Source organism: Manis javanica, chromosome 3, assembly GCF_040802235.1.
Source record: "Manis javanica isolate MJ-LG chromosome 3, MJ_LKY, whole genome shotgun sequence".
Lineage (NCBI taxonomy): Eukaryota > Metazoa > Chordata > Mammalia > Pholidota > Manidae > Manis > Manis javanica.
This window is the reverse complement of record NC_133158.1, coordinates 213,751,752-213,987,362: the sequence shown is the minus strand read 5'-3', so window position 1 is coordinate 213,987,362 and position 235,611 is coordinate 213,751,752. Positions and strand designations below refer to the sequence as shown.

Genomic DNA, 235,611 nt, shown 5'->3' with positions numbered 1-235,611 from the left:
GGGACGGGCTGTGGAAGTCTTGCTGACGAGGGTGGGAATGGCTGTGTGGCCTGTGCCCCACGCCATGCGAGCTGCTGGCTGGCTTGGGGCCTCCACAGCCTGCACAGTGAAGCTTGCCTGTGAGACCCCCATGCTGAACTTCAGGCTTTGGAAGGCAGGGGTTATGCGCATGTCTGTCTGGGTGCCCCAGAGCAGCAGCAGAATTATTTACACAAAATCAGACTTTATTCCATCAACAAATGACCTATTGAGAAGTTTTTATTTTTGTTTTTTCCAGGGACGGCTGGATGGTTTTGGCACTGCTGTGCTGGAGCCACTGTTTCTGGCTTATTCTTTTCTGTAAATTGCAGCTTGGATCTGTTAGGCAGCTTGCGAGGGGGGCCGTGTGTCGCCGTGACACAGACGGAGTGAAGCAGCCCGGCGAGGACGAACTGAAGGGGGCCTTTGCTTAACGGGTCTGCCTCTAGCCGATGGAGCTGCCCTGTCGTGGTCAGATAAGCCGAGGTTCTTCCTTGGCCAATGTAACCCGGCTTCTAGAAGCCTAAGGCCGTGCTGTGGGATGGCCCAGCCCTGCCTGAGGTCCTGTCTGGAAAAGCTCGAGGCTACCAGCAGAACTGACCGTTTGTTCCAGCCAACACCGAAGACAGACGCCTGCCCTCCCTGTCTTCCAGCACTTAATAAAAACAAACACACTTACTACTGTAAATTCTTCCTCTGTCCCTTTGAGATGTATACATATCCCCTAGAATCCGATTCTTCTCCAAGGACTTGAAAGCCATTCCTTTGAAATGCAATTGTCAGGAAGGACTGGGCGGCTGTCTGCCAGGCTCTGAGGGAGGTAGGACCCGACTTTAATGAACACTTGTTAGCAGACACAGGCGGCCGAAGGGCATCGACATTGACCTTTTACCCACTTTTAATACTTTTTCCTCCCCTGCGTCTGCTCACTGACTCTCCCTACAGTCGCACTCTTTTTAACATAGTCACCTCTACACAAATCCAAGTAGATCTGTTTACACCAGAGTCTAGAGTCTTCCGTATTTCAGTAGTTACCACTAAATAAAATCTGTCTTGATCACCTTTAACAGGTATCCGGCTTTATCTTTAACAACTGTTATATAACTTGTGGAAAACAATTGGCTTTATTGTTAGGGGGAGCTGCAATATCAACTAAGAAATAATCTTCATTTTTACCCTCATTTCACGGTCCTTTACAAGCACTAAGTGTCCGTGATTACCATAGCATTACATCTGTCCTGTTATCCACACAGGATGGTTACCTTCCAGATAGGGATTTGCAGAACTCTGAAATATTGGACGTAAAAATGTTTTCTCTCCCAATTACTGAAGGTCGGGACCACCATCTAACATTATTTAACAATTTGTTCTGCACATAGTTTTAAGGTCTGTAAATATTTTCTGTATTTGAAGCCAACTGCTTTAGTATCCATAACATTCAGGTCATTTGTATAGTTACAGAGTATTTGGTATGACTATCTCCAAAACCCAATAAAAAAACTATTTATAATTATAATAAACTCAGATTTGTATTGCCCACATAAATACATGCATTCTTAACAGCATGACCCAAATGCAATATAGGTACAGTATATCGGTAGATCAGATGAATGTGTTTTGTTTTGGCCAAGAGTTAAACAGAATTGAACTTGTGAGGGGTTAGAATTTACAATATAAGTGATATTATTTATTATTCACTTACCATGTGTCAGGAGCTTTAGGTACATTATGTTTAGTCCTTATAACAAAGCTTCAGAGTAGGCAATACTTCTCCAATTACAAAATGAAGGAAATGAGACTCAGAAAGACTTCGTGGTATGGAATTTAAACCTATGTCCGTGTCATTCCTAAGCCTGCACTCTTGCTACTACGCTGTGCAGGCTCCTGACTCATTTACACTTGATGATTTGGAAAAGAAAAATGTTTTTGCTGAACTACTCTCACAAGTTTGCTGGCAGGGCTAACCACGCTGAAAAAATATAAAGGGAAATCCTGGACTCAGACTGAGAGGCAAAAAACGTGAGAATTTGCGCTGTTGCTTTTCAAATAGGGCCAAAGTAATTTAACTAGGTTCTACGACGACTTTATTTCCTCCGAATTTAGAGTTCCATGGGGCTGTGGCAAAAGGTAAGGGCTTGGTTGTCTTGCACACTTAGAATGAAGACGGATGCTATTGTTCAAAGAACTTTCCTGGGAAATACATTAGACTTCGATGAACAAAGAAAAGACAGCTGTATAGAAGGAAATGGGCAGGAAAATATAATAAAAACAAAAACCCCCATAAATAAGAGTTAAATATTAAATGTTTTCTATTGCACTTCTTTTGTGGCTTATAATTTGCTTGTATTTATCTTGTAAGATTATTTACCTTGTTAGTTATAGAAATAACTTTCAGCTTTTTTTCCCAGTGTGTTATTACTATTTTTTGTCTTTGCTCTGGTTTCCAACAATCTGTAGTTAAACCGCACTAACTGTGGGGCAAAATCATGAATGCTCTGCATGCAATGAACTATTTTGCCTATTTGATAAAATAAGTTTTTCCAGCCGAAGAATCTCTAGTCGTATGAATTAACTATGTATAATATCAGGGTTTACTATCCAATCTATAAGGCTAACTATGAAATAAGCCTTTTTTTAAATCAGCAACTGCACTTCCTATCTCTAAATCTTCTAAAATACTGCTAGACAATGTTTAACTTGTTACCTGAAAGATAACAGACTGTCTAGGATGTAGGAAGAAAGGAGGGCTTTACTTGGCAGGTTTGCAAGATATGATCCAGTGTAACCCTAAAAAGTGTGACCCCCTGGGGGTCTAGGAGGGAGGGTTAAAAAAGAAAAAAGAGCAACAGATGGGTGAGCAGGGTTCTAGTCTCTAATTGGTCAGCCTTATAGCAAAATCCACAACTTCACAAGCCCTTGGGGACTTTCCAAAATCCCTTCATAAATAAGGGTCATTTCCCTGAGCGGTGAGAGCACAGCCCTCTGGCAGAGAGCTCTGCACCTGCTGTTTCCATTCTGCAGGACCTGTCATGGCAATAGTCATGGGAGCCCTATTTCCCCCACTTGATCAATGATCAGATGTAGGTGACATCCTTGATCGGTTCAGCTGGAATGATGCTCTCTCCTGAAGTCCCCTGTAGAGGCCAGAGTGCTGGGCCAGCTGCCCCGGGTCCCCCTAGTCCCACATTGAAGGTATTGGGTCTTGGCAGGAGGCAGGACTGGAAATAGCTTGCCAGGAGCTGAGAGAACGTCTGAGAGAAGCATGGGGCAGTGGACATGTCCTGCTTTCTGGGGGAGCTCTTGTGTCAGTGTCAGCTAAGGCTGCTGGGAACTCTGTGAGCAAAGTTCCATGCCACTTTTTCCAAAGGGCTTCATTGGCTCCAGAAAGTCAACCCTACCTCCTCAGAATATATATATTCTATATTGGAAATATAACCAATGTTTCCAGTGGTGCTGTTGCAAGGAGAACAGGTGCTTGGTAACTTACGCAAATAACTATGCTGTCGCGAAAATAAGAATACTCCCTGGGAGTTCCTGAATTCTGGAGGCATCAGTCAGGGAGATAAATGTTTCATATTTGTTTACAAAGGTATATTTTTAAAAATTACAGTAAGACATATAATTAAGATAAAATGTTTCCTTAATTCTGAAAAACAAACATTCAGAAGCAGCCATGTCTTAAACAAGAGTAAGAAAAGTTACAATCAACCTCCTCAGTTCACTGAGTGCCGTGCTTTTATTTCGTGTTCTGCTTGAGTCCAGTTTTCCACTAGTTCCAGAAATTCTTTCCCACTTCAGTCTTATGATCTTAAGGTTCTCAGAAACCTGCACTTGTCACACGTCCTTCCTATGAATTTCCTTAAAGGTGGAGCACTTTTTGCACGGGCACTTTTAGAAAAGCATCTGAGGAAAGCAATAGCTGCCTGTAAGTGAGTGAAGACCTAAAAGTGGCCATGGTTAAAGAGCTGATGAGAGTTTATTATAATGCAATTGATAAGGGCATTTGATTATACTGCAACATGTGCTAATGCTTTATAATGTTCCTTAAGCTTCACATTTTCTTATAAACCTTTAAAATGAAATAATATGGTTAATACTGAAGAAAAACCCAGATAAGAAGATTGTTTTTTTCAATCTTGATTCCTCCCTTCCTCCTCTCTCTCCTTCCTTCTCTCCATCCCTCTTTCACTTGCTTCTTTCTTTCCTTTTATGCTTCATTCCTTTCTCCATTCCCACACTTTCCTGAATATATTTCAAGTACATTGAGTATTAGGATCTTCTGGGCTCTTGACCACCTTTCATCACCCCAAGGAACCTAGTTTCTTCCTGAAGAGTTCTCCCATTTATCTTATTTCTTACAGCTCTTTTATTAAGCACACATTTTAACTAGAAGAACTAAGAATTGGAATAGGAATACAGTAGAAATCAGCCTTTAGCTGGCTTGATATACATAAAAAGCATAGCTGATCAATGTTAATATGCTTGGAAACTAGGTCTTCAGATTTGATTATATAAAATATTATTATCTCTGCCCTTGAAAATTTTTCTCTCCTTCCCTTTATCCTGTTCTTTTCTTGCCCTATGATATTGGGTATAAACATATATTAAAGAATACAACTAACTTCATAAACAAAAGTAAATTTGAAGTGGATCAAAGACCTGAATGTAAGTCGTGAAACCATAAAACTCACGGAAGAAAACATAGGCAAAAATATCTTGAATATAAACATGAGCAGCTCTTTCCTGAAAACATCTCCTCAGGCAAGGGAAACAAAAGCAAAAATGAACAAGTGGGACTACATCAAACTAAAAAGCTTTTGTACAGCAAAGGACACCATCAGTAGAACAAAAAGGCATCCTACAGTATGGGACAATATATACATAAATGACATATCCAATACAGGGTTAAAATCCAAAATATATAAAGAGCTCATATGCCTCAACATTCCAAAAACAAATAACCAGATCAAAAAATGGGCAGAGGACCTGAACAGACACTTTCTCCAAAGAAATACAAATGACCAACAGACACATGAAAAGATGCTCCACATTGCTAATCTTCAGGGAAATGCAAATCAAAACCACAATGAGATGTCACCTCACACCAATTAGAATGGCCACTACCCAAAAGACAAGAAACAACAAATGCAGATAAGGATGTAGAGAAATAAGAATTGTCCTACACTGTTGGTGGGAATGTAAATTAGTTCAACCATTGTGGAAAGCAGTATGGAGATTCCTCAAAAAACTCAAAATAGAAATACCATTTGACCCAATAATTCTACCCCTAGGAATTTACCCAAAGAAAACAAGATCCCCTATTTGAAAGCTATATGCACCTCTGTTTATCACAGCATTATTTATAATAGCCAAGATATGGAAGCAACCTAACTGTCCAGCAGTAGATAAATGGATAAAGAAGATGTGGTACATATACACAATGGAATATTACTCAGCCATAAAAAGAAAAGAAACTCTGCCTTTTGCAACACAATGGATAAATCTAGAGGGTATTATGCCCAGTGAAGTAAGCCAGGCAGAGAAAGACAAATACCATATGATTTCACTTATTTGTGGATTCTAAAACAAAGCAAAACAGAAAAAACAGAACACCATTAGACCTGGGAAGTGACTGGTTGGTACCATGGGAGAGGGGGAGGGGGCAGGAGTGTTGAACCACTGTGATGTACATTTGATAAAAATAAATTAGCTCAAAACAAGTACAAAATAAAAAAGAGTACAACTAGGTGTTACTGAAATCCAAATTACAAATGCATCTGTTTGAATGAACTTTCTCATTAGTGTGGTTTCTCAAACATGGAAACACTCCCTGATCTGATATCATATTCATCTCCCTTCTTTTGGGTTTGCATGGGAATATGTACCAATCCATTCTTACTCTCTGCATTTCAGACTGCTATTTTATACACTTAATAAACAGTGAAAGTAAGAATGAGGAGAGGGTAAGTGTAGCATCGATAAGAGTGATTAGGGTTGCATCTAGTTTCAAAGGGAGGGCGTGGTGTGGAGTGAAAGGACTGAAAACCGTTGATCAGTTTTCAAGTTTACCTATTTCTTCTTTCTCAGATTTTGAGGAATAATATATTTCCACTGTGTTATATAAGGCTTCTTCAGATGCATATTTATTTCTTATTTTTCCATTATTTATTTTTGACTTTCATTCCATGGCATATATTTGACTTTCCAAGTTTACATACTTCATATAAATAGAGTTCCATACCTCAAAGGAATATACATTTTGTCATACCAAGTTACATGTGCAGGAGGAAAATGCCTAGACACCAAACTGGGGCCTTTATGGACCTTCAGAATCTGATGTACACCATCCTTGTTATCTTTTTACCAATTCACTGATGGAGAAACTTACTACTTGTTTGAGGAAACATATAAATAATGACAGAAGCTAGAGGTTAATTGCATTCTGATTAACTAGGAAAAATAAGTGGTATGTGAATTTGACTTTAAAGGACAGTTAAAGTTTCAATGACTCTTAGTAGGTGAATACAATCCCCGGTGGGAGAAACAATTTGAGCAAATTTTTGTACAGTATTTTTGCAAGATATCAGGTTTCCTGGTATGATTTGTTTTCAGGATGGCTGTGCAGGTAAAGAGAAGTATTACTTGAGGTTCGTCATAGAAAACCTTGAAAACGTACACAGAGGTTAGGGCAGCATTTTATATTTTCCAGAAAATCCTCAATGTCTGGAGTGAGGAGAATAATAGGATTAGAGTTGCATTTTTAAAGTCGCTTCTTTTCCTTAAGCCCTGTCCCCTTCTACAAGACTGTAGTTTGTTTATTTGCTATGTGTATTATTTATTATCTGTCTCCACGTCCACAAGAAGCAAAATTTTTGTCTGGCTTTTAAAAACTAATGTTTCTCAATGGCCAGCTTGTGCCTGGTACACAGCGGACAATAAATATTTGGTGGATGAATGAATGGATATATGCTTTGAGAGGTTAATTCTGGCGATAATGTGAAGGACACATTGTTGGGAGATCCTGTGTTTTTAAATCTCCAACCTGCCGGGTCCAGTCAGCACCTCTGACGCACACGTGCCTTTCCTCCTTGAAATCCTCTTCCTTTTTTCCAAGGGTATTTTCTGCGGCCCGGCCCTTCTCCTCCCCCGCTGGAATGAACGGCATGATCATCACAGACTCAGGTCTCAATTATGCTCCTTTTGTTTCCTCAGGACAGTTACCTCACCTGTGGGTAAAATAAAATGTGCATAAAAATACCTCTTCATACTATCGCTATGAGCTGAAAATAAGAAGACCTACAAAATTCCTGGGAAAGTGTCGCTGTAATATAGAAGCTCACTAGACACTAGTTCCCTTAACATTCCAACCTTCAAGAATTCAAGTTTCTATCCTATCTCTGGTCTTTTCTGACTATCAGAGCCCATCGTTACGTCCCTCACTTCTAGCGTACAGAGGTCCTCACTCATCCTGCAGCCGTATTGTCGCTTGGCTAGCAGCTGTGCTCTCCTGTTTATGCAAAGCTGTTCTGCCACGTGTGTTCTGGGTGTTCCTGAAAGTCTGTGGCCTCCATCTGTTACCACGTCTGATTTCTTTTGGCCATGGCCAGGGCTACAGGCAGATTACCTAGTTAACAGGAAATGTTTATCAGTGCTGTGACTTTGCCTGCATTAAACTACTTTGTATTTAATCTTCCTTGCATTTTACTCTTTCACTATTGTTTACCAAAAATTTACTAAGTCTAGGCACTGGGGATAAAACTGGGTGAGAAGCACATTCTTCTTTCCTTCAAGAAGTTTACAATGTCATAGAATAAAGTTTTATTTGTAACAACGTACTTTTACTACTGAGGGAATCACTTTGTGCCATATACTAAAGATTGTCTGGAATTCATGCCATGAAATTCCAATAAACTTGAACCTCCCTGGGTTTTTATGTAAAGGACAATATAAGAGAGTTGGTCTCTATAATTATCAATTTATTTGTTGCATGTATTTGCTGCCTTCATTATTTAGACTTCAGATCTTTTAAGCCACTATGCAGGTATTCAGTGAGAGCGATTTTGCAATCTCATTGATGTGGGATGCTTGTGGCTTTTATTAACTAAGCCTTAAAATTATTTAAATAAGAATATTTACCAGATCAAATTTTGTCATAGGTGAGTTATCCTGCCCATTCTAGATGCTATATTAGTACATATATGTTATTAAAGCATATTTATATTATATGAATTTATGCATATTAATATTTATATTGCAAGTTGTGCATGCAATTCTGAGGTTAAAAGTCCCATGCTCTACTGACTGAGCTACAGCAGGGCTCCAGTGCATGCAATTCTCATTACAAGTATGAGTTCTTTGAGAACAAGTATTCTGTTACTTATTTCATAAGTCATTTAGTTTTCTGAATAATGTCACATTTGAAGTGGATTGTCGTTTTCTCTAGAAATTGGCGATAATGAAAGACAACAGGAAATTAATTTTTTCTCCTATTTTAGAATCAGTAGTTTAGCTCAGTACTTGGAATATGAAGACAAGTGTGAATGTTTACTCTAAAATATGTATTTCTCAGTGTTCATTTGGCACCTAAAATCTTCAAATTATTGTTTCCATTTATTGCACTGTTTATATACTTACAGAAAATTAGAAAGCCAATTAAAATCATTTTAAATTTATATTATAATCAAGTGAACCATTCTCTAATTTTTAATGAAAGACACATTAATCTCTGTGTTTTTAGCCAAGTTGTATCATACACAAAACCATATGTTGAAAAATCTTACTGTATGGTCACATTAACATCCCAATTTCCTCCAGTTATCTTTAAATACATCCAAATCAGAGAAACATTTTGATACTTGAATTGTATTTTTGAAACAAATATAATGACAATATCCAAGAAAGAATAATGGTTAGGTGTTTTTTAATGATAACAATGTATATATATCCTCTGACACTTGGTATAAATATCAATTATTCTGTGAGAGTGTTAATGTAAAACTATGTTTGAAGACTTTTTTATACTAGACATTTGTTTAAATACTTAAATAAAGGGCACAGTGCTTTAAAAATAAATCTTGTTAATGACACCTCAAAATTATAAAGAAAAATCTTGTGTGTACCTATATCTACGGGTACATCTATTTATCTTCACATATATTTCTTGTGTGAACTGGTGCATATTTTTCATCAGACCCTGAAACAAATTCTAGAACCTCTGACTTAGGAGAAGCTACAAAATTTGCAAAGAATAAGAAATGTTCAAAACTGATATTTAACATCTGTGATAAGGAAATTCAGATGGTTAATTGACAAAAAGTTAACTGATCAGCAAGATGAAAATATGTTTATTTCAGATATTCAGTTATAATCTTGATTTTCCACATTGCTTGAAAAAGAAAAAGAGAAGCACCGAGTACAGGAAAGAGAAGCCATATGAAACAGAATTCTCTAAATTTACATGAAAAAACCCTTCATATGAGATGGATTCCTGTGAAATCCAACCACAGCAAAGAGGTTTAAACAGCAACACATATTTTCAATAATGGAAATGGATAAAATTTGCCAGACCTCTTGGTAGTGAGAAGAAATTGAGGGTCTTTTTTTTCTCTCCAGTAAGTCAGATACCTGGAATTTTGCTAAATACAACTGTTGAGTAACATTTTTTTGAGAAGATAGTTATTCCTGGGCATTTATGCAACTATAAACTTAGCTATGGATTATATATCATAGTTTTAAACAAAATATTAATATTAAGGAACTTTTGATTTTGTGTTATGAAAAAGTATAAAAGACTAGATCAAAAATTAAGGATTCTAAGATTTTCCACTTCCCAAGAAAAAGTTTATTCTGATTTCCAGGCAGTGATAATCAGGGGGCCTGCTTACCTACTCTTGAGCCTTCTTTTATTCTTTCTGCAAGAAACCTTCTTTGAATCTAAAGTGTGTGCCGGGCACTGTGTTAGATGCTAACGCCATAGAGAGAAAAAAGAACTTCCTTTCAGGGAGATGGGTCCAGGGCAGGCAGATAAGAACACATGCAATGCCGTACTGGAGGTTCTAGAATATGAGGATAATTTCAGGGACTTGGGGAACCCAGATGAAAGAAATGTAGTCCCCAGGGAGAGGACCCCGTCCTGGTAGTGGGTGTATCATGGCAGATGTCTGGTAGGAGGCGGCACTGAGCTGGGTTTAAGGAATAAGAATGACAGGCTGGTTGGGAGAGGGGGTGCATTTTCAGGATCGTGATCTTTTGACACTAGAGATAAGTGCACAGGGCGCTGTAGGGTGGGGCTTCAACGAAGCAACCTTCAAATCCAGCAAGGGCCCCGTGCTACTATCATAAAGTGGAGTAAGAAAGCCAACCATTAAAGGAAACATTAAACCCAGAAAAGAAGGAAGGGAAGAATAACATCCCAAGAAATATAGAGGGCACCACAAGGGCACCTGAGTATTTTAGCTTCCTGTACAACCCATGACATTACTCATTTATTTCTCTATATTCACATCTGAGAAGCAACTTACGGGAGAGAATAATTAGGTGATATGCTACTCCCTACATACGGTAGGGTGCAAGGTACGCAGTGTTCATCTGGATATTTCTTATGTTTTTTATAGGAAGAAAGCATATCTAGACAATTTAGAGGAGGTCTTGGCCACACACAGAATGAACGCAAAAGAGACCAATTAAGTGTTGGGCTTCTGAGCCTAGGAGCCTGTGCCCCGATTTATAATCCAAAGTAATTTATAATCGAAAGCGAAAGAACAAGATCGTGTCTATGGAGAAAAGGGACAATGATGACTACTAGATGACTGCTTTGGAGACTTCAGTTGGAAAAGGGATGACCTGGGGATTTTGTTAAAATGTAGATTTTTGACTGGGTGGGTCTGGGACAGGGCCTGAGGCTCTGCATCACTCAGCCCCTGGGACACACTGCCGGCCTTAGTCATGGACTGAGTGAGATACTAAGGCAGGGTTCTCTCACTCCATTGGTTTTCTGGGTTTCAAAATTGTTGTGTTTTGCACTTGAATTTTTCCACATGAGTTTTAGAACTAACTTAGGTAGTGATGGATGGTAGAATATGCCGCTCCCATGTTCCACTTGGCCTAAGCATTAGTTTGAGCTAAAGGCACTTGAAAAAGAGCAGATACACAAGGGATATTCTGATCTCCCCTTTTCTTCCTGAAACCAGGAAATAAAACCCCCATGTGAAAGATAGCCCCTGTACCAGGAGACAAGAAACATTCTTATCACCAGGGAGCTGAGGCCAAGAAAAATCTGTAAAAATAGACCTTGCTAAAATAAATCTTATCTTCCTTTAGTTATCCCGTATATTTTAGTTACCTTTTACAATTGCCCCTCGGTGTTCAATAAACTAAACAAGCATTTGAGTCTGTCGCTTCTCTGGGTGTTCATTACTCACGGGGGCCCCCACGTACATGTAACTATCTGTATATGTTTCTCTTGTTAATCTGTTTTATGTCAACGTAGTTCTCAGGCCCCTCAAAGACCCTAACAGGCTACAGGTAAAGCTTTGCCTCCTTTTTTTCATGAAAAATCCCCTGGATATTTGGATTGGAAATGCATTAGATTCACTGATAAATCTGAAGAGAAATTGAAATATATGTGTTGTTGAATCCTCCCACCCATCAGTAATGCCTTTCTCAATTATCTAAAGTTTATTGTAAGTCCATCTATAAGATTTTATCATATTTCTGTACAGCAGTTTGGCATATCTTTTGTTAATTTTGTTCCCAGAAACACCACGTTTGTTGCAGCTATCACAAATAGAATCTTTTTGTATTGTTTCATTTTCTAAGAGGTTATTGCTGTTGTGTAAAAACACCACTCACTTCTTCACATTGACCTTTTCCTCAGATTTCCTGCAGAACTCTTATTTGTTCTAACAGGTCGATTACATATTTAAACTCTCCATGAAGGCAGATATCTACCCGTGACAGTTCTGAATCGTCTCTGTTTACCTTGCTGCTCCCCATTTCTGTTCCTTCATTCTTGTATTGGTGAAGAGCTCCAAGCCAATGTCGATTTTTATCGATCACAGAAAGGATTGTTGTGTTACCTTCTCTTAATGGTGATACAGCTATGAGTTCTTAGAATGTCCAAAATTATTTCCTACCTCAGGAAATTTTCTCACGCCCTTTTCTCTGCCAAGGATGCTGGTGTGTCCATTTTCTTCACACGTGTTACCTTCATATCATTCCTGCCAAAGCTTAAATCTCATCCGTGAATAATTCATGACTCTGTCATGAGTAATGGTACAGGAACCAGTGACAAACTAACTAACGTAGGCAGTTTTGGGGTAATGTGTTGGCCCCAACCTGAAACGTACAGAGGTAGCTTGTGACTTTAGTCACAACTGGGTTTGGCATTGAGGGCATCCTCTCTTTCTCAGTCTCTCTCTTTCATTTCTTTGATGAATTCTCTCTAAGTTGGAAATGTCACCACAGCTCATTTCTTACAAGCTTAGCAGCTCTACCAGGACTTCCTTATTAAAGTATCAGATTCTGACTTCGCTCACTTGGGTTACATGTTCATCTCCAAATCAATCACTGTGACAGGGGAAAGGAGCCACAGTCCTATCTCAGTGACAGGTGGAATGGGTACCTGGGCCAATAGTCTTCTGTCCAACATTTCTCAGTGCCAGGAAGAAATAGCTCACAAATCCGTGAGATGCAGACCGGACAGATCCACGCACCTGAGTCCACTGAACCTGCTCAGACATATCCTTCCCAACACAGATGACCTTTTGCTCTCTGTCTAAGCTTTTTGTAATCTTTATATCACTGATCTGATGTGGGATTATTTCATTACATATATTTCTTGAGCAAGAACACGCACCCCGTGACAGAACGTAAGCGCCTGACTTCTTTGCTCACTGTAGCACCTCCAGGAGGTAGGGTGATATGTGCACATGAGAGGAATTCAATAAATATTTTATTAAAAAGAATAAATAAATTCAGCTACAAATATCAGCAATCCATAATTGTGAAAGATACAGTCTGATATTCATTAACAAGTGATGATGTTTAGCCTTATAGTTTTCCGAATGCTTTTTTTGAAAAAAGTTGGCAAAAGAAAATTGAATGTTGCCTTTTGCTTCTCTTTTTAAAGAAAGTCTGTTCCAATTAAATTCCTACTTATGGTCCAACAGATTTAGGAATCTCACTCTGAATGGAAGAAATTTTGAGCTGACCTAAATGCACTATTTTAAAGTTCTCTTTTTTTCATAAGTACATCTTGCCTTCTTTACATATTAACGATCAACATGTTTTCATATATGTTCTTGCTATGTTATCACAGGCATTTTATTAACTTATTTAAAGGCTTTCACTTTCTTCTTTGTAAAACTGGATTCTTAATATCTACCTCAAGAGGGTATCATGAAGATTAAATAAGATAATATGTTTTTAAGAAGGAGTACAATACTTTGCAACAGTGAAAAATAAAAAGTGATAATTATTATTGTAATTGTTCCTTGCCTTTTGATACAGAATGCCTTTTGGGGGGCAGAATTTATGTCAACCACAGTAGAGATGGCTGAAGCTCCCTATTAGCCATCCTTCATATGAAATCACCATTGACAAGTTCAGCACGTAGACTGTTTCCGTCCATTCCTGTATTCAGGTAGAAGTTTTTCTCAGTTCTCTAAAAATCATGATGCAGAGACCATTGTGACTAAAGAGAAAAGAGGAAAAATAGTTTAGGCCATTTTCTCACCATATTTCAGGGCCCATGGCAGGCACCCCAGCCTCACAGACTCACTTATGTTCACAGGGGGAACGTTAGAGGGAAGGGGCACTGGGAATTGAACTTCGGAAGCGCTAACTGTCCGGAAGTCACTCCTTTCAGCTGACTGATACATTTTCTGGTGTTCCTATGGATCCGTATATTAGATTTGTCATTAAAGACCTTGGGTTACATAGAGTCTAGAATATACCAGGTAACAGAGAGAGAAGCAAGGGGCCGCCGTCCTGAGCCGCAGGAACAGTCCGAGCGGGCCACATTGGCAGGTGCACTGCGGCACCGGAGCCACGTGCTCTCGCATCCTTACTCCTAGATTCATGACTTAGATTTGTTTGCCCTTCTAGAAATTTCCAAGAGAAGATATTAGAAGCAGGAAGGAAAGAGGAACTCAGGCAGTGGGGAAGGAACTGATCTGTGATAACTCACTTTTGTAGGGAGAACTTCATGGGATGTCAAAGCCTGGTGAGGTGAAAGCCAGAATCAGAGGGCCAGAGAGAGACAAACGTTACTGAAAACCTGGGTGCGGAGCCAGGAACTGCCCGACAAAGGAGACAATAAGGGGGGCAGATTAAGATGTTCCAGCCTATTTCTTGGAACAGGTTTTGTTGTTTTACAACTTCCTTTTATGTGTAATCCATCATGGGGTGTGTGAATATGTGAAGGAGGTGTGTGCATTACAAGAACCATGGGTGACGCAGACGCGTACCCCCAGGAATCAGAGCAAGTTATACAGAAGCGGGCAAAGAGCCACTTCAGTTCTTAAGATCGCAGTCGTGGTGGTCTGTGCTTGCTTGCTCTTCCAGATTTTGAGGATTTCCTATTTTTCTTTTTATTTACTTACTTTTCCCTTTATTTCATTCGATCTGCTTGGCTATTTTACTACTGCACGTCTTGAGTGTTGGACATATCTTCCAAAGACAAATTTCATTTCACGTTTTCTCCTTCAATTCTTGCCCATTCATCCCATTGCCTGCTTTTCAACTTGGTTGTTTTCTCATTTTCTTTTGTTCTCATGTTTATCCAGGTGTTGCTTTCCTGTTCATCTTGACCTTAGACACCGGTTCCAGCCTGTAAGGCTTGTCTGAGTGATGACTCAGCTCCTGGGTCACGGGACAGGAATGGGTGGATTTTTCATCTCCTACCAGGGGCGGCCCAGAGAAGGTCCCGAAGTCTCAGGCATGGTCCCTGAGACGGGAGACGGGAGAAAGGGCGGAAGGGAGCTGCAGTCTGTAAACTCCCTTGGCTCTTGCATGGCTTCATCCCAGTCCAGCCTGGCTGACTGTGATGTGTTCTGATTTGTGTACTACACTGTTCAGTAGCCAGTCACCACTCTTCTAGACATCTGTTTATCACAAATAAGCCCTGAGGATGTTTCTTCATGCAAAGCAAGTCATGGCGCTCCTCTAATAATGATTTATTTTTTGCTTCCCCCTACCTAAAAGAAAACCTGCTCATTCGTGTGAAGCCCAAGCCTGAATCCCAGGATCTGCAGTGCCACACCAACACCCTCTCTGAAGCCTCACCCCCTCTGCCCATCACCCCACTTCCTGCCCACGAACCTGGGCTCTACCTCAAATCGTTTGTGTGATTTTAAGATTTTTCAACGTTACATATATTCTGGTTCCTTAGCTCCTCTTTTAAAACTCACTTTCAAATACCGTCTCATCTTCCAGGGTGACTCTTTGGAATATTCGTTCACGTTAGTGCGTGTGGTTTGTGTCTTCAGTGATGCTTGTTCTCATCCTCCCCCCTCCTCCCTTTCATCCTTCTCACTCTTTCCCTCCTTTTTCAACAAATATTTTGGAGCGTGTACTCTGTGCCTGGCAGCGTGTTGAGTGAAAATACACCATGCCTGTCCTCGAGGAGCTTGCAGTTGCAGTGCAATCTGATTGCTCATGACCTGTGGCCCCATCAGTCATGGACTAAATGATGGGGCAGGAACAGTCCTACTGTCATCAAGTTTTCAGTAATACTGAACACAGCAGAGGGCACAGAGTAGTCTCCCAGGAATGTTGCCAGAGAGAATGAACAAAGAAGTTGATACATTCTTTTTAAACGACTAATTTTTCTCACTATGTGATATATATTTAGTATGTATCTATAATCTGCTAAAATAAACAAAAGCAAAAAAAATAGTCTCAATTGTCATACAACAGTATGTACATGATCTCTTTTATGCTTTTCATGCCTCTGGAAAAGATCCCCTTAGCTTCCCTTTTTTGTAGCTGAGGACACCAAGGTGTGGATGGTCACTCAGAGAGCGCGGCAGTGGCGTAGCCGGGCCCTGCACCGATCCAGGGGGAAATTAGCACTTGAGTTCTTAATCATTTGCTCTCTCAACTTTCTCCAGTTTCAGTCTTCAGGTCTGTCTTTGTAACCACTGGAGCTATTAAAAAAAAGCAACAGGTTTTGTTTGTTTTTAAATCATGTAGATACACTAAAACCTAAATGGCCCTATGGTCATTCAATGTATTATAATTTTTATGAAAGAAAAGAGTTCTATCTCAAGAACAAAACCAAAAAGGTAACATGGAATACTGAACACACACATCTCACTTCGTGTACTGCAAACATGCGTGTGTGGCCAGGCACGGCATGAGTCTCTGAGGTTACACGGCAGAGCTTCTGTTTGCTTAAGGCTTTCAACCAGGTACAAAATGTTCTGACTTTAAACTTTGAACAGGATCACAATTAATTTCACAATCACTTGTCAGCATGCTTAAACAAATGAGCTTCTGGAGGTTTCCACTCCCACTGGGCATATCCTAATGACCACAAAATGACTAATGAAAATAAAATAAAATTCTACCAATAGAGGTTGGGCATTGTGGTGATACCAGCACTGGATGATTGGTTTTATAACTCATCCTGCTATTATATTCTTATATTGGGTCACCATTTGGCTAGAAAGGTAAGCAAAGGCCATTTACAGATGTGTAGCCTGCTTAGTGTTTGCAAATGTGAGTCAGATCAAAGAAGGAAGCACATATGGAAAATTTTGTTCTCTGCTCATATGTATATACATATATGTATACATTATATTAAGTAATTCATATATGTAATTTTATACATATAATAAACTATGTACATAATTTGTTTATATATAATAAATTCTGTAACTGATCATAAGTTTAAGATTGGCATTTTGTATATTCCTTTTGCTACTCCTGCAAGCTGAGTATACTTCTTTCTAGTATGTCCACTACTTTGTTCAAAAATTATTTACTGAGTATTATAACCATTGGCTGATATGTTAATCATAGGTGTACAGAAATTTAAAAAAATAAAGATTAATCTCAATGGTTGATGTTTTCTCTAAGAAAAACAATGACAGCATCGGGAATAGTTGTTATAACATATGTATATATTAAAGATTTTGGAAGTCAGGAACAGAGTGCACAGTAGGTTTACTTTACACAGTAGGTGTCTGTAATCTACATGATAATATTTTCCAAGGGGAACTAAGTATTATAAAGGTGATAACATGCTGTTAACCACATATATTAGAGAGCATGCCATATATTAAAGTCCCCCTGAAATACAATAATATTTAGAAGTTTATAAGTAATTTAATATATTTTGTAGCAAAAAATATTTGCAGTTTCCAGATGATGGCTGGTGTAGGATTTCCAGACTATGAAAGGCTATCTAACTACACTGTCAGCAATCGAGTTCCACTAGAGAATTTTAAGCAGTGACGTGACATGATCAAAGTGTATCTTTCTTTTTAGAACAAACCCTTTGGACTGATTGGGGGTGGGGGTAACTAAAACCTGTGGTATGGAAATGATTTGGAATTCATCTGAGAAAAGATTAAGATCTGAACTATTACCACAGCAGAGGGAACAGATATAAGATAACGAATGGGAACACCCAATGGCCAAGTATAAGCATACAGCTTTGGTTCCAGACCACTGCAGTGAAGTGACTATTGCAATAAAGCTAGTCCAGTGCATATAAAAGTTGTGTTTACACTATACTGTAGGCTCTCAAGTGTGCAACAGCATTGTCTAGAAAAATGTATACTCAATTAAAAATTACTTTATTGCTAAAAGACACTAACCATCATCTGAGCTTCCAGTGAGTTGTAATCTTTTTTGCTGGTGGAGGTTATGCCTCAGTGTTGATGGCTGCTGACTGATCAGGGTGGTGGGTGCTGGAATGTGGGGTGCCCACGGCAATTTCTTTATGTAAGACGACTAGGAAGTTTGCCACACCAACAGACTGTTCTTTCCATGAGCAGTTTCTCTCTAGTACCTGATGCTGCCTGAGAGCATTTCACACAGCCTTGCTCACTGAGCTGAATCATTTCTAGCTTCTGATTTAAAGTGAGAGGCATGAGACGTGTCCTTTCAGTTGGGCACTTAGAGGCCACGGTAGGGTATTAATGGGCCTAATTTCAATATTGTTGTGTCTCAGGAAACAGGGAGGCTGAAGGAGAAGAGGTCAATGAGGCAGCCAGAACAAGTGCCCCATCTCCGAGGGCGTGGTTCGTGGGGCCCCGGAACAATTACAGCGCTGACAGCCAAGATCACTGATCACAGATCACCATAACAAATGCAGTAACGAAAAAGTTTGAAAAGTTGCAAGAATTACCAAAATGTAACACAGGGACCTAAAGTCAGCAAATGCCGTTGGAAGAATGGTGCCCATAGACTTGCTCTATACAGGGTTGACACCTACCTTCATCTTGTAAAAAATGCGGTATTTGCGAAGCACAATAAAGTGAAACTCAGTGAAACAAGGGAAGCCTGTAAATCAAAAGGCTGATGGTGAGAGAGGTTTCAGATAACTTGAAAATGTATGGCACAACCTAGCGATGTTTCTGAAAGAGAGAGAGCATGCCAGAAGTCGTGGTTTTGGTTTTGTTAAGGCAGCGTTAGAAATGAATTTAATGTGTCTGTGCGACACAGGGTCTGAGAAATAGGGATTTGGGAGCTGGATCAGTGAATGTTCATAATGATTTGAGAGCGGTTACCACAGGGTCATGGCTGAAGCTTTTTGTTTGGGTGGAATTGTCTGAGAATAACGTGTGTGAAATGAAACAGAGCTAAAATTCAAAATAGCTGTCATAGAAAGGCCCATAAAAATCAAGGTGTAAAAATGTCCATGAAGTTTGGTAATCATAAGGATGCTTTTGGGAGATAAATTTAGGTAGAATGACTGAGGGTAGAGCCAGAGGTGTGATATAGATAAAGTATGACATAGGTAACAATGAACTGACTCATAACATTCTAAAATCTTTGATTTTTAAGGGGACCCAATGCTATTTCAGTAAGTGAATACATTACATAGAATACATATGGCAGTGATAATGTTTTATGTCTTGGAAGACACCCAATCTCTCTCAGTATAAATAATTCAATGAATCTCAAAAAAACATTAGTCAGAGAGGGTCAAGAAGTTTTCCAAACTTAGATCCGCGTCTAAGCGGTGAGCACAAGCCGGCTAAGTTGGGGTGCCGAGTCATGCTATGCAGTGTTCTTGATCATAATAGGAGTTTCTTCAAAACTCAAGAGTTCTCATAAGGATCTGGGTAGAATAGCGCTCTACACCAAAAAAAGCTGATTTTTTCCCAGTAGAACGGCAAGTTTCGTCAGCTTTCCTGACAATTAAAAAGTGATTAGGCTTCCAAGGGGCGAGGCAGTTTTTGTTCTCAGTTACAGAATCTGATGGGTATTACCAGTTGTGTTTCATATCAAGTTCTTGTTTCTCTCATGAAACCTCCACCTGAGAGCAATAACACTGTTGGAAACTATAACCAATTCATGCCATTCATTTTGTTTTCTGATTTTTAAAATCCTTTGGTGCCAAACATGCCTTTTCTGAGTTGATGTTAGCATGCCATTTTCATGCAAACTTTATTTTCTCAGTCAGTGTCCAACACACTGAGAATCTCCCATCATTTATTTATTCTGCCTTTTCTGATTTTGGACATTATTCCTGAGAAGATAGATGAAATATATCTTTAATAGGAAAAAAATCTTTGTAGTCTCCATATCATAAGTAGCATGGCAAGAAAGAGCAAGGAGATTAAAAATGGATTAAAAAATTGAATCCAAAAAAATCTAAATTAAGTTCATAAGTACATTAAAGCCTAAACTAATCTGTAACCAAGTAATAACAAGCCTTAATTAATGGTGTATAAGTGGATTGACTTTCTTGGATTTAATATTCAAGAGGAAAAGTAAATTAAAGCATTTGTATTTGCTACTGGTGTATTCCTGTATCTCTATTTCCACATAGTAGTTAAAGTTGTAGTTAGAATGACTGCCTTTTGGCATTTAAATTCTCATCTTTTCAAACAACATAATTCTATACAATCACTGTACTATATTTACTACAGGAGAAAAATTAAGTAGCAAATTTTTGAAAAAAAATTTAATAGCAGGAATCAAAGAGGTTCTTACGTTAATACTCAATTTAAAAAAGGACACCTTTTCTCCAAGCATATAGGTTGAAGCATATATATGCAGCTTATATATGCAGCTTAACTATGTCTTAGACCCACAGTATCTGACTTTGTCTTCTTGTCAACTAAAGGCTCTGCTTAAAAAGGAACACAGAATAGGACATAATTTTTAAAAATATTAGAATATGAAAAATCAACTATTATTGTGGGTTTTACCTTTTGAACACTTTATATCCATTTTGAATACTTTTCTTGAGAATATTTTTCATAAAGTATTTGCCCTGTTTACAACCATTCCTGATGGTTCAACTACTTATAAACTATTCCTTTATGTGTATGTGGCTACATTTCACCAATGACATTGTGTTGTATTTGGTATAGTTTAGGGTTTTCCACTTTTCTCGCATGGAACCATGATGTTTCAGGAAATTGTCTTGGTTAGGACAAGGAGGTCACACTAGTTCCATACTCATGACTGTCTTCCCTTGGCCACAGCTGATGAACCCAGGAGTGGTCACCTAAACCCAACTAGGCCAACTTATAAAGAGGCTAATAGATGAAGAGGTGACCTAGATGCAAAACTGTGTCTGATGGGAGGAGATTAGATTGGAATGTGACTGATGGACTCAATTAAGCTCTTGCTCTGAGGAGGTTTGACTAAGGGACCTCTGGAGCAGGTTAATAGCTGATAATGGGTGCAGAGGCTGAAAGTGCAGAGCTGATGGCTCCGGAGAAGCCTTTATAGAGGTAGAAAAAGCTAGGGGAGACACGGTTGCTATTCACAGGAGGAGATGAAGTAAAGACAGTCTGTTTGAGCCCCATAGTCATTAACTGTGAGTCCCAAAGAGCAGGAAGCCGTGTATGCCTGCTGTGAGGGTGTGACGATGTAGCTATTTATAATTATTATTGTTTGAGGTATATTTTGAATGATTTTCCAATGTCTAGGAATACTGGCTTGGCAGTGTTTCATTCACTATTCATTCCCCAAATATTTATCAAATGCTTGTGGACTAAGTGCACATTCCAAGCAAGCGTGGAATTTGTTAATGGGCAGGAGCGCTCTCATTCTTGGATTGACTATAATATTCCAGTGGCCTGGATGATTTTTGTAATTTTCTGTGTATCTTTATAATAAACTTTTATTGCCTGAATGAACACAAGTACACTTGGATTCCTTGCAGTCTGAGGCTAGCTAATAAAAATGCCACCTGTTTCTATTTTATTCCACAAGCATTTTAACTTTTTTCTTTTTTTACAAATACCAATTCATAAATTTTCATGACACTTCTAAAAGTATCTCAATTTTACAGAAGATGGAATGAAGACAAGAAGAGACAAAAGAAATTTGTCTAAAATAAATGGTGGCGGTGGTACCACCTACTGCCAGTATGTGGGGGAAACAGGTTTTTAATGCAGGTCGTCTGGATCTAATTTTTATGTTCTCCACTTTTCTACACTGACTTTTGGAACACTTGTGATGGAAGTCCCTTTGTGCACTAATTAATTTATATGGATAGGATTCTTTTACTCTAATGCTCACCTTGCATCTCCTAATTAATTTTACTTCTCTTGAGGGCAGGGTTTCTAGTCAATCTTTCATATAGACCATCACAATATCTTTAGGATATCTCATTGTATGTATCTAAGGGACTATAAATATTATGAGACGATGAAGTGATAAAATGCTACTGGTTACCTTGATCACCAATTATATCAGCGAGTAGTAATTGTTCTTCCTTGAAATCTTCCCAGAACCATCAATCATTAAAGAAACACATATCATCATGTACAGTAACGTCATGGTGAATCACAGTAGTTTCAGAGGATGTGCATATAAACATAACTTTTATGTGCCATGAGCTCTGAGTCACAGGGGTGAACTGACATAACACAACTAGACGCCAGGTGCTACAGTAATTCTTCTGAAAGATGACTGACGTGGTTTGTTATATAATAGCATTGGGAAAGATTTTCATGTTATTCTCCTCTTTGCTGTATGATAAATACTGGTTTAGGTACAATACTTTTTGGCATCTTCTTTAGTTTGCTATGTCATGTGGAATTGTGCAAACTGGTTGAATTCATAGACCCTTGAAATTCATACACAACATTCACTTGACCTTACTATGCAACAGTGGAGGACACACAAAGGATTATGTTCGCAATAAATTACTTACAAACACATTTTGAATGTGACCCATCTACTTATTTTTGTCTCAATACATTGAATTTTGATGTCATTTACCAAGATCCCAACATCTACCACAGATGTTTTTGCTATTTTCCTGGTAGCCCCACTGGAGCGATGTTTGTCACAATTGAGAGTTGAACATGCCCCATTGAAATTCCCTGGTGCAAAAGGATTAAGATGTTCAAAATGCTGCAGATGGTTTTCAAATGTATTCCCTGAGGTAGGAACCTCTAGCCAAGGAAACATTTTGCAAATGTTAGTAAATCTCACTTACTTGCTTTTTAACATATCCCCATGGTTTGTGTGTGCACCGATCCCATTTTGCAGAATGCCACTGGTATGTTTATAAATACATAACCTCATCTTCTTGTTTTCTTTTCAGTGAGGAAGCAAAAATTAAAGGATAACCATTCTGTTAAATAGAAATTGTCTCACCAATTAAAGAAATGTGGAATGAGGGATTAGAGGATTCGGCAAAAATCAAACAGAAACTATACAGTAACAATATTTAAAGTAAATTATACTAGATAATTGTGGGAGCAATGTGGTAAACAGATGAGATGTCAGAGTTAAAGTGTGCCTTAAAATAATATTTTCTGGGACAAATAAAATACCATTTTATATTTGTAAATGATCATTAACTGCATTTAAATGTTTACCGTAAAAAGTTACTATTACACTGTGATTCATATCCTCTTCTACTCTCAACTTTTCGACTTCAAGGCATGTATGGGGCCATAAATTCTGAATGTGAGAGGTATCTGGTTCACTAAAGTACATAATTTTATCTACTTTGTAAAGGCAATTTAATTCCTTCCAACATAGACAGATGTAATCATAAGGCAAATTAATATGCCGTAAACCAGACTGGTGCTTGTATCCAGTAAGAATATTTACATTTAATTTTCTAAAGGAAATTTTTAAGGAAGCTAGGCTATGAGCATGCTGAGAATCCATTATGTGCCTGAATTTCTACAATAACCAACACTTAGTAATTTGCTCTATTTCATTAATTGATTTATTAAACAACCATCTACTGATGGATCACTCAGTAGAGAAGTGTTGATGTTGAGGTTACCAAAATAACATGTGTGGACATGAAAACAGAGGAATTACAGTCATGTAGCATTAGACATACAAATTAGGGAGAATATGTGAGTTTTCTACTGTTACTGAACCTCTAACCCCATTTGCAGAGATTGCAAAAAATATCATTGTCCGTCCCCGGCTCACGGTCTCATGCACGCAGTGACATTTACTAGCCTGCGGGAGAGGTCTGGGCGTCTGAACAGGTCTGCCGCCAAGCAGAAGGTCCTGACTTCCAGCGTTTGTAGCACAGGAGAATGTGCACGTTTTCACCTTGACGAGCCTCGTTCTCACTGCTGTTTTTCTCACTGGGGCTGACAGAGAACATTAATCTGCCTCGAGGTAACTGGGCCACTGCACGGCCTCCCTCAGGGTACGCGCTGCGTATACACGGACCGATTGTCTCCCTGTGTGTGGTGCATACCAGTCAGGGAACTTGAACCGAATTCATCTCCCCTAAATCTAAAACCTGAATAAGACTCAGAGCAGGTATGAGTTCAGAAGAGGCCAAGGAAGACCCATATTGATCTTGTAACTTTTCAGTTAAACTCAGCGTGGCCTCACTGTGATAGTTTCTAACTTGCCAGAGTCAAGTAAGAATCATGTTACTCACTGAAAATCCTTGTGGCTCATGTCAAACATGACCATCATTTGATTTATGTGCTTGCTTTTATGCTCTTGATCGGGATTGCTAGGCAGAGTTTATAAATGGCAAAATCGTCTTAAAGAAGTTTTATTTTTAACAAATACATAGAAACTGAAAGGAAACTCAGAGTTTCAACTTTTATACTCCATATCAGATAAGCAATAAGAATATCATAGATTTATTGAAGAATAACCATGCACTAAAGAAAGATGTAGGGGTGAATAGTGAAGAGCACAGAGGTGCCCAAAGAACTTGTAGACATTAGTTCAGTCGGAATAATTTCATGTTCACTTTCTTTCTCCAATACACGGTTCTTTATATTACCTTTTTAGCAGACTAAGCACACTCAAGGCTCATGCTAATTCCTATGTGTGCACTATTCTGAAATTAAACAGGTAGATTATTTATAATTTCTCCCCTAAATTTTAATTCTACCATATACAATAAACGTTGATTTACAATATATTTTATTTTCTTCAAATGACATAAAGCAGAGATGAATTGAGGAATTTTGCCCCAATACTTCTGAAAAATGATGGACTTGTGCAAGAGATGAAAGCTTTTGATGTCTAAATAGAATATTTTCATCTTTATCATTAAATAGAAATTGAAACAGTTTTGCTCTTGGGTTTAAATGACACAGTTAACCCTACTTTTCTACCTTGAAGGTATAGATGTGAAATCATACACTGAAATAGGCAAACAACATGACATACAGTTGGATTAAATTTAGTCATCTTGACAACAGATTTAAATTTCCTTTCAATATTTGATATGCTGGGGCTATTATCTCAGTCAAAGAAATTAAAGCAGTTTTGTACATGTTTTCAGCTGGTGTTCCACACTCTGGGCTGATGGCGATGCTAAACCAAAATTCTTTGTCTCGTCTCCATTTCTTTCATGTAAGTTGTCTCTACATCTAGCCTTCCAACCTTTCGGCCTCCAGTCAGATATGGACGAGGCAGTTGACAAAATGAAGCACAGAGAGGGGGAGCATAAATGATACGGTGATGAGACCCCTGGCACATGGCTCCTGACTTCAAAATTAATGTGTGTCTCATCAGCATGACCATGTGTTCACACCTCTTACATTAGCTCAAAGGCCTCCACGTGGTTCCCAGGGAGCATTAAAGAATCCCCCCAAGAACCCTCAGTGAAACTGGAATGGGACTGGGAAGCAAAATGGGTACCTGGGGCACATTTCCCTCTACAACGCTGAAATGTCTACTTCTGTTTCCTATTCCATACTTTTAACTTAACATTTCTTTCATGGCAAAGTCATCTCAAACTTTATAGTAAAATTGTCACTCCCGGAAGATGTTACTATTTATGCTGTAGCTTCTGATCCCAGCAAACCAGGGCCTCAGTTTGAAGATCAAGGGCAAGGGTCCGATGTCAGAGCAGTGGCCCTGCCCCAAAGTCCCCGGGATCAGGAACGCCGACATTCATGACGTGTCATCCAGGCAAGATTGTCTTTTATCTTTAGACTCTTTATCACTCATGAAATAAGGGTTTTAAGTAGGTTATCCCCCCAAACTCTATTTAATAAAGCTGTTAAAGAAGAGGATTGCATGAACTTGCATAATTTTTTTCACTTTTTTTAGGCCAAAATATCACTCTCAATTATTAGTGAAATTAGCCTCATGATTTTGAATGACGTTTATCTGCCCCATACCAGCGAGAGGGAGCCATCCTGTGGCTTAGGCTCAGCGTGGCTTACATTTACAACCTTAGAGAAAGTGTGATCTTTGAAAATAAAAGAGCCTTAGATATTTTATGAATGTCAGCTAAATATTTGATTTACAGGTAATTAAAAAAACTCCAATAATGGGTATAAGTAAGTGTTCTTTAGACAATTTTGGGGGACTGCATAAGATATGCAGCATGCAGCATGTTACTGTTTGTGATTTATTTTCTTATTTGAGAAAACCTTTCCGTACATAGTGGGTTCACAGGTATAATGCTTATCAAGGATGCCAAAGGGGTTTGGGCCCTGTCACTTGGGAAATAACTCAGATGGTAGAATATTTATATTAAAATAGACAATTGCATATTACTTTTTATATTCTGTACATATATTTTTTCTGTACATATTCTGTATATTTCTGGGTCTAAAGAGTCAAACCTTTTGATCAGTTAGGGATTTAATCATGCCAGTAACGGCATGTGAGCTCATCTGTCACATTTTATTGCTTTAGAATATGATACATAGCGTATATTAAAAAGTATGCATGTTTAGCATAAACAAGACCAATGTAACAGTTAATAAAAATGTGCTAACAATATTAAATAGTATCACATTAATGTTACTTTTTAAGAATTTCCTCTTAGAAACTAAATTACATTGCTCATTAGGAGAGTAAGTCATATGAAAACTTTTGCCTAGATGTATTTCTTCATGATATATCATCACAACTTTCTTCATTTTTTTCCCAACATTTTCATTAGTTAACCTTCACAGACCATATGAAAATGATATTTCTAATATAATCAATTCAACATTAGTAAGTGGGTTCTGATTTTTTAGATTCAAGTAAATTACAAAGCGTATGCTCTCTCCATTTATTCCTAATTCTTCCCCTTTTGCATTCACAAAGGGAAAGAATAAATCAATAACAGAATTGGAAAAATATTGTAGTTTATTACAGGCAACACATCTGTGTACATTTCATAATTTTAGAAAAGATTGAGTCTTATTTAGGGATTTTTTTTTTTTGATTTCCTAGAAATAGTACAAGCATAAGGTGAACATAATATGAGCCTCTGGTCCGGGACCCTCGGTTCCTGCAGGAAGAGGAAGGGAAAGGAAACATGCAGAGACAACAACATGATCACGCGGCGGACTTCTGGGGTCTATTCTGGCATCTATTAAGTACAATGTAATAGATTAAAACTATATTTCTCTCAAGCGATTGAATAGCCCGTTATCAACTTTCTCTCAGCAACTCTCTGGCTCTTGAAAAAAATTAAATCTATACTTTTGCATTTCCTACACTGTTTCAAATTTGAATAAATGCACTTTGTTTCCTATTTAAATTTCACTCCATATTTTTTGTTTCGTCACCTAAGATATACAAGGTTACACTTGTAAGAATGCTTCTCACACAAAAACTATTTCAAAAGAGGTTGGTATGAAATTACTTTTTTGGGTGAAGTCATCATTTCCAAAAGACCCTATAAATCAATAAATAACGTGATTTCTGTAACCGAACATTTAGAACGATCTTTTTTTTTTTTCCAGAGAAAAGGAAATCTGACATCAACTCAAAATATTTATTTTGTATGGATGCCTTAAAAACAGAGAACTGTTTGGAAGATTCAGAGCCATTCGGTTGCACAAATAAATATCGTCGTATTTCTAATGGGTATTCATTGTTTGGAGAACAAGTTTTTCGACAACTCCTTCCTCACGTCACAACAGACTGTGAGCAAACCTTCTTTCACAGCCCAGCTTCCAGGTCACGGTGGGCCTGAGTGTTTTTTAGAGAAGTTCATTGTTGGGTAAAGAGCATCTACTGAGATAACTTGATAAGGCAACACATGGGGTCAAATATAAGGAGACAGAAAAACAAAGTACCTAAATATTTATAGCATATTGCAGTCCAGTAACTTTGGCCTCCTTCCAATTACGATTTCCACAGCAGGGTAGCTAACTGTGAATTGTACACAAACTACAAACGAGGACTATGTACAGCAGACTGTTTACAAGGAAGAAAGCAACTACTAACAGTAATGAATTGTGATAAAATACTCATAGAAAAACAACCAATTTAGTGGTATTGAAAATGGTGAATGTAATGAGGAAAATGAAAATATTTTAAACCATGGTAGTACAAATTGATTTCTTAAAATTGTAGTTTACTAATAAGCTATAGTCGCATTATGCTGATTCATATATGTTTGTATGAGCATCTATCGCCACTAAATAGCACTGTACTTACAGATGAGATTGCCCGATTCAGTGGCATTTCAGTCAAGAGTCTCAGTTCATTATATGAACTGTTCAAATGCAGCTCAGTGAAGGCTGGCTCATTAAGGAAAATCATAAGGCCTATTTAGGAAGAATTTTTCAATCTATCCATTTTCCTGAGCCTTGTGCTGCCAATAAATAAATACATACCATTATGTAAAAGCCTGTTGCATATACATATAGGTACTCCAAAAATAAGAGACCAGTTATTATATACCACACAGCAATATTTTCTTAAATCTTTTATGCCTTAATTTTTCAGTTATTTCCCTACTATTATACTATCACCAAACTCCAGCCTACGGTGTGGAAGAAAAGAGTGAGTTGTAAATTCAGATGAAATAAAGAAAAAGACCTACACTCCATTTTGAAACAGTCTCCATGGACAAGTTCAGTAAATGTGGCTTTGTCCAATAAACTGATTATAAGCAAAGGCTTTCAAACATACAAAAGCTGTAAGTATGATCATGTCAAACCATTTTTCTAGACAGTGACACGTCTTCTCTCATTCCATGCAGCAAGTAAGCTCCACTGTCCCCTTGTCATACATCACCTCCAGTCTTCTCCGAATGACGTGTCGATGGGTTTGCAATCCAGATGTCACGGTTGCCATCTGAACAGAAATGTTGTCTGACATTTGTCAGGAAAACAACGTGACCCTCTGGTAAAATAAAATGTGTTCTTTATAAAAATGGGACAAACAAGGTATCCATTTTCCTGAAAAGTGTTCATTTTTATTGTTTTTGATCATATTCTCTACAGTTACATGATAAATACCACATACTGTGCACGAGTTAACAGCTCTGATTAGAGTTTGGTAGTTGCCGAATCAAACTGAAGATAATAAATGAGAAACAATTGGAACAGTCATGCATACATTTAAAAATATATTTTCAACATAATTTCCTGAAAAAATATGACATCATCTGGACAGGAAGACAAACATCAGACTCAGGAAGACATGGTTTAAATCTACAGAGAAGGAACACCATAAAATAGCAATACCTTTTTTTGGGTAATCTTTGAAACATCTTGACTCACTTATAAGAAAGTTACTGTCTATGATATTAGAATGGTGCACGGATAATATACGGCACATTCTCTTCATTTTGTTTTCCACAGAAATGAAAAATCATCCCAGTAGGTTCCAACACTGGGCCTTTTCCTGGCCTTTCACCCTCAGCTCCTTAACTCCTCCTTTCTATTCACAAGCCAGGCTGCACAAAGTGTCCATTACTGGGGCTGCCCCAAGGCACCTTTGCAAAAACTCTCCTAGAGAAAAATAAACTATTAAAATAAAACAACTGAATTCATTATATTTTTATTATAGCTTTAGTCTAAAAATATGAATTATGTTTGGTTGATAGACTTCTTCTAAATCCATATTATTTTGTGGGATTTTATATATTATCTTCATAGGAGCTTCATTTTTAAATACTGAATTTAAAATTATTGTTAAATTATATTATATATCATAATACTGTAAATACTGCATATAATTTACATAGAATTTTTAAATATATTTCTCTTTTTCTACATAGACAATTTTATATTTGATTATTTTATAAACCTGACAACATCTTATCATTGTTTAACACTTAAGTGCATTTACTAATAGCTTAAATAGTAAAGCTAGTGGTAAGGGGTGGAAGAAAGTTTATTGAGTCTAAACATGGGCAGCAGACAGAAAATATATCACGCACTGTCTTAAGGGAAAGAAGTAGATTTCTTTGGATTCTATGAAGTAAAAGTCATTTCTTGATGAAAATAAACTTAAAAAAATATTATTTAGAGCTATGCCACGATGGAATAGCCTGCCATCAAAGTAACGAGGCACCTGTAGCTCTATGAGTTTTAGGAGAATGTGGATAATTTTGTACCAGAAATTATGATGGTTAAGATTCTCATGTTGGGAGGAAAACTGATCAGAAGCACATCAAGGTTTACTTTTAATTCAAGGTTTTCATTGAGAGATGGCAAAACTGAATTTGAAGAAAGAAAAAGTTATAAAACTCCCAGTGTTAAACTAAGTTTTACTAGGACTATGTGCAGTCATGTCAATTGTTTTCACTTGTAAATTTATTAATAACCTAGAATTTTATGTCTTACTCTAAACGTACTGAATTCAGCACTTAGAACAGTGGCAATTATGTAAAAGGCTCTTGCCGAATATTTGTTCAATCAACAATTGAATTATATCTTCTATGTTGACCACCACTAGGAGATAGGTATTTTTTTAAATGCATATGGGATTCAAATGTACAGCCAGGGGTCAGAAACACTATTTTTTTTAAAGTACTACTCCACCACCTTTTAAATTCTCCTCTTATTTGGTTTGTGTGTGAACCGTAAAAAATACTGAGAAAAGTGCCTAAGACACTACAAAGTCACCCAGTATTACTAGTTACTGCTGTGCGTCTCTTAGAAGAAGTGTTTGACAAATAGCCATTCTTCAAAGACAGTCCAAGCAATGTTTTAGAATTCTTTTGGTAATAGTTGGAGAAAGATTTAATCCATGCGGCTTCATTCATATGTTGTTGAAGCAAAACATGATGGTCTCATAATTAAAAAATGGCCAATTCAAATGACTGCACTGCTGATATTTCCCACTGGGGATCACTTACATGGCAAAACCTATCACAGAACTATGTATCTGTCTATAAAAGCTGACTTCTTCTGTATTTCCAATTTGAAGGAATCTATCCCATTAGCATCATATAATTATGTGTGTGTGTGTGTGTGTGTGTGTGTGTGTGTGCGCGCGCGCGCACAAGACAGGGAAAAGGTAAGAGATACAGACAGTATTAAAATGGAAAGTGTAGAAGAAAAAGTGACTAAGAGGATCCTAGGTATTAGGATCCTCAGGATTTCTTTACATTTTGGCCCCATTTCTGGGAGAAGCATCTCCAGAACATTTCCCCTGCCTAGTTATTTTCCATTCCCAGGGAGTTATATTTTACACATGGGCACTAAGCATCTCTGTTATGGCAGAATTAGCATCACTTTACTTTTTAAGTAATGAGCATAACAGCTGACTCCCTATGGAAATTCACTTTTTGATACCAGTGAGGGCTGGGATAAGAGCTTAATGTTAAAGATAATTAAGTGAATGTGATTCATAGAGTATGCTGCTTATTTGTTCATGAATATTTTATATAACAGTGAGAATAAAATGAAATTGCTACGTTTTCCTTCTCTTTGTATTATGTGAACAAGAAGATAGGAACCAGGGTCTCTGTTGAGGAACTGACTGTGCACGTGTGAGCAGAAGCTTTAATTTTGTAGTTTGGTGGGGCACCTTCCAGCCCTGACTTACTCCATGAGGACAGCACGCTTTAGAAAGTGGCTGTTCCTGCAACCCTGGCTCCTGGCGCAAGATGACACGTGGATCTGAGCTGAAGCCAGCCGGGTTGAGCCCCCAGAGTCACAGCTTGGAAATGAATAAAAATGCAACTGATGTAATGAGTATTTTATTTGCACTCAATCTGTGTGTCCATGCAGTGCATTTTTTAAAATACTGTATTAAAAATTAGCAGATTATCTTATAGCGACCAGCTGTAACTCTACTAATCATTTTTAGAATCCTTTTAAAATGTCAAAGGGATGAGCTGATAAACTTCAAGGTCTAAAATATGTCATGGAAACTGCTTAAAGATTACGAGATGGACATGATTATGTATACACTGCTCTGAATGGTATTGTGGCTCCAACTAGAGGATACAGTAAGCAATTACGAAGGCATCTTGGAGAAGATTCAGTTGTCACTGTATTCAAATTTCAGTCTTTTATCAAGTTCTAATCTTCGTGGTTATATCTTTCCCTGACCGTTATTCAGATATGTTCAGCTAAAGAAAGTGGTCTTGTCAAAATTATTTGAAAAACTGCAAAGTTCTTTCATTTTGCTTGAGTAGATTAGGGAATTTGGGGTACAATTTCAAGCAGTCCTGAAATTTGTCACTTAAAGAAATGGTGCAGTTCTTGCAACTAAATTCTCTGAAATGCACAATAAGCCAGCCACTAAGAGTGCAAATTTTGTCTATAGTCTGTTGGTGCTTATTGTGTCAATAATTGTGCTAAAAGTTCCAGTATCTCTATACTAGCATGTGACTGAGAAGCCAAGCACAGGTAATAAAATTAGTAGTTCAAAAACTGAAACTCAGATTCACAGGCAAAATGTAGTTGTTATAACTGTGCTTAATAGGTGAGTACAATTCAAAAGACAAGTTTGAAATTATAAATATGCAAACAATATCGTGAGTCACTGAGACAGTTCCTGACTAATCTCCTCAGGGAACTAAGATAATGATTACAGGTCATATTTCCATTGATTATATTTCCTTTGGATAGGCCGTTAAAACTGGGCCTACTTTGTGGGTGGAAAACATACTTATTCTTTTAATGTGTTTTTAATCAAGTCCATTATTTTATAGTCTTTGTCTTCTCGGTATCAGTAAATACTGACCAACTATGTATATGTTTATGCTATGTACTTGGAGTGGCTTTCTTTCCTTTACTAATTCAGTGTCAACTAGATAAAAAAATACAGATGATATAGGCTAATAAATTTTGAGAGTTTTTGCTGTTACCTATGTTGCAAAGTATGTGAAATTTGTTTTATTTAGAGTAGGAGACATGACCCCAAATACTGTTAATGACTGATGGGTCTAAGGACGGTGGCACATTTTCATTCTCAGAGGGCTCTAAATGGTTCTTCGGGTTGTTATGAATTTCAGTCTTGCCAATTTACTACTTTTAATATTGAGAATATTTTCTACTTTTAATATTGGAAAGCCCATATTCCCTTGTGTCCATTTCATGTGTGGTGTACTTTATAGACAAAAGGGAGGTTTTAGCTGCCAATATAATAGTTTCCAGAAATGGCTAGAAGGTTATGGTATATTATATTAAGAAGAGAAAAGTATATTTTTAAAAACGGGGTGAAAGATATTTAGAAAAGGGGGTGTATAGTACAGAAGATACACCCATTTTTCTCTTAAAATCACAACAACATAAGTTGTGAAGAGTGCTAACGTAGTTAACAACTTGTTCTCTGTTAAACATGTTGACTTATTTACGTTTTCTTTATTTTCCTCTAAAATTGTCATTATCTTCTGTAAGATCCTGGGAATTCACAAACCCAATATAGGGATATATAGATTTTAAAGCATTTATAATTCAAAATTAAGGTCAAAGTTATTAGAATATATCCATAGAAGAAGAATTGATTATAGGTTAAGTAGTCACAATGGCCCCTTAAATTAGGCAACTAGGAGTTGATGAACACTCCAGGTGAGTAACTGCCATGGAGAAACATCTGGAAAGGTTGCAGAAGTTTTAGAAACCCTTGGTTTTCTGGAATGTATTTTAAATAGCCTAGAAACTTCTAGGTCCCCTATAGTTTAAGTCTAATTCTAATGGCTGTGAAAGAAAGAGATGAATAGCATATCTCATTCTAAGGTACAAAGTTTCCTAAAAAGTCATATACTATGGAACTGTGTATTTCAATGGTCAAGATACATAATTATAAAAAAAGTAAAATAAACTGTACAAAAGTTACAAGCTTTCTAATGTGGCTATTTCAAAATACTTCAGGATATCCATATTAAAATTCGAATTTATGTGTAGATAGTTCAGGTAAATACATGAATTTTTATTTTCTCACCATTAATAGTTTCCTGGTTGGTCTAACTTGAAATATTAGGGTTTGTCAGAGGGCTTATGGAGGCAAATGCTACTCTGGGATGCTAATTGCAATGTAGTTTCCAGTTTCAAAGGGTCTGTAGAGTTCATTAGAGGGGACACAGTCCTTTCAACATTTTTGATTCAACCATATTTGCCTTGTCTCTGTTGCCGTATGGGTGATGGCTGTCAAAGTATTTTCTTAGTGGAGTAAGATGATGGTTAAGTATCTGTACTTAAGCAAAGTACTGAACATCTGAGATGGAGAGATTTCTACCAGACCAACTCCCCTGCTGACAAGTTGGCTCATGGCTAATGTTTTTATATTCCAAGTCTCAGATTTTTAAAAAAGAGACATTTTTCTTATTCTTAAATATGAGAACAAGTGAGATCCATGAATTTCTTTGGGGGCATAAGTTCATTATTTTTCTGTTTGCTCCTAGAAGAATTCACTTAATGTAAGCAATGATGGGTGACTTTTGAAATGACATGTGAAGTATAGAAAAATGCATTCAAGTATTTCAGAGACATATTGAGACAATGTAGTTCATCATTACTTCAAATGGCCCAGCTTATCTTCTGAGAACACAAACAACATATCTTGTTCCGACAAGAATATATTTTCACGGTTTTGGTTTACACATACCAAGGGAAGAAGAGTATGTTCAACTTTTGGGTACAGAGTCCTTAAAATTAGTAAGGACATAGCAATAATTTATTTCAGTCTTGGAATTTACATTTAATGCCAACATGATGGTTTTTTCCTAATAGTGTTTTAAATTGCTCATAAAGGAGAATTTCATCTTTTGTAGCAAAAATTGCTGAACAGATATTTTTTGAGTTATTTTTATAAACTACAATTGGATGGACTATAGTTCAGTAACATTGAGAAATTTTAGCTTTAAATGGCAGTTCTTGCTTTTCACTTAAGAGTGGTTAAAGGTTGGAAAATAATTCCATTGGGTTCGAGAACTGGCTAATTTTCATTTCTTTAATCTGAGATGATAATTGTTCTAAACTTTTCTTTGTCAATAATTCAATACACTGAGTTCCCCTTTAGCAAATCTAACTAATAATAAAACATATCTAAAAAGCACTCTGGAGCTTTTAAAAATATAACATTACTGATAAAAATAATGCAAAAATAGCAAAACTGAAAAAGAATCAGCATCTGTTTCTATTTGGCCAAGAACTCTATCACATAGTTGTCCTTCATTACAGTGTGTGAAATGAATTAATGTCCACTGTAATTGGAATAATTCTGCTGAGTTGCTGATAAATTTTTAGTAAAAATTTTATTTAGTTATTCACATCTAGTGAAAGGCTTACATGTTGAAACAATTAATTCAGAAGTACAAAAACAATCAATCCTCACTTTGTAGAAATGACTTATTTATATAATTAAGAATTAAAATCTCCCTCCTTATGTTTGGAGCTAGGAGTTTGAGTCCATATAACTGTGATGGGAAAACTGTTCTTATTAAAAAATCTTTCATAAATCCAGTTTTGTTTTCATTAAATTCATTTTTATCAAAATGTAAATACTTTAATCCCACTGAATTTTAAAGCCTAATTCTAAGCTAACATATAAAAGTCTTAGTGAACTTTGTTCGATTATGTCAAAACATTAAACCTAATTACGTACTGACAGTTAAGCAGCTGTTAAAAATCTAAGGAAATAAGGGTGCTGGCTAGACATTTTCAGTGTTTGGCAACGCATAATTGCTACAACACTGATTTAAAAATAATAATGTTGTTTTCAGTATTTCCACCTTCATTCATAGAGATACAAAGTTAACAAACGTAGATTTTTTAAAATATAATATGACCTCTTAAGTCATTTGTTTAAACTCTCCAGAGAGTTTATAAACAAACAATAGAAGTTTTTTTAATTTAACCTTCTAGTTTAAAATTCATTGTTATTGCGTATGATAAGTTGGTCCCATAGTATTTGGATGTACAATCTCTATTCCTTTTGAGTGAGTTTTCCACTGAATTAGTTGATTCTTTTTCTATTTTGTAACTACAGTATAAGAAAATATTTTAAAGCCTCAAGGTAAGTGATTTCTATATTCAATATTTCCCCTTCTTCTTTTTATAAAGTTTGTTGTGCAAATTTTACTTTTGTAAGATACAATATCATTGAATTAAAAAACAAATTGCAAAGTAGTTTTCACAGGTACTGATAAGTGATACTACATTACATACAAACATATGGCAGTAATACTCCATTTTTATGATACTATGAAAGAACAGATAACTTTAAATTAACACAAAATAGAATCCCTATATATTATTTGCATCCTTTAAAAGAATCTTAATCTGTCTCATGACTTTGCATAGCAAATCATACTAATACCTTCCCACGTGCCATGTTAATACAGCGATCATTATACGCCACGCCCACACACACGCACGCGTGCACACAATACCTATGGCAGAAAAGCTTTCTTTGAATTGACTGTTTATACTTGCACACCCCCAGAGACTTAATCTTGTTGCTGATGAATATCCTCATGCCTAAGAATTTTATAGATAACCCAGTAGAAAATATTAAAAATCAAAAAGGCTAATGGGAAGCAGGCTCGGGAGATGGTGTCAATCTTCTTGGCCCGGTCGATAAAAACCTTCCTCATTTCGTCAGGGCTTTTCGGCTTTACCTGGATAGGATGGTTTGGGCCCTTTGGGGTCACACCGTCTTTCGCTTGCAGACAGGGTCCCATTCCGTAGGCTGTGAAGCTGAATCGACTTTCCCTAACGTCATCGTCCTGTCACAGGAAAACATAAGAAAGTACTCTCGTCATGTAGCAGAGCACACTTCAGAATCATGACTTGAGATTTATCATGAAAAGTATTATTATTAAAAACGAAAAGATAAGTGAAGCATATCAAGTTTCACTGATTTATCCTATGCAATAGATAGTGTCCGTTAAGAAATATAAAGCTCTTAGATGATATGTTTTAGTGGTAAAATGAAACATTCTGGTATTGCCTACATTTTGCTAGAATTCTAAAGAAATTGAGCAAGAAAAAAATATATATATATATATCAGGATTTTATGCTATGCATGTTCATATATTAGGTATTTTTACATTATGTATCTAAATGGTTAAATACTTGATATCAAAGGGGAAAAATACCAGCATCATTGACTGAATTTTTCTTTTTCATGGAGGCAAATTTTTTTAATGCTTGTTTCCTACAATTTTATGATACTTGGTTGGAAAATGCAGTCTAGCTCAACACTGGTTTTTATTACCCTAACTTAATGTTATTTCCATGTCTTACACTAACCCATTTGGACGACTATAATCTGGCACATATTCTAGTTTGTATACAATTACTTTTCAGGAACATTGGGTTGAAATTATTAATGAAATCTGGCAGAAGTTTATTTAATGTTAAAGAAAATTATAACCTACTATTTTCTGAAAGTATTGTTACTTTTCAGTTAAATATTGCAAATTGAAGAGAATTCCCCATGTAAGTGTATGAAAAAAACCCCACAATTTAAAGGAAAACTTATTTAATAAAAATACACTTGTAACGGGAAATATGGTATTTAATAATTTATAATGAAATTCATTTATGAATAATTTAATTTAACATTTATTTAGAATATAACAGTAGGTGGCTGCCAATTAATTGGATTTTTTTGCTACTGCAGTTGAAGGTTTAAATGATGACATCTTATAAGGTTGTTATAGCTCTCTTTATGAAAGTAATTTTTGATGATAATATGAGAGATATAAGCAATTAATTGTCAAATTCTTGAAAAATTATTTTGGATCTGTGAATGTAAGGGCTCAGTATATTGCACATTATAGTATATTACAAAAACATGAAAATTAAAAATTGAAATTTTAAATGAATGAATATATAGAATTGTTAAATTCTTTAAATAGAAATTTAAAAAATTTAATACATTCAATTAAAATTAATCTAAAAATGAGAAGATAATCAAAGTTGATGTAATAATGGATAAAACAGCTTTTGGAGAATTATAAACCAAGGCAATTCCATCTGAAAAACAAAAAACATAAATACTGGAAAATACCTCACTGTAAGATGTATAAGCAATTGAATTTTGAGGAAATAAGTTTGAAATAAAAGCTGATGACCCAAATTACTTCTACCTACTGTTGTAATCTTGCAAAGATCAGAAATTAGCTTTCCCATAGGCTTTAAAAAGGATGCTTATTTATGGTGATTTTTTTTAACTTCCATGGAAATTTTAGGCCTAAATTATTGTTTGCTTTGAATTTTCTAGTATCTTGAAAAGAAGCGAATGTACTAGGAATTAAACTGTTCTTTTATAAGTACAAGCATGAGCAAATCATGTTGCTGCTTGCATTCCAGAAGTGAAATATAGGTCATTTGGGTAATTGTTTTTATGTTCTACAAGTTTTATGTGCCAACCAGGTGAATGCTGAAGTATACAATTGCCTTTAAACTACATCAATCCATGTGTTAAAAAAAAAAAATCTTAAAACAGAACAAAAGATAACTTCCCAATGAACATTTATTAGGAGGTGTTGACTTACTAGTTGAACCAACTGAGAGACTGAGTAGAAAAATGCTAAGATCTTAGGATTCTAGTGTTTAGTAGATTCCACTGGCTTTTCCTGAGAAATTATTGACATGCGTAACTCTATCAGGTTATGTGTACAGAATGCTTTGATTTGCATGTATTTTGAAATGGTCACTGCAGTAGGTTTAGCTAACATCCACTGTCTCCTGTAGATACAACAAAAAGAAAAAAAATTCTCTTGGGATCTGCTCTCTTAATAACTTTCCTGCATACTCCAGAACAGTGTCAACTATAGTCATCATGTCGTACATTACATCCCTAGTACTTATTTATCTCATAAGCGGAAGTTTGTGCCTTTTAACCGCCTTCCTCCATTGACTGTTTTTCTAGCCATCTGTTCTGCAGAACTTATTATTTTCAAGCCTTTAGAGAACCCCAGCTGCTTATCGCAAAACAGAGACAATCTTTTTAAGATTTAATGTATTTAGTGAAAAACTGTATTTTCCTCAACTGTATCTACCCCAACAACTAACTGTGAGTAGAGGGAAACCATCAGGCCTGGGCTGTTTTAGGGGAACATGGTGTTTGCTCCATTTACTGTGAAGGATGTCAGCTGCCCTGGGGGAGCTGGGTCAGTGGCCCGGAGGCTGTCAGTATGTGACCAGACGGTATACAGGCTTGATGGCAAATAAAGGCTGTGGCTACTGGGTCAAGGTGATCATACATGCCTTGACTTACGTCTGTGGCGGCTGAATCGGCATGCCCATGTGGGTGGGGCAAACACAATGTCCTCTTGAGTAACTGCAGGGCTCCCGTGAGATGAAGGTGCAGCCATCGGGGGTGTCCTCTGCCTCACATGCTCCCAGAGGACTAAGTAGGAGATACTCTACATTCTTCATTTCAGAGTAAGTCCTTGAAATCAGTGTATGTTTTAGTACGTCTCAGTTCAGACTCTATATTTCTAGTGCTCAGTGGCCACATGCGGCTGGTAGCAACCACAGTGGACAAAGCAGTTGTACTGCCAAGGATGCAGGTCTCACTGCAGAGAAGTGCCAGCAGATAGCTGGGCAGGGCAGGCTTTCTGGGATCATAGGAGCTGATAATGTTGTTTGACATGCTACAGCGTGCAAGCCAATGTTTTGTGTAAATGCTAATCCTAACTTGCAACAGTGTTGCCATTCAGGAATTACTGGCAGGTGTCTCAATGAGCCCTTTGGGGTTGGGGAAGCCTGGGGTAGTGGGAACTTGTGCTGAGAAGGGGAGGTGCCTGGTTTTCTCACTGCTGGGAAATGGAACAGCCCAATAGGAGTGGCTACGTTAAGGGAAATAGCAGAGACAGGAGGGGCCGTATGGTAATTAAAAATGAGCCTACCCAAGCCTTATCCTCCGACCTAAATTCTGGTAGACGCTGTGATTTGGGGAGACCCTCCGCCATGGGCTCCCCATGCGGCTCTTTCAGGAGGGCAGGAGGGTCTATATAAATCATGAGGACTTTTCCTGAGTTTCCCTGATGGAAAAATAAACAGATCTGGTCTGTTCAGAAGAGAGACCACGGCCAGAAGTGAATCTACCAGCTCTCTGTAGGCGGCTTTGAAGACACGGGATGAAAACCGACAGGTTCCTATGACAGGTTTCCTGGCACGTTATCACCAGCTGGGAGGAAGGAAATCTGTTTCGGTTCCGGCAGCTGCTTCCCTTGAGGAGCGCTGCTAAATCTGCTGCTTTCATCTCAAAAGTGAAACCCAATGATGCCAGTGGAAACAAAACACTGATATGGGTGCTGCCTTCACTCCCTCCGCTGGGGCCGCTGAAACAAAGACTGGCCTGAAGGCTGGGCTCTCCTTACCGGGGTCGGAGGGGGCGCCTAGGCTATGCTGTGGCTGGAGTTCAGGGGGCGGGGTGGGCTCCTCCTTGGGCACCAGTACACAGTGCACGGGGGGCGCGGAGGCAACGTTCAGAGAGAAGAGAAGCTGGGGAGGGGGGCACAGAAGGAGCCGGGGTGACACTGTGTAGTGGGCCCTGGTCGTGGGAAACACTGCAGATGGGAAATCAGGAGCTGAGAGACACCCAGGAGGGGGTACTGCCTCTGGGTGAATGTTGAATGGAGGGAAAGGACACACAGTGAAGGCTTTTGCCATTTCTAGCTTGAACCTAATCTTGGCAGTTGTTCCTTCCCTCAATTTCAGTTGGATGCCCAGAAATGGAAGCCCTTGGGATTGCCTAAACCTTCGTCTGCTGTGACTGTCACGCAGTATGAGATTCCAGGAAGGTAAAGGCCGGGGGCTAGTCCCTTATTAATCTTCTCTAGATGAGCTCTGTCTGGCCTCTCATAAAATGGGAAGGGTCCTGCAGACTGACTACTTCTGTTCACGGCAAAGCCCCTTGTGTCTTCTGCCCTGAGAGACATGGTGAAAACGCGTCAACATTCGCAGAAGGACAAGGAGGCCACTGTGCTGTGACAGGCTCCACTGAGGTGTCCTTTTAATCCCAATCTAAAAAGAAAAAGTCAAATGCTCTGTCTTCATGTGGGGCAGACCCTGTCAAGGAAACCTGAATTCTCCAGCACGTCGTCACAGCCTACCTGGAAACAGGCTGGTCCACATCACTGTCAAAAGTCAAGTTGGCCGCTGATAGGTGATAGTGTCCCTCTCCGGGAAGCAAGTCAAGGAAGGGTTTGGAAACTGTAGCGGCAGATGTGAAGGGCGCTCACTAATCCAGCTAAAATTCAGAGCCCAGCCCCATCAGGCCAGTTCTGGAAATAACCTGGGCAGACCACCAGAAGGTAACTCACAAACCAAAGGGCAAGCTGCCCTCTCTTCTGCACCCCGCTAGGAGACCAACAGCCTGGAGCACTGTTCCAGGTCTGGCAGGTGCATTTTTGGAATTCTGTTGGCCGTACCGTATAAAGTGACTAGAAGACACACTGAACTTGAATGGGGGACAAGGGGAAACCACGAGGGGTCTGAGGAGCCAATAGCCCCAGCTGCCTCTCTGAGGCCTTAAAATGTGTGGACACAAGGGCTCTTTGCTACCAAAATTCAAATAGAGTTCCTGGGAAAAGCTCAATAGCGACACCGTAAGGAGGCAGCTAGGATTCCTGACTAGGAAACTCCCGCGCTGCGAGCAAGGAAAGCCTATTCCAGGGACAGCTTGCCCTCTGGTGGGACCTGTCCCCAGACTCAAGGAACGGCAGGACATCAGACTATGTTTAGGCCTAAGACACCTACCATATCAAGGGTGACGTGACCAGGCGCCCCAAGCTAAGGGCCCTGTTAACATGAAAATGGTATATTCAGGAGCGAGCTAGGGAGGAACTCAGGCGACGTCCGTCATAGCCTCAGAAAGGTAGCCTGTCTGACAAGGGCCAGAGATTCCCAGTCCCAGCTGAGCAGCTCAGGATGGTGTGGACCTCAATGCCCTCTTCTCACTGAGGAAGGCAGGTCACCTGGCTCCCCAGTGAGAGCTCCCACATGCCAGGTCAGGGTGCAGACCACTCCTGCAGTAGAATGAGTGTCAAAGTGAGCAAGGTGAGTCCACACAACGGGCTGACCTGTGTGTGTGGCAGTATTAGAAGACCTGGTTCTTGCTCTCAGAGCAATATCTGCACGTTCAGAGACTCCCGGGCCCCACCCAGTGGCCTTGCCTCGTGGTCAGGCAAATGCGCCCTTGATAAATTGACAATTAAGAACATCTCAGGGTGGGAGGTGCAATTCTGTATAGAAATTTCAGGGTGGAATTAAGTGAGGTCATGTGATCCCTGGTTAGCTGCTGCCCCAGATGAGGTCTAGGTGCCGAGGACTAGGTGTCTGGCCTGGCCATGGAAGTAGCCATGGTAGTGTCCAGGCTGTGCAGCAATGCACAGAATCCTTCTGCTGCCCAGTGAGGCCGCTGATGTACTAAGAACTTGACCTGAATATTAACAAGAGAAAAAACTGCTTGAATATTGCCTTAGGAGTGAATCCCCCAAACACAAAGGCTGCTGCATAGCCGGCAGATGGGCACTTAGGGTCTCTGCCCACGGGTCCTGCAGATTCAAGGGCAGAAAGAGACAGTCCATCTTGGGCTCTGTTTACCCTGCAAGACAAATCACAGCTGCAAATACTATTAATGGATTGGAGCAAGGCATTTTTGTGTTAATTTGGGATAGATCTCACTGGACGAAGGAACACATTTAAATGTTGCCTGTGTATAAAATGGCCCCAGGACAACATAGTAAGAGCAGATTCCATCTCCTCCACCCTGAGACTGGACATTTAAATAGGAATTGAAAGGAGCAATTAAAACATTTATCACTAAGGACAGGACGACAAGGACACAAAGGGCTGGCTGTTGCACTGGGTGTGTGTAGGTCTCGTGGGTGTGAGTCGTGGTAACGGGGAGAGTATGTAGAAAGGTTTCTTGTGATGCAAGTGTGGGGTGAGGTGGGGCACTGAGGCACGACGCTGCCTTTCCCACCTCACCCATTTTTGTGTTCCCTGACTCAGCCGTCCTGGGTCCACAGTTGCATTTGAATTTTCTATCTGAGGGATCATTGCTGCTTATGAAGATCCCATATCTATTTCTTTACACATACGACCTTGTATCTATTCCTTTAAACTAGGAAGCCATGTGCATGCACCCTCTGTGTGCCTGAGCAGCTGCCAGGACTCCCACTTAGAAGATACTTTAACTGCTGCTTTTCATCTTCCTATAAAGTTAGGCAAGTGACAAATGAGATCAAAGCTTGCTACAATGCGATCACATCCTCAAGCCCGTACTCAGAGCCACGGCGCTGTACCCTTTGCTCTTCCTCACATCTGGATATTGGCTTTAATAGAAAATGACACATGAATAACTGAGGATTAATCATCTTCATACAGCATTGGTCATCCTAAAAGGTGGCACCTCATAAAATTGTCATCATTCTATGTGTGTGCAATAATGATAGTCTAGGTGAAGGCAGTGTGTCCCTCATGGGGGAGCACACCACACCTGTCTTGGACTCACCGGGAGGCATTACTGGGATCCACTCTTCCCAATCTCAATTGCAGAGATTCACACTCATTAGCATGTAGGTTATCCCTGGAACCTGCACTTCCAACAAGCTCTCTAGGCAATAATAATGCAGTTAAGCCGTAGATACAAGACTTTCCACGAAGCCATGCAGCTGTCCTAGTCAGCGTGGATTCATGACCAGTTCTTAAATTCCTCTAACATTGCCTAATGTACATTTTAATTGGTATTTTATGAAAACGTACTCTGTAATAACTTTTGTGTTAGTAGTGAACTGTTATTTTACTTTTTAACACTTTCTGTTTTTAAGTAAGACTTTATTTAAGGTTGGTTTTAGGTAAGGCTGTCTATACAGTGAGTATATTTACCTATTTTTATATCCAACTACATGACCCAGGCATATCCTAGGACAGACTTTGGATAATTATATTATAATGTGATTTAGTGCATTATTGTTTTCAAAAGCATCCAGAATATGATTTCACTAACAAATATATCACCAATGACTTTCCCCCTAATTTTGGAGTTGAATAGAAACTCTTAATTCAGTAAAAACATAAAAATGTTTTGTTCAAATGTTTATTGCCTGGCAATGGTAGTAGAAAACAAAGGGTTGAGGAGAACTTCTGCTCTTAAAAGGGAAAATAAGTTAGGCATTTGCATTATTAAAAAAATTGAGCATGCTGTAGGAAGTAATTTTCAAATATTTTATATAGTCATAAAAATATTAGATGGTCCAAATTAAAATCTGACTCAAGACTGACTTAAGTTTCTAATGGTCTGAAGACCAAAAGACCAAGATGTTTGGACAAACATCTAGAACTTTTGATTCAGACACTATGTGTCAGTCAGTATTTAATGTTCCTGAAATTAAAGCCATACAAGTGATAATAAAGATTAAATAGAATAAACTAAAAATGAACAAAAGAATATGGCTGGTTAAAAAGTAAAATTGAAGAAATAGCTTGATTTATCCACAGGTAAAGCCCCTGAGTGTGTTTCAAGCATGTTAGGAAGGTAAGCAATGAAGAAGGTGAAAAGCCGTTTATGTTACAGCTCTTTCTAAAGCAGGGCCTGTTTTCACTAAATTTGGAAATGGGGAAAATGTGTCTGTATTTAGACATCAACACCATACTGTGAAACATTCTAAGTGTTTTTTTTAGTTAGAGAATTATGCCAAAGACAGACCCAGTTGCATAGTGGAACTAGAAATACTAGAAATAGATTTAAAAAGCCCGAGGTTAGATACCATCATTCAGTTGAACTGCTTCATCTTAGTCATCAATGTAAGATATTAGTACACATGTGAAGTAAGAATAACTTCCTGTACTCTCACAGTCCTCAAAAATGACCAAAAAAGAAATCTTATTTGGGTGTAGTAGAGGGCAAAGCATGGAGATGGCCAGTGACAGATAACAAAACATTAAACATCCAACACAATGTGAGTGATGATTAATTATGGGAATTGCTCTGAGATATAAAACCATTAAATATGTTATTTTCATCTTAATGTTTCTCCCCTCGTAGGATCCTTGGGATGTTCTTTATACAATTAACATGTTAATTACATTATCTCAAAGGCCTTTTTGTTCAAATAATTTTCTGTAACTTTTAATTGCTAAACAAAAAAGTGACAAAGGAAAAGTGGAATTGCTATTCTTTTCCATTTACAGGATTCCAAAGTAGGTGGGTTTTGAAAAAAATTACTAGTAAGCATAACTATCAATGGTTTATTTTGTTGGTGAAAATAATCACTTAGAAAATTCTGAGATAAGATGAACATGTGAATGAGTTAAAAATTGTTTTCCTAAAATAAATATTGGCCTAAAATAAAATACTCAGTTTAAGACATCTATGTACATTTCTGTATCATTTAAAAGTGGAAGGCTTACAAGAACAAAGTTATAAATGAGGTTAAAGATACTTTGTTGCTACCAGTCAACTGTCAATATAAAATTGTTTGAATGCATTTGTTATGGATGATATGTCAATTAGTTGTAAATTTGCCAAGTTTATGCTTGGCATGTTGAGTTTAGAATTCAGAAATGGTTTGGAGATCATTAAATACTAAAATGTAAGCTTAAGAAGATGAGTGTTTTAGATGAAATATTGTGAAAATGTAACATGTATTTTAGGGGATTGATGAGAAATCAATAAAAAAATTGTAAAAAATATCTAACTCCTAATTGTGTAGTGATAAAAGATAATATAATAGACAACATAGGTAATAAGCAGTGTATCTATTTTAGTTAAATTTGAGATGGAAGCCACTGTGATACATATGAAATTAGGTTACATACAGATTATATTACTTTATTTAGTATTACTTTCCTTAACAGATATTTCTGAGAAGATAGAGCTCCAGGCAATAGCTGTGTTTAACATAAACTCTAAATACTTGTTTGCAGGAAATAAGTGTTTACAATTTTTGTTTTACTTGAGAGGATGAAATTTCTAATCCCTGTATGTCAGAGTCACTCAAATATAATTTAATTTGAAATTATTGGTAAACTACCTTTCCTCAGGCATGTATCAAACAAATTTGTAGGAAATATTTACCTATTGAAAGAATATTTTATAGTCTGGAATACAGCACAAACTAACCTAGAATATAAAATTTTTTAAATAACATACTGTATATGGGTGCCATATTGCTTTTAACAATGGAGACCCACTCCTTTAGCTGAAATATAGTATATCTATATATATTTATATTTGCCCTAAGACTATGGAACTGACAAAATATTTAGAGCAGGAAAATCAAGTATTTGCCTTAGAAGTTACCTTGAATTGTTTTAGAAATAAGACAGCTAATGAATACGTGAGTAAATAAGGTAGTTATACATTTTTATACAGATATTCAAATGCAGTCAATGATATCTTTATTTAAAAGGGATTACCATCATGCCTAGCAAAATATAAAGTTGGTCAGTACTTCTCAAGTCTATTTTATTTCATTCTTATTTCATTTGTGTATATAAATGATAATTAATATACTATAATAGGTAGGAAGATAGAGGTCCTAGAATTCCGTGGGAACACGTTTCTCCCAGCAAACCATCGCATCCTCACACTGCAGTGCAGAAGAAGCCACATGAAAAGCGTCAGAGCAATCCCAGAGCATCTGTATCCACTCAACAGTAACACATGATCAGAAATACTTGGCATGTCTTTATACTCTTCCAGGACTAAAGAAACAATATCGTGCATGGGAAGAGCAACTTCCAACCAGAATACCTTCGCATCATGCGTACACCCGCACCCGCATGGCCCTGGGAAAGCGCCTCCGACATGGTGCAGCGGCTGCTCAGCACACAGCAGGCTACGGCAGTGTGGGGTGGGGAAATTTGGGTAGAACAGCAAACTTGCGTTCTTTCTCAATAGACAAAAGGTCAGCTCGTACCTTAGCAGAGACAACAGTAGGGCACAAAAGATTGTATAGAATGCCTGTGATGGGCCAAGCCAGACCTCCACGGCACAGTATTTACATCAGCGTAAGTCCCCTGCTGCGACAAACTGTCTATATTGAGGTTATTGCATTTACTTTGCCTCTTCTGCCAAATTAGAGCGTAAGAAAAACTCACGCAAAGCAGCACTCATGAAAATAAAGAGCGCTGGGTCCACAATTCGACTCATTTTGATTGTGTTGATTTAAAGATTTGGATTGTGCAAACCTTTCCTAAGCAAAAATGTATTTAAAAAAAAAAAGAATTTAGTAGGCTTAGAGATATTAGGTTGAGAAAATAGTTTTCAGAGAGTCAAAATGATCAAAATTTGCATGATGATTGGAATATTATAAAAATAAATGGAATGCATACAATTTCCAATGAATGTATTTGCATGGCCACATTTCTTCTTTAAAAATAAATATTTATGGGCTATTGCTAAGGGAAACCTGGTTTTTCATCAGAGTTATTTTTGCATTGCTTTGTAAAGCAGTATTTAACTGAACATACGTCTTCATACTAAAGCTCCTATAAGCATTAACTGTTTAGTTCCTGGAAATTTAAGTACAGTTCATCCTTGAACAACATAGATTTGCCCTGTGTGGATCCACTTAACATGGGGATTTTTTTTTTCAATAAATATATTGGAAAACTCCTTAGGCATTTGTCACAATGAAAAGCTTGCAGACAACCCATGAGGCCTAAAATCTTTTTAAAAATTGAGAAAATGTTAGGTATGTCCAACACTGTATTATGAATATGACTAGTAATATTTAACTTTGCTATAAAATTTTTACAATGATTTATTCATTAGCATATAGGCTCGGCTACCAGAAAGTGATCCCGCTGCAACCTCTGTGAGACCAATGCATGGATCGTTAGACCTGTCAATAAATACGAATTTCTTCTTCACACTGTCCTTTCGATTTTGATATCTCATGTTTGTAACATGTATAGCATCTGCTATGTTCTGTGTCATGTAAGACAATGTTGATGCCAGTACTGGCAGACAATTCACCTCGTAAACGGATGACGTAGACTTAAGGAGTTGGTAAACACAGAACACCACTAAAAACGTATTTTCTCTTCCTTATGATTTCATTGAAAATGTTTTCTTTTCTCTCATTTACCTTATTGTAAAAATACAGTTTGTAACACCTGTAACATATAAAACATGTAGTAATAGACTGTTCATGTTATTAGTAAGGCTTCTGGTGAATTAGTAAGGCTGTTGTAGTTAAGTTTTTGGGGAATCAGAAGTTATACATGGATTTTCAATGGCATGGAGGGTCAGTACTCCAACCCCTGAGTTGTTCAAAGGTCAACTGTACATTTCTCCCAAAAAGGCTACTATATGTGATTATGAAAATTCAATTCCATAAATTATTTTTAAGATTTACAGTAAAGATAAGTAAAGATAATTAGATCATGTGAATTTTATTTTCGGGGTGAAAAAGTGAAGTGGCGAGCTATGTTGGGAAAAATATGCAATTTTAGTAGAGAGGAAAAATAGTTGCGTGACTATGTATTATAATAAGAAAACTTAATAATACTGGGTCTGGATATCTGCTCTGAAAGTGAGATTACTTTAGTTATATGAATATAACATTATGTCTCTTATCTATGCATCTAACGTTATGTCTATTCTTAACCGAGGTGTGTGGCAGAATGATCTGGGGAAGTGTTTTTTAAATACACTTTATCTCAGAAATTTTAGTTTAGTAGACTAGACTGTTTGTGTGTGACTTCCCAGAGTAAATTCTTGGCTTTGGCATGTTTAAATCCAATCACTGAATGTTATATTATGGGCAGCCGAGCCAGCCACTAATGCCGCTCCTGTAGACTACCTACTAAATGTTCAGTCATGACACTTTGGACACTTGCCCTTCAGATCTCTTTAATCAAACATTTCTGAGGATGCTACTAGTGAAACCAAAATCATTCATTTACTGTGAAGAATCCCAACATATCTTAACATTAAGAACAGATTCTAAAGATAGATAGGCTGGGCAAAGCATTTTCTTTTTCCTTACTTTTAGGTCCCTATTTTCTGGCAAGAAGGGCAGCTTTTAGAATTTCTTTGTATAAATAAATTTCCCATGTATTTGGGAACTAATTTTGTCAAAGCATTATGATTATTTCTTCTATGAAGACTGTTATAAGATTATATGGAATATCTGTTTAACATATATTCAAAAATTTGACTTACCAGATAATTTCAGTTAATAGGATGAAGGATAATATTTAAATTTTCTTTTGCTGAGTGATGGAAGACAAATGGAGTTGTTAGAAAACTGAAGTCTCCTTAGCTGAAGGGGGAATGGTGGTTGTTTTAAATGGGTGGCTTTAAATGGGTAAGGGGCTGTGTTTCCCCACCAGACACTGACTGGGTGCAGAATATGCTGTCTGCTTTTTTAACTGATGACCACATTCCTGTACTTAAGAGTTAAGAAAGTGAATTTACCGTGTCTGAGAAACGGTAAAACTTCTCCAATGCAAAAGCTTCTGTCTGTGGGAAGGTAAAGTGACCAAGAAGGATTGAGAAACCAGAGAATCAAGTCATATATGATTCAATATAATTGCATAATTGGTTTAAATTGCACATATCATTTTAACATACAAAGGTATCAATCAATAGATTTTCACATATGCAAAGTATCCACCCCGAAGTACAAAATGAATGAAAAACATTTTTTTCTGCACTAATTCTTAATTACACTATTTGTTCCCTGAATATTTCAATTAGTCATTAGAAAATAATAAGATATTACTATTTTTGCATTTGTACATTTTCCTGGAGTGACAGTTAGAAAAATCAATCTTGCTGTCTTTCTGTGAACTAAATGCATATCAGATATTTTTACCCAGATACTCTTATTGGTGGTAAAACGGAATAAATAGCTGCTTTGGTAAAGAAATCTTTTTAGAAGAAGGAACCAGCATTGAGCTCATAACTTGCAGTTTATTGCATTACCCACTGGTTGTTATGTGTGGTGGGTGTAGAAAATGTCTGAATTCCCAGGCCCTACTTGGATATTTCTCTCTTCTAGTGTTTGCAGCACAGAGTTGATACATTCCAAAGTGCATGGGAAGGAGGAGAAAGGTAGAGAAACAGAAAATAAAAGTGAAAAAGCAAATAAAAATAAGAGGGTAAGTATTACCTGCCTTGTGATTAAAGGTATTAGAAGGAAATTTGTCTTATCAGTAATACACGGGAAAGGAAGGCAAGCCCTTCACCCTGTGATTCAGGATTGTGTGTCCCGTGATAGTGTTTCCCGGGAGGGAAGGGAGGGAAGGGGGAGTGAGAAGGAACAGCAGAAGTGTGAGGAAGCCAGCAGACCGCGGTGTGCCAGGGAACGAGTTAAAAGTTAATCTCCCCATCAATGTGTGTTTCAATACACAAATGGTAAGCTTTATTTTCATAACATTTGATCAGATATAAGCTCAAGCATAGTTTTTTCCCAGTGTATCACCCAGAGTGTTAGAACGCTGATGTTCCTTCTGTGAGACAGTGAACTGGGCATTTATTGGAATAGATGATGATTCTGGGGAGTCATTTCAACAGGATGAAGTCACTGCTTTAGAATATGTTTAATACCAAGTAGGCTCTGCACAGAGAGATCATGGCTGAGTGCTTTAAAAAAGAAAGGTCTGTGACTACATATATTATGGTCAGTAATTTGGAAACCATAAAAGATCCTTAAAAAAAAATAAGTCCTTTGAAAATCCTTAAAAATGCACACTATATGAACCAAACTACTATTTTGAGGATTTCAGTTTATTTTTATTTAATATTCTAATATATTGGATTCTGGCCACAATTTTTGCTGATGTATACAATGGTGATGTTTCTCTATTGCTTAAGAGTCCATTTGCATTTGAAATGTCAGTCAGCACATTCACATTAAAAGAAGTGAACTCATAGTTAAGATGGTCAATAGAAACTTTCTCTTAGAGAAAACGAAAAGGGGTTGATTGAAACTCTGCATGTAAAGAGAGATGACATTTACAGAGGAGAACAACCCCATTCTGTGCATCGAAATGCACTTAGGAGATTACTTCTACGACTCCCTATAGTCTCCTGGTGATGTTCTAAATAAAATTTCTTCTGCGTTTCATGTATCAGAGGATAGCAAGGCAAAAATAGCACTTATTATGTTTCCTTCAAGGATTCAGAAGAAATGTCTTAAAAACATGAAAGTATGCATAGAAAAGAGAACATATAGTTTTGTATGAACCCCGAAGCATTAGTAAATAAGTACTATTTTATGGAAACAATTAAAGGAATTAATTTGATACAAGGAACAGCTGTAATAGTTCCATTTGATGACTTACGTCAAGTAAAGCCATCAGAAACACTTCATGTTGCAATGAAATGACAGGTTTTGCTAACTGAAGCAAAGAGTGATTTTGTTCCAGGAAGTACATTAGAAAAAAGAGGATAAAGTCCTCACGACACCAGATATGCTGTGTAAAATACAACTAGATGTCACCATTTTCTCCTGAAGCTATTTTTGACAACTTAAGTTGCAAATGGACAAAACCATCATTTAGTCTCCGGTCTCCATCTCTCTCTATGCATCTCTATTGAATATAATAAATTTTCTTTCCAGTAAAAACTGGTAATGCAGGCAACCCAATTCATTTAATTGCTTACCTTATTCTTTCTCTTTCGTCGAAATCTCAGAAGTTCTTTGTGTTGTCTGGATACAAAGTTTACAGCTGCATATTCCAGAAGTGCTGAAAACACGAAAAGGAGGCACACGGCCATCCAAATGTCAATAGCTTTGACGTAGGAAACCTGGCCGAGGGAGAAAGAGAGAGCGAGCAATTTGACTTGTACAGTTACGTCCATGGAGAGCGAGACTGAATGTCTGATTCTAAATTATACTATTTATATAGTAGTTTGAAAAAAAGGGAATGAGACCGATTTTTTTTACCAAATAAAAATTTTTCAGGAATTAATTCTGCAAGTTTGTATATTAGTCATACATTAAAACGTGTACTTTCTGCAAACTTTTTCAAATGAGGCATTAGACTAGGCACATAATGAGGCAGGATAGTAGAATGCTTGAGAAGTGCAAACTCACACTGAAATATACATCATGCTGTGGACCTTTCGTGTTTTCTCCACCACAATATGTTTTATTTTGAAATAACTTTACCTTTACAAATATGTTGCAAGAACAGTAAAAAAAACTCCCAAGTTCCCCACTGTGAACACTTGGCCACAGGTATCTATTTATATCTATATTATCTATATTTGTATCTTTATCTATACATATATCTACATGTTTCTATATGTACATCTATATTCTCTATAACTGTAGCTGTATCTATATCTACCTACATTTCCTTCCCTGAACTATCTGAGTATAATTTGCAGACATGATGCCCCGTTACTGCTAAGTATTTATGTGGATTTTCTAAGAGAAAAGGATACTCCCTACATAACCCTAGTAACCCCAACAAAAACAAGACATGAGCATTAATAAAATACTAACGTCTAACCCAAAAACCCATTCCTATTTCACCAGTTGTCCCAATAATGCCCTTTTTAGCAGAAAAATATTGTTTTCTTCCAGTCCAGGATGTAGTCTAGAATCATGTGCTGCATTCTTCATCATATCTCTTTAATCTTCAATGGGGGACACTTGCTCAGCCTTTTCTTGCCTTTTGTGACCTTGAGATTGTCGGTAAGTGCAGAGCAGTTATTTTTTAGTGCCTCTCACTTTTGGTGTAAGTGATGATTCCTCTTTCAGACTTGGGCTATGGGATTTTATTAGGAATAGCGATGCCCTGTTCCTCACAGCGTGTCCTATCAGGAGATACTCAATGTTGATCAGTTGGTTAAGGTGTTGTCTACTAGGTTTCTCTACTATGAAGTCACCAATTTTCCCTTGTGTGAGGATAATTTGAAACTACATAAATGCCCTCTCACTCTTTAAATTTTCACCCTCTAAACATTGATGACTCTTGCCTGAATCAATGATTAGAGTGCTGATTTCCAAATGGTGATTTCCTAACTCAATCATTCCATCTACATGTATTACTAAGCATTCAACAGGAAGGGAAATTTCTATCTCCGTATTTATTTGTTTACTCATTTACTTTCTTTGTCACTATGGACTAATGAATAATAATTTTGTCCAGTGGGATTCATCTGTTTCGATGCTCACATTATCCAGACTGGGTCACGAGAAGCCCCTAGAAGTTAGCCCATACATCCTTTGACAAGGCTCCATCATGAGCTGAGTACTTCTTGGTTTCTGGTGACCCCTTCACCAATTTTAGATCTTTTTCTCCTCCTCCACGCTTGCTGTTTCTCCAAGTACAGCAAACTCAGGACCTGGGAAACTAGAACCCTAGAGCTTGGAACTTTAAAATAAAGTCAAGATTTCACTCCAAAACAGTCACAACTTACTCAGGACATACAACATACTCCTCATGTGATGCAGAATTACAGGCTTCTTTCCATCCCCTCCTGCCTGCTGTCCCTTGGCTCAGTCCCATGCCAACTGGTTGACCACCTGTCAACGGTCCTACCGCCAGCTCTGCTGATGGAACCGTAATTCTGTTTTAAGCAACAATCTCTCCTCAGTATTATTCACTGCGTCCTCTGGGCTCATGACCCCAAATGTCTCTCTCCTGACGACATCCCTCTCTCTACCCAGGCTCTTACTTCACAGCAACCACTGGACATCTCACACACCTCAAGCTTTAAATCGGGCCAAAAATAAGCCAATTATCTGTACCAGACTCCACCATGCAAATAGCAAGCCCACCCAACTGCCTCATCCTCCTCATTGAAAGGCCACGCTCTGTTCACCTAAAAACCCAGAAGTCCTCCCATTCTCTCATATCAAAGATCCAGCCCCATTCATTAAACTTTCTAGCTATTTACCATTTTCTGTCCTCTTCTGCCATTACACTGATCTCAGCCAGGCACTAATCTGGTTCTCAGTCCCTCAGATCTATTCTTGACATAGTAATTAGTGATTGTATTTAAATGCAAATCTGACTGCGTCCTTTCCACTTAACTCTCCTCATTGCTTTCTATTAATTTCAAGTCCGAAATCTGTTTTATGGCTGTACAGCCCTTTGTGCCTGGCTCTGGCTCACATCTCTAACGTATGCTTTCACTGATGTTCCCAAGTTCTGTTCCTAGTGTTGTAGTTACAGAGATGAGCAAGACAGGCATGACCATCTTTAATGGAACTTAACGTCCAAAATGGGAAAAACTTATAATAAAGAATAAGCTCATAAAGGTAACATAAGGAACTGCAATAAAGAAACTACAACAGGTAACGGGCAGGGAAGGACAGAGAAGGAGGCTGTGTTAAATGACAGATTCATGAAGGCCTCGCTGAGGACATATAATTACCATCTTACACCACTTTCTTACTAGCTGTTGGGCTCCAACTACACTTTCTTTCTCTTACCCCTTGGAACCGGAAGGCGGTTGGCGAGCTCCACCCTGTCTCAGCAGCTCTGCACATCCGATTAGGTCTGTCTTGAACGCTCCTTCTTTAGGACAATTGATGTTTATCCTTCAGGTCTCAGCTTAAAAGCCACATTCTCCAGAAAACTTCCTCCAGATAACCAAACCAAGGGGCCCCTTCTGACCTTCCCCACCTCCACTTTCCTCAAAGAACCCCTTTCTCTGGTCACTTGCAACAATGTAGCTGTATTTACTCATGGGCAATCCTCCAAGGTGACTGGAGGGCACCACTTGAGTGCCCCACCTTCAGTCAATTATTTTGCTCCACAATCCTTAAGTGCTATTTTCCAAAAACCTTTGGTTAGAGAAATCTAAAAATGAGTATGTTCTTGGAGATTTCAAAGGGAAATATCCATACTGATATTTTAATGCACTGTGTTGGTAGCAAACACCAAATAATTCACCTTCTTATTGACCTTGCCCTGCTCTACTAACACTGTCCATCTGTGGATCTTTTTCCTTTTAGGCTAATGTAGCCCATGAGCTAAGACAAAGGCCAGGGCTTATTTATCTTTGTATTTCTAGGACTCAGCACAGTGCTGGTTAGATATAGGCTCAGATAATGTTGAATTGATTGATCCATGTGGAATGACTTGGAATTATTGGCCATTTATTTAGAGAAATAAGTATAATAACTAATGTACCAAGGAATGTTCTTAGTAGTGTCCATAGAACTACTGTCCAAAAATAACACCTGCAGCGCTCACAGCCACTGAGGAAACTATTCCCATTTAAAAATGAGGAGACAAAAGCACATTAAAATAACTTGTCATATAGCTACTGCTATCAACTGAATGTGTTCCTCCAAAATTCCTATGTGGAAATACTAACCCCCAAGGTGATGGGATTAGGAGGTGGGGCCTTTGAAGGTGACTAGGTCCTGAGGGTGGAGACCTCGTGAGGGGAGCAGTGATGGCTCCCTCGCCCCTCCCTCTAGGGAAGGACACAGCTGGAAGATGGCGGGTACGAGCCTGGAAGTAGACACATCAGACACAGAACTTGCCAGCACCTTGGACTTCTCAGATCTTGGACTACCTCAGGCTCCAGAACTGAGAGAAATAAATAAAACCACCCAGTCCCTGGCATTTTGTTGTAGCAGCCTGAACTGAGACAGCTGCCAAGTTGCAAAGCTAGGATTTGAATACAACTAATCTGGTTCTAAGCCCGTAAACTTAACTACTGTTTTTATCGCCAAGTATTAGGCTGTCTCTGTTTAAGCTACCACTTCATATTAACAACTGTGAACAGTGAGTGGAACTAGCTCTGTGCACTTTAGTATTCCAGCCTTTTTGACTTTTATCTGACAGTTAGGAGTAATGTCACTATACAAAATACATACTGTAAGGTCCTCCATATTCACTTATGTTGATCCTAAAATCTGACAATCAACTTCCTAGCAGACAATGTGGAAAAGGAGACGTGAACATTGCATTTTCCACATGAAAACAGAGCTAGTTGCTGTGGTGAAGCAAAACTAGATCAGGGAAATATTTTACCCTCTAAAACGCAATGAATATCCTCTCAACATTATTACATTAATTATGATCAAGTGTTTCTGTGAGCTGGGAGACCATTGTCTTCTTGTCATGTGATAATCTAGGAAGAGATCAGCTTGATAAATTATCACTTGAGTGTGCAGGGCTAGGCTACTGCAAAGCCTTTTGTTTTCATTCTAGAAAAATGTTTTATAACATAGGGAAAGGAATATAAGTGTCACTGTTCTGAAGGCTTCTTATATCATGTTATTTTTTTCCAGAAAAACTTTACATTCATTTTACTTTGCCATGTTACCACTAAAAAATAGAGAAAGTCTCTATCTTGTATCCCAAATTAAAATATATATACATACAATTGGATTTACCATTATGAGTCATCCTGGTCACAAAGATTAGGATCAAATCACCATGACCCTGAGAAGCAGTCCTGTTCAGGGAGTTTAGTTTGCCTAAGCATGAATTTCTCCACATCTACACTTCCAGTGATGCAAGGGAGTGGACATGACTAAATTATCGCAAATCATACTTACAAAATTATGAAATATGACCCAGACTACTATTAATCAATAGTTTCTAGGAACAGAAATTGAAAATGCATTTACACACAGCATAACCTAAATTTAGGAATAAGAAATTGATTAATCCAGAACCTGGAGATGGAATGACAGCATCTCATAGAAACCTACATGGAGGCACTCTGTCAGGTAAGTTTTTCCGGAGCCATCTGAGAGAGACTGTTTTTCTTTTCTCAGTCTCAATTTGCTTTTCACTTGAGAAAGGGGCCTAATCAATATCACGGGGTATTGCTCTTGATTAGCTGGAAAAGGCCTTTGAATAGTGGGCTTTGTTCTCCCTTTCATGGCAGTCCTGGGAATTCTCCCGTTCCTAGGAATCGAGTAAACTGATGAGCAGTTGTGATTACGCACTGGCAAGCAAATCAAGTGCACAGCGAAATGCTTTTTCTCTGAGATACGCTTTTTTCCCAGGGATTGTATTTCAGATCACATTGACCATTCTTTGATCTTTGGTTTTGTAAAATCCATAATTTTAATACGCTTAATCTTACATGTCTCCCTGGTGTAAAGCCTGTATAGGGGTTTTGCATTTTGTAATGTTTGTAGGAAAAAATAACATTTGTCTCAAAATCATGCTGAGCTTCATTTAAGATCTACAGCCAGTGAGAGACAGGAAAAAGAATGAGGGAAAAGGAAAACAACGTTTTAAAAGCAGGTGTTGAAACAGCAGCAGACTCAGAGACTCCAAGAAGGAACTAGTGGTTACCAAAGGGGAGGGGTTGGGGAGGGTGGGTGGGGAGGGAGGAAGAAGGGGATGGAGGGGTATTATGTTTAGTACACATGGTGTGGGGGGTCATGGGGAGAACAGTGTAGCCCAGAGAAGGCACATAGTGGATCTGTGGCATCTTACTACACTAATGGGCAGTGACTGCATTGGGGTACGGGTGGGGACTTGATAATATGGGTGAATGTAGTAACCACATTGTTTTTTCATGTGAAACCTTCGTAAGAGTGTATATCAATAATAACTTAATAAAAAACAAAAACAAAACAGGTGTTGACGTGGAATGAAGCTGAAATTGAAAGAGCAAAATGAGCTCCCTGTAGGACTCTAGGCAGTGAGTCACACAGCTCAGGGCTTTACAGGCTTTGACATCTATTGTCCTGCTGGGCTGCCTCCCACAGCAAAGTCCTCTTGATGTCATGGTCCTACTGATCATGAGCCTCCAGCCCTTAGTGAATGAACGATGCTTTGAACACATTACTTATTTTCCACATAAAGCTTTGTATTTTAAGAAATGAAATGTAACAGAATAATAATATAGCCGAGCTGCATTATTTCCAAAGTGATGGACTTGACCCGTCCTTTGGGTCACCAGATAAGAAAAGTGCAATCAAAATGGCGAAGGGATTTTGAAAGGTCACTGAGTTATCTTTGACTTCTGCTTCAGTTATGAGTTTTACCATCATCTCTTCTAGAGGACATGACTCTTATGTTTAACATTTAAAGGCAATTATAAAATCTAGATGCCTCTGGAAATGTTTCTCAGGTGTATGCTGTTAGTTCCTGGTATTTCTTAATATATTATCTTTTTTGACCTGCTCAGTTAAGGTTAAATTAGATTTGTGACTTCTCTCTCCTCTGCATGTTTGTACTGAGGTTTTGTATTTCTAGCACATCATCTTTCTGTTAACCATATACTTCCCTTTATTCTTTTTCTCTGAGGGATAAGACCTTCATTTGTAACTTCAAACAGGAATCAAGAAGACAAACAAAGCCTGTTGGCTACTTTTCAACACTGATTTGGGACCAAAGTCTTTATTCCACTAGTGAAAGGGGAACTTACAACCATTTTTATCTGTCAGGAAAGTTCATGGTATGATTCAGTAAAAGGAGTTTAAGAAATTATTTATATAAAATTCTCTCAAAGTTTCATATACATATTTTGTTTTAAAATTTAGTTTGATGCCAAAACCACAGTATTATGTCATTTCAAAAACTTTTTAAACTTCGTGATATGATTATACACTTTTTCCTAATTGTACCATCAGATTTAAGAATTAAAGCAGTGGCTCTGTCATTATGTCAACTACAGAGGACATGCTTAATAATTATGAATATTCTGCATAATGAGATCTAATAAATCTAGTAAATGTAGAGCCAGAGATAGTCATCAATTTCTATTCTTCTTATAGGACCCACCTCTGCTTAGAAATGATCCATTTAGAGATGATAAATACAACACTAATAAAATTAGATATTCATATGCATTGTGTCTTGTGATCTTAACAAAAAGAGAAAGGAATAAATTATTATTTTATTTTCTGTGCCTTTTTTCTTTTCTTTTCCCTGAGTCAATGTAATATGGACCCAAACTATCAGTATGTCCAATGAAAATTTTTGAAAAACTAAATATATTGTTCTCATCAAATATTGTATTATAAAGTTATGATATATTAAATTTTTTGTCACATGAATACATTAAAATGAATCCACTTGCATTGTATTTGTACTGAACTTGATTGGTTTTGGTTAACCGTATATTGAATAGATATTAGAATACAGTATTTAAGCGGTGAGAACCAAAACATTACTGGCAGGAACAGTCACTGATTGACATATTAATAGCAAAGTGTGATTACCATGCAAAGCCCTCCCCACTTTTCTATTACTGTTCACTTTACCATTTATTCTCCTTGAGAAAAGCAGGGTAATTTTTTGACAGTGAGAACAAAGTTTCTGAGAAGACTGAAAGCTAATTAGATAAGAACACAATGGCGAGTACAAAACCTTCATTTTCTCATCCCCTGTCTTTTCAGTGTCCTCTGACATATACGTCTGTGTGCCCACAGCATATCCAAGGAGATCCTGTGCCCACGGTTCAATGTACATTTTCTAGCTCTTGTAATCACTTCTGTAGTTCGCATCTTCGTGAAAGATACAAACCTAACATGAAAGCTATCTTTCCCGTGTTTTCTAATATCTTTATCTTTTCTAATTCAATATCTTTATACTGTAAGGTAGATATATACAATAATTAAATTCCTTTTCATTTATTTGATTCTCAGGGGAAAAAATATGGTTCCACATAAGTAAAGAGGAATTCAATTGAGGTTTTGCATTCTTTCTACAAACAGATGAAAAAAGATAAGTAACAGGCTCTTGCTTTTCAAGCTAAGAGGAAGTACTAATTGAATGTTTAAAAACTCACGTTATCTTTAAATATCTGCATATTTACTCACTAAACACACATTTTGTACTGATTAAAGCTCTGAGGATAGAAATGCATGAAAGATGTCTTTTCCTCTCAAAAAGCTACTCATGGAGCGTTTCACAGACAAATTGAATGGGGAAAACAAAGTGAGTGGAAATTATTCATGATGAACAGCTTTTAGTGCAGTATTTCCAATTTTCATAAGCTTTAGATTTCTGAATTTCTCTTAAATGTTTAGCTTATTAGCCACCTTTGAAATTTCAAGTGTTTCTTATTTTCTAATCTTTAGTAGCTCTGTTATGAATGAGACAGCCATCGTGGAGGGGCAGAGGGCAGAATGCCGAGGAGGGGCTTCCACCGATCCCTCCGCCTTTAATCTTTCCACCCCTTTTCCCCCACTTCTTTTCCTGAGAATTTACTAACATGGCCAAGACTAGTCTAAGAAAGGAGACAAAAGTTCTAAGAAAGCATTCTTCCTGCGGTTGATAAGCTGATTTATTGACAGTCCTCTTCTCCGTCCTCTCCAAGGCTACCCCATGGGTGGGGTACATTCACCCGCCCCCTGTGACTTACAGGATGAGAACAGAAGTGACTGTGCGCCCGCCCTGAGCACAGGCATTACATGTTTGTGCCTGCCTTTCTGCTTTCCTGCCCTCTTCCAGGGAAAGGGCATGTTGCCGGTCGTGGCCATGTGATTGATCTGCAGGCCCAAAAAATGGGAAGACTAAAGGGAACAGACCAGAATCTGGGTGCCCCTCGTCAGAACTTTGGAAGCTGTGACTTTGTGACAATTCCATGTGGTTGTCTTACTTACAAACATCTCATAGTGAACATGCTCAACCACACATCAAGTACCTCTCTCCACTTCCTCATCAGTTAACTATGACCACCACTTGCCCAGTCACTCACCCGAGTGCCGCCTTCAACTCCCGCCTTTCCTGTAATCCTCAATGTCCAATTCTTAAGCAAATCTGTCTATTTCACTTCCAAATCCGTTTTCCCAAAAACATTCACATCTTTCTAAATTCACCCTCTCCTCTCCTCTCCTGTTGCTCCCACTCTAGCCAGACACTCATCTGCTCTGGTCTATAATAGTTTGCTTAGTAATGTCTCTGCTTCTACTTGTACCACTTCTATCGGATCTTCTCAACCCCAAATAGAGGATCAACCCCAAATAAGCCTGCCTTTCCCCAACATCTACAAAACCCTTCATGGCATGGCTCCATGCACACCCCCACTTTTTCTCACTCAGCTCCAAGCACACAGCTTTGGGGAGTGTTACTAAAGTGAAACAACTTTGAAAAATTGCTGGCAATAGAATGCACCCTCACCCTCTTCTGGCCACCCGACATGGCGTTGCAGGAGGCCAAATAGCTCCACGGTCCAAGAAATGAGTCACAGGAGTGTTCTTGCTTTGGGCTATCGCATGCTTGATTTATTATGACCCTGCAGGGGCCAATACAGCAGGAAAGAGCACAGGGGAGTCTCTGCTTTATAGTTCTCAAGATGCTGCTGAAGAATATTCTGAGCCTTATTTGACTGATGTTCAAGCTCCTTCGCGTCCTACAGGGGATGTATTGGCACACAGCCTGGACAGAACACTAAGCAATTACCATAAATTAATGATTTACTGTTTCTTCCTCTTATGTCTGATAATCCCCTATTATTTCCCTGAGTTTAATTTTGTTTTCCTATTTCCTAGATTTTACCAGTAGGAGAATGGTGGAAGTTTCAGTGGCAAGATGTTCAGGCATCCAAGGGTTGTTTTGTGAGGTTGGGAATAGCAGGTCAGAAGGTGTATGGTTTAGACATCTGTTCCCAAATGCAAGTGTGGACTCCCACCTCTTGTTTTTGTGGCCCCCCAAAATCCCAGAATCAGAATTGCATTTTTCAAGAGACTCTCTATTCTTTTCAATAGTCTCATCCAATACGTTAATTCTTGTAGTTAATTCTGGTTCACTGGTGTCTGCCTTCCTGAATTCTAAGGTACACAATTGAATACACTCAACCTTCTATTCCTTAGCTGTCACAAAGCCTACGATGACATGCTCCCCTTCCCTTAAGATGCCACTTTGCTAATCAATTCTTCTTTGTGGGTCAGAATTAAATGTTACCACATTTCCAGGGGTCATTCTGTCTACATTCTGAGAGATAGAGATGCTTTGTATGCATTTATGTGTATAACTGAACTCATGGTTGAAAATGTATTCCTTTCCTGATCTTTCCTATTTCTTAGGGAAAAGTATGAAGTGTTCCCAGACCTTTCTTTTACTTTTTTAAAAAAACCTTTGTCTACATTCTGTTTTCAGATTTACTGCTGTCTTTATTTCTGCTTCCTCCATTCAGATCTCCATTCTCTCCCAGTTCTGCCTAAATCTCTGTATCCAAATGCCTTTATGCTGTGCCACATAGAAGCTACACCTTCCAGAAATGGAGCATTGTGCTTTCTTCTTTCTGGTTAATAGCCTACAGAATAAATGAACCTTCATTCCTGTTTAACTCATGAGGAAAATCAATGAGTAAACTGTCAATTTCCTTTACGAATTACCTATTGAACATCAACTATTTCTCAGACCCCTCAAGACATTTACATATCTATAAATAAGCACTGAGACTTATTAGTTTAATCTTATAAGCAGATTTATAATTGTCACTTGGAAAATTTTATAAAACAGTAGTTGATATGGATCATTTGGAAAATACAGTGAAATGTTAGTAAAAGCAGACTTTATTTTGAAAAGCAACCATTAAATCTTAGCAAGTCAAAATGAGTATTTTGTCAAGTTCTTCCTATGCTAAGTACTTTTTAAGTAATAAAGTGTCCTGTTATCAACTTTTATTTAGACATTTTAATCCAATAAATTGAATCAGAATGCAACTCATAGTAAGGGCTAAGGGACCCAGAACAGTAGATTATAATTAGCATTGTAGGGAGATAGCAGTTAGTGCACAGGAAAAGTTAATATAATTTTATTACATCTACATCATTGTAATAAAAATAATAGTGAAGCTCATTGGAAGCTAGACAGGATTAGTTAATTTAGATGGAAATTTCTTTCTTAGAAGTCATTTAGGAGAAGAGAATAATTTTCTATTGCTGTGCTGCTAAATAGGTGAAAAGAGCTTCTTATGTTTTATTTCAGCATGTCTTGTGAAAAGAAATATTGGGTCTTTAACAGACCTCAGAAAGCAGTTTATTTGAATTCTGGCAGTTGAGCATGGACTAAAATCATGGTATTAGGTGAACTTTCCTCTTTATTGACCTATCGTTACTTAAAAGGCAGAGGCGGGGAAACACACAAAAATAACAAATGCTGTATTTGGCTCAGGGTGTAGCCCTGGGCTACTCCCATACAATATTTGCGGGAGTGTAATAGTATTCATTTTTCTGGAGGGGAAATTAAGCAATAAATATCAGTGTATGCAGCTATCAGTACAGCAATTCCAGATATAATTTATACTTAGAAAATAACAAAATGTATGTAAAGCTATATACAGATATATATGTGTGCATATATACATATATACACACACTTATATTCATGTATGTAACCTTCATTATGTAAATGTTGATTATTGTGGTAGTCCTAATAGTAAGTATATTATTATAGCACATCCATACCATGGCATATGGGGCCACCACTTAAAGTTACTGTATAGATATAATTTACACACATTTGAGAGATTTCTAAATGCTTCAAGTCTATAGATAAAAAATTCTATAGTGTATGAGTTATTGATGTTTAAATAATTGGGGCTCATAACACGAACCATGAAGAGAAGATATCATTGATTTGAAGAATGTTGTTTCTTTATCTATTTCTGTGTCTTACATATTTTTCTGCCTTGGTTATACATTCCTTTAGAAATTGGTAGGGAGTAATAAACAGTAAAATAGTAAAAAGATCTGGTAAAAACTGACAATTATATATATATATATATATATATATATACATACACATACATAAATTTGTGCCAATACACATACACATCCATTTCCTGCACTTACCTTGGGTAGGGAAGCCCGTGACCCTGAACTCTGCGTGGTCATAGTCAGCACAGTGGTTATTCCCAAGGCCACCCGGGCCGGAGCGGCATCCATGTTGATCCAGAAGGAAACCCAGGAGAGAATGACGATCAGAAGGCTGGGAATGTACATCTGGATCAGGTAGTATCCCATTTGTCGTTCAAGGTGGAACCGCACTTCTATGCATGTAAACTTCCCTAATTGGTTGTGAAATAAATGCAGCAATTGGTAAAGATAAGTCTTTGTTATGGCACCAAATGTCATAATTTTTTTTGCAAAATTTTGTCCTAAAATTTCCCGTTACAATGAAAAGAGATCCTAAACCACATAAGCAAACTGGCTTCTGGAAAATATGTTTTTCTTATTTTTCTGCTAGCATTTAGAAGCAAAGCAATAAGACAGACTACATTTCAAGAAATAGTAAGCAATCCTATTATGTCACATTTGATTAGTACTTTACACTTGTGAAAGTGCTCAAAGATCTATTATTTCACCTGATTCCAATGATTACTTCTGAGACAGGAGAAATGTGCATCTACTATTTATATTGTGTTGTCTATTATTGACAATTAAAAGTATCCTGGCTGAGATGGACCAAGCAAAAAAGAAAAGAGAACCGAACTGCTAAAAGCAGGAATAAAAGAGAGAACAATATTATTGATCTCAGAGAAATTAAAAATATTATATGGAAATATTATGAATAACTGTATGTCAAGAAGGTGAGTGACTTAGATGAAATGGACAAACACACAGAATGGCACCTCACAAAATCTGAATAGACCAATAAAAAACAGAGAAGAGGTTGAATTAGTAACTTTAAAATGACATACAAAGGAAAACTCAAGACCAGAAACTTTCACTGGTGAATTCCATTAAAAATTTAAAGAAAAATTAATAACAGTTCTTCATAAACTCTTTCAGCATAGAAAGCAGAGAACATTTTCTAACTCATTCAGTGAGCTCAATATTACCCTGATACTAATACCAGACAATGACATCACAGAAAAAAAGAATAGATAATATCTTTTATGAATGTAAATGCAAAACCCCCAGCAAAATACTAGGAAAGTGAATTCAGCAACATATAAAAAGGACTATACACTGTAACCCACTAGAATTTATCACGGAATGCACGCATATTTGTTTTGACATTCAAAGATTGATTGATATAACACACTATATAAATCGAATAAAGACCAGAACAATATGATCATCTCAATAGATGCAAAGCATTTGTCAAAAATCCAGTGGCCTTTCATGATAAACACTCGCAAAGCAGAGACAAAAGGGAATTTCCTCAACCTGATAATGCGATGGCCAACATCATACTTAATGGTGAAAAACTGAACATGTTCCCGCTAAGTTCTGGAACAAAGCAGAATGTCTTCCTTGCCGCTTCTATTAAACATTGTGCTGGGAGGTTCTAACCAGGATAATTAGGCAAACAAAAGGCATTTAGATTGAAAAGGAAGTGACAAAATCATCTCTATAAGGGAAGAACATTGCCTTGCACATAGAAAATACTAAAGATTTCACTAAAAATTTACTTAACAGCTGAGTTCAGCAAGGTTACAGGATATAATATCAGTACAAAATCAACTGCATTTCTATATACTAGCAATGAATAATCCAAAAATTAAATTGAGAAAACAATTTCATTTATAATGGAGCCAAATAGAATTAAATGCTTAGAAATAAATGTAACAAATGAAGTGTAAGAATTCTGCACTAAAAAATAACAAATGTAGTTGAACAAAATAAAAAGAAGATTGAAACAAGCGGAAAGCCATTCAGCAGTCATCAGAAGACTTGAAATGGTTAAACTGCTGTGCTTTATTTATCACTCTACAAAGACCTTCCAATATCTATCAAAGCCCTAATTGGCTTTTAGGCAGAAATTGACAAGCTGCTCTTAAAATAATGATGGAACTTCAAAACACCCAGAATAACCAAAATAATCTTAAGGGGAAAAAAAGAACAAATTCGGTGGACTCACACTTCCCAATGTCAAGACTTGCTACAAATCAACAGCGATCACAAAGTGTGGTACTGTCTAAAGTATACACAGATCGGTAGAATAGAACTGATGGTCCAGAAATGATCATTTGAGCTCAAGTGATTTTCAACAAGGACTAAGACTATTCGACACGGAAGGAATGGTCTCCGCAACAAACGGTGTAGGGAGAACACTGCTCACATACGTAAGGATGAATTTTAAGCCCTATCTCTTACCTTACTCAAAACGGATCCATGACCTGAATGTAAAAGCTGAAACTACAAAATTCTTAGAAGAAAGCAGAAGAGTAAATCTTTGTGGCCTTTAATGAGGCAATGATTTCTTAAATACAATACCAAGAATACAGGCAATAAAAGAAAAAAAAAAGAGAGAGAAATCTGGACTCCTCAAAATTAAAAGCTTTTGTGCTTCAAATGCCACCACTAGAGAAGTAAAAACACAACGTAGAAAATGGTAGAAAGTTATGTAAATCAACAATAAAAAGGCAAATTACCCAACTAGGAATTGAACAAAGAACAAAGGAATTGAACATCTTTCGCTAAAGAATATATGCAAATGTCAATGCACACTTGAAAAGATGCTCATCGTCAGCCATCAGGGAAACACAAATCAAAAACACAATGGGAGCTCACCTCACGCCCACAAGAGTGTGTATAATAAAAAAGATGGATAACAAGGGTTGGTTAGGATGTGGAGAAACTGGAATCCTCATTCATTGCTGGAAGGATTGTAAAATGATACATTCACTTTGAAGAATAGGTTTACAGTTCTTTAAAATGTGAAACAGATTTACCATATAATCCAGGGTTCCATTCCTGACTATATACCTGAGAGATATGACGTATATCCAAACAAAAATTTGTGTGTGAGTGTTTATAAGTGGCCCAAAGTTGGAAATACCCCAAGCATCTAACAAATGGTGAGTTAATAAACAAAAGGTGGTATATCCATACATGGAGTAACATTCAGCAATGATAAGGAATGAAGTATTGAAGCAAGTATGTCAGAGATGAATCTCGAAAACATTATGCTGAATGAACGAAGGTGGTCACTGTAATGCTAACACTGTATTGTACAATTGAAACTTGCCAAGAGAGAACGTAACACACACACACAAAGGGTAAATGTGTAAGGTGACGGATGCGTTAATTAACTAGCTGAAGGAATCCTTTCACAGTGTATACATACATCGAATCATGCCCTTGCACACTAATTACCTTACAACTTTATGTCAAATATATTTCAATAAAACTGGGGTTGGGAAGGCATTCCTCCTGATACGGAGCTAAAGGAAAGTTTCCTGTTAGAGCAAACCTGCTCTTCCCAGTCAGGCTGTAACAGACTCACATGTACAGACAAATTTTCCATGTTCAGATCCCCTCTTTATATATTATATTACTGAATAAGTATTACTGTGCATCTATGCACTTTAGTAGACCCCAAGAATATGTAAATATAAAGAATAGACATGATCCTTGGTCTACAAAGTTATGGTAATGAGGGAAAGAGACAATACATAAGTAAACATATAAATTAAAGGGACAATTTCAGGCAATCAAAGCAGGGAGTGGAGGGGGGGTTTGGGTGTCTAACATAAGCTTGCTGCAGAGAGTTATTTGAGGAGTTAGCACTGAGCCATCCAGAGATGTGAGAGGATCAGGTTCGGGATACTTCGGGGAAAGTGCGCAGAAGGAAGAACAAGTGCAGGGCCCTGGAACGGGAGCGAGTGTGGTGCATGTCGGAGGGCGAGGCACACGGCCGGACTGCAGTGTAAGGGGCTGAGGGGTGGGGGAGGGTTCTGGAAAGACAGGCCAAAGACACCACCCCATCTGGGGCCCTTTGTTACAGCAGCCCACGAGACTGGTCCACCACCCTAAACCAACTCTAGGGGTTTTTTAGCATTTCTCTAAAAGTTGCTTATCGCAGCATCTGTCCCCAAGGGGTCCAGCAAAGGCCCTGGTACTGGCCTGCCTGCCCTTTTGTCTTTGTGCTGAGATGGTAACCTTGAACTCCCTCCTAATTTACATACCACTTTCACATCGAGTTAAGAACAGGGCAGTGACTTTTTCACCAGATACTGTGAATGGATTAAGGAGATTAGAAAGATTAGAGACCTTGTACAGTGAAAGTTCAGATCACAGCTCTGGAAAATGCTGAGCCCAGCAGGAATCAGTTACTGTAATGAATGATAAGAGCAGGAGCTGATGTTAGTGGGAAGCCACGTGCTACCCGCACTGGGGCGATGCCTCGATTGTGGGCAGTTCAGTGGCCTTTGTAGGGCTCGGTTACGGAGCCCGAAGAGGTAGGGAACAGCCCGGGCCAGCTGAGAGCTGTGAACAGATCCCAAGAAAGTCCAAATACTCCATCGAGCTCCTCAATCCGTAGTGGTGCTGCTGGTATCTGACATCTGACCTCAGAGGCAAAAGGCTGCTGTCCGCATGAGTAGGTGCTTAAGTTACAACACCTTGAAATGCATGAAATTGTGGCCAAAAGAAAAGCTTAGGCAAATGAAACATTTTTTTTTTAAAGTAGTTTCTTTCACTTTGGTGGCAAACACAATGTTTACTGCCCAGGAAGTGTGAAAAAATACACTTTATTGCTCATGTAGAAATTAAAATAACTTTTTTTTTGAGACATCATTACTATGTAACTATCTTTTTTTTTTTACTACAATGGAACAGCAAGCATTTCTTTGGTCCCATACAAACCAATTCGAGAGCCAACATGCAACAAGAAGCATCCGTATGTTTCAAATGAATCCATTTTTGACTATATGACTATGAAAAGCACTGAGCTACCAACAGTTAAAATCAGTAGCCAAACTCTATAATTAAGAAACATCTGAATATCGTAAAACCACAAGCCGTAAGAGCGTTGAAGACTCAATGCCTACCTGTGTTGTAATGTTTAGTGCAGTATCTCAAATCCTTCTCTTCTTTCAACAGAAACTGGGGCAGAGTGAGTCCTTCCGCCACTTGTACAGGCGCCTCATCTTGCCATTCAAAAGTGAGGTCGTTCATCGTGTACCCAACTAGGCAAAACACAGTGGAAACAGGAATAGCACAGAAGGATTCAAAGAAATGAAATTAAAAACAAACACACTTTCCCAGTTCACCCAGCATGGAGAAACCAGCTTAACTCTGTTAATCGAGTCAGACCTTGCACAATTCTGTCTCACAAAAGTCAGTTGTCATCTGTCCATGTGGAAGACTCATCAAACTATGTAAGAAAATGTGGTAGGCGGATAAAAAGTGCAACGGGGAACGTCGCAGCTTAAAAGGTCATGCATATACATCCCATCCTTGGACTGGGCAGTTGCTGGATTAATTCAACAGTTCACTTTGGTTCCACGCCATCAGCTTTCCCCTCGCCTTCTGTCAAATTATTCAAGACTCTTTTCATAGAAGCTGAACTTGTCACCAGCTAAGATATGACTTAAACTGTAACATCCATGGGGAAAAGTACCAGAGCTGATGCCTTTCTTGATTTAATCATTTACTATTTTAGTTTATGGCATCTATTTCTGTGTTCCAAGTCCCCAAACGGGAAAAGTGGTATTTTAAATGAAAATGTCAAGCTACTCGGAGAAAATCAGAATGCAAAGCAAATCCACAAGGGATAGTTTGTGGAGAAGGAAACTCTTGCACATGCGATCAGCAGATTCAGGACAGAATTAACTAATGCGTTTGGCACTAAGTCAGAGCACTTCAGCAAATCACATTTCCATGTATCTCTAAGAGAGGTATCTAAGAAAGCAGAATTTTATCTTTTTCATCCCTTTGAATGAGAAGCTGCTGAAATGTAGACTTGAAAGCTGTTGCGGAGAGGAAGTCGATGGTGAGTGGAATCAGACAGTTGTCACAACGCACGACTACTGTGCACATCGGACGAGAGGAGTCACGGGTTGGCCTCTGAACTAAGCCAAGTCTGGTCAGACAAAGGAAGGAGAAGCTCTACGTCCACGAAGCCGCAAGCAAGGGAAGCTGCCCCGAGTAACTTCTCCTGGACACAAGCTGACACTGCAAGCAAAAGGCTCTGTGTGTGATTAGAAAAGGCCGGCGTGGAGCAGGTTTGGCTGACCAGAGCAATGGGCAGGGAAGGGAACTGATCACCCTGCGCTCCCACTGCATGTGGGAAAGGAACTGCCAGAAAGAGCAGAATCTGATCTTGCTGTGGACGTAGTGACTGCAGCCAGATTCCCACCCGCTCCCACCTGACCCTTGCCTACCAAGCATCATCCACTCCACTAGCTGCGGGGATGATAGCAGCAGGGACACCGGTGATGAGAGGATCTCTTTAGACGGTCTAGGTTCTGCTGTCAAAGTTTTAGCAGCAGGGCATCAGTGGGGTGGCTCACCAAGAGGCAAGCACTGTTTGATAGAGTTTGTAAAGTCACTAGACCGAAGGGGGCATGTCTGTATCTGGTTCCAGAATAGACCAAGGACCCTCAGGTCTCTGCTCTAGACCTTCGGATTTATCACAGCAAGGACCGATGCTCAGCTTACACTGGAGTACATTTCACTGAACCTTGCAACTAATGATTTGTTCCCTAATGATAGAAAGCTGTTGTTTTTATTCATAAGCCCTTTGATATATCCACTACAAATACCATTTTGCCTAGAGAGAAAAATAGATGCACATTTCTCAAGGATCAAAAGATGGTGAAGTAGGCACCATTTCTTATCTGCTCCCAGGTAAGATGGACCCCCTTCTGCCATACCTATAATCACTAAAGACAAGCCATGTGAGATTTGTCCCTATATAGACAGATGACTGGAGAAATGAACTGAAAGCTCATTTTGTTAATACACACACTCTAAAGTTTTCTTAGGGTCTTCTATGAAAAGAAACTAGCCCTCTGAAATTTTCTCAGACAAGTGTTTGTTCATCTATAATACCATTTACCAGTAGTATATTTAGCTTGCTCTTGTGTTAAAAAACCATTCACACTAAATGATTTAGGTACGAGCCTTTCATAATCAAATTATGCTACTTCATTACGCCATAAACTATTCAAGTTTGAAACCAGGAGAAAAATAGTGAATTGGCATATTTAGGGGGTAATTCTTTTACTCTGAGTAATTTGCTGAATGTTCAAGGAAAATAACTAAATGGTAATTTGCCTCATTTAACTTTCAAACATAATTTTAAAAAAAGAAACACTCTTCTACACAGTTCAGAGTGGTTTAGCATCCTTATGCTTTTGCTTAGCAGACCTTTATACAAATCTGAGAATGTTAAGGAACAGACTGGCTAATGAGATCAAAGTTGTCAGTTGAATTGCCTTGTACCCCAATAAACTTTAGGGAACATAGACATTAACCCTAACTTCAGCCAACAATGTCATGTAGTAGCTGCAGTGAAACATGTAAGCAAATGTCCCAGTGAAACCAGCACTTGTTTTTTCATCAAGTATTTATTGAGTAGCAAGCTCTACGTAAGGGTCCTGGTGGACATCAGGGGATGTGAGGTATTATTTCCCAGTAGAAAATAAGCAGCATGGGAGAGGTGCAAAGTCCTACGTGCATTCAGAGACGAGATCTATGATATCCCCTGAGGACTTGAAAAAAGGCAGTCCTGCATAGAAAGAATGTGAGAGAAGGTGAGACACTCATGCCAAAAAAAAAAGAAAAGAAAAGAAAATACAGTTAGTCAGTTGCAAGAAACTGCAAATTCCCAAGGCTTATAATAGGACTAGCAATAGCTTCATTTGTCTAGAACTAATTTGCACAAAGGAGCATATGGGATGAAAAGAGAAATTAATGCAAGACGGTGTAAAGTCTACATTCCAGGTTGAAACTTAGATTTTTTAAAATTCCCTGTGAGCCATGACGAACAATCGGAATCTTTCGAGCAGAGGAGTGACGTCACAGAAATGACGCTTCAGCATCGTTATTCTAGCGGGATCCTGCCGTGGGGCGCGCAAGCTCCAAGCTGCTTCCATGAGCCAGAGGCGTCACTGACCTTTTTTACTGTGTGGGCATTTTTGCTCAGGCGGTGAAGAAACAATGCTGGGTGCCATTTCTGGCGCTTTACCGTAATTAACGATGGCGCCCCACTGTGTTGTGTTGCACTGCCCTCCCCGTGCCCCCACACACACCATGTGTGCTAATCATAATGCCCCTTTTTAAAAATATAAATTTAAAAAAATATATTTACTCACATTCTTGAAGAGGTAAAGAAAAAAGAAACCTCTTATTTTTTTGCAATAATCAGGAAAAAAGACAAAGTTAATATTTTAGTAAATCATGTTATCAACATTGGGAATTAATTAAATGTCTATTTAAGGGAAAACAAGAAGTTAAGGAAATTTTCAGTTTCAAGACAGGCAGCTAGGCCACAGTCTTTTCTTATATTGTGCGTGATTGGAGCAGCTTCTCTGACCGTCTTATAAAGCGCTTTCCCTCCAGCCAGCGTGCCTCGCTCTGTTCTTGAAATACTGTTTCCCCAGAACTTACCATTCTTGAGCAGTGCTGCTACGGACCATATAGAGAGCAATCTGAATGCTTTAAAACCTACAAGCATCTATTTATTTTATTATTTGGCAACACTCTTACACTGTAATAAATCCTAGCAGCAACAGGCTAAAAGAAAGTTCAGTATTTACTGAAAACAAGCACCAAATTTCCATTCACAAACAAGTTTATGGTGAATGCAAATTGAACAAAACATTGTTTATATACACCGTCCACATAAAAGCCACAAGATACCAATGAGTGAAAACATGTCAGCATCTATTTTGAAAGTTGGAGCCCTTTTAAGAGTACTACACTAAAATAATATTTGGTATGTGCATGTGCAAGGGCAACATTAATGTATTGCTCTCTGAAAAATGAGTTTTTATTTAAATCAAATGATTTTTTTCTGAGTTAATTTCACCCTTTTTTGATTTTAAGTTTTCTTGGAAAAGTGCATAACAGGAAATTTGGAAGCAATTAAATGAGGTTAGGTTTGTTTGAGTATCCATGTCCTGCCTCAAAGAGAAAATTGATTAAGTGAATTTTAAATGAGTTTAATTTTTAAATCCAATTCTGTAATCAAAGTAAAACTTTTGGAATTGCATTTGTGGAAGATGAACTATGTGATGTCATTGTAAATTCTATTGTGCAGGCTCTCTTAAATTCATTTAAAAAGTTCAACATTGAAAATAAATGTCACTTGCTTGTGATGATCTGAATATTTTTTGGAACTTGTCATTGTGGTAAAAACTATGTTCTTACTGAATTAAGAAATCTATGGAGCTACAGTATTCTTAGAATTAGTTATGATGCATATATGACTTATTTTAAATAGATAAATTGTTAACCTGCAGTTGAAAAGAAGCACCAGTTGTTAAAAAATACAATGTTTTTATATGAACTATAGTTGATAAGAACTATAGTTAAGAATAACTGAACTATAATTTTTTGTTTGTGACAGCTGATGTTGAATTAGAATTATATTAAGTCATGGTACAAAATGCTTTCTTTACTGCTTCTTATTAATTTTTGTTACTAGTTTAGACATTTGCGGAAGTACTATGCTAATCAGATTATATATTCTGCAATGGTATTGAACTTTTGGTAAATACGGTGTCTAAATTTTGGTTTCATTTGGCCCAAATCAGTTGACATAATCAAATTATTTTATGAATGCAGTGCTAACGTTTTAGATTCTGAAGCTTTTTAGCAAATAACAATTACAAAAATGAGGTTTCTAAACAGGAACACATTGAGATTAATCTTTACAATAGAAAGCGGGAAATTTTTAGCAAATAACAATTACAAAAATGAGGTTTCTAAACAGGAACACATGGAGATTAATCTTTACAATAGAAAGGGGGAAATAATGGGATCTCAAATCCTGTACAATATTTATTTTCTTAATTTGATAACTGTGCTTTGAATATCTCAGTTTATGGGACAATCATATTAATACACTGCTCATTTTTAACTGGACAACTTACATTGAAGTGGAATAAAATAAAGGAGGCATATTTTCCAGCACCTAAATTAGGCAAAAATTTAAAAAGATTCCTAAGTAGAAGCAACTAATTTGACTGAGTTTTGTGACATAAACATATTTATTGATAAAAAGTACTTATTCAAGACAAAGACAATATCTGTAAGAATACATGGGTTGAAATAGTTGCCTATCTCAATACAAAAAAAGTTAAATTAAGCTGTGAAATTATCAAGTATTTTAACTATCTCAACTATATAGAGAATATATTTTCAATCAAAAAAATATATTCTGTACAACTGGGTCAACTGACAGTGCCAACAATTTCAAATTTAGTCTTAAAACTGCAACTTTAAAAATGATTCCAGATCATTTTGATTTGCTTTGATATGCCTGCATATATTTCTTTAGGAAATATTATATTTTAAAAAATAGTTTAGAACTACTTTATTCATCTGCTAATATTACAAAATACCTACCATTTAATAAATAGATATTACAAAATAATTTAAATCTCTGTGGGGCCTTCTTCTACTCTCTCAAGGGTCCCCATTTTGATGTTTAACTATCTGGTCACTGTGAAGATAAGGTGGAGTGTAAGCACCCTTGGGCAGTGAGGGAAAAGGAGCAGAGGTGGTTTGGACCGCCCTGGCCTGCTGGAACTTCCCACTCTCGCTTGCAGGAAGTTTGGCCTTTCTTCTGGGGGCTGCACCCTCGCATCCAGCCAAGTCTGACGCTGGTAAAGTTTACGGTCAGTTCTCCTGGCATCTCTGTGTTTTCCTTCATTGCCACACAGGACACATCAGTAGTGGTGGCGTTTCAGCCACCCTCTCTGGCTAGCTCTGGTCTCCACTTAAGTAGCCTTCAGCCTTTGTTAGGAGATCTTTCTATGCTCTCCAGATAATAGGACACGGAAGCTACTTTACTATAACGCCTCTGGTGGGTCAGCTGGAAATCGAGATGCCCAGCTAGCTACTTTACGTGTTCATGGACTGTATGGGGACATCAGATCTCTCCCAGGTTATATGACAGCTATAAAAAACAGAGCAAGTTCTTAGCTTATCTACCACCCTCCTACCTGTCTTCTGTCAGCCACCTACCGGTCTCTAAATATGCCACACTGATACATGTGGTGTCTCATGGCTGCCTGTGTTGGCCGGGGCCACCCTGCAAGGTGGTCCCGTCTCAGAACTCTTGGAAGGGAATGGGACATAAGCAAATCGTTTCCCAAATCTCTCTGACCTTTCTGAAGCTTTTGTCATTTTCTCACACCGCCCTCCTTGTCCACTGAATCCCAAACGAGGCTCCCCAAAGCCCCAGACAGACCCTTCCCACCTGCCCCTCCTCTAGTGTTCCTCATTCCCTTGGGAAGAGCCTCCTTTTCCTCATTTGGTCCCTGGGAATTCTCCCTTTATTCTGTTTTGCTGTCTTTCCTGCCCTGTGGTTTTATCTGCTCTAGGCAGTTCCACCCCTTCTCACCTTTGGGCAGCTGAGATTGCAACCTTATCAATATAGAATTAGGAAATGGATTTATACCATTTAAGATTAATACGAATCAACTTTTCATTCTCAATGTCATCAAAACATATGCATAGTAATGAGCTTACAAAGAAATGCAAAACTAAATAATTAAGCATTACTGAAAGAGAAGAAGATTACACTATGGACAGAGACATGCGGGGGTCTTAGGCAGGTGGACTCATTACTGGGAAAATGTTATCCTCCCATAATTGACCTATAATATCAATGTGATTTAAATGAAAGTCCTAAGGTAATTGTCAACTGGAAATTAATCTGAAGTAGAAAAGTATATACACAGCAAAAGCAGGTTGAAAAATAAAAAGTAAAGGTAAAAACTGCTCAGCAGAGGACAGAATATACACATAAAGCTACAGTGTGAAAATGGCTGCAGACACAGAGCCTCTGCACCAGCGAGACTGGCCACACAGCAGAGTCCAGAAACAGATCTATGCATGGAAATTTAAGGTAAAAATGACCTTTCAAATCAACATGGAGAAAACTTTAATGAATAACAAATGGGAGAAAGGTCTATCCACTTAGAAATAGAATTACACAAAAATAAAATCTACATAAACTTAAAATGTAAGGGCAACTGACGCTATCAAATTTCTAGGTTAACATACATGAAATATGTTTGTATATTTGGCATATAGAAGGCGTCATTCATTCAGAAAAAGGCAGATTTAGCTATACATATACACATACATGGTTAAAACCCTCTATACTACTGTCGCTCTGAGGGAAGGGTGGTCCTGGCCTGGGGTGAGTTCTCCGTGACCTGATGAAATCCACGGAGCACAAGGGGAGGAGCAGTTAGGAGAAACGCTTGCATTTCTTACAGTCACTAGCCAGGTCTGGCTCCGTCTGTGCTCTCTGGCCTTAGCACGGGCTCTCCTTCCCCTGCCAGCCCTTCCGGGAGGAACTCCACAGCAGGTCCTTGGTGACTGGCAAACGCCAGACCAATTATGCACCAGGAACAAAGGGAAGGAGACAATGGATGTTTTCTTTCCACCTCAACGGAAGGCTCTGAAATATCCATTGGTATGTGAATGGACTAAGGCCAGGCAGGAGGTTCTGAGAATTCTACCATTTACCACACAACGAAAGATCCAAAGCTAAAATATTGACAACATAGATAAAATAAAACGTATAAATAAAAATGAAAATATAATCCTATGTAAATAATCAGAAAAGGTTTAAACAGGCAATATTCAGAAGAACCAAGAAGAGTCACTAAGTATACAGACAAAAGAAAGCTCAGCCTCTGGGATGCGATGGTCCAAGGGATGCAACTTGACGCCAAGCACAGTAGACAACAACTTCGAATCAAAGTAAAATGGCAATGTCAGGATGTCTGATGCCAAATATTACTTTGAAATTTTCTGTATTTTTATGTGTGAAATATCTTTCTGTATTTATAATCATACATATAGTGTGTGTGTCTATACACGCACAGCAAAAGGTCCTGAGCAAAGTTGACAGTGACTGACACTAGTGAGGCCTCATCGTTGAGTTGAGGCTGAAGCTGGTTCGTGTTTTTCAGCTTCTGTTTTTTGCTTTTTCAAGCACGAACTTGCCAATTTTGAAGACATTGTTCAAATGTGTTATTTTCATGATCAAGATTATTGATTTTTTGAAATGATAATATAATAGCTTAAAAGACCACAGAAGAAGAAAAAAAAGGTTACTGTTTAACACTTTCTGCCACGGGGAGTGCATTAAAATGTTTTTATTCAAAGGTAGAATGTGGTCTGAGAATAAATTTAAGTTCCACAGAAGTTTGAAATGTATGAATAAATTAAAGACTCCCATTTCATTTTGAAAGTCAACTAGAATCATATTTGGCCCGGCTCTCTCAGTAGAAGAAGTGGAGAGAGGGGGAGAGAGAGAGATTTCTGGGTTTGACCCAGCTTTCAAATGCTTATGTTCTGGACTAGCAGCTGGAATTTAAAAAAATCAAAGAAAGAGAATGCTCACACTTGGCACATGCTTTCTGACTATTGCCAGGAGAAATATTACTAAAGTAAATTTTATTGAACTGACAAGGAACAGCTGCTATGTCAAAATGCATTTAACTAAAACTTTTTTATTTATAATTTGTGCACTTAATTTGAATAATCTTACCACAAACCAGGTTGTTATACATGGTTTCCTTTAAGTTCTTGGACTCCTAAATTATGTTCTTAGTAATTACACTTTCTCTAAAACTGTCTGGTCCAACTAGCCTATCACCTGTACCCTCCTAGTACTTAGCTTACATTTCTCTTTGAAGACCCACACATTTTATTATCAACCATAGATTTAACCCTTCTTTCTCTTTCTCTTAGGATAATGGTGGAAATACAATCTGTAACTCCTAACTGCTCTTCCTAAAAAACAATCAAACTGATAACATTCACGTGTCTCAAAACTTCACAAAACTACCACACATTGAACATACAATGTTGTAAAGTGCTTATGAGAAATCTCAACTAAACTTTGAAAAGGACCTGGTCCTGAGCCCATTTTAATGAGAAAAAGGGGTGTGGTTGGCTGGCTTTCTGCCCGAGGAGAGGTTTTCAAATGGCTCTGCCTGACTACCTCTTTGGAATTAACTCCGGACTGTGGTCCAACATTATGTCTGCCTACCAGAAGGCTGAAGGCTCAGATCTGTTCAAATGTATGAAATAATCCATTTATTTCATAGACCCAAATTATAACAAACAGACTCTGTGAGCCAGCATCATCAGCTTGGCAATCTCCAAAGGTTGTGCAATGTTTTGAGCAGAGACTAGAAGTCACTATAATAATTTTGGGACAAATCTCGGAGTGTTTTGAATGCCTGATGTTTCAGTATGACTAGTTCATAAGAACCAAAATCTAGGCTGGTCCTAGAGAAGGAAGCTATACATGCTGTTAACAAGGAGATTGATTTCAGATTCTTATTTCCAGAAGTATTTGAAGAGTGTCATTCTGAAATGGAGATTTTAACATAACTGGATAAATTACTGGAGAATAATCCTATACATTTTGATTTTGATTTCTTTTCAAGGTGAAATATCATAAAATGTCTCTTACTGCAATGCATTCATGGAAGTACTTGAGAGAAAGCAGTTAGCATTATGGTGATTAACAGATTTCAAAGACAGGAATTCACAAAGAATGTATAATATAACAAAAATCAAGGCAGGTTTGCTTTGACAGGAATCCATGTTAGTATAAATTATTTATTATTTTTTAAGTTTCCATGTGAATAAGAAACATTATTCCTTTCAGGTCTCATAGCACTTACATATTTTTTCTGTCAATTAGTATCTTTTTATTTATTATTAAAACTTTAAACAAAAAGGAATACTATCAAATGAGGCAAATAATAGATGATGTTTAATATCCAGCAAACGCCTATGAGAAAGCATTTCAATCTAAAATGGAACCAGAGGGCATGAAATGGACAGTCTCACGCATATGCCCTCAGAAGAATGAGATTTAAGAACCAAGACACCGATTTCTCATAAATGCCTGATCTATAGAAGAAGGAGACTTATCTTCTGATCAATGAATATCTGCCAAGAATCTCTCCTTGTTTTCAAGCCAAGAACTGCCTGCGTGGAGTCTGGCTGGATTGTCTCCTCTTTGCACCCCTTGCCCAAAAATACAGCCCACCCCAAACCATCAATGGGCTTGCCTATAGCAGTAGCACGCATTTCCCCAATTGCAATTCCTCTGCTATTCCCAAATAAGTTCCATTTCTGGTCATTTGAGCTTGGTTCAGTTTACCTCTTTATCGAGGTTGACACCATTATATCAAATATATACCTAAGATGAAGATGATATTTGTGCAGAAAAGTATGTGAAAAATGGAAAATGAACCATTTTGTTATTCTATTCCAACTCCAAATAATCAAACTGCATAGCAACATCAGTTGCCATGTTGTTGTGAGAGTGTAGTAATAAAATTCCGCCGAAGTTAGTATGTCTCCAAATGGGATTTCCTTTAAACAGAAGCACGACACCAAGAAATACTGAAGGTCTTATGCTTTGAAGTTGTGCAAGTCTTGAACTGCTCATCACAAGTGGACCAGACATTTAAAATTGTACTCAATTTGAATTATCCCTATATTATTTTACAGAATTAATACTAGTTAATTATTTCACGCAATTGTTTAAATCATTCAATTGTATTGTAACCCAAGTACCAGGTTGTTTTTGTCATGTTCTAATTCTCAACTTGTTCACTAAATGAGATTATTTCATGTAAAAGTGAAAAACGAACTTCAGTAACAGAATTTTGCATCTAAGAAATACATCCTGGCTATTTTCTAAGGGAGATGACAGGAACAGTGACTGTAATTAGGTTGAGGATGAATTATATCCAGAGCCATTTTTACCATTATCTGTGTCCAGACTACTCGCCAATATATATTCCATCAGCCCAAATAGCAATGCGTGAATGTCTATGAGACTATTGAGAACTAAGAAAAAAAGTCACTATTGCAAGAAAAGATTGTAACTTCTATTGATGGTGTATTTATATCATATTAATATAAAGAGGACATTGCAGAAGATCCTTGCATTTATGGGTTCATAATAATTATTATTTTGAACCAACTCTTCTATAGCAGGCCTGGGGACTGGAAATGATATGAATCCTTCTTACTCAGGTCAAGTGCTAACAATTTAATAGGTTTTTCAGATTTTGTTTTACTTTGTTTTTCAGATGAACATCTGGACGTCCTTTCTTCCCCGAGGCAAGACCGGAGAAATCAACAAATTGTCAGGAACCAGCAACTACAGGAGGGGTTTGTTGCGCAGGAACAGCATTATGGACATGAGGGTTTCAGTTTTTGCAAGATGAGAAATTCCTGGAAATTGGTTCCACAAACGTGTGAATTCACACAACACTATTGAACAGTACATTTTGAAATGGTTAAAAGGGTGACATTTATGTGTGTGTATTTTACTACAATTAAAAATAAAAATTTATTAAAAAGCTAAGTAGTGAAAGTCTAGGGCTGGAGGTGGTACATATGAGAAGGAAGTGACATCATGGGGTGCGCTGAAAGCGGGGCCTGAGAAAGCACAGTGCGTTCGCCTCAGGAAACCTTCCCAGGGGTCTGGAGGGAAGAGGGGAGCCATTCCAGGCAGCTAACTTGGTATTTTCTTTAAAGAATCCTTGGGCCACATTAGCTGCTCTATATCTGACACACCCATATGACTCACCGTAGTTCAGAGAAAGAAAGAACACATTATTATCTCAACTTCCTTCAGGATCTTTGGGGATAATTAATTATAAGCAAGAGAGAATATGATTTCCCTGTCTTCATAGAGCTTGCATGTAGTGGGTGGGGTACCCAGTAAAAATGTAAATAGAGATCTGAAAATCATTTCAGATAGTGATATGCATCAGTAAGGAAATATTATAATAGGATAGGAAGCAGTTGGAGGACAGATAGCTAACTGAGAAAAGATGGTCAGAAATGACCGGAAGACTGCAAAGATGAAGAAATGCAAAGCTGCTGAGACATTAAAACAGGATATAGTCAAGTTCATTGACAGGTAGATTCTGTGCATCGGAGATAAAGAAGCTTAACCTCAAATCCACGCGAAGTTCGAGTAGTTAAACTTTAGTCTGTGAGCAGGTAAATGAGGAGGCTGTGGGTAGTAGGAGCCACCAATAGGGTCATCAAAGAAAAGCCTTGTTACTATGTCGTGACCTTACTACCAAGGACACTGGAACATTAAGGTTAATTATAAACAGTGTTTTCAGCAAGATATTTGATGAATTCTCATGTTATCCTTATGAACAAGCATTTCAAAATACTGTTAATAATAATGTGTTTAAGTGATTTATAACTGTCTTAAAGAGCAATTATTATTATTTGCTTTTGGTAGTAATCAATCCAGAGGTATACTCATGTGCATTGTTGTAGAATTTTCTCAGGCCTGTCCTTTTGGGAGTGAGTGTTTAATGGTATGTGTTCAGCTCTCTGGATGATTAACTTGGAGAGATATGAATCACCCAGTTGAAATCATGTATTGAGTCTAATAGGACAATATTTAACTGGGTTAAAGGCAAAATACTTTGCATTAAATTGAGTGAACGAAATGGGTTAATGTGGGTGGGATACACAGAATTTAGCTGCAATACTCAGTTAACTGCAGAAGTGGTCTGGGTCAGGAGTGTTTTTGCAGGGCCTCTAATACGCGAATGACCTTAGACTGCTGACCACAGACTGATTGGCACCAACCCCAGGAAGGGGTGCCCTACTCTGCATGCCTTCCTTTGGCCAAATCTAACAAGACATCCAGGGACAGGAAGCAGATCCGAGCAGGGAACTCTGGGTCTTCTCATTTGACAGTGCGTTTGGGTACATTTCACTTGCAGAGCCAATTTAAGAATATCATAGTCACAATTTGTAAATATTTGGAAATCATCAGAAAGATTTCCAATGATGCCATTATAACCTTACAATTCATTAATTCATAGAAGTTTGTTCTGTCAACCTTATAGTGAAGTGACTTTGGGAAAGTTGCTTCAACTTTCTAAGCCTTAATTTGCTCATATTTAAAATGGAAATGAAACCTATCTCATTAAGTGTGGTTAGGATTAAATCAGGTAATATACGCAATGGATACAAAACTATTGCAACATTATCTTTTTGGCAGACTTGTAACTACGTTACTTTTTTATTACATTGTTATCTGTTTAGAATATCTGATAATCAGAAAAAATTCAACCCATAAAGATGTGGACAGATTGGGAAAGAAAGGTCATATAGTCATGGTGTTAAGTAGGATGGGATAATGTTTAAGTGGGTGCTGATTTTTTAAGCAGCTAGTCATTAGTGAATACCTTGTCTTGGAAAGATTTGCTTTCTAACCAGCAGTGTCACTGCCAAAGCTTAATTAATACACACTCAGAAGACAGGAACTGTCTGTATCTGACTAACCAAGCAAAAGGCATGGTATTATTGTGAATAATATCCACACTGGTTTAAATTATGAAAGGGTTTGAATAACAGTACAGGTTATTAGGAAATAATTCTGAAAAATTATCGCCCAACTCTATCTCTTGCCTTAAATAATCTTAATGTAAATTCCAGAATAACTGTCTGAGTCATAACTGATGAAATGACTCTGAAAAATGAAAGAGCAAAAACCTCTCTATCTTTAGATATTTGTATCCAAAAACCCCATTAAAGCATATTTTTTAAATTTCTTAAAATTTTTTTTTCAAGTTGACCCTTAAAACTATCTTTCCCTGTAATTTTATGGATTCATGCTGTCCCTTCTGGAAAAGAGTCCTTTCTTCACCAAATTATTTGCTCATATTTTCTTTTCCATTCTGAATAATTACAATTTCTTTAATTTTCTCATATTGGCAATGTTTTCCTCTGTTGTTACCTCCATATCTATTCATATATGAAATACAGAATTAGAGGTCTCATGGATATAATGATAGCTTATCCTGTGTCATATCTGTCTTTTAATAAACAATAAATCTTTATTATGACTCTAAGAAATCATTATCCAATATTCTTCCAAGATTAAAGTAAGCCCGGGGGGAAAATATGTTCCCAGCCCAGGGCAAATTACCTTTGAAGCTGGAATCAAAGGGAGAAATAAAGTGGGAGAAACGGTTTATTGCCTACAAGCAGTTGTCCACTTCGCACCTGTGTCTCTCATGACCCAGTTGCAGAAGAAGGGGCCCCACCCACCCCCACCCACCCTCTCCAGTCCAGATATACCCTCGCTCCCCCTTGGAAACACCTACTGATATGAAGAGGCGCTAAGACCAGGTGAGAGATTCTAGAAACATTGCAATCTTGTAAACAATTAAACATATGCTCTATTTTGTTTTTCACCTGGGAGAAAAACTGCCCATTTAGAAATTTCCTTTAGGGTGTAAATTAAAGGCTGAAAATGAAATCATTAGTTACTTTTTTAGCCTTTTTCCTACACATCAGTTTGCACTGTCACTTCCTTAGGGGCATAGTCTGAGTCGTGATATCACTGGGTTTCCTTGCCTCAGAGATTAGCTATTTATGAAGCAAACAAATAAGATGTGTTTATAAATAAACCTGACAGCAACAGACATTTGTCTTTTGAAAAGATATCCTAATGTCTTACTTCATGCAGCCAATTTAATAAAAGAAAAAAAGAGCCATGCAGTGGATCCTAAACTTTGACAAAGGAATACAGCCTGATTCTAAGAAAGAATATTATTAATTAACAATTAATTAATATTAACTTATTATTAACATCAATAAGTTAATATTAAATAAACCTTTAGTAGTGAGCTTATCTTCATTAGAAACATCACTGAGTTTTACATATTGCCAGCAACCACTACACACAAAAATTGGGGCACAAATTACATACTATTTCAATAATTAAATAAAACATTTAATAAAAGTCAGGGCTTCATTCAGCATTTTTTCTATAACCTCTATGAGTTAACACTTTTATTAATATTTTCCTAGGTTTCTACAGATGTAAATTTTGGAGATGCAAATTGCCATGTGTACCATCTGGCTGAATTTGAGAGTAAAAAAGAGTATTAGGAAGAAAGAAAGAAATGAAACTAACATAATTTCTTTACACTCACAAGCCAGCATTCACATATTTATTCCAGAAGTGTCTTGTGATGCTGAATGAAGGGCATTCTAGACCAGAGGAATAAAAGGTATATAGAACTGGTCTGGCAGATTCACAGGGGAATTTGCTCCGGAAGAGGAACCCCCTTCTTCCTGGAGGTATACTGGTCAGTGGGGCAGTGAGAACACAACGTTCATTTATTAAGATTGCTGTCTTACGTGGGCAAAGTTCCTGGTGCCGCAAAACAATTACAATAGTGATATCAAGAACCACATAAAAAATCTAATAGTAATAAAAAGTTTGAAATATTACAAGAAACACCGAACAGCTGATAGGAATATAAATTAGCTATCTGCTGTGTATGTGTCACAGAGACATGCAGTGAGCAAATGCTGGGAAAATGGCCCCAGCAGACTTGCTTGACGCAGGTTGACGCAAACCTTCAATCCGTAAAACACACAAGTTATCTGCAGACCACAGTAGAGTGAAGCCCAATAAAACAAGGCATGCCTGTGTAAATGGGCCACATTCTTTACTTTGAAGATTTGACTTCAGTAGCTTCTACTTTGACAGGATTTTCTCAGCATCTGCTAAAGAAATTTAGTAAGCAGTACCTTTACTGTGAGCTAAATTAATTTCTAGTGAGAAGGTAGGGAGTGCTTAGTGACTGAAATGTGAAAGGGACATGTGAGGGCATCTACTGATTCCGGATAAAGAATTAAGACACAAGGGGGAGGCGGTAAGAAGCTCAGTTTTCCCTTTTTGAGTTTTTGATTGCTTTGAAATGTTCTGGGAAAGGCAGACACGTGCAAGGTCTTGTTCTGTCAGCACGTGTATCCTGCAAGTAGTTCAGGATGCTACCCTTACTCTGAAAAGTCCAGGGACTTGCAGTCTTTCAGACACCATATTTTTCCTCATCTTTCTTTAATAATGAACATGCATAGAGGCAGAGATTTCCCTCACCACTCCCATTTCTCATCGGGCACTTTTCTTTTTCTACTTTCTGGAATCCAGACTGGAATCTCATCATTCTAATCACATTTGTTGTTTTCATCAATAACATTGGAACTTTTTGCAATTGCCTTCTAAAACGTAAAAAAGGTGCACGCTGTGCCTTCTTAAAAATAAATATTTCACAGCATTTGATACTGGTAAACCTATCTTTTCAATGGTCTCTTCTCCTTTGAGATTGAGGGATATGGATTTTAATTTTCCATCTATGCCAACCCCAGGGCTGGACTTCCTTCCAACAATTGCTAAATGCGGGCATTTCTTAATGGTCTATTCTTTGTGTGTTTTCCTCTCTATATTCTCTCCTTCAGAAACTTCATCTTATTGTTTGAACCACTTTCTATATAGCTTTTAGTATCTCCCATTCTAACTTCCCACTTAGGCTTTATACCGAAATTTCCCAATCTCAAATATATTAAGATTGGATTTATCAATATTCTTTTCAATATCTACTTCTCATGCTATATGATTAGTATTTGTCAATATTTCCAATATGATTCTATTTATCTATGCTCTTTAGCTCTGGCTTATCAGCTCCTAGAGCTTCTACACCCACTTTGCATTGCAGTGAATGGAGGGTGGCAGAATATGCCCACCCAAGGGATGCCATAGGATTGAGCATAAAGATTATTTTGAGCTAAAGGCACTCGAAACACAGCAGATGCAAGAAGGGCATTCTAATCTCCCGTTTTCTTCCTGAAAACAGGAGATTAAAAACTCCCATGTAAAAAGTTGGTCCCTGTACCAGGAAAACAACATTCTTCAATGGGAAATCAAACCAAGAAGACTCGTCTCTTCCTTTAGGCTCCGCACATAGTTTACTTTTCCACAGTTGCTGCTCTTTGTCCAACCTAGTATCAAAGCATTTCAGTTTTGCCACTTTGCATCTTCTTTTCTAATGAGGGATCCCATTTACATAAAATTATATTAAATACATTTGTATCCTTTTCTGCTGTGAATCTGTCTTCTGTCTTGATTCTCAGGCCCAGTGGGAGAAAAACCAAGAGGGTAAAGATAAAATTTCACATCCTCTGAGGTACTAAACGCTATCGTCTCTACCTTCCACGTCATCTCCCCTTGTTCCTACTTGTGTTTTTATTTTGTTAGAATACTATGAAATTTTCTTAAATGAACTTGGTTCATTTGGAAAAGAATCTTTATGGGCGTAATATTGATCAAATCATTTTCTTGCTTCTGAATTTTGAACAGCCCCTCCCTGCCCATCGGATAATGTCCAACATCTGTGATTTAGTAATCAGGGCCTCAGTTTGTCTCAGACTCTTTTGCATATGATTTTTTTCCCTCAATATCCCCCCAGATAATGTACCTAATTTTGCAACCAAGATCAGCCGGTCCCCAAAATGCCTTCCTGTTAAGTAGTTGATGAATCTACTCTCCTGGGAATCTCTCGTTGTCCCGTCCAGTTATATTTGCTATATAGCTCCCCCAGCGAGACTAGATTATTTTATTTTCCTTTGATTTACGTTAGTACTTTAGCCATGTATATACTTATTATGTAAGGATTACTTATAAAAGTTATGCACTTACATTTAACAAGGAGTTATCTCTTTGTAACGTTACAAGAAGCCAAATGCAGGAGGATGGAGACTTTCCCCCACGAGGCCGGCGCGCCATCTAGTGGCAGCTTCCTGCACTGCAAATACTGCCTCAGGCCGATAACTCAGATGGCCCACCTTCCACATTTCCCCGAGTATGTCTTTTCTGACATATGACATAACACAGTACCATGAGAAAAACACTGCATCATGCTTTCTTTTTGGATGGCGTTAAATGCTGCAAACCAGTTAAAGTCGGGTGGATGTTACAGGTTAAGTCCAGAGACACAGAAAGACCTCAAATTATCATGTGCTAATATTAATCAGTGGTGAGCATGGATCCACTTTGAAAGAAGAAATTTAAATAAATGCCTGTAAGAGTGGATACGTCTCTGATAAAGTGAGGGAAATTTCTTTTTTCTTAAGGTAGCACACATTCACACACCCAGCAGAGTACATGCTGAATAAATAGTAGCGGAAGGTCAGCAGAATGGTTCAGAGTGAGCGTAGATTTTGGACCCAGACGGTTTGTATTAGCGTCTCCACAAACTGAAATATAATATTCAGGTGCTCAAATGGGAGCATTTCCACATGCAGAAACACGGACAGAACAATATGTGTGGTGAGTTTGAGAAAATACATCCAAAATTCTTCATCTATAGCAGGTACTCAAATAAAACAGTACTTTGGTTTTAATGATTACATCTTTTTAACCTTTGATAATTTGTATAAAGAGACATACAACTGTTTTTCAAGCTATGTGTTGATAGACCATTACTTTCAATACCTGGTGAAAAATAGCATGCCTATTTAGTAAATATCTGACAAAGAGAATTACAAAATTAATCATCTATACATAATCGGCTAAAATTTACATCTGCTACATTTGTTAAAGTATTCAGAAAGAGTAAGTTGTCTGTACTTACAACTTTCCAGTTGCATTATACATGTTTGTACATCCATTGGGAAATTCTTGAGATCCATTGGACAGGAGAGTGTCAATGTTAGCCTGAAAGAATTCAAAGTAATTATTTTTTTAAATGACTTAGGATACTTATTAATATTCTCTTGTTCAGGGTACAACTGGAAAACATGTTGCTTTGGTAGCGACTAACATCTATTCAAATAAAATTTTCTCCAGCTTTGTGTGTTATTTACTATGAAACAGCTGTTTCATATATACATCCACACACATCTTTTTGGGGGGGTGGGGAATAAAGCTGTAGGTCTAAACATCTGATCACACTTATTATTTATTCATTTTTCTTTACAGGGGGCTGCAGATGTCTAAAAGACATCTGTATTTCCAGAAGAGACCCTAAAAAAAGAAATTCCGGAGTAGATTCTATAAAGTTAATATCAAATTTCAAAGGACGTACTTCCCCCAAATCACATGAACCACATTGAGAGGAGGATGTGTATTCGGGGGACCAGCGAGGCAGAGCCAGAGAAGCCGCCCTGCGTGGCCACGTTCAGCCGTCTTTGCAGAACTACAGAGACGCCACTGCGGAAGTGTCAGCGAAACCCAGCAGTACTTAACAGAGGGAAGAGAAACTGAACGTGGAGGACTTCCAAAGTCCAGGGAGCAGCGTGGGGGTCTCTGCTGCGGGACGAGGGCCCTCTGGAAGGTGTGGGGTGCCACTCCACGCTCCCCGAACTTACTTGGCTGCGCACAAAGTGAGATGACTTGGTTGGCACACATCCAGCTTTCCACCCATTTTTCCCCCTTCCAGAAAGTATTTGCCTGTTGGCATTCCAGATAACTCATCACTCTTGAATTTTTTTTAAGAAAATTATATTACTGAGCTATCTTGATGGATCACCAAGAATTTGTAGTTTGTAGACCTGAGAAAAAGAGCCCCAGATCTGAAGGCACCCCGGTTTCTTCAAAGTTCTTTCCTGAGAACTCTCTAGCCAGCCCCTTTATGGAAAGGGCCCCCACTGACCGGCAGGGCACCAGTGAGCACTTCAGGAGGGTCCATTTACCTAAACTTTGTGACCATGGGTAGGTCACTTCTCTTCATTGGATTTCAGTTTTGTCACCTCCAAAGTGAATACACTAATAATACTTATTCATGAGAGATGTGAGCAACATCTGAGTTCATACTTGCTAAGTGCTTAACACATAGTAAACACTCAATAAATAATCGTTTTTAGGGATTATTAGTACATTCCACCACCCCAGACTTTCCCACCTTTCTCTCCCTGTCATTTTATAAGATAGGCACAATTAAATCACATATAAAACCTATTTAAATTTTAAGAAAAAATAATCCTCAGCTCCACTAAATGTAACTACATTCTCTGAAATGGCATTTCTATGTAGACCACAGACATAAAGTTATAATGGTGTATATTTGACAAAGAATGCCCTTGGTGCAGTCTAATTAACACAATTTGAGAGACATAAACGGACATACAGGAAACTGCGGGATTTATAAGTTACATGAGCTCACTAGGCAGTCAGCAAGTCAGAGGCTGTGCACACGATGAAGTGACCCAGAGACTTCGTTCTAGGGAATGAATTCTACTTCATTCTTCACTCCATTTCTCCTGGCCCAGGTAGGTTAAGTGATCCTGTACGTATTAGCTTGTAGATTTACAAAGTTCTCTCTTGAAAAGGCAATGGTAAAATCAGGTGGACACAATGTTCTTTGTCTTATAAAAGGATTTATTAGAATTGTGTGCACAAGTACACTTTGAATGTACACACATTAGTTTTTCAAACGTCCAAGGCTCTCTGGACATCCATTTATGAAAGCTGTCTTGGGCAATTAATTCTGTGACCTTTTGTATGGAAGTAAATAGCATTCTCACAATCTTTCCAGGCTCTCACCAGGCATGAGATGTCAAATTCATATCCTGCCTATTTTTCTGGCATAAGCTGAGAGACATTACATAATTCTTTTTTTTTAAGGTGCTTGAAAGGAATTATTTGGCAAAGAAAAACACAGTAGACCTTCTGTCATAAATCACATCCTGAAAAACACCAATTTATTGGCTCTCTTTCTTTTTGTTTAAGGTACAATAAATACAATTGCTTCTTAAACAGCATAAGGATGAAAAATGTGTCAGCTTGGTGGGTGTGATACTGAATTCCTTCATCAAAACATTAAAAATAAATTAAAGATGGGTCCTGACCACATCAAAAGAAAACTAAATCAAAAGGCAATTACTCACAGTCTACTGTTTTTGGAAATGAATATCTTCTTTAAGAGAGGACACCAAGTTCTTTTTCTGGGACAAGACATATAAACAGGATGTGGTGTTTTTTATTTTCTCTTAGGAAGTCTTGGCTTCACAAAGTAGTAATATTAGAAAAGATGGCTACAGTCTGAGACAAACAGTTGATCTCATTAAAATTAAGGTATGACCTGCTTTTGAATAAGCATTGCCTAGAATGTGGTGTCTACCTTAATTGTTAATAAAGTATTAAAAAATGTTTTCTGACTCCATTTTAGGCTCTTTATGCAAATACTAAGCATTTATATTAGTTCCAAGAATTTCTAAATTTAGTGTTATAAGAGCAATGGCCTCTTATCAGCTTTGAAATATTATCTGTAATATCATAATAAGCAATACACCCATTGTACTTATTATGCGGTATAAATACTTTGTATATTTCTCTACTCACTTGCTTCTAACTACAGACTTACAAGACAGATAAACTATATGATCCCTGTTTTAGGGACCAGGAAGCTGAGAGGTTAACTCACCCGACATTGCAAAGCAGAAACTGGTGGAGCAGAATTTGCAACTCAGGAAGCGTGGCTTTAGGTTCTATGTCTTAAATATTTAAGTACACTGCTTTTAAAATGCATTGAAACATTTTCCATGAAAATGAATTCTTTGATTTATAGACTTTTAAAATTTACATTTCTGTAACATGAGAAATGATATACTTTATAAATGATTCACCCAAAAGAAATCAGATAAATATAATTAAATTTTAGAAAATATGAGAAATTTCTCATAGACTTTCTATATTTACTCGAGTGATTTGATGTTTTGTTATGAATGATTTGATAAAGAGTAAATAACTATCAGGAGAGACTGAATTGTTGGAGGACTAGAAGGAAGATTGTAAATAGTATTCTGAGAGTTTTGTCATTTGATTTTAGAAATGATCATAAAGTTAATCAACCCATCCACCAATCTCAGTACTCTTGACGTGCCCTTTAGGAAGCTGATACCAGCTAAGGGCCTCTTCAGAAAATATACATAATCACACATGTGCAAAATTCTTCTCACAGCATATATATTATGGTCTTGTAAATTGATAACCCCTAAATAAATGTCATCTTAAAAAAGCATCTACTGGTAAGTTTGCTTTTTCTATTTGAAAATTAATGCCTGTCAATGTTCAAAAAACTAAATACATCGTACAAGAAACTATTCTTTTCACAGCTAAAAAGGAAGAGATTGTACTTAGCTTAAATAGAAGTTCAAATTGTGTTATAAGCTTTGACAAGTCATGGTAACATTTTCTATATAAAATTTCTTCCTTTTAATTGGTTTTAATGCAGTAATACTTCTGTAATATAAGTAGCGGAGTTGGGCATATCGGTATGTATCAGTAGTACTGGTAAAGTAATCAGTGGGTAATATTAACTGTCTGTGACGCACTTCCACGATCTCATGATGTGGATATTACCATCCCCATTTTACAAGTAGTGAAACTGGGGCTTAGATGGATCAAGAACTTGCAGGAGGCCATACAGTGCTTATTTATGGATTCTGGAAAATGCCCAAATCTGCAAAAGCAAAAGTTGTTTTTTTTTGTCCATTTTGAAAGACAATAAATGACAAATTTAGTGCCTATTGTATGCGTGGCACTATGCTAGGTGCTTTATATATATTTTTTTCAGGCTCAGGGTAATTAGTATTCTCACTATCACATATGAGAAAAATGAGCCTTCACAAGCAGAGAAACCTGCCCCACATCACAGCTAGTGAATCACAGAGCTGGGATCTGGGCTGGGAAAGTCTCCCCCCAGCCTCGTCTGTGTCTTGGTACACCTCTTTTTGGGTATACCAAGAGCATAGCCCCTGAATATTCTTTTACTTGAGCCATTTCTCAGGGGTGTTTATCTAGCTGCTAGTTTTGAGAGATGAGATCATGCTGCTCCCCTGGACAAAGAGAAGGCTTGCTTACAGCTTGCTATAAAAGAGTGGATTGCCCAAACTCGGGGATCCACAGCCGTGACACAGACACACGGTGTGTGTTGCATCCATCCAGGCCCAGTGTATTCTTCCGATGAGGCTCGCAGACAATGGAGGTTTACACAGATGCACTGATGCTTCCATTGCCTGCCTGAGGTGAGGAATAAAGTCCTTTGTCTCTGACCCAGAAGTCCTATGTCTTCAGTCAATGCCCATAAAATAAGTAATAAGCTAACTTTATAAGTAACGTAAAATCAAATCCCAAACTTGACAATCTGGAGTCATGCGTCTGGCTCCAAAATTCTCACTTGAAAAATATTTCATTTAAAAATTGTCAATATAATTCATGGATATCATTTAAAAGTTTGACAAGTTATATAAAGCATATAAAACACAGTTGTACCTTGATCCTACCCTACCCTACCCCCAGTTTCATTCTAACTTCTCAGAGGCAGCCTTTCTTAAGATATTTGTCTACAATTTCATACATATATCTAGGTTGCCTTAATATCGTGTTTGATTTTTAACATTTGTGAAATTATCTATTAACTTCCTGTAAGAGAAAATAATATTTATTTCCTTTTACTACATTCCATGTACACTTAATTCTCCAGTAATGTCCAAAATTCAGTTATATAAACATTCATGGTTAATTCAATATTCAGCATTTACATCTTAAGAACATGTCATGTTCCTGGTTAAGCCAAGTGGTCTGCCGTAACTACAGCTCTTGTATGTCATTTTGTTTTCCCTAGTGTTAATAACTGTGTCATTTTAACAATCACTTCAGTGTCTATTCCATACTATTAGTCCAAATTCAACACACTGGCTGTCAGAGCTACAAAGTCCCTCTCAATGCTTAAACACAGCAGATAATCTATCAATTCCTTATTTTCATGGAAATTTCTTTTTTTCTCTCTCTCCCTTCTGCCTTTCTAGTGAGCTATTGGACCTCTGGATTGATGTTTTGATTTTGAAATCCTTTCTTCTATTTTCTGTTTCGTTATATCTTGAATCTCCTTCTCAGGAGACTTCTTCACTCCATCTCCCAAATATTCTGATCTTTGTCCTCCACTTTGGTTTCCTGTTTGCTCTTTTCATGCTTGGAGTGGCTCCACTTCTCCTTCCCTAAAAGTATCCATTTCATGCATGTTGTGGTCCCATCTGGCCAGAGACTTTTCTCCATGGGCTCCCCTCTCTGCACTTTTGTCTTGACTCAATGCTTTTCATATCTTTAATTTTCTTCTCTTTCCTCCTTCATTTTCTCTGCATGTTTCTTCTGGCCTCTGCTTCTCTTTAGATTATTGTTAATATCACAGGATGTTCTCAAGTAGCTGTTTAAATTTAAGAATGAGACACTAACAACTACGGGGCCCCTTTGCAGCACAGAGTCCCCACTGACAGAGTGACGGTGGCCGTGTGGACGCTCAGATCTGCCTCTGGTGGTGCCCTGATTGTCAGTCACTCTGGAGCTGTTTTCTCTTGGCAAGTGAGCATCTTCAGAGGTGTATTCTTCTGACCACTGTTCCATGGAAGCAGCTTCAGTTCTGGCTCTCAGGATCTTAGGGAGAACAAGGGTTGACTGCTTGGCGTGCAGAACTAATGTAATCTTCATTTTCTTGGCATGATGTGTCACAATAGACACCAGCTGTGCCTGTAAGTCCCCCCTCTTGAAGTTCTTGGCAGAACTCTGTACAGTGTCCTGTTCACCTGCTTTCTGCCCAGTTCAGGAGCTCAAAGGTGGTCCCTAGTCTGAAGGACATGGACAAGAAAATCTGGAGTGGAAGGCTCACACACATTCTTACGTTTATATCAATTCTTGTTCTCTCATCTCTTTTCTAGCCCCTTTTCTGAAGTCCTAGCTGCCTCAAATTTCTAAAAGTTTGAGGATATTATTTTCTTCCTTTTGGGTTCCCCACTTTGGTTGTAGGTCTTGCTGTCTGTGTCTGTTAAATCAATTTTCACATGTGCACTTATTTTCAACTTTCCTAAAATATGTGGTCATGATTCATCGGTTGCTGTCTTCTTTCCCATTACTTTTATCTTCTTGTGTGTAAATGCCATTTTTATGACTTAGTTTGTTTTAGTGGGTTGGAGGAGGCACCGCCGACCAGTGGGAGAGCCCAGCGGGCGGGTCGGCCAGGGCATTCTGCTCGCGCTTTACAAAACAGGGAAGCCGGGTCTCTCACAAAGCTTCACAGATGCTCCATTTGTAAATTGAAAGTGACTTTTTTTCCTAGTACAACTTTTGTTAACAGAGAAACTGTTTGCCATTTGAAGATTTCAAAGTGCTGTGAGATTTCCAAAAACAACTTACAAAACATAAATTTCATCTTTGATCATGTGAGCCAGGATATAGCAAACAAAAACTGGAGGCACAGAGACCTCATCTGTTTCATCTGAATTCATACTGAAAGACAAAAGATGCGATTTCAATTACTCCATAACATTTCTCAAAATAGTAGAAGAAATGTGAGCAATTCATAATGGATGGCACTGTTTTCCAATTACAATAACTTGATATAAACAACTAAAGATCCATAACCATAGGATACAAAACACACACACACACACACACACACACACAGTAGTTCGGTTCAATCAATGGAAATATTCTAGATCTTAAAACTTTGTGAAATGATTATTCCACGCTACCTTGTGGATATATTCTTGGAACCTATGCCACCCCAAATCAGTCTGAAATGAAACAGGACCTTATAATTAAAAATACATCATACTTTTTACAAAGTTAATTTTCAAATTTGCAGAAAAAGAAATTAGACATTAATTTGCTTCATTTGCACCCTGTCATGGATCCCCTGACGTTCATCATGAATCCACAAAACAGAGGAGTCGAGGGTCATGACCTCAAGTTAAGAGCCTCTATCACTTAAAATATATGTATTTAATTCATAAGTAATATGTAACTCATGCTGAAAAATTCAAGCAGTATAAATATACATATAGGAAAATCCGCACTTCACCTTTATTCCTACCCATTTCCATTTTCCAGGTCATTTCCACAGTTGGTTATTCTCAACCTGCTGTCGGGCACCATTCTGAACCTCTTGTATGGGTTTACACTCACGTGCATTTTTACATACATAGTTACGCGTATATATATATATGAAAGCAAACATAAAACATATCTCTTAAACATATTTTGGAGGCTTTTCCTTATGAATACATTTAGGTCTATTTCCAGCAGGGAATTTCACAATATGAGGCACTCATTGTGTTCTGCCTTATTCTTACCAATGGATATATAGGGATTTTTCTTTTGTTGCTATTTCAGTGGGACACTGGGCACCTTTGAAAATGTACCTTACGTACACATGAACACATCAATTCTCTAAATTCCTAGATGCAGAATTCCTGAGTGGGTGGAGAAATATATTTTATATTTTATATATCCTAACAAAATTTCACCTCCCCAGTTAATATGAAGTCTTATGCCCACAAAAAGATTAGACAACACTAAATATCAGTTTCTGAAAATATGTTCATAAAAATGCGATTTTTTAATCTTTTACTTCTCATTTCCTCCCGCATCAGTGTTATAATTTTTGCCTCAGCAAAAGCGATTCAGAAAAGTCAAGATGAGACGCCTACTGAGCCTACTGTATTGACCGGTATTTTTTTATTGTCCCCTCTGCTCCTTCTTGGTGCTCCCATGTTCCTTTTTGATTATTTCCTTCTATTTAGAAAATCTTCACGGTTTCAGGTCTCCTTGTGACAAATTCTCTTAGCTTCCCTTTATTCAAGAACGTTCTCATTTCCCCTTCATTCCTGAAGGGCATTTTCACTGGGTACAAAATCCTAGGATCGCAGTTCCTTTCATCCAGTACTTGAGAAATACATGTCGCTTCTCCTGGCCTGCATGATTTCTGATGAGAAATCTGCTGTGATTCCAATTGCTTTTCCTTTATAGCTGAGGTGTTGTTATTCTCCAGGTGCCTTGAGGATTTTTATATAGTTTTCAGAAGTTTATGATGTGAAGTGACTCAGTATGAGTATCATAGGATTTCATTCAACTTTGTGAATCGTAAAGTTACACCTTTTGCAAAATTTACAAAAATTTCTGACATAAGTCCCTCTGGGTTTTTTTTCTTTTATATTTCTATGCCCCATTGCCCCCCTCCATCCTACAACTCTGATGACAAGAATGTTAAACCTTCTGTTATTTTACCACAGGTCGCTGAGGCTGTTCGCCACCCCTGCCTCCCCCCATCTATTATTTCTCTGTTATTCAGAGTGGGTAATTTTTATTATTCTATCTTGCAGTTCACTGATTCTTTCCTCTGTCCTCTCTGTTGGGCCTATCCAGTAACTTTTTATTTTAGTTTTTGTATCTTCCAGTTCCAATATTTTCATTTGGTTCCACCTTATTTACATCTTCTATTTCTTTGCTCAGGCTTTCTGTTTGTTCATTTTTTTCAAGCATATTTGTAATTGCCGACGGACACCTTGTTACGATGTCCACTTCAAAGTCTTGGTCATATTATTCTAATACCCTGTCACACATGATGCTGGCATCTGTGAACTGTCTTTTTTCATTCAGTTTGAGGACTTCCTAACTTAAATTAACTTAAAATGTAAGGAATTAATATTCAGACTAAAGCCTCAGGATTAACCTCAATACCTTTTAAAATATGTTATGAGTTGTACAAATATTTTTGAAACAGTTACCTGTTGTTATCAATAGAGTTTATTCTCTCTCTCCTAAGCAGTATGACAAATTTTGGTCCTGACTTCCATTTTCTTGGTTTTTTATAATTGAACTAATTGAAAAAAATAATTATGGAGGATTTAAGCTAATCATTTTATTTTATAATATTTTCCAAGTGTGTCACAAATCAGCAAGTATATCACTCTTATGTAACTATTGACTAACTTTATATCTGTTTGATATTCAAGGAACAGCCAAAGTTGAGTGAGTTCTAAAGTTCAACTGTCAAAAATTTTAGTACTAGTGTTTATGTTTTGGTGTCATTATTGTTTTGTTTTGATATCAGTTTTAAAAAGATACATCATCTTCTGATCAATGTATTGTACATAACTAAAATGTAAATAGGATATTTTCTAAAGGATAACCAGACATGCTCAAGCAGATCTAAAAAAATACATACACCTGAAAAATAATTTATGGAGAATGGATCCCAGATGAACAAATCTAAATATTTCTTCACCTATAAATATTTAAAGTATGTATGCATAAAAATATAGTCACAATGTATGATTCAGCTACCTTTCAATTTACCTTTAAGCCCCCCCACATTTTGGTTGATGTTAGGAACCTGGGCCACTGGATAAAAAAGTGGATTTCTAAGAATAACCCCTTCAGTTCCTGGATCTGGCACTTGGGCTTGTTATTGTGATGAGACATATTTAGAATGTGGTCTGTGACAGAAAATTAAGTGGAACAATGAGAGGACTTACTCAAAACTTGCAAAACACTCAGTAAAAACAAAAACAAAACATTCTATTTCACTGAAATCAGGACCTTCAGACTATGACTCACCTTATTGAATAAAGAACATTTCCATTCTTGAAAATTCTTAACAATTTGTTGTCTGTAGTAACTTCGTGAAAGTTGGCACCCTTTTCATTGGCGAAGAACAAATCGGGTTTCCAAATGGAGTCCAACATGGAAGGATCTAGGTCTAAAGAGTCATCAGGATATTCACTATATGCGAGGCGGGGATCATTCCATTTCTGACGAAGAAAGATGTTCACTCTGTAATCCTATAATAAAAGAAAAAAAAGGGAAAAAACATGCTTTAAAAAACTTAGACTCTTACACCCAATTCTTAGAGCGTCTGAATTACAATGAAGGTCATTGGCATCCTTGCGAACTTTCCACAGCCCATAATCATCCCTCCCTCCTACTGAAGAAAGTCATTTTCGTTCTGAAGCTTTGCCCATGTGTTTAGTGTCTGTATGCCTCCAAAGGAAAGATCACAGAAAAGTACCGTTTCATCATGCTTATATTTGGTGTTCCATTCAAATCTTACTCCCCTGATTATTCCCAATAAAATATTGGATCGCTATTAGACACTTGGAGTAAAATATTTTTAGTTTGCATTTATTTTCTAGAACCATCTCTTTTAGTAGATACCCAACAGCATCCAGAATGCATTTAGGGAATTTTCTTGAAAGCTGTCTGTTTTATTAAAATGACCATATTACTTTATAATGAAGACACATTTCCTCATGTTTAATATACCATGTTAGATATATAAAATAGGTCATATGGGAAAAATAAAAGGTGATTTTAGAATAATAGAAGTATCATAAAGGCACAGTGTTGTTCCTTTAAGATTTAGTTAATAAGATTTCCTAATGAGACCTCTCATAGTTAAGTTAAAATGCAGACAAGTCAATAATTTCAGCCAAATTTTTGTTCATAATTTCTGGACTAATATATAGAATGACAATGATTGATATCTGAATATATGTGTGGCATTTGTATACAGTTTATTAATAAAAGCACTATCTAAGACTTTATAAATACAGTTTTCCCCTTAGGTTTTTGAAATGAGCAAATACATTAAACATGTAGACTGCATTATAAGCATTAGTGACATGAACATTTTATGAAAGCTTCATTTCCATGGAAAATTACCAAGGCGGAGATATTTAGAGAACCTGAACACCAGTTTTTATCCACTGTATCTGTTTCATCTGTTTCATTCCTTGAACACCAAATCACCAAGGCATCAGAACATAGTAACTAAGCAGTCACAAAGAGCCCTTCCACAATGTCCGACCAGGTAGGCTGCTTATCTTGTAAGTCTGTCAAACTCAGAGTTCGTAGCAAATGTTACAAATCTGTATGTTCCCTTGATCATTACTTAGGCCCAGAGACTCCTGTCTTCTACTGCAACTGAGGTTACACACCAGGTAATATTTTTTCTCCTTGTTAGCTGCCCCGTGCCCCAAAGTGCCGAGGGAGCAGAGTTCACTTCAGCTTTTAACCTACCGCCAAGCTCACAATAATACGGAAATCTCCCCCAGCCACGAGGATCTAGAGAACCTGTAAATGGGGATACATGAACAAGCTTCTGCCAGCCAAGGACGAGGCCCCCTCTCCTCGGCTAGCACCCAGAGTGCCGGGACTGCTCCTTGGCTGCTGGCAGGTCTTGCATCCCTGCTGCTGGGCGGTTTGTGCCTTAGCCCTGTTGGCCACCAGAGTCGGGGGATGGACCAAGTCGGCCTCTCTCTGCCCTGCCTGTAGGAGAAGGCTGACACAAAGCAAGTTATGACACCTGCCAGGAAAACGACTGTCTGGCAAAGAATCTCCCTTCCGACTGATTCTTAAGATACATATATATTTTTAAGTCGTGTTATGCTGTAACTAATTTGTTGGCTGAGAACACTCTGCACTTGTCCCCCACAGTGAGCCTAAGATAAAAGTACTTTAATCTACAGGATATGTGAAAAAAGTTGGTTGAATCTCCTTATTCTTACGTGATTGGTTTTGTGATAAACTTAATAAACACAATCTCAGGTCTTCCAGGAACACTTCTTACTCCAAGAATGGGCTAAAACAAGACATCAAGTATCCTTCCGTTTCTGTTTTTAAATCACACAAAGAAAAAATCGACTGTCACCTGTGACCAGTGCCAAACGTTATCCTATATCCACTGTGCTCTTCTGTGAATAACCAGAAACATCTTTGTTTTCTAACACATTTAGGTCTTTGATTTAGAGCCAAGGTCCAGGCAAAACTCAAAAATGAACTATCTCCTGAAAACCTAGAAACTTAGGTTTAAATAGCGCTGGGAGTTTGGGTTCTGACCTGCTTACAAACAAACATTGTGCGGGGAAGCTTCCCTTAAACAACCAACTTTAGCATTTCGAAAATAAATGTTTAAGGCTGAGTCCTCACAGCCAATGTATCCCATGTGTACCCAGCAACCAATTCTATTCATTATTTTTGAATCCTAATCATTTGTGAAAATATGCAAAGTCAAGGGCAAATAACATACCACACTCACACAATACCACCCTGAAAGGGGCCCTGTAACTCCATCTGAAATAACTTGCCTATAATAAAAATCCGTGGATGAAAGAAACAAACAGCCTTGCAAAAGAGGAACTAATGGATGTGTATTCAGCAATGCTGGTCCAGGTAGAACAGACTCACTGAAGCCAGTTCAAAAATTCAGTCATTCCTTGACCTCACACAGAAGAAAGACCAACTGTTTATTCATGGAATCGTCCCCGTTCACCTGGGTTATTCTGCTATAAAGGTGAAAATGTAGAAAGGTCATATGTAAGAAAAAAAAAGATGCTAATAAATATCAGCTATCACATATTCAGAATGAAATCATTATTTATATTTCTAAAATCTAGTTCATTCCTAAGTACTATGAGGCAGTTGAATTGACTCACATATGGAATCAAAAAAGTTTAGGATGGAGACATTAGCGATTCTTTCTCTCCTTTCGTGGTGATATATACTTTCCAAACCCTTCAGAAGTTAATTTTATTTTTTCATGATTTTTGCATGTTACATGATCATTATTTCTAAATATATGTTAACACTAATCAGTATATTATTAATATTGTATGATGTAGAAAATAATATAATAATGTAGAAAAAATGATTTTGACATTTTGGAAGTCAAAGTTTATTATTATTTTATCAGAATAGAATGGCACACTCTATTCTAATTACTTTAAATTAATATATAAGAAAAATATTTTGACAAAGTAAAAATCACATATCATGTTTGGTTTTGATAACAAGTATCCATTAAAAGGCAGTTTATATTCTGTATGACGCATAGTAAATAGCAGACCTACACTGCATTTCCTGACCCAACATGTGAAATTCTTATATTATGAGGCACAAAAAATAAGAATACAATTAGACAAATATTGCAATAGTTACTATACCAAGCCCAGAAGTAAATTTTCTTGGGATCAAATTTCAGCTCTCACAATGAACAGTTTTCTCATCTCCCTGGGTCTTTTTTTCTTCTGTAAAATGGGATGATTGCAACAGTGCCTCCTGAGCGGGCTGTGTGAGCATCGCGCCGACCCACAGGGAGCCCACTCATTAAACAGTAACTTTTAGACCCTCAAAACTGAAGCCATATTCAACAGAAATTTGGTTTTATTTTCTGTTTATAAATGAGCTTTTGAAGTACTAGAGACATTTTCATTTGCCATATAAGAATTCGGGACAGATAATCCAAATGTTAAAATCCAGTGAATAATATCATGTGGAAAATTTGCTGAATTAGGATAATTAAGTTAAGTTTATCATTAACTTTGTATTGCCATTATATTTCAGCATGTATATATTCCTACATTTTCTGTATTTATTCAATTGCTCTTCCCTTCTCTTTATATATACACACATACAAACATGAATATACATAATCTGCTTGTGTGTATACGGCTTTCCCGTAATCATAAATATGGCTGCTCACATTTCATTTTTTTATCAGACGTTACGCCAGGTGCTTCATGAAAAACTCACAGCAAACTATGAGGCAGGGGTTAGTATGTGCCTCGTTTTACAGATGTGGACAATGGAACAAAGACATGTCAAGTAACTTCAACAGATGACAGAGCCACTAAGTGGCGGAGCCATAATCCAGGCCCAGGGGATTTGGTTTCAGAGTTTCATAGGATATGTGCCTGCGTGATATGCTTCCACCCGAGATTACTTTGTATGCAAACCAAACATTTTACAACTAATGCAAAGATTCTGGGTTTATGTGATTTATGTTTTCTTTTTCTCTTTTGTTAAGGGATTTGGGGGCTATAGATGGGAAATTACAAGCACTATACTTGTGTTCTCAGATTAAATTTTATAGGGGCAGGTTGCCATTTATTTATAAGAGGCACCGTGGGGGAAAACCAAATTTAGTAAAAAAAGCACAACCCAGTGTGTCAGCTAAAATGACGTATAGGATAGAGCTCATCTTTTGCTGTATAGGGAAGTTTAGGACTGTTACAAACTAACTGAAATGACCAGTTTTTAAAAAGTAGAGAAAAATAATCTAATGCTAATAAAGAAAGTTAAGTGCTTCTCTTTGGCCCATAGTTCAATTGGTTGTTAAATTACCTGGTGTTTTCAGGCAGTTTCTAATGGAGCAACGTTCTCCCCTCTGCCCTTCCTTCTCTCCCTGCCTTCCTACTTCTCACGCCTCTCCTCCCCTTTATTTTCTGTGTCTGTCTCTGTGTCTCTGTCTTTCCTTGCCCTGACCCCCACATGCACACATGCCCTGTCTCCTTAGGACTGGCTGCCGAATTTCTATGTTGGTGATGCATGCAGGTGATTCTCACTGAAAAAATATGATGCATTTTTCTTGTACAAGTAATTTTTCATTTGACTGATTAGGGTCTAGGGAATATGAATTATGCAATTTGCAAGAAATTTGAATGTGTTTATTTATTTTCAACAACTAGAGACATTTTTGCTTTATGTCTCAATAAGTCTGACCAAGAATTAGGGGTATAAGTATTTATAAAAATGAATATGCCAGGCATATTATTATCAGAAGAGAACAGTTATTAAAAATACTTTTAAAATGTTATAAAAATAATCACCATGAAATAGCACAAAATAAATATTATCACCAAGTACGCTTTCTAAACAACTTCAATGCTTTCAAATTGATTGTAAAGATTTTCATCTAGACTGTTGATTCTAGTTCTTTTTTTATAATTTAATTTAGTGAATATAGTTTTAGTTGTTTAACCAGGAATTCAACAGAATTTTTTCAAATTAAAAATATTAAAAGACCAATGTTATTCTAAACTTTATTTAGATTCATTGAATCTAAATTAAAGTTATTTAGATTCATTGAAACATTCAATGAATGTTGATGACATATTGCCAGTCTGGAATTTAGGTTAATGCCAATGGTACAATACTGAGAGATAACCTCTGCTGTCAAATTGATCATCTTGTGGAAGATAGACTGTAAACAGACACTTACCTTCCCCCATTATAAGTGCTGGTTGGAGGCACGCACAGCGCATTGTGGAAACACAAGGAAGCTGTAGCAATGAGGGACAGAGGCAGAAGATTCGGGAAGACCCCCTGAGGAAGGTCTAATAGGGCTGGGACGTGATAATGAAAATAAATCAGCAAGGCAAACATTGGAGATGCAAATAAACATGTCCGGTGCACTGTTTGGACTCAAATCCTGTCATCACTGTATTTGTGTAGGATTAATACATGCATTTGGCTGAATTTTCATATTATCATCTATTGTTTCCCTCATTTCCTATCTATTGAACACCTTTTATTGTAGCAGGCAACGCGCAGAGGGTTGTAAACTTGAATTATGGCCGCCACGTGGGGGCGAGCGGTCCCGATGCAGAAAGAGAATGGAACCCACATGGATAAAGGCTGGGTGCCTGGAGGGAGTGCGCTATGAAAATAACAACCTCACTGAGTTTTACCTGATGTGAGTCTTATTTTAAAAAAAAAGGTGAGAAAAAAGTCTTAAAGACTTGGTGTGATATATAAAGTAGATAATATAGATATTATAGCTATATATAGTATCCATACATCTATATATTATAGACACATGGAAACATAGATATCTATGATTAGCTATAGATATGTAGCATCTATATACACATTTTATAGAGCTATGTATCTATGTTTGTAGATACATACTTATAGATATATAGATATTTAAAAATACATATCCATGAGAAGTGTATTTACAAAAATGTACTTGTGCTTCCAGCAGAATGATAGACTAGATATGCACAGAGGGGACCTGCTTGCATATTATTTTCTGGAAACATGAAAAATATATACTTTAAAGAAGCATAGCAGTCTTAGAAGTGAATAAGGAGATTCTTCAAAGACTAAAAGGCTAACAGGCAAAGCCAAAGAGATCCACGGAGGCGGCGAGCAAATTCCGTGGCTGGATGCACAGATGGAATTCTAGGCCACGACAAGGTGGAAAAAAGTGAGCCACTGAGGCCCTCAAGGGGGAACGTCGTGGATTAAGTTACAACATCTATGAACTCATAACAGCAGTAATTTACTGCAGACAAAAAAAAGCAGACCTGAGCAGATGGGGACTTCTGTGGAAATACCCTATCAAGAATATAAAATAAACATGTAAAATACATTTAAAGAAATAAAAAATAAAATCAGCAATAGGAATTGGCCATGACCAGGGATATGTGAAAAATAATCAGAGAAAATAATAATAATGACAATAAAAATATAATGGTTGAAATTGGCGACTCGATGGGTGTGTTAAGGCACATACAAGACAGCTGCCTAAAGAATCTGACAAGACTACAGAGCTGAAAAGTAGTCCGGACTTGAATAAATGAGTATTCGTTTTTTAGGAGTCCTAATCAGAGACTCTCGCTAATTCTGAATGATCGGAAAAGAGTTTTCCTTTCACAAAAAAATAACGACAAAGTGCAGACCCCCTACCAGACACTTGCTGGTTCCGTTTTATAGGATTTCCTCGCCCTGAAGTTCCACCCCACACAGGGTCCCACGCAGCAGGGTGCAGCCCACCAACACACAGGGTTGGAGTAACTGCTCCGAACGTCATGTCCATCTGCTCCATGGCCCCGCCCCAGGAGGGTGGTCATCTGGGGCCGCTGGCCCTCAGGTAACAGCCCAGTGGGAAGCGCCTTTCAATTCCCAGTCACCAAACCAACAGGGAGACAAGCCATTTTGTGAGAACTATTTCGGGGCTCAGAAGGGTTATTTCCAATCTCCCGTTGATTTCTTCATTACCCGTATGTTTCATTATTCTCTAGAAAAGGGCAGAAGTATTTTTAAAAATCAGGAAATTTTTTTAAGGAACCCTAATTAGGTACCAATTTGGGAAACATAAAGTAATAAAAGGATTTCCAAGAATGGAAGTGAAATTAAAATAATATTAAACTCTCAAAAATATGTAGAAACTGAAATATAAACAAAGTCAATCCCTGTTTCTCAGAATTTGAGATGCTTTTTTCTTATAATAACAGTATTTAAAGGAAATACTAATTATTAGAATTCATTTTATTTATCAATATAGATCAGAACGTTGGTGTGTGGAGTCAGGGAAATAACACCCTTTAGTTCTCACTCGGTAAACTCTGTTGGAATAGAAGGTTTATCTAGTCCGTTTTGGCTGCTGTAACAAAATACCACAAATGGGTGGCTTAGAAACAATAAACATTTATTTCTCACAGTTCTGGGGGCTGGAGGTCTGAGATTAGGTGGGCAGCATGGGGATGAGGGTCCTCTTGTGAGTGGCAGGCTTCTCATTGCCTGCTTAGGAGGTGGAAGGGGTGGAGGACTTTTTGGGGGTCTCTTTATGAGGGCTTTAATCCCATTCAGGAGGGCCCCCTCCTGACTTAGGCACCTAAATATCACTTTTCCAGGGGCTAGGATTTCATCTTGGAGGGAGCACAAACATTCAGATCATAGCAAGATTGAAAAATTAAAGCCCTGGCCAAAGCGGTAAGAGGCTGTTCCACTTAGGGCGCAGCTCAGGGCTTGCCCTCCAAGTTTCTGAAGAGATCCACTTAGCACATGGGAATATTCTTCCAGAAGCTGATAGAGATTTATCCCAACACAGTCCACTGCATTTGGGGATGCCCCCAACCTTAAAGACTTGCACAGAGCCGAGAGTTTCAGTAGCTACTTCCTTTCAATGAAAAATAGTAATTTATGTTGTTCTCTGGTTATGAGGAGTAGGTTGTTCTCTGCGTCACCTGCTCATAGCAGTGTTCAAGAAGATTCCATGCTTTGAGCAATGCCCTTCTGTCTCAAGTGCACATGTCTTGCATTCTATGCAATTCCTCCTTGTCTGTGAATGGTTTTCTTGAAGGTCTCAGGAGCCGGGCTGCAGACAGCGGGTAGAACACCGTCTCTCCTGCACAGTGAGCTGTGCCAACAAACCTGCAGCTGGGGAAGAAATGGCACCCTTTCCTGCCTCTTACTTCCATCCAAATCAGTCCCTCAACTTCCGTTCACCCCATTTCACATCATGTTTCTCCTGGTGTGGGCAAGGCAGACATGGAAATTCTGTCACTACTTCTATTCATGATCCAAAACATTTATCAATTTATATCCAACATAAAATGGGCTCACTTGTTTGATTTTATTTCTACTTAATGTTCATCATGGGATTTGCATGTTAAAATGAACATAATTCCATTTACACATAGTCCTTATTAATGATTGTTCTACTGGAACAATCCTAAAGAGATAAGGCTTTTGGAAAATGAACTATTTGTTCTTCAGCACATCCTATTGTCAGTCAACGCTATAAAAGCTCCCTCAAATCAAACAAGACATTCCCAAAACCCACTAACAGGAAGAGAACTTTTCCGAGGAGAGTTGAGAGACACTTTCCACTTTTAAAGGATGGATAATAGCACCATAAAATCATAATTCTCTGAAGGCCTTTCAACTCATGTGTTTCTTTGAATGTCTGATGTAAACTGTGTTATATTTTATTATCTGTGAGTTTTTTTCTTTAAATTGTGGTCAAATACATACATATAACACTTACCATTGGTGACATTTAGTACATTCACAATACTATCAGTTTTCAAATAACTTTCCTCACCTCAGAAAGAATCCTTGTGCCTATTAAGGAGTCACTTCCCCTCCCTTCTTCCCTCCAGATTTTGGCAAGCCCTAATCTGCTTTCTTTCTACAGAAATATGACTACGCTGAATATTTCATATTAGTGGAATCATACATTATTATGTGGCATTGGTTTCTGGCTCCTTTCACTTAGCATAAATATTTCCAAGGTTTAATATATGTCTGTTTTCAAAGCGTATGTGTAAGGATATAGAGACCATCTGTTTAATGTGGAGAAACTTAAAGGGTCTCACTGAGAGAATTTATATGGAAGGTGATATAATTTTAAAGGTATAAATGTTATAAATGTTTTTGGAAGTGAATGCTATATATACATATATATGTGTAGATACATACATATAAATATATAAAATCACAATTCACAATCAACATAAGAAATGCAAATAACAACTATTGTTAATCAAATGCTTACTAGCTTCTAGGTAAAACTAGTTGCCTTAAACATAATTTGGAATTGAAAAATTTCTGATTAAAATTTGCCTTGCATGTAAGTTTTCAGGAATATATCTAATCTTGTAAAGGACTGATGGCTTCATCTTGCATTACAAATATTTTTCGTGATAGTATCTGACACAGAGAACATCTAGTTGCCCCCCACCAGTCAGGGTCTAATGCTGCAGAAGAGATTTTCTGAACCTGTGTAACATCAGACATTACCACAGTAAGTAAATTATGGGAACCAGGCTTCTTTACCTTAAGTATTCCCAGTTTAAATATATTTAGGTTTTTACTTATGTACCCATATATTTAAAATTTTACTTTAAGTTAACTATTGTTTTGGGATAATGCTCACACTTCACTTCACAATTTTAATGAACGTTTAACACCTAGCAGCTTGGATCTGACAAATGACATGGTTTAATTTAAAAAAATAGATATTATTGGCAAAAAATTTTGTTTTGTTTGTTTTTACATGTGCCCTCATTAGGAAAACTGGTCCCATAAATAAATTATCCCAATAAATATTTTCAATATTTTCAAATTGCTGTCCACACTGAAGCTTGTTATGACGTTTTTGTATTTTAGTCAAAATTAAAATTTTTAGTGTTTTCTCTGAACAAAATATGTATGTCTTTTGGGAATCTTTGATTCCTACAGGTTTATATTGTATGCTTTTTACTGTGAATTGGGACAGTTTGGGCATATGAAAAACGTTCCACTTTGGAAAAGTTTCAGTGATTTGAAATAATATTCAAGATGAAATTATATTGTTTTTGGGGTGAAGTTTTCCTTCTGAACAATCCAGATAATTCTTAAAAAAATAGCTCTTTATTGATTTGGAGATTGGTCAACAAATTGTGTGGAGGCTATTTAACTGCTCTTTAAAGTTGTGGAGGAATTAACTTCCTTTAGAAACAATTACTGAATATTGCAGAGCCTCATTTAGGATAGTTCTTGAGAGTAACAGACTGAATATTTTTCCTCTTTTTTGTCAAATGAAACAGCCACTTAAAAAGTCTGCAATTTACTCCTAAAAGTACATGTGCGACCTACCAAAATCAAATTAAAAGGGAAATGCAATCAATCATTAGGCATTTGGTTTCCTGGGTAGATAGCACCACACATTCTAATATTTCTGTATTAACAGATATTTAGGATTTTGCTTACATGTTTAAAGATATTTGGGTATGGGGTATCATCATAGGCAAAATATAAGTTGCCAAATTTCTGTGTGTTTTCACTTTACATAAAACATTTGTCTCCCTGTGGGTGTGCCCTTCCATTTGAATTTGTGAACTCAAAGACTTACATGTTTAATTAAATGAAAATCCTAGTGTGGGTTTGGCATAAACTTGAATACTCTCATGACAAGAAAATTATTTGAACAGACAAGAACACACAGAGTGAATGAAGTGTCTTAACCAGTGCTGTTTCACAGAACAAAAACAAGAACTGAATCCCCCTGATTTTCATTCAGGCCTTGAGCTCTCACAGCCTGATACACGGTCACTGCTCGCTGTAAGGTCTCATTCCTGGTGGCAGGTTCTGAGCTCCGAGGCACTATCCCATCCAGAAGCTGAATCCCACTGAATAACTTCTGTTAAAAGGCCAGGAAACCTGCCCAAATCTCTGACCTACTAAATTATGAACTATAATAAAATATTTGTTTTTATAAGCCACCAAGTGTGGAGGTAGTTTGTTATGCAGCAATAACTGAAATGGAGTTAGGTGCTGCAGTAAGGAAAAATCTTCAGACATGTGCAGTTGACTTTGAAGGACCCTGGAGACTTCTGTGATGGCTGAAAGGATGAGAAGGAAATCTGATCTTAGGAGACAGGAAAAAACCCACACCTGTGTTGTGTCAGCAGGAAGTTTGACAACACTGTCATCCCAGTAGTGTAGGAAATCAAAAATGCAACTAATGACCGGTTATACTGTGCTGAGGAGACTTGCCGGACATAATCTTGAAAATGTCACTTCACTTTTTTATGAGCTCAGAGTGTGATCTCCTCAGGGGTGAGGCTGTGAAACTCTTGTTTATACTTCAGAAGATTGAAAAGTTGCCTCACAAAGTTTCTGAACTAGAGTAAAGCATTTCTAAGAATCATCAGAGCAATATCCCGCAGAATCTGGTCTCCCAGTACAAGACAGGGAATATAGGAAGCCCACAAAAATGGTAAGAGAATTCAACCCATAGAAGCACCATCAGCTTCTACAAAAATGGACAAGGACAGTACGAAATACAAAGAGCTTGCAAGATTCTCCAATTCCTATGGGCAGGAAATGGAACAAAAGGCTCCTTAGGAGCAAACATGGTCCATTTTTTATAGAAAGGTAGGGATGACTCAGAAGGCAGGTCCAAGAGCCCAGTCATGCCGTGGGGGGCATGCTTGCCTAGACTTTAGAATTGCTGTGACCCGGTGACTACAAGGAAGGGTGGTGCTCCCCCCGACACGGCCGTTTGAACAGGAGTGTCTGCTGCAGTTACCCTATTCCTCCATCACCTTTGCATGTGACTGCGTGGGGGACAGATAACATGTCTCTCGTATCCACAGACCTTTTGAACAGGAGGAAACATAATCAGATTGGCCTTTTGGTAGCCTGATTGATACCTGGACCTGATTGAGACGGCAAGAGCCTAGACTTCAAGAGAATGCGAGGGTTTTGACAATAAGGCCAGGGTTTTTAGGAAGGGGTGTGTATAGGTGGCATATTGGAAGAATGTGAATTATTTGTCACCGGAAGGAAGATTCTGTCAGAGATGGCCAAGAGGTCTCACAGATTCTTCAAACCTGTCTTCTGAAACACTCTGGGAAAGCTTATCAATTTGGAGGAGCCACGTGTAGGTCCTCTGGTCAAAAATCCCATCTGAGTCCAGATGTCCAGCCATCCCCACTAAGCACCAGACGTGATAGTGTAGGAAAAGACCTGGCGAGGGCAATGTAGCAAGGGTATTCTATATTTTGAACTCAAGAAAGTATTACTTTAAAACTCCATGAACACATCCTTCTGGTACAGACCCTGGGAAGAAGAGTTCTGAAACTTCAAAAGTAATGGCCTATTTCATCATCTCTGAGTTTTGTTTAGCATGGAATCCAAATAAATTAGATTTTCTTTTTTTCAGCACACAACATAATTAGCATTAGCTAGAAATGGCCTAGCATGGTATTTGTAAGACTGAGAATTTTTTTCAAAGTATGACAAACATAATATAACTCAACAATTGGATTTTTAAGAGAGAGGCAGGAATAACATATCTTAACAATTTTAAGAACTGCTCCTCATTAGGAAGCTGACAAGCCAAAATTTAATCAGGGGTTCAACAGGCACAGGCATATTGACCAGCATCCCTATATAATCTGGGGCTAAAAGAGTGTATTGTTCAGTGTTTTTAATATGAGCTATTTTAAGAAATGTGAAGAATCAGAATTCTAAAGCTTGCCCAAGTATTGAATTGGTCAAAATTAATTAAGTTTTATAACATATTCCACAAAGGCTATAGTACTAAAACTTGTCAAGGACAAACAATTTAGCCCTAAAAAGGAATAGAAGCCCCAGAAAAGAAAGAGGGTTACAAGAAGTATATTGCATTCTGAATCTTAGAGCCACTCGGCTTTTACAAGGCAGGAGACTGCTAAACTCACGCAGAAATTCAAGAAGGTAGTATTATCCTCTTTTCTTCGAAATGTTTGCCTTTTCCTCTATGTTTTGAGAGTAAAAGGAAGGCAGACAGAAATTCAGACTGGCAATGTAAGTCATCTGCAACTGAAAGTCTGTCTGATGACAGCAGACAAATGACAGCTCTTAGAGCCTGTCTCCTGGCATTTCATCACCTTTCCCAGAAGGACGTAATTACTAAAAGACAATTTCTATGAATACATCATTCCTTTTCTTAAGATTCTCTGGTCCTTGTGAAACCCAGTCTGCATTTACACGTCCTAAGGGGCAGGGCCAGTGGAGAGGGCTGATGCCCTAGGAGAGATGCCAGATGGATGAGGGCCCGCTCGGTCGGCTCCTCCCGCTCGCCCTGCCCAGCCTCTCGCACAGAAGAAAGAGAGGAAGGCCAGATGACCGTCTGAAATGCCATATATATTGTGGAATAAAAGCGTTTCTTTGGGAAATCCAGAAATAGGTATTTCCTCCATCCTAACTCTGGATTGGCACAAAAGCTGCCCCAACAGGACAGTCTCCGCTTCACCCAGCTTCCCCTAAGGTTAGCATTTCATATAACAATGATATTGTTTTTGAAATGACAGAAGGAACACCGATTTCTATTGCTCTATCTACAGACCTATTTTGAATTTCACGAGTTTTCCCTCCGACGTGCTGTCTTTTCTGGCCTGAGATGCAGGCCCAGACCCCGCACTGCTCGGGCCTGCCCGCTCAGTCTCTCCGGTCTGGGACAGCTCCTCTCCACGCTCGTCTTTCATGTCTTTGACATTTTTGAAGCCAGTTACTTGATAAAATGTCCCTCACTGGAGTCTTATCTGATGTTTTCTTGCAATTAGATTGGCATTATTCATTTTTAATAAGAACATCACAGAGAGGGTGCTGTTCCCTTCTCACTGCACCAAACCAGTGTCGCCTGGCGTTGACATGTCTCATCGTCAGTGACGCTAAGCTTGATTATGTGGTTAAGACGGCATCTGTCAGGTTTATTCCTGGTGAAGCTAGAGTGAAGTTTGTTTGTTACTCTTTGTGTTATATTTTGGATCCCCAACACCTAATCCCTTTTATTTGTTTTATTTGTTTCTGGTGAGGTGAAACACCACCATTGTTTTGTAAGTCAGACCTAGATGCAATTATTCTCAGAGATGCCTGGGGCACTTGGCAAACATTTCACTATTTCTGAGATTCGGATGCTACATAAAACAGTTATAGTTAAGCCGGTGTTTCTATAATTTTAAGTTGCAAAACCATTATCAGAATAATGGTGTGTCTTAAAAGGAACAGTACCTTAGGATGACATGTGAACTCACAGGAAGAATGAAGTCTTAAAGGTGAAGATTTTAAGTCTGTCTGGGTTATGCTCATAATTTACATTTTACGTAATTATAGCTACACTACACATGCTGTGGATCTTGCTATGATATGTTCTGTTTTTAGTCATCAAACGTTCTGGCTTTTCTCTGTATGATTCTTTCTTTGAAGAGCAATCATACATCCCTGCCTTCTGACCTAAGGAGTGGCCGTGTGACCCAAGAGTGAAATGTGACAAAACAAGACAATGAGGAGGTGGAGGTGGTGGCAGAAGGAAGAATGGCTGAGGAAGGAACAGCAGCGAGGAAATGTGTGGCAGACTTGAAAAGGTGAAAGTTCACAGGGTATGCCTAGAGTGCAGGGTGGGTTAGAGCTGGTGGGAGAGAGGGGAGTCTGAAAACCTCTGGTGAGACATGGCATACAGGCCAGAGTAAACCAAAGGCATTTGAATTGTGCCCCCAGTAGTAAATTCCTTTCTGTGAAGTGGTTCTGTTAGAACCACTGAACATCAGTTGGACCAGTCTTTGTCCCAAGACGTAAGTTGCAGGAATGGTACCCGTGGACTGTTCAGCTGGCCTGTTTGTGTTTGAAGGCCGCACATATTTCAGTATATGAAAAGAGAGGACATGAGGGGTGCATGGAAACCTACAGCAAAAGTAACAGGAGGTTATACCCACCACTGTCTAAAATGAAGTGTATACTCCTGCAGCCCAAGTGGGAAGGGCCAGAGCGCAGTACAGTATCACGGGCATGAAGGGTTCAAGAAGAGATTGGATGGCTTGCCTCTAACAGCACTGGGAGTTTAAGAAACATATCCAGTCCAGAAATTTAAGTTCTTAGGTTAGTGCATGGCTGGAGAGAAAGGGATAATTCACGATTTTCCCTAGAGTTTCTTGACTTTTGTCACTTCATGGGTGAGGATTTTATGGCTGAAAACTAGATGCAAAGAATGAATCTGTGAGTTACTAATGTACAAAGCACATTGTAGTCACTCTCTGCAGGGTGGCATATATGAATGTTAGGGTTGGCTAGGAAAGAGTCAGATTTCAAGTATGAGGATGATAAATACTAGGAAGATGTGGCAACCTCCACATCTGGAGCAGTAGACCCATCCTCCACCCCTGTGTTTGCAGAGCAGCCCTTCCCCCCGGGAGAGTAGAGGTATGCCTATGTTCTCCTCCTCTATCAGCCGTCATTGCCCCCTATATTCTCCTCCTCTATTATTTACTAATAAATGGGTTGATCTCCAAGGTTTTAGGGAAGTTTTTAGGCAATTCTTAAAAGTGTCTCATGAAGAACTTTCCCCTTGGGGAAAATTTTTCTTCTTAGTAAAATTACCCTTATACACCTTAACAAGGAAAAGGAAAGATATTTCTTCTTAGTAAAAATTACCCTTACACACCTTACCAAGGAAAAGAAGAAGCCTATCTCTCTATCTCTCTATCTACCTATCTATCTATCTATGTATCATCTATCTATCTGTCATCATCATCTACATATCTATCTACCTGTTTCTGACTAAATCACCCCTCAGTAGAGCGTTCCCCCAGCTAAGCCAGGGTATGATGCGCATTTCATAAAGATTTGCTATTACTGGGGCATGCTGGAGGAATGAACTCTATGGGAAATATTTTGAGAACAGTTTTCTCAAATAGTGAAAGATACGATGCAATAATGGTTATGTGAGTGAAAGCAACACATAAACATCCTCACAGAAGCAGACCAGGAAACAAATCTGGCCCTTGTGTCAGACATGGAAAATAAATTGGAAACAAACTTGAATGTATTTACAGTCAGCACAGGTGTATGTGTGTGTGTGTGTGTGTGTGTGTGTGTGTGTTCAGGCACACATCTAAAGCTTGAAAAAGAATATCTGAAAAAAGAAAGATTCATATTTTAATAGGAGAGAGAATATAGTTTGGCCTCCAGCACATATGTATTAATAGTTTTGCAAATAGCTAGGGACATAAAAGTGTATCCCTTCCCCCTCAGAATGCCCAGTGCTTCTGTGCCATTTCCTTCCTGCCATTCTGTATGCTACGAAGCCAGTGAGGTTAGAAATATTAGCTTGGGGCAAGTATCCCCGTGAGTATCCCTGAAAGTGTGTCCTTTGGAGAACACATTCTCAACAAGGACAGTATTATTCCCAAGGGAGCAAAAATTGGTTCTTGGTGGATGAAAAAATTCTTACTCTTCTTATGTATAATGCAGAGATATACATAGAGTACATAAACAGAATTATAGTATGTCTGAAGAAATTAAAATTTCATGGGGAGGGGCATTAGGGAAAAAAGATGTCAAAAAAGGCTCCTTAGGGAGGCATAATGACAAAAATTTGGTTGAGAAACGCTGCCTCAGAGAAACTGAAAAGAAAAAGCGATGAAGAACATACTCATTTCTTTTTAGGTCTGCTGTCAAATTTTGATTAATCATATTTAACTTCACAGCACAAGGGTGGGGAATAGCAATTATCTTTACAGCACATTAAGATATGATGAAGAGTGAAATATATTTAGAATCAGAATTTTTAGCCTTTTTGGTAGCTGCTTCTTGGGATGTGTATGTAACGAGCACACAGTGCAGAATCACAATATAATTCTAATATTAGAATGGTAAATGCTCATCGAAACACTTAGTGAACAGAAACTGCAGGAAGACCTGATGTGGATAAGAAATGATGCTAGAAAAAAAAAAAAACCAGTGAAGGAAAAAAATCAAGCAAATGCCACAAAAAGGGAATAACTTCCCTTTTATCAGCTCAGAGAAGGCTCTGGCCATTTCCTTATTACCTGGGGGGAAGTCATGTGCCAGGCCAGGGGCTTCCTGGAGATTGGGGAGTGAAACATCACTGCCTGACGCCATAAGGGGACAGAACCAGCTTCAGGGGAGACAGGGAGACAGACTTCAGTCAGACAGACGTGGAGAGGAATTCCACTGCTTCCAAGTCTATAGGAAGAAGACCTCCTGTGGGGCTGGAAGACTTCCTGGAGGAACAGGCAGCTCCCAGATGTCTTCCACCACAAGAGGAAAAATAAGGCTTCTGCACCATCTATAGATAAATTGAATGGGTTTCACAGATGACGGTTGCCCAGGACTTAACTGTGAATATTTGCAGTTTATCTACTTAACATTGATCTATGTTATCAGCTCATTATTGTTAATTAAACCTCTTAATACAACCTTGTGGCAGGATTATTTTTCCAACACTTTAGCTAGTCTCTGGAGTGTCGACAGTATTCCAAGAACTACTAAGGAGGATTTTTTAAAAGATGAGGCACATGGTAGTAATACATGTGCCCGAATGAACTTGTCGTGTCTCCTTGTTGAACAGGAAAGTTTGTAATCGAGCCTCCTTGATGAGACTGAGAGAAACATGATTTTCCTTATAATTTTAAAACCAATCTTGACATACTAAACTCATTTTTTATGTTCAGACCTGTCATTGCCCAGAAGGAAGTGTTCACTTTCTGATTAACTTGCCGAGCACGTGGACTGCTGGCCTCCTCTGCCCTCGTCTGTTCTGCAGGACGGGGCACGGGAAGTGCCACCCAGGGGGGCCTGTCAGGCTGGCTTCTTGGAGCCCATTGGACTTGTGGTTGGCTTGTTGTTTGCAGAGAGGCTGTTGGTTCCGTTACAGCAACAGGAACGTGTCACCTACCTGGTCTAGAGCTTCAGTGGTAACTTAACTCATTCCTCTGTCAGAGATTCAGCTGACGAGCTCTTTGCAATTTAAGTGGATTGCCAAGTACCTAACATTAATTGACACCCTAAATCCATGACTAAGTGACAAATTATGACTAATGCCAATCATCTCCGAGAACACAATTCCCTATCTTGCTGCCCGTTTTATCGCTGGAGGTTGAATTGACATTTTGGAGCATCTTTTTTGGGATATCAAATTCCCTTAGGAAAAGGGGCAGGACAATAAAAACCACGAGGAGCGACACCATTGCTGTGAACGGTTCATGAGAATCTGATCACTTCTGTGTCATTTCCACATAAAGGAAACACTACAATGATAGGTGGCCAATAAAGAAGAGACGTGGCAGGTGTGTATGTCTGACAACTCACTCCTACTGTATGGTTTTCTTTCTCTTGTTTTTAACATCAGTTTCTCTTTAGAACAGAAAGTATGCTTTTCAACACCATGCTTGTTTCAACACCACTGCAGGGCAATTAAACAATTGCATTCTTTGTGATATCCTTTATAAAAAACTTCACCTGTGTGAACAGGATCTGCAGAGAGTCTGTTTCGGAGACACAGTGATGGTGAAGGATGGTCGTCTAGACATCTACATCAGGAAGAGATTTATTCATCTTTCTGACGGGGTCACCAGGATATGTGACCTGCATGCATACCTACCTTCCTGCAACCTTTCCTATAAATATGCCCTGTTTCTGATTCATGCTTATAAATGATAGTTCAGAACACATTGATCCTGCCAGTCACTGGTTACTCATGCTTGAAATTAAAAATCTTTCGGTCCGATGCACTTGCTATACTTGGTTAGGCGTTACCTATTCCTCAAAGTAAAAAAAAAAAAACAAGGCCAGTGAGAATAAGATGTTAACAGACATAAGATTGATGCTTAAAGCACAGCAAGATGCTTTCAGGCTGTTCTAAAATGAAGTGAAATAGCATCTATCTAATCAATGCTACATTAATATTAGTAAATCTAGAAATAGGAATTAGACAGGTATAGTCACTGATATGATTGTGACACTCATAAAGCGAGTATACCTTTAAAGGCACTTAACTCATTGGCAGTGACACAAAGGATGGATAACTCCTTTTGGGAAAATGTGACAAAAGGACAGAAAAAAATGGACTTGCCTTCAGATTACACACGTTTCCTTCAACTGTCATGAAAAACCATTACTTTGAAACTTAGATGATGCCTGAAATAATTGCATCTTAATAGTTTAGATTTTTATTCTTCACTCACCATAACCACTATATAGTAGGAGCTCTATCATAAAGTAGTATCCATACAAAATTTTAGCATTTTTAATGAATTTATCTATCCATACAGTTGAAAAAAGGTAAATGCTTCTTGAGGAAGGATTCTAACACTGCATGGAGGATTTGAGTAAAAAAGCCAAGTTAATTTGGGCAGCATTAGCCAATAGTAACTTGATTGTACAATCGGGTACTCAGGTCATATTTTAGAGACTGTAGCACTATTTAAAGACAGTGATGAACACTCAGAACTGCAAACAAAAAAAAAAAAAGAGACAATATTGCAAAGCAGTAAAAAATAACAAAAACTTAACACACTTTCATTAAGGACACAATAGCAAAGTTCTCATTTTTTTAAAAAAACACTCCTTGTTAGCCGGAATATATACATATATATTCAACAATAAATGTGTAAGAGCTATTTGTGCCAAGAATTATTCCACCTGTTAACGATCTAATAATGAACATGTCAGAGTGGATTGCTGCCCTATAGAACCTACTATCAAAAGATTTTAAATAAATGCCTACAGATTTAAACAAAACATTAAAAAGGAAAAGGTAGAACTTAAAAGTAATTTGGAGAAAATAATAGGATGTCAACAAAGTCTGTTAAATCTGCACAAAGGGTTAAATGCCACTCAACAGAGCCAATAAAGTAGCATAAGGAAAATTGACCATCATCACAGTCTGTTAGTTACTGAGTCATTAGCAGTGAAGGAATCTAAAACAGACTGGCACGAAATTGCAGCTTATTTGGGATTTTTATGAATTTCTGATAATTTATTTACAATGACATTTCTTAAAGATTGGGGATACCCAGCACAGAAATACAAAGAAAGAGAAACTCTGGCAGAGGGAGTGAGGTAACAGCCTGCATCAGACACGCTATAGCAGATGCAAACACACACACAAAGGGCAGGTGGAGAGACAAAAACTGAGTATCATTATTCTGAGAAGACTAACATTAATCATAAATTCAGAAAGTAAAACAATAGGAAATCCTATATAATTGCTAGTAGGTGTTTTTAAGACAAAGTGGCCACTTTGGAGAGCAACTTAGTACCCTTCTGAAGCACATCATTTCACTCTTGAGTACCAAATAATTCTATTCCTGGGTTTATGCCCTATTGAATATCTTGCATAAGTACATTACAAGGTTATGTGCAACAGCTTTTCGATTCAGAGTTTTCTGTAATATTAAGAACACCAGAAACAATCAAGATGTCCAGCAAATGTAGAATGAATGACTATAGTATGGAATACCTACTGAAATGAAAATGAATAAAAGAGTCTAATATACAAATGCAGCTTAACGTAAAAACAATAAATTTGAACCAAAACATCAAATTGTATACGGCCTTATAATATGGCCATTGTGTTCATATTTTCCTACCTGTAGAATGAAATTTTGTCTTGATGTCAAATTCAGGAGCAAAGCTTCCCTTAGGAATTTTGGGAAGCTGTGCTTTGGGCAAGAATACATGGTCAGGTTCAATTTATTTGTAACGTTTAATTTCTTAAGATGGTAATAGATGTAAGGATGTACCTAATATTATTACCTATGTAAAAGTGCATGTTTTGCATGGGTGATAGCATTATTTGATTAGAAAACCTTTACTGGATGAAAATATACTTAGAGAAAAGAATAGGCAGAGGTTTAAAGATTTCTCTCAAAATATGCAAATGAACACTATTAATTTTTTATGCTGTATTGGCTTAGAGTTCTCTGGAGATTCTAATGATCCCGTGATTTGGAGTTATATCTACATGTGCCTGATTATTGTTGCAACTGAAACGTGAACCTGTCATTTGAATGGAAAATTGAAAAACTGTACAGTTTGACAGTTCTGCGAGATCACAACAGACCCCCAGATACTCTTTCCCAACCACACCATACATCTCCAAATACAGGCACCTGAAACACTAGCAAACCAAAACATTTTTTTGTTGTTTTTATTTTGTAAAAATAATTTATTCCCTGGACACTGGTGAAAAGCAACAGTTCAGTGAGTAAATATTGACTTAAGGCACAAAGTAGAGCAATTCCCTAACTCTCTGCCTTACGTGTAACAAAATGCAGATCCATCTGTTCTCTGAAGATAGGAGAATGTGTATGTATATATATATATTTGTATTATGAGATAGTGAATATACATCCATTTTTAAATACTGTTATATACACACCCAAGCTATGCAACTCACAAATGTGTTCATCGTGGCCTAAGAGCCTTATTAATGGCTCACCCCAGGTTTGCAAAAACGTGTTTCACTTAAGAGTCCCTGAATGTGGAGCTGTTATGTTTCCCTAATGAAGCAATAAAAATAATCATGAGCTACTTTTGTCCCCCAAAGATTTAGACTCAGGACAAATATGCATGTCTCACCAAGGCCACATCGCACAAGGGGAGAGAGAATGACTGTAATAATGGTAAGTCAGTTTTATTTTTAATTTAATGTTTTAAGATTTAAATGTGGTGTCCAATAGTTGCTAAATCATTGCCTGTTTAGGAATGTGAACTTGGAATACTGGAGGCTGAAAAAGTCCTCAGAGAATCTCACTGTATAATGACACATGACCCAAATGTGAGTCCTATGGAATAGGGAAGTTGAGAATTGCCATCATCTCTAGGAGAAAATAAATTTGACGATTAATGTCAAAGAATAATAAAATTGGGTTTAAGTCAGAATGGTTAGCAGTACATTGTTAATTAGACAAATAATCACTGGAAAAGGATGAGTTTAACAGTTAAAAAAGAAGTTTGAGTTCATACTCTTGGGAAAAAGGACTTCAGTATTAAAAAAACAAACTTGGTGCAAGAAGATGCAAAATACTTTAAAAATTTGAACTAATTCTAAAAAAAATGGCTACACAAGTAGAATATCTATGAAAGAGATTTCTCAAGAATCAAATAATTATCTCAGTTTTTGCCTTGTTCTTATACTCCACAGTTGAGTGAAAGTAAAAACTGAAGGAACAAAACAGCAGCAGACTCACAGAACCCAAGAATGGACTAACAGTTACCAAAGGGAAAGGGACTGGGGAGGGTGGGCGGGAAGGGAGGGACAAGGGGGAAAGGGGGGCATTACGATTAGCACACATAACGTAGCAGGGGTGGGGCTGGAACACAGAGAAGACAAGTAGTGACTCTATAGCATCTGACTACACTGATGGACAGTGACTGTAATGGGGTGTGTGGTAGGAACTTGTTAATGGGGGGAATCTAGTAACCACAATGTTGCTCATGTAAGTGTGTATTAATGATACCAAAAATTAATAATAATAATTATCTCAAATGGTACTAAAGATGTATTTTGAAATGGAGAGAGATACAATTGAGACACGATCAGCACAGGGGGCTTAACATATTTGTTCAGTAAAGACACTGAAGATGGTTAAGATCTTTGTTAAGCAGAGATACATAGATTAGGAGAATTATTTAGTTTTACTTTAGGTAAGAATTCTCAGACATAAAGATACTCATTAATGATGACAGGCAGTTTGAAATTTCAGTCCTCTCAATTTGAATACATTGGCTTTAGTTGACTTAGAGTATTTGCATTGTAAAAACAAAAGTCAAATATGATGGTATAACAAACGTAAATGTTTAAAAAATATATTGACTCTCTTATAAAAATAAATTAAGTTAAACAACATTATGGCAACTAAAACAAGGAAATAAAATTTAGTTGCAGAGCTGGGGTGGTGGAAAATAAAATACATCAACTTAATCTAGTGGGAGCAAAATATTTTGATTCTTAGGAGAGAAATCTACTAAGTTCTAATTTTCTCTATTGCTGTGTAGACACCATTTCTCTATTGCAACTCTCCTATCAGATACCATTAAAATGTTTTACAAATACTGAATCTGATTATGTGAAAAGAAATTACAGATGTTACATGTTGAGTTTAGAAAACTAAAAAGAATGATACTCAGGTAGATATAATTAATTTCATAATAATCTCTGGGGTGCTTGGTTTAAGTTCACTGATGCTGGTTATCATTGTGAAGAGGAAAGTCATAGACTCTAAAAATGATTTCAAAGGGAATAACTGTGATGGATTATGTAGGAGTGGAAAGGAATTCTTGGCTGGAGAAGGAAAATGGAGCTGAGTGGGGGTCACTGGGAGAGAGTGCTCACAATATTCTGCAAGCTTTTTACCTAACATTACTCTTTAAAGGAAATCTGCCTACAATTATTAAAGGTAAGGAATTTGGCTGGGGTAGTCATCCTATAGATTGTGTGTTTTAAGTGTTTAGTGATAGATTGACAAATTGGGTTATGAAAAGCAGAGACCTTCAGAAATCTGACAACCTTTCAGATTTAACAAAAAGGAAATCTGGTCAATTTTTTTTCCCCAAGCCCCTCCCTCCAACCCATAAAGACAAGTAAGGTTTTCACTCTCTCCAACTATTGCTGTTCAAAGTATTTCACAGAAGTGATCTTGCATAAGAGGAAGTATAAACATATTTCCAGGTTTCAAGCTTCTACAGCGTGTATAGCAACAATCAAAATGAGAGAGTTGCATGGGGTAGAAATTCAATTTGGAAAGTCTAAGTTAAAAATGACGCCAGATCTGAAGAAATGAAAAAAAAAAATGACGCCAGAAAGTCCTTCATCTTGGCATTTGATCTGGACTGGGTGTGAACAAATGTGTCTCTTTGGCATGGGGATTTTTTTTTTTTTGTAGATAATTATTTTTTATTGAAGGGTAGTTGACACATAGTATTACATTAGTTTCAGGTGTACCACACAGTGATTCAACATTTATATACATGATAATTCTAGGTACCAGCTATCACCATACCAAGTTGTTACAATGTTTTGACTATATTCCTTATGCTACACATTACATCCCGGTTACTTATTTATTTTACAATTGGAAGTGTGTACTTTTTTTTTTTTTTGTGAGGGCATCTCTCCTATTTATTGATCAAATGGTTGTTAACAACAATAAAATTCTGTATAAGGGAGTCAATGCTCAATGCACAATTATTAATCCACCGGCATAGGGATTATTTTAAGAAACAGAAAACTCAGAACGCTTTTCTTCACCCACCCTCCCACCAACACGTAAAAGAACAGAGCTAGAGGGACTCTTACAGGACGGGAGCTTCCATTGCGGAGAATGCAGTACAATATGCACTGGGTGCGGTGAACATGGAGGAGCCTGACAGGGCCTCGTGGTCCAAATCCTCTTCGTGCCCCATTGCATCTGGATGGCCCAGCAAACATTTGTTTCCCATTTACTCTTTTTTGTCTTCCTGCGAATTGCTTTCCTTCCCTTGGAAGCCCCAGACCCCTGCTCTTTGCTCCCCAGGTCAAGGTGACATAAACGCTTCTTGCCTGATTGTCTTTGGAATCTCCTGTGTTTAGGTGAATTCCCCATACATACACTATGAAGTCTGATTTTCTCTTGTTAATCTGTCTCATGTCAATCTAATTCTTAGAGTGACCAGAAGAACCTTGGAAGGCAGAGGAAAATTTTTCTTTCACACCAGTACAAACACAGGATATAAATTAGGACCAGAAACTCAACCCAAATCCAAAATATGCCAAAGTCGGAACAGGATTGTAGTCATTTTGGGGGTTGGAATTGTACCAGAATGACACTGTACTTATGCAAGCAAATTACATGCATTTTCTCAGTGTTTGCACAAAACACACACTCATATTAATTTATACTCTGTAGTTAAGGTAATTCTATATAATGCCCAAATATGTAAGTTCAGTTCTCTTTTGATGCTTTTATCATAATATTATATTGAGCTTGAATAAAACAAAGATGCCACTAAGTGACTAAACTTTACATACATGAGGAAAATGATGCTTTAATAAAGTCTCTTCCTGCTGAGATAGATTCTCTCCACACACACACACACACACACACATGCACACAACCTTTATACACACCGCAACAGAACAATTTACGTATTAGATTATTTTTTCTTAGAAAATTTGATGGCAAGTCATTCTAAGATATGTCAAATGAGCATGATTCTCTACTTAGTAATGGTTTAGAAAACTAATAAATCTTTAAGTATTTCATATCCCATTTTAGCTAAAATCAACCTCAGAAATTAATGCAAATTATACTTGCCAAATTTAGGAATCGAGTATAATTCCAGGCAATTTAAGAACCACCATGCAGAGCTTCAATTTTTTAAAAACTTGCATGCTATAAAATTTTAGATATCCAGTATTCATATGTCTACCTCTGCATTTTACACGTATACATTTGTAAATACACAGAATAATTAAGTAGGAAATTATTTACTCCTATGCTTTTGTCTGATTATGAAAGAGCATTGAAAATATGATTTATATGGTAAAATTTTAGTTTGAATTTGAGGTTTAAAATTTAACTACTGAATGGGGAAACTCCATTTCATGTTTACTTAACACTTATTCTCTAACATACCACTTCCAAATGAAACATTATTACCTAGAGTTGATTGCAATTTAATTAGGCTATTAATTTAATATTTTTAAATCTCATTATATTAATTTTAACTTTAAATTACATAACATAGGCAGATAATTTGCCATAATGTAATTATAAATTACTCTAGTATGAGACTGTTAGAGAGTAAACACGCCTACCATAGTTGTCTCAGCGATGGAACCAAAGCTGTTTATGAATATGTTGCATGTGACATTAACGGGAGGGCCTGGAAAAGAGATTAAAACATAAGAGCCGGTTAGATACATCATCTAAAATATTTTCCAATAATTCAATGCTTCTCATTATTAAGTAAAAAAAAGAATTTTTCTTACATTTGCATATACACACATGCTTAAAATTGAAAGTAACCTGTACATGAAAATAATCTGGATTGCAAATCACACAGTCATGATAAGTCATTAACATATTCTGCTCCCAGTTTCCTTGATCTCTGTATCTCTGTATCTCTGTAAATGCTGTTTTAGAAGGTTTGACATCCGAGCCCTTTCAGGGAGTTTCTGTTGATTTTTTTTCTTCCATGTATGGGCCATATTTTCTGTCTTTGCACGTCACATATTTGTTGTTATTTTTTGATACTATAATGTGGCAACTCTGGAAACTGGACCTCAGTTTCTGGTGTGTCTTACTGTTTGCTGTTTAGTGACTTAACTAGCCTAATACTGTAAGGTCCGTATTTCCATAGAGTTTGCAAGCACTGAAATGTCCGCTCAATGAGTTTAGTGATCAGCTAACAATAGGTCAGAGATTTCCTTAATGCCTTGAACCAAGAAGTCTTCTGTGAAGGGACTTCGTGCTTGTGGGGAGGGCATGCCTCAATGCTTCCGTCTCAGCCTTCACTTCAACTTGCCCAGGGTTCGAGGCCAGCCAGAGGTGAGAGGTTAGGGTCCCCCATAGAACTTTCCTGGGCATGCACACAACCCTACATGTGTGTGTCTCTCTAGACATACAAGAGTATATAAGCACTTCTCAAAGCTGCCTCTAGGCATCTTATTCCCCAGATCTTTTAAAAGGTTTGTTCAGGCTCTTGTTTGCCCAACTGGTATCACAGACTTACACAGCTGTGTTGCTGAAACGATTTTCTGTGATTGTTTTCAACAAATGCCCTGGTGATAGGATTTTTCCCACAGAGGGAGTTCCCCAAAGTCATATAATGACAAGGTCTCTGAGGGAGGGAGCAGCCTGGAGAGCTCAAATGGTAGCATAGCTCCGGGGATGGACTTTGTGAGGAGCGCCCCGGTCTGCTCCCTCTGGTGCCTGCTAGGCTGCTGGTTTCACAGCTTCTGTGGCAGACAGGCTGCTGGCTTTCAAGGCTGCCACGATGCTGGCAAGTGGGTCCATAGACACATGTGCTCTGGTCTCAGAGAAATTCATCCGTTTTTCTTGGAAAAAGCACTCCTGAGAGTGTTGCAAGCTTTTGGCTGGTTTTTAGAGATCTGACGGTTGATTCTGACATATTCTAGTGTTTCTGTAGTTTTCTTTGGAGGAATGAATCAAAGAACTAACAGAGAACCTGACTCCCCCATTCCAGAAGTACCCTGCAGTGCCTGCTTAGCATTCATCATAAAACCAAGGATTTTTGTTGTTATGAGTCCTATGCATCCATTCCTTTACTAATGTCTAAAACCTGTGTGCACCAAATTGAAGAGGACACGAAGAGATTACCATGCAGAGGGGCAGAGGGAGTAAGAATCGGTGAATTGTTGAGTCCTTCCTGTTACCAGGTACTGTGCTCTCTGACTCATAGACACCACTTAATCCGTATAACACTGCGAGTGTCTAATAGTCCACCCTTCACACACTGGGGAATTAAAGCTTAGAGAGGATACATAGGTGGGAGCAAATAGTACAGTCAGCACTTGAGCCACTGGTCTGATTCTAGGCATCATTCTTTTCTCACCACATCAGGCTGTTCCCCAATCTTTTTCACATAATATAACACTCAAAGCATTTCATTACTGCCTACAGACCTTGTTATTACCCTGATAGCTGTATAAATAAAAAACACTAAAATATTGTATGGCAGAGGTTCAAATAACTCGGAGCTAAACTCTACCTAAGTTAATCAGATGAAGCCACACACAAAAACTGATCTCTATGCCTAATATATCTTGTTATTTGTTTTTTTTCCTGAATATATTTAGAGTAAGTAAATTTTCAAGGTGGGTTACAAAAACAGATAGCCGTCCCTTGCCCTGACTCCCCTGTTTCCCCCTCACTAGAGATAATCACTTCGACTCATTTCACAGATTCTCTGGGTGTTTACCTTGATCTCTCTAAATAATAAGTTTATTTTTTTTAATTTTTTCATATGTTCTGGTTTTAGGCATATGCTCTGATGCCCAGAGCTGAAGATGAGAATTTAGCTTTCTTTCAAATATTATCCCCACCTCTACCAACATAAGCCTTTTTCTGTCTCCATTACTCAAATATGGTTGAATTGTTGTCATTATTAGATCAGTGGTCACTTTTTCCCCTGCTATGACAAGGTAACAATCACTTGTACCTAAGTTGTGAACATACTCTGATTACTTTTCTTTTCCTGAAGAACATTTTCTTGAGGTTGACAATTACTTTGTTTATTTCATAGTTTCTTTTATATGTACCATTAATTTATCCACACATTCTCAATCAAATGCTCTACCCCTGAGCTATACCCCCATTAATTTATCCACAAGTTCTGAAATGTTATTATGTTTCAATATCAGACTCATCAGGTATTTTATTAACTGCCTCTGCCTTCCGACTCGCTCCATTCTAGACTTTATGCTCAGGAGCGTAACTGCAGTCCGACGATTTCCCCGTAATCGTCCCTCTGGGGATTACTACCACTTCTCCCTTTTGTGGATCTCATACTTCCACGGTCCTCATCCCTTCCTCTTTCCTGGCTTATTTCTTCATTTTGGTGGAATATATCCTTCAGTATCTTTTTTCTTCTGAGAAATGGTGCAGGCGATGTGAAGATGGGAAGGTTTTGAAAACTTCCTTGTTCCCAAACGCCCTTTTCTATGCCTGCCCACTTAATTAACAGCTCTCTTATGTGCAGTGAGGTGGGGAGCTACTGGCTTAAGGAAGTCCAGCCTAAGAAATATCTGTGGCCATTATGCCATAGAGCTAAAAATGAACTGTGGTTTCTCAGAGATGAAGAGACAGAAAGAGGAGTCAGGACTTAGAGCAATGAAAATGCAAGACTATTGATTTTGATAAGAGAGTCATGTCGTATAAATGTGGTCAACACTGCTAGTAAAACATAGATGCTAAGTACTTAAAAAGAGCCCAAAGTCTACTGAGCACTGAGATGCATAGGACGTAAAATTCAAACTCATATAGAAACTAAATTGTTTAAAATATGAAGGAGGTAAGAATGAAGGCATGTGATAATAAGAAAACCTCATAAAAGTCCTTAATCCTTGAGATGCTATAATTATTTGATGATTAGGGGAGAGTTTTTAAACAATCTTGTCTGGTTATTTCTAAATGTTTATATATTTTAAAAAATTTAAGATGATGCCTTATATGTAACTATGTGAGAGAAGAGAAAGCATGATTTTCCTCCATCCTTAAAAAATCATGCTTTCTCTTCTAAGAAAAGTTTGAAATTAACTATCAAAATGCTTTAGGTTTCTTTTTTTTTTTAACTTGATGTAAATCTAAGGTAAACTCTTAAATATATGCACAGGAATCTTGCAAAGCCAAAACCAATCTTTCATATTTTCTAGGTTATTTTCCTTTTTCTAGAGGATATTAGAACTCTTCTATTTTCTTTTGCACTAATAGGAATCTGGGGAACATCATTTAGTTTGAGATCTATTCCGTTGTGTTTTTCTGACACACGCGTTGGAAGAGAGAAGACACAGGATCATTACTATTGGGTTAATTCATCTTCCAGTGAAAGGCCGTGGAGGCCCCTCCGTGCTGGGGGAACATCACGCGGGATGAAGCAGCTGCCAGGCGCCTGTCTTCTACGCAACTGGGGGCTCTGTGACAGAAGCTGGAGTAAATACAGCAGTGGGGGATGATTCTTCGAATCCATCAGTTACAAGAAGTGTTCCCTGCCTGGCTGTTACAACATACAAAGTGCTATTTTATTCCCATTTGACTGCTTATCTGAGTAAGTATTCTCTTCTTCAGCAGGAGGAAAGACGAGTGGATGCAGACGCCAAACTCCGTGAGTCCAAATTTGGATTACAAATGTCACATATGTATAACATATATACATATATATCATATATATTCACTTACTATATATATATTCAATGCTCACTATATATTGAATGTATATATATATATTCAAGTGTATATAAATTATTATACAGGAATTTCAAATATATAGAAGGTATTTTATTTTTTTTAATGTAAAAAACATGTTAAAGTATGAAGCAATTTGGAAATAAAAGTCATCGTGTTTAAGGACGGTCTTGGGCCAGGTCATGGAATCTCTCCATAGTGTTAGATACTAAGGCATTTGGAATTTGCTTCATGAACATGAGAGTGGCAGCACAGATCCTTGGCCAAGGGCATGCAGTGAACCAGCACAACATGCAGAATGGGGGAATGGATAGCAAAGCTTCAGGACAGGGAAAACACTTAGGGGTTCATTGTAATAGTCTAGATGGGAGATAGCATGGCCTTCACCAAAGAGGGTGACAGTGGACATAATGACAAAGACTAAGTGGATAGGGTACCATAATGTTTATAAAGTGCTGGATTCTACTCTTTAAGTTTCTGGTTCTTGGCAGATCGGAGCAGTAACCTCAGAGTTGTCTTTCTACCCTGGCTATTGATGTGCATATTCAAAGCTTCTGTAGATAATGAAGCTCATCTTCTGTAGCCATTACAGAGAGCACCTGTTTCAACGGGCCTCGGCCACTGTGTGTGCCAGCGTGTGCCAGTGCACACAGTTCTCCTCTGTGTGCCAGCACACAGGCTGTCCCATCTACCTGCTGCACTGCTGTGTTCAGAGCACAGCAAACAACTGCTGTAGTATCCATACGGCACATAGTGCTTTTCACTGGTTCATCACATCAGTCGCCATTGCAACAGCAGGCATGACAGATGTTTTCAGTAACACGCTTCCCTTTCAATGCCCCTTAAAGAAATAGAATATGGCTTTTCATTCAAGATGGATGAAGGCAAAATGGCAAAGTACAATAGAAAGCCTTGGTAATTATATCAATGCTAATATTATTGGAGAAGGATTGTTCAGCAGGCAGATCTAGAGCAAAACACGAAGGGACAAACAAAAAATAACCCAAGTGTTCTTGCAAATGACTCTGAGGAATTCTTAACCTAATGCTGTATTAAAGTTCACCTTTTTTAAAGACATAGAATGCAATTGGGAGGGTGAATCTCAAAAAATCCTGTGCAGTGATTCATTTTTATGTTAGCTAAATAAATATATTTGTGTAGTCGTGTCATGAGAGAAATTACTTTATTTTTTAATTGACAAAAACATATTTGATAACATTAAAGCCAGATTTACAATTACTTGTTAGATACCTGGAGAAGGTTTGGAAATTATGGTGTAAAAATAGGAGCCAGTTTATCCTTCCCCTTTCTCTTCCTGTTTCCTCCCCTCCCCTTTCATTTTCTTCCTGCAAATGCAGCCCTAAAGCTGTGCAGTTGGGCAATGCCAGAAAGACCTGCACCCTGGGGTGGCTGCAGGGAGCACAGTGACCACGGGGAGCACGGTGACCGCGGCAGGGCAAGCAGGGTGTCTGTGGAGAAGGATCACATGGCACCTCACGGGGTGTGGGGACCAGAGGGAGTGAGGAGGGTATTCCCAGAGCGGGGCAGCCAGCAAGGGGCCCCAGAAGGAGGGAAGGGTGGGGACAGTGTCCACACAGGGCACCCTGGCATGGCATGTCAGTCTGCACAGGGCTAGGGGGTCCTGTCTGTGCCGGAGAGGGGGTGCAGCAGACGTGGCAGATTAATTACATGTTGATCAAACACATAGTTATACAAGGATAAAGGGAGCCAAGCTCCTCACTGTCAGATGAGGAAGTTAAAATACAAACCAGAACAAACCTGTGATAGTGATACAGTGTGTGTTCATGGTTTTCAATAGGTGAGAAGTAAATAGATGTAAATTAGTTTATATGTGAATATACATATGTGTGTATATGTATGTGTGTATTTGTGCATGTGTGTATGTATAAATATAGCCTGCAGGTATATTTATACATACACCAATTTAATCAATTAATCAAAGTGAACATCACCAATAATGCTAAAAATTAACATGGTCCACCATCTGATAAGATGCGATCAGAACAAAGCGTCACTTCTGTGATATTCCTGTCAAGTTGTATGACCTAAATCAAACCAAGAGGAATTATTAGACTAATGTAAATTGAGATACATTCTGTTAAATAAAGAAAAAATTTTTTTTTCATGTCAAGATCTTGACAGTCATAGAAAGAATGAAGTTCTGACTCAGACTGAAGGAGACAATGAGAAATGAGAAATAAAACAGAACACATGATTCTAAACTGAGTCCTTTTACTATGAAACCATTATTCAGATAATCGATAAAATTTGAATGGGGGTCTACAAATTAGATGGTAGCAATATATCCATGTCAGCTGGCTTGTTTCAATGGTCAGATCTGATGGTCATCCAGGGGAATGCTCTTATTTGTATGACACCCAAGTATTGGGACATTAGGTCAGTGACCCACTGTCAGGAGGGTAAGGAAAAAAAACTAGTTTTGTGCTATCTTACAAATCTTGTTAATTTTACATTGTTTTTTAAAAAAGTGAAATAACTACTACAGAAAGAATGCATTAAAAAAAGCAAACAAAACCTAAAAATATAGCTTGCAGAATCTAACTCTATGAACATTTCGGGTGAACATCTCCACAAATGGAGTGTGGACAAAGGCATACAGGATGAGGTCAGAACCAGATGATGCTGATTCCTTTTCTTTTGATGGACCAGAAATTATGGGTTGTACAGGGTGCCAGAAAGATTGGAAAAAAGGAAAGAATATCACTTTGAAAATCATTAAGAAGCAGCAGAAACACAAGGACGTGGGACAGTTCCTACTGTGACCAAAACAGTTTCCAAGGACTTTTTCTTCCGTTTTGTTGCCCCTCCTGAAGCTCCTGAGCGTGGAGATCTGGATGACGAGGCTGAAGCTGTCCGTGCTGCAGACTTTGAGATTGGTCGCTTTTTGCGTGAGCGTGCAATGCCAAGTTCAGGGTCATGCTTCCCTGGGGAAGCTATTGAAGACGGCGATGATGATTATGATGAAGAAGGTGAAGAAGCGGATGAGGAAGGGGAAGAAGAAGGAAATGAGGAAAATGGCCCAGACTATGACCCAAAGAAGTATCGCGACCCCGCAGAGCGCGAGCAGCCGGGAGGCAGGACACGTGGCCTTGAGGACAGCCTGCTCTGGTCTACCTGCTGCTTCCCTGGAAAGGATGAATTTTACAACATTCGACAAGCATATTCAAGTTTTCTGCTGTTTGCCTGTTTTTGTTTGTGCAGTCTAAAATAAAAACGTCACATAAAAGAAAACATTTACAGTTTTAGAAAGGCTCATTTCTTAAAGGGGTTTCTTATTAAAATGACCTTGTTTTATGTAAAAATGCAAGTAGAAAATACACTTCTTCAAAAACCGATGGTAAATTTTATTCAAGAACAATAAATAGCACCTAGATGGATAGGAATAGTTAAAATGGATAAAAGAGATGCTTTTCCCAGAAAAAAAAAAAAGAAATACAGGTAGGAAATGAGTTTTAGGTACACATGCCGTTCTGGGGATGAAACATGTTACTGCAGAATAGACTTTTTGAAAACTGTATGTGATGTGGGAGAAAGGGACTCATATAGTGAAAAGACAGAAACCACAAAGACATTGTGAAGGTAAACACAATGTTATTTCTAGGTGAAGAGAGTGACCACCGGGGGTAGAATGGCAGAGGGGACACACGCGGTGAGAGCTCGGGAGGCGTGCACGGCCAGGGGACAGCGGACACAGAGCCCTCTGCCTGGATCCAAATCAGGCCGAAAGCTCATCGAAGACCAGCTGAAGGCCCAAACTACAGGGTCAAAGGAAACAAGGAAAAGCTGGTAAAATAGTCTAGTGAAATAATTGTGTTGTCTCTAAAATATTACTTTTAGTTCCTATTCAATTGTTTTTATCTATTACACTGGCTTCTACTTTCAAATGACTCCTGGGTGCTTCTATTTCAAGATGGGGGGCTGACATAATATTCCTTCTCTCTGAGGACATAAAAATGATATTATCAAGTAAAAATAAGATTAAACATATCACACCAAAGAGAATGGAGGAAAATCATAATGATATAAAATACAGAAGGCAGAAGAAAATGATTGGCAGATGAAAGAGAGAAAAGCCTAAAATAAATACAGCTGAGGACGGCATGGAGAAGTGAATGTGCTCAGAGGACCTGAGGGGGACACAAGTACAGGGTCCGCATCTGTAGGAGAGGAGGTGGGGAGTTGGAAGGGGCCGGAGGGAGAGGCGACCGGCACCTGTCGGAAAGTTTCCAGCTTCCCATCCATCTTCCTGCAGAGCAGCGGTAGCCTAGGGCTGAGCCCTGTGGAATTTTTGAAAGAATGGAAACACTTTTTTCTTTTTCACTTTTTGCAAGCATAGTTTATTAAGGTGATTGGAAATGATACGGTTCTGCTCATCAGTGCTGACTTTTTCAATGTTTTTCTTCAAGCTTTCATGAGACGTAGTTGACATAGAACATTGTGTAAGTTTAAGGTGTACAATGTGTTGATTTGATACACTTACAACCTGCAGCACCATTACCACTGTAGCATTTAGCTAACAGCTCCATCACATCAGGTAATGATTATTTCTTTTTTGCAGTGAGAATTTTTAAGATCTTTTAGCAACTTTGAAGTATATAATACAGCATTGTTAACTAGAATCATAATGCTATGCACTAGAGTCCCAGCACTTGTTCACCTCCTAGGTGTTTGCAAAAAATTAAAAATATGAGTTTGGGGAAAATAGGGTTCCTGACAGTACCTCAAAATTAAAGAAAACCGTATTTGACATCCGGAAGACTCCAGACCAATGCCTAGTCATGAGCAACACTTCCTGAAAGCAGAGCTCTGGCTGGGGCAGTGACGTCTGCCAGGAAACCACCTCTCTCCATACACACACACACACACACACACACACACACACGCACACACACACACGCACACACACACACCACACAAAACCTGTATCAGCGCCCAGGCAACTCGATTCAATCTCCCTGAACCACAGAGCATTTCCTTTACGTATAAGAAAACAAGGGACTTAAAGAGAGTGCACGAAATGAATAAACATAATTATTCCTGCAGGAAAAGAAGAGACATCACTAGGCAGAAAGCAGAAACAGAGGAGACAGAATGCAGGAATGGAGGCGTTAAGTCAGCCGCCTAGGTAGGGCAGAGGACCCTCCTCACACCTTCTTTGTCAAAGGCCCAGAAAGCAACCAGCACAGATTAGAACAGGTCCTGGTGAGGAGTAATGACGTCCCTTTTGGAGTGTTTGTCTCAAAGAAAAAGAGCCGGGCATAAGGACTGTGGAGGCAAAGAACTGCTGCTTTTCATTACTAATAATTGCAGACAATTTAATTTTGACGGAGTACAGGTCATAAATAGAGCAAATGGCTACACGTACAAAATAATGCCTGCCTTGCAGTCTGTGACTTCACATTCGAGGAAAACGGTTTAGGACAAAAAAGGACTGTGAAGAGAACAAAATACAGTCACAGAATTGAGATACTCCTCAATCTGCAAGAATGTACACTTTATGGGTTTTGACAGATTGTATAATGGCATGTTTCCATCATAACTGTGTCATACACAATAATTTCCTCGTGTTTCATCTAAGAAGGTCACTCTTCCCCGTGTGTGCAAGAGTGACTTAGAGGACAAATCTGAGCACCCCTTCAATGCAGGGGAAAAGGACAGAGGGCTGGAGAGCGGGAGTGGGACTGTGTCAGACACAGATGACAGAAGAGATCAGATTATTTTTTTTAAGGGAAAGAGAGCTGTTTTGGAAAGCAACACAAAACAATGCCAGGATAAACTGTCTCTTTCATAAAGAAAACCGTGCAAAGATAGAACAAATACATTACATGCAAGGGAGCAAAAATTAAAATAGGATTTGATTTCTTAATATGAAACCTCAGTAGACAATGAAACAGCATCTACAAACTTGTCAGCTAAAATCCTGTAGTTCAATAATTGTACAAAGTTTCTTTAATGTCAGGTGTATAAACAAGAGATTATCATGGACTAGTATTCAGTGGTAAAGAGAAATGAGCAATCAAACCACAACACGTGGTTTGGAGGCACTGCAGAGCATATCACTGAATGAAGGAAGCCAGCCAGAGAAGTCCACATACTGGATGATTCCAACCAAATGACATTCTGCAAAAGACAACACTCTGGAGACAGTAAAAAGCCAGAGGTTTGAGTGGAGAGGAAGGAAAGAGTGACCTTCTCAGATGAAACACAAGGAAATTATAGTGCATGACACAGTTATGATGGAAACATGCCATTATACAATCTGTCAAAACCCATAAAACATTTGACTCCTAGAAAAGATGAAAAAGCAAGAATGTTCACTAAAAACTAACCCATTAAATTATTTTTTTTAAGTTGGCATTATTATTTTTGGTAATCAAATGCAGCATGCACTTGTTTTTCTGATATTCAGAGTATATGATATCTTAAAAAAGAAGAATAGAGAGAAAATACCCCCCCTTTTTTTCTGTTCCTTTAAGGACACTGGGGAGTAAGAATTGATTCTCCTATGCTCAATACAGAAAATCTCCCTCTGAACTGCTGTGGTTATCAGCTAGTTTTCAGGAATGCATTTTTATTTAAAAAGAATCAGCACTGATTTTAAGCAAGACTAAATCCTTGGGAATTCTTTCTTGACCTCAGACATAAACTGTAATAATGAACCACATTTAAGATAGTTCTAGGTTTCCCTTGTCCATTAAATGGTTGAAATAATTAAATAAAATACACTTTCCAAAAGCATGGAAAAGCACTGGGACTACTATTGTGTGGTCAGTGACTTACCTTATGTATAAATGTTCATACACATTAAAAATGGAATATATTTTCCTCTTTAATTTTCACTGAAAACCAATCGACCCACTGAATCCCTGAATATAGTGCCGTCATGATCCACTAATTACCAATTGTGTTTTTCGTTGACTCATGTAACAGCCAAATATTTTTAAGATGAATTCAACCTAATGTCAGGGTATTTTGCCTTCCCTCAATTTAAAAGATCCTCACAATGCTGAATTTTCTCATTTCCCTTTGTGCATGACGCTCCTTAAGCTGTGTTATTTCCTCACGGTTTGCATTCAGTGTTGGCCTCCTGCGCAGCTTAACACACTTAGGGTCAAAATGCTTAAAAACAAATCAAGAAATGCAATCCACAACTTGCATGTTAAACTAATTTTGAAATTGAAGCAATTCATAATTCTCTACTTATAAATCATCCACAAATTTTACTCCTGTCTTTCTCTCCTGCTGCCCATTCTTGGTGTTTTCAGTCCTGTCTAATCCTTACAGTGCTGTAAAACAATCCGTCTTTTTCCTTCCATAAGAACAAATGCAGGAAACACAATTATTATTGTAGGCAACATTGTTTTTCTTTTCACCTCTAAGAATAAAAACAACTTAATGAATCCTATGGTAAAAGTGTATTCTTACAGTTTAGAATATTTTCTTTATTGAATAGAATAATATACAAAATATATTAAATAAATAAGGGAATGGAAGTTGCTTTCTAATCACTTACCCTAGGTTAAAAATTACAGGGCATGTGTTTCTGGATAATCCACACGTAACTGGTACAAACATGCTGCCTATCACTATACTAAACACAAGTAAAAAGTAGTACTCTTAAATTGATCATTACACTCTTTCCTATAAATGTAGATAAAACATTAGGTAAGTCGTATAATTTCTTAAATGTTATCAGTGGTTTTTAGTTATCCCAGATCCTTCTCTGTTCCTAAATTGAACAACTCTTTGATTCTCCACAATACAGAGAGTCCAGCAATGGGGGATTTAAAATAAGGGAAGGTTCACTGTCAGCTTTGAAGGGAGCTTCCACTGTGGCTAGTAAGAATGCGTATTAGAGCATGTGTATTAAACTGTAACATATTAATGTATATATGCTTTATATATACAACTTCTTAAAATCTGCAAAAAAAGTAGGCAGAACACAAGTTTGAGCTTTAAAGAATTCACAGTTCAGTAGATTGACATCATCATGACAATATTACAACAGCTAAAGAAGAAAAAAAAAACCCACTACTGGTCCAAAGAAGACATACTTTTGACTAGTACAGTACTTGGAAGATTTTGGAAATAAGCATTAGAATTTTTGGTGAAATCCACTTGAAAAGGTATCTTGTGAATCACACTTAAGACAGCTTTCATATGTAATAGTAAACAGGACAATTACCTTTAAAATTAGGTCTGATTCTCGCATCGTATCCCGATGTCCTCCCCATTAATTTATCCAGAAAGTCAGAAGGTGACATGGGAACACTTCGGGGCCTCGCACTATGTGTTTCCTTTGTTGCAACCAAGCTACAAACGAGAAAAAGAAATCATTTTACAAAAAAAGTCTTCTTACTGGCTATTACCAGCAAATATAAAATACAAACTCTCAGCAAAACAACTTTGAAAAAAAGAAAAACTTTATGTACTCTACAGTCAATATTATCATAATGACAGATGGGTATTTATACATTTATAGTCAGTTTAAAAGGTGTCACAAGTATTTGGCCCAAAGGTCAGTGGTGACATTACTTTGTATTAAGTCCGAAAACAAAGCCACTTCTAAAGTATTAGGCTTCCAAATTTGTATTTACCTAAACTTGATTTCTAATTACAATTTTTAGCTAAAAGTATTCTGAGTTATTCAGGCATAAGAAAATAGGAAGTTTTAGCTGTGAAATACAATTCTTACTGCTTCTATTGATGGGAAAACATCACCCTTCGGGTTTTGTGAATTTTTCTGAACAGTAATAAAACTTCTATCCAATAGTGTAAACAAAGCTCTTTTCTTCTATTTGAGTGTTTTCTACCCATTTAAATGCACCTTGCTTTCACTTTGTGTGATTCATCAGTAGTACATGCTGTTCGGGTCTAAAATGTGTGTCTCAGGATTGAGAAATAATCATAAATATTTCTCAAAATAAAAAATATGGTCTGTGCCCCTGGGTATCACGCAGTGAGAGTCTGTATCCAGGAAAGGCGAAGGGTTACAGTATTTTTTTATTCGAACATTTTTCTTTCATGCAACTGCTCATCCCTAGAAGCTTGCTAAGATGAAATCATCTTTCCTATCCACAGAGAAGTTGCTCAGGGAAGTGAAACAGACTGAGCACATGTGTGTTTGCAACTGATATATTCAAGCTGATGCTACTTCCTGGAGATTGTCAATCATCACATTCAGCTGTCACTCAACTCAGAGCATCGCTGACCCCCGAAGCATTGTGCTTACCGCCTGATCTCAAGCAGCATGAAGTTATTAAATTCCTCCTTCCAGAATTTGTAATAAATAATAGTGAAAATGGGCCTTAGAGCCATTCCCGTTGAATTGTCTACCACACACATAGGCACAGTTTTAAAATCCAGTGTCAATGATAAAGTGAGAATATTTCTGAAAGCATAGGGCCATGGCCAAGAGCACCTGCTAATGGCTGCATTGCTGTAAAGGTTCTGTCTAGTGGTGCCCATTCTAAACCATGTATTTTCCCAAGGACTTTCTTGTTTTCTCCCTCAAGAGAAATTTCTCCTCTCCTTATTCTTTTGTCTCCATATTACTTTGTGACCTTTTATCTCTGATTATTATTGGTCAGTTGAACTCTCCGCCATCGTGATCTTTGGAAAGTTGATTCTAATGTAATAATAATAATAATAACAATAATAAAATCATGAAAAGAATAAAAGAAAAAAACCCAGTACCTTCTCAGTAATTCTAGACCTTTTCTCTACCACATGGTTTTAAGTAACTTTTACCTGCCCACTTAAGCCACGTTTGCTAATTTTCCATGGTCCAAGAACATACAGCAGAAAGTCATTTCAGAGCTCTCATTGCTACATATTGCTGCTTCTAAGCCATTGCCTTTATTTCCTTTGTAAAATCCTTCCTTACATTATCAGAAAATAAACTATTACATTCTCCTACCAACAAATAAACCAACTTATGTGGATCTGAATCAATAATACCCTGCCCCAGACCTTTTAAAAAAGACAAATACCATGTGATTTCACTTACATGTGGAATCTAAAAACAAAACAAAATAAACAAAACAGCAGTAGACACATAGACACTGAGAAGTGACTGGTGGTTACCGTAGGGGTGGGATCAGAGTGGGTGGGTGGGGTAGGTGACAGAGAAAGAGGCACAGAAACTGCAATCATAATATAAATCAGTCACAGGATGGTAGTACAGCATGTAGAATATAGCCAATGTTTCTGTAACATTTTTCGATGTTGACAGTTACTACACTGGAGGGGATGAGGATTTAATAATGTGGGTAACTGGTGAATCACTGTGTTGGATACACAAAACCAATATAATATTGTATATCAACTATAATTCAATAAAAATACACTTAAAAATAAATAAATAAAATCTGAAAATAATAGAATGCTATGTATGTTGAATGGGCAATCCCTTATATTGTGCAGTGGCTGGAGGAGATTCTTGTGGATTATCCAGGTCAGCATGCAATGACGTGTATCCTTATAAGAGAAAGGCAGGGGCACATTCGATTACAGAGAGGAAAGCAACGTGACCACAGAGGCAGAGATGACGTGATGTGGCCATTGGTCAGGATGCCTGCAGTGCACAGAGGCTGTAAGAGGAACAGATTCACTACCTCCTGAATTACTACAAATCTCTGATTAATTGCCAGAGTTCTGAAATAGTTGGTTGTCACATTTTTCGACAGTTTTCTTACTGCTTTTATGGAGGAATTTACAAGTCTGTACTCCCATTCTTGCTGTCACCACCACCACCCTGATAATGACTTCCTAGACTTCTCTTTAGATTTGTTTTATTATATTTGTGCCTTAAAGAATCACACACTCTTCACAGCTCCATCTTGGAGCTTCTCCTCTTCTTTCTTTCTCTGGATAATTATATTCACTCCCGTGGTACAAGCTACCTCTCATAAAGCTATCCTTTCTTGCACCAACATGCATTTAAATATCTGTTCAGTGTTGAAGTAATGAATTTCGAGTTCTCATATAATTTATTAGGTGCAAAGCATGGTGTTTAAAACAGTAAAGTAGGCAGAACACAAGTTTGAGCTTTAAAGAATTCACAGTTCAGTAGATTGTTCTGTCCGGCCAATCTGGGGTCTACAGAGGGTGCTTGCACAGGTACCACTGAGCAGGAGGTGGAAGTGAGATCACAGGGAAGAGCGTGCTTGGCCAGGCCCCTTCTTCTTACCACTGGGAGCAAAGTGTTCATGTTTTGTAAGAGGGATTCACAACCAAGCTCTGCAAAGTGATGCCTCTGAACAAATGAGAAAATTCTGAGCCCAGAAATATCCCCATTTTCTTCACTAGTTATGTTCCCTTCAGTAACATCAGAGCCATCCAGCTGCTTGCAATTGATTTTATTTCTCAAGATTCACAATTTTGACTCAAAAGGAATTACATTAAGCAAAACTACATTAATTGGTTAAAAGTGTTTCAACATAGTCTATGCCTTCCTTTTCTGGAAGGGGCACAGGCAGTGCCTACGGGAAGATTTCCCATTACTAGTATATTTCTAGCTCTGGCATATTTTGCCTAGAACTTTCTCCCTATTACAGTAATGCCTGAGACTTGCGCCATGTGGACATTAGCAGAGAGCTTCAGTCATTAAGAGAGCTTCTAGTGATGAATACAAACTCTGCGGTTCTGTGGCCAATCTGGAATTTTACTCTAATTTTTAAACAATGAATAGTCCAAAACACTTTTTTTTAAGCTGTTGAAATTCAAGTTAGGAGGAGGCAGGGGGAAGAAATGTTACATGAATTTAGAATGCATTTTGGATAAGAAACCTTATCATCAATTCCATTTTCTTTCTTTTTTTTGTCTAAACCTCCTACTTTCAACAAAACTGTCATATTTATAGCAAGCCACTAAGGTTGTTAGCAAATTACTCATGATCCATACTTTCGAAAGCAGCAGCTTTGAATGTTTTAGAAACCTTTTATTTATGAAAATCTCAAAATCTACGTGTTAATTTGCCTGCCTCCCATGCCTGGCTCTTCTTTTCTATGCTGTCCCAAGTACTGGATTTACTATTAATTCCTCTCGGAAGCTGTGTGTGGGCTGATAGACATTCCCATCAATGAACATTTGCTTCACCTAGGTATTTTCTATATTCTTATTTTTATAAATATGTGCTGCTTGAAAGTTCAGACACTTCAATTTCTGAGACACTGTCAGAAGCCTACTTTGTTAAACACTGAAATCCAACCCTAAAATTTCTTAGAAAGGCTAACTACCTTCCCCTCCCCCTCTCTCCCCTCAATCCTGTTCAATGAGTGAAGATAAAATATATCCACTTTCTGAGAATAGAAAGAACCACTAAATATAATTCCTTTTAAGGAAAATGTAATATAATTGTCAATACTTATTTACCTGCTGGATGCTCCTTAGAATTGAGAGAAAATATGAAAGTTGTTGCAGGGAAACATAATGTGGGTTTGAGACAAATTTTGGCACCTGGGGCCACAAATCTCCACACATCTATTTTTATGAGTTGATTTACCCAGAAGCAAGGGTGACCCATGGGGAATAAATCAGCGCCCAGATTCCTGAGACAGAGAAGTTTTAGAGGATGAGGAGAAAGACAGTTTACTAAGCATCCTGTAGCTCCATAAGCAGTCCTGTCGGGTTATAATTTCTTCTAAGAATTTTTTCCATTATTATCACTTGGAACTTTCTGAGTTGGAATGGATGCAACTGATATTTCTAGTGCCAATTAGAAAAATAAAACTCAGAATGGGAGAAAAGAGCATTCTTTCCATTTCCTTATGGCTTCAGTCTCTTTACGAGACTGAACTAAAGAGAAACTGGAAAATCTGGGCATATGAAGTTTTGAGCAGTTCACACTAAAGCACGCTGCCCTGGGAGGGGAGTCATTGTTTGTCATGAAGAAACATATGGTGAATCCAACTTTATGTTGACTGCTTGACAGTAATTATTTAAAAAGGACACCAAAGTGGAAGGTTATAAAAAGATGATTCCAGAAGAGCTCTGCAGACTCTGAGAAATAGCTAAAAATTAACAAGGCACTATGATCTTGATTCTTACCACTATGGGCAATGTGCCAGTGAAATGCACTTATCATTTTTAAGTGTTCTCGGTTCTACCTGTAGTTTGACGAGACCTGGGCTATTTTAGTTTACCTAACAATAAAAATGGCTGTTCCTTCATATACATGAAATCATTTAATTCTCCTAACAACCTTGCTAGCCAGATATTATTCCCTATGTATTACAGACGAAGAAAGCAACGTATAGAGAGGTTTTTTTATTAGGCCAGGCCACTCAGATATTAAAAGTGTAAGCCAATATTTAAAACAAATTAAACTTCCCACTGAAAACAACTAGACAAGATTTAAAAAAAGAAATCTGTGCACTGAAATGCTAAAAACAGTGAGAAATCACATGGCTAAGACCTAAGATAAAAGAAATCCATGGAAGTGAGCCAAGTATTCAGACCTGCATTTCCCTCAGGGGTGGCAATAAACGTCAGCCTAGCAGCTGAGAGGTTAACAATCTGTGTACAAGTTGTGAAAGTGTTATGGACTTAGGGGGATGAAAATTGTATTCCAGGACTCGCCAAAGGTGTGATCTCCTGTGAGTTGGTTTGGGATCAATTTTTGAGTAAGAATGAACCAGAAATATAGGAGCCTTAGCAGGAAACTAAGCATAGCTTGGAATCATCTCAGTTTCTGAATAAAATAATCACAGATTGCTAGCAACCTAGCTCTCTAACAAAGGCAAACATAAATCAAACTCCGGCTATTCCCACACAACCTAGTTTCTTTTCCATTCTTTTCAACTTGGTTAATGACACTTCCATCTTTCCATTGCTCAGGATACAAACCTTTGATAACGCTGACCCTGTTTTTATTTCACTGATCATATTCATCTGGTGGGTCCTACCTTCTCATTTGGATGCATAATCCAACTTCATCTCACCATGTACTCTTCAGCTCCTTCGGTACAACCTATTGCTAACCATTACCTTTGCTCTTTGGACTTCTATTTACCTAGCTAACTTGTACTTATCTTTATGATATAGGTTTCAACATCATCTCCTCAGGAAGCCTAAAATATTCTCTCTGATCCTGTAAAATCCTGCTAAAATATTTCTCAAATTTGTGTCTCTCCTTAGGAGCATGTGTTCTAATTGCAATTGTCATTTTTAATAGGATTAATCAATGTTGGGTCTCCTCCTTTGTAGGATATATTTAAGAAAAAATCACGACCTTTCTGTTTGCTTTCAGAGTCCAGAAGTAACCCAGAGCTTCCACAGTGATGAACTGAACAAATATTTTTGAAAGAAAATATTATACATAATGATGGAGAAATCAAACATCAGTCCCTCCAAGTCTAGCTATACTCATACTTTGACTACACGTTTAACACTTTCTCCCCTTTTTCCTCCTACTCAAGTTAGGAGTCGTGCTAACAAATAATGAGGGAAGATCATAGAACACGTATTTAGAAATAGGGAAAACAGACACACAGGACACTGCAAGAGAAACTTAGATCATCAAGTTTGTGTCTGGAAGTTATCGTTTAAAGATGGAACTGGATAGTTATAACTTGGAATGACACGGGTGCCTTTCTAACTCAGCCTGATACTGCACTGGTGTCTATGCTCAGTGCTTACGTGAATCAGCACTTGTTAGGGGTGTCCATGTTCAACGCTTGTCAGTTGGGAGTGACAAATTACATAATGTTTGTGTGTTTGTATATGAAGAATTAATACAGGGTCGTAGGTAGGGGGTGGGATGGGGAAGGAGGGCTCCCTCCAGAAGTAAAATAGGTGACAACTGGTTAAATAGTGCAGTCATTTGCATTTTGTTAACTCTAATATTTATCCAGCCTTCTTTGTCATATCTACAAATTTATTTTTATCATAAAATCACTCATTTTTACTAACCATTTAAAAATTCAGCACTCAGAATTAACGTAATTGTTATAACTTCTACTGTGGCATTCTCTTACTTCAACTCAAAGAACTAAAAGGCCAAAACACAGCTAATTAATTCACTGATTTGTAGCTTCTTAATAACTTATTTGTTTTAAAGAAAACTAGTTGTTTCAGATACACTGACAGTTACTCGGAGTAGACTTAATAGGTCTCATCATAAGTTGAGCACACAATAACTAGTACCTGAATGATGTCCCTAGAGGGATAAACAACAAATTCTTTTAAATCAAAAACTTCTGTGTGATAATAAAAGAGGTTGATTTGGAACTCAATAAATTTTCAGTAAGTAATATAACTTATTATTATTATTATTTCCATAGAAGTTAGGTCTTTTGAGACAGTAATTCGAGAAAGGATGTTTCCCCAATGACGCTAACTGACAAAGCCAGTCACTCGCCTCTTTCGACTTTAGTTTAGCTCGACAGAGGAATAAACATGCTCTTTATTTGATTTAGAATATCACTGTCTCCTTGGAAAGGAGAGCACATGGAGTCTTTGTCTGGATGCTACTGCATATTTCCTCTCAGAGAAGCAGTGTCTCCCTTGAAAAGACCAGGGGAAACCTATAGTAAAGTCTCCTGAATTGTATAGTTCATGTTCTTATTCAATTTATATATCTTCATTAAACTTTTCTTTTTTTTGTGATTTGAGAAATCATGGTTGTCAATTAGACATTTACAATAATTAGGTTTAAAATTATAAACTTAAAAATGTAGTTTTATATACTACATCATTACCCTAATAGTTGCATGCATAAGCCTTTCAGCAGAAATGTTTAATTCCCCAAAACATTTTTATTAAAAATCTGTAATAAATAAAACAAAACATTCAAATTCTTATGGAAGGGTAAAATAAGCAGAATGCCAAGATAATACAAAGAAAAGTCTTTGTTCTCCAAGATTTTATTTCAATGTATAACGAATCTATGTATATGTTACACATGTATGTGTAGAATGTATATGTGTATCTATGTATATTAATATATACACTTTTCTTGAGAGTTCTATATTCATTTGTATAGACACATATACATGCAAAACACATACTTCTGTATTCACTTAATTGTACTTATGCAGTGAAAAATAGTTACTGAAGAATCTGATGCAACGGAGGAAAATATCAATATAAGAATGTACATTATGGTAAAAGAAACAGACAGTAAACAGATAAGCACAAAAGTAATCAAAATAAGTAGGGATTGCTCTAAGTACTCAGAAGAAAATAGGTGGATGAAGAAACAGAAGAGCAAATGAGAGAGGCCATACTGGATGGACGGTCAGTAAGGACTTTCTAGGGAATCGAAATGTGAGCTGAGTTGGGAGCTGATGGAACCATGTGCCAGTTCAAACTAACGCTGTTGTGACCATCAACAATCTTCTCGCAGATGATAACATACACTTAATCTCTTATTTTTATAACAGACCTATAAGCAAATTCCAGAAGAACTTGAGTTCTAAATGAGGATGTAAAAAATGATATTATTTAAATAGTTTAAGAGCAAGTATGTGTTCTTACTGCCTCTCCTTGCAAAGTCTACCAAACCAATACTAAATGACAAAAGAGGGGCAAACTTTAACTAAAAGACAACACAGAGAAGCTATCAACAACTTAGATTTCTGTAAGTTCTGGAAGATGAAAAAGAGGAAATAATAGCAAAATAGGTAAAGGAGGGAAGAATTGTCAGAAACTGATAAAAACACATGTTTTCAAAATAAAAGAGCACATTGAATTCAAAGGAGTTTGAACTAACAGAGAACATGTCTAGACCTCTTATTGTAAAATTGCCAAACATTAAGAATGAAGAGATCCTGAAAGATTGGAAAGAGAAAAAAAAAAATACAAGAGAACAGGGTCAGACTGACCGTAGGCTTTCAATTGGGCATCTGTGCATGCGGCTGCAAGACAAGGAAAACCTTCAAAGCTCTGCGTGAAAATGATTTTTATTCCACCTTTTCAACCCAGTATTTCAGCCAATCTCTGAATCAAGTGAGAAGTAATAAGCATCCCCCAAAAGATGGAACTGAATAGTCCCCCGGCATAAATGCTCTCTTGGGAAAAGCATGGAGAATATACTGCAGCAAAATGCGGACGTAAACTAAGAAATAGAATCCTAGAAGCTGCTGATACAACACAGAAGGTAATGAGGCGATTTCTTCAGATGAGATCCATGCAAAGGCTGCAGAGAACAAACAATGCAGTTGGGATCCGAAGAAGAGAGAACTCTAGAAAGGCCATATGTGCGCCATACGTGCAGTCGGATTTGGAATGTATTGGGTGGACAAAATCATAGGGTTAAGAAGATAAAGAAAAAAATGAGTCTTTGAAGAAGCATTTAATGTAAGACAAAAGAAAACAATTAGAAAATTGAGGGGAAACAGAGTAAAACAATCATAATATAAGGATATTATTTAGATGTTTGGAAATGATCATCGGAACAAGGAAAACACAATCATTTAAAAAGAAGGACAATTAAGTCAAGAAGACGAGACCAAGAGCTGCGAATAGCAGCGAAGTTCTGCTCCATTTTATTTTTTAATTCACATGGAAATTTTACTTTGAAAAAAGTTCGAAGTGAAGGATTAAGAATATACAAGAATTTCTTTAAAACTTGTCATAAACAAGCCAAGACAAAAATGAAAAGCCTTAAAGGAAAGACTGATTTATTCAGCACCCCCACTCCCTTTTTCTCTTGACCCACTGTTTCTTGTAAATGTACACTTTGCCAAGCCTTGTTACAGGGGCTTCTGATTCAGCACTGGACAAAACAGACCAAAGCCCCTGATCTCAGTGAATTTATATTCTAGCAGAATGGAACATCATAAACAAGACACATAACAAGTGGGTAAATCATATACTGTTTTGAAAGAAAGGAGAATTCAGAGCAGAGCACAATCGTTTATGTTAGGAGGTGGGGAACCTGTTAAAACATTAAGTAGGTAAGCTTCCCTGACAAGGTGGTACTTTATCGAGGTGTTGAAGGAAGTCAGGACGTCAGCCACCTGAGTATCGGAGGGAAGAGCGTTTACATCAGGCAGGAGACAGTGAGAAGCTCTAAGTCAGAGCATCCTTGATATAGTCACAAAACAAAAAGGGATTAGAACAGAGTTAGCAGAGGGAATAATAGTGAGAAATTGGGTCAAAGAGTTAAATGGGACACCGACATTGTAACGTCGGGGCACAAAAACAGACCATGACTAATCTGCTAGATTTGGACTGGAGTGGGGCAGGCATGGCGGGCAGAGTTCAGTTGGATCACTGTCGCAGCCCAGGGCATGGTGGCTCAGACGGAGCTATCACACTGGAGGTGATAAAGAGGGATCACATTTTGGGTGTATTTTGAAGTTTGAGACATAATGATTTTTTGACAGAGTTAAAAAAAAAGAAGGAGTAGTCAAAGATCAATCCATGTTTTTTGGAAGGATAGATTTGATCTCAACCAAAATGGGGAAACTGAGTGGAGTAGGTTTGGGGCACAAATCTGGAGACTGGTTTTGGGGAATGTCCACTTTGAGATACTCTTTGATGTCCCATATGCTGCGTATGCGGTTAGTTCTGTGGGTCTGGAGTCCAAGGAAGGACGACTTTAAAGGTTTAAGGCACAAATTTAGAAAGTGTTATGCAGATGGCATTTAAAGCCTCAAGACCAGAGCAGGTCACCAGTGGGGTTAAGTACAGATAGGACAGCGAAGAGACGGGGAGGGGAAAACAGCGAAGCAGTGAAGTTTTGTCCTGGAAGCTGGTCAGAGTGAGTACATCATGGAGGAGGGGGTGACCGACCATTACATCCGCTGGTTGCTGGAGTGACACAAGGACTGAGAATCAGCCATTTGGTTCTGCTGAGTGACGTCAACAGTGACTACGCCAAGGGCAGAGTCAGGGGCCGCTGGAGGTGAGAGTCTCAACGGACTGTGTTCAGGAGAGAACGACAGAGTCTGTGGAAGTGAGCGTGCCCCTTACGTGCAGGTCACTGAAACGGCGCACTCACACTAAGAGCATTTGATAAAGAGCAGCATTAAACAAAATTAAACAAGAAAATTAGATAGTAGCTACCTAGCAGGCATTAATATCTGAATTACATGAGGGCCTCCAACAAATCACTTAAGAAGAGGCAAAGGATATGAATAAGCAACTCCTAGAAAAAAACAGAAATGAAAATTTAGTATAAAATAGGATGCTCAAACTCGGCAGTAATCAGGAAGTGCTCATTTCAATGGAGACTAGATACCATGACGATTGGCAAAATTTTAAAGTTCAGCAACATGGAGAACTGATGAGCATACGGGTAAAAGCTGCCTTTATATATAATTTATACACCAAAGGGCAGCTATATAGGGCCATCTTAAGAGGGGATATTCCATGGTCCATATTTAAATTATTACAAACCTTCCGTATGATCCAGCACTATTTTATACACCATGGGTTGTATTAATAAAAACAGAAAACGACCTAAATAGCTATCAATGTATTTTTAAAAATCTCTAATATGATCTTACTTCAGATTTATAGAGCATTAAACAAAATAAGGTTATTCTATGTGTTCTGAAATAGAAAGTACTTAAAGAAACACCACTGAGTGAAACAAATAGCAGGTACAAAATAATATTTTCAGTAGTGAGAACCAAGGAGCTCCGAACTAGGATCCTCTCCCCTTCCCCAGACTGCTGGCCAGATTTTCTTTCCAAACCCTTCAAACAAAAGACACACTTCTCTGTGGACCTAATTCTCCTTGAAAGAAAACACATGGAATGAATGAGTAGTTTAACTCCCCTAAATGTAACACTTTTGTTTAAAAAGATTTTTTTAACTCTGTTTTTCTTTATGTGCATATATACTTGTATAAATAGCTAGAATATGATCTGGAAAGAAACACGTCAAATGATTTCAGTCATTATCTCTAAGGAGACATGTGGTCAGACCAAGGGAATGTTTTGACTTATCTGAAATGTTTGGATTTCATATACGAAAATATAATCGTGTATTACCTTAGTAATTACAAATAAGTAAAATAAATTCACATAAATGCCTTGAAACTGATTTTAATTAAGTGCCTTTTATGATTAAATTCAAAATTATAAATACAGATTTGTGGTTGTTATACATCAGTTGTCATAGCAATTCATACATAAGCTTTACAAAAAATGCTGGTTACATTCTGAATCCCAAACGCAACATTCATTGGAAACTATGTTGTCAATGTCATCTTTTCTTTGTCACATCAGAGAATTAATTTCTCAAAATAAATCACAAACTACAAAATGTTCTTCATCAATATTGCTGCCCCTCCCTTCTGGAAAGGAATAGTTTTCCTTTTCTCTCTGACTTATCCACAAAGGCATCCTCCCCAAGCTTGCTTCTAGACCATAATCTCTACAGACATTTATTGATGGCCTCTATTCTAGTTGTGTTCACTCACCAAACACACGCACACACACACACTCACACCCAAGAGGCACAAAGCACTTCACCATCTGTAAACTTTATATTTTTGCAGTTGGAAAGCAATCAAGGCATTCGATCTGCCCCTGGAGTGGTGTGCTCTTCGACGGTAAACTGGGTAAAACGTTGGGTTATCGGCAAACTCACAACTAGGAAGGTCAAACCTCAAAACAGAAGGCTTTGCTATTCTGTGGGTCAGGAGAGGATCTGGAGGACTTTGGGGTCACTAATTATTCAAAATCCAGAATGCACCCAGATCACATGTTTGCCTTAGAGAATTTTATCAGTTCTTTTGCTTAAATGCCATGTCTTCCTTTTGACTTTCTTTGCTAACTTGAGTGGAAAATGACCCTTCATCCGTTGAATCCTTACAGGCCATTTGATTCATTCACTCACTGGTTTCCATTGTAGATGTGACATACATTCTCTAATCTCCCCTGTTAGCTGGAAACTTCAAGGCAGAGACATGTCATAAACTCATCTCAATGGAATTAAATCAGCAACTATCACTGATATACGACTTTGCTATAAATTCTAAGTTTTTCGATAGTTCAATTTCATAAAGGGAAGGTTATCCAAAGTTCAGTTCAAGAGTGTTTTCTTCCATACGTTCCAAATACACTTCAACTAATTTAACTTATCGATGATCATAGTGTAGTTTCAGAAACATTTTTCTAGGGATAATTTGAAAATGATTATATCAAACCAATGGAAGAAATGTTAAACTAGAATTCTGTTTTTATTCTTAATATTATTTGGCAAAATACCTCTTAGGCCTTTAAAATATGCACAAAGCTTGTTTAAAAACAGCACTCTATAAATTTCATTTTAATCACATGTATGTGCATTGCACAAAAAGTTAATAGAAATACAGTAAAAATAAGAACAAAAGCGCTTTCATCTCCCCACCCAGAGATGAGTAACGCAGAAATCATCCTTTTACTTGAGATTCTCACTAAATTACATATATTTACAAAGGAAGTGATGGGGCAGAAGCAGTCCTGCCTTATTTTGAACTCTCTACTTTCTATTTTTCAACTAATTGTGCTCACATCAATGCCCACTAATGAATGCATTTTTATAAGTCCCCAGATCAATGATTCAGGACATAAAAGCATGATATTTTAAAGCACCAATCTCTGGAGTCTTTGAACCTGAAAAGGGACGCACACAGAATATTAAAATGGAGTTGTACCAGGCTTCTTCTCCTAAATGATATTGAACTTGCAGAGCCCTGACTTATTCAGATTATGATAGATATCCCCATTCGTGTGACTGCAAGTGTTTATGTTAGCACCTTTCAATGGAAAGGGTTGTGACTTAAGCATATTCAAAACAGATTGGACCTTTTTCTGCTTGTGGTGCAGGAAGCCCCACATTTGCGTCCCCACTACATTCCTGTAAGGGGAGAGAAATGGCACAGAATGAAGGAGGGAGCTAAAAAAAAAAAAAAAAAAAGCAAAAAGGAGTTTATAACAGGAAGTGGTAAGGAAAGTAATGTGGCAATGAGTACAGTGTACTTCAGTTTCCCTCTAGTGAAAATCACACTACACATCAAGGTTTTATTGGACTATATGTTCTTCTTAAAAATTAAGAGAGAGAAGAGGTCAGCAGATATAAGCACGGATGCTAACATGATACTCAGAGCTAATATGCAGCCAGGATTACTCCCGCTCTGACCCCGCTCCCCGTCTCTTTGTGCCATACCTCCATTTCCTTCTTCCCCCTTTCCACCTTCCTCCTCTGTAGAGGCCTAAGCTATTTTGGGAAAGGTGTTTACAGTTTCCCAGGAAACAGAAGGATTTTAAGACCCTCTAGATTATAGAGGTTATTTCCCATGGCAGAAAGAGCATATGCTCTCCTTTAATCAGGCCTAACAAAATCCCCAGAGACACTGCTTTATAGGAAAAGGCTGCACATTTCAAGATGTGAAAGAAAAGGGTCCAGAGGGGTGAGTGTAAAATGTATGGAAACGTTGCTCAACTTGGTCCTCATTACGGAACTATGAGAACAAAGAGTAAAATTTTGAAAGCGGGTCTCGTTCTTGCATTTTTTGATGAAAATTTAATTTAAAAATCTCACTGTGATTCTAACTGAATGAGTCACATTTCACCTTTTAAAAAGTGATGTGATCATTTCTTTTTCCACTTTAGAATAGCCTAAATTACAGCACTCACTTGGAAACATAAGCAGCTCGTTTGAATTAAGTGATGTGCATTCTACCACTGGCTTTGCGTCCTAAATTAGTGAGGTCTGAGTACAGGTCGTGTCTGTAGCCTTCCTGCCCCTCCTCTGGAGTGACGAGGTCATTACTGCGAAGGGGCCGGACTGCACACTCTCAGAGAACGAGCCCAGCCCTGCCACTGGACCAGAAGTGAGGGGAATCGGCTCTGTGCTGTGTTTTCTAACTGTAGAATCAGCCTAAACTTCCCAGCTTCGCTGTTTATCTACAGCTTGTCATATTCTGCATCTATTCTAACTTCCCATCTAGCCTCAGAGAAAGACTTAGCGCTCCTCTGGTTTAAAATTGCCCTTCAACTATTGCTCTAAACACTATTATTTTTCATCTTATCAGTGATGTTGCCCCTTCTTTTCTGAAGTCCACTGGTCTCTTCCTAAACATTTGCTAATCCACTGACTTCTTTCCTCCAGGCTATAAACAAGTTTACATCTCCTTTCATTAGAAAAAAAAAAAAACTAAACACATCAAGAATTGTCTATGTCAACTGTGTCCATGGTTACATCCCCTTCTAGAAGCCTCTTGAGAAAAAGGAATCTACGTTTATCTTTTTCTCTAACTCACCATTCACCATTCAGTGTTCTGCTAACATATCTGTACTTGTGTTTTTGTATCAAAAGTGCACTCAAAAAGACTACTAATCTTCCATATTTATTTTTGTTTTTATGACATTTGATATTATTGATCATTCTTTCAGTTCCAAAATTCTTCTTTGGCCTGTGACACACTCTTTGTTAGTTGTCCTGTCTCCCTTCCTACTCCTTCTCTCTTTTTTTGGCCAGCACCTCTCCCTCTTCCCAGCCCTTAGAAATTTATGTTGTGGAGGAAGACGGAAGTCCCTATGGCCAGGATCCTCAGGAGTAGAAAATGTAATTGGCCTACTTGCTGGCTAATTCTTCCATACCTGTGGGCAATGAGCTATTATTGACTGAGTCACTATGTAAAGAGCTCTGCCCAGGGCTCTGGGGGACGCAGAAATGGAGGTGGATTACAGACCTGCCCGCCACTGGATGCAGGTGGGATTCTAGAGCTCGACCTGCCACCAGGAGAATAAACCCAGTACACACCCTTTTACCCCAAGAACATTCCATTGTCATTCCTCGGTCTCACTGAAACCATAGCAAACTTGCCTGGGGCTGAAACCCTTAGGAAAGAGAACGTTCTTAAAACAGTGTTTTTCAGAGTGGAAAGTGCTTATGAATTACCTGGAGGGCTTCATAAAATGCGCATTAGTAAGTCTGAGGTGCAATTCATAGGCTACAATCCTAACAACCTCTTAGGTGCAATTCATAGGCTAAATCCTAACAACCTGCTGGTTAAAGGACCACATTTTGAGTAGTGATAACCTACAGGGAGGAAAAGACTTTTCCACATCTGCATGCCCCAGTGGATTACAGATGTGCTGCTATCACCCATCGCTCAGCCAGCAGTGTGTCAGATGGGGCCTCCGCTATGGAGCTGGGCTTGGTGACTGAGTCATCAGGCTTGTCTGTCATCTCAGTGGGGTAAAACATCCACGTGTGCTCAAATATATAAAGTGCCAGAGAGCCCTGCCCCAGAGTTCTAGCCATCCAGTCTCACCTGTGGTCTGTGCTCCACGCTCTAGGCTGCAGTGTTTCATTCACTGGCTAGCTCATCAGCACCACATTTACTGTGCATATCTGGAATTTGATTTGTGATACTTTTCTTTGTGGCTGTTCCTTTTCTATCACATTTATTCTTGTCACAGGACTATCATTCACCCAGTCGCTAAAGCACAAACACGAGGATTATCCCAAACTGTTCTCCTTTTCCTCACATTCAATTAGTGGACAAGTCTTCTTTTCTCATTTCTCACATCTATGCCTTGCTCTCCATTTCTGGGCTGTCTTACTGCCTGACCAGGCCCTATTCTACCCTCCCTACCATCAACATGCTTTCTCCTAAATTCTCCCTGTTCCTTCAGGGTTATTTCTGAAATACAGTCTGATCGTGCTTCTTTGCTGCTTATAATAGTTGCCCCTTGCTTCAGTTAAAGACTGGGCTTCATAGGGCAGAATGAAAAATATAATGTGGAACCTTTGGGCCTCCCTGTAAAGAGGCTTCCAAGAAATTAAACACACCATTTCCACATGCAACTTAGTACCAGAACTTGACCGGATGATGACACAAAGCCGCTAAGGAAATTGGGAAATCTTTTACTTCTTGGAAAGTGCCTTTTAAGAGAAGCCTCTTTCTTCTGATGGCTGGTAAGCAGCTGTATGATGGCTGGAATCTGAGCATCTCTCTCGGATTTCAAGGAAGAAATCCCACATTAGGGTTGGCAGAGCAACAAGAAGGGAGAATTGGTAAATTCCCATTCCGGGCTTGGCCTGCTCGCTTGCTTAGTTTTTCTTTCTTCTTTTATTCCTTTGAAAGGAAAATAAAAAAATCTTTCTTAAACCATATTATTGTGCATTTCTGTCACTCAGAAATGAGCCTAATCTGAATTAGCATGGCAGTAAAGGGCAGTCTATTCTTCCCTTATTTATTTCCCTGCCACTCAATATCTCCCACATCTGACACACTAATGGATTTTTTTAATAGATTTTTGGAATAAAGGCTACTTATATTAAGTTAAGTGAGAAATTACAGCTGTAAAGCTAAGAACATATTTTTTGTTAAAGAGAGATTATCACATTGCTAAGTTAAAAAAATTAAATTATGTAGATCTAGAGAACATCTAAAATAAACTAGATATTTCCTGTAGAGGTATAAATCTCACCTTCTTTCTACAGCTATATTCTTTAGCTTGAATTTTCATTTCCTCTCGGAATTTGAATTCTTTCTTTATATCAATTAAACTCCTCTAATATGATCTTTGCTGTGAATTGACATACATGGTAACTGTATGTGTACATACAGAGAATGTTCTATGCTTTGGTCTTTTGAAATAGAGCAAAATTTTAAGTTCACATTTTATTATTTAGGGAGAGATATTTGGGCCACACGTAAAGCCTTTAGTCTAATCTCAGGAGCACCAGCCAGGGACCGCAGCTGGCCGTGTCTTTGATGATTCTTACCTTACTTAAGGTTTGCAGGAAGAAAGAGATGCCCTAAATTTCAGGGATTTAAAGGAAAGAAAAAGGACTTCATACTCTTTCAAAGTGTTTTAAGGTGCCTACAAAGAACAATATAAAGCAGAAGGGAGATTTCTAAAGGTTTTATGTATATATTCTCTGCTGCCTCTATTCTTCCCAATAAATAAAACAAGAGAGTAGTTAGAGACACTGAAGGTTCATTTATTCTTACTAAGCAATGGGATAGACCAGGCAAAGTTGGGACCCTTGGTGTATTAATAGACTAAAGGGGAATCTCTTCTTAAAAAGGAAAGATTTAAGAACTGGTGAAAAAAAATCATTTAATGCATAGTTGAGTGTTTTATTCTTTTATAAAAAATAATTTTAAAGTAATGTATTATTATTTTTTAATAATTTAAAAGATAATGTATAGAGATAGATCATTTTCAAGTTTTGGGGGTCAAGATTTCATTACATATGTCATCTTCTTTCCCTTGTCAGGAATGTAATTGTTTGTTTTTAAAACTATGAAAAGCCCTAAATTTTTTCTTAGGTTTTTGTTTTATTTAATGCACTAATAATTAAGTTCCAGTCCTTAGGCTTCTGATGCACCAAACATACTTAAATGATATAAATTAACAAAAATATTTGTATATTGACATCATCAGAGTGACTATAAAGTAACTTTTTTGAATATTTTCTTCTCTCATAATCAAGTGATTGACAATGAAATTTCACATGGAAGCTGGCCTGTTTCCTCTGCTAATAATGCTTTTTACCTGCTTGACATGATCTTCCCTCTTTTCTGCACACTCAAATTCTGTCAATTGTTTAAGGTCCATTTAAATTCCCTTCTTCTTTATTAAAAATTTATGTTCCTTCTCATTCCAAAAAGATATTTCTTTTTCTCAATATTTATAATTGTTACTATTTTGGGTGGTTATTCATGACTACATTTTCAATAGTTGCCAGCAAAAAAAATAATAAATCATTATTCAATCACCCTTTTTAGAGTCGCTTGGTCCTCAAACATTAAACGTGTTAGAATAAACAGATTAATGTATGTGAATAAACAAATACTCCATGATATCAATGGTTCTCAATTTATCTAGGGAATTGGAAATATGTCAGGGATTCTGGTCCCAGAACGGTGATAAAACTTCAATTATTATGCCTTGAAAATACGCATTATTTATTTGGTCATTATATAGGGTGGTCATTTAATTATGTCTTCTCTTTCTACTGCAGAGACCTTATAAAAAATAGGTAATTAAAAATTATATATGGACCTAAAGATATATGTTTATGTATTTGTATATACAAACATTTTATATATACACTTAATAATTATTTGCTACAAGCATCATCACATGAAGTGTTATTTCCACATCTCCAAAGGTCACAAAAGAGGCAGCTATGGCGACAGGGAGGCTCAGGGCTGCTTCATTTAGCAGACGTGAGGGCGGAGCCCACACAGGAACAGGGGGGCACAGGTGAGCAGTGAGGAAATGGAAAAGCGCAGGTTTTTTTTCTAAAACCTTTTTTGTAAAAGAAAAGAGAGTTAAGGGGCAAATGCATAAATACTTTATCACAAACAAAAAGGAGTAGGAATAAAGAAAAAAGTGAAGGCCCAACTCTCACCAGATTCCCTTCTGAATGCGAGACGCAGACAACAGTATTCTGAATGTTGCTTTTGGGGTGCTAGACTCCCTTTTAAATCCCGGAGCTAGAAAGGGAGATGTGCTCTTGTCTCTGCCCTCACGACCTTCACAGGGTGAACTAGAGGCAGGACTCGGGCATTACCACACCGCTGGGTCTGGGCAGTAATAAGGCCCTGGGTGCCTAGCAGCACAGAGGAGGTACCTCCACCTGGACTTGGGGTGCATCAGTGAAGAATTCTTAGAGAAGGTAAAGTGAGGTGTGTAGAAATCAGCCAGAAAGACGGAATTCACATTTTCCTCCCAGTCAGGTGATGAAGGACAGTTAGAGGTCATTTCATGGAGGTTTCAATCAGTACTCTCCCCAGTCTCTGCCTTAAGCATTGTACAGCCAGTCTCAACCAGACAGCAGTGCAGACATTGTTCTTGGAGATCTGCTCACACCCTACTGACAGTAATAATCCCTCCTGCTTCCCTTCCTGTTAGTGGTATTTCACTCTTGCTAGAATTCTTTGCCAATTAGTGTTTATTTTTACTAGTAACATATTCTCAGCTTTTTACACATATCCCTCAACCCCTGAGTTGGAGACGCTCCAAAGCTTACTTTGGTACTAACTGTTGAGAACCTATTTTATAACAATTATAAATGTAACTTTAAAGATGAATATGAACTTTTTTCATTTATCTAACATCAAAAACAAAAGAAAGTCAACAGAGTCTAAATCACAGACAAATACACTATAAATAATAATAGCTCCAAGATTCTTTAAAAGACAGTTGTATGAAATTAAGAAAGTCATCTAACAATGATGTTGTTAGGAGCAGTAACAATTTGAAATTTATTGATGGGAAGCCTAGCAGCCTCTGGAAATCACATATATTTATGAAAAAAATTTGTAAAGTTCTCTAATGCTTTTAGTATTAATTTGATCTTAAAGGGTGTCAATAGATCAATGATGCCAACTATTTATTTTATGAAACTTCAAATCCCTGATAAAATCCAAAACAAGTAAATACTCCCTTTATTGCTTTATTTATATGTCTTTACCCAAAATGGTAAAACTATACAACTCTAGTCAAAGCAGCATTATGAAAAAGTAGCAACCATCACACCATGTATTCTCAACAGGGTCACACCAAGGGACGGTGGGTGAAAGCTTTATCTCGAGGGTGAAAAGTCTTACTATTTTTATGTATAAAGCACAGGTATACATACATAAGGAAATATACAGTATACTGTGGTACTACAATTTCATGGGGACAATTAGCAAAAAGTCTAAAATATCTTTGAAATTCTCCTTAGTAGGCAATAATGGAAAAAAGGGTTGAAAAATAATGCTTATACAATACAAACTTCAATTTCTCATGAGGGTAAAGAGAAGTAAATCCATCACTTTTCCACTAGATGTTAATAATTTCTGTCTGTTTTACAACCTCTTCCCAGAGTAGCTAACATCTTCTGAGGATTTGTTTGATTTTACAACTTCTATGAGATCTTGAACATAAGATTCCCTTTTCCCTCCAAGTAATAACACAGATTTCAGTAGAATTCAAATCTTCAGTCTTTGACATACAGACAGTGACAGAAGACAGGTATCATCCCAAGGTTTATTTGTTGTTTATTATCTAATCTATGCATGACATTGAATTAAATATTATGGAGGGAAAACAAAGATCAGACACAATCCTGTCTTTGTGGAACTTATAATTGAGAGAGAGAGAGAGAGAAGGCTTGTATGAAAATCTAAAACATTTGAAAGTGATGTCACTCGTTCTCCTGTCTACAGTGATATGTGGTTACAAGTGGTAGTTCTATTTCCCCAGTAATTCACACACTGCCTGGAATGTAATCATTGCTCCATGCATTTTTATAAACTTAGAGAGGTTCAGTAGAATGCTGCAGACACTCCCAAATGGGAGCACCCAAGCTTCATTCCTGGAACCACTGCATGAAAGAGATTATCGATACAAAGCACGTCCCAAACGAAAACCAGACTTTCCATGAGCAGACAGGTAATTTTGAGTAGAGAAGCATGCATAAAAAAATAGCAAAAACAAAAAAGAAGCCCCACAGTGACAAATATTTTGGAGGCCACATATAAAAAAAAAGAAGTTCACTTTGGCCAGGAGAAGTAGTAGAATGGTATTTTCATTTTATCAATTAAAATTTTTGGTAAATATTTTCCTTCTGAGGTAAAGAGGTTCTTACTGCTGAAAATCTTAAAGTTTACAGGATGACCACCTGTTGGAAATATTTTTGAGAGATTCTCATGTTTAGAAGGGGTGTTGGATGGACCAGTTGCCTGCCGCTAGTGTAAGTGTGGCTGTCCTATGCTGGCGGTGGTTGTGGAATGGTATCGGAACTATCTCAAGGTCCAGCCATGATTCTTAATTGGTTATGGCAAATGTTTGTACTCATAGAAAAGTACCCATCATTTGTTTTGGGAGTTATTCCATTCAATAAACTATTTCCAGAGGATATTAATGACTTTTAGATTTCACGCTATTCCTAATTGCACCGCTGAGGTTACCGCTCCTGTGCATAGAATTGTCTGAAAGGCATCGACAATACCTCCTCCTAAGTGCATCTCTAGTGTGGAGATTCTGAAAGAATTTCAGAAATGCCCCTTGATTAAGCTGCTTCTGTTTTTTTTTTTTTCCTTATCATTGTTTCCTCTTCCTCTGACAAGATCTTAGGATTTCAAATTCTGTTCCCTTAAAATGTGTGTGGTTGCCATTGGGTTGTTAGAATAGCTTTATTTTCTGTGGCCGAACAGCTCCTTCTCTTCACACACTTTCTGTTTGTTGCTAAACACTTGCTCCTGTCTTGAAATTCTTGCCTTTGCTCCAGAATCAGGTCTCTGAAAGCGACTTCTTTGTCTCCCTTCCTGACCCACTACCCCAAGCAAGCCAAAGTTAGTGTTATACTATTCTCTGGGGGGGGAAAGGTAAGCAACCCATGCTTTCACATAGGTATTTTCCTACACATGAGTTTATTTTCAATAAGTACTATTAATTCAAGTACTAAGATAATCACATGGAGAAGAGTAAGAGACACATTTGATGAATCAAAGAGGATCCACTATATATGCTTCATGAAGTAAGGAAAATAAAAGATGAGCATTCTCCAAAACAATCCCCTAAAAATCTCCTGAGAAAACTTAAATGAGTGAAATGCATCACTTGTGATTGTGGATTCAGTCTATGACATTAGCTTAAATTAGAGCATTGGAAGGTTCAATAGCAAAGTGATGGATTGATACATGTTACTGATAAGGAAAGGTCCTTGGGGTCAACACTATACAACTATGACCAATCTATGACTTTGTCACTTGGTTATGATCAGTCTCACCTCCACAGTTTAGCTCAGGGTTCCTTTCACCCTTCTTCACTGTGCTTTACTCTAGAAGGTTCTACCCTCTTTACATAAAAAGTATTTTCTCCATTCTTTTTTCTTTACACGTAGCACGATCACCTTCATGACACTTTGCTAAATCTACAGTTCAAGTGTCATCTCTGCATTCCAACTAATAGCTGGCTACCAAGATCCACACTGCTGGCATCTCAAACTCAAAATACCCCAAACTAAATTCAGTGCCCTCTTTTTCCAACAATTCAAATCTTCTACCTGATTTTCTTTCTTTAAAGAGACTATATTTTGATAAAAAGTTCAAACCCTCAGCACAAATCCTAAAACAAACACATTCGCCTTATCCTGCAGGTTCGTCATTGTTTGTGTACATAGTTCTTACTTTTACTAATTTCTATCAGCAGTTCCAACAATTGTCATTTGGAGGTTAGCTCTACCTCTGAAAAAGAGAGCTTGATAGAGATATTCTGATTCAAGTTATTAGACTATTCCTGAAATGACAACTATCCAGTTACAAGTAAACTGTTTCTAAATTTTATCCATATTCCATTATGAAAGGAAGCTGTGACTCCCCCATATTTCTGCAGCGTGATTGTTGTAGCCAGCTCATAGTTGTTGCTATTAGAATATGATTTTAAACCATGAAAGAATGCCTGCAACTGAATCTGACCATCGCTGTCCCCTAAGCAAGCTATATACCTACTATCATTCCTTCTGCATAGGACAATTTATTCACATCTATTTCTGCCCACTGAATAGACATCTTACAAGATCCAGCACAAGTCCCAAGCCTTCCAATGGGTTCCCAATCTCATAAGACCTACGACATTGCCCTTTGTGTTTTGCTCTTGTCACTTGGCCCTTTTTGTATTTTCTTCCCTGCTGGACTCTAAGTTCCATAATGGGAAGAAAAGTGGTGGTTTCCCAAATATCCATAGGCAATCTGAACCTAGCACAAAAATTTATACACAGAATTTGGTGACGAAATCTCACTGAATTGTTTAGCACTATACATTAAATACATACATGAATAAATTGATTAAAAAGATATGTTTATGAATTAATATTACACTTTTTTGTCTTTATTTTTTCCTTTACATGTTCCATTTTTGCTCAGCATATCACAAGTAAATAGACTTAGTAAATAAAGAACAATTTCCATGAAGACATTTATTTTACAAAATATTTCCAGTAGAGGGGGCTTTACTTTCTTTGCTATAGGAAATTTTCTTTCAGGGCCCATCAGTTAAAATAAAAATATTTAATTTTTTTACATGTGATTAAAGTTCTTCATAGAGTGATGAGCTACTCTAAGACATAGTTGTATGGTTAAGAGAGAGAAAATAATAGAAAAATATTTTGCAAGTTTTTTTCTGAATTTGCATGGCAAACTGCTTGAGGCATTGACTAGAGAACTGGACCACAATCCTTCTACACTCAGGAAAGTGTATGATTATTTATAGGCACAAAGGGAAGAAGCATATAATATGGGTAACATAATTTCTTACAACTGTGGCATCTTGCCACTGTACCTGCATATAAGAAATCATCATCCTTATAAAAGTTCTTTCTTTCCTTGGAGTATGTTTTTATTTAATATCTTGCTATTTATATAATATCTTAATATTTATAAGAAAATAGAGCCAACATTAAAAAGGATTTTCCCCATCCTCCAAAATATATCAAAAGCAAAAACAAGAAATTCTGTGCCAACATGTTTTTCTTAGGCTTTGAAGTAAACCAAGAAAACACTTTGTGATTATCAGAAGTCTGAAATTCACACATTCGGTTTTTGACACAATGTACCATAATTTATTCAAGTATCAAGTCTGCTGGTAACAAACTATAAAGATGAAAAATAAAATTATATTTTATGAAAATAATCAATTTAAATGAAATACTGTTGGCAGTTTCCCTGCTTTTGTAATTTCTTCTGCAAGTTCTTCATAATCATCGCTTATCTGCATTTCAAAGAAAGCTGAACACTGGTGTTTTGTTCTTCATTTTATTAATATGAAAACTAGTACCCAAAAGCCATAGAAGAACTGCCTCAAAAAACAGCAATATCTAACAAAATGTGAAACTTAAAAAGTTCAGATTTGTTACGTTTATGAAATTTTTCTTATTTGCATTTGTTTTAAAAATTATCCTTTTTAATAATTCCCTTTTAAACATCACACTTATTATATCTGATATATTCTGGTAATGAACACTTCTAATTGTATTCTAGTAGTAATATTTTTTTCTGCTATTTTTGCCTTAATAAAGTCATTTACTAAAAAAGTAGAAATTATGCTAAGATAAAAGAACTAAACATCACCTGAGGGCATGCAATAATAGTCTAGGAAAAAGCTAGAAAATTTTAAAATAATTTGCACTGGTCAAATTTTGTACTATTAATAGCAACAGAATCTCTCATACATTGCTAATAGGAGTACAAATAAGTACAACAACTTCAGAAAATCTTCAGTATCTAGTAAAGCTCAACATACTTATACCTACCCTATGATCCAGTAATTCCTTTCTTAGAGAAAATCTTGGACCCAACCCATAGTCCCCAAAATGCATATTCACATGTATTCACAAGATACATTCAAGGGTGTTTGTTCATAGCAGTACTAGCAAAAACCTAAACAATACCCAAATACTCATCAACAGAATGCTGGATAAATAGTGCCATCTTCATATAGTAGAATACTATACAACACTGAAAATAAAACAGCCATTGCTACATGAAACAATATGGATAAATCACATAAACATAATGTTCATAAAAATAAAGTAGACTCCAAAGAGTATTTGTGCAAAGTACAAAAGCAGGCAAAACATGCTTATTGTTATATCAGTCAGGATAGTGATTATATTTAGGCAAAGTGGTGCCTGGGAAAGGTATGGAGGAAATGGAGAGAGTGCTTCTGTGTCACTGACAATTCTACTTCTTGATACATGAAGTGTATTTACATAAGTGTGTTATTTTTTGTTAAATTTTATATGGAACCTTATTTGTGTACATTTATGTGTGTATATCTCAATAAAAATACTTTAAATCTTTAAAACCTATGAAAAAGGATTGTACTAGTAAATTATTTAATTATAAATATCTATGATTTCTGTTGTTCTTGCCTACAAATTTCCCATGAAATATTTTTAAGTTAAAAAGATGTTTATGAATTAATATTACACTTTTTTGTCTTTATTTTTTCCTTTACATGTTCCGTTTTTGCTCAGCACATCACAAGTAAATAGACTTAGTAAATAAAGAATAATTTCCATGAAGACATTTATTTTACAAAATATTTCCAGTAGAGGAGGCTTTACTTTCTTTGCTATAGGAAATTTTCTTTCAGGGCCCATCAGTTAAAATAAAAATATTTAATTTTTTTACATGTGATTAAAGTTCTTCATAGAGTGATGAGCTACTCTAAGAATAGTTAGTCTAAGAAAGAGAAAAATTTTACTCAATTTGTGAAAGAAGAAAGAAAAACTTGATAATGAAGAATACATGTATTATAAGGTATTTGGTATGTGTTTTTCAAGATATTAAATTTTTGGATTATTTCTAAAAAGTATTTTTAGCTAAAACAATTTATTACTAATGAAGATAAATTCTCATAACCATGACAACCAATCCGAAATAAAATTTTGTGAATTTCAACAACTCTAGACAAAATTCAGAGGATCTACTGATGAAGATTATATACCTAAGAATATATTATAACAATTAACATGGTGAATTGCCATTATACAAATTTGGCCTAATTGGTTTAGTTATTGGCAATAAAATTCTTAAATCTAAGTATCAACTAAGCTATTCTGATTTCTCTAAAAAAATGCACATTTATCCTTAGTATCTAAGACACTAAGAAAAAATTATAGTAAAATGATCCATTTATCTTATAACATGAATTTTGTACTTTTTTGATGACATTTTCATAAATGTAAAAGCTCTACAGTCTTTGCTTTGATCACTACATATAAAATTATGAAAGATGTAAAGTTACAAAAATTTACCAAGTCATATTAAAATCTTTCACTGAAAATATTATGGTTTATAGTGGTTCAACTCCTTACTTCAGAAAAATAAACATGATTTCCAAAATATCATAATCTTCACAGCTAGTTTCTGTTACTACAGGTATATCAAGATAATACAACTTTCTGTAAGGTAGTTTTTTTGAGATACACTAAGTCTTTCTAATATTCCCAAAGATGAAGAATTGGCATAGCAATCCAGAATAGAATATTTACATACTTCAAAGAGAAACCTAACTTAGTTACTGTAATTATTTGATTCCAATCTTCTTGTAAAGCTTTTGAGCCATAAGAATAGCAATGTTAAGGTAATTATAATAGTAAAATAAAATTTTCATTGGTGTTTAAAAAGTGTATGTGAGCAGAATTTTCCTTATACATTGTTTGATTAAGATTAGGGGTCACATTATCTGATCTTTTGCCTAGTCTCTCTTCTCATCTTTTAATTAATTAAATAACAAAAGAAAGCCTACCAAATATGAGTGAACATGATAAGAAAATGACGTGTCATGTAAAAAATTTATTTTTCAGTAGGTTTCTTATATTTTCTCCAAAAAGATTATTGTTGAGTTTGAACATACGTAATGATTTATTTATGATTTTGGCTCCAGGAATTTCCTGAACCAAGTTCATTGGGAAATAGTATTTGCAAGGCTTTTATTTTTTTATTCATTTAACCTAACCTCTGAATACATCAATAGTGTTCAGAATTTCTCTGTTCAGTAAATGCTTATGCTCTAGATTTTTTGCCTTCCAAAATTCATTAACGTTCCATTTGTATTATTACATGTTTTGTAACTTTCAAAAAGAGAGTGACACCCAGAATCTGTAATTCAGGTAGACGAAGGCAACTCTAAAAGCAGTCTGAGAAAGAAAACCTAGGCTTTGGAAATAATTTTTCTAGGGTTATCTCGGCTGCAAATACGTAAGATGCCAGTTACTAAATTGCACTATTAGTAAAAATGGAGCATCGTTACAGACTTTCAGACCTCCAAATGGACAGACTGCTGGATAATTTTAGAGAGAAAACAATACGTTTAAGGATACTTTCAACAAGCCAGTTTCGAATCGCCTTCCTGGCTCCATCAATAACAAGTGGTTGCAACCTAGTGCACAGGCTTTAAGGAGTTGTCCGACTGTTAAATACAAGGCACTCACCTGAGTAGCAGGGCTGCTTCCCAGAAGCGAAATCCCGAAAGTAATGTCCGAAAGCGTCTCACGTGGGCCATGGTACGGAGAGACATTCACGATCCTGAAATTAGTCTTGCCCAAGGCATGGGCATCCGGCAGCGGAGGGAGGGCGGCCAGGCTGACTCCGCGCGGCGGGGACAGCAGCCTTGGAGACCGTCAGCACCTCGGACAGCTCCCCGCCCCGCGGAGGCCGCGCCTTCCCAGCACCTGAGCGTCGTGGCCGCCCCCTTCTCCGGGCGCGGAGCAGACGGGGACCCGCGGGGCTGCCCGGGGGCAGGCGGGCTGCACAGCCGAGGCGGGACCAGAGCCGAGGTGCAAGGTCTGAGGTGCCTCGGGGCGGACAGCAGGGCGCCGGGCTCTGGCGGCGAAGGAAGAAGGCTCGTGCGTCCCGGGTCAGACCCGCGGCTGGAGAAGAACCCAGCAGCCGCCCAACGGGGCAGCGTCTTCACCTGCTCGGCGCCGCCCGCCGCACCCCGCCGCGCACCTTAGGGTGCAGCCGAGCCGCCCGCGCGGCCCGGGCGGGGGCGGGGCCGGAGGATGCGTCTCGCCGCCAATCACGGCCTCCCAGCGGGACAGAGCGACAGGCCGCCAACGGCGGTGGGCGGTGCTCAGCGCTTCACCCTTTTAAAAAAAGCGGTAACTGCGGGACTGGAGAGATTTGCGGGAAGGAGGCCTCAGGGCTAAGAATCGGGAGTCCGCGGGTTAGGAGCAGAATCGCGCGGGGGGACCCTCCACCGTTGCCTTCCGGGGAACAGGCACAACGGAGTGACGAAAGGTCTTTTCGGATGTGACCCCATCTCCTTGACCTTACACGTTAAGGCAAGAGTGGACCGTAAACCCAGACCCCCGGAAAGGGCTCGGGAAGAGCGGCCTCGGCGCTTCTAGGCTTCCCCAAGTACCCTGGCCAGATTCTGGCCGGGAAGCACAGTTGGCCAGAGAAAGTTGTTACCTTCAGTTATAACGGTTCTAAAAGGATAAGGGTGGGAAATCCAACGAGATGGCTGCTCCAGGCACAGCGCTTCCCAACATTTTTTTTCTTACACGTTTTTTGTACCTGAACAGTAAGTTCAAGTGAGAAGGACCACTAGGCACATCTTTTCTCTCTCGTCTCTCTTTGCTCTCGCCCCTTCCCCTTATTCCTGTCCCCTTCCTTCTCTTTCACCTCCAGTCCCTCCACCTGCCATGACCCTTTACATGGACATTTGGATCGGAAGACTGGAAAGGGGTGTGTGTGTGTGTGTGTGTGTTATTCCTATGTCTTCAAATAATGGAATTTAAACAAATTAAAATCCATGCCAGTAAGATTCTTCATAGTGATTTTTATTTACTATCAACCAGGATCAAAATGTTCATTCCTTGAATCTTAGCTTTTCCCTAAAGTTCCCTCAAGATATTTATTCTGAAAACCCTGCTTGAATCTCTTCTCAATGACTAAACTACATGCCAAGAATATCTTCTCTTTCTCACAAATGTTTTCTTCTTAATTAAATTCCAACAACAATTGACATATCAATTATCCTGTAATTATTTAACTGGAAGAGTGTAAGTTGCTATCTTCCAACCCTCTCAAATGAGAACACAGTGGGGAAAAAATCTTTAGATAAGCTTATTTACATTCACTGAAAATAAAGAATTTTTGGATTTATTTCCATATGTTATTACATCCCTATCCCTTTCCACATTTTGGGTTTCTGATTTAAATCACAAACTTCCAGGAATCTCATAAAGAATATATTAATTCTGCCCATGAATATTACACCCTGAGAAGGTTCATACAATTTTAATTAACTCAGTTTTTCAATGAACCTTTTGAAACTCACTAAGTACAAAAGGGTTTTAGTTGGCTGTTCTTTTTAATGGCAGTAATTGTTTTAAAAAAAGCACATAATAATCAAAGAACAAAAGTTACATGTTTCAAGAAGACCTAGATTTCTTTCCTTGCTTCACCACTAACTAATTGGGTATTTTGGCAAAGTAATCTACTTTGTAAAGATATATTTACTTAATATATCTTGAAAAATATATATTTATTGAGGGAATTTAATTAAATGATCCCTGAGACTCATTCTATGACCCAAAGGAGACAATTAGTGAATGTTTACATAAGTGAGCAAATTAATGGACAATATTTAAAGTTCTATGTTTACATTAATCTGCATAGTTATGCTACATGATAGCTTAAAAGGCAGGATAATGTTAACTATTTCATCTCATCAACAGGAAAGCATAGGAATATTATACTTTCTCAAATTGATATGTATCTAGTCAATCATTTTCCTGAGTATAAATATGGTAAGAGGATAACTGGAATCCCCATATTACACGATCTTAACACTAGGATTATTTCCTTCAAATTACTAACACAAGGTATCATCCTCCTCATGTGTTTATTTGACTTTTCCACTAGAGTGAGGATAATGACCATTATTTGGTGCAGCACCTACCATTTAGCAGACACAGAACATTTGTTGAATGCATTGAAAATCATATTAGAAACAATATCTGTTTCTTTCATTAGCAAATGCAGGAACTTGTTACATGCATTGGGTACTAGATTAACTTTAAGTAAATTAGAATTTAATCAAAGAGTGGATTGTAGTGCCTTCTTTCTTTTAGTTAACAGTTAATGATTACTTTTCCAGGGCTTCCTGTCTATGGATTTTTATATCATTTTCAGTTTTGATATGGTCAAAGTGAATTTCAAGCATCTATGTATTTGTGGTAGCTATTCTGATAAATTTCACACTTTTGAGAATAACAGTCCTGATTGTATGGGTAGGTGAATGAACATTTTTGGAAAGTCCATTCTATGACTACCTGACTAGCCCATTCATGTAAAATTAAGCTGAATACTGACATGGCCAAATCTCTGCTCTTTTCCTTGTGTTCTTTATTATTTTTTTCTTGCACTAATAGATTATATTTCACATTACAGAAGACATGGGACTTCAGAGCTGAATATGATTTTAATGTTCATCATACTTAATTCTTTGTTTTTATAGAGGAAGTAATTGTAGCCCAAAGTGGTTAAGTGATGATTACAAGCCCTCATATTCAGCAAGTTGGAGATAATCAAACTTGAATTTGGCGCTTCTGGCTCATTGTCTACTATTTTGTCCACTACCATAGAGCTACCTTTAATTATGTATTTCCACTGTTGTCTCAAAATATATGTCTATTGCCAAAGCTATAAGAAAAGTAGACAATGATAAAGCTTTTTTTCATTTGTTCAGTTGTAATAATGATCTAAAACATATTTTATAATATTGAAAAATTACTTGCAATTTAATAAAAGAGTTATTTACTTTTTGATGCCCATGTAGTATGGAGTGAGTGAGTCAGAGTCATTAGCATTAGTTTATTTTAATAATTTCATTGAAGCTTATGTATAAGTCAAAACGCCAGCTTAAAAAAATTATAAAAAGTAATGTCACTTTGGAATGATTAGAATATTCACAACTTTGAATTGATGCTCTGTAGGAAGGATGAAAGAAAGTTTTAATTTAGAAATTGATCACATAGTCACTTGTCCAATACAAGTCAGGCAGAGGAGAATTAATCCCACGACAGTGGTAGATGTTACCACGAAGTATGTCAACCCAGGGAATTCGTCTTTTGTATAGGAATCCACCTACTGAACGGACTGTAATAGTCATGACATGTTAGATGATCAGGTGACCCTCTTTTTGGACTAGTGGTAGAAACATGCAATAATTGATCTCCGTTTCTTGTCCAGGCTGCAAAACTTCTCACATGGATCTCAGAAACAGCCTCCTATTTCTCCTGATTGTTTTTTTTCTCCTTGATTAATCCTCCATTGTAAATATTAAGATTTATTTGTTTGTTTTTGTTTGTCCTTAGTTTGCTTGTTTTAGTAAATCCAATGATGCCACTTCTTCTCCCAAAACCCTTCAACTCAAAGCCTTTGTTTTGCATCAGGCTAAAACGCACTCATGGCACCTGACTGTGGCTCTGAATGATTTTCCGCTGGCAGTCTCCTCAGCTTTATTCTTGACTAGTCTCTCTTTTTCCAACTGTGCACCAGTCACATAAGCTGTTTCTTATCTCACGGTTTCTCTACTTCAAACACTCTTTTTCTTGGGCTTCTTAAAGTGAAATATGAGGATGATTCTTTTTCCTAGTGTCATATACTAGTCTTCATACACTGAATTGATTATAATATTCAACTACAGACTTGAGTATATAGCAATACCTTATTTTCAAAGTGAGTAATGATACTATCTCCAAAACTCTACTAAATTTGAAAATGAAGAATACTGATGATATATATTGTTAAGAGTCCAGGCTAGAAAAAACCTGAAAAGTTTAGCAACCCATTAGCCTTATCACACTTTACATACTCATACTGATTTATCTCTAAAATAATAATGTTTATTTTATTAACAAAAAGGTCAGTCACAAGGCATGAACTACTACTAAACTTTAATTATTGGTCAGTAACTAATCACTTATGATTTGAAGTCTAAATATTGGAATTCTCTGAGGATAATTCATTAATGGTACGATATTCACCTCCATAGCTTTTGTCAGAACCACCGAAAGAAGAAACATTAAGAACTTACCTTTTATAATTAATTAACTAGAAAACAGGGTGCATATACCATCATCAGAATATGCAATGATATGCTATAAAATTAATAATTTACCTCTATAGAAATAATTACAATCCATACATTTATACAGCTAATTAATAGTCTATGATTTTGGCTATTAATTTCTGAAGATAACCAAATTTATGTGTATTTTACAGGCAAATTATCACCCCCAACTTTCTCCCAAATTTCTTTAATATTTCCTTAATGATTTATTTCTAGTATTTTGGACAGAGAAGATATTCTTAAAAAACAAAAGCCTAATCCCCAAATAACTATAGCACTAAGAAAATATTTTAAAGACCTAAATACTTAGTTGAGATTGCACAGAAATTATAGGCCCAAACCGAAGAAAAAACAGGGAGTAAAGAGTTAAGCGAGGAGTAACGCTGAAAGGACCCCATTAATGACCTGCTGATGCCTCCTGGACTAGAGTGTCAGTTTTACCAGGATGCCCGCTGAACTGGAGGCAAGAATTACAGCTCAAAGACCTAAAGGACTTCTCTTTTAAACCAGAAATCCCAGGAATTAATAACCACAGGAAGCAATTGAGAAAAACTATCCACATCCCAAAGGATTCTTAGAAGGAAACTCGTCTGTTTCAGCTTTAGTTCTGAATGGAGACAGAAAAAAATCTCACTGATACTTATTGGACAAACAAATGCACACATGCTTTTTGAGCCAGGATAAACACCACCTGTAGCCACATAAATGCCAAATTATAAATACCTACTTAACTGGTGTTGTGATTGTAATGTCCTAGGAAAGAACTATGTAATAACTATATGTATAATGTCCTGGAAAAAACAACTATAAATACCAAGCCTGAAAGTGTTCCTATAGGTAATGTTCCAAAGAGGACATGCTCACTATCAAAAAACCCAAACATGTGAATTAGAGTCAACAAAGTAGTTAAAACACAATTAAAAGTGCAAAGACCATAATCTTGGAATAAATGACTAAATATAAAATAAGTGTGTTTAACATACGAAAATAAAAATATGACTAGGACTATAAAATTGGCCAGGTAGTTCTGAAAAACAACCAAGAGACTATACCTAGAAATACAAATTATAATAGCTGAAATTCAACAGCACTCAATAGTTGAAATAGCAGATTAAATACCCTAAATAAGTATTTGTTGGCTAGAAGACGGATTTGAAAAATGATATAGTATAAAGCACCCAAAGGTATTCAAAACAGACTTAAAAAACAGAGAAAAGAGTCATAATTTCTAGCAAACATCAGATTTGTGTTGCCCCCCTCAAAAAGAAAGAACTATAAACAAAATCTGGGAATAAGTAAAACATGAAGAGATAATAATTGAAAATTTTATTAAAATGATGAAAGAAATGAGTTTTTACTTTCTAGAAGTGCAAAATGTCCCAGTAAGACACGTAGAATAAAAACTTACACTAAACTCATTTTAATACTGTCAAAGAAAAAAAAATGTCCAATGACGATTGTTAAAGCACAGTAAGGGAGGTTTTGTTCAACTGGGGAAAAGGACTGTTGCAATAGGTATAGGGACCACTGACGTGGAATTCTGAAATTTTGCAGTGGGAGAGAGATTAGGCTCATTTCCAAATACAGCATGGGCAAGTAGTAATTGATACCAAGGAGCAGGGTGTGGGCCAGTGGACAAAAATGACCAAGAGGAAACAGGTAAGGGGTTGTGGGTAAAACTGCAATATATCCACAATCTCTCGCCTGGCCTTGGTGCAGTCTCCAAGGGGTAGAGAGAAGTAGTCCATCTGCATATCAGTAGGTAATTACAAGGGCTGGCTGGGCACATCTGGGCTGGAGACGTTGGCTGGGGGCCCCCTTCTTCTGCAGCCGAGTCACAAGAGACACAGGCGAGCAGAAGTGGGCAACTGCTTGTAAGGAATCAACAGGTTTCTCCCACTTCATTTCTCCCTTTGACTGATTTCACTTTCAAAGGTATTTTGCCTCGGGATTTTCCCCCTGGAGTTACAGGGGTGATTCTGACTAAACTGACATAACAGGATTCTTGCTGTGGGCAAGTGAGGCACCCAGGGAGAGTGGAAGATGGGGAATATGGTCAGATATCAGTGGTCATCAGATATTGCAGGGGAGGAGGGGTCTGGTCACTATGATTTAGCAGAATTCTTGCTGACACTGGGCAGTGCAGCAATGAGCACAGACGACCAGAAGTCTGGCCAAGTTGGAGGGGAGTTTAGATGAGGCTGAGTAGAGTTTGGTCAATGAGAAAACCTTTGTCAATACCACTATATAATACTAAGTACAAAAAGAAGTTTTCAGAATCCATTATAGAAAAAGACAGATCATTTTAAAAATGAAAATAAATACTAACAACTATATACAGTTTTTAAGAATCAGGAATAAACTAAGTATCTGGAATAGAGGAAAGTATGTCAGGCAACTAACTGTTAACCAAAAAGTGTATAGTGACGCTAGTATTAGACAAAATTCAAGGAAATTGCATATTACATACAAAGATGGTCTTTATATAATGAAAAAAGTTTCACCAAAAAGATAAAACTTTTAAATTTGTACATACTTTATAATATGGCCTCAAAACACATGTGAAGCAATAAAAAAGGGCATTTTAATATACTATTCAATAGCTATTAGATCAAACTTAGAACAAATTCAGTTAGGATATGGATTTTGAAAAATATGTACATATTTTTTATGTTACGTATTATATATGTCATGAACAAATTTGATGTAATGAATAGCTAGACAATGCTACATCCCAAAATTTTGTAATAGGCATCCTTTTTAGACATGTATCGAGCATGTATGCAAATTGAACAGAATAACATAAGCTATAATAAGTTTCAACTAATTTAAAGTAGAGCTATCCTCTTGTTAGGGGGGGTGTTATTTTCCTCTGGTCTTTCCCACTCCGCAACAAAGAATTGAAGGGCAGAGACACAGTTGTCGCCCTCGCCTGGCCCTGGCTGCTGCTGTGCGGGATTTTGCTGGTGGGCAGGCCTCTGCCCTAAACTGAGGCCTCTGTGTTTGCACTTCAGTCTCCATCTGGGAGGCAGTGATGTGCCCGGGGACCTCATGCCTCTCTTACAGACCTAAGAGGAGTTGTTCATTTTCCGGTTCGTTCGGCTTCCTCCTTGCTAGGATGGAGCGGCAACTTCCAAGTTTCTTTGCTGCTGGACCAGAAACATGCAGCGACTTGTAGTTTATCTTTTAAAGTATTTTACAGGCCTGAACTGAGCTTAGACTTTTGGGGTTTCACAGCTTTGGAAATTTCTGGGCCTTTTTAATTACCGCATATTTTGATCGATAGAGAGGACTTCACTTGAGCCTAAACCATATTCATTTTATGATATAGACATATTTAAGGCATTTCAAGGAAACCATGGGGTCTATATATATGTATAAGTGGATAATCAGTGAATAATAAGAAAATAACTTATTTGAAAATAAATCCTATCAATTAAATGGTGAATTAGCTTCATTTCAGTTCCTCAGTATACTTAGCTCTCTCTTGTCTAAAGAATTTAAATTTTCTCTTGCCTCTAAATGGAACATTTGATGCCCTGCATCATTGACTCCTCTTGTCCCTAATGTTTCTTATTAAATATTCCCCCAAAGAAGGCCTCCCTGACCCTATTATGTAAAGCAGCCACCATACCTATTAATTTCTATCCAACAGGTACATATCCCCTTTGACTTCCCACTTGCATTCTTCTGTGTCCTAAGAGAGAATAAAAAATACACAGAGGGAAAGAGATTGAATGGGTAAGAGGGACAGAGATATTTTTCTCTAATGCAGCATATTGGAAATTTGAGTACACAGACCAGCGACAATATTTGTGCTAATTGATAGAGACAAGGGTGGCAGATTTGGAAGCTTTCCTGGCCCAGTTGGTGGGGTCCTAACATTAGCACTCAGCAATAATTGGTGCAGATGTTAGCACCAAGGTCAGTCCCCTGGGCAGACGTTTGAACCTGTGGTGGCAGCAGATGGAACTGTATCTCTAGCAGAGCTGACATGTTAGGGTGACAATGATTGGGATATTCAGGGAGCAAAAAAAGGAAGAGAAATTGTTAAAAATCATGCAGTCACCATGAAGACAACTAACTCCTTGGACCATTGACATTTCCAGGAACCTCTTATAACTCTAGGAAGAAATTGAGAGAGGCGGGATTTTCTGAAGAATAAATAGGAACATGCAGTGCCAAAGAAATTTTACTTTCTAGACTTGTTTTTCATCTTTTTTTATTGCCAGACTAATGAGGCCTAAGGAACAAATGTTTCCTTCTGCAACTAATCGATCCTATTTATTTGCCCCCTTAAGAAAGAAATCAGGAGACAAAAAACAAACAAAAGAAAAAAACACATATATCTAAGGATTTTTTGTACACACGAGAATACAAAAATCTAAAACAAGTAGCTGTTTCTCTTTTTTTACACATATAAATTAGGGAAAAGAGCACAGATGTTTAGAATAATTGTTTTCCAAGTGCCTTGAGTTCAAAACCAAGTTCTCTGATACTTAATGTAGAAAAAAATTCATGGAAAATATTAGTCTCCCACTTTTCCAATTACCTTTCTGTCCCAGTCATGTTACATAATCCCCCTCCCCCCCAAGGAAAAGCACATACCAACACTTTACTCTTTACTCGAGTGTCTTAGCTTTTCTACAGCATAAAGTGAAGTTTATGGCAATCCAGACCCAGCCTTGACACTGCTGTCTCTGCTCCACAACAGTGGACGGTAGAATGGTTACTTATGTTCTGGACACCAGTTTTCCATATTTCTCAGAAAAGAGTCTCAGCTTGGTCACAGAGTTTCAAAAATAAATGCAGAGTAGGTCCGTCTTAGTCATTGCTCTTGATTTTTACATTCCTTTGTAAATACCTGTGGTGAGTAGTGATGTGAGGTGTTCTCGTGTGTCTTACTCTCCAGTATATACAAGATATTCCACCTCACAGTGACCCTGATATAGTTAGTATGATCTACCATTTCTCCCTACAGATCATTACCTCAATAATAACTTAAAATTCATGTATTGTGTTTAAATCCTAGAATCCCATAATACTGAGCTATAATTTTTCATGAGTCTTATACCCTGCACTTCAGCTGTATTAAAGTGGTGTGTTTTCTTAGAACAGGTAGCGGCTGACAAAACCTTAAAAATTTTTTAAGTAAATTTGTATTTAATGTTTATAGATGAATATTAAAATGTATTAAGTAAATGTGTTCAAGAGGGAATTCAGTCTGGAAAAAGCTAAAGAGTATTTCTGAAGCTAAAGAAGAGATTTGAAGATCAAAAACAAACATGGTATCTTTATTTTTCCGTCATTTTATTTTTCCCAAAATGTTTGGGTAAAACAGGTGCATATTACAGTTATTATTGAATTCTCTACAGTTTATGATATTATATATTTCATATACTAAGTTCTCTGAAAAAATAGTTTTTTCTATATTTAGAAAATAAGAGTGATATTTATAAGTCTAGAAAGCAGGGGTTATAAAGTAATATTTCTTATTCAAAAACATTAAGTTGTATACATAGATACTTGAATACTTATTTTTTCCTTTCTCACATTAAAATATGAATCTTCCATCTTCTTTAACTTTTCTTCAAAGTATTTAGCATAAATAATAATGTATAAATAATTTCAAGTTTATAAGCAAATATAGTAGCATAATACTATGAATGTAAGAAAAAGTATAAATATCAAAATAAGTGAATTACTATTTATGTGCCCAGCTGCAACTTTCAGGACAATAGCCAGTCACAATATACATTTAGATAAATGACCATATACTATGTCAGAGTTGTTCTAGCTGGAGAATTGTCTTGTGTTGTCATTTACACTATTAGCCGTTTTTTTAACAAACTGAAAGAAGTATTATATGTCCTCCTCAGCCAACAGAATGTGAGGCATCTGAATAGAAATATGAAACACAAACTGGAAAATACGACCTATATGCCTTGCTGCTGAGGTCGTAAGTTTGGACAGACCATGTTTCACAGTGAGAGTGATGTCTGCCTGAGTATTTGTCCCAAGAGGAGGTTTCAACATACCCAATCCTCAGACTAGTTGGACCACTGCGCAGCAACAAGCAAGGGCCTCTTTCCCCTTAATGGACCCTAGATTGTATATATCTACCATTCCCATGACCAGTGACTACAATAAATTTAGAACAAAATGTATTAATCAGCACTGTCTTTAGTTGCCATACCTCAACTGAGCAGTAGGTGTCGTATTGGCTCAACTGACTTTTTTCCTGAACTTGATGCAGGCTCCCAATGCCGGCCTTTGTTAAGACAACTTGATCACAAGCTTCAAACCGGTTGACTGCCTTGAGCCACTGACATGCAGCCCTCACCCGTGCACCGCCCACAACAGATCTGACTTCCAGGTTTGGAAGTACTTTGACAGGTACTTCCAGACTTACACCCTCCTCCCTGAGGCTTGCCACATCCAGAATGTTTTCACGTCTTCAGAGAACATCTATTGACAAGGAAAAAATGTTTATGACAATTTGTTAAATAGAAAATATAAGTTAAAAGGGTATGTGTGTGGACTGAATGTCTGCATCCCGTCCCACTCCCTCCATCACCACCACCAAAATTCATGTGGAAGCCCTACCCACTAAGGTGATAGTTTTGGAGGTGGGGCTTTGGCAGGTAATTGTTTAGTTGAAACATGGGGGTGCGGCCCCCGTGATGGGATTAGTGCCCTTATAAGGATAAGAAGTAAGACCAGAGCGCCCTCCTTCCTCTGTGAGAGGACACAGCGAGAAGGCAGCCGTCTGCAAGCCAGGATGAGGGTCCTCACCGGGAAGCAAAAGTGTCAAACCTTGATCTCAGATTTCCCAGGCTTCAGAACTATGAGAAATAAATGTCTGTTGTTTAAGCCACCCAGTCCATGGTATTTTGTGACAGTATGCACAGTGTTTCCATGTCATTCCAGTATTTTTTGCATGAATCTTCATCTACATTAGATGAAACCTACATTTAGAACTATATTTGAATCCCAGCAGTTTAATCCACTGGTGCCCTGTATGACTGACTTAAAATTTTTTTCTCTAGGATGTTTTTAAAAACTAAAAAATCTATATTTTTTAGGGTTTATTCCAAAGGCATTTTCACCAACTTATATGAAGTTAGGGCATTTGCCTCATGGTGGGGAGACATCATAATTAACATGTACTAGATAAGCTATAAAAATAAGGGTGACCTTCAGCTGGGTAGGTACTGTGATTCAGGCACTGAGTTGAACTTTCACATACCTTATCGCATGTGGTTCTATCAGGAACCCATAAGTGAGTCACCAATATTATTTCCATAAATAGAAGAGGAAATCAAGATTTTGAGATGTTTAAAACAAGGCAACAGACGCAAAATGGAGTTGCCTAGGCCAAGCCCCACATCGCCAAACTGAGACTTAATCACAGTTCCACTTGTGACGGGGGTCTTCACTTCCTGACCAGCACTAGGAAGCCGATCTGCCTGAGAGATGCCTGCCATCCCCTAAAGGAAAGTGACCTCACAATAAGCAGTCCACTTTTTTGTTTATTATGACTTCTTTGTCCCCACTCTCTTCTATGCATGAAAGCCTTTCATTTTGTGCAGCTCCTCGGAGCTCCTTCCTATCAGCTAGACTGGATACTGTCTGATTCATGAATCACCGAACAAAGTCAGTAAGACCTCTGTATTTACTCAGTTGAATTTTGTCAAGTCCTTATTCTTGCCTACATCATACTGACTTTTGTGAATGGAATGTTAATTAAATCTTGCCCAACTTTGAATGGCGGTGTGGAGAAGAGGACCTCATTTCTTGGACATGGTGTATTACCTTACATCTGAGTATATTTTAAAGTTATGAAAGGTTTAATTTTTCTTCTATTTTAAAATCATATTCAATGTCCATGATAGCTTATAGCTAGTCAGGCTGTAAGAACTATGTTGGTAGTGGATTTTAATTTCAGGTAGGTATTTTGTTAGCCTTGGCTAGCCATTCACAGACACATTTAATTGATGTTAAGGTGCTCTGAAGATTAGTTTGAGTCTTCACTGAAAATACAAAAAAATAGTAAAAGCTAGCATCCTAGAGTATGGGCACAGTTCACATAACTTCATGAATTGATTTTCATTTTATTTTAAATAATAAGTAATTGAGTAGCAATAATATATAGCAAATCACTTATGTTTCTCATTGTATATGATAAGACAAATGATGCCACCTCAGTAGAATTTTTATATGATACACTGATATGATGAAATATTATCAATAAATTGGAAATATAAAAATGAGTATTTTCTCATGATTTTGCAAATGATTTTTCAAACTTAAAATCTTAAAGTTAACTCGTTAGGTGTAGAATGTATTATTCCACCTGCCAAGAGCCTTGAGAGAATTCCTTCACATTCTAAAGATGATTTAATGCCCAAATCTGCTTAATATATTTTATTGATTTTTAATTTTCTTTTATCTAAAATTTTACAATCCATAATTTAGCTATTAGACTTAAGGACCAAAGGCTACCTGTCCAAAAAAATCTATGATGTCACTCCTCAGGCTATAAATGGGAGGAAACTATATAACCAGAGACTATTATTCTTCCCAGCTCTGCTTTGTTTAGGTGAGGCTTCAAAACTGGCCCTTGTCCATGAGATTGAGTAAAAGTGTATTGGGATACAGAGATCCGTGGTTTTCTTGCTTATCTGAGAATCTTGCAAGAAGCATTGACTACATTTTGACTAGAGCTACATTTTCAAGGATGTTCGCATAGTGAGCAGCTCTGGAAAACAGGAAGAGTGCTCCCCTCTGGAGAAATGCTAGGTTTGCTTCAGCCTTGGAAGATACAGAGAGTGTCTAGCTGTGGAGCATTGGGCCATAGGGCAAAAAGACTTAATAATATATAATACACAATATGGGAAATAAAGCAAAGTTTTCCTGAACCTGTAGCTCTTGGGAAATGAAGTCTAAAGATTCAAAGCAGTAGTAAAGTTGGCTTAATTTTTTCTGCCCTTAGACTAGGCCTCTAAGAAATAACTAAGCTCATGCAATAATTATCTGTCTTGAGAGTCAAAATGGGAGAGAAGAGAGAGAAATTTGCGGTTTCGCAAGCTTGGGAAAATCTGACAAGGTTAAGATAAGGTTAAAATCAGACACTAGAGAACAAAAAACCTAGTAAGATTTCTCAGTTAATATTACGTGACTCAGTCATGAAGCCATGATAAGGGTTTTTCTTTCCTTTGTAAAAATATGCCTTTAGATGGCCCTACGAGAGCCACCACCAAGCAGAGAGGGAGGGTGTGGGGAGAGGAACCCTGAGGTAAGACAGACTTGAGGACTATTTATAAAAAGGGCTTTGCTATGGTTTCCGGTACCAGAAACCGGCTAGCAGCAAAAAGCTTCCCACGTTGTAGGCAATTTTATTGCCAAAGAAACCAAATCCCAGACACAGAAAGCCTTTGATGTTCCTTAAACTGCCATGAGATCCCAACAACTACGTGAGCAGGAAGCAGGGTGCCCGAACTGCAGCCATCCCAGAGCACATGGCACTAGCACCACCACCCCTGCGGCTGCACAAGAAAGTGAATGAGGAGAAAATACGAGAGGCAATCAAGATTCCTCCAGGACCGTGTTCTGCGTCATTAGTTGCAGAGAGCAGAATGGGATTCTAATCAAGTAATTTCTACCGCCGGCAGGGAAGGTCTTTATGATCCCCCAAGACTGTGTCTTTGGTGTGTTTTCCCCATTCTTCCCTTCTCTGAGAGTGTTTAGGTGTTTTTTTTATTAGAATATCTTGTCCCTGCTCCATAACAGACTAATGGATGGATAAAGGCACACAAGCATAAAATTGTCTTCTAGTTAATAGAGCACAGCACCCTGACTGTAAGATCCGAGGTCTTGAGCAGATGTCTCTGAGACCTTGGGGAATGTCTGAGCCAAAATGTAGAAGCAGCCTGAGTGGAGGAAACCAAGAACCACATGACTAAGTCAGAAATGTAATTCTATTGTGTTAAGACACTGAAATTGGACATTTCTTTCTTAAAGTGCTACCCTAAGTTGGAGATTTCCAAACATATTTATTTTTGGCCCTTAAATAGTCGATTTTAGACATTGTTTCCTAATCCTTTCCCACCATTAAATTTAAACATCATTGATATATTCTTTATTTGTACTATATGTATATCTGTGCTTTATACATAAAGAATAAGATTCACCCATTCTTGCCACTAGACAGATTTTTGTCCCATGGGGGGTGCTACTGTCTCAGCTGAGAATACAAACCCTAAATGAAACTATGTTGTGTTATTTGTCCTCTGTTCACCTCTTATGTCTCAAATTACCCACCTATTCCTCCATACTAATCATTTTATTCTTCTTTCAATTTCTTGAACATACCAAACTCTTCTGAACCTTAAAACATGTCCTGCTGGGTAGTTTTCCCCTTAAAACTCTTCATTTCAGTCTTTGTGTTGCAGATTTCATTTATTTTTTCATAAATTTCTTAACATTTTCTTAAATAATACTTTCACATAGAAACCTGAGTCTAAAGAATCCCTCTTAGTGTTCTTATTCTCTTCATAGCCCTTATGATAATTTATAATAATAAGTTTGACTGTTTCAATACTGTTTCACTCCCTTTCACGCTCCTATGTCCTCAGAACCTAGGGTTGAAATAAATTTCTAAGCCCGGGATGGAACCGCTCTTGTCCAGTGTGCATGTCAACAAACCAAAACTTAGAAAACTTTCCGTAAATGCTCCCCTTGATAAGACATGCAGTATACCCAGCCAGCCAATCCCCAATTGCCGAGTATCTCTGACGATTTCCTTGCTCTAAATATAATCAGATATGCAACCCCTGCCAAACAATGTAAGCCAAATACTTTTTCCTTATTCCCTGATTGACCTACTAGATTGCTAAGGTGTTAAAAAGAAAGACACAGGCTCAATATGGGGTTACTTCTGCCAGGCCAAGTCACCAAACCAGAGCTTAGTAGCTACCGTAATCACAGTTTCCACCTCCCCCAGAAATGCATCAGTCGAGAGTTTCTGGTCAGCACCAGTAAGATAACGTCACACGGGTCCCCTCCATCCACCAGAGGAAACCTCCTAATAAGACCCAGCTGAAGGTGACCTTGCTCAGAATAATTCTTTGTTCTGTTTATGACTTCTTTGCCCTGCCTTTAAAAACCTCTCCTTTTCCGTAGACCTCAGAGCATCTCTACTTGCTAGATGGGATGCTGCACATTCATTACTTGCTTAATAAAGCCAATTAGATCTTCGAATTTTCTTAGTTGGTTTGTCAACAATGGAAATCCCCAGCCTCCTAGACAACACGCATTTCCACGCTCCCCGCGCCCTGCACACTCACTCTTGCTCAAACTTTCCCTGGGGAGACGCTCCACTGCTTTTAAGGCACTGCGCCCCTCCATGCATGGATGACTTCCCAGGAATAAAGGACATCAAGCTTATTTCTAGATTGTTTTATTTTCAATTGACATTAGCTTACTAATATTGAAGAGTGGCTTAAAAAAGTGTTTATAAGTGAAAGATGGAAGGAAGGAACAGCAGGTTGAATCTTTTTTTCCCTCCATGTTCCCTTTCACTCTCTAGGCTTTGAAGTTCATATCTGGTGTAGGGGAGGAAAAGTAATTTTCCCCCTACCCTTCTGCATTCAAGGCTGAGAACACCGGCAATAAAAGACAGATTGACGAGAGAAAAACAAACAGAAGTTTATTAACATGTCTACCTTGTGCATACACAGGAGACACCCAGGGGAGCTGAGAATTCCCTGAGACGACCCAGGACATTCCCTCAAACACCATCTTCAACTGAAGAGAAAAGAAAGAAAGGTGTGTGTGTGGGGGGGGGTAGGTTATCAGGAAAATAATATAAACAAGGGTCAGGTTTGTCATCCCATCAAGACAGTGTTTTATCCATTGATAGTTTCTTGAGATGTAGACTCATCCTTCAATTCTGGGTACAGAGAGGGAGATTTCCTTTATAAATATAAATTTCCCTTAGGACAGATTCTGCTCTTCTTTTCAGATCTTCTCTCTTGCCTGCAGTTTCTCAAAAACAATCAGCTCAAAACAACCCTTGTGCCAAAGAAGCATATTCTGGGACTCATATTCTGCGGCCCTCACAACCCTCCATGGTTACTCTGCAGCAGGAACTTTGGGACATGACAGGTCTGAGAACCATCAGCACATGCTGGAGAGTTTCAATCGCACAGGAATTTGGTGCTTTACAATCAGGCACACAGGTTCCACCAAGGCCCCGAATCCAACAGTCATCCTGCAAATGGTCTGTTTTCCTGTTGGCGATGGGAAATGTCTTATCCCCAAGCCCTAGCTGTCTGTGCTGTGACTCTCTCACTGTAGTAAGCCAAGGACCATACACAATGCTCTTTCCAGGAGCAGCATCAGCATATGAATAGCCCATGGGCCAAATCTGACCCAGGACCTGCTTTTGTAATTAAAATTTTATTGGAACACAGCCACACTCATTTATGTATTGTCTATGGCGGCATTACTCTCCAGCCATGGAGTTATGCGGTTCACTGTGACCAGGGTTGAAGAGCTGCACTGTGTCAGCAGAGCAGCCGCGACAGAGACTCTTCGGCTCTCAAAGGCTGAAATATTCACCGTCTGCCCATTTGCAGAAACAGTCCGCTGACTCTTGTTCTCTGACATCGGATCTACTAGGTCATACGACCCGAGTGGCAGGACTGTGCGCACTGCAGCCTACTTCTGCTGCCGAGCCTTCTGTTCTGGACTCTGCTTGGGATTGGCTGCCTTCTAAGTCACCTGATGAATGCATCAGAGCAGGCACTGTGCCTCTTTCATAGTGGCATAAAGTTCCGATACCTTGGCATGCACCAGATCATTAGACCCTTAAAAGTTTCACGAACGTGGCACTTTTCTCTAGCAAGCCCTTGACTTAACAAGGTATACAGAGTATTTGCCACTTCTTGCTTGCTGAGTCCTCAGCAAAAGATCAGAAAGATGTTGTCAGGAATGTCCAGATAATCAAGACCCCTTCAGACGACACCGGCAGGTACAGCAGAGTTAACACAGTCCTTAGGGCAAGATTACGTATCACTTACTGTTCATTCCGATAAATGCTCTTGACTTTATTTTCCTGATGGGGAATGAAATGCATTTTTTAAATTAATAAAGTTACTGTGTACATTTTCTATTGCTGCTATGGTAAGTTACCACAAACTTAGTGACTTAAAAACAACACAAATTTAGTATCTTGTGGTTCTATAGATCATAAGTCCAACACAGACCAACAATGTAAGCCAAATACTTTTTCCTTATTCCCTGATTGACCTACTAGATTGCTAAGGTGTTAAAAAGAAAGACACAGGCTCAATATGGGGGTACTTCTGCCAGGCCAAGTCCCCAAACCAGAGCTTAGTAGCTACCGTAATCACAGTTTCCACCTCCTCCAGAAATGCATCAGTCGAGAGTTTCTGGTCAGCACCAGTAAGATAACGTCACACGGGTCCCCTCCATCCACCAGAGGAAACCTCCTAATAAGACCCAGCTGAAGGTGACCTCGCTCAGAATAACTTCTTTGCCCTAAACTTGTGAAATGTGTCATACTTATTATTACAGACACCTGTAAGTTTTCATTAAGATACTATAAAGAAAGGAAATATAATTACAGTAAGATCAAAATGCCAGGTGGGGGCTCTCCTTTCTGGAGGCACTGGAGAGGATTCCTGTACCTCGTCTTTCCCAGTCTCTAGACTCAGCCCGCTTGCCCTGGCACTCGGCCCCGCCTTCACACTTAAGCCAGTGATGCTGGGCCACGTCTTGCGACAAAGCCGTCCCTCTGGTTCCTCTTCCCCTTCTAAGGACACCTTGGGGTCACCTGGATAACCCAGGACAATTTCCCTATTTTAAGGTCACCTGCTTAGGAAACTTAAGTCCATCTGAAATCTTAATTCCCCTTTGCCCTGTAACCTAACATATTCACCAGTTCTGGGAATTGGAAAACAGACATCTTGGGGGGAATTTGTGTGACTATCGTACTACACATCAAGTGCAGAATCTATATTGTTCTGTTGTGGGAAATATAACAGGTCTGGTCACTGTGAGAATGTCACCTGGTTAAATACACGACACTTCACTGTCATCTTCCATGACCTGTCGGAATGTTCTTGCAGTTGTAAACTGGAAAATTCAATAGGGATATGAATGAGCATGATGAAGCTTAATTGTTTTTAACTTTTTGAATTTGGTGTTAATTTCTACCATTTGACTTGAGATGCAGTAGAGTTTCTGATTTACTATCTTGCCAAGGAGGAAGACGCAGGAAGAGACTTCTGTTTAATCTTTTCTACCATAATGGTCTTCATTCCATAGAGCAGGGAACCGGTAGGAAGATTCTGCCAGCTGCTAACTCACTTATCTGTCCTTGAAAATGCTATATAAAAGAAAATATCCTTAGAAAATTGCATGCTGATGCAAAACAGCAAAATTAAACAAAAACAGAATTTTGAGTTTCAAGGTAAGGTCAATCAGATCTCATCATACAAAATACCTGAGGTGTCCTGGAAACTCAGAAATATTAACTATATGGAGTATCTCATGTACCTTCTAATTTTTTATTCTATATATCTATTATATGAAGACTTCATTTTTTTGCTTCATCAAGGATAATAAAGTAAAATGAATTGGTGTTCTTTCCTCTCCAGAATACACCTAGACTGAAATACGGATATAAACAAGAACACTTACATATATAAATTTGTTTCGATGTATCTCAGGAAAAATTTCTACAGCTAAGTTTTCATATATGCCATGACAGCCAGTGTAGAACTGAACTGGAAGCAGTTGAGAGAAAAAACATTCACAGTGGAAAATACGTAATTTATGAGGGCATGTCTGAGTTTATAAAGTTCAGAGAAAATAAACAGCTTTGTTAACTTCTGTAGAAAACAAGAAAAATTGGGGACTAACAGGTGAAATTGTGTGACTAGGAATATATACTGAATGAAATATGTGTTTGGTGAAGGGCCTGAATAATTACTCCATCTAAAGTAGTTCTCAAGTGAATAAAATATAGATTATTACTCTAATTCTCAAAGAGCTGAAAACTAGAAATAAAAAGGGAATAAAAAGAGTTACTGAAAAAAAACTGTCAAGAAAAAAATTCCCTCATTGTTTATTCCAGATTTCTATCCCAGTGTTTTGCTTTTTACCAGATGACAGAAACCTGAAGAAGGTAAATACATCATGGATGGTGGGAGTGGGGTTTGCAGGCAGGGCATGACATTGCATCATGCTCGGAGAGACAGCAAAACACCCTGTTTGGAGCATGGTATCTAGATCCAGTTTCCCTGGTTTCTAATCCCCATTTAAGCATCTATTCATGTCTCATCTTGGAAACATTCCTTAACCTCTGATTCTTTATCTGGAAAATGTGGATTGTGAGGTCTAACTCATGGGGTTATTTTAAGGAGCAAATGAGATAATACTTTCAATGCATGTAAAACAGTGCCTGGTGCCTATCAAGATATGTATGTTAAAAAAGAAACCACAGGCCCAAATGGAGTCACTTAGGCTAAGCTGAGACTTAATTCTCAACCTAACTGCAGTTACAGTCTCCCCGTGGCACGCAGACTTAATTAATCATTCTGGAATTTTACGGTCAGCACCAATGAGAGAATATGCATGTCCCCCTTTTGGTCCCTGATAGGTTAGCTACGCCTGAAATAATCCTTTTTTCATATGATCATCCCTTAAAACCTTTCCCTTTCTGTAGCTCTTTGCTATCCAATTCATTAATTGTTCAATAAAGCTGATTATATCTTCATATTGATTCAGTTAAATTTGATATTTGATTCATATAGGGATGTATTAAGTGAAAATAGACTTTCTCCTTTTACATTTAGCACATTCCATAATGTAGTAATCATCATATCAACTTCCCAGAAATGAATACGCAGTTTTTAGAAACGTCATAAAATGTGAAATACTTCTGCATGAAATTAGCCAAATAAACTTGTGAAATGTGTCATACTTATTATTACAGACACCTGTAAGTTTTCATTAAGATACTATAAAGAAAGGAAATATAATTACAGCAAGCTTGGTGGTACTAATCAGGTTTATCATTGTTTTATTCTCTCTCTAATAAGTGCTGCGAATATGCACAGATGAAGACAGTGACCTCAGTCACCTTACCACAATGATTTATCATCAGTGTATCTGAGTCATATAAGCTATCAGGAAAAAAATAAAACATGAAGATGGTTATTTGTAGTTGTTTGATCTTCTTTATCCCAAACATAGAAATACTTTTAATATCTTTGTGCACGTCTATATTTAAAAGTTATTTCACCTTTCTGACAAACTATAGAGACAAACACTGAAAAAGCTTTGCAAGTTCACAGGCATTTAGGAGTTAAATAATTTCTGAAAAATGTTCCCGTCATGTAACAATTGTTTGGCGTCAACATTAAACTACACTCTCAGAACAAAATAAAGATTCAATCATAGCCTAAACCTATTATCTTCAAAATTTCCACTAATGAGTTACTGCTAAGGCAATATTTCATTCTGAAAACATGGAAGTTTTACTTTCAAATTTAAATGCATTTAAATTAGCATTAAGTGTATCCCATAAACATGTCAGGCTGAGTTACCATTCAGTATGATCACTGTTGGGGTAATTATCATGTACCATTTAGTGAACGATTACTGTGTATTTGAAGCCTTGCTAAATACAGTGTGCTTAACTGTGGATATCTGATGACTTTCCTCCCATAAGAACAACATTCATTACAATATCTCCCTTCAAGCATAACACCTGGTGATAAAAAGCTAAAGAAATCTGATATATTTTTTAGGTTTGTTTCTTAAGTTTTACCTGTTCATTGGAATTCATGAACTCAGGAAAATTCAAATTTTTTTTAATTATAACTAATTCATTGGTTGGTTCACTACTTTTCTTGTGAATTTTGTAGGTTTTATTCTGAGACTACATCTTTTTAAAAAACTGAAACTTTTTTTAATATTTTAATTTTTTTACCTAGTTATTTGGCCAGTATTCTTTTCATAAAACACAATTTTTTGTTTTGTCTGCTATATTATTTATATTTTATAACTTCAATTAAAAAATATCCTTACTGCTTTGAAAAAAACACACTCCAAGTGCTCTTATTATGTAATGTAACTCGACAAAACACTGTTGAATAGCATATTGAAACTTTATTTTGCATATCCAAGATTGCTTTTTATTTTGGTTAGATTATCAAATATTTTGGTTGGTAATCTTTCAGCGCTCGCTTCCAGTTCACGACTTGGACACCAGTGCCTTTGATGAGACAAACCCTCACTGAATAACTGGAAGAACCACACACTCCACCACTTCCCCTGTTTCTGTGAAAGTCTGTAAAAAATAAACTGGGAAATAAACCAAGAGGCACCGCAGAATGAATGCTGTTGAACAACAAACATTTCAGTATTAAACATTTTAGTTGGAAGTATGTTAACTTGGGCATTTCTTCAAAGAGAAGAACTTTGCTAACGTCATCATTTCATTTGAGTCATTAGCTTTCAAAGGTTTTTGTCTAAATAAGAAATCTTTCTAAATCTTGCAATTGTGAATCATCTCAGTGAAACAGTCGTCACTTGGTTTATGAATAAAACACTGTGATACAAGATGTTAGGCTAAAAACACGCAAATTCAACAGACAGTACTTCAAGAAGATATTGAAGTGTTAGCTTTATTGGCTCTCTTGTAAATAAAAATCATAGAGTTTGAAATCAGGAGCTATAATGCCTCTTTGTTCTGCTTTCTCAAGGTTGCTTTGGCTATTTGGGTTTTTGTTGTTCCATACAAATTTTAGGATTTCTGTGAAAAATGCCATTGGAATTTTGATAGGGATTGCATTTAATCTGTAGACTGCTTGGCTAGTTTGTCCATTTTAACAATATTAAATGAAATAAATATTAAACAAATTAAATATTCCATGAGAATGGAATATCTTTCAATTTATTTGTGTCTATCTTCAATTTCTCTAATCAATGACTTGTTTTCAGTGTAGAGGTCTTTCATCCCCTTGATTACATTTATTCCTAGGTATTTTAACTTTTGGATGAAGTTTTAAATGGGATTGTATTCTTAATTTCTCTTTAAGATAGTTTGTTATTAGTGTACAGAAATAACACATTTCTATATATTGATTTTATATTCTACATTACTGAATTTATTTCTAACAGGGGTTTATATATAGTATCATGTTGTCTTCAGATAAGGACAGTTTTACTTCTTCCTTCCCAATTTGGATGCAATTTTTTCTGGCCTAAGTGTTGTAGCTAGGACTTCCAATATTATGTTAAATAAAAGTGGCATGAGCAAACATCATTGTCTTCATGATCTTAGAGGAAAAGCTTTCAGCCTTCACTATTGCATATGATGTTGGCTGTGAGCTTGACATTTATGGTCTTTATTATGTTGAGGTACAGTCCTTCTATATCTACTTTCCTGAGAGATTTTATCATAAGTAGATACTGAATTTATCAAATGCTTGTTCTTCATCTTTTGAGAAGAATACATGATTTTTATTTATTTTTGTTGAGGTGGTGTATCACATTGATTAGTTTGTGGATGTAGAACCATCCCTGCATCCCTGGAATAAATCCCAATTGATCATGTGTATGATTCTTTTAATGTATTGTAGAATTTAGTTTGCTAATAATTTGTTGAAGATTTTTTCATGTATGTTCATTGGTGATAGTGGCATGTTATATTCCCTTTTTGTGGCATTCTCCTGGTTTTGGTGATAGGGTAATGCTGGCCTTATAAATGAGTTTGGAAGTGTTCCTTCCTCTTCTATTTTTGGAAGAGTTGATTAGCGTTAATTCTTCTTTGAATATTTGATAGAATTCAATAGAGAAACTGATCCTGGAACTATGTTTTTTGGAAGATTTTGATTGATTCATTCTCTTTACTAGTAGTCTATCTGTTCTGATTTTCAATTTCTTAATGATTCACTCTTGGTAGGTTGTGTACTGAGGGGTTATTCCATTTCTTCTACATTGTCAAATTTGTTGGCATACAATTGTTCATATTAGTCTTTTATGATCCTTTATGTTTCTACTGTTATCAGTTGTAACTTCTCTTTTACTTCTTTCTTTTTATTGAATGTTCTTTTTTTTTCATAGCGAGTTTAATAAAGGTTTGTCAATTTTATCTCTTCAAAGAACCAGCTTTTAGTTTCATTGATCATTTTTATTGTCTTTTTGGTCTGTTTCATTGATTTCTACTCTAATTTTTGTTATATCCTTCCTTCTACATACTGTGGGTTTCATTTGTTCTTTTCCTAATTCCTTGAGGTCCAATATTGGGTTGTTTATTTGAGATATTTCTGCTTCCTGCTGCAGCACTTATTGCTGTGAACTTAACTCTTAGAATTGCTTTTGCTAGATCTCATAAGTTTTGGTATATTGTTCTTCCATTTTCATTTGTCTCAAGGGTTGTTTGTTTTTATCTTTTTATTTGCCTTCCACATATTTGTGAATTTTCCAGTGTTTATCTTGTAATTAATTTCAAGTTTCATGCCATTGTAATCAGAAAGATATTTAATATTTTTTAATCTTAAATTTACTGAGACTTGGTCTGTTCCCTGACACTTGATCCTGCAAAATGTTCCATGTGCAAGAGAAAAATGTATCTTCAGTTGCTTTTGGATGCACTGTTCTGTACGTATCTGTTATGTCCATCTGGTCACATGTGTCACTTAAGGCTAATGTTTCTGTATTAATTTTCTGTCTGGATGACCTGTCCATTGATGTAAGGAGAGTATTAAAGTCCACCACCACCGCGGTATTGTCGTTTTCTCCTTTTAGGTCAGGCAATATGTATGTATTTAGGTGTGTCTACACTGTGTGCATAAATATTTACAAACATTATGTCCTCTTGTTGAATTGACACCCTTTTCATTATATAATGTCCTTCTTTGTCTCTTATCACAGTCTTTGTTTTACGGTTTATTTTGTCTCAGGTAAGTATTGCTACCCCAGCTTTCTTTTGGTTTCCGTTTGCAGGGAATAGCTTTTCTATCCCTTCACTGTCAGTGTGTGCGTCCTTACAGCAGAGGTGAGTCTCTTCTAGGCAGCACATCGACGGGGGTCTTGTTTTTTATTTTTAAACAAAAAAAAAGATTAAGTTCTTTTAACATTTCTTGTAAAGCCAGTTTAGTGGTGATGAACTCTTTAAATTTTTTAATCTATTTAACCACTCTACATCTTTAAATTGGAGTATTATGTCCATTTACATTAAAAGCAATTATTGCCTTTTTGCTAATTGTTGTCTGGCTGTATTTTAGTTTATTTCTGTTCCCTTCAACTTCTCCTGCTTCTTTCCTTTGTAGTTTAATTACTATTTTTTAGTGGCATGCTTAGATTCATTTCATTGTATCTTTTGGGTATCTACTATAGGTTTTAGCTTTGTAATGACCACGAGAATTACATTTAATACTTATTAAATTGTCTAAATTTATTACAGTTCACTTTAAATTATAAAAAGTTTAATTTTGAATGCATCCTAATCTCCAGCTTTTACTTCCTCCCAACATTTTATGTGTTTGATGTCACATTTTACATCTTTTTATTTTGTGTATCTCTTAACTAATTATTGTGGTTATGGTTATTTTTGCAACCTTTGTCTTTTAACATTTATGGTAACTTTATAATTCATTGCCATTATATGTATTAACCCTTATTAGTGAGATTTATCATTTATACTTGCATATTTTCTTGTTACTAATTAGAACCCTTTCTTTTCAGCTTAAAGGAGTTCCTTTAACATTTCTTGTAAGGCCAGTTTAGTGGTGGTGAACTCATTTAGCTATTGCTTCTTTGGAAAAGTCTTAGCTCTCCTGCAATTCCAAATGATACCTTTGCTGGGTAGACTATTCTTGGTTGGAAGTTTTTGTCTTTCAGCAGTTTGAATATACTGCATCACTTCCTTCTGGACTGCAGATTAAAAATTTGTTCTTAGCCTTATGAAGTTTCCCTTGTATTTAAAAAATTGTTTTTCTCTTACTTTGAAGGTTCTTTGTCTCTAATTTTTGACATTTGAATGGACAGGCATATCTCATTCTATTACCCTTCAGTTTATTGCCATCTGCACATATATTCTAGGCTGAAAGTCTGTGGCAACCCTACATCGAGCAAGTCTACCAGCTCCATTTATCCAACAGCATTTACTTATGTCTCTGTCACATTTTAGTAATTCTCATAATTAAACATAACAGCTAATAGACAATTTTAAAAAATCACACATATCAAGAGGAAGAAATTATGACTGGTAATAAAGAGGAAACAACAACAAAGCTACTAAAAGAGAAGCTAAAAGCCATCTAAAGCATGATCCAGAGAGTGGAAAAGATGATAGTGCACAAAAGAGCACTATGATTATGATTTTAGAGAAAAATGGAAGGTAAACAAACCATGTAAAAGAAGGTAAATTTATTTCACCCAAAAACTGGCATCTATGCAAAATCACCAGCAATATATTCTAGAGCTGAAAGATAAAAATATCTAAAGTCAGGAAATCAGTGAACAGTTTGAATTATAGACTGCAATATGCAGTTGACTAGATGAGTGGACTAGGCGAATAGGACAACGTATGTAGGAAGGGGCAGGGAACTTCCATGCCCTCTCCAGACACACTATTTTCTCTGCATCTCCATACAGAAGCACCCCAAACGTCATCCTTTTGAAGGCTATGGAGGCTTCCATTACCTATTAAATTATTGGCCATTGGTGATTCAACTCAATCTCCAGCTCCTTTCCCCTCCGCAGAGGTGGGGGGCTGGGTAAGACAAAGCTCCAATTCTCTAAACATGGTTGACTTCACTGGCAGTCAGCCCCCCATCCCAGGGTGGGTGGTCTCCAAAAGCCACCTCATAAGCAAAACAAAAGACAACGTGACTTGCTCTCCTCACTTAGGAAGCCTGTAGAAGTTTAGGAGCTTTGGGCTGGAAACTGGAATGAAGACCAAATACATATTTTTCTTACTAAAAAATCACAATATCACAAAATCAAACCTGGAAAAAAAAAAGGATGTATTTCTAGTAATAAGTCAAGGAAGAATCAAAACAGAAATTAGAAAAATTTTTGAACTGAAATACAAACAGCTACAACTTATGTAAATTGCATAGTATTCAACCAAAGCAGTGTTGTAAGGAAAATGTTAGGTATATAAATATATATGTTAAAAAACAAAAGACTGAAGATGCATTGACTTAACTTTTTATGTCAAGAAATTAAAAAAACCACAAATGGATCTCAGGCCATTAGAAAGTCATAATAAAACTAAGAGAAGGGGTCAATGAATTAAAATAAATACACAATGGAGAAAATCAGCAAAGAGAAATTTGATTTATTGAATAAACTTTCAAAATACTGGTTGCCATGAGCAGAAATGAAAAGGGAGCATAACAATAGAATACAGGTAATGAAAAATATGAGCAGTTTTTTACCAATAAATTTGACATTTCAGATAAACAAGTTCATTGAACAATCTAAATTACCAAGCCAACATTAGAAAGAAACATTAAAGAGATGAATTAGTGTTACAAAGAATTGGCCAGACCCAGATAACTTTTTAGTGAAATCTTCCAAAAATATAAGAAATACTTGACATGAACTTGCCAGAACTTTCAGGAAAAGGAATAGCTCCAAAGTCTTTTTATGGGTCTTGGAGTCTCTTAATTCTCAAACCTGAAGATCATGACACATTAAAAATTTTCTAAGAGTACACCTAATGTAATTAAAATGTTTATACAGCAAGTATCAGCATTTTTTGTAAACAATAGTGCATCATCATGATCAAATGGTTTAAGTTTTAGGTATTTTTTATCACTAGAAGACCAATTTCTGTAATTCACAGTAACAGAGTACCTGAAAACCATATCTTAATAGTTGCAAAAAAGTTATTTCATCAAGTCAATACCCATTCATAAAATAGAGGTTGGTTTTCTTATTATAATCGAGTCTATCTAAAAAAAAAAAATGACCGAAACATACGTACAGGTAACATCATGTATAATGGCAAACCATATGAAAATTTCTGACACTGATGTAGGGACAGAGATGTCACCTCCTGGCCACCTCGTCTGAACACGTCACTGGATGTGCTAGACCAAATAATATGAAAAGTAAAAGAAAGAAAGTGGTATAAGGATGAAAATGAAAGAAATAAAGTGGTTGTCATTCACAACTGGCCTTGAATTTTGCGAAAATAAGACAAAACCAAGTGAGTTCTGCCTGCCCCCCACCGCCCCCACCCTCCAATCCAGCTATGCCAGAAAATGAGATGGTTCTGTCAGGCTAACAAGAGCCCCAAATAAAATGGAGTTGTGGCCGTGTGTAGACAGGAGGCTGCACACGTACTCTGTGTCCTCAGAAAACCACAAAATGAAATCTATGGTCCAAGGCAGAGCCAGTCCCTGATGTGGTCCTGCACCTGCGGGAAATCAACCAATCAGCCACAACCTGCATCAACCAATCAGGACTAAGCAAGCTTACATCCCTCATTTACATAATGAACCAGTGTAGGAACCTGGGCAAAAACTTTCACTATGAAAAACTCCCTTTCTGTGTTGCCTCAGATAGTACTTTTGATTCATAGCCAAGGTTTGCAATCATTTTTAGCAATAAAGTTCTCCTCAATTAAAGGTCCTGTTTTACAGAGAAATTTGTGAACACAATTATACCTAGAAAATAATTAAAATTATTTAGTTAATGGAGCAAGTTGCTGATTATGAGGTCAGTGTTCCCTGCTCATGTTCTACCTACCAGCAATAAGCAGATAGAAATGAAACCGAAAATTAGTTTCATTTATATTAGTATCAAGTATAACATTTATGTAATATATACATATATCAAATCATTATGTTGTACACCTGAAACTCACATAATGTTATGTATGAGTTGTATCTCAATTAAAAAAAAATAGCTGAGACTTTGCCAGAAGTATAAGCTGGTGGGACAGACCAAAGACCTCAAGAACAAAAATAAATGATTTTTATTTCATTCTCAAGATTGCTAGGAAAGTAGCAGCAGAAGAAACAGTTCCTATAAGTAGAGAGAATTCACTATGTCTTGCACATTCTCATGGCACTTGGGCCCCTGAGCCCTGCTGCAAATGAATCCAAGAACCAAACTGTTCTGAAACCATAGCCCATTCCCTCCAACTCAAACATTGAGAAGATCAAAGAGTTTAGTCCTTTGCAGGAGGTCAGGAGTTGGGATAACTGCAGGCAAACTGAATCTAATCAAAGCTGTAGTCTAGCACCAGCTCAACACCATCTTTGTAGACGCAGCCACAGCCCAACTTGAGCTTGGTCCTACCACCAGCACCATTTGCCAAGAGACCAGAAGGAGTCATCCATGCCCCTTAAAGCTGGCCTTTAGACTTAATTCTATCTGTGGATCTTGAAGTAGCCCTGTATCCTAGTTCTTGCCCCTTCCCCCTGGAGTCCAGAAGTCTTGCTTGCCCAGGGAACTGCTGGGATGTATGCCTGTTTGTGTCTCTGGAGGCAGACCTGCAAACCTTGGCTAGACTGCAGACTTTGAGTGGCCCTGGTACCCAGCTCAAGCCCCTTCTACCTGTGGTCGAGAGCATTCTTGCCTATGGAAGAATCCACCTGGAGCTATGCCCATCCATTCCCAAGGACAGACACACCCACCTGGCTCCAGCTGAGGATCTCGTAGAGGCCCTGTAATCCAATGAAAGCCCCTCTCAGCTGTAGTCCAAGAGCAGCTCTGCCCCCTCTGGGAACTGTCAGGAGACATGCATACCAGTGCCCCTGGTACCACACTTGCCAACCTTTGTACAGCTGTGGACTTGGAAGCATCCTGTAACCTGTCTGCATGTCTTCTCAGTCCTTCTGTACAGAAACAGTTCTGTCCACATATGGACCTGTCCATGACCTGGTGGGAGCCTCCCAGGGGCAGGCAGAAGCCACACACATCTGACACTTATAACAGGCCCAACATTTGGAAATCCAACTGCAGACCATGAAACGGACCTTTGTCGCAGTGCCAGCTCTACTGCCCAAGCTCCTGGAGGCAGTCTTGTTCTACAAGGAACCAGACAGGACCCACCCAGCCCTAATGCACAGTGAAGAGGCCCACCAACAAACCACATGACCAAGCACAAACCCCACTCAGCTGTGATTTTGGAGGCAATACCCTCAGCCCAAGGACTTGGCGGGAGGTGATGAGCTGCCAGAACCAGCCTGTAGAGACTGGAAGGTATATTTACTCCTTCAACTGCACAGGCATCAATGCAAGGTTTCATGGATCACAAATAATCAGGCAAACATGGCACCACTAAAGAAAACTAATGAAGCTCTGGTAACTGACCCTAAAGAAATGGAGATCTGAGAGTTGCCTGGTAAAGAATACAAAATAATTATGCTAAAGAACTCACTGAGTTGCAAAAGAACCCATAGACAGCTAAATAAGATCAAGAAAACAAAACATGAGAAAAATCAAAAGTTTCATAGAGAAAAAGAAACCATAAAAAAGAACAGAAATCCTGAAGCTGAAAAATACAATGACAACACTAAAAACTGCCCTAGAGAGCCTCACAGACAGACAAACATGAAAAACAAAGATCGGCCAACTTAAAGACCAGTATTTAAAATTACCCAGTAAAGAGAACAAAAAGAATAAAAAGTAAAAGGAGCAAAGGAAACACACGGGACTTAGGGAAGAAATCTACACATTATGGGAGACCCAGAACGAGAAGAGACAGAGAAAGGAGCAGAAAGTTTATTTAAAGAAATAATGGCTGAAAACTTCCCGTATTTTGGGGAGGGATGTGGACGTTCAGTTTCATGACATTTCAAAGGATTCCAAGTTAGATCAATGCAAAGAGGATTACCCTGAGACACATTAGAATCAGACTGTCAAAAGTCAAAGACAGAGAGACGATTTTGAAAGAAGCAAGAAATAAATGAGTTACCACGTACAAGGGAACTCCCAGAAGCAAGCTGCGGATATCTCAGCAGAAATCTTGAAGGCGGGGAGGAAGTGGGATGATACACTGAAAATGCTATGAGGGAAAACTGCAAACCAAGAATACCATAACTGACACAATCGTTCTTCAGAAGTGGAGAGGTAAACATATTCCTAGAAAAACAAAAGCTGAGGGAATTAATCACCACTAGAACTGTCTCACAAATAATGCTAGAGGAATTTCCTACATTTGAAAAAGAAGCATATTAAGTAATCTAAGTAACAACATGAAAACATATGGAAGTATATGTCAGAATACTTTAATATGCTGGTGGGACAGTAAGTCACAGTAAGTCACCTTTAGCTATTATAAAATTAAGATGAAAGTATAAAAAAATAACTATGATTACAATAATTTGTTAGTGGATACACCATACAAAAAGATGTAAATTTTGTCACCAGTAGCATTACTACTAACGGGCTTGAATTGTTATTTGACATTATGAAGTTTTAGGTTATCATTGATATGTGGATTCCTTAGAAGAAGTTTTATAATAAGGGCAAACTTTTTTCTGGACCTCAAAGTAGCTGATATGTGCTATTATATGGCTCAACATTAAGGAAACAGCACAGAATCATAGCATGTGCAAAGATACTGAAATTGAAGTGATCATTGAATATATGTGGAGACCAAAGAATGGGCCTGAGGAAGCCTGTCTGACTTACTCATGTTGAAGATAAATCAGAAATAAAGCTGTAGGAAGAAGGGAGAGCCAGACTGGGGGGAGGCGGGGGGCAGTTCGAAATGCAGTAGTCATGGTCTGTAGAACTGAGGCAGTCTTGTTGCTAAGCAACTGAACCTATGTGCTCATAAAGGGAAAGACGCAGGAAGAGATTTGTGTCCCTCTGTCATACTGGGTGTCAAAAATCTTTCATGAAAATGAGAATACAAACCATCTATGTGTAACTTCATAACAAGAAAGGATAAGAGAAACCACCGACTCTTCTACTGGTAAGTCATTCAAGAGTTGGGCTGTAAAGAAGAATTAAGTATTTAGTCATGTATGTATTAGTACACGTACACACACCAGAAATTTTTGTTACCAATTTTTCAGATCCTACTGAGAGTACAAGTCCTATATATAAGTCCTACATATATTTTCTCATCTATTGTATTGTATTCTTTGATATCCTCTAAATTTACTTTTGAAAGGTCTTAGCTTACATTCTATAAAATACTGAATAAAGCTATAAATTGGAGTGAGAGGGAAGTTGACAATTAGAACCCTGGTATTCATGTATTTGAAGGAATTTTGGGAAGTAAAGAATTAATCATAAAGAGAAAATCTTTCAGTATACTCTAATGTATCATTAGAGAACATGGATTAGATTTTGATTAATGCTAGTTCAAATCTTCATGAACATGTGGTATTATTCAGATACTGAGTGTCTGGAATTCCTAAAATAATATAATGATTATAAAGAAAACCTGGCTGGCTCACATATTTTTGGAGTCTGTTCCCCTACCTTTTCACAAGCTCAAGGAATCAATGGTTTAGGGCCTTTCTCAATAACACAATATATATCATAATCTTTCCCTTCACAGAAAACTACACCCTTTAATAAGGAAAAAAAAGATACAGATATAGGTGAATTGAGATACAGTAAGTGCATCAAGATATTAGGATCTTAATCACATGTTAGGTATCTTTGCCCCACATGCTTCGTCTGGTGATGCCACCTTTCTTTATGGGCTACTGACATTTTTGTGAAATGTGGTATCCCTTTTAGCAGCGGGAATTTTCCCAAGTGATTTAAGCTCCAATCTCACTTGATGGCCATGATCGCCTTCAGCCTGAATATGCTTCTCCCCATCAATATGAATCTACATAGGACAGTTTAAGACAAATAAATTCTTCATTAAATCAGGCTAAAATGATGAATCCTTGGTTTAGCAACATAAACTAACTTGATTTAAAGTCAACAATAATACATAGTATATAGATCTTCAGCCACAGGCAATGTGAGGTAATGAAGAAAGAGTTACGAATACATCCTGCAAAGAAATTACAGTGAAAGAATAGGAGGGTTTGAAACAATTATCTGCTGATGAATTCATCCTTTAGTCTGGGGACTCAGGATAAAACACCCAAATGCTGACTGTGTTTCCTCATTTTTGGCATCCCATATCCATATTGTTTTGTGGGGGATTTGGCCCAGCAGCTTCGACCACGTTGTTGTAAAAAGAAAAAGCCAGGGACTGTGGAAACCCAGTTTGGGTTCAGGATTTGGCAAACTGTGATTGAATTGATGGGGTCGGAGCTTGGTTGCCTAAAAAAGACAATCTCAGGAAAAGCATAAAAATAAAAAAGAATCATTTCAGCTTTCTATGAATTTGAGGGGTAAATTCAGATGAAGAAAATACATTGAGGTTCGTGCAGGATTGACTGGACAGTGTATGGAAGAGAAGGAAATCTCAGCAGCAATGCACGAGATGGTTCCCAGCATAATGGCTCAGAAACGTCTGAGATCAGAAGCAGTGGGGCTCCAGCTGCCGGACAAAACTGCACGGGAGGTTCTGAGGTGGGGAAGCTTCCATGTCACGGAGCTTCACAGTGTTGCCAGACAGCTTTTAACAAAACCTGCAGGTTTGGGGAGTTCTCTGGGAAAGCATGAATAGAACCATGATAAAAGGAAGATCATAAAAGGAAGATTCCAGAAATAGCAGTACTTTTCCATAATGTCCGTATGTTAGCCATTCTAACAGATACATAATGATAGTTCACTCTGGTGGTTTGAATTTACATTTCTCTAACGACTGGTTATGTTGATATTTTCATTTCCTAGTAGCCACGTGCGTACCCTCTTCAATGAAATGTCTGCTGAAGTATTTTGATTATATTCTAATTGGATTGCTTGTTTTACTGATATTGTCTTTCAAGAGGGCTTTGTATACCACAGACACAGTTCTTTATCAGATATATGCTTTGAAACTAAGTTCTTCGTTTATATAGTTTGTCTTTTCCCCCAGCTTTATGGAGACATAATTGACATACGACATTGTGTAAGTTTAAGGCGTACACTATGATGATGCACATATGTGCAAATTAATTACCATAAAGAGGTTAGGTAAACAGTCACCATCTCAAATCATTATGATCACTTTTTGCATGTGTGTGGTAAGAATATTTAAGACTTACTCCTTTAGCAATTTTCAAATATACAATACAGTTTTGTTAACTATAAACATTATCCTGTACATTAGATCCCCAATATTTATTCAAATTATAACTGAAGTTTGACCAATATCTCCCCATTTCACCCACCCCCAACTCCCAGTAACCTCCACTCTTTGCATAATGCCCTGGAGGGCCAGCTATGTTGTCACAAATGGAAGGATCTCCTTTGTCATAGCTAACATTCTATTTTGTATTATATATATATTTGCATATAATTTGGCCATAAAATCCCATTATATATATATATATAAAATATATAAACACATGTATCTATATTCATGTGTCACTATTTTTATGTGTCTGTGTCTATTTTATGTCAGTACCATAGTTTTGATTATTATAGCTTTGTAGTATGAAGTCATTAAATCACAGTTTTTAATCATTTTATGTCTATCAATATTATTCAAACATAAAATTCCATTATACAAATAATATTTATAAATAGCATTCCTTCATATATATATATATATTGAATATTATTCAATCATAATGCTCCACTTTATATGGAATGTAAGTCAGCCATAGAAAAGATCTTTTGTAAAAACAAAGCAATGTAGCCTGACCTTTCAAAAAGTGGGGAATACCTGTAATAACAGGGCTATCATTTCAAGACTGTTTAAATAAGGTTAAAGAAGCCATAGTAAGGGACTGTATTTCATAAGTGTGTTAATTATCTATTGTTGCATAACAAAGTACCAGAACCCAGTGTCTTAAAACGTGTACAGTGGAGCTGTTCTGTATAATACTGTAATGTGGATACAAGTTATTATACTTTTGTCAAAACCCACTCAATATACAGCACAAAGAGTGAACCCTATGGACGTATGGACTTAAGTTAATAATGTATCAATAGTGGTTCATCAATTATAGAAAATGTACTAGACAAGGTGTTAATGATGGGAGAAACTGGAGAGGGGACATGAGGGGCATGGAAAATCTTTGTACTTTCTGTTCATTTTTCTGTAAAACTAAAACTGCTCTAAATATAAAATCTATTAATTAAACACACATACCTTTTCTACATCACCTTTTCCATAGATTAAACATTAAATCCAGTTTAGCTGGATTCTTTAGTCAGGATCCCACGAGATTATAATGCAAGTATGTATTCCTATGTAGAGGGTCATCTCATTAAAAATAGGCCTCCAACTTCACCTGGCTTGTGGCCTCAAGACTGAGGGTCCCGTCTCCTGCTAGCTGGAAGCCACTCACTGTGCCTTTTACAGAAGGTGGTCCACCATGTGGCTCTATCCTTTTTTAAATCCAGCATTGGGACCTCTCATCTCAATTTGTTGAACAGTCTGATAAAAAGATATTATGGATATATAAAAAGATACTTATATAAACTGTTTTGACTGATTTATATGAACTAGTAAACTGTGTATCTATTACATAAAGAAAACTCAATATTTATAGGACAAAATTCTGTTTTAAATATGCTTCCTTTAACAAAAAATGTTACAGCCACTGCAATTTGGCAATGAGGCCAAGTGAGTTCTCAGTTACATTGATCACCTTGATTCCTGGATTATTATATAATAAAAAACAAAGGATTTAATGGCAGATCTAGTATTTACAATAGAGTCAAATTTAAATGTTTCATATGTTTTGTATTTAAAAAGCTAATGCAGCATTCCTAGTCAAGATTGCAATAGGAAAAATTAGACATTTATTAATTTGGTTTAAAGTCTGTTAAATATTTTCTCCTTCATTTCATCAGTTGGCAAATATAAAGTTAATATAATGGTCTAGTTTATGCAAACCTTCGTTTTATTTTTCTCTTTAAAACTATGGTTAATTTAAATATTCTAATTTTATTCAAATTATTTTACTAGTTAGATAATAACACCTTATTTGGGATTCCAAAATTGTAAATACATTCAAGTAAATTAAGTAGACTATCTTGATAAAAGCTATGAGTATTTATAAAATTACAGATAAAAAAGTCTCAATTATTTCAATCCTATTCCCACAAAGTTATCCTAATGACTTCTTCCCCTCATCTTAGGAAAGATGAGATACTAAAATAGCCACAAATTTGGTATTTGCCATATGTTGTGAATGTAAATTTTATGACTGTCCAATAGCTATTCCAGTTCAAAGCTCGTTGTCTTATTTGACTGATGTTCAACCCTGAAGATCACTCTTCATATCTTAACTCTATTTAAATATTTTTGGACTATGGTTAGTATCCCAAGTATAATCAAGGTAGGCTTTAAATATAATTTCTAGACAATTTATATAAAATGTTTTGTTAATCAAAGCTGTTCTTCAGCCCTGATACAAGCTTGCAATCTTGCAAGTTTTATGAGTTACCATGTCTGTTGACAACAGATAAGCTGTTGCACTTGTTCACGATTTCTACATACCGTAAAAATCAAAGCTTTTTTAGAAATAATTTCTTCAGATGTCACATGTTATTCAAGGGCTCCATCTCACCATCACAGTAACCTTGCAAGCATGTACTTGCATAGTCCACATACGCGCAACTGGTTCTAAACCTTACGAGGACAACTGCTATCCTCCTTTAACATGAGAACGCCAAGAGTCGGTGAAGACCAGCCAGAAAGGCATCCCCACCCGCCTCCCTATCCTCCCAGGAGGCTATCACGAGCCTTTTTCCTCACCTCCCAGGTTCTGATGAGGTATATGACCTTTTACATCACCCTCCCATCCAAGATGCAGCTTCAGCCTATGAAACTCCTTCCTTCAGGGTGAAATCAACTCCTCAGCTCCCTTTGTTCCGACGTCATCCCGTGGGAGGGGATCAGAGGCCGACACTTCTGCTCTTTGCTTTCGTTCGCTGGATAAATAATGAACTGTGTGAATTCAACAAAAGCTCATTTTTTTCCTTTATCGATGTAATGTATCGGCCTTGCTTTAACCTCAGTGTAATAAATAATATCTACTTACAGGAGATAAAGTAGTATTCAAAGTAAGTTTATACTAAAGAAAGTGTCCCAGCTTTTTATCATATAAAGAAGTCTGACTACTTTAACCACAATTAATACCATAAAGACAACTGTTCACTGTGATTTTTTAAAATAAAGATTACTTGTTTATTAAAATGTATTTGTTTTAAAAAGACATCAAGATGACACCACTAATTTGAGTGATATCAGCTATCTTAGCCTGTCTCATAATAACAGATATTGCTCCAATACACCCTCAGATCTTAAGTATTTATGCAACAAAGAAAAACCCAACTGATAGAATTAATTAACTTCAACATTACTCAAAAATATAAGGTAAGGAAAATTTTCCCCAAAAGTGTTTGGATACCTCATCATGCCAACATGTATAGCTGTTGTAACTTGGTTAGAATTAAGTACAGCAAAGTTCTGAAGTCCTCACCACAAGGAAATTCACAAATAACATTTTAATTATTTAAATGTGAATTAATACTTACAAATAAATTTTAATCAGTGTTTTAGATTTTAAAGACTTTAATTTTTATTTTAATTTTACATTTTAATTGGATTACAGTTACCCTTGATAAAAGACTAGTCTTAACTCTAGGTAAGTTCCCCACCAAAAAAAAAAAAAAAAAAAAAAATTACGTATGTTGTCAGTGTGTTTTTCTCACCTGGAGAATATCTTTCATATTGTCAAGAGAGAAAAATGAATCTCATTTTATGGACAAAATACTTTAAAAGGCATGCAAAATAATCTTGTTAAATAGAACCCAAGTTCTGCATCATTACCCATAGTTCTGGGAGGATTAAAAAAAACCGCTAATGGTGCTTTAAACGCCAAACTCTCCATGTTTCAAGAGAGCTAAATCATCCTTGGTCTAAACTTCTAAGGAAGAAAAACAATCAAGACTTGAAAGATCTTCGTAAATGCTCGCTATGTATAATTGTTGCAAAAAGACTCAAATTCTTGGTCTGACTGCTACCGAGACAGATACTGCCGTAGTACATTCTGATCTTGTCGCGCCGTCAGAAAGCTAGAGACCGCGTACACCTTTGCTTTCAAGGAATAAGGTTTCCCTCCCAAAAGGGCAGGCATCACTGGACACAATTCTCTGCTGTATGTTACTGTGAGACCGAATAAAGTATTGAAAGAGACACCAAAAAATGTCATGGTTAAAAAAATGTGCCTGAATATTCTTAATCGTGATATTGTTTTAAACTCCAGGACCTAAGCCAATCAATTCACACGTCCTCATGCAAAGAAAATAGATAAATAAAGATAATGCCTGATATAGATTGCTTGCACTCAGGACATTCGAATAAAGACATATGGCTGGACAATGGATTTCCATGTCCACTGGACTTAATGTATCTTCTCTTTTCCTATTCCATTCTCATCCTCTTTGGACCACTTTCAATTTTAACTCTTTTAAAATGTTCCTATTTGGCTTTTGTCTCATAATTGCCAGTGTTTACCGTTTTATTCCACCTGTTGGATGTATCTGCTCCCCAAGCCGTCAAAACTATTAATCTGAAATCCTCTATGCGCTTTGAGTAGATATTAAGCCCCTAAAAATTATCTGATGACTAATATTTTGCAACTACTCAAAAGAAACCCGAAGGATGTCAGAAAAAAGAGGACACGAGGCAAATTACAGAAATTAGAGCTCAACTATTTTTCTCAGGAAATCATACAAACCATTGCATGATTTGTTCCACTTCCCCTAGGTTAATTTTGCCCGCCATCGTCAGACCGACTAAACACACGTAATTGATTCTTACGGCAACCACAACCAAACATTATTACCTCCCCAGTGTAAACCTCCTCCATTATACTCCTCAGCTAATCTAACAGACTTCCCGTGTTTATCACATGAAAATGTGATATAAATGTGTTTTATAAATGGACAGGTGGTGTTTTTAAATTCTTTCGTAACCCGCTCAGTTGCTCATATTTTATTAAGAGCCTAATGTAGTTACTTACAAGAAGAGATCTAAGACACTAGATTTTTTTTCTCTGTGTACCAGGGTTTTTACTCTGGCCCAAAGTTCCTAAACTAAAATATGTTATACACAATTTCTCTTCCTTGGCTAATATGTTAAGTAATTAAACACCACTCTCTAGCCATTAAATTAAGCCAAAAAGATTGTGCCAGGTTGAATTGTCCCCTAAATTCATGTGTTGGAGTTGTAGCTTCCACTAGCTTCAGAAATTGACCTTTTTTTTGGAAATAGGGCTGTTGAAGTTATAGTGGTTAGGATGAGATTATTCTGGAGTAAGGAGAGCTCCTAATCCTATATGACTGATATCTTAATAAATAGACACATTTGGACAGGAGAAGATGGGGAGATTGGAATCCATGTGAAGACCGGAATTATGGTGCCACAATCAAGGGACAACGTGAGTTGGGAGGAAAGCCCGGCTTGGATCCCCCCTTAGTGCCTGCAGGGATGTATGCCCCTGCGGACTCTATGATCTTAGACTGCATCCTCTGGAATTTTCAGACAAACATTTCCGTTATGTGACTTATTTTGTGCGACTTTGTTACAGCATCCCTAGAAAATTAATAGCAAGGTGAAACCATCATTGTGAAATTTGGTCCTTGAAAATCTAATAGTGGTGAAAGCTGGAGAGAAAGTGAGAAAGCCCACTGAAGGCAAAGGGGCAGATCTGGGGCAGAACTGCCAGGTGCGGGCAACAGGGAGGCAGCGGCAGATGTCAAAATGACAAATGCTGCCGGCTTCCTCTAACCCACAGGTAAACTCGCAAGGATTATAGGTCCCTAGATGGTGTCCACGGCTTATCCCAGTCAACTTGCTAAATGCAGTCTTCCCAGAGCGGCACCTGTTAGCCTCCAACTAGTCAGTTACCTGTTAAATTTTGCCCATGCTGTTTTTTATGATGCCAAATGTATTCAATCTGGGGAACTACCCTAGATTCTGACAGCATGTGTTTGGATTCTGTTATGGTTCAAATTCTCTTTCTTTCTCGAAAGGGAAGTGATTGTTTACCTTAAACTGTTTTTAAGGGCCCTATTTGGCACAATAAAAATGCTACATAAAATTCCAAATTCCATGAACTTTGGAGGTATGTGTGTTTAAAAACCTAAAGTAAAAAAAAAAAAAGCAGCCCCATGTCTCTGTAGAATGTCAGCAATAAAGTAAGAAAAATGAGAGCAGGTGGGGTCAGATGTCTGATAGGCCAAGTAGGTAAGACTTCATGTCTCAACATAGGTGCCAATACATTTTTTGAGATAATTTTTTTGTGTTTTTCTTCGAAGACATGTATGCATACTTTTATTTATGAAAAATAGATGTTTTACTGTTGCACTTGGGAACTGATGACCTTGCAATCCTATAAAATGGGGCTTTGATACCCTGCCCTAGAAGACAATATTACCTTCCTCCCCGCCTTTCAGGATTCTCCCATTTCCTTTACATTTATGAAGGAACTTGGGGTTCCATGTCCAATGCTCACTCTCCTGGCTACTTTGATTCCTTCCATTTTATATGGTTAGAGGTTTTGATAATGCTTTTCTTTTTAAGAGTATAATCAAATAAAAACATCAATACCACAATTCTATTGATTATGGAAATAAGGTATCATTCGTAGACACGAATATTTGCAAAAGAAATCAACGCTTGGACTCTTGTGTATTCATAGGTCTAGATGAAGGGACACACACAGAAGGAATAGGGCAAGTCGTAAACTGTCACATGGAGCCATATACTATGCACAAGGAGAAACAATAATGGTATATGTGAATACTTTTTATATCACTCCTGAGTAATGTGACTCAATATTCATTGGAAAAAGAAAATAATTATATACTGATATTTATACCAGGTCCATATGTATAAATTAAGACCCATTTATCAAACATGATGCATTCAACTTGCCATCAAGATCACATTGTTTTATAAGTGGAAATATTGGTACAAATTCCGACATTGGAGGACAGTATAATGACTCTAATGTGCCCTGCGCCTGGGTTAGTGAGTGTGGACCTATGGCCAAATGTTGTTCTTCTGCACACCCACAATCCCCTGTGGCCACAGCATTAATGAAGGGCAAATGCACTGCAGTATACAGAGTCATGTCATGAGGCAAGAACTAACCCATTTCACCAAACACCCTTCTATCCCCCTTCCACCATAGTCTGCTCATAACCCCGCGCCGTCTGTCCTTTCTATTTTTGCATTCAGTGTTGCTGCTCTGATGGTCTCAGCCAGAGGACAGACTGAAGGGCAGTGCAACATCCAGCCAGCTCAGAGGCAAGGGACACACGGTGACGTTTCCTGTCCTGCCTTCTTCTGCTGTCACCAATGACTGCACATAGTGGCTCCACAATGGCTCTTGGTGAGGTCCTGGTGCACGTGAGGATCCCTCTCCTGGTGCTCAGGATCGGGGTGTGTCTGTTCCTCCCTGCATGGTCCCAGGTCGGGCACTGCCAACGCCATGGGCCCCCAGAGGTGGTGATTCCTTTGAGACATAACAGCGGCATGCAGCTTCCAGGCTGGGTGTCCTACAGCCTGCATTTTGGGGGCCAGAGACGCATTGTCCACATGCAGGTCAAGAGGTTCTTGCTGTCCAGACACCTGCCGGTGTTCACATACACAGCCCAAGGTGCACTCGTGGGGGATCAGCTCTTTGTCCAGAACGACTGCTACTATCACGGGTACGTGGAAGGGGATGCGGATTCCCTGGTTGTCCTCAGCACTTGTTTTGGGGGTTTTCAGGGAATATTACACACAAACGACATGGCTTATGCAATTGAGCCTAAAAGGCTTTCCACCACATTTGAGCATCTGATATATAAGATGGACGGGGAGGAGGCACAGTCCCCACCCACGAGATGCGGATTAACGGATGAAGAAATAGCACAACAGCTGGAGATTCAAGAGAGCAGTGATTCCACGCTGACGCAGAGTGGGTATGAGGGCTGGTGGACCCACAGGCGGTTCCTTGAACTGGCGGTGGTGGTAGACAACAATAGGTATGTTCATTCCATGAGCAACATCTCAGTCGTGCAGAAAGAAGTGTACCTTGTCGTCAATTACATAGGAAGCTATCTGAGTTCACTGGATATTGATGTGGTCTTAATGGGAATTGAGGTGTGGACGGATCAAAACCCCATTCCAGTGGATAACATGGGTAGCCTCCTGTCAGGATTTTGCCGATGGAAGAAAGGCAGCTTTAATACCCGCTTGCCCCATGATATTGCACATGTTTTTGTAAAGAAAGCATATGGCATTCAAGTTGGCTTAGCCTATGTAGGAACAGTATGTAATCCAAATTATAATTGTGGAGTTGCTAGTTTCATGAATGACAATTTTTATGACTTTGCATTTATTGTATCACATGAGATCGGTCATAATTTGGGTATGCCGCATGATGACAAAACGTGTAAATGTGGGAGAAAAACATGCATGATGTTTGCAACCAAATCATCAACAACTAGGTTCAGCAACTGCAGTTATGGCTCTCTGTGGAGCACCATTGCAAAAACCACGTGTTTGCATAGTCCGCCAAATCTAGAGAATATCTTCACACTTGCACACTGTGGGAACAGTGTGGTTGAAGATGGAGAGGAGTGTGACTGTGGCCCCTTACAACAGTGTACAAAAGATCCGTGTTGTCAGTCCAACTGCACTCTGATGCCTGGGGCCACCTGCGCTTTTGGGCGTTGCTGCAAAGACTGCCAGATCCTGCCCTCAGGCAGCGTGTGCAGAGGACAGGTAAATGAGTGTGACCTTCCGGAGTGGTGCAATGGGACGTCCCATCAGTGCCCTGAAGATGTGCACGTGCAGGACGGGGTGCTGTGCATGGACGCCGGCCTCTGCTACGGGAGGAGATGCAATAACCGTGACGAGCAGTGCAGGAGGATTTTTGGCAGAGAGGCCAAGAGCGCCAGTGAGATTTGCTATGCGGCACTGAACACCCGTGGGGACCGCTTTGGCTACTGTGGTTTCAGGGGCTCTGGGTATGTCCCGTGCAACACGTCAGATGTTCTGTGTGGGCGGGTTCAGTGTGAGGACGTGGCCAGAATCCCGCTCCTGAGGGACCACTCCACTGTGCATTCCACGCGCGTCAACGGCGTCACGTGCTGGGGTGCAGACTACCACTTCGGGATGACCACCCCTGATGCTGGTGACGTGAAGGACGGTACAGAGTGCGGGGCAGGGCATATCTGCCTCCAAAGGAGGTGCGTCCCTATGTCAGTTCCAGCACGTGGCTGTTCACCAGAGACCTGCCGTATGCGGGGCGTCTGCAACAACAGAGGGCACTGCCACTGCAAGGGGGGCTGGGACCCTCCCGACTGCCTGGAGAGGGGCCGCGGCGGTAGTGTTGACAGCGGCCCACCCCCACCAACAGGAAGGAATCATAAGTTGCAAGGGAAGATTTACCTGCTGCAACTTTCGTTTGTTCTTTTTTTGTTTATCTATTTTTTTGGTTAATTTTGATTGCATAAAATTTTAAAAAGAAGGGAAAAGAAACAGGAAGAAACAAGAAAAAAATCTTCCAACTTCCTCTAAGCAAGAAAAGAAAATGTCATGATTTTGAAAAAGGAATGCAATCACAAATGAACTCTCCCAGGTTCTGAGTTTTCGGTTCCTGGCAATTGAAAAGGTACAGCAGTGTCACAGATCACGGGCGGAATATCCCCATGCTTTTTTATCATTCAGGATTATAATCATGAGCCATTACAAAATTAGCAGAATATACTAATTCCTGGTGTATGTCTCTTTTTTCCTTTATTTAAACAGTTTCAGTGGTTAAGTTCTTGTTTATCTCGTCTTGGTGTTTCCTAAGCAAAGGCACAGCTCATGGATGAGGTGTGTGTGTGTGTGTGTGTGTGTGTGTGTGTGTGTGTGTGTGTGTGTGTAATTTGCTGTGTCTCAATTCCAAACAGTGTTCCTCTCTGTACTCTCTCTCTTTGTCACACAGGAAATGGGAGCCTATAAATCCAATTTCTCCTAAGACCTCCCCTTATCTATCGATTCCAGTAGGGAACCTAGAGGGAGGCTGGGAACCTGGGGAATTTTCCCCCTAGGCTTCACGTCAGGACATGTGTGTAACTGTTGAACCACTCACTCTGTTGTGTACTTGAAATCAATATAAGATTGTATATCAACAATACTTCAATTAAAAAAGAAGTTCTCATCACAAGAAAAAAATGTGTACATAAATAACAAAGTGTGAAAAGACTTTGAAAGAAAAAATATAAGTTTTGAAAACAAGACCTTTTTGAAAGCTTTACTTCTACGCATCCTGCTAAGGTTAACTGTCAAGCTTTTTGCCTTAAACAGACTGAGAACATTACACACCCCACTGGCATACAGCTGACACTGTTGGAATACTCAGTTTTATTGAGGTTATTTTTTACATAATTCCTTATTGAGTCTGATCTGCATACTAAAAAATGCCCTCATTGTAAATATAATTATTTTATTTCTAGTAAATTTATGGACTTGTGCAATCATGACCACTCTCCAGTTTTAGAGTATTGCCATCATCTGGAAAGATCTCTCATGTCTTTGTCAGTTTATTCTGCAGTGACGTGCCATCCCTAGGTAGGCAAACAGTGAGTCTACAAATTGGCCTTTCTTGTCATTTCATATTGTACAAACCCCATGGTTTCTTAGGCCTAGAATACTGCCTATGAGGTTCACCAAGTAAAATGTACATTTATTGTTTGACTGGTGAACCATTTTCCCTTGTGTGAAGGGACTATGTTTGGGTTACCCATTCACCAATTTGGACATGATACATTGTGTCTAGGTTTTGGCTGGTGTCCGAAACTTCTCCATGATTTACAGGTACATGTTCTTGTATGGACATGTTTTCATTTCCCTTCGATCATACGGTAAGTTTATATGTTGCTCCCTCAGCCTCTCCACGTGTTGCATTCAGTGCTCAATTTCATCTTGCTAATGTATATTTACTTGTCGCTTTATTTGATATCCTCATAAATATTGATTCCAAATTTCTAGAGGTACCTATTATGGCATAGAAGCCTGTAACTCCAGGGGAAAAATATTCTCCCAGCCCAGGGCAAAATACCTTCGAAACTAAAATCAGCCAAAGGGAGAAATAAAGTATGAGAAACCCATTTATTGCTTACAAACAGTCCTCCACTTCTGCCCACCCATGTCTCTCACAAACTGGTTGCAAAAAGGGACCCACCAAACTTCTCAGATCCAGTTATAACCTCAGTCTCCTGACCCTTGTAATCACCTATTTATTTGGAGATGGGCTACTTCTCTCCAACCTTGGGAACACCTGTTGATATGGAGATAGATGCACAGGACCAGGTGAGAGGTTCTGGAAATACTGCAATTTTACCCACAAAGCCCCAACTCGGAATCTATGCACATAGATAAATGCCATCAAATCCATATTTAAGAAAGGGGAGAGGGAGGTGCATGGACATGGGCGGGAGCTGTAGAATGGCTCCGTGCAGTACACGGGGGCTCTGTGCTCAGTATCCCAGGTGCAACTCCTCGAGCTGCTGTGGAGGCCCGAGGAGAGCAGCCCAGGGGCCCTGGCTCCAAACAACACTGGTATCACACCAGACACTCCGTAAAAGATTTGATCGAATTACTGAGTTAGTTTCTATATGTAAATTCTTCAACAAAAAAATTGTGTACTTCTAAAATTCATTTTCCATGTCTGTGACATAATGTTTTACAAAACAGCAATACCAAACATCTTTCCACGTTGGGGAAACCTACATTTCCTTTCCTCACTCACTCTGCCCCCCACACACACACACACATAAACACAAATGATGTTAAACTATTCTGCTTAGGTCAATGCTAGTGAGAGCATTACGAATACAGGGGCTCCATCTACGAGTGGCGGTTTAGCACATCAGTGAAAATTAATCGCACTCTCGTGACGGGGACGATCCCATTTTAAATCTTCCCAACAGACAGCTCCACAGAATGCACTTTCCTCACAATTGATAAGGGAAAATTTTTAAGTGTCCTAAATTAAGTGACATAAGAATGAGGGAGAGAGACGGGACGGTAAACAGTCCAAACACCCCATGTTCCTGGATGAAGTTATTTCAGGGACCACCCCGAAGGTCCCCGGAGCGCCAGACCTCCCTGGCATGTGACTGTGCCCGACCGCAATCAGCAACCAGTCCGCGAGCCCCGTCTGGGGGCCAACCACCTACACCCAGGCTTTCTCCACTTCACCTTAGCCCACCTTCCTCGGCTGCAGCCAGTGTGAATTTAGAGAACTTTCTTTCTTCAGACCCCTCATAAACGTGCCCTGTTTCCTGAGTCTGGTGGGCAGAGGCTGTTTCTGTCAACTGGCCTTGCTGTTGGTGAAGCAGAAACTTCCTGTCCTGAGACTCAGCCCTTTGTTTGGCTGCACCTGTGAAGTCTCAATAAACACTTTTATTTCAGAGATCTCTGTCTTTTAGAGCTTTTCATTTGTTACAATTCTGTTTCCTTCATGTTGTGAACATCACCTTAACAAAGCTTGCTAAGGAACATTTAATGAATATCTTTTCTCTAATGAGTGTAATGCTAAACAGTATTTTAATACAGGCTCTGGTCTATTATTTCACTGTATCCTGTTACTTTTATCTGGATATCTTAGCTTATCACTTACAGTATTCAGCTACTGAAATGTACCCAGTTGGAAAAAATACCCCACAGATTTTCATGCCTAATGTGATTCCTTTTTTCTGCTTTGAGATATTTAGCATCAAGAGGCCACTTTAGCAACATCCCCTCTTTAAATACTTAGCTATTGCATGAATATTTGTCTATCTTGGAGTAAAATACAAAGCAACACTAATCAGACTCTTCTCTGGGTCTGCTCTCTGCTCTGTCTTAAGGGCAAAGGAAATGGCTGTTCAGAAGGCAGCCTGTTATTTTTTTAGTAGTTACAGGATTATTTTGGGTGTCCACAGCATGTCTTTATTCACAATTCTTAAGAATTGTTTTTGGATTTTCCCAACCGTTTTGCACTGTATTTACAGATTTTGCATGAAATGGAAGGGCAGCTAGATCATCACGAGTTTTAATTTCCATGATTTGAAATGCAAGATGTTTGGTGGTAAAATGTTTTTTAAAAAGCTTGAGGATTATTTCTGGGGTTGAATTTATGAGCCTTTGACCCAAACAATTCATTGCTGGTTGACCACAGCTCTTCCACTGTAGGTTCCGCCTCTTAATCAGTATTGAAGGTTATAATTGCAATAGTTCCTTGCACTTATTTCACCAGCGGTGCTTATTGTGGAAATTTAAAATATATCCAAAACCATATTTTTTAATATCTGGGCAGAATTTTATTTTTTGGCCCCAGTTGAAGTCAAGCTCGCTTGTCTAATGTTCTCTGACTCAGCTGTGCAACAATTGGCTCCCTCCTATCTGCATAAAATAAAAAGACGTTTTTTGTTAAATTACATATCTGCTAAGATAAATATTTGCATCTCAGGGAGATTAATTTGTTTTGGGACATGCCTTTTTTTTAATAGGAAATTTTTTCAGTGTTTCTTGTGTTGGTGGTTTTTGTTTCTTCCTATTAGTTTATGATAAGCAGGTTTTGTTTGTCTCTGTCTAAATAATAACTGTGATTTAGTTCTCTGATTAATTAGGACTATTGTTCAAAACATTTCAGTTGATAATACCAGGTTTAGGCAGAGTCTCATTTAGGGTAAGAAGCCTGGTATATGAAACTGGAAAGCTCTGGAGAAGGATAAATGCTTTAGAGGAGTTAGGGTGAGGGGCCAGGGTCAGGGTGAGGTTTCTGGTATGGTTTCAGTTTTCATGGGAACTCACCAAGCTATTATAGCAAATTCTAAACTTTTAACTACTGATACCAGCTGCAAGATAAGGTAATTAAGCTTCTGGACATGCATGTTGTCAATCACTTCTCAAAACAAGAAGGGATTTTGTAGGAAATGCTTTAATAGCTCAGCCATGTTCTCTAGAATGAAACCCTGTGATGGGGACTCTCCTTCAAGTGATTTAAAAGATGATGCTCTGAGCAATAATGCTTTGGAAAGAAAGGGCGCAGGAAATGGAAGTGGGAAGGGCTAAGCAAGAACGTGCCTTTGCTACCAGGCAGTGTGAGCCCATCACTGGGTAGCTCTAGAACATGACATTTACCAGTGGCTGCAAGTCGTGATAAGGCAAGACAATGGCTTCACGTCACCCAAAGTCAGAGCCCGGTTTCAAGCCATCATTGGCTGCAGGCTGCGTGGCTGAGCGACTGTTGGAGGTGAGGGGGAGGATTGTAAGTCCATCCCCCTCAGATGCTTACTCGGGCTGGTCCAGGGGCGATTCTGCAGAGCGGAGCGCAGCTGTGAGCCCGCAGCCGCCGTCGTGTCTGTTTAGGTGAGGAGGGGTAGCCAGCGGGCATGGGCGCCCCAGGCCAGTGAAGGAAGACCGGGGGAGAGAACCAATAAATAATAATAATTTGTATAATCACAAACATTACTAAAACATGACATGGCACTCCTGTTAGGTTTAGGCATTTTGAAATAGGAAACACAAATAAAATAAAAAGGGGAAGTAGCGCAAGAGTTCTTTCTGAAAGTGTGATAACTGCCCAGTGAAGCGAGTATGTCGGTAATTGGACTCATTTTCTCCAGATTATTTCAAATTACCCCTCCTTTTTAGGTAGGCGGTTTGACATAGTTTATCAACTCACCACTTTCCCCTGTGAGGAGCTAGATTTCTGAAAAATAACAGAGATTATATGTTATTTCGAATCTAGTGTATAAAGAACTAATTTCTTTGTAATAAATTAGCCTGGTTTTCTTAAATGAGGCAATTTCTAAGCAAAAAGATAAATGTTTAGATGCTGTTTTATGTACAGTGAATAATTTTTGTAAGACTTTTTGTGGCTGAGTCATGGAAGCTTGGCAATTATTTGGATCATAAATACATGTTAATTCATGTGATATTTCTATACATCCAGTTGAAAACTATAAAAATTTTAGATGTAAAAATTATTTCCGAAGATACTGAGAAATTGCTGTAAGTTTACATTATTTCAACCTCTATATTGGGTCAAAATGATATAAAACCATGGCATGGTTATTGAACTCTCGACTCCAGTTCTAAAGCTGCGCTTTTATACTCCTGTCTGTGCTGCTGGTTTAATTCTCTGCAAAGGACCCTCTGCCAGACACCTCCAGCGGGTGGGCGGAGGAGGGGCCTGTTTCTTCCTGCACTTCTGCTCCTGGGACCGTCCTTCCAGCAGCTGGCCCTTCCTCCTTGGGTGGTGATTGGCTCCAGCTCCCGCTGGCTCATCTTCCCATTCTATCCCCTCCCAGAAGGAGGAGGATGTGGAGAAAAGGGAACCATGTACCCTGCAGGTGGACGGCAAACTGGTGCAGTGTGGAAAAGCAGTGTGGAGGTTCCTCAAAACACTAAAAAAAGAAATACCGTAGGACCAGCAATTTCGCTTCTGGGAATTTCCCCAAATAAAATAAAATCACTAATCCAAAAAGATAATAAGCATTCCTATGTTCATCACAGAATAGTTTTCAATAGCCGTAATATGGAAACATACATGAATGGACAAAGAGGTGTGTGGGTAAATTTGCAAAATTTCCAGAATCTCTCGCTTGGCCCTAGAGCATCTCCATATCAATAGGTGTTTCCAAGGGGTGGAGAGCAGTAGCCCATCGCCATCCATATCAAGAGGTAATTGCAAGGGGGAGGGAGGGCATATCTGGGCCCGAGAGGTTGGGTGGGGCCCCTTTTTGCAGCCAGGTCGCAAGAGACACAGGCGAGCAAAAGTGGACAACTGCTTGTAAGCAATAAACAGGTTTCTCTGACTTTATTTCTCCCTTTGACTGATTTCAGTTTTAAAGGTATTGCCCCGAGTTGGAAAGTTATTTTCCCCTAGAGTTACAGGTGGTACATATACACAAGGGAATTTAACTAGCCATAGCAGAAAGTGAAATATTGCCATTTGCAGCAACATGGATGTATCTAGTGGGTATTTTGCTAAGTGAACTATGTCAGACAGAGAAAGACATATACCATATTATTTCACATATATGTGGATTCTAAAAAATAAAGCAACTGTACAAACAAAACTGAAATAGACTCATAAACACAGAGAACAGACTTGTGGTTACCACTGGGGAAGGAGGGCATGAAATAGGTGAGGGGCAAAAAGTACTGCAAATATTTGACATTTTGATCTAGGTGACTGTCACGTGAATGTATACACATGTCAAAGTGCATTGAGCTGTGTGCTGATTTGTGCATTTTATTGCATGCACCTCAGTTTAAAAAATGCTGATTCTGATCCCCTAGATCTGGGGTGAAGTCTGAGTTTCAGCCTTTCTCCCAAGCTCCTTGGTGATGCCCAAGGTGCTGACCACAAATGCATCGAGAGTGTGTCTCTGCTTCTGGGAAGGCCATATCCACTGTGAAGTTCAAACAGAATTTCATAAACTAATCTGGAGCTTACAGGCATTTTTCCAAGGGAAAGGGCTGGGAATTAGTCACTCATTCAAACAGCATTACTGAATTTACTATGCACTTGGCCTTGTGGCAGGTGCTAGGCAATGAATAATGACTAAATCAAAAAGTGCCTTTGAAACAACATATTTCCACAGATTGAATGCAAATCAGATATGAGGAGTCAGTCATCTTCATCTTGCCAGACATTAGAGATGCAAAAAATGAAAAATAATGACATTGCTCTCCCTAAATGTGTTTTGTTTTGCAAAATTTTATTTAGAAAATAGTTATTTTATATGAGTATGTCATTTATGTTGCCATATAATCATTTGTTTAAAAAACAAATATTTCATAAAGAAATAACAAGTGTTGGTGAGGATACAGAAAAAAGGGAACCCTTGTGCACTGTTAGTAAGGAATGTAAATTGGTACAGTCACTATGGAAAGTAGTGTGGTAGATAATCAAAATTTTGAAAATAAGTCAACTTCTTGTTATTTATCCAGAAAAAAAATTAACTGAACTTTCAGAAAAGATATATGTTATTGCGGCATCATTTACAATAGGCAAGATATGGACCCAACCTTAGTGCCCATTGATAGAGGAATGGATAAAGAAGATGTGGTACATATACACAATGGAATATTGGTCAATCATAAGAAAAAATGAAATCCTGCCATTTGCAACAATATGGGTGGACCTAGAGGTTATTATGCTGAGTGAAACAACTCAGACAGAGAAAGAATAACACCGTGTGATTTCACTTACACGTGGAATCAAAGAATGAGCAAACAAGCAGAAAACCAGAAGCAGAGCTGTAAGTGCAGGAAACACACTGGTCGTTGCCGGGGTGCGGGGATGATGTGCAGCAAACAGGTGAAGGGGTAAAGAGGTACACAAGTCCAGTCACCAGATAAATAAATCACAGGGATGGAAAGTGCAGCAGAGGGAATATAGTCAGTGATACTGTAATAGCTTTGTACAGTGACAGATAGTGACTTGATTTATTGTCTGAGCAAGTGTAATGTATACAAATGTTGACTCACTATGTTGCACTTGAAACTAATGTAATATTATGTGAACTATACTTCAATTTTAAAAAATAGATGGGTAAGGTATGTTTTCTAAAGAAAAATATGTATTTCAAGAAAGCATTTTGTAACAATATCTAGAAAAAGACATTATGAATAAAAAAAGATTACACTAGAAATATTTTTCAAACCATATTGATGGCCAAATTTCATCTTATCAAAACGGTTCCATGTATTTATTCACAATCCCCTGTTCAGTTTCCTAGGTACATGTGTCCTTCTAGAATATACATAAGCATTTGTTTGTCCATCCCAGTCATGATTTTGAATTCATACTCTGGAGAAAGTGCAGTGATGAGTAAGTGCTCGTTCGGCTTCATGTCTTACACACGCCACTGGTTTTGCCTCAAGGAGTATTTTCAGGTCCAGCACCAAGAACCAGACAGCTCATGAAGCTCAAGCAAGATCGGTGGCAAGGAGCAGATAGATTCGCCTCTACTACACCATCTGCTCATTGCCTTCTCCTTCTTTGGGTCTGCTCGCCCTGCGTACATTCATGAACACGTACATACAGAGTTTTGCACATACTCACAAGGAAGGTTTCACAAGTCCCTTTTCCCTGGACAGCCATACTACTGGTCAAGCACCAACGGTATCCAATCCACGAAGGGATTTATTCTCTAATGTTTATGTTCAATTTTTATGATGTTTCTTACTTTATATGGACCTTTATATCGTTTGCTATCAGACTTTTTATGAATGGTTTTTCTGTTCACAGGAAAGCTGAGCAGGGGTTACAGGTTTTATGATGGTTCTGTTTGCCCCAACATGTACCGCACCCCCCACCACAAGTCCACATCCCCCTCCCAAGATGCTGCATTTGTTAGCATGGATGACTCCATGTTGACACATCAGTATCACCCAACGGCCATATTTTACATGAACATGTGCTCTTGGTGTCACATATGCCTTGGGTTTTGACAAATGTATGATGACATGTGTCCAGTGTTATACTATGATACACAGCAGTTTTGCTGGCCTAAAAATCTTCTGTCTTCCACCTACCAATCTCTCCCTTCCCTAAATCACTGATCTGCACTGCCTCTCTGGCTTTGTTTTCTCCATAAAGTCACATACTTGGATTCCCGTGTATAGCCTTTCCAGACTAGCTTCTTTCACTTAGTAATACACACTTACAGTTCCTCCATGTCTTTTCGTGGCTTGATAGTTCAAATGCTTTTAGCTCTGAATTGTACTGCTTTGGATGCAACAATGTTTATCCATCACCTACGGAACAACTACTCAGTTGCTTTCAACTTTGGCATTAAAGCTGCTGTAAACATCTATATGCAGGTTTTCATGAGGACCCAAGTTTCCAACTCCCCTGGGTAAATTCCAAGGAGAGGGTTTGCTCAACGGACTATATGGGGAAAATGTTTCATTTTATAAGGAACTGTCAGCCTGCCTTCAAAATAGCTGTACCGTTTTACATTCCCAGAAGCAGTGAATGAGGGTTCCTGTTGTTCCACATCCTTGTCAGCATTTAGTACTGTCTGGGTTTAGATTTGGGGAATCACAATACTTGTATATTGATAGCTCGTGGTTCTCTGAATTTGCATCATCTCCCTTATGACCTCTGACCTTTCCATTTTTATATGGTCAGTTGTAAAAAAAAATCTGTACTGTACTAATGCACTCAAACTTTGTCCATAAAAAGTAAGGTCTATTTTAACAAATATGACTGCTCTATAGTAAAATAGTTTTTAGGATAAAAAGTGAGTTAAGGCTTCTTAAGTATTTGTATCAGTTTCCTTCACATTTCCTAATCCTGTAACAAAAAAGACTTTTACTTTTGGTTTCTTCCTTTTAAGACTTTTGTGAACTCTAGAGTAATGCTTAAAATACTGCCTTTTTAAGGGTCTAAATAATTAAAAGAAACAAGCATTATTTGTTTTTTTTAGTCCACACTAATATTTAATTGATAAATTTCAGGTAATTACAAATTTTATTCAAAATGTGACAGTTTTGCATGGGTCCTGCTAACTACTTACAGCAGATAGTCATAGAGACAGACTAAGGCCAAGTTCATCTGAACTAAGATCCCTCATCTTCCCATCAATTAATTTCTTTCAGCGAAGCCACCATAGTTTAAAAAAATGTAGACCAGCATAGATCTTTATTTACATAAACTTATGGAGTGATTGTGTATGCCTTCAAAGAAATTTATTGATTATTAATAGATATCAAAGAAATATTTATTTTGCTTGTTTATTAACAGATATACTAATGGAAATACTTGTTTATTAACAGATATTGAAGAAATACTTGTTTGTTAACCCAGCATCAGTCTGGGTTATATTTCCTAAGTTTCTTTTATTCTAGACCAGTACCCTTGGCCCACCTGCTTTTGTTGTTGTTGTTAAATATCTTCAACTTACTGTTAAATATCTTTAGCTTATGGTGGAAACCAGTTCATTCATTGAAGGGAGTACCATTTCTTGGATGTGTCTATTTGGTTTTTGAATTACACTATAAATTTTTCCTTTATCACTTGTTTTTTTCTATATAATTGCTCAGGTTTTGTGTGATTTATAGGCTTTCATCCCTTTACTTTGAGCCTATACGTACTTTCAAAGCTAAACTGAGTCTCTTGTAGGTGACATATAGTTGGAGTTTGTTTTTTGTTTTCAATCCGTATAGCCAGTCTGTGGCCGCTAGACCATTTAAATTGAGAGTGGTTATTGACAGGCAGGGATTATACCTCCATCTTATTGATCACTTTTCTGTTTGTTTTGCATTTCCAATCATTCTTTTGCCGTCACTATCTGCTTACTATTTGAGCTGATGTTTTTCATCAGGGCATTCTCTGTTTCTCCTTTTTCTTTTTTAATGCATCATAAATCTAGATTTTTGGTTTTGGTTACCGAGAGGCTTACAGAAAACATCAAAGGTAAAGCCATCCATTTTATCATGACAGCAACTTATCTGCATTTCCCTATAAAGTGCCACCTTTTAGTCCTTTGCTTTTCTGTCTTTGATGACAAATTTACCTCTTTTTATGCTGGGTATTTGTAACAAATTATAGTTGCCATAGTTATTTTTAATACTCTTTCCTTTAACCTTATCAAGTGGTGAATACAACATCCTGTTACACAACTGGAGTTCTCTGCAGGATTCCATGTATTTCTCCTTTGCCAGTGTGCAGTATACTTGATACACTTTCATCTCACTGATCAGCGCTTCACCATCCGTTTGAAGAACTTGCAACATTCCTTGGAAGGCAGGTCTAGTGGTGAGACTAGACTCAGCTTTGAGGTTTTTATGCCACCTTCAAATCTGAAGGCTAGCTTTGGCTCATAGAATACACTTTACTGTCAATTTTTATCTTTTAGCACTTTGAGTATGCCATTCCACTCTCTCTTGGCTTGTAGGGTTTCTGCTGGAAATGGGGGTTCCGAATGGGGGCTCCTTTGTAAGGTACACCCTTTTTGCCCTTTAGAATTTTTTATTTTTGATTTTGATCATTTCGTTATCATGTGTTTTGGAGAAAAGCTTTTGTCATTGAGATGGCAGAAGGATCTATTAACTTCTTGGACTCAGATGCCCAAGCGTCCCCAGCGTCGTGAGTTTCCAGCTATTATTTCTCTAACTAAAAGATCCACCCTGGTCTCCCACTCTTCTCCTTCTGGAACCACGATTATTTTGTGTTGACCCTTTTCTTGAGGCCCATGGATCACTTAGGCTTTCTTAGCTCATTTTTATTCTTTCCTCTTTGCTCTCTTTTCACTGAGTCATCTTGAAATCCTTATCCTCTAACTCATGAGTCTTTCCTAGGTCTTTCCTCCTGCCCTGCGGACGCTCTGTGGTCCAAGTTTCATGTCATTCTTTGAATTCCTCAGCTCCAGAATTTCTCTTTGGTTCTTTATTATGGTTTCTACTTTATTTACTTGTTTTTTATTTTGGTAAGGAACTCACTGTGTTCATTTGTCACTTCCCTAATTCCACAGAGGTATCCCTCTGAGTTTTCTTGTACTTCGTTGTGTTTCTTCAACAGCTGTCTTCGATCCCTGACATCTAGGCTCCCTCCAGCTGCAGCGCTGTCCATGGCGAGGCTTCTCTGGGGATCCTAATTTCATGACGGGTAGGCCTGCTCCACGCTGCTTGTTCAGCCTTGGGGCAGAATTCACAAGCTTTGCTTTTTCTCTTGTGCTCCACGCTCGTCAGGCTGGGTGGACGTTGCTGTTCCTCAGGAGGCGGCGCTGTGGCCCCAGTGTGTTTTCTCCCTGGCCTGCAGACTGGATCGTGTTCCTGACGGCACTCGGGTGACCCGCCTCACACTCACTGCCACGCTCAGAAGCCCACAGGATCCCCAACACACAGTGGTGGAGACGCAGGTTTAGCAGCAGGGCTTTGGGGTTCCTGCGCACCAGCAGGGAGGTGTCCAGCGGGGGATTTCAGAGCCTTCTGTGCAAGTTCTTGCCGAAGTAGGAACCTCTTCGCTTCCCCACCCTTTGGTATTCTTACCTGCTCTCTCCCTGTCTTCTCCTTCCCCGGGTGATGGAGGTCCCCCAAGGAATCAGGGTGCTACCAGAGCGACAGGCTTCCAGAGCTGTGACTCTGGCATCTGGGTTGGCCGTGAGTTGCTCATGCTTTCACCTCCTCCGTAGGGCACTTGACCCTGTCCTACGTGGGACACTTTCCCACCTCTACTGCCAGTACCTTACTCCTTGCACCGTGGGGAGGGGAGGTGACTCTGGAAGAACCTGCCACACTCCACGGCACGCAGACTCACCCTTACCCCACTCCAGAGGCCCGCTGGAGCCTCCCCTGTGGCAGGCGGAATTTGTTCAGTTCCTCACCTGCGTGTGTCAGCCCAAGTCTGCACTGTCCGTTCTTCCCCTGGCCGAGGTCAGCGGAGGTGGGGCAGGGTCCCCCACTCCCCTGGATCTGCACCCCTTCCCAGGACTGGTTTGTTCATTTTCCAATGCACAGATGGGCAAGAGCTCTCTCAGCTCTCCCTGTGCTGAGGCACTTCTGTTCACCTTTGGGTGTCTACTAGTTGTCCAAAGAGAGGACCGAGAAGAGGGATTCCTTATGCCCACATGACGCAAACATCACCACCCACACTATATTCACCTCCCCATCCTTTTTAATTTTCTTTGCCTGTACTGACAACAATTCTTCCTAATACACGCATCATATTTACATACAGATATGAAATGTCTTCAAGTTATTCAATGACCTTATAATGAAACTTACAGATGATTACTGATGTCTGAACACAGGTAAAATGGTTTAAACGGGGTCAAACTCCTTCTAGAAGTGTTTCAGGCATCCCATAATATGGTTTCATCTTGGGGAAATAACCAGGAACCAGGAAGAGTATGGGCCCAATTACCGAAGCTAAAGTGTTTATACTGCATACGGGGAGCACATAGGATAATAGGAACAGAGGTAGATTTATTCAGATTGAAGAGTGAGATAAAAGTCTTACGGGGGTGGGGGGGGCCAAGAGTGAGGAGACCTTCTATCCAGTCACCGTGGTCTTTAGAACAGGGAGAGTCCTGTTGCTAAGCAGCTATGTTTAGAACATAAACAAATGAGAGGTGAAAGGGAAGGGATTTTTATCATCTTTGCCATGTAAACTTTCCAAGGAAAATCTTTGTTCATTGAGATTGGTGATACAAACTATGATAGGACTTTGGCTGGAAAGGACCGTGGGAGCCATTAATTCCACTGATGGTAAGTCATCCGAAAATTTAGCTGTAATGGAGCAAAGCGTTGTATCCAATAGCATAGGTGCGTACATGATACACACACACACACATATCCACACGCACCACGTGATTCCTTGCCAGTTTTTCAGGACTTGTCAGGGATCTCTGTGTTCTGTATGTTGCCCTGTTTTCCTCTATTCCATCTGGTTGAGAGCCACAGAACTGCTTTTTTAGTGGGTTGTTACCCATTGTTTGGAAAATACTGAATTTGACTATAAATGAGGTTGAGAGGGGAGGTGGTGCTTTGGCACAAAGATGGAAGAATTTAATGAAGCTGTGGGAGATAAAAGAAGAATATATGGAACACAATGTTTTACGTTCTACTTTGATGTTACTGTGCTATTATGACATTAGGAATAAATCCTAATCAAGTAAATTGGTTAATTCCCCTGACTTTTTTTACTAGTTAAATAGTCCCTGTGATCAACTTATATTGTAACTGAGAATTACTGTGCCCCTTTCATCCCCCTCCCCTCCCCTTCCCCGCCCCCTTCCTCTTGGTAGCCACTAGTCACCTTTCAGTGTCTATGAGTCTACCACTATTTGGTTCTTTTTGTTTTGCTTTGTTTTTATATTCCAAAAATGAGTAAAATCATAGGCATTTGCCTTTCTATGCCAGACTTATTTCACTGAGCATAATACCCTCTAGATACATCCGTGTTGTTGCAAACGGGAGGATTTCTTTTCTTTTTTTGGCTAAATAGTATTCCACTGTGTATGTACCACTTTCTTCTTTATCCATTCATCTGTTGATGGACACAAGTCCATATCTTGACTATTGCAAATAGTGTGCCCATAAACAGGGCGTGCATATCTCTTCTCACATTAGGGATTTTGTTTTCTTTAAGTAAACTCCCAGGATCAGAATTACTGGGTCAAAAGGTATTTTTAGTTTCAGTTTTAGTTTTTTTAGGAACCTCCATACTGCTTTCCGCAGCAGTTGCACCAATTTTCAGTCCCACCAACAGTGTAGGAGGGGTCTTATTTCTCTGCATCCTCTTCAGCACTTATTGTTTCTGGTCTTTTGGGTAGTGGCCATGCTACCTAGTCGGAGGTGACATTTCATTGTGGTTTTAATTTGCATTTCCCTGATGATTAGCGATGTGGAGCATCTTCTCATGTGCCTGTTGTCCTTTGTATTTCATCTTTGGAGAAGTGTCTGTTCAGGTCCTCCGCCCATTTTTTAATTGGGCTATTTGCTTTTTTGGGTGTTGAGGTACATGAGTTCTCTCTATATTTTGGATGTTAACCCCTTATCAGATGAGTTGTTTATGAATATATTCTGCCATACTCTAGGATGTCTTTTTGTTCTGCTGATGTTGTCCTTTGCTGTACAGAAGCTTTTTAGTTTGATGTAGTCCCATTTGTTCATTTTTATTTTGTTTCCCTTGCAGAATAAGGAGATGTGTCCAGTGCAGACAACTGTTGGGAAGGGTTCCTGGCTGATCACAAGCCACACTGCCCACAACTCTGCCCATTGAGTTATCTTCCCCTGACCATCTTCCATCCTTAGTGTCACAGTCTTAGATGGAAAACTAGAGCCCTCCATTCTGGGGAAGGCCCACAGCTGGAGCCATCTGTGTAGCATGCATCTTAGGGTATAGCAGCTCTTTCTTCTGGATCAGGGCTCTCTGCTACTAATGGCTCTAAAGCAAATCCTTCCTGACTTTCACTGGTGTATATAACTGACCCCACTAAGCGTTACAGTTCTTCACTCCAGGGGATAGTAGAGAGGGTGCTTCACTGCTACAGGTACACACCCCACTTGGCCAGTGTAGGCGTCTGTGCCATGACTCCCTGTGACTTTTGGGTCCAGTCTTGTAGCCACCCTGGGATGGGATAGGTGCTTATTACGTTAATGGGGCCATTCCAGTGATGGGGTTCTGTACACAGCAAGGCTTGGGACATGGCAGTCAATTATTATAATTCACTCTTAACAAGATTATATTATTCATAACCAACTTTTTCCCATCACAATCAATACTCCAAATTAATTGTCTGCTCATAACCCCCTGCCGTCTGTCCTTTCTATTTTTGCGTTCAGTGCCTCTGCTCTGATGGTCTCGGCCAGAGGACAGATTGAAGGGCAGTGCTGCATCCAGCCACCTCAGAGGCAAGGGACACACGGTGACGCTTCCTGTCCTGCTCTCTTCTGCTGGCACCAATGGCTGCACATAGTGACTCCACAATGGCTCTTGGTGAGGTCCTGGTGCACGTGAGGATCCCTCTCCTGGTGCTCAGGATAGGGGTGTGTCTGTTCCTCCCTGGATGGTCCCAGGTCGGGCACTGCCAACACCATGGGCCCCCAGAGGTGGTGATTCCTTTGAGACATAACAGTGGCATGCAGCTTCCAGGCTGGGTGTCCTACAGCCTGCATTTTGGGGGCCAGAGACGCATTGTCCACATGCAGGTCAAGAGGTTCTTGCTGTCCAGACACCTGCCAGTGTTCACGTACACAGACCGAGGTGCACTCCTGGCGGATCAGCTCTTTGTCCAGAACGACTGCTACTATCACGGGTACGTGGAAGGGGTTGCAGATTCCCTGGTTGTCCTCAGCACTTGTTTTGGGGGTTTTCAGGGAATATTACACACAAACGACATGGCTTATGCAATTGAGCCTAAAAGGCTTTCCACCACATTTGAGCATCTGATATATAAGATGGACGGGGAGGAGGCACAGTCCCCACCCACGAGATGCGGATTAACGGATGAAGAAATAGCACGACAGCTGGAGATTCAAGAGAGCAGTGATTCCACGCTGACGCAGAGTGGGTATGAGGGCTGGTGGACCCACAGGCGGTTCCTTGAACTGGCGGTGGTGGTAGACAACAATAGGTATGTTCATTCCATGAGCAACATCTCAGTCGTGCAGAAAGAAGTGTACCTTGTCGTCAATTACATAGGAAGCTATCTGAGTTCACTGGATATCGATGTGGTCTTAATGGGAATTGAGGTGTGGACGGATCGAAACCCCATTCCAGTGGATAACATGGGTAGCCTCCTGTCGGAATTTTGCCGATGGAAGAAAGGCAGCTTTAATACCCGCTTGCCCCATGATATTGCACATGTTTTTGTAAAGGCAGATTATAAGGATCAGGTTGGCTTAGCCTATGTAGGAACAGTATGTAATCTGAATTATAATTGTGGAGTTGCTAGTTTCATGAATGACGATTTTTATGACTTTGCATTTATTGTATCACATGAGATCGGTCACAATTTGGGTATGCGGCACGATGACAAAACGTGTAAATGTGGGAGAAAAACGTGTGTAATGTTTCCATACAAATCATCAACAACTAGGTTCAGCAACTGCAGTTATGGCTCTCTGTGGAGCACCATTGCAAAAACCACGTGTTTGCATAGTCCGCCAAATCTAGAGAATATCTTCACACTTGCACACTGTGGGAACAGTGTGGTTGAAGATGGAGAGGAGTGTGACTGTGGCCCCTTACAACAGTGTACAAAAGATCCGTGTTGTCAGTCCAACTGCACTCTGATGCCTGGGGCCACCTGCGCTTTTGGGCGTTGCTGCAAAGACTGCCAGATCCTGCCCTCAGGCAGCGTGTGCAGAGGACAGGTAAATGAGTGTGACCTTCCGGAGTGGTGCAATGGGACGTCCCATCAGTGCCCTGAAGATGTGCACGTGCAGGACGGGGTGCCGTGCATGGACGCCGGCCTCTGCTACGGGAGGAGATGCAATAACCGTGACGAGCAGTGCAGGAGGATTTTTGGCAGAGAGGCCAAGAGCGCCAGTGAGATTTGCTATGCGGCACTGAACACCCGTGGGGACCGCTTTGGCCACTGTGGTTTCAGGGGCTCTGGGTATGTCCCGTGCAAGACGTCAGATGTTCTGTGTGGGCGGGTTCAGTGTGCGGACGTGGCCAGAATCCCGCTCCTGAGGGACCACTCCACTGTGCATTCCACGCGCGTCAACGGCTTCACGTGCTGGGGTGCAGACTACCACTTCGGGATGACCACCCCTGACGCTGGTGACGTGAAGGACGGTACAGAGTGCGGGGCAGGGCATATCTGCCTCCAAAGGAGGTGCGTCCCTATGTCAGTTCCAGCACATAGCTGTTCACCGGAGACCTGCCATATGCGGGGCGTCTGCAACAACAGAGGGCACTGCCACTGCAAGCGGGGCTGGGACCCTCCCGACTGCCTGGAGAGGGGCCGCGGCGGTAGTGTTGACAGCGGCCCACCCCCACCAATATTAGAGAAAAATTTGCCATGGCAGAATTACATACTAAAATTTGTGTGGATTCCTTTTTTTGCTTTATTGTTAGGTGGTTTATTTTGCTTTTTGTGAAAATCAAAAGGAGAAGGCAAGAAACAAGAGAAGAACATTCCATCTTTCCCTAAGAATTAGTCATGATTTTGAAAAAAGGAATGCAATCCCAAGTGAACTCTCCCAGGTTGTGAGTTTTAGGTTCCTGGCAGTTGAAAAGGTACAGCTGTGTCACAGATCACGGGCAGAATATCCCCATGCTTTTTTATCATTCACAATTATAAACATGAGCTATTATAAAATTTGCAAAATGTACTAATTCCTAACATGTTTTTATTTTCCATTCTTAGAGCATTTTTAGTGGCTAAGTTTTCATGGAGCTAGTCTCTGTGTTTCCTGAGCTAAGGTACAGCTCACCGACAGGGTGTGTGTGTGTGTGTGTGCATGTAATTTGCCGTGTCTCAATTCCCAACAGTCTTCCCCTCTGTACTCTCTCTCTGTCACACAGGAAATGGGACCCTATAGATCAAATTTCTTCTGAGACCCCCCCTTATTTGTCGATTCCAATAGAGGAACTAGAGGGAGGCTGGGAACCTGGGGAAATTTTTCCCCTAGGTTTCACGTCAGGCTTGCCTCACTGCACTTCTGGCCTCGACAGCTATTTCCTGTTTGCACGTTTTAAACCTTTATGGAAGATAAATGGTTGTGCCCTGAGGACAGCATCTACCCAGTCCTCCACACAATCACTCTACAAGCCCACTCATCTCACATTTTGAAGGGAGAAAACAGTACCAGGTATCCAGGCCTGTTACAAAGCTATAGAAATGAAGATTATTAGATGCTAAGCAATGAGATGCAGTAGAGGCCAAATGGACATTTTAATAGCCTGCGCAGGTCTACTCTTCAAAAAGTAACATTGAAGAATGAAAAGGTCAGTCAGTCAGACATTTGGGAACTATACTTTCACAAAATGCATATGTGAAAAAGGATTCATAAACAGAATAAAATAAGAGTCAATTTACAGCATGATATTAAGGAAAGACAGCCCAAAGGAAATTTGGCCAAAACTAAGTCAGTTCTCAAAAAATGATATGTAATGGCCAGCCAACTTGTAAAAGGGGATCAAATTTTTAGTTATCAGGGAATGTTCATTAAAACTGTAATGTCAAACTATCTTATATAAACCAGAATGGCTAAATTCAATTTTGGTTGTACATAACTTATATAAGCAAGTTTATGGTTAATTAAAACTCTAATTCATTTCTTTTGGGTGGAAGAATAGTCAGAAACACATTGGAAAACTGCTTTGAACAATTTCCTATGCCTGAACATATCATATACTCTGAGCTGTTAGAATCTGAGTTATAGGCCTGATGGAAATGTCTCGTACTTTCACAGAATGACAAGCGCTACAATGTTCATAGAAATACTCATTAAGGCCAAGCTGGAACTAACATCTGACCCCCAGTAGTAGCCTGGATCCATACCCTGTGGTATATTTCCAAACTGGGGTACCACACAGAATGAGAAAGAATGTTCTACAAAAACATGTACAAATACAACCTTAGGTGAAATTAACACCTTGCAGTAGAGTGCATATTATGTATCACTTATTTGAAGAACAAAAGAGCTTATAATCCAGGATGGGGCTTATTCTTGGAGGGCACACAAAGTATGCATATTATATCTAAAAACAAAATTCACACATAAATAATAAAGTACAAAAATTCTTGGATAGCTTGAAAATACAAGTTTTCAAAAGAAGACCTTTGAACCCTTATCTTTGTGTTGTCCAGCCAAGCTTTACATCTCAAACTCTTTGCCTTATTTTGGTTTAATAAGAAATAAAGCAGTCTGACTTCTCTTCAAACATGTTTCTTACAAAATGTAAGTTTAATTACAGTAGACAAATTTTATTTTTTAATCTGTAGTGTATCTTATGCATATAAAATGAGAATTAACAATCAGAATGAAAGAGGGATAAAGTATATGAGATAATTATCAAGCATGTAACTGCTAAGTAAAATTTGAAATATAGATTGTTAATAATCTCACTATTTCACTTGTGAAGATTTTGAAATCACAGTGGTCTAACTAATATTTTCACCCCTACTTTTTAATTGGTTTGTTATATTCATGAAATTAAAAGAAAGAGGACACGTGAATCCATTTTCCATCTTGGTATGTAGACTACGGTGTATGTATTTCCTTTAATAATGTAACTTTGCTATGTGATCTAGACACCTCATCAATGAATTGTATTCATTTTTGCATATACTGATCTTGTGACTCTCATAATCTCTCTTTATACCAGAATTCTACATTTAATGTACTAATATTTCAAGTTAGCAAATAAGCATTGATCTCTTAGGACAAATTGGCACACCCATAGTATAATAAAACCCTTATCTCCCAGGTCATTTAGGCAATACTTTAACATACAAATTTTAAAACCCATAAGAAATTTCATGGCAGTGGTTACAATAATAAAATGACACCTAAGAACTGACAGAGGTTACACTGGAACACAGGGTTATATGATATCAGAAAAAGCAACAAATATTGAAAAATTAAGTATGTAACTAAAAAAATCTAAAAACCAGTGAGGATACACAAACTTAGAAAAGGAAAAGAGTTAAGGTACTCTTAAGAATTCTTGGCCATAAAGTATACAAATCCTTGGAGATACTGATTAAATAAAAAGGGGGGACAAAGATGGAAAAGATAAAGCAAAAAGAAAAATAAATGAAGAGCAGATGACAGATCCAGGAAAGACAATAAACTGTTGAGAGAATAATGTAAAAACTTTATATAAATAAATTTAAACCTTAAGTTGACTCTCTTGAAAAATGTGACAAGCACAAAAATAAGTTTTAAATCTGCAACAAAATCTGATCAATGATGCAACTGCAATATTTAAATCCTACCCACAACAAAAGCAGCAGTGTGGGGGGAGCTTACAAATACGTCTCCAACTTCAAGGATAAAAAATAAATAATTCCAAACTTTATGCAAATGCTTCAAGATAATATATAATAGGGAATATAATTGGCTCATTTTACAAAGTAGCATAATAAAATAAAATAATCTTATAAGGACACTATGAAAAAGCAAAATTAAAGGCCAGACTAATTCCTGAACATACAAAGTATTCACAGGGAAACATATTTATCTTGAAATATGTTGTAATTATGTAATATATTCCCATTTTGACCACTGAGACAACTTTAGTTAGTTCCTGTGTCCCTCTGACCTATCACCATGTTGCTGCTTTGAGCCCTTCTTCATTTTTTAGCACTTAAAATTAGGCTCATATCATATATTAAAAGCAAGCAATAAGACTTTCTCAATTGACAGACGACATGATTGTTTTCATAGGGAATCCTGTAAATGCCTTAAAATACCCATATTTGAAGTAAAAAAGTACATTTATCCAGTTATATACTTAGGCACTACATAAATTTACAAAATCTATTATATTTATGTACCACAATGAGGTAGAAAATAACTTAGATGCACAATATAAAAAAGGCATACTTATTTGACCCACTATGTGCAAGACCTATGTTTTGGAAACAATAAGGCATTGCTGAGATATCTTTAAACTGATCTAAATAAATGAAGCTATATATCATGTTCATGGACATAAAGGCTCAATATTTTTAAGATGACCGTCCTCCAATTGATGTTACAGACATAATTTGCCAAGCCTAGGCAAAATTCTGTGAGGATTGGTGTGTATTTGTGCTTGTGTGTGTGTGTGTGTGTATGTGTGTGTGTGTGTGTGTGTGTGTGGTAACAGGCTGATTTTAAAGTTTATGGAAATCAATGTGCCTAGAATATCCATCACAATCTTTGTTTTGTAAAGAAGTACAATGTTGACATACTGACACCACCTGTTTTCAAAACTGTTACTGTTTGCGTAACGGAGACAGTGTGGTACTGGCATAATGTTCAACAACTCGGTCAACAAATACCATGAAGATTCTGGAAATAATACAATATTTGTATGATCATACATGTTTCAGTTACAAAAACATGAGGAAAACAAGCCTTTTCAAGAGCTGATCCTGGAATACACGTATATCCGCACGCAATAAAGTAGAAACTTATTTCTACCTGCAATATAGCAAACACAATTGAGATGAGATATGAACCTGAATAAAAACCAAAACCACAAAATTTTGTAAAAAAAAACAGGAAAAAATCTGCATGACGGGGGCTCACAAAGATTTCATTGGCAACAGAAAACAAACATGAGTAAGAAGTGATAAGTAAGGTTTGCCAAAAATAGAACATTTTTGCCATCCAAAGTCACTACAAAGAAAATGAACCAGAATGGCTACAATTGACAAATGTTAGAAAAAATGTGGAACACCAGAATTTCAGCCATTACTAGTTGGAAAGTGAACACTTCATAGTTACCAAAGAAAAAGTTCTATTTTTTTTTAACTGTGTTCCAGCAATCTTACAACTCATAGCGGTTGAGTTAAACAGGGCTGAAAACAATGTATAGATGAAGGAATAAAGTAAGGAAAATAAATTAGGACTACGAAACCCTTTTTCAAAATTTCAGAGATATGATTCTAAATTAATTGTGTTATATAATATGTATATTATTTATTATATGTCATTACTGTATATTAATTAATATTTGAAAGCTCTTTGACTATTTAAAACCATCCTAGACCTGAATCTGTATTTTGATATTTAATAAGGAGGTACTTGCAAGCTCATGCGGATAAAGGTAAGGGCCTTAAATTTCCTGTCAAACTCATGTCCACAATATTCAGAAGAGCAACATGTATATTAGTACACATACAAAGGCTATAAAACATTACTAAAACTTTGAGTTTATTCTTCTCTTACTTCCCCACCTAAAATTAGGCAATCTCTTTAAGAAGTTATATAATTTATTAAATGAAATATAAACCTAAATATTTATAAAAACCATAGTAAAATCATAGAGTAACTAATGCAAACTTTTCCAACCTAAACCAAAAGTCCTTTTCCAGAAGTTGCTATAAAGATATTTATTATTTGGAAATAAATGGAAAAATCTTAGCCAAAGCAAAAGAAAATGTTAGATCCCCTTAAGAGACTAATTGGTTGATAGAGTCATTGCAACATATCTCAATGGACCTTTTACATTAACAGGATATTGACCTATTTGGAATTAATGTGAAACTCATTACTTACTTTATTATTCAAACTCTTAGGATAATATTAGTTAAATAAAGCCTTATGTTATCAGAGGTATGGGGAAGAATCTGAACTTTTTAAAATTAAGTTTTCTTCCTTGTTCCAACATGTTAAAATAGGTTCCACAAAACATGCTTTACTTTGTTAAATGTCACTTTTTTTAAATTTTATAATTGGATCAATCATAATTGTGACTTAGTATAAAGTTTTTTATCTCTATTTGGTCATGTCATTATTAAGGATTATAAGCTAAAGTTTCAGGATTTATACATTAAGATAAAATCCTTATAATTTATGTTTAAAAAGGATTTATACTTTAAGATAAAATAAGGAAAATTCTTTTCCTAGATTTACTAATTACTTAATTCCTATATACTGAACATTTTACATATTAGGTTACAAATAATCATTTCTAGATAGTAAATTATATATACATATCTATATATATTTCCAACAAGACCCAGAAAGTTAATGAACTCAAAAGATTATAATTCAATTAGTTTTTCTTCATCCTTAAAAAATTAGTCAGTTTAAATTGGAAACTTCATAGTCTAGAAAATAAAAAATTAAATAGAAGAGAAAAAATGTTTAAGCCTCCTGTTTTGTAACGTTTTCCTAGTTGTCCATTTTTTGCTTTTAAATTAGCCGTAGGAAATCAAACAAAATCGGTGCTCTGAATAAACTGGTTTGCTCAAAAAATTCAAGAAGTAATTTCAAAAGTTGATGGGTCATAAGCTTCTTCCTGGAAAAGATCTCTCTCGTCAGTTCACTCTGCACGGACCGCCCATCCCCAGGCAAGCACTTGGAATTATCTCCATCAGGTTATGGTACTTTGTGGAGAAAAGGCACACAAACCAATGGGCATGAAGAGAAGGTGGACAGACAGAGGGAAAAGAAATGGGATGTTAATTAATGATATAAATTACCGATAACTTAAAATTACGAATATACCACTATTTATAGTGTATTTTTACTCTATTTTTAGCTTATTGTCATTGCACGTGAGTAGTGTGCATGTAATGTATTTGTATTTATAAATTCAAGGATTTGTAATAGAATCCTCAAAATGAATTCCTAGATTTAAGAGAGGAAAATGCAAGAATAAGTATTTTTGTATTCTTCTTAAACATAATAATCATGAATCCCTGAGCCTGCGGAAGTATGAAGAGAAACAAAATTAGTATTAAACTCCATCATATTCAGTCTCTTGCCATGCAGAATCAGAGCAGCTTAGGACATGCTTAATGCCAATTAATGATTGAACAAAATGATTTTTAAAAAGAAATTTGGCATTGTAAGTGATATTTTAAGTGTCAGTAATTGATTTAGCCTTACAAAAAAAACAATGTTTTAGTTATTAATGCTGACAATTTGAAAAGCCAAAAAAATGAGAAGGCCAATAAATTAAGTAAATGAAATTGCCCAAAAAGGTAGATCATTTTATAGAATTCAGAAGTGATACACTGTTTTTAAATCAAAATGTATTGTAATATAGACTCACGAGGAAAATTATTAAATGGCCTAATAGTTTAAAAACATGAGTGAAAAAGTGAGTAAAAGCCTTTTATTTAATAACTTTTGATACTTGGTGAAAAACGAAGCTCTACAGGATAAAAAATATAATCTATTAAAATAATATGCCATTTCAATAAACAACTACCCTGATTTAGATTATAAAAAGTAATATATACGTGACTCAATTGCAGATAGTATTTAAGCATTAGTAAAGCAATGTTGTTGTGAATTCATTCCAATCTGGATGTTCTGACAGACGACGGAATCATGCCCTTGGTGATCTCATTCTGTGGGATGAGTTCATTTATCATCTTACAGATTAATGACGTGCATCCAGAGCTCTTTCCCCGAATCCCAGCTCCCCGCATGCATCTCTCAGAGACACCACCACTTGTCCAGTCAATAGATGCCCCATATTACCATGTTCCAACTGAACTCTTGACCCAAACTAGCACCCGAGTCCACCGCCAACACACAGATACATACATCTTCCTCTCTCCCCATTTTCAGTTCATACTGCCCCTTCCTTGGATTATTCCATAAGTCTCCTAATTCGTCATTTCTCTTTTATCTTCTACCGCCCTTTATTTTCATAATGACCACCATAATGAGCCTGTTAAAATTTCAATCAACTTATTAGTGTAAATATTCTCTTTTGTTGGTTTGCAAGGCTATAGATGGATTTAAAAATTTGTTTTAGAGTTCTTTATATTTATTTGGGGGTACAGTCCCACACATATAATAATTCCCAACATAGAAATCATTAGCAAATAAATATTCCTCTAAATGTTTTATAGTACTTATGTGATTAATGAAACACACGTATATGAATATAAAAAACTATATCCCCAAATTTAATATTCATTACATGATATTTAATTAAATCTTTCACAGATCTAATATAGCTTAATTCTCCTAAACATTCAACACCAACTAAAACTACATACATAAACAAAATGGGTCTGCTCATTTATAGTATTAAATGAAGTGACTGTCCAAGAGATTGAGGCTTCCAGCTGAGAAAAAAAAAACAGAATGTAAAAAACAAGATAAAAACACACTAGGTTTTCTCTTTCCTTCTTTCCTTCCTCCTTACAAAATATGATCTAATTTGGGGCTAATACATTTTTTATGCTGAAAGAGATTACTGATTAACAGAGAAACAATGAGTCTCCTTTCTGACCTTCAAGGTATGAAAAACATGCTTCTGGGAGGAGATAGAATGGGAAGATGGTCTGGAGCCCATCACCACTCTAGGATGAAGGGCCACTGCTGGAAGGACGGTCCCCGGAGCAGCAGCGCAGGACGAAACAGGCCCCTCCTCCGTCCACCCGCCGGAAGCATCTGGCAGAGGGGAGGGTCCTTTGCAGAGCATCGTACAGGCAACACAGACAGCGGTATGAGTGCAGCTTTAGAACTGGAGTCCAGAGTTCAGTAACCATGCCATATCATTTTGTCTCTATAAAGATATTGAAATTACGAAAACGTACAATAATCTCAGTACCGTTTTAAACAATTTTTACACCTAAAATTTTGATATGCTTTCAACTGGAAGTATAGAGAAAGATTCATTCTATTTTACAGTCAACATGACATAGAATCTCTCAGTTATTAGAACTCTAGCTCATCGCAGGGAGAGTGATGAGTTGATAAACTCCTTTAAATGTGCTACTAAAGAGGAGAGGTAATTTGAAATAATCCAGAGAAAATTAGCACAATCACCCTAATACTCGCAAGCTTCATAGGGCTATTGTCACATTTTCAGGGCTCATAAGCTACTTCCTTTATTCCTTATTTTGTTTCCTCTTCCAAATGCCTAAAACTAACTGGAGTATCATGTCATATTTCAGTAATGTTTGTGGTTATACAAATTATTATTATTTATTGGTTCTCTCCCCTGGTCTTCCTTCACTGGCCTGGGGCGCCCATGCCCGCTGGCTACCCCTCCTCCTCACCTAAACAGACACGACGGCGGCTGCGGGCTCACAGCTGCGCTCCGCTCTGCAGAATCGCCCCTGGACCAGCCCGAGTAAGCATCTGAGGGGGACGGACTTACAATCCTCCCCCTCACCTCCAACAGTCGCTCAGCCACGCAGCCTGCAGCCAATGATGGCTTGAAACCGGGCTCTGACTTTGGGTGACGTGAAGCCATTGTCTTGCCTTATCACGACTTGCAGCCACTGGTAAATGTCATGTTCTAGAGCTACCCAGTGATGGGCTCACACTGCCTGGTAGCAAAGGCACGTTCTTGCTTAGCCCTTCCCACTTCCCTTTCCTGCGCCCTTTCTTTCCAAAGCATTATCGCTCAGAGCATCATCTTTTAAATCACTTGAAGGAGAGTCCCCATCACAGGGTTTCATTCTAGAGAACATGGCTGAGCTATTAAAGCATTTCCTACAAAATCCCTTCCTTGTTTTGAGAAGTGATTGACAACATGCATGTCCAGAAGCTTAATTACCTTATCTTGCAGCTGGTATCAGTAGTTTAAAAGTTTAGGATTTGCAATGTAATAGCTTGGTGAGTTCTTACGAAAACTGAAACGACAGTGTCTGCTCCCCTCTAAAGCATTTATCCTTCTCCAGAGCTTTCCAGTTTCATATACCAGGCTTCTTACCCTAAATGAGACTCTTCCAAAACCTGGTAAGATCAACTAAAATGTTTTGAACAAGAATCCTAATTAATCAGCAAATTATATCACTGTTATTATTTAGACAAAAAAAATTAAAATATACTCATCATAAAACAATAGAAACAAAACCAAGAACAAAAAAAAAACACACAAGAAAATCCCTAGTTTAAAAAAAGAAAGTACCTTGTAATTCAAATTAATCCACCTGAGATGCAAATATTTAGCTAAGAAGAATGAGAATTTAGAAAGGACCCAATGTCATTTTGTTTGGATGGTGGAGGGCCAAGTTCTTCAGGGCCGAGTCAAAAGACATTAGGTATCTGAGCTCAATTTCAATTGAGGCAGATAATAAAAATGTTTTCAGAGATACAGTTTCAAATATATTTTAAGTTTCTGCCAGGACCCTCTTTGGTGCAGTGAGTCCAAAGAACAGCTGCAGTCATAACCTTCCGTGCTGATGAAGAGGCAGGGCCCCGAGCGGAAGAGCTGTGACCCACCAGCAACGAACTGTTAGAGTCAAACTCGTAAATTCAGGTCCAGAAATAATCACCACAAGCGTTTTTGAGAATTTATTTAGATTGAAACATCTTGCCTTTTAAATCATGTCATTTTGATCTAGCTGTACTTGCATTTCATATAAGATCAGTAAGTACAGTACCAAAGGGTTGGAAATATCCAAAAATAATGCTCTAAGAATTGTGAATGAAGACATCTTGTGGGCACCCAAAATAGCCATCTACCTATTAAAAAGTCATGGTCTGACTAAGTCTTCAGCAAAGACATTTCTTTTTATAAATGGAGCAGGGCTGAGGCCCAGAGAAGGCTCTGATCACTGCTGCTTTGACGTCACTCCTAGACGGTCAGAAATTCGAGTAACAGCTAAGTATTGAAGAAGTGGATGTCCCTAGAGTGTTAAGTTTTATGGCCTCTTAATGCGAAATATCTGTAGGAATCACACTGAGTGTGAATCTAAGAAAGTACAATTTTTCTACAAGAGTGTAAAGAAGTGACAAAAGGCTCACAAATAAATAAGAAAAAAGAAATGAGCCAGTACAATACTGAGATGAAAGAAAAAATTCTTCACAGCTATAGATGCTATAAAAAGAAGACAAGACATGAAAAACTTGGAAATATGAAAGATGGATTTGAGGAAACCAATCCAAATTAAACTGAAAGAGCCAGTGGATAGAAAGATTAGGAGCAGAACAATACGTGTGGACGTCAGGTTCAAGAAACCGAACAGAAGTATAGTACCAACCTTGGTTACATACAACTCCCAGACTCGTGTTTAAATTGTACAACTAAAAGTGCTTAGAGAAAGCCGCGTGCTTACACGTGGATCCCATCCGTGAAGACTGGGAGGGCCATTGGTGCCAGCTAGTGACTGCAGGGCTCATGGGATTCCATTCATTCTTTCCTCTCTAAGATAACCTCACACGTGTTTTACTCACCAGGGAGAGCAATGCCTTCCTCAAAACACAAACAGATTCCAAATCATCCCGAAGAGCTCAGAACACGGAGGAGCTCAGATCCAGGGGAGACTCACCCTCAGACTCCAGGGGCAGCAAGAAAGCCATGAGCCCAGGGCGCTTTTGGGGCACCAGCCCCTGTTTGCTCGCCAACCTGGGAGCCTTTGGGGGTCTTCTCTGGACCCCATCTGTGCTCACCATGTCATGGCAACCTTAAAATGTCTTGTTCTCTTACCAACAAAATGAGTGTTTTCAGGAGTAGCAGAGGAATTGCATTTGGGGAAAAGCAAACTGTGGCAAACATAGGCAAGTCCGAAGGAACAAAGGGAAGGTCAGATTTTACCAAGTTTTAGGAGGAAATTGAGGAAAGTGTTTTAGACCAAAGTTCATTGCAGAAAGTACAAGAATTGGAGATTGTGTCTGTTTCTCACTGGCTGCAGGTGGCAGTCGGTGCAGTGCTGCTGGAGACGAGATTCCTCAGTGACAAAGCCCCCCTTTAGTTATTCTCACGCTTGCTTGTAGGGTGGCTGTGAGAATTCATTAAATGCATATATAGTAAGTACTTAGCGTTATAAACTGAATGAGCGCTCAACAATTTTTAGTTATTGTGACTCAG

At 38.0% G+C, this 235,611-nt stretch overlaps 3 protein-coding genes across 4 annotated transcripts; 2 read left to right on the top strand and 1 right to left on the bottom strand.

The window, feature by feature from the left end:
• Nucleotides 1-28,800: 28,800 nt before the first annotated feature.
• Nucleotides 28,801-163,562, bottom strand: GLRA3 (glycine receptor alpha 3). 2 transcript variants are annotated; one of them, XM_017674121.3, is made up of 10 exons: nucleotides 162,918-163,562; nucleotides 135,208-135,335; nucleotides 122,873-122,940; nucleotides 96,796-97,019; nucleotides 87,038-87,120; nucleotides 68,399-68,536; nucleotides 63,471-63,685; nucleotides 51,392-51,535; nucleotides 49,199-49,243; nucleotides 28,801-36,532 (listed from the first exon to the last, which is right to left on the bottom strand). In XM_017674121.3, exons 1-10 carry the CDS (start codon nucleotides 163,001-163,003, stop codon nucleotides 36,254-36,256), a joined length of 1,410 nt encoding a protein of 469 aa, XP_017529610.1. In that variant the 5' UTR covers nucleotides 163,004-163,562; the 3' UTR covers nucleotides 28,801-36,253. The 2 variants fall into 2 exon arrangements, with proteins under 2 accessions (XP_017529610.1, XP_017529611.1); XM_017674122.3 differs by lacking the exon at nucleotides 49,199-49,243.
• A 30,864-nt stretch (nucleotides 163,563-194,426) lies between these two features.
• LOC108384470 (disintegrin and metalloproteinase domain-containing protein 20-like) lies at nucleotides 194,427-206,408 on the top strand. Its single transcript, XM_036998844.2, has 2 exons — nucleotides 194,427-194,555; nucleotides 203,904-206,408. Exon 2 carries the CDS (start codon nucleotides 204,024-204,026, stop codon nucleotides 206,154-206,156), a length of 2,133 nt encoding a protein of 710 aa, XP_036854739.2. The 5' UTR covers nucleotides 194,427-194,555; nucleotides 203,904-204,023; the 3' UTR covers nucleotides 206,157-206,408.
• A 13,372-nt stretch (nucleotides 206,409-219,780) lies between these two features.
• Nucleotides 219,781-224,451, top strand: LOC108401003 (disintegrin and metalloproteinase domain-containing protein 20-like). Its single transcript, XM_036998845.2, has 2 exons — nucleotides 219,781-219,917; nucleotides 221,997-224,451. Exon 2 carries the CDS (start codon nucleotides 222,117-222,119, stop codon nucleotides 224,259-224,261), a length of 2,145 nt encoding a protein of 714 aa, XP_036854740.2. The 5' UTR covers nucleotides 219,781-219,917; nucleotides 221,997-222,116; the 3' UTR covers nucleotides 224,262-224,451.
• Nucleotides 224,452-235,611: the final 11,160 nt, after the last annotated feature.

Bases quoted from the DNA above. Each gene is read 5' to 3' on its own strand.
- GLRA3 (XM_017674121.3), bottom strand. From the start codon at position 163,003: ATGTCTCTCCGTACCATGGCCCACGTGAGACGCTTTCGGACATTACTT. The intron at 135,336-162,917 runs GTGAGTGCCTTG...TCTCGTTTGTAG, and splicing joins GAAGCAGCCCTGCTACTCAG to CTTGGTTGCAACAAAGGAAA. The intron at 122,941-135,207 runs GTAATTGTCCTG...TCTCTTTTCCAG, and splicing joins AATCAGACCTAATTTTAAAG to GCCCTCCCGTTAATGTCACA.
- LOC108384470 (XM_036998844.2), top strand. From the start codon at position 204,024: ATGACTGCACATAGTGGCTCCACAATGGCTCTTGGTGAGGTCCTGGTG.
- LOC108401003 (XM_036998845.2), top strand. From the start codon at position 222,117: ATGGCTGCACATAGTGACTCCACAATGGCTCTTGGTGAGGTCCTGGTG.